The 288358-nt window shown below is 41.7% G+C and overlaps 1 non-coding gene across 1 annotated transcript; it reads left to right on the top strand.

The window, feature by feature from the left end:
- The first annotated feature begins 6551 nt into the window (after positions 1–6551).
- Positions 6552–6658, top strand: LOC130042627 (U6 spliceosomal RNA). The gene has a single exon (XR_008795280.1). It is a non-coding gene; the product is annotated as a U6 spliceosomal RNA (small nuclear RNA).
- Positions 6659–288358: the final 281700 nt, after the last annotated feature.

The raw sequence follows: 288358 nt of genomic DNA, 5'->3' as shown, positions 1-288358 counted from the left end.
GGTTTGTGTTTGGTAATGAGAGATGTTTCTAATAGAATATTCCACTAAGTAACATTATCAGCATCATACCTACTTAGAACAAAAGCAGCCCCCCAAAGGGACAAATGTCAAAGTGTTAGGTAATTCCCAGAGGGCAAAGAAATGGCCAGTGCCAGATGCCAGATATCCAGGCCTAATTTCACCATATCCAATCCTGGTGAAGCACCTATTTGCAGGATTGTTAGTGGTCACCGATCATTTGAGACAGCCATCTCAAACTCACAACAGAAATTAGCCAAATGATCACAGATCCTTGTACTTATCACCATCCATAGTCGTCTAACCCTTTTGTAAGAGAAAACTTATTTGATGCTTTAAAACTCTTTTCTCAGCTTGAAGAAGAACAGAACTTTTGCTCTTCTGATGACCCACTATGCTGTGCAAAAATGATTTGGCAAGTGCAGCTGCAAACATGTCTCTAGTATCACACACACACATCTATGGAAAATTCCAGTCAGGTTTTAGAACCAGTCACGGTATATTTTTCTGAGGATCAGTAATGATTTGCTGAAGATCAGTAATGCTCTCTACATTCTAGCTGACACAGGCACAATCTCTGTGCTTATTATACTTCATTTGTTAGCTCTTTATGACACAGTTCTTCATGGGATTTCTTAGGAATACTTAAAGTATTTATATACCATTTTGAAAATTGCTCCTGTATATATCCTTCCATTTCTTAACCAACATTTTAAAATTGATATTATAAATAATTAAATCTAGGAAGATTATCAGGGACATTCTTTTCTACTTTGCTTCATTTGAATCTCTATGACCTTTAAGATTCTCATATGTTCCCATCAGATATTTCCCATTGTCACTGTTTTCATGGGTCATTACTATGAGATGATTGGCAAGTTAATTAGCCTTTTCATTTCTTTCTCTCTTGATTGAAAGTGATTTGTTAGAGACTGTGAGTTTTGGTATTTTTCAAAGCTCACTGGTGCAGAGATAATATTGGAATTCAGTCTAAGAGAAACATTTTGTTAATTGTTCTCATTTTCTTTTAAAATGTAAACGTCCGATTCGGGTTGTTAGGCATTCAAATGAATCAATGCTCTTGGCCAAGTTTGTGTTGACAAGGACACCGACGCCTCCGACACCTCTTTTATCGCATGTTCCGAGGAACAATTCTTCTCCAGTGTCGAAAACGGCATGGTGAGATTCGTGCCTTCTTGTCTCGGTCAGACCAATGATGTCGTACTTGATCATTCGTGCTTGTACCATCAGGTCCTCGATGGATGCATCTGATGCTAGCGTACGTGCATTGAAAGTACAGACGATCATTTTTGTCTTCCTTCGTTGTGGCAGCCTAGGTCGGCCTTGAGATTTTGTCGGCCTCTCCTTTCTCATCCTTCTCAGTGCTGCCATGTCGGTGAAGCCTTCAGGGTCAGGTGAATGAGACCAGTTGTAGTTACTGGTTTTGGCATAACGAATACACAGCGGATAGCTTGCCAGGCTCTTCCGTGCGGGCGGAATACTCTCGGTAGTTTGCCAGTCTTTCCGAGAGGTATAGAGGCTTTTGGGGTGACCTCTAATCACCCTTGTAGGTGTTACCATATTTGAACCCTATCAAATATGGTACGACAATTCCAGAAGATGGATATTTAGTGTTTTATGATGTGTCGCGCGGCCGCTTGCGGCCGCGCTGGTCCGGAAAGCGTCCTGGAGTGTGGCGACGGCTGGGTAGTGGAAGTAGTGTCGAGAGTGGAAGTCTGCCAGTGGGGTATTTATCTGGGTAGGGTGGGTCTCCTGTGCACAATTCGATCCCTGGGTGGTTGATGGAAGCAGACAGGGCAGGGTAGGGTGGGGCTCCTGATTAGAATCCCTTTGTCACCTGTGGTGGTGGGAGCAAGCAGAGAAGCTCTGTCCCTGGGTCCGCCGAGCCTGGAGTCCAAGGTCTCAGAGAGTTCCGCTTATCTTGTTCTGTGGGTCTTCAGTTGTGCGTGGGTCTCGGCCGGAGCTGCCGCGCAGGTCCGGAAAGCGTCCTGGAGTGTGGCGACGGCTGGGTAGTGGAAGTAGTGTCCTACTACTAGTAGTGGAAGATGTGGCTCACTGCCTGCAGTTTCTATCTTCGTTGTCTATGCACCAACATCTCATTATGATGAAAGAGAAATCGAGAAGTTCTACATGGAGCTAGAAAAGTTCTATAAAGAAGACCACACCTTCTACAAGATCATTGTGGGTGATTTTAATGCCAAGATAGGACCGAGAAGATCAGCTGAAGAACTTCACATCGGGACCCATGGCCTAGAATGGAACGAACAGGGTGAGAGACTGTCTGAGTTCATCATGTCGACCAAGACCATTCATGGTAACTCACAGTTCCAGAAGGCAGAATCTAAACGATGGACATGGGAGTCTCCCGGTGGACGATTCCACAACGAAATAGACCACATCATATTCAATCGACGGTTTTGCCTGACTGATGTCGCTGTTGTCCCAAAATTTCGAATGGGATCGGACCACCGTCTCCTTCGTGCAAAATTCTACTTCACAGAGCGGGGAGAAAGGGCTGCAAAGTTCAAAAAGAGAACTCCCAGAATGACCACCAACTGGGAACTCTTTGGTACTATTGCGGCAACATGAGAAGATGCCATTGTTGACAACATTGACGAGGAATACGATCGACTAGTTCAGCACCTCCATGAATGTGCGAGGAACGCCAAGAGAGAGATAGCCACAAAAAGTCGCCTATCTTCGAAAACTCTTGAGCTAATTCGCCAGCGTGGTTTGGCGCATGCCTCAGGCAACCGCAAGCTAACGTTCGAGCTCGCAAAGCAGTGCAGAGATGCGATCAAGGAAGACCTCAAAGAGAGAAGAGCAGAAGTACTGGTAGATGCGGCAGAAGCCGGGAAAAGTATTTGTAAAGCCCGCCTGTCCTTCGCCAACTATAAGACCAAGATGACTGCCCTCCGACGTCCTGATGGATCCATCACATCCTCCAGAATGGCAATGGAGAAGATTATCCATGACTTCTACTCAAATCTCTTCGATAGCCATGTCCACTTGCCGACATACCAAATTCCACAGGATGGGTATGTCGTTCCTAATGTTCTCCCTTCCGAAATCCGACACGCCATTTCGTCGGTAAAGAAACAAACAGCACCCGGCCCAGACAAGGTCAGACCTGAACACCTGAAGAACCTGCCGTCAGTACTTATCAATACACTGGCTCGGCTCTTCACTCGCTACTTGTCTGAATGCAAGGTTCCGTCCCAATGGAAAACCAGCAGGACCGTACTACTGTTCAAGAAGGGAGACATCCATGACATTGGCAACTATCACCCGATCTGCCTATTGTCTGTCATCTACAAGTTGTTCACTCGAGTCATCCTAAATAGGATTGGCAGAACACTAGATGAAGGACAACCATGTGAGCAAGCAGGGTTCCGCAAAGGATTCAGCACCATCGACCATATCCACACGATAACCAAGCTCATTGAGGTTTCTCGGGAGTTCAAGATGCCGCTCTGCTTAACGTTCATTGATTTAAAGAAGGCCTTTGATTCTGTTGAGACGGAAGCGGTCATTGAAGCCCTAGCCAATCAGGGCATTCAAGCCCAATACATCAGGATCCTCCGTGAGCTGTATTGCGGATTCACTACCAGGATCTCACCATTCTACAAAGAAGTGATCGTTGATGTCAAGAGAGGGGTGCGGCAGGGTGATACCATTTCACCGAAACTCTTCAGTGCCACCCTCGAGAACATCATGCGACGACTGGAATGGGAAGGAATGGGAGTGAAGATAGATGGTCGGCAACTACACCACCTCCGCTTTGCTGATGACATTGTTTTAATAACACCAAACATCAGCCAAGCGGCACAAATGCTAGCCGACTTTGACCGTGAGTGTGGAAAGGTAGGACTACAGCTGAATCTTACGAAGACAATGTTTATGAGAAACAGCCTTGTTCCTGACGCCCCATTCGCTCTCAATGGAACGACCATCTCCGAATGCAACAGCTATGTCTACCTAGGTCGAGAGGTCAACATGACAAATGACCTGGCACCCGAGCTGCGCAGGAGAAAGAGAGCGGCTTGGAACGCCTTCAAGAACGTCGAAGAAATAGCTAAGAGGACGAAGAACCTCCGGCTCCGGGCACATCTCTTTGATTCCACTGTTCTTCCTGCATTAACATATGCCTCAGAGACCTGGGCCCTACGCAAACAAGATGAGAACGCCATTCAGGTCTCCCAGAGAAGAATAGAAAGAGCTATGCTTGGAATATCACGTTTCACTCAAATGAGAGAACGAATCCGGAGTTCTGACATCTGTCGACGATCAAGGATCAGAGACGCTGTCTCATTTGCCAAGGTGTCAAAAATCAGATGGGCTGGTCACGTAATGAGATTTAAAGATGACCGTTGGACTAGAGCTGTTACTGATTGGATTCCACGGGATGTCAAGAGACCGCGTGGCCGCCCACCTACCAGATGGTCAGACTTCTTTGTCAAGATCATGAACGATCGGTTTGAGGCCCTCCATGTTCCCGGAGCGAAGAGATGCCATTGGGCTACACTAGCACGTGACAGGGACAAATGGAGACGTTACTCGCGCCCGCTCGAGCAAATCGACGACTAACGGGAAGTTAAGTGATAAGTGATTTTCTTTTAAAACAGAAAAGAGATTGGTCTACTGCACTGCTACTTGTGTTTCACTAAGGGTATTGCAAAGGATCTGGATTAAATTGGCACTAATCCAATTTTTCTATTGAAGGTACTTTGCATTCTATAAAATAAAGTTCACACCCCAGGAGAAATTTAGTTTAACCTCTCATCTGTTGGTTCATGATATTTGATTCACTGAGATTACTCCCACTTATACTGTTTTGGAAAAAGAAAATTGTTTGCCAAGTCCTTGGTTAAATATTTACTTTCTATTTCATAGTTTGTCGTTTATCTTCTAACTAATCAGATTTCCTTCTGCCATGTAGAATTATTTAATTTCTATTAAGTTATACCCACTCTCCTTTCAATTATCACATATCAATTTGAAGTCCTGCTTTGGGAAAGATTTCTTTATACCAAAAATATAATTCCTTATGTTATTTTACATTTTTTTCTAGGTAATTTTTATTACAATAGAATATTATCATATCATATATATATATGGAAAAGTTTTCAGGTCACAGATTGCCAGGTTAGTAGGATTAGGACATCAAAATCCGTGGTCATTCAGGTCTCTCCTTTCAAAGACAATAGGTGTTTGGTCACCGTTATTTTATGCCTAATATCCTTCTCGGGTCTTTTGGTCACTTAGTAAATATTCATATTATATTTCATTGAAATATATGTTTAAAGAGTTAAACAGAAGAAGCAAAACAAATCAGCAGCAAATAAGCCAAAAGTTCTTATAGCAGAGGCAAAACTCTAATAAACTTTAAATGGAGTTTCAGAAAAAAAATCAATGGCCATCATAATGTTAAACCTACAGACTGAAGAAACAAAATGTGCAACCAAAGACATAGTAAAGATAATATAAATATAACGAAGTAAATGTGACATTGACCAAGAAAATCTTCATATTAAAGGGAGTCTCCATGGTCTTCATGGAACTAAATGCAAAACAAATAAAACTCCTGGAGATTGGTACAAAATTGAAATGAAGTGAGACATTTTCCCAAGACATAGAAGTGATTACTTAGCTATATATTTTTTTTGTTTTTTGCTTTTTGGGTCACACCTGGTGATGCACAGGGGTTACACCTGTATCTGCACTCAGGAGTTACCCCTGGCAGTGCTGGAGACCATATGGGATGCTGGGAATTGAACCCAGGTCGACCGTATGCAAAGCAAACACCCTACCCACTGTGCTATTGCTCCAGCCCCAGCTATAATTCTTATACCAGATATCTTCCCCCTTTATCTACTCTTCTTTTAAAACTTTATGATGTAAATATTTCTTTTGGTACTTTCCCATATATGTCAAATATTTTCTTTTTTTAGTATTTTTCCTCTTCTTTATTGATGTTATTCTCTACATTGTCATGAAGATCACTTATTTGAGTACCAGCTTCTACTATCTTTTAAACCCCACTAATGTGCAGGGAAGGCAAATTATTTCAAAAACTGGGAAACAACCTTAGAATGGATTCTATCATTCAAAGCCAAGAGCAGAAGTAGATTAGGTGATATATACCTTCAGCAGATCATACAAACTAGCCCTCCTAAGCCATAAGTGACTGACTGCAGGTTCTGCTGGGAACTCCTAAACTTAAGTCCCGAGTTGATTCCCAGTGTTGAAGGTTGTTAACACCATAAAACTGCCAGGGAACAGTCACTTTATACTCTGTAATGTAGCACCGGTCTGGCTACTCTTAGGGACACAGCTATCATAGAAGTTGGTGACTGCCGGCTCCCAGCTCCCACTGCTATAGGGCTCATGTGCCATCACATAGTATGGAAGAAGCATAAGGAAGAAACGGATGGTAGACACATTGAAAGATGGAGACAAAAATCTAAGAAGATGGACTGTAGAGATGGTATAGGGTTTAAAAGTGCTTTCCTGAGCTCGCTTTGGCAGCACATGTACTATAATTGGAACTACACCGAGAAGATTAGTATGGCCACTGCTCAAGAATGACCTACAAATTCATGAAGTATTTCATATGTTTTTAAGAAAATCACATATGAAGGAGAAGGAGCATCCCTTAGATTTACAGGAGACTTATCAGATAAAGCCATCCAAGTCTGAAGACAGTGGTGGAATATAGTGAAAAAATTCAATGAAATGAACACCTCATCAAGAATACTTTATTTAGCTAGACTCTCATTCAGACTCAAAGGAAAAATATACTACTTCATGGATAAACAACAGCTCAGGAAATTCATAGACTCAAAACCAACCTTAAAAGAAGGGCAGAAGGGGCTACTATAAGACAAGACAAATCCCAGAAACACAAAAAAAATTATACAGAAAAATGGCTAAAAATTCTATGACAATAACTTCAGTGTCAATGGACTAAATGCACCATATAAGAGACACAGAGTGGCAAAATGAATTTAAAAAACTGAATGCAACATTCTGTTGCCTACAAGAAACATATCTGATCAATGAGAGCAAACATAGACTCAAAGTTAAAGGATGTACAACAATCCTTCAAGCAAACAAATCCCTCAAAAAAGCCAGGGTGGCCATACTAGTATCCTATAAGATAAATTTCAGGCTGAAAAAGATTTGAAGGGACAGCAAAGGCCATTTTTTAATAATCAAGAGATATGTATCTCAGGAAGAAATTACCCTCCTAAACATACATGCACCCAATGAGGGGCCAGAAAAATACTTAAAATAACTGCTAAGGCACTTCAAGGAGGGCATTGGTAGCAGCAAAATAGTAGTGTGAGATTTTAACATACCCTTATCACATCTTGATAGACCAAAAGGATTAAAACTCAGAAAGAAAGTACTGAATCTAAAGGGAGAAATGGAAGAGAGAGGACTAATAGTTATATAGAGGGCATTCCATCCACCCAAAGCTGAATACACATTCTTTTTCATTACACAAGGGCCATTTTTCAAGATAGAACACATGCTGGGACACAAAATATACCTCAAGAGAATCAGGAAGATAGTAACTGTATCAACTATCTTTTCAGGCCACGATGCACTGAAGATAGAAGTTAATCTCTCTCTCTCTCTCTCTCTCTCACACACACACACACACACACACACAAAATGGAGAATCAAATCAAACACCTGTAAGTTAAACAGCTCAATATTGAACAACCAGTGGATTAGAAAGGATATCAAGGAAGAACTTACAAGATTCCTGGAAACAAACAAGAATGAAGACACAAGCAACCAGAACTTGTGGGACACAGGTAAAGCCGTGTTAGGAGAAAAATTATAGCTCTGCTAGCGCTTGTCTGAAGAAAGGGTCCTCATTAAAAAGAAATTGACTTCACGGCTTAAGATCTTAGAGATAAATCAACAGAAGGAGCCTAAGCTGGGCAGGAGGAAAGTAATAATAAAACTTAGAGCACAAATCAATGAGTTGGAAGCCCAAAAAATAATACAAAAGATCAATGAAACCAAGAGCAGGGTCTTTGAAAAAATAAAAAAGATTAATAAACCAATAGCAAGATTCACAAAGAAAGAGAGTGAGAGAGACATAATAAGCCGAATCAGAAATGAAAAGGGGAACATCACAACAGAAACCACAGACATTCAAACGATTATCAGAGATTACTTTGAATGTCTGTATGTCATGAAACAAGAGAACCTAGAAGAAACGGATGAATTCCTGGATTCCTATAACCTCCCAAGGCTGAATAAAAAAAAAACTTGGAATACCTGAATAGACCTATCACTATCAGGGAAATTGAAACAGCAATCAAAAGTCTTTCCAAAAACAAAAGCCCAGGTTCAGATGTATGCACTACTGAATTTTTTCAAACATTTAAAGAGGACGAATTGCCAGTTCCTTTCAAGCTTTTACAAGAAAATTAAGAAACAGAAACTCTCCCAAACAGTTTCTATGAGGCACATATCACTCTGATACCAAAAACAGACAGAGACATCACAAAAACGGACAATTACTGGCTGATATCCCTGATGAATACCGAGGGCAAAGCACTGTAGCACTGTCCTCCCATTGTTCATCGATTTACTCGAGCAGACCCAGTAATGTCTTCATTGTGAGACCTGCTGTTACTGTGTTTGGCATATTGAATACATTACGGGTAGCTTGCCTGGCTCTGCCGTGCGAGTGAGATACTCTCAGTAACTCGCTGGGCTGTCCAAGAGGGATGGAAGAATCGAACCCGACTCTGCCAGGCTGGACTTGTGCAAGGCAAATGCCCTACCACTTTGCTATTACACCTCAATAAAATATTACAAATAGAATCCAATGACTTATCAAAAAGATCATACACATGACCAAGTAGGATTCATCCTGGGGATGCAATGATGGTTTAACAATTGCAAATCAATAAACATAATTCATGTCAATAAAAGACAAGATAAAATCCATATGATCATATTAATAGATGCAAAGAAATTATTTGACAAGATCCAGCACCAATTTATGATGATAACTCTCAGAAAAATGGAAGTTGAAGGAACCTTCCTCAATATAGTCAAAGCCATCTAACACATACCTAGGACAAGCATTATTTTCAATGGGGAAAAAAACTAAAAGCCTTTCCTCCAAGATCAGGAACAAGACAAGAATGCCAACACTCACCACATCTATTCAGTATAATACAGGAAGAACTTGCCATAGCATTTAGGGAGGAAAAAGATATTAATGGCATTCAGATAGGAAAGGAAGAAATCAAGTTCTTACGATTTGCAGATGATATGATACTATACTTAGAGAACCCCAAAGTCTCCAAAAAGAAGCTTCTAGAAACAATACATTTGCACTGAAAAGTGACAGGTTAACAAAATCAATACCTCAAAGTCCATGCTTTCCTATTTGCAAATAATAAAAGAGAAGAAAGTGATAAGAAAAAAATACCTTTCACAAGCATGTCTCAAAAAATCATGTCTCTCAGAATCAGCTTAACTAAGGAGGTAAAGGACCTGTAAAAAGAAAACTACAAAATGATACTTTAAGAAATAAATAGAGAGGGCTGGAGATATAGTAGAGCGGGTAGGGTATCTGCCTTGCATGCTATTGACCCAGGTTTGATTCCCATCATCCCATATAGTCCCCTGAGCATCACTGGGAGTAATTCCTGAGTGCAGGGCCAGGAGTAAAACCTGTGCATCGCCAGGTTGACTGAAAAAGAAAGAAAAAGAAAAAGAAATAGAGACACATCCTCTCTCATGGATTGGGAGAAATAATATTCTCAAAATTGCAATACTCCTCAAAGAATTATTTGTATTCAATGTGATCCCTATAAAGAATAGCCATGACATTTCTCATAGAAGTTGATCAAAAACTCCTGAAGTTAGTATGGAAAAATAAACCCCCATGAATAGTTAAAGCAATTCTTGGGGGAAAAAAACGTATGGGAGGCATCATCTTTGCCAACTTTTAACTGTACTACAAAGAGGTAATAATTAAAACAGCATGGTATTGGAATAAAGACAAACCTGCAAACCAATTAAATAGGCTTGAATATCCTGACACTCACTCTCAAATACATGACCATTTAATCTTGATAAGGCAGCAAGAAATACGAAGAGTAGCAAGGATAGTCTTTTTAACAAATGTTGCTGAAAAAACTGAACCTCTATGAACAAAAATAACAGACTCAGACCTCTACCTAACACCATGCGCAAAAGTCAGATCAAAATGGATAAAAGACCTCAACATCAGACCAGAATCTATAAGGTACAGAGAGGAAAACGTAGGCAGAATCTTCCATGACATTGAAAACAAAGTTATCTTCAAAGATGAAATGCCACTGACCAAGCAAGTGGATGCAAAGATAAACAAATGGGACTACCTTAAACTAAGGAGCTTCTGCACCTCAAAAGAAACAGTGACCAAGAAACAAAGACAGTCTACAGAATGGGAAAGCATATTCACTCAATGCATTTCTGGTAAGGGTTAATGTCAGTGATATACAAGATACTGGTTTAACTGTACAAGAAAAATCATCCAACCCTGTCAGAAAATGGGGCAATGAAATGAACAGAAGCTTTCTCAAGGAAGACACTCAAATGGCCAAAAAGCAAATGAAAAATCCTCTTCATCACTAATCATTAGGAAGATGCAGATCAAAACAACAGTGAGATATCATCTTACACCACAGAGACAGGCACACATCCAAAAGAACAAGAACAACCAGTGCTGGCGTGCATATGGAGAGAATAGGACGCTCCTTCATTGTTGGTAAGAATGTCGACTGAACCAGACATTTTGGAAAACAATATGGACGTTTCTCACAAGAGAAGAAATTGAGCTCCCATTTGACCCAGCAATACCACTTCTGGGAGTATATCCAGAAGGCCCAAAAAAACACAGCAGAAACATCATCTGCGCTCCTATATTCATTGCAACACTATTCACATCCAAAATCTGGAAACAACCTGAGTGTCAGATAATAGACGGATGGATAAAGAAACTAATGGGTTTGTAGAAACTACAAACTATGAACTACAATGAATAAAGCACATCTATAAAATGGAATACTTTTCAGCTTTTGGGAAAAATGAAGTCGTGAAATTTGCCTATAAACAGATGGACATTGAGAGTATTGTGCTAAGTGAAATGAGTCAGAAGGAGAGGGACAGGTATAGAATAACTGTATTCATTTTGTGATATATATATATATATATATATATATGAAGACTAATATCCATGTCCAGGAAAAATAGGGGCTAAGAGAACTGGTCAATGGTTGTAATCAACCACAATTTGTGTGGGGTGGAAGTTAGGTAAGATAAAGAAGAGATCAGTGTGATAATTATAACTGGAAATGATCTCAATGGACAAGATCTGAGTGTTAAAAGTAGGTAAAGGAATACTCTTGATAACTTCTCAATGTCAATATTGCAACCACAATACCAAAAGGAGAGAGAGAGAGAGAGAGAGGCAGAGAGAGAAAGAAAACTACTACCATAGAGGCAAGTTGGGATATGATGGGGGTGGAGATGATAGAAGGAATTTTGAGGACACTGGTGCCGGGGTGGGTGTTGGAATATTGTGTGGTTGAAATCTGATCATAAACAACTTTGCAAGGGCCTATCTCACAGTACTTAAATAAAAAAATCACTGCATCACTGTATCACTGTCATACCTTTGTACATCAATGTGCTCGACTGGGCGCCAGTAACATCTCCATTTGTGCCAGCCTTGAGATTTTAGCAGCCTCTCCTTACTGTCTTTCCCAACTCCAAGCTGCCGTATTGGAGGCTCTTTCAGGGTCAGGGGAATGAGACCCGTTATTGTTACTGATTTTGACATATTGAATATACCACAGAGAGCTAGCCAGGCTCTGCCGTATGGGTGAGAGACTCTTGGTGGCTTGCCGGGCTCTCCAAGAGGGACGAAGAATGTAATTAATAGAATACAAGCAAGTATGTTAAAACCAAACACATATGTGTTGCTTTAGGTACACCAGTGGGCTAGACTATAAATATTATTTCTCTGTCACTGTCCTCCTGTTCACCGATTTGCTCGAGCAGGCCCAGTAATGTCTCCATTGTGACACTTGTTACTGTATTTGGCATATCGAATATGTAACGGGTAGCTTGCTAGGCTTTGACATGCAGGCGAGGTACTTTCGGTAGCTTGCTGGGCTCTCTGAGAGGGGTGAAGGAATCGAACCTGGGTAGGCCAGGTCAGCTGCATACAAGGCAAACGCCCTACCCACTTTACTATCTCTCTGAGCAATAGCACAGTGGGTAGGGCATCTGTCTTGCATATGGATGACCCAGGTTCGATTCCTCCACCCCTCTCGAAGAACCCGGCAAGCTACCGAGAGTATCTCACCCACATGTCAAAGCCTGGCAAGCTACCCGTGGCATATTTGATAGGCCAAAAACAGTAGCAACAAGTCTCAAAATTTGTTGTGAGGAATTACTGGTGCCCGCTAGAGCAAATCGATGAACAATGGAAGGACAGTGCTACAAATATTATTTGTTATAAATAAAAAATAAATAAAAAAATGCTTTCCTTCCTCTCAGTTGATCTGGGTTTAATCCCTGGCTCTACATCTTGTCCCCAGAGCACCAAGTGATCACTGAGCACAAAATTGGAAGTAATCCTTAAGCAAAGTAAGATGTGACCCCAAATCCTTTCACACCCCCCCAAATTAGATCCTTGGACAGCCTTCAAATATACCTCTACTGTCTTTAAATACAAAGAAATAGAAAGTTTAAGTTCCACCAGAAAGAATTCCAAGCAGTAATCTTATCACTGTTCAATGAAAAGATCAGCAAAAGAGGCCAGAGAAAGACTGAACAAAGTAACATACTCAAATGCTACTCCTGACTTAGTGCTCTGGGTCCATTAGAACAGTGTTCAAAGAACTAATGTTGCATATTGTAAGAATCAAGGTTTGGTTTTATTAGTAAGTTTTACAGTTTTTCTCTATTTTGACCTGTCTTCTTCATTCTCTGTCTTTACTCATCTAGATTTAGTTTTTATTTTTTATGCCCACTGTTCAGTTTTTTGAGTAACTTTCAGCAAATGAACAAAGGAGCAAAGTCCAACATCAAAAAAGTGCACCTACCCTATAAAAATGGAGAAAAGTGGACAAACTATTCCATCAAGTAAGATATGTGTATGATTATTAAGTATATAAAATTTGATCGTCACTGATTATGAAAATTAAAATCAAACAAGGAGATTTCACCTCACACCAAGAATGAAAAATTTCACAAAGAGTGGCTATAAGAAATCATATCAGAAGCCAATACAGGCAAGATGTGATAAAATAATAATTCTTATTCATTATTGGTTCATATATTGTCTGCTTCATTCTCTATGGAAGGGAGTATAGAGACATCTCAATAAAGTGAGAATAGAGCTTACACATGACCCAGTGATAACACATCTTGAGTCTATCAGAACACACGGAAACAGTCATTCAAAAAAAAGTATGCATTGTTACATTCATATTTAAATGTTATATGAATACTTACGTTATATTCATACTTATGTGATATTAATTCATTGCATCTCTTAGTTCAATAGCTGGAATATGGAAACAATGAAAATATCTGAGAAGGTGGCTGGATAAAGAAAAGGGAACACATGGGAATACTATGTAACTGTGAAAAAGCAAGAAAGCCTGTAGTTCAGTGCAACATGGTTGGAAGTGGAGGGTATCATCTTTAGTGAAATAAGCAAGATGGGAAAAAAACACAGTGTGATATCTCCTATCAATGTAAAACAGTGAAACAAAACAAGCTAAAAGACAGTATCAAATAATGGCAAGCCCTTGGCCTTGGTAACAACACATAAATAGTGGTGGAGAGATGGTGTTGGGGTATAGAAAATCATACTGAAGGTGACATAAGGACACTGGTTGAGGGTCATAGGCACATTTTTGGCAGTGGGTAAGAGTAAATTTGTATATCAATATCATCAACTTTGATACTATTGTTAGTAACCTAAAAATATGATGGTAATAATAAGGATGCTTGAAAACATTCTCATCTCATAAATTGATTTATTTTGTTTTTGAAGTTGTTAAAAAAAAGGACTTAGACCGTCTTTTCTCCTAAATTAACACTTTGAGGAAAAATTTCAGAATATCTTCATATGTCTTATAAAATTTGGGGCCAGAGCATATGGGCCACACCTTCTTTGGATCCCTGACACCCCATAGTCTCCCAGGCCCACCAAGGGAGCATAGAGCACAGAGCCAGGAGTAGGTCCTGAGCACTAATGGGACTAACAAAAAGAAAAAAAGGAAAAAATATTAACTTGTCAACCTCTTGGTTGCTTTTAGAGTCCTTGTCATTTGGCTTCTGTACTTACAGTTTATACCTAAATTGTAAATTTTAAATCAGCAAATGTCCAAGGATAAAAACTGTGCCAAATGTCAATCATGAATCTGTGTTTTTCCCTTCACAAAATTTGGTCAATATGTTTTTGCTTATGGTGGCTTGCAACATATGTTTTCTTATTTTATCTAGCTTTTGCCATATTCCTTGGGCCTCAACTTCTTTATTCTTTTGACTACATTCACAGTTTTCCCTGGAACTAAAATTGAGGTATATTAACCATTTTCTCTAGGGATCTCTTTCCCTGATTATTTTTCTTTCCATTGTTTATTCTGGCAGCTTAAGTTGGTTTATTTTGATTTGACCCAATTACCCCCAAAAAACCCACTATAACAAAGATCTTACTTTAATAAATATGTATGTCAGGCATGACTATATGATAAATATCAGGCCAAGTTTTTCTATGTTTTGTAGCATTTCCCAATGCCTCTAATTTGCCTCCTGCCAAAAGTACTCAGAAATTTGAGTTTTTCCTAAGACTGTTTAGGTCAAATCTCTACTTGCATACCAGGTGATTTCCTTTTTCCTGAGCTCATTTATGGGTCGATGGCTCTATTTTATTTCTCTATCCAATTATGTTAACAGTTCAAAATACAGACAAAATAATTTCTCTCTCTCTCATTTTGTCTCTTTCTTTCCTAATTAATACCATTAACTATGAATGATAAGTTTATGTATTCCTTTTCTAATTAACAATGGAATATTGGAAGTTCACTTCATTAAATATGAACTTCACTGACCAATGAATAATATAATTTTTTTCTCCTGGACCTACATTTGTATTCAGTGTTTGGTTTCCTGATGGTATCTTCTGTTTTTAAGTATGTAATGATTCGTTAATTTCTTAGATATGTGATAATAAAAAAGCCAACATGTTAACACAACAGAAGCATATTTTAGCACTATGGAACAGAAACAAGGACTAGAAAACTTATTAACCAATATGTTCCATTTGTGTCTCATGTGTAGTATTGCTAATGGCAAATTGAAGAGATGGGTGAGCAATTTAATTCAGTATCACAGACCATGAATTGAAATGAAAATGAAAAGGCATAGCTCTTGGTTCAAATCATTATAATAAGCTTTAACAATGAGTCCACATAAGGAAAGTAAGCACTAAACAATGGAAACAATGACAAATCAAAGTGGTCATGAAAGAATTGTGATACTTCCTGTAGGATTTGGGTAAAGAGTATTCCAGCAGTCACGGCTACTGAGAGGTAAGACTATTATTATTTTATTTTTGCAGTTAAATTTGGTGCTTTATTTTCTTGAAAGTGATAGCACAGAGGTAGGGCGTTTGTTTGCCTTGCATGCAGCCAGCCGGGCCAACCCAAGCTCGATTCCTCCACTCCTCTCAGAGAGCCTGGCAAGATACTGAGAGTATCTCGCAGCATGGCAAAGCCTGGCAAGCTCCCCATGGCATATTCAATATGCCAAACAAAAAGTTTGTAACAAGAAGTCTCACAATGGAGATAATACTGGGCCCACTCTAGCAAATCGATGAACAGCAGGATGACAGTGCAGTGCAGTACTAAGTAGAACTCAAATTAATCTTAGACAAATTATTCCAGGAGTGAAAAAGGGCATCATTTAGGAACAGGGCTCAAATGAAGTGTTCTCTTTTCAATAGCATCTCTTTTTCAAAAAATAGAGCTTAATGCTTAATCCCCTAAAATTCTTGAGAAGATTTGGTTTGAGTCTTAAACAGATGCAGTTATATTTTTCCTCCTATACTTCATTCTATTATTTTTATTGTAATTTAGTCAAGATGGTTACAACATTGCTTAAGTTTATTGAATTTATGCAGACTTGTTGCATGTTGTTAATACCAATATCACCAAGTGCCCAGGACCCTCCATCGCTGTCCTGTCATTTTAGGTCTGACCTCATTGCCTCCCACATTTCTACAGTGTTTTGAACAGATATATTGCAAGGATGAAGAAGACCCTTCCAGGAAAGAAGAGGTTCAGTGTCAGGAATGAGGATAGAGGGGTAGGAATGAGAACCAAACCTGGATGAAAAGAAAAATGAGAGAATTTGGGGAGTGAGATTGGCTGAGGTTTCAGAAAATAAAACACAATTAGACTAAAGAAGAAATGATAGGGGAAGACATGGACTGTGGAAAGTCCCTGAAGAGGTAGATAAATAAAACAATATACCAAAATCTACATAAAAATCTAAGGTACCTTCTACTATAATAATATCTAGATTTAAATAATTCCAACATACAATAAAAGAACGCTTGGTACGGCTACAGCAATGGTACGGCAATTGTCACGTGCAACCTGGGTTCCACCCAAGAACCCCATACGATTACCCTGTGCCCCATCAGGAGGGATCCCTGAGAACAGAGGCAGAAGATTTCTGTAGCACCACCAGGTATGCTCCCCAAAAAACAATAGAACTCTTGATATACCTGATGTATGCAAAATATATTATGATACCAGTAAAGAATACAGGTGTCTCCAAGTGTGTGATATGCAGGTATATAGGTTAGTATAAGGCTTATCTCTCATAGTAGCAAATAGTGGGAAGAAGCAACATAGAAACATTTTAGTGTATTTGAAGTGTTTTATGTATTCTTGATCTAGGGTTGAATACAAGAGTGCATAAAAAATGAAAAATTCACTTATGATAAGCACAATTACTCATTATATATGTTCATTTTAAAAGATCTCTTGACTACCTAACTTTTCATCTGTAAAAAGAAAAATTTTTAAGTAAAATCTAAGAATTAATTCAATAATTCAGTTAAAATATTTTCAAACATCACTATTAAAATGAAGGGCAAAATTAGTAAGAAAAAGGATAAATTTTGATAGTTGGATAAGGGTCAAGAAATTAAATGGCTTTCATTTCAAATTTAATAATTTGTTCCGTTTGCATACCTTTGAACAAATAAATATAATTTCTTGAGTGTTTATGTCTCAATCCCCGATATATTTTTCATACCTAAACTTAACCAAAGTGAGTCAGATTCTCTGTTCAAATTCTTTCATCAAATTCTCTGTTTAACCAAAAAAATTCTCTGTTTATTTTGGTTAAACAGATAATTTGATAAGAGATCTATCTGATGCTGACACCAGATGAAAGACTGAGAAACAATTAGCTCATATTCATAAAATGCTTTAATTCAGAAGAAAGGAAGCAGACAAAATGTGTGGTAAGCGTGCATCACTACAAAACATCCTTGGGAACTCTCAGTAACCAGCTGGAAAATTGCAGAATTGCTAAAGAGAGACAATCACATAAAAGGAGAAGGCTAAAACCAGTCTTATAAAATGGCAAATGTTAGGTCATGAAATAATCAAGTGCTATAAGAAAAAAATAAGTTCATGCCAGTTCCAACCAAGGAAAAATATCCTAGACTTTACTTCAGCTTTTCTAATACTTGTCTTTCAGAAAATATAGTTTCATCAGCTGGTTAAGATTTGCTCTAAGAAAGTGACTAAGTTGTCAAGTTTTGAGGAGACTGCGTAAGCAAAGTTAAATGAACTTTTTCTCACAAAACTTTTCAGGACCACAACGTCAAAAAATGGTTAAGGTGTATTTCATAATGAGATACATTGTTTTTTATCTACGAACTGTATTGGCATGCGTGCAAGGGAGAGTGTGGGAAATGCAGCTCTTACCATAAAAAATCAATTCCATTCTAAAATATATTATCGATTAAGCCTTTGCTCATTTTCCCACAATCTGAATATCTTTCCTAACCTCAACTTGCCAAAACCCTATCTATTTTTCAATTCCATTAATGTACGTTCTGGGGAAGAAATTATTAAAATTCTGAAAGCACACCATGGGGATCTCAGTTCTCTAATTTGTGAATGTTTTGTGTTGGATTACTACAAATGGTAATGTACTACCATATATGTGGCTATGAATATGTGGTCTCTTATAGGCAAATCTTTTTTGTAACTTTCTTAAAATAGGTTATTAAAGAAACTCTTAAGTTTGCCTCAGCCGTCTTTTCCAAAAAAGATTCAAATTGAAATGAATCCTGGATATTAGTAAATCTATTTACATTATATCCTAGAGGATAAAATAGTCTCTAATAAATTAAAAAGCTGTCACTGTCACTGTCCTCCCGTTGTTCATCGATTTGCTCGAGCGGGCACAGTAACATTGTGAGACTTCTTACTGTGTTTGGCATACTGAATACGTCACGGGGAGCTTGCCAGGCTTCGCCAAGTGGGCGAGATACTCTCGGTAGCTTGCCGGGCTCTCCAAGAGGGTCAGAGGAATCGAACTCAGGTTGGCCATGTTGGTGGCGTGCAAGGCAAACGCCCTACCCACTGTGCTATAACTCCAGCCCAATTAAAAAGCTAATATTGACAAAAGATATGTAAAAGTAGTGAGAGATTTTTCTTTAGTTTAAGAATTCCGAGGATTCGTAGAAGTCATGGGTATTATATGAATTGATACAGAGGAACAAATCCCTTCCTTCCTTCCTTCCTTCCTTCCTTCCTTCCTTCCTTCCTTCCTTCCTTCCTTCCTTCCTCCCTCCCTCCTTCCCTCCCTCCTTCCCTCTGTCTCTGCTTCCCTTCCTCACTCTTTGAAACCCATCCAGTGGTTCAGGCTTTCTCCTTTCTCAATGCTCAGAGGACCATAAATGGTTCTGGGATTGAACAAGAATGACTGTGTGCAAGAAGTGTCTTAATTCCTATAATCTCTAACTCTCTCTCTCTCTCTCTCTCTCTCTCTCTCTCTCTCTCTCTCTCTCCAATCCCTAGAAATGAATTGTTTATTCGTCCTTTCCAGAATAGACTAAGAAAGCTGGTAGTCAGGATATGTTCAAAAGGATAAGAAAATTTTAGACACTTTCAGTCTATATACAGGAAAATGAATCACTATGTTATCTCAGCTAATTAGGTGCATTTAATGAGCATTTTATCACACAATACAGAATTGATAAAATGCTTCTTTAAGATTAACATGTTGGGGACTGGAGCAATAGCACAGTGGGTAGGAGATTTGTCTTGCACATGGCCGACCAGGGTTCAATTCCCAGCATGCCAGCATCCCTGAGCACCGCCGAAGTGATTCCTGAGTGCAAAGCCAGGACTAACCTCTGTGCATCACCGGGTGTGACCCCTTGTCCCCAAAATAAAGATTAACATGTTGTATTACCTTGTTCTATTGGCTTGCTCTTATGTTTTATTTAAGTAAATTAATAACTAACTCCCAATTAAAATGTCTTCAAAATAGGTTGTTTAAAAAAAGAAAAAGTTATGAATGACAACAAAAAACACAAGACTAGCCTGACTTCACTAAAACATTCATATTTGGAATATTGAAGCATTTGTAGTTGAAGGAGATCATTTTAATAGGTCAGTATTTCATTTAAAATATTTCATTCTTATTTTAAATTATTCCAATAACATATTATTAATATTACACATTTTAAATTAGTAAACTGATCTATAATAAAGGTGGAGGTTATCCGGATAAAACAGAAATTTAAGTGCTACTAATTAAACAGAGATAATAAAGACAAGAAAATAAAGGAAATCAAAGAAATACATTTAAAAGAAGACCTCTATTAAAGCTAGTAAGAAAATTGCTGACATCAGATAATGATTCCAAAAACGTTTTGAGAATGATTTTCTTGTGATTTAGCTGTTTCATTCCAAATCCCCTCTCTCTGGCCCTAAAACAAAATAATAGAAAGGATGAGAATTGAACAGTTGCGACCTGATTCTCTGTAATCTGAGTACCTCTCCCTTGAGCGGAAGTGGTCATTCTATGAACTGTGTACTTACAATTTTATATATATATATAAAAGGAGATGAGGTTGTTGGCTTTGATACTAAATACTTATCACTGTCACCCAACACACACACACACACACACACACACACACACACACACACACACACACACATACTCCACCTCATTCTTTCAATACTATTTACACCAGTTCTAACTTTCTGAGTTTGCAAATGAGGTAGCTAAATTTCAGCGGCTTCACAAATTGTTCAAGATCACACAATTCATAAATGATGAAATAATTCATTAAACCAAGAACGAACGGCCAAACCTCTGGTAAATACTTTGGAGTTTCTAGGACCTGAATATTCAACAATTTAATACATTGGTCAAATTTATCGAGGGCTACAACTGCAAATTAAGCCATAATTATTTTGAGGTTTGATCAAGGAATTTTCAAGTAAATTGAAATATTAGGATTTTGTTGGGTTTTGATCTTGAGCTTTGGTTTAGAAAAAAGACAAATAAATATTTTGTGAAATGAAACAAAAATGATCTCAAGTTGAACCACAGACAAACCTCAGGTGAGCACAGGTCTTGCAAGCAGAGGACCCAGTTCGGTTCCCAGGACTGCTTAATTCCTAAGCACAGATAATAATAACCCTGGGGCACAGAGCCTGGAGTGAGCCCCAAATATTAGCTAGCGTGACCAAAGAAAAAAGGTGTCCAAAAAATTGTCAAAAAAACCCCCATAAATCATTAGAGTCATCATCACTACTCAGAAAAGAGAAAAGGTTTTCATAGGGCAATTATTCAAGTTTTTAAGATGCCTTAAAAACACCTGCATTTTTAAGGAGTTTCAAACCATTTCTTGTCTGGAAATTAAAGTTTTAAATCATGACTGACACTGGTTGTGGTAAAAATAATTGATTGTTATGAACCACCACCAAATGTCCCAGGAGAGACATGCTACTAATTCTATTTTATAAATTCATAAGCTGTAGATTTCAAAAATATCTTTATTTTTCTGAGTACAAATTCATAAGTAATGAAAAAGTAAGTATAATTTTATCTTTTATATAATATAAAGCCACAAAAACTGCAGGTTCTGCTACTGTCTTAAAGAATACCATGATTGTCCTGTCAACTAAAGTTTTACTACAGTATTGAAAATGTAGATTTGGAGATTGGAAATATAGTGCTGGAAGGTGTCAAATTTGTAGAGCAGAATATATGGCTCTTAAAACCACTTATCCAATGTCCTTATTTTAGAAATTGCAAACTTTGGTGAAGCACTGGTTATTTGTACAATTCTCTTGATACTTGAACCTCTTTTTCTTATATGACAGGCACTTTATATTACTTTTGAAATCCAGACAATTTTTGTAGAATATTTCCCTGATGTAAAAATGAAAGGCAGTGTTAATGCATAAGGGTAATGAAAATATATCTCATAAGAAATCAAAGAGACAATTAAAGTAATACTATGGCATGAAATAATTTGTTTAACTTAGTAGAGAAAAATAATCGAAATGAGATTGTCATGTTTATGCAGTTTTACTGCAGTCTATCTAATTAATCAATGAAATCTGCTATTACTTTCTATGAATAACTTAGCATTTAAAAATAGTAATCTACAAAAATGTAGAAAAAATAAAGTATCAGGGGCAAAAGTGGCAGTGAGTACCTATGCAGTGGCTAGGTGAGAGTTAAGTTAGCCATGAAATTCAGTTTCTCCATTTCTTTAGACACAGTACTTTGGATATTAGAGAACAAAAGTTTACTGCTGACAGTGTAGAAAAATAAGGACTTTGGGAACTCAGAAATCATTCTATGATTGATAATATGTGATTGGTTTACTAAGGACACAAAGATCAAATCTATATAAAGTGGATGTTTCCAACACTGATCATTAGCTGGATTAGGAAATTATGATGAGTGGATTTACATTTTAAATTAAGATTAAGGATACACACTTGTTCACTTTGGAACCAGGAAGAGATATTGCCTGAAACCCAAGTCTTTGAAGTTTCTACAGTAGATATGTTTGAGTGATAAATTCTGTCTGCAAATATGGTTACAACTAAGGAGATAGCCAAGATAGACTGGTGATTGACTCATTAGTGCTTTAAGATTTTTTTTTTTAAGTTTCTTCCATAAAACCTGAGCTTTATTGAAGCTACATTCAAATTTTGAGTTCTACCCTCAGTACCATGAAAAGCTTTATTCCAACAGAGAACCAAGTGAGCCAAGTGGGAATAAGAGACTCTGCCTGTCAGTCAGGACCTGAAGTTAAAATGGCTTTCACTGTCAGAGCTGAGTTAACATGAGACGGGGATTTTTCAATCCTCTTTTGAACCCGGGCTGTGATGTAGTGGTGGTGTGAGGTAGTTAGGTGAAAGGAAAACAGCCAAAAAGCTTCAGTAGGGGCTGGAGCAATAGCACAGCAGGTAGCTTGTTTGCCTCGCACACAGCTGACCTAGGTTCGATTCCCAGCATCCCATATGGTTCCCCAAACACTGCCAGGAGTAATTCCTGAGTATTCTTGAGTGCATGAGCTAGGAGTAAGCCCTGTATATCGCCAGATATGACCCAAAAAGAAAAAAAAAATCTTCAGGTAACCCATATGGAGTAATCTTGAAAATAGGTGGGGACCTTGAAGCAGGGTCATTTTTATATTGGGGGTGTTAGAGGTAATATTAATCAAAAGGAGATACTATTTCTATGAATAAACAGACCACTCTTTATTTTACACCATCTATTATTCACAAAGTATATCTCATAGCTTTTCTCACTGGCATAACAGACTTCCATTCACAGGACTGTTTTACATGTCTTCCCTCTCTTTTAGTGTTCTCTCCTCGTTGAAAATTTTCCCAAATTCCTAAGCAGGAGTTCAAATTAAAATTCGTTTTTTGAGACTGGGGATACAGTGCATGGGGAAGGGGGCTTTCCTTAGAAGCTGCCGGACCAGTTCAATCCCCAGCATCCCGTGTGATCCCCTGAGCACTGTCAGAAGTAATTCTTGAGTGCAGAGCCTGGAGCAAGTCCTAAGCATCTCCAAGTGTGACACTCAAACAAGCAAACAAAAGATACATGTCTATTTTTCTATTGGGGCTTGAGCCCCAATAGAAAAGTGCCCTAGAGCAGGTAGGAGACCTGTCTTGCATGCTACGGACCTGGGTGGCCTGGGTTCAATTCCAGTATCACATGTGATCCCCTGAGACCTCCAGGAGTGATCCCTGGGTGCAAAGCAAGGAGACTGAAAATCACCATGTGGGACCCATTCCCCCAAATATCATTTTCTATTTTATGTTCAGTTTGCTTTACTTGGAAAATATCTTTCTGATAAAATTTACTTTTATTTTATCTTCTAAAGATGACAATCATCTGTTTCACTATAACTCCATGTACTAGCCAGCATAAAGCCTGGCCACATGTGCACAGGAAATAAATGTTGACTAAATAAATGGGTAGGTAGTCATTTATATTTATATTTTTTCATTAAACATCAAAATATTTCTCCAGATTGGAGAGCTAGTACATAGGTTTAGGTATTTGCTTTGCATGCAGTTGACTCAGTTCAACCATCAGTACAGCATGTGGTCTCTTGAACATTGCCAGGAGTCAATCCTGAGCACAGAGGAAGGAGCAAGTCCTGTGTTTAGGCATGTGTGGCCTCTACCAACCAAGCCAAGGGAACCAAAATGCCATGGGGCTGGAAGTATAGTATGGAAGTTAAGGTGCTTGCCTTGCACATGGTTCATCTAAATTTAATTACCAGCACCATCAGGTGTGGCCCAAAATTATAAACTGTAGCACTGTAGCACTGTCCTCCAGTCATTCATCCATTTGCTTGAGGGGGCACCAGTAACGTCTCCATTGTGAAACTTGTTATTGTTTTTGGCTTATCAAATACGCCATGGGGAGCTTGTCAGAATCTGCTCTGCGGGCAGGATACTCTTGGTAGCTTGCTGGGCTCTCTGAGAGGGACAAAGGAATCGAACCTGGGTCAGCCATGTGTAAGGCAAATGCCCTACCCGCTGTGCTATCACTTCAGCCCCTCAAATATAAAAATAAATATTTAGCACTTCTGATTTCATAATCATTTTCCCACTGTCTTCTTGTGTTATGGAGGTGTAATAAATGTCAGAATAGCCTCCGTTGACATCTATATGGTAATACCCTGCCATTAAAGGAGAAAAATGGCATGAAAAACATGGACTACTGCGATTGTATTTATAATTACACAAATCTTCAAAATGAAGCAAAGCTTCCTGAGGCTTGATAAATTCATTATTGTTAAAAAGATTAAAAATAAATAAAACTTGCAGATGTTACAAAGACCATGTAACACTGCATGTAAATAATGCATGTATGTATTTCATATTCAATTTCAAATAATAAATATATTGTATGATAATTGATAGAAAAGTATGATTAATAGGGTTACAGTCACTCTTCAAGTTGAAAAAAATATTTTAAAATATTGGGAACATAAATCTGATATAATTCAAACTGAAAAATTTTGTAATATAAGCAAACCAGCAAAAGGTTTTGCAATATCTCTGTCATCTTCCTTATATACCCTGATTCTAGTTACAATTATTGATAGGAATTTTGACGACTTTTAATAAAGAGAGTACCTTCATAATGGAAACTATAAAGCAAACATTTATATCGTATTTTTCAGATTTGTAGATTAATATTTTCATCTCCTTAGTCATAGAAGTTAAAGTTGCTGTATTAGCAGCAATCAACTACATAGGTAGAAATTTAAAAATATTAAAAACAAAAATAATTCAGAAATGTTTCACAGTGTAATGATTGAGTTAGTATTTCAAAACCTTAAGACATTTTATATCATAAGAGTACATCGAAAGTCAGTTGAAGTCAAACCACTGTCTTTCATCCATAGATAATTAAAATGACCCCATGTTTCAAGATGTAAGTCAAGGATTTACAGGAGTACAGTAATCTTTAATGGCTCACCTTCAGGAAATTTTCTTCACAACCCAGGAAAGGTACTGAAAAGAAGCTTATGGACCAAGAAGAGAATTTAATGGGCTCTTAACCCCTTTCAATTGAGGTACAAGATGTGGATTAGGAAATGGAGCAACTATTTAAGTCTCTCCATTCTATTTTTCACTCAGCTCAGAAAGAGTCCAGCCAGCAAAGCAGTCACTTGAAATTGTATGTGAATCTCCATTGCTTTGAGTACCGAACTTTCACATTCACAAGAGTCTTATATAGATGTCTCTAGAAACTAAAATCTCTATTTCATACCTGTATATTAGCATATTATAGTATTATAAAATGATTTTCTATATTATAGTATGATTGTATTGTAGAACGATTGTAAATATTATTGCTGTATCAGAATATTATACTAAAACAAATTAACATTTCTGCTGGGCTGAGTACTCTAAAATTAAAGTGCCAATTTTAAATTGTAAAAGGGTTAATTTCCTATCCTAGACAAAGTTTAATTGTTACTAATGTGTGTTATTCTAATTAAACATGCTTCCTCAATAATTATATAAAGAAGCTGCAAAGCTTTTAAGACTCCCACTAATCCAGTACCCTCTGGATGCCTGTCTCTAATTTGCTCATTTTAATGTACCAATTATGTGAATTAGAGCAAATAAACACGTGAAAAATTCTCTTCTGAGACTCTGACCTCCAAATGTTTTGAATCAGAGGGAATAATCCATGTTCTAGCTCAATTATTGTGTTTCTAGAGTAGATTAAAGGATTAACAGGATAAATTATTTCATTGTGAATTAGAATATATATCGAGGTTACATCATTTTCATTGTGAATTCTCAAGCACTAAATGTTGTTGTTCATATAAAATCTAAAGAGGATTAAGTTTAGGTAAATGCACTATGAATTAATCTACCAATATTTTTTCTTTACATGTACAAACCTTTACTGAGTGTTTGTTTTCAGCTTATGGTAGAAAAAGAGATCTCTGGAGAAAATCAAAGTTTGAAAAACATTTAAATCCTTTCTACGTACTCTTCATTTATTAGTCTTCTTTTTTCTCCCCTCGTGGCAGGCATATAACAAATTTATTTTATATTACTTTGTCCAAAGACTTAAAAGAATGACAGATAAAATTATCATAAAGTAAAACAAAAAATTAATTTGTGGGGATTAATTGCTATATGTTTTTAACCTTTCTTAATCTAGAGGACAACCATATTCAATGACACATGAAAGGAAGTATTTCTGTCTTTTAAAGAAGTTTAAACATTAAACAAAAAAATTTTAACATTTCTTGCAAAAATGATTTCAAGAGAAACTGGGAATATTTGTGGTAGGAAATGTTCACTGGTGGAGAGATGAGTACTGGAACATTGGACTGAAACCCGACCATGAAAAGCTTTATTATCTGTGTATTTCAAGGTAATTCAATTAAAAAGAAATGGTTTCAAGACTATAAATTCCCTAAACTATTGCCTATCCATGAAGTTCTGGATTGTTCCTTCTAATCTGAATGATAAATTAGCTGGATAGAGTATTCTTGGTGATATGTTCTGTTCACTTCATTGAGAAATTTTACTATAACTTTCAATATTCTATGGTCTTGTAAAATCTCATTTGATAGATCTACTATCATCTCATCGCTATTCCCAATAATATCACTGATCCTTTTAACTTCCCTTAGTCCAATATCAAATCAATATTTGAGGAAAACTTATTCTATGCCTTTTATTGATCTTTTTTCTTTTACAAAACACTGCATACCCAATGGAAAATTTGGAAACTTCAAAAAGCAAGTCACTTACAACCCCACAATTCAAACTATGCACTATAAATATTTTAACATCATCCCTCTTCCCTTGACTTCAAACTTATTGAGATAAAAACATAAAATTTGGCACCTTGTTAGTTGCTCCCATTAATACTTAATGTTTTTAAAAATATATGAGTAGCATATCTTTTATAATGTATATAAATTATAAATAAAATATAAATTTTATTTATAAAATTTAATTATTTTATTAATTTAAAATATAAATTTTAAATTATTTTATTTAATAATTAAATTTAAATAAAATGATTTATATAAATTATTGTATATAATTTAATTATTATACAATAATTTATATAGATTTAATTATGAAATTAAAATATTTACTATAAATTAATATATAAATTTATATATTAATATAATATATAAATATAAAAATATATAATACAAGTGTGATAATACAAGATAATTTAACCATGGTACATAAATTTAATTATTTTATTACTATGTAAAAATATGATTTCTAATTGGTTGGGAGCTAAAAATAATTATATATGACAGAGCCCTTTTGAATAATGCTGTCACTGTCACTGTTCTCCCGTTGTTCATTGATTTTCTCGAGGGGGTCCAGTAATGTCTCCATTGTGAGACTTGTTAGACTTGTTGTTACTGTTTTTGGCATATTGAATATGTTAGCTTGCCAGGCTTTGCTAGACGGGCGAGATACTCTTGGTAGCTTGCTGGGCTCTCAGAGAGGGGCAGAGGAATCAAACTCGGGTCAACCATGTTGGCCTCATGCAAGGCAAACTCCCTATCCGCTGCGCTATCGCTCCAGCGTGTGTGCTATTGCACTGCTATATATATATATATATATATATATATTTATATTTATATATAATATATGTATATATAATACATATATATTTCCTACAAAATAATACATGCTTATATTTTGATAGAGAACATCTTCATGTATTTAGTATTGATACTAATCCTATGGTAAGTTTTCAGTTGATTTCCCAGGGATCATTGCCTGGAAGAAGATATACTAGAAGAAGACTTACTGGATAAAGTTTCCTCAAATATTGAGTGGCTACTAATGAATGTCAGAGTTTTCTCTGACTGAGATGGTCCTTGAACCAGGACCAGAGCTAGACCAACTACTAGATTGGCAGGAATGTGGAAATATTTTTCTATCTTTCTTCTTAAGAGTAACAGTTATTTTAGAAGTTATAGCCATGGATGGAGAATCCTTGAACATCTACTCTAAACTCATAAATTTCTATATAGGCTCTGATTTCTAGAAATATCCTGTACCCAATGCCAGAATATATACTGTGTTCCTCAGAATAACTTTCCCTATTGCCTATATTTTCTGCTAATACTTTATATGTTACAAATATTTTAAGAAAGCCAAATTCCTCTCATGCAAGATCATAGTAAAGTATACATGTATATAGTAAGGACTATATTTCTATAATAGTTTCTAACAGAGATAGGCTCAATAGTGCATCTAGAAATATATCCATATTCTGTTGTTACTTGCAGGAGGTTGTAAAAGACACCTTACTTGAACCAAAGGTATTTTACAGTTTGAGGGAACCGATAATCTTGAGAGAGAGAGAGAGAGAGAGAGAGAGAGAGAGAGAGAGAGAGAGAGATCACATCAATTAGCACTTGGGTGTGATAATACAAGATAATTTAACCATGGTAATTCTTATATGAATGGTATCAGAGAGTCACAAAAGAGAAAAAGGTGATATGAAAAAGAAATAAAGATGAGTGATGTTCTTTGCAAAAGAAAGAATGCATTTAGTTGTAAGACAGTATGTAAATCACCTCAAGTATGTTTAAACAGTATCTAAACTCATTCTCCTTCAGAACCTCCAAAATAAACTAGCCTTGCCAATAATACGCAGGTTGATACCAATAAAACTGATTTAGGAATTTTGAACTCCAGAATTATGAAACAAAAAATCATGCTCTAGTAATTTTTTACATTCGGACAGAAAAGTGCTACAAGAACGTGTGCATGACACAAAATTTTGCGAGTATGTAAAGAGGAACTGGAGAGTGTAGTACTTGCCTTGCACAAGGCTAACCCTGGTTCAATCTCTGGCTCTGTGGGTTCCCCTGAGCACTTCCATGACAGACCTGTAAGCATATTCAGAAATAACTCCCTAGAAGCACTAGACGTGTCCCCAAAAAGCCCCAAAAGAGTACAGAAAGAGGAAAATCTCAGTAAACATTAGACAAATTATAGAGTATGGTATTGTATGGTCTCATATGTATCCATATCATCTGCATATAACAAAGCATAAAATGCATAAGTGCACATAAACACAAAACCAGACCATTTAATGAGTACATTTTAAGATTTCTTTGTGTAATAAAATAATTTACATTTTAAAAATTGTTAGTTTTCTTCCTGATATTCTATATACATGGAATAATTCGTGTATTAAATATATTGATGTGTTGGGGCTGGAGCAATAGCACAGCGGGCAGGGCATTTGCCTTGCATGCAGCCAACCCGGGTTCGATTTCCAGCATTCCATATGGTCCCCTGAGCACCACCAGGAGTAATTCCTGAGTAAAGAGCCAGGAATAAACCCTGTGCATTGCCAGGTGTGACCCAAAAAGCAAAAATAAATAAATAAATATATTGATGTGTCATTTAGCATTTTATCCTTATAAAATTGTACTTATTTCATAATTTGCTATTTAATCACTAAAAAGAGAGCTATTAATTCAAAGAAGATGAATAGTACTATTACATTTAGTACAAAATTTTCTTCAAATATAATTTACCACTATACTTTGTCAAACTGCATTAGGAGGCAGTGTTCCTGATCTTCGATAGTTGACAAAGGTCGGAACTCCAGGAATTCCTTCTCTCACTTGAGTAAAACATGTTAATCTAAGCATAGCTCTTTTGATTCCTCTTTGGGTGATATGAATACTGTTCTCCTGTTTTCGTAGGGCCCAGGTCTTTGAGGCGTATATTGCAGGAAGAACAGCAGAGTCGAAAACATGCCTGGAGCTGGAGGTTCTTCATCCTCTTAACTTCTTTGACACTCTTGAAGGCCTTCCATGCCACTCTTTTCCTCCTGCGCAGTTCTGGCAGTTCTGGTGCCAAGTAATTCCTCATGTTGAGTTCTCCACCTAGGTACACATAACTGCTGCATTTGGAGATGTTCATTCCATTGAGAACAAATAGGACGTCAGGGACTCGTTCGTATTTCATGAACATTGTCTTTGTGACATTCAACCGCAGTCTGACCTTTCCACACTCACGGTTGAAGTCAGCCACAATTATGCTGCTTGGCTAATGTTTCATGTTATTAGAACAATGTCATCAGCGAAGTGGAGGTGGTTTAGTTGCCGACCATCTATCTTCACTCCTATTTCTTCCCATTCCAGTCATCGTATGACTTTCTCGAGGGTGACACTGAAGAGTTTCAGTGAGATGGTATCACCCTGCCGAACCCCTCTCTTTCCGTCAATGATCACTTCCTTGTAGAATAGTGAGATCCTGGTGATGAATCTGTAATACAGCTCTCAGAGGATCCTGATGTACTGAGTGTGAATGCCCTGTTTCTCTAGGGCTTTGATGACCACTTCAGTCTCCACAGAATCAAAAGTCTTCTTTAAATCAATGAACGTTAGAAATAGTGGCATATTGAACTTTCGAGAAACCTCAATGAGCTTGGTCACCGTGTGTGTATGGTCAATTATACTGAATCCTTTTCAGAACTCAGATTGCTCACATGATTTTCCTTTGTCTAGTGTTTTGCCTATTCTATTCAGGATGACTCGAGTGAACAACTTGTAGATGATGGACAACAGGCAGATCAGGCGATAGTTGTCAATGTTGTGGATGTCTCCCTTCTTGTACAATAGAACGGTCCTACTGGTTTTCCCTTGGGATGGAAGCTTGCATTCACACAGATAGCGTGTGAAGAGTCAAACCATTGAGGAGTACTGACGGCAGGTACTTCAGGTGTTCGAATCTAACCTTGTGCAGACCGGGTGCTGTACACTTCTTTACTGACAAAATGGCATGTCAGATTTTGGAAGGAAGAACGTTAGGAACTAAATATCCAATCTGCGGAAATTGGTATGTGGGCAAGAAGACATAGCTATCGGAGAGAACAGAGTAGAAGTCGTGGATAATCTTCTCTATTGCCCTTCTGGAAGATGTGATAGATCCATCAGGACATCAGAGTGCAGTCATCTTGGTCTTGTAGTTGGCAAAGGACAGGCAAGCTTTACAAATGCTTTTCCCGGCTGCATTGGCCAACACTGCTGCTCTTCTCTCTTTGAAGTCTGCCTTTATCACTTCTCTGCACAACTTTGGTTGTACTGGGAGTTCTCTTCTTAAACTTTGCAGTCCTTTCTCCCCTCTCTGTGAAGAATTGTGCATGAAGAAGACGGTGCTCCAATCCCGTTCGGAATTTTGGTTCAACAGAGACATTTGTCAGGCAAAACCATGGATTGAATATGATGTGGTCAATTTCATTGTGGAACCATCCACTGGGAGACTCCCATGTCCAATGTTTAGATTTGGCCTTCTAGAACTGTGTTACCATGGATGGTCTTGGTCGACATGATGAACTCAGTCTCTCACCCTGTTCATTCCATTCTAGGTCATGGGTCCTGATGTGTTCTTCGGCTGATCTTCTCGGTTCTATCTTGGCATTAAAATCTCCGACAAGATCTTGTAGAAGACGTGGTCTTCTTTATAGAATTTCTCCAGCTCTTCTTCACTCTTCTTCATTCAATTGGATGTTGGTGCATAGACAATGAAGATAGAAACTGCCTGCAGTGTGCCACAACTATTCAACTGTAATTGTCTGATTCAGGTTTTTAGGTATTCGAATGAATCAATGCTCATGGCCAAATTCATGTTGACAAGGGCACCGACACCATTGACGCCTCTTTTGTCACATGTTCTGAGGAACAGTTCTTCTCTAGTGTTGAAAATGGCATTATGTGGTTGATGCATTCTCGTCCCTGTCAGACCAATGATGTAGTACTTGGTCTTTTACGCTTGCGGCATCAGGTCCTTGATGGAAGCATCTGATGCCAGCATACATGAACTGAAAGTACATACAGTTATTTTAGTTCTTTTTTGTTTTGGCAGCCTAGTTCAGCCCTCAGATTTTATCAAACTCTCCTTGCTCATCCTTCTTAACGCTGCCATATTGGGGATTCTTCCATGATCAGGGGAATGAGGCCCATTGTTTTTGCTGTTTTTGGCATATCAAATAAACCATGGATAGCTTGTCAGGCCCTGCCGTGTGGACGGGATACTCTCGCTAGCTTGCCAGGCTCTCTGAGAGGGATAGAGACTTTCAGAGCGACCTCTAATCGCCCTTACAGGTGTTCCCATGGTTCACATCATATTTGAACCCCATCAAATATAGTGTGGTAATTATGGAAAGTGGGTAGAAATGTTTTATGATGTAAGCTTTGCGGCTGCACAGACCAGAAAGCAGCCTGGAGCATGGTGACTGTTGGGTAGTGGAGGTCGGTCAATGAGGTATTTATCTGGTACCCGCAGGGTGGATCTTATGGGTGTGATCCCTGGGTCTCTGAAGATTGGGGGAAGCAGGAAGAGGATCTGTTTCTGGGTCCCACTGAGCCTGGAGTCCAAGCCCACAAAGCTCTGCATTACCAGGTATTGAGGAACTTCCTTGACATTGTCACCGTCACTGTCCTCCCATTGTTCATTGATTTGCTCGAGCGGGCCCAGTAATGTCTCCATCATGAGACTAGTTTTTACTGTGTTTGGCATATCGAATATATCACTGGTAGCTTGCCAGGCTTTGCTGTGCAGGCGAGATACTCTCGGTAGCTTGCCGGGCTCTTCGAGAGGGGCGGAGGAATTGAACTCGGGTCGGTCATATTGGCTGCATGCAAGGCAAATGCCCTACCCGCTGTGCTATAGCTCCAGCCCTCCTTGACATTATGTTTATAAATTCCATAAGATGTATTTTATCTATGTTAATAATTTCTTGTTTAATTGTTCTTGTTAAAAAGAAGCTATTTACTTCTTCTCTTTCTACTACCTCCCTCATTCTTTTTGTGAACAACATAATTTTAAATATGTGGATGGGATCCAGTGAGAGCGGGCCTCACTTCCAGAGAGGCAGCGTGTGAGAAGTCAAGTTGTTGGAACAGGTCCCAGAATTCAAGAATAAGGAGAGTGAGTGAAGAAAGACTGCCCGGAGCCCGTTGGCAGGCCTGAGCAGGCTCAGGATATAGTAAGTCCTATGTCCAGGAGGCTAACAATATGGTCACCAGAGCACTGAGGTTATGAGGACAGTGACTGCAATTAAGCTATCTACCATGGAGTATTAGGGCACAGGCTGAGTAAAGAGATTTTTAATTATTTTTTTTAGTTTACTCACTCTGTGATACTCAGTTACAGAAATAGTTACTGAACATTACCAAGTGTGGCCTGATATCCACCCCCTCTGACAAACACAGAAATAAATACAAATAGAAACATATTACTACCATTCAATAAAATAAAGTTATTAATCTAATACTTATATAAATAAACTTATGAAGAACAGCATATATTTGTAGCAGTAGAGTACCTCCTGTATAATGCCTATAATCATAAATGAAAAGCATTCACTTTAAAATGAAGGAATATTGCCAACACGGCTCCATAATGATAAAGAGTAAACACTGTATTGGACTAAACAATTATATATGTATCCAACAGAATAAAGGTAATACCATTGTTTCTAAAATATTCAACAAAAAGTTTTGATTCGAAAGTAAATATTATACACACCCCAATTAACATATATTTTACAAAGTAACTGCTTTATAAATTTCAAAAATAGAGGCTGGAGCAATACTACAATGGGTAGGGCACTTGCCTTGTAGGCAGCTGACCCAGAATTGATCCCCGGCACCTCATAGAGTTCCCTCAGCACCACCAGAAGTGACCCCTGAGCATAAAGTCAGAATGGACCCCTGAGCATTTCTGGGTGTGACCTTAAAACTAAATAACTAAATCTAAAAAATATACAATAAGAAGTAGAAAAATAATGAGAACATACCCAAGTTTGAAAAAAAAATTGAGAGAAGTGACAAGTAAATGCAATATAGAAGAGATTCCCTGTTATCAGCTGAAGAAACATGTCAAGATCAATTTATAACTCAATTAGATCACAGCAATATATCTATTTTATTCCCTGATTTTGCTTTTAGAAAATTTAATCATACAATTCAAAAATAATAGTTTCTTATTTCTCTAATTTTATTTTCATATTCAAATGTTTAGAACTTTTAGATATTATTTTTTTTCTCTGAATAGAGAGATAATACAGCAGGAAGAGCACTTGCCTTGCTCTTGTAATATCTTAGCACACCGGTCATTAAACCAGTAAACTTTTCTATAGGAATCATATAGTAAGGGTTTAATTACTTGTCAAGGAAAATCATCTCTGTCTTAACTATTCATTTGTGCCATCAGTGCATCAGTGTATCAGTGTCATCCTGTTGATCTTCGATTTACTTGAGTGGGTGCCAGTAATATCTCTATTCCTCCTAGACCTGAGATTTTAGCAGCCTCTTTTTATGCGCCTTTTCCCAATGATTGGAGGTTCTTCAAGGTTCAGAGGAATGAGACCTATTGTCGTTACTGTATTTGGCATATTGAATATGCCACACAGAGCTTGCCAGGCTCTGCCCATGTGAGCGGGATAGTCTAGGTAGCTTTCTGGGTTCTCCGAGTGTCATAAATGGGTAGGAAGTGTATTATAATGTGTCATGCAGTCACACAGTCTAGAAAGTGTCCTGGAGCGTGGCAGTGGTTGAGCAGTGGAGGTTCACTGCCGGGGCTGGGTCTCTTGGGGTGGGGAGGGCTCTCACCCGCCCCACAGTCTGGTGCAGAGTCTGGCGGCATGCTTCTGGGAGCCTCTGTTTATACTCCCGTCAGGGATGAGCATCCATGAGTTCTGGACGGTGGCCGATGAGGATATTATCTGGTGCTGGCAGAGTGCGGCTTATAGGTGTGATCCCTGAGTCACTGGAGACTGGGGGAAGTAGGCAGAGGATTTCTATTCTGGTCTGTTGAGTCCAGAGTCCAAGACCACAAAGTTCCTCATTGTCTGGGTTCCATGGGACTTCATTCATGCGTGAGGCTCGTCCTGAGCATGTGTGCCATGCTACCTTAAAAGCAGACATAGACAGTAAAAATGAAGATGTCAGGGAGCTGGAGTAATAACATATTGGCAGCCCATTTACCTGGATTCGATCCTGGAACCCCGTATAGTCCCCCTGAACCAGTTAGTAGTGATCCTGAGCAAAGAGGCAGGAGTAAGCCCTGAGCATTGCTGAGTGTGGTCCACAAAGTGAACATGGTTTTGTTTTAATACCAACTTACAAAATTATATGATAAATAGAAATTTGTCCCTAAAGTATAGTTTTCCAACCTCTGCTTTATTTTTGACATTTATGACTTCTTAAATTAAATTTCTTTTTAAATATTAAAACCATATAGAGATATTTTAACTTTGAATATTTTTTCTAAATTTTAATATCTAATATTTTACTCTTGGCAGCTTTCGATTATATAACTCACATTTATATTTCCCTTGATCTTCGAATTATTTAGGAAACTTGTCAGTTCAGTTTTAAAATGGTAGTAAAGAAAAGAAAAATGATTTTGAAAAGAACATTGATGAGAATAAAGTGAATATAACTAAATAGCAGTTTATTGTTTTTCTTATTATAAGCTTTTATTACTTCCATATGTTAATTTAAGCATTACAATAATTGAGCCATTTTGTAAGCACATAGATAATATTATCTCTACAATTTATTTCAGGGTAATAAAAGTACCATGTAATACTCATTATAAAATGATGTATTTAAGTAATCAAGGGTCAGTTTAAATAAAATTGAATTAAAAAATTACTTTAGAGATTAGTGTAATCTGAACAGTAGCTATCACTTTTATCCTTCAGCTGAGACCTTTTCTCTCTTTTGTTTCTTCTATAAATACTGTTTGTCACATGCTATTCACTGTGGCATTACTAATAGGCAGGGGGCAGAGTATCTGTCAATTAAAAATATTACACTGACTATCCTTAACCCATCACTTGATTTTTATTTCATTTTTTAATTTTTTAATTATTTTTTATTTCAATGTAGGAATATTTGGGGCTGGAGCGATAGCACAGTGGTAGGGCGTTTGCCTTACAAGCAGCCAACATGGCCGACCCGAGTTCGATTCCTCCGCCCCTCTTGGAGAGCCTGGCAAGCTACCGAGAGTATCTCGCCTGCATGGCAGAGCCTGGCAAGCTGCCCATGATGTATTCAATGTGCCAAACACAGTAACAACAAGTCTCATGATGGAGACGTTACTGGGTCCGCTCGAGCAAATTGATGAACAATGGGAGGACTGTGACCTTGACATTGCTATTTATTCAGCCATTGATTAGGCTGATTGAATTGGACATGAACTCCGCCTTACTTTCCGGGTCATACCCGGAGATGCACAGGGGTTACACCTGGCTTTGCACTCAGGAATTACTCCCGGTGGTGCTCAGGGGACCATATGTGATGCTGGGAATCGAACCTGGGTTGGCCGCATGCAAGACAAACGCCCTACCCGCTTTTTCCTTTTTATAAATTTATTTATTGAATCACCCTGAGAGCAGTTACAAAGCTTTCAGGTTTAAGTCTTGGTCATACAATGATTAAACACCCATCCCTTCACCAGTGCCCATTTTCCACCACCAAAACTCCCAGTATACCTCCTATTCCATACCCTCCCCCTACCTGTGGGGAAGATGACTTCCACATTTCTCTCTCTCTACTTTGATCACATTCAATATTTCGATACCAGATCCACCATTATTACTTGGGATTTTCCCCCAATACTCATATCTTGCCAAAAAGGCAACCGTAAACAATTGTTTTCTATTGCTGGTTATGAATAACATATGATGTCATGCGGCCACAATTTTGGAACCCTGAATTTTGTTTTTGTTTTTGTTTTTTTTTGCTTTTTGGGTCATACCCGGAGATGCACAGGGGTTACTCCTGGCTTTGCACTCAGGAATTACTCCTGGTGGTGCTCAGGGGACCATATGGGATGCTGGGAATCGAACCTGGGTCGGCCGCATGCAAGGCAAACGCCCTACCTGCTGTACTATCACTCCAGCCCCGGAATCCGGAAATTTTAACAATTAAATCTTGAGGAATTTCTGCCAAAACCTATTCCCACCTGGGGTGGCCCGGCACCAGTAACCTACTGTGGGAACAGACACATTTCTGCCAAAAGCTGCTGTGTTTCAAGATTTGTTTCTGAGTCTCTGGAATCATGGTAGTTAAACAGTTTGATCAGAAACCAGAGAGGCCTTGCCCCCAATTATATAGCTGAGCTGGAGGTGACTTGTGGGTATGGCTCCCACATACCAAACTTTTGGTCATTTACTTTCTTGGTAAACTTGGCCCCAACTGCTGGGGTCTGACCAGAGGCACAGCAGCAATTTGGGGATATCTAGAAGTCTGAAGGCACCATCAGGCTGCTGATGCACTTGCCTCACAGGTACAGATTGACCTGCTGGAAGCACAATACCCCATCTCAATAGCAGTTTAATCTTGCAAATGGTACATGCCACTTAAAGCAGGTAGGGCGTTTGCCTTGCACGCAGCCAACATGGCCAACCCGAGTTCGATTCCTCCGCCCCTCTCGGAGAGCCTGGCAAGTTAACAAGAGTATCTCGCCCGCACGGCAGAGCCTGGCAAGCTACCCGTGATGTATTCGATATGCCAAACACAGTAACAACAAGTCTCACAATGGAGATGTTACTGGGCTCGCTGGAGCAAATCCATGAATAACGGGAGGACCGTGACCGTGACCGTCCTTCCTACTAAAATATTAAAACAGAAGGGAAGTGGGGTATGGGTGCACTCAGTCAGACAATAAAAACAGTTAATAGCAGAATTAGGTAAGACACACTTCTGCATGACAATACATAGCTAGGCAAGTAGATGGGTGGATTGTGGAAAAAACGAAAGGAAGAAGAGAAATTGCAGACATGTTACTGGTGACCCAAACTGATAGAAGCCGCAGCATACCCATCATCACCACAGATAGCAGATGAGTGGAGACAACCCAGGCAAGCTGCCAGAGTCTTGAAGCGTTGGAGTCAAACGTGAGGCTGAGAACAAAGGAAATGGCAATGGGGTCGCTAAGCCAGGTGCAAAGATTCCTGTTGCTGCAGGGGCTGCTATAGACCACAAAGATGAGCTGTTAAATTAATAAAACTGCTAAATATAAGTTAAAACACTGAAGGTATCTGGGCTTCACTGTAGCAATCTGGCATGCTGTCCACAAGGACCTGAAAATTAACAGTATCTGTTTTCACAAAAGCTGCTTTCTGCCCATAATGGTCAGAAAGAAATGGAAAAACAATATCTATATACGCTACAATTGTCAAATACCAAATGATGTCGTTATGATGACTACAGAAAATGGCTTGTTAAAATATGCACTAAACAGAAATACTTACATAGAAATAAAAAGAAAATCATAAAAACAAATCTCTGGTGATGGTCGGGTTAACTGAGTATTATTTGTTTCGTTATTATTTTCTTCTTTCATTATGTTCATAAAATATATCATTCACAATGGGTACAGTTTGTAAAGTATTGACACTTGAAACACAGCTCAATGCATAACTATTTTTTAAACAAATGTTTTATGGCTGGTAAAGACGAAACGCTAAATTTCTATGCTGCTGTACTATTTAAATTATTTATGTGTTCTTTATATTTTGCAGAATATAAAATAATACATTTATCTTATTTATAGTATTCTAATTTACTAGTATTTTATTTGAGCTGGAGCGATAGCACAGTGGGTAGGGCGTTAGCCTTGCATGTGACTGACGTGGGTTCGATTACTCCATCCCTCTCGGAGAATCCAGCAAGCTATCAAGAGTATCTCACCCACATGACAGAGCCTAGCAAGCTCCCCATAGCGTATTGGATATGCCAAAAACAGTAACAACAAGTCTCATAATGGAGAAATTAATGTTGCCTGCTCGAGCAAATCAATGAACAACGGAAGGACAGTGCTACAGTGCAATACTTCAATATTTTATTATTTTTTGAGTTTCAACCAACTTAATATTTTGTTTATTTGGTGTATTTGGGGGCTGGAGTGACAGCACAGCAGTAGGGCATTTGCCTTGCATGCGGCTGGCCCAGCCGACCTGAGATTGATTCCTCTGCCCCTCTCAGAGAGCCCTGTAAGCTACAGAGAGTATCTCGGCCCCTTGGCAAAGCCTAGCAAGCTATCCATAACGTAGTCCATATGCCAAACACAGTAACAAGTCTCACAATGGAGACGTTACTGGGCCCACCGGAGCAAATTGATGAACAACATGAGGACAGTGCTATAGTGCTACAGGTGATTTTGATGTTGGCTCATTTATGCAAGGGCTCAAGATTTTTATATTTTTATAACATATTTTCATAAATAATATCATTACATTTATAATGTTTGCATTAAATTCTACCGTTTTTAGCTTAAATTCTTGTACCAATATTCTTTTTTATTGCTCATTTAAAAGGATTGTACATTTTGCCTATTTTTTGTTTTTAACTTGTGTGTATGTGACTTTCAATGGCATATAAATTTATTTTCTTTTTTTAATGTTAACACAGCAGGTAGGGTGTTAGCCTTGCACGCAGCTGACCCAGGTTCAATTCCTCTGCCCCTCTAGGAGGACCCAAAAAGCTACCGAGAGTATCCTACCCACACAGAAAAAACTGGAAAGCTACCCGTGACATATTTGATATGCCAAAAACAGTAACATCAAGTCTCACAATGACATTACTGGTGGTGCCCGCTCAAGCAAATCAATGAACAATGGGAGGACAGTGCAGTTTATTGAATATCATGAGTTACAGTTACTGATTTACAAACTTTCATGATTATGTTTCAGTCATACAATGATCGATCACCTATCCCTCCACCGGTGCCCATTCTCCACCACCAATGTTTCCAATATCCTTCTTGCCACCACCACCACCTCCCACTCCCTGCCTCTGGGACAGGCACAATCCCTCTTACTCTCTCTCTCTCCTTTTGAGTGTTATGATTTGCAATACAAGTACTAAGCGGCCGTCATGTTTGGTCCATAGTCTACTTTTAGCACACATCTCCTATCCCAAGCTATGCCTTTCACCATCATTTACTTAGTGATCCCTTCTTTATCTCAGATGCCTTTTCTCCCAGCATGTGATGCCAAGGCGTGGTACAATCCTCTTGGCCTTTATCTCTACTGTCCTTAGGTGTTAGTTTCCTGTTACGTTACTTTATATTCGACAAATGAGTGCAGTCATTCTATGTCTGCCCCTCTCTTTCTGACTCATTTCTCTTAGCATGATACTCTCCATGTCCATCCACTTATATGAAAATTTCATGATTTCGTCTTTTCTAACAGCTGCATAGTATTCCATCGTATAGGTGTACCAATGTTTCTTTAACCAGTTGTCTGTTCTTGGGCACTCAGGTTTTTCCAGATTCTGGCTATTGTAAACAGTGCTGCAATAAACATACAAGTCATATATTATTTCTACTGTATTATTTTGCTCCTCTGGGAATACTATTCACAGAAGTGGTATTGCTAGGTCATATGGGAGCTCAGTTTCTAGTTTTGCAGGAATATCCGTGTTGTTTTCCATCGAGGCTAAACCAGTCAGCATTCCCACCAACAATGATTGAGAGTCACCTTCTCTGATATCTGCTCCAGCACTGGTTGTTCTTGTTGTTTTTGATGTGGACCAGTTTTTGTAGTGTAAGATGCTCTCTCATTGTTACTTTGATTTGCATCTCCCTTATGACCAGTGATGTGGACCTTTTTTTTCTTGTGCCTTTTGGCCATTTGTATTTCTTTTTTAAGGAAGTTTCTGTTCGTTTTTTCTTCCCATTTTTCTACTTTTTTTTTTGTAAAGTTCTACCAGTGTCTTGTATAGCCTGGATATTAAGCCCCTATCTGATGGATATTGGGTAAATAATTTTTCCCATTCTGTGAGCTCTTTCTGTAATTTGGTCACTGTTTCTTTTGAGGTGCAGAAGATTCTTGATTTAATGTAATCCCATTTGTTGATATTTGTTTCTACTTGATTGGTCATTGGTGTTTCATCCTTAAAGATGCCTTTAACTTCAATATCATGGAGGGATCTGCCTACATTTCCCTCCATGTACCTTATAGATCCAGGTCTAACATAGAGGTCTTTAATCCATTTGGATCTGAACTTTGTCCTTGGTTTTAGACAGAGTTCTGAGTTAATTTTTTTTTTTTGGCGTGTAGTTGTCCAGTTTTCTCAACACCACTTGTTGAAGAGGCTATCATTGCTCCACTTCGCATTTTTTGCTCCTTTATCAAAGATTAAGTGATAATATACTTGAGAGGCTGTGTTAGAATATTCAGCTCTGTTCCTTTGGTCTGCAGGTCTGTTTCTATTCCAATACAGTTTGAAATTGGGGAAGATGATGCTACACATCTTCTTTTTCCCAAAGGTTGCTTTCATTATTCCTGGGGGGGGGGTTATTGCTCCAAAAAAATTTTAGGAAAGTTTGTGTGTTTTTTTTTTGAAAAATGTCATGGGTATCCTTATAGGGACATGGGACATAAGGACAGCACTGAATCTGTACAATGCTATGGGAAATATTGTTATTTTGACAATGTTAACTCTCCTGATCCACAAGCAGGGGATGTGTCTCCATTTCCTGGTGTCCTGTGTTATTTCTGAAGTAGTGTTTTGTAGTTTTCTTTGTATAGGTCCTTCACCTCTTCATTTAAACTGATTACAAGGTACTTGATTTTCTGTGGCATTATTGTGAGTGGGATTGTTTTCTTTTAATATCTCTTTCTTCTCTTTCATTATCTGTATATAGGAAATCCATGGAATTTTGGGTATTGATTTTGTTACTTGCCACTTTACTAAGCATACCTATTATTTCTAGGAACTTCTTGGTAGAGGCTTTAGGATTCTCTAAATATAGTATTACAGCATCTGCAACTAGTGAGAGCTTGATTTCTTCCTTTCATATCTGGATGCCCTTGATATCTTTCTTGCCTAACTGCTATGGCAAGTACTTCCAGTACTATATTGAATAGAATTGGTGAGAGTGGGCAACCCTTGTATTGTTCCCAATCTTAAAAGGAAGGCCTTTAGTTTTTCCCCATTGAGAATAATGATTGCTTTGGGCTTATGGTAGATAGCTTTGACTGTATTGAGGAAAGTTCCTTTGACTCCCATTTTGTTGAGTTTTTATCATAAATAAATGCTGGATCTTTTCAAATGTCTTCTCTGCATTTATTTATATGAACTTTTTTATCTTTTCTTTTATTAATATGGTGTACTATGTTGATTGACTTGCGGGTGTTAAATCATCTTTGCATCCTTGGGATGAATCCTATTTAGTCATGGTGTATAATCTTTTTGATGAGCCATTGGATTCTATTTGTAGTATTTTGTTGAAGATCTTTGCATCCATGTTTATCAGGTATATCGGCCCATAATTATCTTTTTTGGTGGTATCTCTGCCTGCTTAAGTTTTGGAAGAATTCACTAGTGAATCTATCTGGGCCAGGGCTTTTGTTTTTCAAAGGACTTTGATTACTATTTCAATTTTCTTAATATTGATAGGTCTGTTCAGGCATTCTAAGTCTTCTTGGGTCAGCATTGGAAGATTATGAGTCCAGGAATTTATACATTTATTCTAGATTTTCTTGTTTCATGGCATACAGACTTTCAAAGTAATCTTTGATGCTTTTTTGAATTTCTGTAGTTTCTGTTGTGATGTCCCCCTTTTCATTTCTGATTCTGTTTATTAGGGGTCTCTCTCTTTCCTTCTCATCTTGGAAGTGGTTTATCAATCTTGTTTATTTTCTCAAAGAATCAGCTCTTGATTTTGTTGATATTTCAATTTCTTTTAGGTTTCTATACTAAAAAAACAGGTTTTTTATTCTAAATAAGGTTTCTATTCTGATTTCTGCTCTAAATCTTATTATTTCTTTCTTCCTGATTGGTTTGGGCTCCTTTTATTGGTCATTCTCCAAGATCTTAAGCTGTGAGGTTATTTATGTAGGATCTCTCTTTCTTTCTGAGGAATGCTTGTAAAGCTATACATTTTCCTCTTAACACTTTTTTTCGTGCCTTCATTCTCATTTATTTCCAGGAATTTTTTGATTTCCTCTTTGATTTTCTTTCTAAGCCTCTCATTGTTCCTTGGTGAATTATTTAATTTCCAGGTGCTCAGTTTGAATTTCTGTTTCTGTGTGTGATTCACTTCTATTTTCAGTGCATTATGGTCTGAATGGGCTGTAGCGGTAGCACAGCAGGTAGGGCTTTTGCCTTGCATGTGGCCAACCTGGGTTTGATTCCTCTCTCCCTCTCCGAGAGCCCAGCAAGCTATTGAGAGCATCCCGCCCTCACGGCAAAGCCTGGAAAGCTATCCATGGCATATTTTATATGCCAAAAACAGTAACAAGAAATCTCACTTCATGTTTCTGGAGGGAGCAGATGCCATTGGGGTACACTAGCATGTGACAGGGATGGATGGAGACGTTACTGGTGTCCGCTGAGCAAATTGATGAACAATGGGATGAAAGTGCTACTGTGCTACATGGTATGAAAAGGTCAATGATATAATTTCTATCCTCTAAATTTTATGGAGGTATGTTTTGTTGCATAACGTGTGGTCTAACTTGGAGAATGTTCCATGTGCATTTGAGAAGAATGTGTATTAAGCTTTTTGGAGAGGAAATGTCATAAATATATAGTCTTATATATGTATACATGTGTATACTTTGTATATATGTGTATATATATATATATATATATTAAGCCCATTTCTTCTATTTCTTCTCTCAGATAAAACATGTCATTGCTGAGCCTGAGTCTGGTTGATCTATGTAGATGTGATAAGTTGGTGTTGAAATCTCCAACTGTTTTTGTGTTACTAAGTTGCTAACAATGTCTTGCTACAAGTCTATGGGCAGTTGTTTTAAGTATTTTACTGCTTCCTGATTAAGTGCATATACATTTAGAAATATGATTTCTCCTTGATATACTTTGATCATTAAGAAATGGTCCTGTCTCTTGTACCTATTGCAATCTGATGTCTATGTGATCTGATATTAGTATGGTCACTGCAGCTTTGTTAAGGGAGTTGTCTGCATGTAGAATTGTTTTCTATCCTTTCACTTTGAGTCTGTGGTTTCTCTGTCTTTTCAGATGCGTTATTTGCAGGCAGCAGAATGTTGGGTTCAATTTTGGGGTCTATCCTGTCACTCTGTGTCTTTTAATTGGCACATTTAGCCCATTCACATTGAAAGAGATTATTGTTATAGGGTTTTGTCCCATCTTTCTGCAAAATTTGGTGTATTTGAAGGCCTTGTCTTGACTTAAAGTAGCCCCATTAAATTGCTTTTGTAACCATAGTTTTGAAGTTTCTGAATTGTGAAGCTGTGTGTTTTTCCTTCTCATATGACTGAGAGTCTAGCTGGGTAAAGTATTCTAGGTGAGGCATTTATAGCATTGAGTTTGTTTTCTCTATCCCATCACCGTCTTTGGGCCCTTATGGTTTCATCAGATAGGTATGCTGTGAATCGTAAGGATGCCCCTTTCTAAGCAACTTCTTTCTTTGATTTTGCTGTTTTCAGAATTCTATCTCTGTCTATGGTTTTTGTCATTCTAATCAGGGTTTGTCTTGGGGCATTTTTTTTTATTCCTTCTAGCTGGTTCCCTTTGGGCCTCCTGAATCTGATCGCATATGCTCTTCAGCTTTGGGAACGTCTTAGCAATGATGTCTTTGAAAGTTTCGTCTTTGTCAGGGTTTTCATTCTCTCTCTCTGGGATTCCAATGATTCTTATGTTATTAATCTTGGCTTCATCCTGATTTTCTCATGACATCTGTTGGTTTATTTTGAGGCTCTTTTCCATTTTCTGCTGTTGTCTGGAGATTCTCTGCATCTCGTCTTGGAGCTCACTGATTCTGTCCTTAGCAGCTGTTACTCTGTTGCTGAGTCCTTCCACTGTGTTTTTCATTTCATCTATCAAGATATTTAGGTCTTCTTTTCTGCTTGGCATTTTTGTTTGCATTTTCCTCATTTCTACTCTCAAATTCTCCTGTATTTTATCAGCCCTGTGTCCATTGCTTCTTTGCCTTCTTATATATCCTTAAAAGCTCCATTTAAATCTTTTATTGGAGAGGTTATACAGTTCATTATTTCTGTTTGATTCATCTGGGATAGCAACTTTAATCATTAAGCCTGGTGAGTTTCTGCATTGTTTTACCATTCTACTTTTGCTTACTTTTGCTTTTTGAATTTTTCACTGTGTTTTTTTTTTGAGCCTGCAATGGGGCTATCTTTGTGTGTTACTGTAGTTTATTGATAGATAAAGATATGTGAGGCCTGAGTTACCTAGTGCCTAATATGTGGGTTACAGACACAGTAACTTCTTCACGCAGACACTTTGCATCCACACAAGTTTGTGGTTAGAGATTTTTAAGGTATACTGCAATAGATAGATACAGGGAGGTGACACTAAGAGTCCACACACATGTTGGAGGAGTGGGTTCAGCACTCTAGGGGCGGTGACTGGCAGGGGAGTGTGGTTCCTGGTGAGAGACTGGGAGGCAGGCACTTCTCTTGGAGTAGGGGGCCAGGGTTGAGGTGGGGGGACTGAGTGCAGCCAGGAGGATAAATCACTGTTCTATAATTTTAGTTTATAATCATCTTTCATTAAGAGATGTTGGTAAAATTTTCCTCAGTAAATGTATTTATTTGTATACTTTAATTGGGATCTGAGTGGAAGAGAGAGACAGACTTATGTAAAAAAGTTTCCTAGTAGCTAACCTATAATCTATTTTCTGTCATAAAATCGTAAATGTTTATGGACTTAATCTCAAACTTTAAAAAAATGCTTCTTGGGCAGGTTGAAAGTAGACTGGACTGAACATGTTTGCCACTCAATGCCTCTTTTGCTGATCACAACACCCAAAAGGAGAGAGAAAACAAAAGGGAATGCCCTGCCACAGTGGCAGGGGGGGATGGGGGGAATGGGGGGGAGGGATATTATCCTTGGTGGTGGAAAATGGCACTGGTGGAGGGATGGGTATTTGATCATGGTATCACCGAAATCCAAGCACAGTTTGTAAGTCTACAACTGTACCTCATGGTGTTTCACTAATAAAAATTTAAAAAAAAAATGCTTCTTGGGGATGGAGCGATAATACAGCGGGTAGAGCATTTGCCTTGCCCATGGCTGACCTGGATTCAATCCCCTGCATCCCATATGGTCCCCCAAGCACCACTAGGAGTAATTCCTGAGTGCAGAGCCAGGAGTAACCCCTGAGCATCACTAGGTGTGACCCCCAAAAAAGAAAAAACTTTTTATGTAATTTTCTACACAATAATCTCATTAGTTTTTGAACATTACCAGCAAGATTTAGAGACAAAAGCTTAATAGCTATTTGTCAAACTAGCCAGGTTTATTTTTTATTATCTATAATATCTTCTCTAATTAGGTAATTAATAAGTAGGAATGAAGATAGAGAAGCAAGTACTAAATACGACATCACTCAAAAGTTGAAAAATGCTGACCTATAAGCTTTATCAATTATATATGTTCCCACTGCCAAATAGGACAATGTGCTGAGAAGATGCCATGAGGAAAATGAGATGTGTGCAAAGAGTTTTCCTATTGACAAAAATATTTAAGAATTTTCAATATTCAATTAAGGGTAAAAGATTTTTAAAATATAATCTAGCTTTTTCCACACTCAAATAAAACTTAAAAGGAATTGTTCAGTCCCTTCCCTTCCCTGGCATGTTTTTCATTTACTCAATGACTTCCTGTAACCATGACCCAGACTCAAACACCCCTGAGATAATCCTTCTTAAGTAGAAATTAATAAAGCAGTTCCCAATAAGGTTAGCTCTGTAATCTTTATGGATAAGAACCTAGAAAGTCTGTGTTTATGAACTCTATGTCAAACCATTAATTTAGTGACTATATTCTGAGATCCCATGCAAGCTAAATATGGGTGCTAACTTTGCTTCCATCAGACATATTCCTCTAACTTCTGAGCATGAAAATATCTAGAACCCACAATAAAATCTCAAGACTGATTTTTTTCCCCAAAGTGTGTACCAAAATTTTATCAAAGCTTAAAAGAAAAGGGGCCAGGCATGTGTGAGTAGAGAGAAATTCATTAATGTAGCACAATTCAAAAGAGAACATTTTAAGATTATAGATTTACTGTATTCTTTTATGACTCTCCATTCTTGGACAATTTCCAGCATATAAAATGGTTCCCAGATATATCAATCAAATGTCACTAAGGTATTCTATCTCATTTGACCATATACTGAAGTACTATGGAATTACTGAGAGATAGGCAGTCAACAAAGGGATTAGACTGGGAGAGCAAGAAGGCTAGAAAGCCCTGTTTTCGCTTTCAGAAAGGTCATTACAGTAAATGTTCCCTTCCTGACAACAGCAAAAGGCAATCAAGAAGAAGTTTCCCAGACACTAACCATGCAGTCCTGTTGCTTTCATTAGTTCCCACTGTCAGTGTGGGCATACAGACATGATGATCCCTAAGTCCAATATGTGTAGTACAAAATGCGAATGCAAGAGTAGAACCAATTTTTTGTCAGGCAATTAAACTTTATGCCAAGCAAAGTCAATTTTGCTTCTGCTTTATTAAGCCCTATGAAAAAAAAGGAAATCTATTCTATCTGCTAAATCACAAGGCTCACAATACATTTCTTAATACAAGCTCCTTGCTCTGCTATTTTGATATATTAAATATCCAGCAACGAATTTCTGGGGTCATAAATCTACAGTGATAAAATTAATCCTATTGCTGAAGACAAATAAATATTTTATTGCAGCTTTATGAGCTTTTGTTCCCTCTTCACTTGTGAGTAGATGTTGTTTAGTGGTACAAAGACATTTTGTTTCTGTAAAATGTATTAGAAACAATATAGCAGTAATGGAATTCATAACTACAAAACTGCTGTGTACCCTTAAGATTGGAAACTCAAGCACAACACCCCACAAAAATACTTATAAGAAATAATTTATCAACAAAAAATATTTGGTTATTATGTTCAACACAGTTTATATCCCAGAATCTTTTGCATTTTAATTGTGTGAACTAATTCGATCCTTTGCCATGTTTGAGAGATATTAACAAAACAAATTAGTTGTTAGAGGGAGGAAAGTATAACAAAGCAAATATTCATCAAACTTAATTCTTTTAATATTGTAAAATGCCTTTGGCATGGAGGTTACAATGGAAATTTTATATGGAAAATTCCATATAGGCAGAAATTGGAGAGAGGAAAGCTGAAGCATAAAGTGATCCTTGGGCCCAAAGTTGTTGGAAGTTAAAATTGATGCACTTAAAAACAGAAAATATCTCTCACTATCACTAAAGATGTTTAGTATGCCATTACCAAATAGTTTATATCTTCCTGTGTTCAAGAATTAGGAAACACATTTTATAAATTGCTGGTCTTGAAAAAATGTTTGTGACAGAACTAATATAATATGTCAATATTCTAAGTAACCTTTCTATCTAATTAATTGCTAAACATAGTACCAAAAATGCCAATTTAGTGTTAGCAAAAGTCTACGGAAGTGCTACCAATGAGCACTCTGCTTTGCTTTACTTACCTTAATCTTTGATCATTTCTATCAGTTTTACTTAGCATACCACTGAGTGTTCAAATGGGTTTACTCTTTTCTACTATGGACATATTCTTTTTTAAAAATAGTCCCCCACGTCCTCTAGGACCAAAGTCTGTGGTCAGGGAAACACAATTAGAAGAAACAATTCAAAAGTACTAGCAGAAAATACTGTGTTATGCCAACTTCATTTGCAACATGGAAAATTGCAGAGTATCAAAATAATTAACAAAGCACCAGGAAGATGAAAAATATATGTAGAGTATAATGATCAGGGGGGAGAAGTGAATAGGCCAGAAAAATTTCAAACTCATCTGTGAGTAAATAATGCATTTGATTATTTTTTCCTATATAAAACATATAATCACAAAAATAAAAACACTTTTGAGGCATTGGATATGCAACACTGAGGAAAAGCAATCCTTCAAAATGAGAAAGAGATGAGTATACGACTGACTTACGTCAGTAAATTGAAAAATAATCTAGGTAGCAGTGCAAGAAGAAAGGACCCAGGCAGAGCCCAGGATACTTTTTGAGTAGAAAAAAATGGAAAGAGGGAGAAAAACTGATATAAATCATTCATAATAACAGTCTACATTGCGACCCTTAATAAGGAGATGGAGAGATAGTATAGCAGGTAAGATGCTGGCCTTGCATTGTTCCTGAGCAGGTGGGATCCCATGCAGCTTATATGTTCCCTGAGCTCTGCTAGGAGTCATCCCACAGATTTAGGAGCAAGTCCTGAGCACCATGTGTACGTTCTAAACAAACAAATAAAACAGAAAACTTAATGAGAATCCTGAAACAGAAATTTATATTGATGAGACTACCCTTCCACCCAGCTAAACACTGCATTTCCAAGCCCTTTAGTTTTAAGTAATTATTTCTAGGTGGCTGCTTGCGATGAGAAGTAGGCAAATAGGGATTAGAGCCATAATACACCTGGTAGGGCAATTGCTTTGCATGGGGAAATTATCTCAGTTGTCCCACAAGGTCCCAAGAGCACTGATAGATATGATTCTGAGTACAGAGCCAGGAGTAATCCCTGAGTACCTCGGGGTTTGACCAAAACACTGATCTCAAGCCAATTCTTTGTCCCCTAAAGTAGGGAAATACTGTAGAAGGAATTAACAGAAAAGCCTTATCATTTTTCCGTGATAGAAAGTGAGATGGATCAAGATAAAAGAGTGTTTTGGGGTAACAAAGCAATTGTAAAACTGCTAAAGTTCTTTAAATATAAATAATAAATAAACAAATAAATAAATCAAGACCTTTCTGTATTTGGCCAGAATAATAATATATACAGATATCCGTAGCTTGTTGGGATCCACAGAAGTTATTAATATGATACAAACTCAATTCAATGTGTAAGGTGTTTTAGCACCTGGTCACCCTTTCTTCTTTCTCCTCTCTTTTGACTTGCACCTTTGGGCATGGAGACTATCCTGTAACTTTTAATATTAGATCTGATAAAAATTGATGACACAAAGAAAAATTTATTCTGAACTGGCTGCTTCTATAAGATCTACCTGAAAATATGGACATAAACCTAGATTGCAGAGGGTTAGGCTAGAGGCAGATTCTAGAGGGTTATGAATCTAAGTTTAAACCCCTTTATGCCAGAGAGGTACAGCCCAGATTCTAAGCTGGAGGGTTTAAAATTTTTTAATGTGTATAGTCTCACAACTTTGGTAACTCACTCATGAAAATAATATTTTTGTGCTTAATAAATTATTCTCCCAAACACTGTGTCTACCACTGAGTCCTGTCCCAAGCCCCACCACCAACAAGGACTGTGATTCTTTAATCTTACTGGATTCACTGATCAGAAAGAGAGCCAGCTGAGATAAAATTTTAATCAGTGTGGATGTGGAAATTTTTCCCTATTACTCCAGATATAGTGTTTTGTTTTGTGTTTTGTTTGGTTTGGTTTTGGCAGACTCTGTGGTATTCAGAACAATATCTGACAAGGTTTGAAGAAACAAACGTCATGAATGAAACTCCGGCCCCCAGTATGCAAAGGAAATACTCAGCAGTTTGGCCCTAATTATGGCAGCTTTCTCATTTTATTTTATCTTTTTGGAAAAATATATTCCTTGTATCATCTAATGCACAGAAAAAAATCTTAATTATATTTTTTTGCTTCTTTTAGAATGAAAGCTGCCCTTTGGCCATGGCAGCACTGACTTGCAGATATACTCAGGTGTGCCATGAAACAATTAGGCTCACATTTAAAAATAAGCATAAAATTATAGTGTTCATCTGAAGTCTATACAGAGTAAAACCTGATAATCTCTTAGTGTAAAAAACGTTGAGCAACCTTGATACCAAAAGCAGACAGAGATACCACAAAGAAAGAGAATTACAGGCCGATATCCCTGATGAACACAGACACAAAGATCCTCAACAAACTATTAGCAAAAAGAATCCATTGACTCATCAAAAAGATCACACACCATGACCAAGTAGAATACATCCCAGTGAAGCAAGGATGGTTTAACATTCAGAAATCGATCAACATAACCCATCATATCAACAAAAGAAAAGATTAAAAACCATATGATCATATCAATAGACACAGAAAAAGCATTTGATAAGATCCAGCACCTGTTTATAATGAAAACTCTCAGCAAAATAGGCATCACAGGTACTTTCCTCAATATAGTCAAAACCATCTACCACAAGCCCATGGCAAGTATCATTCCCAATGGGGAAAAAGTAAAAGCTTTCCCTCTCAGATAAGGCACAAAACAAGGTTGCCCACTTTCACCACTCCTATTCAATATAGTACTGGAAGTCCTGGTCATTGAAGTTAGGCAAGAAAAAGGTATAAAGGGCAAACAGATAAGAAAGGAAGAGGTCAAACTATCGCTTTTTGTAGACAATATAATACTATACCTAGAAAACCCTAAAGACTCTACAGAAAAACTCCTAGAAACAATAGGTCAGTTTAGTAAAGTGGCAGCTACAAAGTCAACACCCAAAAGTTCATGGCTTTCTTATATACAAATAATGAAAGATAACAAAGAGACATTTAAAAAATCCTGTTCACAACAATATCTCAGAAAATCAAGTACCTCGGAATCATCTTAACCAAAGAGTTGAAAGAACAATACAAGGAAAATTACAATATACTACTTCAAGAAATAAAAGAGGACACTAGGAAATGGAATGAAATCCCCTGCTCATGGATGGGGAGGATTAAAATTATCAAAATGGCAATACTGCCAAAAGCACTATACAAATGTAATGCATTCCCTATCAGGATACCCATGACATTTTTCAAAGAAATAGACTAAAAACTCCTGAAATTTATATGTAACAGTAAACCCCCACTTATAGCTAAAGCAATCCTTGGGAAAAAGAAGATGGGTGGCATCACACCCGACCCCAAACTTCAAAATGTACTACCAAGCAGTAGAATGTAAAGCAGCATGTTACCGGGTTAGAAACAGCCCTGCAGACCAATAGAAGAGGGTTGAATATTCTGTCACAAACCCCCAAATATATAACAACTTAATCTTTGACAAATGAGCAAGAAATTTGAAGTGGAACAAGGAAAGCCTCTTCAACAAGTGGTGCTGGGAAAACTAGATAGCTACCTGCAAAAAAATGAACTCTGACCTCTGTCTAATGCCAAGCACAAAAGTTAGGTCAAAGTGGATTAAAGACCTCAGTATCAGACATAAATCCATAAGGTACATAGAGGAAAATGTAAGCAGAACTCTCCATGGCATTGAAGCTAAAAGCATCTTTAAGGATGAAACAGCACTGACTATCCAAGTGGAAGCAAATATAAACAAATAGGACTACATCAAACTAAGAAGCTCACAGCACAGAGGCTGGCACACATTAAAAAGAGACTCACAACCCTTCAAATTCCAGCCCCAAACTATCTCCAAACTGATTTCAGCTAGAAGTCACAAAGGAAAGAAGAGGAACCTGCATCAGAGGACCTCCAGCAAGGCCTCTAGCTCCTTTAACACATCATGAGTTCACATTAAGGCATTTTTTATGCCTTTCTCTTTACAGGTTGAGGATTAGACAACGCCCGGCTTCCATATTTTGAATTAACGATACTTTACTTTTACCCTTTTCTTGGAATTCACAGGTTCCTGAAGGAGAAAGGAATGGCTTTTAAACAGGAACACCTTTTTATTTCTCTCTAGGATATCCATTTGTATTGGAACTTCCCTCTGTCTTTCTCTCTACTCACAGGCACGGAGGCCAAACACTGATGGTTAAAGCCTCTGATAACTTTAAAAAAGTGTTTTTCTCAAACATAAGCTAGGTTGTACATCTATGACTGCTGATGAACCTGACGGGAGAATGGCTGCATTCCCCTACTGAAGTACTCCTGCCAGAAGTTGTGATGCTCCTGTTCCAGTGCTCCCCAGCTGATCCAGTGCTTCCTGAAATTTATCGGACTCCTCATAGCTGCTACCCTTGGATTCATTGCTGCAACCACTCCTGATGCTGTTACAGGAACAACTCTTCAGTTTTGATCCAGACACTTTGTTTCTTCAGAATGGGACTAAATGACTCTCATCATTGGTGACTTTCATCACCCCTGTACAGTGCAGGACAATTGGACGCTTACTACAAGCACTACTCTGGGTCCAGGGTTGGACTGAAATCTTACTACAACTAATGAGACTGTCTTGTATTTGGAATTGTTTCTCTGTTTTAAATTTTGTGTTTTTTGTAAAAAAAAAAAGGGGGGGGGGAATCTTCCTGCAAACTCAGGTATTTTAGATTTATTGGGTTGCTCCCATCAGAGTGCTCCCATTTCTCTGTGTTTATTTGTAACTTTGTGTTCTGTTGACTTGTAAATTATTGTTTTTCTCTTTTCCCTAAGTCCTTTGCATAGTTTATTCAGATCAGTGTTCTTTTTGTATGGACACAAGAAGACATGCTTTTGTAATGTGACTCTCAGTGATATTTCATTCCTGGGTATCTGCTTTCTCAACTTAAGCCTCAGTTGCCCTCACTTCCTAGCACCCCTAAAGGCAGGGTCCCGACGAGGGACTGGATGGACCCAGGGCAAGCTGTAAGCTATGTGCTACCCTGGCATCGAGATGGGCCTGGCCAAAGTGCCATAATGCTTAACTATAAGTTAAGAGCTTGGTCATGGACAAATGCTGTCATGATCCAAAAAGTAATAACTAGATTTGGACCCTGCTAGGGCTAGGAATGATTAATCTGGCCTGAGCACTGTACTCTGAGTCTATGGCAAGATGTTCCCAGGAGAGCTGCCCTACAAGTCTCAATGTTATCTCTTACTGTGTCCACACAAAAATAGCTAGTAATTTTTCCTGTTTCAAATTTTGTGTTTTTTGTAAAAAGAAAAAGGGGGAGATGTAGGATAACACTGTTCTGTCCTTCCTGCATAACCTCAGAAATAGTTGATAGTTTATTGGACTGAGGAAAAGAGAAAAACACCTTAAGAGGTATCTTGCCCTTGAGCATTCAGGAAGGGCTTTCTTATGTTGATTTGGCTACCTGACTGGGTGGAGTGTCAGCCAGACTAGAAGGGAGCTGAGGAGGAGAGAGCAGGGCTGAAAGATGGACTACTGAGAGACTAGCAAGGGGAATGTGTGCTTGAGAGAACCTAGGCCCTTCATAACATAAGGTTCTTCTATGTGATAAACTTCCTTGTAATAAACTGCCACTAAGATCAACCGGCCTGGCCCTCGTCTCTTCCTTTGTCTGCCCTTGGCCATCAGTCGTCCAGAGAGCCCGCGAACACACAACCTTCTGCGTGCATAGTTTTTTACAAATTGCCTTAAATAAATCAATTAAAAACATTGCTGATATTTGACTGTTTATTTAATGCAAACTTCATGTAAAATGTTAGACATTATTTGCAAAAATATGTCCCAAATAGCATTAGGATCTGCTATTTTTGTTCTGAGATTTTTTATGAATAATAAATATTAGAGTTTTCTTATAATTTATTATAATTTAGCATTTTATACTGTTTTAAAAAGAAAACAATTGTGATACTTTAGAAGATATATATTTTATTTTTAAACCAAGATGTGCTAATAGATTCTAAACAATATTTAAAAATATTATTTAATATATAATTTCTAAAAGAAAATATTCAACTAAAGATAGAGAATATTTATTATGTACTTGTTTGAGTCTCTGGCAGTACTTAGGGTGGGGGTGGGGTGCATCTAGCCATCACTTCCAGTAGTACTTGGCCAACCGGGATGAATGGTCTAATGCTCTGGCCCAGTGATGTGGTGCTTCTCAAGGCCACTCGGTCCATCCTGTCAGGGTTCAGGGGCCACTAGAGTATACCCCTTGGTGCTTGGAAGCCATGTGGTATAAGGATCAAACTCAGGTTCTTGCACATCCAAGACATATGTTCCACATCTCTGAGGTAACTCTCCCACTTAGGCTTTATGCTTATGGGTCATTTCTGGTGGTACTCAGGGGACATCAGGCAGTCCCCTGAGGGGACTCAAACCAGGATCAAGGGCATTCAAACCAGGATCAGCTGAGTTCAAGAAAAATGCTTTATCCTCTGTAGTATTCTGAGATAGATAACTTTAGAGAGGGGCACACTTACTGGTGCTCAGGGCTTTTTCCTAGCTTTGTGCTCAGAAATTACTCAAGGCAAGGCTTGGAGGCCCATGTGTGTACCAGGAATTCAACCCATAAAGCCATGCTCAAGGTAAAGATTCTACATGCATTCCAGCACCTGTCATGCAATTTTAAAATTATTATCAGATATTTACCAGCACAATTTATAGAAATTTCCAAACTTCCTGTAGAGGGAGGCAAAGTAATCTTTACTATTGAATGAGACATTTTCTAATACATCAAAAATCTTCCACAAACATAATTAGATATTTTAGTACCCTTTAAGTATTTGCTGACAAAGAAGTATGTTGCTATTCAAATAACTTAGAAAAATATAGATTAATATTATGCATGTCCTTAAGAAAGAGCCAACTGAGAATAAGTTATAGAGAAGCCACAGCTTCTGTAAATTCTCCCTCTGTAGAATTTAGGTATTGTAGGACTGATGCTTTGAAGTTAAGCTCGAATGACTTTGGGGTCGCAGACTAGTAATCAATAAAACAACACATGACTTGACCTAATTAAATGTGGCTTAATAATGGGGCTTAAGAGTTTTTGTGGATGAAACTTTAGTCTTCATTCATACAGTTGCGTGCAGCCAGCCCGGCCAAGCTGGGTTCTATTCCTCCGCCCCTCTCAGAGAGCCTGACAAGCTACCTGTAACATATTTGATATGCCAAATACAGTAACAAGAAGTCTCAAAATGAAGACATTACTGGACCTGCTCGAGCAAAATCGATGAACAACGAGAGGACAGTGTTTGTTTGTTTGTTTTGATGACCAAAAAATTCTGGAAAAGGAGGGTTAGGCTATACATATTTCCCTTAGAACATATCCAATTTTGCCTCCAATGTTAATATAACACATCTTCTTACTTTTAAGAAAGCAAGAACCTTGGTTTTCATTTTATCTTTTTTTCTTTTTTTTTCTGTATCAAATCTATATTGATAGTCCATGGTTTTTATGACTTTGTTTTATTCCTTAATTCTCTAGCAATCTCATTTACTTTCAAAGTTTTCAAATGTGTCAGTTTGCTACTTATTTCCTATTGTGCATCTCTGGAATCTCTCTAAAATAAAGGTAGTTTTGAGAAATGGGAATGGTATTATAAATGGTTAAGTATCAGTACCTAGGTTATTATCTAGTATTTAGATTCCTAATTAGTATCTAGTATCTAGATTACTAATCTATTATGATAGCAGAGTCACTGGAATTCTCAGTTGCTGTGAGAAAAGTTTAAGTGTCACAAATAGTGTTGAGGTCTTTTGGTTTTGAGATTTGAGCAAATGTTAAAGAACTTATTGAGAATAGGGAGGGTGGATTTTTGAAAGGGCAGCTTTGTTGGAGAGTTTCAGGAAATCAGTTTGAGAGGTATATGCATCATGCAAGAGACATCAAAAAAAAAAAGTTCTCTATTGAAGTGAGATCTTGGGAAAGTGTTTTGGAAATAGCAAGTAATTCACAGAATAAGTCACATTTATCAGAATAATGGCATAAACACATAAACTATATATGTATGCTATATGTAAAAGGCCCATGCTATATGTAATAAAATATTTTATATTATATATAATAAACTCAGATATAGAAATGTTCATGTAAATTAATAATGAATATTATGTCCTCATGTAATATATAATGGTTTCCAAAACTTTTGTTCACATGATGCTCTTACTTTAAAAATGTTTATACATAACTGAAACCCAAGCACAAAAATTGATTAGTCTATAAGTGTACTTCATGGTGTTTCACTAATAAAAAAAAATGATAAAAAAAATGTTTATACAGAGGCTGGAGTGATAGCACAGTGGGTAGGGTGTTTGTCTTCCATTCAGCCAACATGGATTTGATTCCCAGCATCCAATATCATCCCCTGAGCACCACCAGGAGTAATTCTTGAGTACAGAGCTAGGAGTAACCTCTGTGCATTGATCGGTGTGACTCCCAAACACACACAAAAAAAATTGTGCAATTTGCATTCACTTCCTCTGTGGAGGCATCATATTCCAACTAGGCAGAAAATAAACAAGAAGTGGTGGGGTATTATGTTTATCCTCTGGGTGAAATATGGTTCTTTTTCAATAGTATTAACAGTTCAGAGACATTAAGACTCATAAGTACAAAGATAAATTAAGGGATTCTGAACTTCAGCTTAGAAGACTAACTCTGAGGGAATGGCCTAATTCAAATAGCCAATGACTATGAAAATCTGATGGAGATTGAGATGACTGATGCTTCTTGAGGAGAAGTGATGAGTATCAGTATCCCTGAGTTGTTATGTGCCAAACTGAGTTGTATTTTTAGAGCAGTAAGAAAAGCAGAAAAGTGAAATGCTGTTAAGTAACAAGTGTTCCCTTAACGAATAGACCATGTATGACATTTTTCTGAGTTCATTTTTTTTTCTTTTGAGATCACTTCCAGCTGTGTTCAGGCCTTACTACTGCTTCTGCATTCAAGGATATCTACTCAGGGGATCATGTGTGGTGATGGGGAATCAAATCCAGGTTGGCCACATGCAAGGCAAGGCTCTACCCACTGTACTGCTTCTTTGGCGATTGTTTTGTTGTTATTATACCAACAATGTTGGTATAACTATAAAACTATAAAACCCAGCTCCTGGAAGCGCGCGGCCACATTTGCCAAATACCAGTAACAATGATGGGTCTCATTCTCCTAAAGAGCCTTGAATATGGCACTTTCTTAAAAATCTCAGGGCTAGGATGAAGGAGACGTTACTGGGGCCTGCTCGAGGCAATCGACGAATAACAGGATGGTCGTGATTGTGATCGTGATACCAACAATTGATAAATCTATGAATGTGTTATATATATTATATATATATATATATATTTGTATGTATATATGTAAAGGTAAAGGCCCTCCCGTTGATCGTCGATTTGCTCGAGCGGGCCCAGTAACGTCTCCATTGGAGACTTTTGTTGTTACTGTGTCTGGCATATCGAATACTCTCGGTAGCTTGCCGGGCTCTCCGAGAGGGGCGGAGGAATCGAACTCGGGTCGGCCATGTTGGCCGCTTGTAAGGCGAACGCCCTACCCGCTGTGCTATCGCTGTGTGTATATATATGCACAGATATATTTTTGAACATACATAAGTACATTGATTATATTTGTAGTGATAAACATGGTATGACCAGTAGCTCATCTTAAGTAGCAAACCACCTTGAATTAATTGCACTTTATGTTTTAAGGAGTAAATTGAAAGAAAATTTTTGTTCTCATGAAGTTCCTAGCAAATATTGCTCATGGAGTTCCTAGCAAATATTGGTGTCAGGAATTTAAGTTCTGATGATTGATTAATGGTTTGTCTTGTGTTGGCACCATCACTGTCACTGTCACTGTCCTCCTGTTGTTCATTGATTTGCTCAAGCAGGCCCAGTAATGTCTCTATTATGACACTTGTTACTATGTTTGGCATATCAAATATGCCACAGGGAGCTTGCCAGGTTCTGCCGTGTGAGTGAGATACTCTTGGTAGCTTGCCAGGCTCTCTGAGAGGGGCAGAGGAATTGAACCTGGGTCGACCAGGTCAGCTGCATGCAAGGCAAACGTATTACCCGCTGTGCTCTCACTCCAGCCCTATTAAAAATATATATTCAGTGTTGATATTAAGTGATGATAAGATGATACTTTCTGTTCTAGGACATTAGAGTGTTTTTTTTTATGGAAAGACAGAAAGTGCTGGGACACCCTAAAAAATCAGCGAATGTTACCTAGTAAACAAACAAACAAACAAACAAACAAACACTGTCCTCCCATTGTTCATCGATTTGCTCGAGCGGGCCAAGTAACGTCTCCATTTTTTTGAAACTTGTTGTTACTGTGTTTAGCATATTGAATATGTCACGGGTAGCTTGCCAGGCTTTGCCGTGAGGACGAGATACTCTCAGCAGCTTGTTGGGCTCTCCAAGCGGGGCGAAGGAATCGAACCCGGCTCTGCTGGGATGGCTGCGAGCAAGGCAAATGCCCTACCGCTGTGTTAAAGGACTTCATTGTATGTGTCTTGCTACACAGAATACTTAGCCCACACTTGGTTAAGATAGGTTATGCCCTACACTATACTCCTAGAGCATAAAAGGAAAGCCAGCTACAAGATGCAGGCTAGAGCAACTGCCAAGCTCAGAAAGATTGGGTAATAGAGGGAGGTGAGTGACTAGTTACCTTTGGTGAAGGGATTTTATTGTCTCACTAAGTAAATTAGGCAGGATTCCAGATGTCACAGATGTGGGTTCCAGCCTTTGAAGGATTTTCAAATTATCCCTCTTAATTCTGCTTTCTTCAAAACCAGGAAGGAAAACTGAAGAAATTGAATAAAGCAATCTAGGAAACAGGGTTCTTATATAAGCAATAAAAATTTAAAAACCTATGTTTTTCAACATGTCTGGCTTTCGTTCACTGCCAGTGACACATAATGATTTTAGTCGTTTTTAATGCATGTGGTATCATTCTTCCAAAATATTCAGCATTTCCTTTATTCATATACTCAAAATGTCTGGAGGCATTTTCTACAAACCCTCTAAAAAGACAGAAGTATATTAACACTCTTTAGGGCTTCATTCTATTAGGCGTATGTTGACATGGACACACAATTATTCTTTGATGAAATCATTATGAATTCAAAGTTGTGTACGTTGTATTGAGCAACATGGACACAGGGCCCACGGCTCTACTGTAGGTCAGTGGGGAACTCAGGAGGTGTGCTCTGTGCTGTCATATCTTAAGGAAAGACTCTGCTTTTTGCAGCAAAGAATGAACAACCCCAGGAGGGAGCTAGAGTTGTTTGTTTTAGAAGTTGAAGAGTTAGAGTTACTTGGGGAAAGTGAAACATATTTCCATGTTGATAGTCAACTGGATATACTGGGTGTATATCCAGGAGGGGGAGGGGCTAGATAATTGGGATCATGGTGGAGAGAGTGAACTCCATGCTACCAGACAAAACACTATGCTTATTTAGTATTATGAAATCTATTTAATGAAGTGGAACGATAGCACAGAGGGTAGGGCGTTTGCCTTGCACGCAGCCCACACAGCTGACCCGAGTTTGATTCCTCCACCCCTCTCGGAGAGCCCGCGAGCTACCGAGAGTATCTCGCCCACACAGCAAAGCCTGGCAAGCTCCCCGTGACGTATTCGATATGCCAAACACAGTAACAACAAGTCTCATGATGGAGACGTTACTGGGCCTGTTCAAACAGATCGATAAACAGTGGGAGGACAGTGCAGTGCAGTGTAGTTCAATGAAGTGGATAAAGGTAAGGGAGATGTTGGAGGCAGTAGTGAGGGAGAAATTAAAAAAAAATCATAAAACACAAACAATGTCTAGGCCACTTTTGGGCTGGCATCATCTAGCATTTACTTTGTAGAAACCTCACACACAATCCGGGTTGTAGCAATAATTACTTTTACATTCCAGATGGAGAACTGAGTCTTATCAGGGTTATTTAAAACTTGCCTCTATTACCAAGTTCACAAATAACTGGTGGAGAACTCAAACTCCAGGATATCTGAGGTGAAAGGCCTTGCTCTCCTTTCTTTCTAACTTCTTGCCTCAGGAGAACACTACTTCAGGACCGGATTTCACAGGATTTGAAAAGATGATGATGAGAAACTGTCAGTAACTGAATAGAAGGATTGAAACAACCAGGTGAAATAGAGTCTAACGGCAGCCATAGAATAAGAACTTGAATCTTAATCTTCCCGTCACAAAAGACAGCTAAGTATGGTCAGGATTAACACAGCTGGCAATCTCAGCAACCTGCCATCAGCAGTACACTCCGAGCACACCCGGAATAGCACTTGCTTCTGCCTGAGCTATTGTGACTGACAAGAGAAGCGCTCAGTCCCCTGAACGTGCAGAACACGGACAATTTTTATAAATGAATTATTCATTCAGAGCTTTTAACAAAAAAAATAATGCACCGCTTTTCATTCATTGAAGGGGGGTTATATGGACGGGAATTAGAAGTACCGAGGTGACAGAAAGAACGTTGACCCTATTTAACAGACAGAGGTGTTATGATAATAAGCTTTAGGGCAACAGTGGCTAAATAAAGGCAAGCCTCATGAAATATGCAATTAAAAAACAGAAATTGATGTTAACAAAAATCATAATTAAAAGTTATTTTGGTACCTAAGTTCTGAACATTATATAAAATTATGTGTTTTTTATATAGGATTTTAAAGTCAAGTTATTGTTAGAGACTCCATTTAACTTAATAACTACTGAAACAGACACACTAATATTATTATAGGAAAAATACTTGCCACAGATAATGTTCTATTTTATTTTTAATGAACTTTAGATTATTGATTAAAATTGTATTATGTTCTTGAGGTGTTGTAGTTTACAATGCTATTATCTATAGTCTCATAAATGAATCCTTTCTATCAGACTCATCACCAGAGACCCAGCTTCCCTTCAACAGAGTTCCAACAGTACCTCCAGCGGCCCACTGCTCTTTCCTCCAGTTCATTTCTGTGGGATCAGCTCTCTAGTTTTGTCATCTTGACTCATTTTCAATTTACATTCCTCTGGAGAACAGGGGAATTTCAGCACAACTGTCCAGGCATATCCTTAGCACACATGTAAAAAGGAAAGAAAAACATGAATTAGAAAAAAAAAGGGCATTAGAGTCAAAGGTGTTTGGAATACTCACAAAGATAAGAAACACAAACATCACATTATAAAATGGTATAGCTTGCTCTTGGGGCCCGCGTTCTCCCTGGAACACATATCTCCTTTGCATGCCTCTGTATTTTTTTTCCTTTCATATCTCTACTCAGGAGCAGCCTATGCTCTTTCTTAAATGCATACTTTGCTCTTCCTTCCCCCTCACTTCTTCCTAAATAAATTTCAATGAAAGCAATCTTACTTCACCAAAAAAAAGGGGGAGGTGTATATAGATACAAACAGGAAATAAGAAAAAAAATAATGCATAAGAAAAAAATGAAGTCAGGCAATTTGCTAACATCCATGGAAACAGAGGATATCATGCCAAGTGATGTCAGGCAGAAGAAGAGCAACAAATCAAGAATAATCTGACTCATATGTGGGATAAAGAAGCATAGTAAAAGAATAGCAAATGGTCAGAGACAACAGAACTTGAGAACTAGTCTACAGCACTTAGATTATAAAGGTCGGGGAACAGCGTGGATTGGAAGGGAGCCTGAGACAATGGTGGAGGGAAGCAGGCACTCTGGTGGAGGCTGTGGGTGTGGAACATTGCATGCATTTACTTCTATCGTTAATAGTAATATAAATCATGGTGCCAATAATAATTACAGGGTCAAGGGGTTTGTCTAGCATACAGGAGTCCCTGTGTTTGAACTCCCATGGATGGTCATGTTGGCCCTGGAGTCATCTAAGCACCACATCATGGCCCTGAGCCCTGAAACCATCAGGCCTGTATCATCATGTATGGTGACAGGTCACTGGGAGGAACACATGGACCCCATGCAACTCTCGGGAGTCCCCACTCCTCTCTGCAAAACAACAATAATTACTCTTGTATTGAGGAAGGGAAGAACTTCATTTTTCAGAGACAAGGGCTGCCTCAGGGAAGCAGAATTGACACCAAGAGAGAACTCTGGTTAACTGCTCGATGCCCCGACTTTCCCCTATGCCAGTCAGGCTAATCTCAGTAGGAAAATACATTCAGTCAATTACTCATTGAAGCTACACAGCATCCATTTTAATAAGCATATGCCAATGCTCTAATACTCAAGTAGAATAAGAAATGTGTAAGTAACTTGTGGCACAGTCATCTTAATAGCAGAAGCTGGGTAAATGTAAGGAAATGAAAACTTTGGGATAAAACCAATCCAGATCTTTTCCCTTAGATAACTATAGCTCTACTATTCACAGATTTAGTCCATTCTGTACACTTCTGCTGTAACTGCAAGTAAAATTTCTATTAAAAATGGGGTAAATATATCAGCAAGAAATTTATATGATTCACAATTTAAATATTCACTATTCTATCCAAATATATTCTCCAAGTGTCATCTTAGAAATTCAAAAAGGGGGCTGGAGAGATAGTATAGTGGGTAAGGCACGTGCCTTGCATGTGAACCAACCTGGTTTCAATCCTCAGCATGCCCTATGGTCTCCTGAGCAATGACAGGAGTGATTCCTGAATACAGAGCCAGGAATATCCTTTGAGCACTGGCCATTGTGGCCCCCCAAAACCCAAACTAAACAGAATTCAAAAGAAAAGAACAATGTTAGACACTCTATTTAATCACGATCATGATCATGACCATCCTGTTGTTCATCAATTGCCTCGAGCAGGCCCCAGTAACGTCTCCTTCATCCTAGCCCTCAGAATTTTTTAAAAAGTGCCATATTCAAGGCTCTTTCAGGGTTAGGAGAATGAGACCCATCATTGTTACTGGTATATGGCATATTGGGTACGCCATGGGGAGTTTGCCAGACTCTGTCATGTGGACAGGTTACATTTGGTACCCTGCCAGTTTGTCCAAAGTAAGAGTGCGATAATTAAATGTCGTGAGGCCACAAATGCGGCTCTATTTAATATCACATCTTTTGTTTGTTTTGGGGCCATGACTGGCAGTGTTTGAGGCTTAGTCCCGGCTCTGCACTCATAGATCACTCTTGGCAGTGCTCAAGACATCATATGGGGTGACTGGAATTGAATCCATGTTATGTGTGTTCTAGGAAAATGTTTTTCAGACTGTACAATATCTCAGGACCTCTTTATGTTTTTATTTGTGCAACCTTACTGGTGATATTTAAATACTAAGTAATCTTGGCAATTTGTTAAGGGAGTGAGTATCCTCTACTAATTACACACTGTAATTAGTATAGAATGATGTATATTTCTGGAATGTATTTTGGTGCAATTTTATATAAAAATTGAGAAATTTGTGAATGCAGTTCTTCAGAACTTTGTTTCTAGGATTTATTTGAAGGAGTCATGGTAGTATTATGTAAATATTTATCATGGACACTCTTTATCCAATGAAGACATCTACCTGCACAATCTCCTTTTATATTTACTTTAGTGCTTTGTTTGTTTCAATATAGGTAGAATTATGATACTCATTTGACAACAAAACAAGCAGAACTGATCTTTTGATATATAATTTATGATATATAATTTATTATATATTGATATTATTAATTTATTCAGAGTATCCAAATTTTGAACCTGAATGATATTAAAGTGATCAGGGTTCTTGTCTGGCATGCAGCTGATCTGGATTTAATTCCCGGCATCCTATACACTCCCCTGACCCCACCCCCAATCCACCAGCGATGATTTCTGAGGACAAAGTTAGAATTAAGTCATATGGCACTGGGTAAAATCCAGCCCCCCCACAAAAAAAATTACCCAGTTTATAAACTTAAGAGAGAAGAAATCTGAATACAAGTTCAGGCTCAGAGCATATATTCTACTGTAGGTTAGAAAACAGAATCTTTAAAAACTTTCACTCAACTAGTGTACAGCAGATTAATTGTCAATCTTTATTCTCTCTGGAGAACACACAGATGGGTATTCACTACCTGCTGCGTATCTGTCACTGGCATTCACTCCTCCACCGAGCCCAAACACCTCTGCTTCTCCCACTGAGCTCAGTGTTTACCAACAATCATGTTTCTCCCATGTGTTTATCCAGGTATAATTAGGTTGCCATTCTATAATTCAATTAAAGATTGTATAAACTGTAGACTCCATATAAGTGAGAAGACATGTGGAGTTTGGTTTCTATGAAACAAAGTTATATACTATGAAAGTTAAGCTAAACCCCTTCAATTAAATTCCTGTTTGGGGGATGCTAGAGAAAACATTTTTGTTCTGAGCCAAGTGCATTGGGAGGGGCAAGCCAAGTTTTACCAAAGCCCTGACCATCTCACTCACATTCCAACAGCTGCCACTATGCCTTTGGCTAGACTCCACTAACTCAAAAATGAGTTCCACTGAGATGCTAACCTGCTGTAAATCTCAGGTACACTAAATTCTTTAGGCTGAATACTCTGGGCCTTCTCGGAGTCAGGATGGATGACCTTCCGCACAGCTCCTCTCCTCTTACTTTCAGAAGCCCCCATAGTCACACCCACGTCCTACAGTCACTATCACAGTCACTATTACATCTGCTGGCCCTGTTTTAGAGATTCATAATTAAATCTCCAAAAAGATAAACTAGCCATAAAAATTTCTCAGATACCGGGCCCTGGCTGAGAACTCTGGAACAACCTCAAGAGAGGGACTGCTCAGTTAAGTATTCTAGATTTTCTGAACTGCCAAATTTGCAACCTGTGACATCTCCAAACTTTGTAATACTAGGTTCCTGGTATAAGAACAGATGGTATATAAGTAGAAGTCAACTAATCTCCACTAGCAAAAGCATTACCACAGGATGCATCAATAGCAACAACAGCTTAGGAAATCCTCAGACAAGGACTTAATGTCTCCATGGTAAGATACAATACCTTCCACAAATTTTCATTTACTGATATCTTTTTAAATCATTCCACTAGTCATTTAGTGGAAACAAGCAATATAAAATCAATTATTGTGCACAGGCTTGAGGGATAGTTGGAAAAATGGAAACATTGGTGGAGGGAAGGTGACAGTGGTGGTGGGATTGATGTTGTAATACTGAATGCCTGTAATAAATCATCACGTACAAATAAATAATCATGTACAAATAAAAAACGGTTTTTAAATAAAGAGTGTTTGTGTGTAGAGAAAATTGTTTATGTCAAATTAAACAAATAAAACAGTTGGAGAATATCAGAAATACTCTACTAACTCAGAATAAATTATTTAATAACTATTGGCCTCATGTTCTTTAATTTCTTCATTTAAAAAACTAGTAGATCAAATACCCCAAGCACAAAAATTTGTAAGTCTACAACTGTACCTCATGGTGTCTCACTAATAAAAATTAAAAAAAAAACTAATAGATACTAATTTTGACGGAGGTCTATACTAGGCAGAATAATGAACCCCCACAGTTGTTCATTTCAGAATGTCTGAAACCTGTAAATATGTCAGATTACATGACAAAGGTTAAGTAAAATTGAAAACAGGTTTTCATGAAATAGGCATATTATCTTTGATTATAATCAGACAATCCTTAAAAGTAGGAGATAGGAGAATATGTTTTCATAGAGTCATGAAATAAAAGTATGCTGTCATGTAAGAAAGTTTCATCTTAGAGGAAGAGGAGGGCCACAGTTGAAGATGAGAACAACAGAGGAAGAATTTCACCCCTGGAATTTCCAGAAGGGAATATGGCTCAGCTGACACTCTGCATTAGTCCAGTGGTAATTCACTGCAGTCAATACATGATTTTTTAAGCCTTTGTATGTGACACTTTAATTATATGATCCTTTTCAATTTTTCTCTTAATTTATTGATTTGGGGGGGTAAAGTTCCCTTTCTATGCATCTTATTTCTTACAAAATCAAATAATGTCAGTATTATAAATGAGAAAATTGAAATTCAGGGAAATTAATTTAATCCTTTAAACTTTAGCTGCTAATCACAGAATAACATTTCAATCACATTTTTATATGATTCTGAACTCGGACCTACAGTAAGCACCATTTAATTTTCTTTATTTAAATTTGTTTTTATTTAAGTATCTTAGTTTAAAATTGTATTAAATTGTATTATAATTGAAGTTGCTGCGTTCTGAAGTGGTGAAGCTATATTAGATTTAAGGGTAAGATTTCAAAACATGGAAGTAAAATTTGACAGATCCATAACAGACACTAATATTGACTAAAAAGACACAGAAAAAATGTGAATTTGAAGCTCTGTTGTGGGAAATGAACAGAGTTCTGTGGTTGTGAGACAGAGATCTGGACTCAGAAACACTATCATATAATAGGCTCTACAACTCTGTACATAAAAACACACGGAAAAGTGCCTGGTACCTCACAAAATCTCAGTTGGTATATCTCCAATAGAAGTGCAAGAATTCTAGAGTATCTAAAAGAAAAATGTGATTACAGATCTTTGTCAAATTTGCAACTCTTTCCTGCATTGCTCCTCCATATGCATTTTTTCCTTTGTCTAATTTGGGGGATTGATATACATATCTGAGTCTACTGTTTTCTCAAGGAGGAACCTTTCATTTGTCTATTTTTTTTACAATCTCCTACTAATCTCTTTAAAATTCAAATCTCAGTTGAATTTTAATTTATTTTATGTGAAATATATCCAGAAAACTGCAATCTATAATTGTGTTTTTTTCTAACCCTTCTGGAAAGAAGAACACATAATTAGAGAACTGGAACTCATGCCTCCAAAATTAGCATTAGAATATGGAAGATTTTCCTGGAATAAATAAAAAATGAACTTAGTAAATAAAAACCAAAGTCTCTGAAATATGAGATACTGGCTAAAATCTCCAGAGGAATATCAAGAACATGCCCTAAAATCAGAAAGGGCGTCTTCTAGGTGATAAAGTGTTTTCTGTTTTGTTTTGGGAGCCTCACTCAGCTCCGTACTTAGAGCTCAGTGCTCAGTGCTCACTTCTGACTCTGCACTCAGGGATAACTCTTGGCTATACTATGAAAATGTAATGAGGTTTTGGGATTCTAATCAGGATTGGACCACATGCAGAGTAAGAATCTTTGTCTCTCTGGCCCCAAAGTGATAAACCTTTATAGGAAAGACTAATAAGCATTGACTAGTCCCAGAGAGATTTAAACAAAGAAAATGGGAACGTCTTGTAAAAAATCTTTTAATGTAAATCCATGGAATGGGGTTTTTCAGTCTGTATGCCCCACTATCATAACTTTGATAATTTTTTTTCCCTTTATTTTATTTTATTTTTTTAAAGTTGTAGATTTACAATTTTTTGTGCTTTGGTTTCAATTATACAATGATCAGATAGATACCCATCCCTCCACCAGTGCCCATTTTCCACCACCATGGATAATATCCCTCCCACCCCCATCCCCCCATCCCCCCTGTCTCTGTGGCAGGGCAATCCCCTGTGTTCTCTCTCTCCTTTTGGGTGTTGTGGTCTGCAAAAGAGGCATTCAGTGGCAAACATGTTCAGTCCATAGTCTACTTTCGACATGCATCTCCCCTCCTGGGAGGATCCTCCAAACATCCTTTATTTGGTGCTCCCTTCTCTATCTGAACTGCCCTTTCCTCTAGGATACCCGGCTGGCCTCTAAGTTATGGAGTAATCCTCCTGGTGCTGATCTCAGCTATTCTTGGGTATTAATCTCATACTTTGTTACTTTATATCCCCCAGATGAATGCAATCTTTCTATGTCTATCCCTCTCTTTCTGACTCATTTCGCTTAGCATGATACTTTCCATATTGTACCACTTGTATGTAAATTTCATGACTTCATCTTTTCTAAGAGCTACATAGTACTCCATTGTGTAGATGTACCAAAGTTTCTTTAACCAGTCATCTGTTCTTGGGCATTCAGCTTTCTTCCAGTTTCTGGCTATTGTAAAGAGTGCTGCAATGAACAAACAAGTGCAGATGTCACTTCGACTATACATTTTTGCCTCTCTGGGATATATTCCCAGGAGTGGTATTGCTGGGTCAAATGGGAGCTCAATTTCTAATTTTTTGAGATTCGTCCATACTGTTTTCCAGAAGGGCTGGACCAGTGGACATTCCCACCAACAGTGAAGGAGTGTCCCTTTCTCGCCACATCCACGCCAGCATCGGTTGCTTTTGTTCTTTTGAATGTGGGCCAGTCTCTGAGGTGTGAGATGGTATCTCATTGTGGTTTTGATCTGCATCTCCCTGATGATTAATGATGTAGAGCATTTTCACATGTGCTTTTTTGCCATTCGGATTTCTTCTTTGAGAAAGTTTCTGTTCATTTCATTGCCCCATTTTTGGATGGGGTTGGATGTTTTCTTCTTGTGGAGTTTAACCAGTATTTTGTATATTCTGGATACCTTTGATAATTTTCTTGAGGACAGAAATTAAATAGTATATGTGTCTCATTGCATCTGTCATCAAACAGTGCATCTCGCCAGTCAAATCTCAAAGAAAATAGGTCTGATGTCACTCATTGGATTCTATATGCTCTCTTTAAGCCAATGATTCAGGAGGCTAAGTATAAGGTAGAAATTTAGAGACATCCTTTCATAGATATCCAAAAGAAAACAGAATAAGACAAAACAACAGGGAGGAGATATTTTAAAAAGACACATCTGATAAAGGACTATTAAGCACAATATATAAAGAACTCTTCAAACTGAGTAAAAATAAGATAAAGTCTGATGTGAAAGAAACACATAACCATAAGCAAGTCTCACCAGAGAGCATTGACACTGTTGTATAGCTACAAAGTATATATAAAAGATGAACCATATCATACATCATCAGAAAATTCCAAACCAACACACACCTATGAGATTGATCAGATTTAAGAGCACTTATAACACAATTGCTAATGATTCTGTGAAGCAGTTGGTATGTTCTGTTCTTTGCCGCTGGGAACACAAAGCAATGTATTTACTTTGTTGAATAAATTGCAGTTTCTTAGTTTTGACTAAACTAAACACTATCTTACGAACAATCTGGCATTATGCTTCTTACCTTTAACTTATTTAGTTGATAATTTATGATCACACAAAATCCTGTACCTGTACGATTATAACTTATCAGCTTTCTTCATAATTGCCAAAGCTTAGAAGTGACCAGAATGCCCTTCAGGTAGAGGAATGTATGCCTCAGAGTTTCCCCGCACTCAGTCTTCTGCTGGTAATCCGCCTCCTAGAGTTGAACAAACATATCTGCTCTCCAGTGAGTCACTCCAGTACCTCCCAGAGAGCCTCACTGCCCAGTCTGGGAAACACTGGGGTACATAAACTAATATTCAGAAATGGAATGTGACCTCTCCCTAAGAAGAATTATTAAGGCATGGAAGTATGTGAAGGAAATTTAAGAAGGTATTTTGTGTTTGTTTTTGGGAACCTGGTCACCAGGCAGTCATCAAATCTTACTCTTGGGTCTGTGTTCAAGGACACTCCAGGCAGAGTTCAGGGTACCAAATATGGTGCGGGGGATACAATGCAATAAAAATATAAAATAATCAGTTATCAGGGGTTATGAGATCTGTGATCAAAATGTAGCTCTCCAAAATCTTTTGGGAAACAGAAACTTGTAACATACCATAATATAAGCTTTGAACTTTGACTGAATAAAATGTATCAATATTTATTCACCCTTTTTCAAAACCCACCTTTTGGTCTGTTTGGGTAAAAGGAGGGAGAATGAATGTGGGGAACTTCGTATTTTGTGCACAATTATGCTGCTAAATGAAAAATGAAATCTATTGAATATATATCATGCCCTGTCTGTCACACTGTCCTCCCATTGTTCATTGATTTACTCAAGTGGACCCAGTAACATCTCCATTGTGAGTTACCATGTTTGGCATATCAAATACATCACAGGTGGCTTGCCAGGCTTTTCCGTGTGGACAAGACACTCTCGGTAGCTTGCCAGGCTCTCTGAGAGGGGTGGAGGAATCGAACTCAGGTCGTCCAAGTTGGCCACGTGCAAGGCAAACGCCCTACCACTGTGCTATCACTATCATAATTTATGTATATGAACAAATGATGTGAATATATAAATATAATATGAATATATATTTAATGTGTTAGAAAAACAATTGTAATTCAAACATTTTTCCTTATGTTCTTCTTTAATGGTTTGTCACATGCACTGGATAAAATGCTTAAAATATTCTTTTTTTTTTTTTAAATTATTTATTGAATCACCGTGAGAAAAGTTACAAAGCTTTCAGGTTTAAGTCTTGGTCAGATAATGATTAAACACCCCTCCTCTCACCAGTAATTATTTTTCACCACCAATAACCCCAATATACCCCCTCACCCCTCCTAATGGCTGTGAGCAGGTGATTTCCACTTAACTCTCTCTCTATTTTGAATACATTCATTATCTCGACAAAAGATGCACCATTATTGTTTTAATTTACCCCAACAATCAGAACTGCTGAAAAGGCATTGTGAAATAATTTCTTTTTTATTGCTGGTTATGAAAACCATATCATGTCATGCAGCCACAATAGCGGCTGCATGATTTTGGATTTCTGATATTTTATTAATTAAGTCTGGAGGAATTTCTGCCAAGAGCCGGATAATTACGAGATTGGTTTCTGTGCATCTGGTGCTATGGCCGTGCTGGAGATCCGCTAGTGGGGGGCAACTCAGGGCCTCGGTTGGGCGTGAAGGATGAGCCGGTTCTGTCCCCTTTCCCATGAGGCTGCAGTTGCCCCATCACCTCCGGCTCATACCTGGCTTTCCAGTAAGATCTGAGGCAGCGGCCACCATGCTGCTGGGGTGGGGGGGAGGGTGGCCGGGTTAGTAAGGCAGAAGAGACAGACACCCTTTCCGTTCCGGGGGCATGACGCTGGAGTTTAACGCATAGTCCATTCACATTTCTGCTGCAAGCTGCTGGGCTCTGGATTAGGTCCATGTGCCCCTGGTGCCATGGACATGCCGGAGAGTCACTCGGGGGGGGGGGGGAAACTCCCCAAATCCTATTATTTGAACTCTTCTAGCATTTATAATAATCTACTTTGTACAGTAACTGGGTTTTAGTCATGCCTCTTTTTTTTTTTTAATTTTTTTCCCCTTTATTTTATTTTATTTTTTTAAAGTTGTAGATTTACAATTTTTTTTGCTTTGGTTTCAATTATACAATGATCAGATACCCATCCCTCCACCAGTGCCCATTTTCCACCACCATGGATAATATCCCTCCCACCCCCATCCCCCCATCCCCCCTGTCTCTGTGGCAGGGCAATCCCCTGTGTTCTCTCTCTCCTTTTGGGTGTTGTGGTCTGCAAAAGAGGCATTCAGTGGCAAACATGTTCAGTCCATAGTCTACTTTCTACATGTATCTCCCCTCCTGGGAGGATCCTCCAAACATCCTTTATTTGGTGCTCCCTTCTCTATCTGAACAGCCCTTTCCTCTAGGATACCCGGCTGGCCTCTAAGTTATGGAGTAATCCTCCTGGTGCTGATCTCAGCTATTCTTGGGTATTAATCTCATACTTTGTTACTTTATATCCCCCAGATAAATGCAATCTTTCTATGTCTATCCCTCTCTGACTCATTTCGCTTAGCATGATACTTTCCATATTGTACCACTTGTATGTAAATTTCATAACTTCATCTTTTCTAAGAGCTACATAGTACTCCATTGTGTAGATGTACCAAAGTTTCTTTAACCAGTCATCTGTTCTTGGGCATTCAGCTTTCTTCCAGTATCTGGCTATTGTAAAGAGTGCTGCAATGAACAAACAAGTGCAGATGTCACTTCGACTATACATTTTTGCCTCTCTGGGATATATTCCCAGGAGTGGTATTGCTGGGTCAAATGGGAGCTCAATTTCTAATTTTTTGAGATTCATCCATACTGTTTTCCAGAAGGGCTGGACCAGTGGACATTCCCACCAACAGTGAAGGAGTGTCCCTTTCTCGCCACATCCACGCCAGCATCGGTTGCTTTTGTTCTTTTGAATGTGGGCCAGTCTCTGAGGTGTGAGATGGTATCTCATTGTGGTTTTGATCTGCATCTCCCTGATGATTAATGATGTAGAGCATTTTCTCATGTGCTTTTTTGCCATTCGGATTTCTTCTTTGAGAAAGTTTCTGTTCATTTCATTGCCCCATATTTGGATGGGGTTGGATGTTTTCTTCTTGTGGAGTTTAACCAGTATTTTGTATATCCTGGATATCAACCCCTTGTCAGATGTGTATTCGCTGAATATCCTTTCCCATTCTGTAGACTGTCTTTGTATTTTGGTCACTGTTTCTTTGGAGGTGCAGAAGCTCCTTAGTTTAAGATAGTCCCATTTATCTATCTCTGTTTTCACTTGCTCGGCCAGTGGCGTGGCATCTTTGAAGATACCATTAGCTTCAATGTCATGGAGGGTTTTGCCAACTTTATCTTCAATGTACCTTATGGTTTCTGGTCTGATGTTGAGGTCTTTAATCCATTTTGATCTTACTTTTGTACATGATGTTAGGCAGAGTTCTGAGCCTATTTTTTTGCATGTAGCCGTCCAGTGATGCCAACACAATTTATTAAAGAGGCTTTCCTTACTCCACTTCACATTACTTGCACCTTTATCAAAGATTAGATGAGCATATGATTGAGGAGAGATGTCAGTGTATTCAACCCTGTTCCATTGGTCTGCAGTTCTGCCTTTGTTCCAGTACCATGCTGTTTTAATTATTACTGCTTTGTAGTACAGTTTGAAGTTCGGGAGGTTGATTCCTCCCATTTTCTTTTTCCCAAGAATTGCTTTAGCTATTCGTGGGGGCTTATTGTTCCATATAAATTTCAAGAGTGTTTGCTCCATTTCTTTGAAGAATGTCATGGGTATCCTTATAGGGATTGCATTGAATTTATACAATGCTTTTGGTAGTATTGCCATTTTGACAATGTTAAGTCTCCCGACCCATGAGCAGGGGATATCTTTCCATTTCCTCATGTCCTCTTTTATTTCCTGAAGTAGCGTTTTGTAGTTTTCTTTGTACAGGTCCTTTACTTCCTTAGTTAAGCTGATTCCTAGGTACTTGATTTTCTGGGGCACAATTGTGAATGGGATTGTTTTTTTCATGTTGCTTTCTTTTCTCTCACTGTTTGCGTATAGGAAAGCCATGGACTTTTAGGTATTGATTTTATAACCTGCAACTTTACTATACGAGTCTATTGTTTCTAGGAGTTTTTTGGTGGAAGTTATTGGGTTCTCTAAGTAGAGTATCATATCATCTGCGAATAGTGAGAGCTTGATTTCTTCCTTTCCTACCTGAATGCCCTTAATATCTTTTTCCTGCCTAATCGCTATTGCAAGTACTTCCAGTATTATATTGAACAGCAGTGGAGAGAGTGGGCATCCCTGTCTCGTCCCTGATCTTAGAGGGAAGGCTCTCAGTTTTTCCCCATTGAGGATGATGCTTGCTGTAGGCTTGTGGTAGAAGGCTTTAATTATGTTGAGGAAGGTCCCCTCTATACCCATTTTGGCTAGGGTTTTCATCATAAAGGGGTGCTGGATCTTATCAAATGCTTTCTCTGCATCTATTGATATGATCATATGCTTTTTAATCTTTTCTTTTGATGATATGGTGGATTATGTTGATTGATTTCCGAATGTTAAACCATCCTTGCATCCCTGGGATGAATCCTACTTGGTCATGGTGTATGATCTTTTTAATGAGTAGTTGGATTCTATTTGCTAGTAGTTTGTTGAGGATCTTTGCATCTGTGTTCATCAGGGATATCGGCCTGTAATTCTCTTTCTTTGTGGTATCTCTGTCTGCTTTTGGTATCAGTGTGATATTTGCTTCGTAGAAACTGGAAGTGTTTTTGATATTTCAATTTCGTGGAAAAGCTTAAAGAGCATTGGGAGTAAGTCCTCTTTAAAGATTTGGAAGAATTCACTAGTGAATCCATCCGGGCCAGGACTTTTGTGCTTGGGGAGACTTTTTATTACCATTTCAATTTCCTTGATGGTGATAGGTCTGTTCAGGTATTCCAGGTCTTCTTGGTTCAGCCTTGGGAGTCTGTAGGAGTCTAGGAATTTATCCATTTCCTCGAGGTTTTGATGTTCCGTGGCATAAAGCTTCTCAAAGTACTCCCTGAGGATCCTCTGAATTTCTGTGGTTTCTGTTGTAATGACCCCCTTTTCATTTCTGATTCGGTTTATTAGGGTTTTCTCTCTCCCTTTCTTTGTGAGTTTTGCTAGAGGCTTATCGATCTTGTTAATTTTCTCGAAGAACCAGCTCTTGGTTTCATTGATCTTTCGGATTGTTTTTTGGGTTTCCATCTCGTTAATCTCTGCTCTGAGTTTTATTATTTCCTTTCTCCTGTTCGGGTTGTGCTCCTTTTTTTGGTCCTTCTCCAAGCTCTTAAGCTGTGAGGTTAGGTTACTTATGTGTGCTCGCTCCTCCTTCCTGAGGAATGCTTGTAGAGCTATAAACTTTCCTCTTAACACAGCCTTTGCTGTGTCCCATAAGTTCTGGTAACTCGTGTTCTCATTTTCATTCGTTTCTAGGAATCTTTTGATTTCCTCTTTGATTTCCTGTCTAATCCACTCGTTGTTCAATAGTGCACTGTTTAATTTCCAGGTGTTTGATTTAGTTTTCTGTTTTTGTGTGTGATTTACTTCTAATTTCAGCGCATTATGGTCTGAGAAGATTGTTGATACAATCTCTACCTTCTTAATTTTATGGAGGCATGTTTTGTGGCTCAGCATGTGGTCTATCTTGGAGAATGTTCCATGTACGCTTGAGAAGAATGTGTATTCAGCTTTTTGTGGATGAAGTGTCCTGTATATATCTACTAAGTCCCTTTCTTCCATTGTTTCCCTCAAATGAAGTATGTCCTTGCTAAGCTTGAGTCTGGTTGATCTATCAAGAGGTGACAAAGCAGTGTTGAAGTCTCCCACTAGTATTGTGTTGCTATTGATGTCTTTTTCCAAATCTATGAGTAGTTGTTTTAAGTACTTTGCTGGTCTCTCATTAGGTGCATATACATTTATTATTGTAAGTTCTTCCTGTTGTACAGATCCTCTGATCAATAAGAAATGGCCTTCACTGTCTCTTATGACCTTCCTCACTCTGAAATCGATGTGATCTGATATAAGGATGGCTACCCCAGCTTTTTTATGGGAGCTGTTTGCCTGTAGGATTGTTTTCCAGCCTTTGACTCTGAGTCTGTGTTTGCTTTGACTATTGAGATGCGTTTCTTGCAGGCAGCAGAATGTTGGGTTCAATTTTCTAATCCATCCTGCCACTCTATGTCTTTTAATTGGTGCGTTTAGCCCATTGACATTGAGAGAGATTATTGTTATGGGATTTTGTCCCATTGTTCTGTTAAAATTTGGTGTATTTGAGGGGCCTTTCTTGCCTTAAAGTAGCCCATTTAGTTGTTCTTGTAACCATGGTTTTGAGTCTATGAAGTTCCTGAGCTGTTGTTTGTCTGTGAAACTGTGTGTTGTTCCTTCTATTATGAATGAGAGTCTTGCTGGGAAAAGTATTTTGGGGGAGGCATTTATTTCATTGAGTTTTTTTACTATGTCCCACCACTGTTTTCGGGCCATGAGGGTTTCATCAGAAAAATCAGCTGTGAATTTTAAGGATGCTCCTTTGTAAGAGATTTCTTTCTTCGATCTTGCTGCTTTCAGAATTTTGTCTCTGTCTAAGGTTTTGGTCATTTTGATCAGAATGTGTCTTGGGGTATTTTTATTCGGATTTCTTCTAGCTGGTACCCTTCGGGCCTCCTGAATGTGGTCACAAGTTTTCTTCAGCTCTGGAAATGTTGTAGCAATGATGTCTTTGACAGTTTCTTCTTCATCGAGGTTTTCTTCCTGTCCCTCTGGGACTCCAATAATTCTTATGTTACCCCTCTTGTCTTCATCACGATCTTCTCTTGCCATCTGTTCCCGAATTGTGAGTCTCTTTTCCATTTTCTGCTCTTTTCTGGAGAGTCTCTGAACTTCATCTTCGAGATCACTGATTCTGTTCTCAGCCGCTCTTACTCTGCTGCTGAGGCCTTCCACTGAGCTTTTCAATTCGCCTACGAGATTTTTCAGGTCTGACATTTCTGATTGCATTTTCCTCATTTCTGCCTTCAGATCCTCTTGTCTTCTATTGGCATTGCTTTCCATTGTTTCTTTTAATTCCCTAAGCATCCTAAGTAGCTCCCTTCTGAATTCCTTGTCAGAGAGGTTGTCTAACACTACAGTACTGTTGGTGTCATCTGGGCTAGACTCTTCAATGTGAATGTTTGGTGGGCTTTTGCGTTGCTTTACCATTGTGAGAGGTGTGGTTTAGTCCTTCACGTTCAGTGTTACTATTCTGCTTGATATGCAGTGTGAGTTAAGATAGGCTTATGAGTTATTGGCAACTGTGTTTCTAGTGGCTGAGCTAAAATAGAGAAGTTTCCATCTAAGAAGTTAGCTTATGGTTCCTATGGCATATGTAGTGGGAAAATATTTCGCGGCCGAGTTAGCGGCCGCGGCTCTGGAAAGAGTCCCTGGCACTGGGCGAGGAGTTGGGAATGTCTCCTGTTTGGAATAGGAGCCGTTCAGCTTTGTTGCCCAGAGCTGGGCCTCTGTGCCCGTCCCACGCAGATCAGGGGTTGAAAACCGGCTGTCTAGGGGCTGTTTCTAGCTGCGCGTGCCCAGAGAGGAACCCAGGCCCTTGGGGGCGGGCTGTACCTGTTGGAATTGGAGCCGTTCAGCTTTGTTGCCCAGAGCTGGGCCTCTGTGCCCGTCCCATGCAGATCAGGGGTTGAAAACCGGCTGTCTAGGGGCTGTTTCTAGCTGCGCGTGCTTAAAATATTCTTGAAGTAAAATAGTTTTATTTAGAAAAATGTGTAAGAATTGCAGTTCGGGATATGGGCAGCAGAGGATGAACCATTGAGCAAAATTTTTGGACTATAAGTCTCCAGGGTTGATTTGATGCATCAATGATTTAGGATTAAGTAAATGAACTTCGAGTTCCCATATCCACTTGCTTAAAACTTTATTTTCTTTTTTAGGCGTGGGGGGAGGGGCAGGTGCTATGACAAGTTGTGCTCAAGCATTACTAAGGTTCTGTGCTCAGAGATCATCTGAGCTGCCTTGGGCGCATATGAGTGATTCAAATTAATGTCAGCTGTGTTCAAGGCAGTATTTTTACATTCTGTATTATCCCCCCTATCCTTTTATTTTTTTTGCTTTATTATTTTGGTTGGAGGGTCACCTCTGGTTATGCTCAGGGCTTACTCCTGGCTCTAAATTCATGAACCACTCCATGTAATCATCAGGGGACCATATGGGATGCTGAGAATCAAACCTGGGTCAGCCATGTGCAAGGCAAGAACCCTACCCACTGCACTATAATTTATTTCCAAATCCTTTAAATGATTTGTTAAGCCCATATATAGAACCTCTTAACAATTTACATCTCCCCTCTCATTCATAATTAGTTTCATTCTCTGTTTAACTTTAAAGAAAATCATTCCACACTGGATGTTATGTCACTTTTGTGTTATATATTTTTCCCTTACCAGGACCTCCATACTCACTGTTCTCTCTAGATTATACTTCCTTTTCCATTTATTTTCTTTTGTTTTCTAAACAGGGCTGGAGCGATAGCACAGCGGGTAGGGCGTTCGCCTTACAAGCGGCCAACATGACTGACCTGAGTTCGATTCCTCCGCCCCTCTCGGAGAGCCCGGCAAGCTACCGAGAGTATTCGAGATGCCAGACACAGTAACAACAAAGTCTCCAATGGAGACGTTACTGGGCCCACTCGAGCAAATCGACGATCAACGGGAGGGCCTTTACCTTTACCTTCTAAATATGCCAGCTCTCTGTCATTCCCAGATGATTGCAAAGATTAAAATGAAATACTTAATTGCAGGCTCAGAACTAACTTTAGTTTGGGAAACTTTTGTTTCTCTGTAAGAGCACATAAAACATCTCTCAGGAAGTAATTGAACACGTGAAGAAAGCAAGAACCACAAGTTTATGATTGAAAAAGGAAACCCATGCTGGGATAGCAATTAACAATATAAAGGCTGGTCAGATGGATGCAGTAAAGTAAAAGTAAAGGCCCTCCCATTGATCATCGATTTGCTCGAGCGGGCCCAGTAACGTCTCCACTGGAGACTTTGTTGTTACTGTGTCTGGCATATCGAATACGTCACGGGGAGCTTGCCAGGCTCTGCCGTGTGGGCGAGATACTCTCGGTAGCTTGCCGGGCTCTCCGAGAGGGGCAGAGGAATCGAACTCGGGTCGGCCATGTTGGCTGTGTGCAAGGCAAACGCCCTACAGCTGTGCTATCGCTCCAGCCCAAACCTGGAGCTCCAGCTCCAGGTTCCAAAATCTATGATCCTGACAATTAGCTTCCTCAAGCCCCTATTTCCTCACCTGATAAAGTGATAGTTACTTACCTGATTGTGTTTTTACAACGATTATAATCATAAACAAGTAATCAATATTTAATATCTCTGGCATCTTTATTGATGTTATCTGCGATATGCTGAACATAAATGCCAGAGAGATATCCAGTGTATTAGGAAGTTTCTGAACGTCAAGTGAGACCTGAGTGTGGGATTTTTGTGTCGGAGTTTTCAACATATGTACAGAACTCAATATTCTCTGTCCTCTGATCATGAATGAGAGGCCCTAGGGTGAGTATAAAGAATGAGAAATTAGTAGTCTTAAATTTCAATATTTACAGGATGGAAATCAAAAGGAAAGGAAGTGGCTTGATGTCTCAGAAATTTAGATGTCTTATTTGTGAACAATAATGGTCGGTTTTGGGGGGGGGGATGTATCAGAAACTTTGTGACTTGTTCCTGCACTCCAGATTCATCCCGCATGTGAATAAAATTACACTTTAAGGGACAAATGACTACATGTAACAGACCTCCAAGTGTTTCTGACAAAATCAAATCTCTGAATAATATATTTCCAAAAGTCAAGAGTCTCTTGAACTTTCAGGGGCCCCTGATATGATTGGCACAGCTATTGAAACACAAAACCTAGTCCTCTTTGTGGGCTAGCACTGTTCATGACATCATTGGCAATTAAACTATCCAGGCATCAAAAATAAATTTAAAAAAATGTACTTTTTCTTGACTTATTAGTTCCTGCAGCAGAAAAATATATCCTCTGAATTACAAAGAGTTGTGGATGGTTTCATTAAAAGGCAGTAGTCTATGAATATTACAGAGATAAGAGAACTGCAGCCAAGGGTAAGGACTGTGAAAATGCAAACATAACAAGCAGGAGTATTATCTTCTGGACTGAGTTATTTTTAATATAGTAACTGTAATGCTCAATAAAGCAGCAATCTTAATTTGTAAAGTACAGTTGTATCCTCCTTTGCACCCCTTAAATAGAATTTTGTTCTGACTAAGAGAACTCGTTTTAATTTAATATTTGCATAACAAACACATGATTCATAAGTGATGTTCAGAAAACAGTCACCTGCTAACAAGCATCCATGAGTGGTCTGGCCATTTGATGAAATCTCATGGGTGCACCTAGATTTAATCATAAACATAACAGCAGTGTTTCTGTTCTCAAAGGAAATCGCTGGTCTCTTTGGACCAATAGGAATGATGCTGGCAGTAATTCAGTTACAGATAACAGTCATTTGCAGAGCTTGGGTGGATGGGGTCATTCACTTAGTATTGCCATGCTGCCTCAATATTACCTGGTTGGGATCAAAAACCGGCTTTAGCTTAAAGTAAAATGAGTGAAATGTGAAACAAAAAGCCAAAATCTCTCCCCTCTTGGTCTGCTAACCCTGCTTTCCTAAGCCTGCAGTGTTTTGAAAGCTGCTCTGTCTGGCCTTTGAAATTGCATTCAAATGCTTTTCTGAAAGTCCTCTGACAGTAACCAATCTCGTAAGGCGAGGGCAGCTTGAGACTGTAAAAAGGAACATATAACTGTGATGGGTCTATTGACTATACTAGATGGCATCTTAAAGTGGAATAATACAATTGGTTTCAAAAGCTACACTTCTCCCCAAAAGTCACCAGCAAGGGTAAATTGGATGGGAATGCGTAAAAATTGAGTTTCTTGGGCTCTTTCCGTGACTGGGTACTAGTAAATTTTCCTCAATCTCCGTTATTTCCTGGCTTGCTCTTCTTTCATTCATGGACTAGAATAGAATATAAACAGCTGGTTCATTTGCAATGCATTATGGCATTTATAATACTGCTATACCCACGCAGACAGGGTTTATTGTTAGGGGTACACTATTTCCAGAGCTGATCAACTTGTTTATCTGACAGATTGTATATCCAAATTTTTAATTTATAATTCAACATAAATTGGTCCTCTTGAAACTTACCCCCTCCCCAAAAAATATAAACAGTGATTTTTTTCTTTGCTTTTAATAATAACATTTGAAACATGACAAATTATTTAAAATGTACCTGTTCTATTTTTTGTTTTGGGGTTAAAATATTATTTTTAGCCAGTTCCTTGGTTTATAGAGAGCTTACATTTTGAGTCTGATGCTTTCCTCCTTGTATTTATACTTTGATTCATAAACTTGGAAATTGACAAGGCATTGTAAATAGTCTTTCTAGAATTCCTATTTTAGGAAAACTGAAGTGGGTAAGATCAGTTGTTTCCATTTTAAAAGGTTGAAACCTCAGTGATGGTGAGGTGGGGAGGAGTAGATATGTCTCTTTATGTCTTATTAAATAATATCATGTCATCTTAATCATGCTGGTTCTGAATAATTTAGCCTTTATGGGTGTTTCAGAGGAAGTCTATGGCAGTGTGTGTGTGTGTGTGTGTGTGTGTGTGTGTGTGTGTGTAGGGGATGGGGGAAGATGATTGTGGGAGGGAGTTTATTATTACTTCACTGACAGGAGAGAGCTCTGGCAGGTTAATTGCTACAGCAAGAGTAGATGGGAGTTTGCTGGTGATATATAGAGGCTAAAGGAAGTGAAGGGGATTGACTATGCCTGTTATAGCACAAATATCTTCATGCACCTCAGGTTTCTCAGAAAGATATGAGAAATAAATGTTCACTGTTCATTTTCTGTCTGCACAATACAAATGGTCTTCAGCTGAACATGGTGACTGCAACAGAGACTAAAAAAAAAAAAGAGAAAGAGGGAGAGGGGAAATTTTCAAATTAACATTATTAGAAACATTTCTGCCTGAAAGTGCTGAAAATCAATTTCAAGTGGAGCGATAGCACAGCGGGTAGGGCGTTCGCCTTACACGCAGCCAACATGGCCGACCCGAGTTCGATTCCTCCGCCCCTCTCGGAGAGCCCGGCAAGCTACCGAGAGTATTCGATATGCCAGACACAGTAACAACAAAAGTCTCCAATGGAGACGTTACTGGGCCCACTCGAGCAAATCGACGATCAACGGGAGGGCCTTTACCTTTTACCTTTAATGAATTGCCAAAGAGATAAATCGGCTGTGTTTGAGAAATCCTTGCCTGGCGATGATGTTTTCTTATTGCATCTTGTCTTAACTGATAACATTTAAAATGGAACCAGTGTTAATTGAAGGCGTGGGAAATGTAAGTACTAGTTAATGAAGTAAATATATGCTAGCTGTGATGCAGAATTCAAAATTTATTTTCTGCTATATTATCTCTAGCACTATCTTCTTACTTTTATGGCCAAGTCCAAAGCAATAATGCCAAATATTATAAATGATTGAAAGGCAAAATAACTTTGTTATCCAAACTATGTGTAAAAGCCACTGTGTTTCAATACCCCAATGCAAATACTGTTGTTTGTATTTTACACCATAAGCAACAAATTTCAACTGCTGAACCTTCCGGGAGCCTTGGGGGAAAGCAGAATCTCACACTTCTTTTCTGTTAAGAAAATAAACAACCTACATTTTCAATTTTATTAACTGCTTGCGCTGTTTAAAATTATCAAGCTAAAAGAGGGATTGAATTTTTGAATGTTATTGGGGGTTTCGATTCTTATTCAAATATTAGTTAATAATGGTTGTCTGTCTGCTTGCCCTCTGATCTCTGAAGAGTCAAGAAAACATCTCACTTCAACAATGTGACCATATATATTTAACAAATAAAACATGTATTTTTGTATATACCATTTGCATTGGCATACATAGAATGTACCCATTTTTTTCTGTTGTCTTCTACAAGAATATAACTCATCTTCAACTTTATATTGTTCTTACTAATTGCATTTCTCTTCCCTGATATCTCATGATTATTATTCCTTTCTTGTTTTTCCTTTAAATATGTAAAACAGAAAAGAATAGTGCTTTTCTTGGGAACTAATTTCTTGAGCAGTAACAAATGACATATTATTTGACAAAGTCAAATTAGCCAGAAACAAAGGAGGTAATTTATACTATCTTACACACCTCAATGTTTTTAAGTCTGGAGGTTGCTGAGGTATTTTTCTGCTTTATATCCATGAAGTAGAAAGCCTTATTTAAGAGATAATTTGGCCAATGTTTGATTCACTCTTCTAATGAAATATTTTAAGGTCTTAATTTTTAAATTTCTAATCTCATCATGAGTGTGTCAAATGACTAAACAGCAACATTTTAATGATTAGGAATTCATAATTAATTAGCTGTGTGACAATTAATGAGAAGCACACTTCCTAATGCATAAAAATGTTCCCATTAAATATAAATCATATAAAAACTCTGCAAAGACTAAGGCAGTGTATGATGTGCTAAATAAACTGAACCCTGAAGGTTATCACGGATAACAAGGATTTTAGTCTTTATGACTGAGTATAAAGTGAAAAACAATTTGGATGTGTAATCATGGCCATACAATTTACAACTACTTTTACTTCTGATACAGTTTACAGAAAATTATTACCCCCCAAACTTATTTCAAGCTAGAAAATATCTTTGCTTTTACAAGTTTTTCAGGATCCACCTTCCAACCTATTGATCACCAAAGCAAAGATTACTATGCAACACCCAGGTGAGCTCCAGCTCTCATGCTTTTCTGGAAAGAGAGAAAACAATGAATCCCTGTAGCCATGTGACTTCAGCTATTAGTTAGAAGGCCAATGTCATAAACAGTGAGACTGTTCTCTCTCCACAGAGGCCAAACAAGCTAAGTGATGGCTGCCAAAGAAAGGATGGAAGAACTAAGGTACAATATGCAACTAAGTACTCAATAAATAAAAGGCAAAAAAGATGGAATATTTCCATTTGAAAACACATGGATGAATTTGAAGAGATTATCATAAGTAAAATAAGTCAGAAAGAGAAAGTCAGAAAGAGAAAATTATATGCTCGCACTCATTTATGTGGTAAGAAGAAAGAAAGTGAATGAACAAATAAAACCAAACCCAAAGGAAACTCTTATTCTCTGATCAATGGTGAGTGGTTACCTGGTTACCTGTGACGAGATATGCATGGAATAGATAGACGCTGTTTATCTGTGTTCATAGGAGCGCCAGATGTTTGGCGGAATACATGGTGTGATGCCTAGAGGCTCAGAGGTGAGCTACTGTACCCTTAAATATTACACAGTATTTTCACCCCATGTTACCTCAATTAAAAAATTAGTTTTTTCTTGACATTAGCAGAGTGTGATGAATGCTTTTATTTAAAAACAAACTTTGAGAGAGGGAACAAGAACCTTTTATAGAAGAAAGAACTTGGTGACTTTTACATTTAAGCAAAATAGAAGCAAAGAAATTGAATTAAAAATGAGGCTATGTATTTTAAGGATGCATTGGGTCTTGTGGATTGCTCTTGTTTTTCTCATTGATCTGTCTTTGGTATTGGGGGAAGCAATCTGAGATTCTCAATGCTGGTCTCCATTTCAGCACAGTAAAATCTCTTGGTATTCATTTGGAGTGAGTTTAGTAAATGTAACTGGGGCTATGTAGCATAATTTAATATGTTAGTCAACTACGATTGGGTTATATGAAAAAACTCTGGATTTTTTCTAACTTTGTTGCCTATTATTTGCATAATTCTCAGCAGTGTATTATTGTAGTTTGTATTTTGAGCCACCTTCACTTCTCATAAATAAATTAAATATTCTAAATGTCCCTGAACATAAGTGACAGACCTATTGACCATTTGTAGTTCTTTAAGAAAGTATCTGTTTATCTTGGCTCATTTTTGATAGGGTTGTATTTGTTATTTTATTACTAAGTTTTACAGATGTTTCATATATATATATATATATATATATCTTAGTATTAACCCTTTGTCACACAAGAGATAAACAAATATGTTCTTTCAGTTTTTTTTATTTTAGTCATCATTTCTTTTGAAGTGCAGAAGATTCTTAATCTGATAGAGTCCCATTTGCTTATTTTTTTGTATGCTTGGAAAGTGGCATGGAGTCATTGAACATGTTTCTAGATTCAGTGTTATAAAGTATTATGCACATATAATTTATGAGCTGAGGACTTATATCAAGTTGTCTAACTCATTTTTTGAATTGACTTTTGTACAAATGTAAGGAGTGAGATAGTGGTTTAAGTTCTTTTTCTTAAATGTGACCAACCAACACTATTTCTTGAAGTAGCTTCCTTGTTTTATTCTGGCTCCTTTATTAAGATTAGCTATGTGATTATTCCAGTAACACACTGCCTTAAGTATTATATCTTTCTAGTATAATTTAAAACAAAGGAAAGAAAATTGTCCCATTTCTTCCCATAAGACTATTTTGGCTGTTAAGAGGATTTTAATTTATTTTATTTTATGCTTTTGCTTTTGGGGTCACATCCAGCGACGCACAGGGGTTACTCCTGGCTCTGCACTCAGGAATCACCCTGGCGGTGCTCAGGGGACCATATGGGATGCTGGGAATTGAACCCAGGTTGGCCGCGTGCAAGGTAAACGCCCTACCCACTCTGCTATTGATCCAGCCCAAGAGGGTTTTATTCTAGTAGCATTTGGCCTTTGTCTCTAAAACCTTGTCATAGGTATTTTTTAAGGACTGAGTTGAATCTGTATAGTTTATTAAGAAGTATAATCATTTTGACAATTAGTCCTTCTGATCTATGGATAAAGGATGTGCTTCCATTTCCTTTTGTCTTTATTCCTTCTTTTAGTATTGACTTAATTATTTATTTATTTTTGTATGTCTGCTATCTCATTTGTTAAGCTGATTACCGAGAATTGATTTTATTTTGAAATAATTTTTTAATGGAATTACTTTTTACTTATTTCTCTTCTACTTCATTGTATTCAAACAGAAATGCCATGTATTGTGTTGGTTAATTTTGCACCCTGCTATCTTACTGTACAAGTTTAATATTTCACTGAGATTTATATTTTATAGATTTCTTAGGTTTTTTTAAGTACTATTTATCCTATATGTAGTGATAGTTTGACATTTTATTTTCCAATTTGGGTCCCCTTAACAACTATTTTTTTTATCTAGTATCTATACAAAATCTTCAATACTGTACTGAATTATAGTGGTGAGAGTTGGCAGACTTGTATATGATGTTAGAGGGAAGATTTTTAATTTTTTTTTAACCACTGAGTATAGTGTTAACTGTTGGTTTTTGGTAAATTTCTTTCTTTACCTATATTTAGGGAAGTTCCTGCTACTCACATTTTATAAAGAGTTTCGTTTTTGTTTCTCTAATGAATATGTGTTGGTTATTTTTAAATGCAGACCAAAACAATGAAATATCATCTCATGCCAGTGAAATTGGCACACATTAAAAAGAAGAAAACATTAATATTGTATGGATGTGAGGAGAAAATCATCCATTGTTACTGGGGATGCCAACTGGTTCATCCTCTTTGAAAACAATATGGACATTTATTAAAAAATAAGAACTGAGCTTCCATACAAGCTAATAGTTTCATTTATTGGCATATGTTCTAAGGGTCCAAAAACACAATTTTGAAAGTGTGTTGCTGCCTTTATGTTTATTTCAGTGCTATCACAATAACCAAGACCTGGTGAGAAAAATCTAATTATCCTATAACAGACAGTTAAAGAAACAATGGTATGTATTCATAATGGACTTGACTATAAGGAAAAATATAAAAATCGTTCAAGTTGCTGCTACATGCATGAAACTGGAGACTATCCTGGTGAGTGAAGAGTGTCAAATGGAAAGGGACAGATACAGAATATTCACTTGAATTTGTGGTATATAAAGGAATATAATGAGGGAGCAACAAATGACTAAAGGTAAAGAACTGGAGAGTTGATCCACAGAACTCAGCTTAACCTGGGAGGATGGAAGAAATGTGTGTTGAAGGGGTCTTTGGGGCATTGATGGAGAGAAGAAAGTACTCGGGTGATGGATGTTTTGTTGGAACTATGTGTTCATGTAATTATCATAAATATAATATTGTAAATCATAGTACCACAATAAAATGGGGGCAATATATAAAAATAAGCTTAATGACATGTCAACAGTTTTCAAAGTTTGCTAGAATATTATGTGGGATAAAATTGTTCATGTGGATACCATAAATAGTAGAGATAGATATATTGCTTGCCTTGATTTAAAAGAGAGTGGGAATGTTATGCTGAAAATGAAAAGGGGTAGGGTGTGCTATTGAGCTGTAAGTTTGGAGTATGAAAGTTTATCTAATGCTTTTATAAAAAAAATTTATAGCAAATTTTACTTTTTGTTCATTTTTGAACCATACCTGACTATGCTCTGGACCTACTTCTGACTCTCTGCTCATTGCACATAACCGTTCCTTGGACACCATATGCATCTGGGAATCAAACCCAGATTGGGCATGTGCAAGACAAGAACTTTAGATGCTGTACTATCTCCCTGGCCCTTATTGAAAATTTTAGAATTAAATGCGTTGCTTTTATTTGCTTGAATATTTAGACAAAATTATATATAATAGAACTAAATGTCTCTTATTCTTAAGATTCTGACTCTGTTAACTCTTAACCTCATTGTTTTAGGAAGTCATTGTTTTAGTGAGTTAAACAAACCACTCACACAATGACTTCTATAAACAGCATATATAAAACATAAGCTTATTTAATAAGCATGAGGTTTTGAGGTGATGAATTCTTACAGTAAACTAAAGGAGTCTTTAAAAATTAATCTAATTCCTTCTGAAACACTTTTCTAGTGAGATCATGGCATAGTGGGAAGACAATCTAGCTTTGAAAATCCATCAATAGCAGCTATTTTTAATCCGACGGAAATGCCAGTGATAGGTGTCACAAAGTTAATTTGACTAGACGAGATCTGGACTGAAAGCCTTATTGCATAAAAGACTAGTGACTTTTTTCTTTTATCAATTAGCATGAGCAATACTTAAGATTAAGTAGCAAAATGAATGATAATCAAATGTCAAGCTTCTCTAGCTAGCACCACCTATCTGTCTAATGAAAGCAATAGGTAGATTATTATTACCTAATCTAATAGACAGCAATAGATTTATTTATGAGTTATTTATACTTTATAAATTACATAAAAGTGACTTTATAATGCATTCAGTTTGATGAATTTGCAGATATGGATACACTGGTAAAACATCCACTTCCAAAAATCTTCTTTTGTTTCTTTATTTATCTTTTGTGGTTTATGCTTTTACAAATTTCTTTTTTTTTAAATAATGTAGGAGTACTGCTATTTGTTCAGTCATTGATTAAACTGATTGAATTGGGCATGAACTCCACATTACCTTTTTATTTTATTGTATCACCATGAGATAGAGTTACAAAGATTTCATGTTTGAGATTTAGCCATACAATGATGAAACACCCATCCCTCCACCAGTGCACTTTTTCCACCACCAAGTATCACCCCCCACTCACATATATACACATCGCAGTTCTCACCCTGCCTCTATGGCAGACAATTTCCCCAATACTCTCTCTCTAAATTTGGGGCATTAATTTTGCTCGAATTTTCCCACCACCATTCAAGCCTACCTGCCGGGGCAGACACTAAATAATATATTTTCCATAGCAAATTTTGAATATCATGAGAGCTCACGCAGGCACGATTGTAAATGTAAATTTCTAGATTGTAAATGGTTGGGTTCCAGAGACATCTCTGTATGGCACTAATCCATTGGGGATTCAATTAGGAGCCTCTGGGCCAGGGCTGTTGGTGCGCTAAGATGGCATCTGGAGGTAAATTGTGGGCATGACAGCCAGTCTTCTAGGAAGGTGGTGACCCAGGGAGGGAGAGCCGAGGTTCTCTGCCACCATGTGGCCTGGAGATTTAGTCCTGAACCCACATACCTAGGCCTTGCTTTGAAAGTTCTTGGTCACCAGGATTCTATCTGGAGTAGGTGGGGAGACTGCACCTACTCCTTCTGGGGTGCCCCAGTAATATTGACTCAGTGTGGGGCCTGGAGAGATCTCTGGTGCTGTGGTGTTATCTGGGACTTGCTGCTGTGTCTCTGGTCCAGGTCTGTTGGTGTGCTAAGATGGTGCCTGGAGGATAATAGTGGAGATGACAGCCAGTCTTCTGGGTAGGCGGGGACCTGGGGAGGGACAGCCTGGATCATCTGCCAACATGCGTCCTGGAAGTGTAGTCCTGGAACCCGCATATCTAGGCCTTGCTTGTCGAAGCTCTTGGTCACCAGGATTCCATCTGGAGTAGGCGGGGAGACTGTACCTGCTCCATCTGGGGTGTCCTGGTGATATTGGCTCAGTATGGGGCCCAGAGAGATCTATGGTTCTGTGATGTCTTCTGGGACTTGCTGCTGTGTCACTGGGCCAGGGCTGTTGGTGCCAAGATCCACATTACAAAATTTTCAGATTATACATTGGTGAGGTCCATCCTGAGACAGTGGAGTCAGGCTGGGATATGGTGGAAACTTTAGATTGTGGGAGCAAGTGGCTGCCGGGGACTCTGCTTGAGTGGGCACAGCCTAACCCATCTCCTCCAATTTACTCTGGACTCTTTAGCCATGTATGGGTCTCAGCTTAACTGCAGCTTTCGATCTCTTTCAAGATTTATTTAGGGGTCTCTGAGGCAAAGTCAAGGTGGCACTGGAGTTGGTTCATGGGGGTGCCTGACAGTTCTTCCATGTGTATTGGGAAGTGGGGGAGGTAGCCTATCCCAAATCTGAGTGAGCTTGTATAGCTGAGCCGGAGGTGGTTTGTGGGTGTGACACCCACATAGCTAATTTTTGGCAATTTAATTTCTTGGTAAACTTGTTCCCAAGTTGTTGGGGTCTGGCCAAAGACACAGCAGCAATTTTGGGGTATCAGGAAGCCTGAAGGCAACATCAGCCTGCTGATTCATTCCCCTGCAGGTATAGGTTGACCTGTTGGAGGCACCATACCTCTATATCCTTTTACAAATTTCTTATTGTAATATATTGATTTGTTAACCCTAGCGATAACACAGTGGGTAGAGCATTTGCCTTGCTTATGGCCAGTTGGCTGACCCGAGTTCTATTCCTTCATCCCTCTCGGAGAGCCCGGCAAGCTACCAAGAGTATCTTACCTGCACGGCAAAGCCTGGAAAGCTACCCGTGACATATTTGATATGCCAAACACAGTAACAACAAGTCTCACAATGTTACTGAGCCCCGTTCAAGCAAATCGATGTACAACGGGAGGACAGTATGGTGCAGTGCAGGTACTAGTGGCATATATATATATATATATATATATATATATATATATATATATATATATAAAGTAAAGGCCCTCCCGTTGATCATTGATTTGCTCGAGCGGGCCCAGTAACGTCTCCATTGGAGACTTTGTTGTTACTGTGTCTGGCATATTGAATACTCTCGGTAGCTTGCCGGGCTCTCCCAGAGGGGCGGAGGAATCGAACTCGGGTCAGCCATGTTGGCTGCGTGCAAGGCAGACGCCCTACCCGCTGTGCTATTGCTCCAGTAACAATTAACATTTTAATGATATAGAAAACTTAGAAGGACTTATATATATTGCAGGGGGAGAGGGATGGGCAGGAATTAAGCCTCACCCAGCGATCCTCAGGACTCACTGCTGGCTTTCTGCTCAGGTATTATTCCTTGTGTATTCAAGAGGTCAATAAGGGATGTCAGGGACTGAACTTGGGTTGGTGGCATGCAAGCGAATCACCCTACCCATGTACTATTGCTCTAGCCCCTTATATTCTATATTTTTGTCTTCTGTTCCAGTGAAATAAGTGTAGCTTTGGGGTCTTGGTGATATAGTTGTTTGGTACAACCCCTTCCTCTCTAATAGGGTAAAGTTCCATGCCTTAGAGATCTTTTGGGAGTTGCTTTTAGTCCTATGACTGTTTTTTCTTGGCCAGGCTGGGGTCTTTCATTTGTTATGCCCCTTTTCTATTTTAAAAAAGAGTTTCTTATACTATATAAACCACAGATCCAGTAACACTATAAACTTCTACAATGTTCTGATTCTAGTGCTTTTACAACTTTCTCATTTAGTAGTGTAAGTGTGGAAGAAACTGAGAAATGTCTACAGAGATTTTGTGACTGTTCAAGTGTCTCTCCAGGAGGATTTACTTAAGAAAGGACATGTGTAAAAAGACTAAAGAAGAGCCATGCAGCAAAGCAGAAAATGCAAATAAAGGCACAACTCAGAAACACGGAATGAGTTGTATCTTAGGGGAAATGGAAAAGATGAAAGAAAATGGGTTACAAGAGTGAGAACAAAGGTAAGATTTTCAGGTTGTTTGGAGCACCTAACACATAGCTAGTGTAGTACCAGGCACTGACCCTGTGTTTTTGGAGGGGCCCTGTCTCATCTGCTTCTTTAAATAAAGAGATCATAGGACTTCCGGGATATGCCTACGTAAGTTAAACCCTTTGTATTGAAATTTCCTGCCCAAAGACCTCTAACCTGCTGTTAATTCCCTTTAGGCTTCTCTGGGTCCATGCTTCCAAGGCCAGATGGCCAATATACAGCAATTTTCAGGGGATAGGACATAGTTTAGATATGTGGTTAAAGTATGCATTAAGGAACACAGATTGTAGCCAGGACTCACAGGAAAATAAGTGAAGTGGGCCCATGGACAACTCAAATCCTTGTGTTTATAAGGACCAGCACAGAAAACTACTCTGTACAATATATATATGCTTCTGTTACTTTTCTGTTATTCTTTAGAATTAAACAAGTAAGCAGACAATATACATTCAAGCTAAGTATGCATTCTTTTCACTACTCATCAGCACCTTAATTTGTGTACCAATATTCATGGGCACCATCAGCCCAGGATTCCATTGGGATTTGATTTATAGGTTTCATGCAAATAGAGGGAAACTTCTTAGATCTATGAATAAGTGAGGGTCTCGCAACCTTGGAAGGCATCGATTTACATCTGAACTAGAATTTTCATGAAGAATGGAAAGAAAGACATTGGGGGTCTAAGAAACACCAGCAACCATGGAGTCCTATATATTATTTCTTATTTGTCACTTTATCTATTTATCTATTTTCTTTTATAATAGTTAAGATCTGGAAACAATTCTCGTGTCCATAAAGAGATGAGTAGATAATGGAAATGTAGTATAGATATACAGTGCAATACTATTTAGCCATGAGAAAAGATAAAATCTTGCCATTCACTGAAACATAAATGGAATTGGAGGGTGTCAGGTAAAGTGAAGTGGGCCAAATTAAAAAATAAATTCCAGATTATTTTGTTCATAGGCAGATTATAAAGAAACAAAGGGATTAAATAATTCTCAGTGAAAAATAAACCCTGTGATATAATCAACAAAATTATGAATTCAATTATATTGTGAACTGTGACATCAAGAACAAATAATTAAAAATTGTGCCTTTTTATTATTCAATGACTTATCCTAAAAGTGCTGATACGACTTATCCTAAAAGTGATGATACAACTGAAAAGATAATCTACAGTTTCTCTCTTGTCCATTTCCTTACACACCAGGAAGATATGTGAAAGATCTGTACATATGAAAAAGTGAATAAAACACCTACATTAATTTTTCAGTGTCACCATTGTTGTTGAAACACATGGATGAAGAAATTGAAAAATATCAATAGTTATTTGGGTGGGCTGGAGCAATAGCACAGCATTAGGGCATTTGCCATGCATGCGGCCAGTCAGCCAGCCAGGATGTGATTCCTCCACCCCTCTCGGAGAGCACGGCAAGCTACTGGGAGTATCTTGCCCACACAGCAAAGCCTGGCAAGCTACCCTTGAAGTATTTGATATGCCAGACAGAGTAACAACAAGTATGACAATGGAGACATTTCTGGGCCCGTTTGAGCACATCAATGAACAAAGGGAAGACAGGGACAGTAACAGTAACAATTTGGGTATTGTGTATATGCATTAAATTCTTTAAATATAAAATATTATAAATGTTTATAAATATTTTTAATACATTGCTATTTGCACTTAAAATTGGTGTGCCTAGTCCAAGAATATGAGTCATGTAACAATTTAATTTTTAAATATTTCTTTGCTCAGATAGGAAAGAAAACACATCCATATTCTGATAGAAATGAGAGATGATAAAGTTAGGTACAAGGTATAGATGAATTGGCTATTAGGTATAGAATTGCCAGACTTAGGTATCTTTTTATTCCAAATATTTACAGTTTATTTTATTATGTATATTATATGTATAATTAAATTATATATAAATAAATGTGAATGCCTCAATATTTTCATTTGCTCAAGACCTGGACATATTAATGTTCATTCATATTTGTAATCAACTGCTGTGTGAAAACTAAAAATCAAATCATTCAATTTTTGAGCAAAGGGAGAACTTATACAGACTGATGATTGTTTTCAACAAATCTTCTCTGTCAAAGTCAGAGAAAGTAGACAAACTTACATGAATGTGGAGAACAATGAATTTCAGCCCCTAGAGAAATTCTAGGGCTGAGAGAATGGTGATGACTTGCTCTGGGGTCAAAGAAAGTATAGGTGTAGAACCAGAAATCTACATTTTTAGATATTATATGAGAACTCAGGAGTAGCACAGCACCTAAATGAATAGCTTGGTCTGCAGATAACATGTGGGTAGTCATCAAATCTGGTTGAAGTAAAATAAGTCATCTAAACTTTCAGAAACTACCTTCTATTCTACACGCTGAATGTAAAATCATGGAATGGGTCAAGTCCTTGAACAAAAACATTTACTAGGAGTTTTGCTGAAGTTATAAAGGTGCCTGTCAAGAGTGAGTGCTGGAATGGAGGGCGTATGAGGGTGAACCAGAGAGCATTGGTGGAGTGAGGTTGACACTGGTGTGCTGGGGAACACTTTTCCTCCCAATGGTGGCTGGACACGTTGAGCACTGGGTCTGGGCAGATGTGCAGCGAAGGATAATGGACATGTTATCCTTTCTCTGAAGGATAATGGAGAAACACCCTCTGGGAGCAGCTGATGGCTGTTCCCTTTATTGCCAAACACACACACATATTTTACAGGGGGTCTAGGTTTAAGAGGATGGCCCAATCACATAAAATTTATCAGTATCGGCCTATCACCTTTCCAACTCTTCTTTGCCCTGGTCCAATCCCAATCAAGTCTGGATGCTGCAGTTAGGATGACTTGCTAAACATATGTGACATTTCTGTGTCTAAGGCACATGTGACTAGGAGCTGGAGTGAGGCTGAAGGCCGAAAACAGTGCTGGCTGATGCACTGTTTTTGCCAACTTTGTCCAGACACTCCCTCTTTTGAGGCTTTGCTACTGGGTTGCTTCACTAGGTCAGGTCTTATATGCTCAGTGCCTGTCACCATGCTCCACAACACTGGTAGCAATGGTGCTGCGGTATTGTATGTCCAAAACTCAACTATGAAACTTTGTAAGTCATAGTGCTTTAATAAAATTTAAAAATAATTTGAAAAAAACTCCTTAGAAAATATTTGTTAAAAAAATAAGTCAGGAAATGAAGGGCGCAGAGAAATTTTAGAGAGAAGGAGTCTACTTGTTCTGCCGCTGGCCCTGACAATGCCTAGCATAATGTTGTCCTAGGCCTGCTGTGTCCCCAGAAGTCACCAGCACCTCCAGATATGGTTTTGGAAGGTCTTGATGATTAGATCATCCAAAGAATCTTTAGCCCTGTCAGCCTGAAGAGCCCTGCATCCTCAGGATCTTGAGTTGAACTACAGGACCTTGTTGCTCAAGAATTAGATGGAGAAATGCACACCCCCTTCCAAAAAACAAAAAGCAGGGACCCTTGAAGAGATAGTACAGCAGGCAGGGTTCTCGCCTAGTACATGGTAGACCAGCTTCAATCCCTGGCACCGTAAGAGTGATCCTTACCAGGAGTGATCACTGAATGAAGAGCAAGGAGTAAGCCCTGAGTACTGTCAGTGTGACACCCAAGCCAAAATAATTATTATTAATCACTTGTATCACTTGTCATCCCACTGATCTTCGATTTGCTCGAGCAGGGGCCAGTAACATCTCCATTCATCCCTGTTACATGCTAGTGTAGCCCAATGGCATCTGTTCACTCCAGGAACACAAAAAGCCTCAAATGGTTTGTTCAGGGTTTTGACGAAGAAGTCTGACCATCTCCCAAGTGGGTGGCCATGCATCCTTTTGACGTCCCGTGGAATCCAGTCAGTAACAGCTCTAGTTCAGCAGTTGTCTTAAATCACATTACATATCTGGACCATCTGATTTTCGACGCCTTGGCAAACAAGACCGTGTTCCTGATTCTTGATCAATGGAGGTCATATCTCCAGATTCCTTCTCTCACTTGAGTGAAATGTGACATTCCAAGCACAGCTCTTTTGATTCCTCTTTGGGATATCTGAACAAACTTCTCGTTCTATTTTTGTAGGGCCTAGGTCTCTGAGGCATTTGTTAGTGCAGGAAGAATGGTGGAGTCGAAAAGATGTGCCCGGAGCCGGGGACTCTTCATCCTCTTAACCACTTCTCTGATGCTTTTGAAGGCATACCACACCACCCTCTTCCTCCAGCGCAGTTCTGGAGCCAAGTCTTTCCTCATGTTGAGTTCTCCACCCAGGTACACAAAGTTGCTACATTCGAAGATGTTTGTTCCATTGAGAGCAAATGGAATGTCAGGGACTAGTTCGTTTTTCATGAACATTTTTGTGAGATTCGGCTGCAGTCCGACCTTTTCACACTCATAGTCGAAGTTGGCCAGCATTTGTGCTGCTTGGCTAATATTTGGTGTTATTAGAATGATGTCATCAGCGAAGCAGAGGTCATGTAGCTGCCAAACGTCTATCTTCACTCCCATTCCTTCCCATTTCAGTCGTTGCATGACTTTCTCAAGGGTGGCACTGAAGAGTTTTGGTGAAATGGTATCACTCTGCTGAACCCCTCTCTTTATGTCGATAATCCTTCCTTGTAGAACGGTGAGGGTATGTAATAAAGCTCCTGGAGGATCCTGATGTACTGAGTTTGAATGCCCTGTTTGGCTAGGGCTTCGATAACTGCGTCAGTCTTAACAGAATCAAAGGCCTTCTTTAAATAGTTGAACTTAAGGCAGAGTGGCATCTTGAACTCTCGAGAAACCTCAAAGAGATTGGTCACCATTTGGATATGGTTGATGTGCTGAATCTTTTAAGGAACATGGCTTTCTCACATGGTTGTCCTTCATCTAGTGTTCTGTCTATTCTATTCAGGATGACTCGAGCGAGCAACTTGTAGACAACAGACAGCAGGCAGATTGGGTGATAATTGCCAATATTGTGGATGTCTCTCTTCTTAGACTACAGAAAAGTCCTGTTGATTTTCCACTGGGACAGAAACTTGCATTCAGACAGAGTATGAAGAGCTGAGGCAGTGTATTGATGACTACTGGTGGGAAATTCTTCAGGTGTTCAGGTCTGACCTTGTCTGGGCTGGGTGCTGTTCACTTCTTTACCAACAAAATGCTGTTTTGTTTTTTTTCCAGAAGGGAGAATGTTGGGAACAACATATCCATCCTGTGGAATTTGGATTGTGGGCAGGTAGACGTGGCTATCAAGGAGATCAAAGTAGAAATAATGGATAATCATCATGGATAATCTTCTCCATTGCTCTTCTGGAAGATGTGATAGATCCATCAGGACATCGGATAGCAGTCATCTTTGTCTTGCAGTTGGTGAAGGACAGGCGAGCATTGTGGAAAATTACAATTGCTCTATTTTCTATTTGTTTTCTAGCAAATTGATTTTATTATAATTTTTATTATTAAATTACTATGGTGTCTTATTATTAAATTATTCCCCAGATGAACACAATCTTTGTATGTCTGTCCCTCTCTTTCTGACTCATTTCACTACTTCATGGTGTTTCACTAATAAAAATTAAAAAAAAAAACTCACACAGAAAAAAAAAAGAGTTTCCAAAGACAGGCATCTGTTTATGGCTTTTCCACTCTTGGCATTCCTTGAGCAGTCATGGAGGTGCTGAACCAATTGATCGTATTCCTAGTCAATGTCAATGACAACATCTTCCCACATTGCTGCAATAGTGCCAAAGAGCTTCCAGTTGGTGGTTATTTAGGGACTTCTCTTCTTAAATTTTGCAGCTCTTTCTCCCTGCTCCATGAAGTAGAATTTTTCACAAAGAAGACGGTGATCCAATCTCATTTGGAATTTTGGGACAACAGCAACATTGGTCAGGCAAAACCACCGATTAAATATGATGTGGTAAATTTTGTTGTGGAACTGTCCACCAGGAGACTCCCATGTCCAACATTCAGATTCGGCCTTCTGGAACTGTGAGTTACCATGGATGGTCTTGGTCGACATGATTAACTTAGACAGTATCTCACACTATTCATTCCATTCTAGGCCATGGGTCCCGATGTGGAGTTCTTCAGGCGACCTTTTCAGTCCTATCTTGGCATTAAAATCACCAACAAAGATCTAGTAGAAGGTGTGGTCTTCGTTATAGAACTTCTCCAGCTCCATGTAGAACTTCTCAATTTCTTCTTCATCATAGTTGGATATTGGTGTGTAGACAACGAAGATAGAAACTGCCAGCAATGAGCCACACCTATTCGAGCATAATTGTCCAATTCAGGTTGTTAGGCATTTGAATGAATCAATGCTCATAGCAAAGTTCGTATTGACAAGGACACAGACACCATAATAATTTAATAATAAAAATTGTAATAAAATCAATTTGCTAGAAAACAAATAGAAAATAGAGCAATTGTAATTTTTCTTATAAAACTCAAAAATCAGGACAATAAGAATTGTCATACTAATTTAGATCTGAAACTTCTTAGTTAAGTTCAGTGTGATTGTTTGTGTGAGCAATTAATGAGTAGTAGAAAAATGTTAAATAATGTTATATTATTTTTCTCTTGAAAAATACTTTAGACTGGTATTGGAAATAATCTTAGTCATAAATGACTATATATGTAGACCCTACTGAGCTACATTTATACACCAGAAGGAAAAAGTAGAATGTCTGTAAATTCTCAAACAATGTACAAAATAAGCAAGAGAAATAGAGAAAAATAATGCTGAAAGTGTAAGAAAATGAAAATATTAAGGAAAACAAAGTGAGTGACCAAAGTATCCCAAATTAAGATTAATTGCAGTTAAAATAAACATATGTTGCATTCAACTACTGTATTAAAATTGCATAATCAAACAATGTGTCCTGCAACTCTTTCTTAATAAAACAGAGATAAAATTTGTGATATTTTCTGAATATAGCTATTAACTGGAGCAAAAGATCTTCACTAAAGTTTTTTAAAAATAGATAAAATAACTAGTAAAAGCATGAGATAAATTATATACACAAAACACACAATAGGTCAAAATATATAAAAGATATCACCTGTATGTGAAAGGTGTAAAATATATAATAAAGCAATCATTGGAAGCATTTGGTAAACAAAATATAGAAAAAAATTAAAACTAGCATTTCAGTGCAAGTTTCTTAAGATTAACCAAAAATATATTAGCAGAAACCTGAATAAAATTCTGTTAAGCTCAGACTACGTAATTTTGCAAGCTCACATTAGCCACAACAACAAAAAGTGATTTTTTTAAAGTTATATAACACTTTCACAAAATATTATTAGAAAGAATACATTATTTTAAAGATATAATTAGGACATCATACCTTGAAAATCAATAACTAAAAATATGTAAATTTATTTACAGACCAAAAAGATAACACTGAAGTGAATTTACTTTCCTTAATTTGGGGCTAGAGCAATAGCACAGCGTGTACGGCTTTTGCCTTGCACGCGGCTGACCCAGATTAGATTCCTCCATCCCTCTCAAAGAGTCTGGCAAGCTACCAATACTATCCAGCCCGCACGGCAGAGCCTGGCAAGCTCTCTGTGGCATATTTGATATGCCTAACACAGTAACAGCAAGTCTCACAATGGAGACGTTACTGGTGCCCGCTCAAGCAAAATCAATGAACAATGGGAGGACAGTGCTACAGTGCAGTGCTATATATGGCAGATACCAGTTTTATTTTGGCACCTCATTTGATAAGCAGAGCAGTACCAAGAGTGATACCTGAGCACAGTATAAGGATTATTCCCTGAACAACAAGGCTACAGCCCAGCTTCGACAAAAGTATAAATTAATTTAGCATCTTATTATTCACTTTATCACTGTCATCCCATTATTCATCAATTTGCTCGAGTGAGCACCAGTAACATCTGCATTCGTCCTAGCCCTGAGATTTTAGCAGTCTCTCCTTACTCATCCTTCCCAACGGTGCCACATTAGAGGCTCTTTCAGGGTCAGGGTAATGAGACACATCATTGTTACTGCTTTTGGCATATCGAATATTCCACAGAAGCTTGCCCAGCTTGGCTGTGCAGGTAGGATACTCTCAGTAGCTTGTCTGGTTCTCTGAACAGGAGAGCTAGATTGTAAGAGGTCACACTGCCGCATGTGGGAGCTTTATTTTATAGTCTCTGGATCTTCGCCTTTGATGGGATTTCATGGAGCTGGGGCAGTTTGTGGGTGTGACTGCCAAACCACGGAAAAATGGGGGATCTGGGTGGAGGAGACCCAGTCCCTATCCGAGCAGGCTTGGAGATCTCAGTCCCGGGACCAATGCACCTTTGTTCCTCTGCCAATTCCTTCATGTGTGAGGTTTGTCTCAGCGTGTGGAGAGTGGCCTTGAGCATGGCTGTGGCTGGGTACCGGAGGTCTTCAGTAGCAAGGCTCTGCTCGGGATGGGGAGGGAAACTAAACCTGTCCTTCTCCCCTCGAGGGGCCCTGGTGAAGACAGCCTGGCACGCAGGCAGAAGACTCTTTAATAACATCTTATTATTAAAAATAAAATTTCAAGTTTTGTGTATTTATTATTTAAGAGAAAATCATAGAAAATTCTCAAATACCTAAAATTAAATGCCATTAGAACCACTATAAGTAAAAATTTATGTCTCAAAGTATTTACAACAAATAATCTACTTCTTTTGACATAGAAAGAGAATGTTGAATTACTCTATCCCCTTGACAATTTTCATTGGGGTTTTGATAAGAGTTGCATTTAATAAATGTGATTTTGCTGTAGCTTGGTCATTTTTCAATTTTAATCTTTTAAACTCATAAGCATGGGATATCTCTGCTTTTCCTACTATTTTTTTAAACAGTGACATAGTTCTTGAAGTACAAGCCTTTCACTTTTTCACCTCTTTAGTTAAGTTAAATCCTAGTATTTACTTCTTTTAGATATAATCGTAAGTGGTATTCTAAAAATATTCCTTATCATTTAGTTCAATGTTTACATGACATACATGTGTTGAAGCAGTCTTACATCTCTAGAATAAATTCTATTTGATATATATGATCCCAAGTGGGATCAAATGACACTTTTGATTTATTAACCTTAATATATTGTTGAAATTTTTTGCAAAATATTTTGATCTGGGGTATTGTTCTGGAGTTTAATTTTCTGTGATAGTCTTGCTTACTTTTTGATAAAAGTTCTCAAAAATTTGTTTGAAATAATTCACTTCTCTTCACTTTTTTTAGAAAAGTTTGAGAAGGATGGGTAATGTCATACTTAAAAGCTTGGTAGAATTTATTACTGAAATAATCTGGTCCTGTGATTTTGTTTTGGAGGAAACTTATTTTGGTTTCAATTTCTTTGTCGGTGATTGATTTGTCCAGGTTTTCTATTTATTCTTGATTGAGTCAGAAGAGGTTGTAAGATTCCGAACTTTTGTCCATTTCTTCAATGTTTTCTAACTAAGTTCCTCGTATGATCCTTTATATCTCCGTCATACTCATTTTATTTTCTCTCCTTTTATTTTTATTCTGTTTACTAGGATTTTCACCTTTTTTTCTGAGAGAATGAAGTTAAGGGTTTGTCAGTTTTCTTTATCTCTTGTGAAGAGGAGTAGTCTTGTGGGGTAAGAAGCTGGTTTTGCTCAGGGTTGACTTATGGCTCTGTGCTAAGGAATACCTTTTGATGATTTATTGGGAACCATATGGGTTATTGGTATCAGAAAGTTGACCATGTCCAGTGAAAGACATGTCTTCTCTTTCTCTCCAGCTCCTTGTTTATTTATTTAAATTTTTTGAAGAAACAACTCTTGGTTTCATTATTCCCTTGTTTTATTTCTGAGTTCTATTTTATTTGTGCCATCAATTATTTTGTTATCTTCTTTCTTCTATCTACTTTTGGTTTGATTTATTGCTTGTTTTCTAATTTCTTTAGATATGTGATTAGGTTGTTTATTCGCATCTTTCTTTTTTTTTAAATTTTTAATTAGTGAATCACCGTGAGGTACTGTTACAAACTTGTCACTGTCCTCCTGTTGTTCATTGACTTGCTCGAGCAGGCCCAGTAACATATCCATGGTGATACTTGTTACTGTGTTTGGCATATCGAATACATCACGGGTAGCTTGACAGGCTTTGCTGTGCGGACGAGATACTCTCGGTAGCTTGCCAGGCTCTTCGAGAGGGGTGGAGAAATCAAACTCTGGTCAGCCATGTCGGCTGCATGCAAGGCAAAGGCCCTACTGCTGTGCTATCAAACTTATGAAGATTCTTATTTTAGTCATACAATAATTATTTACCCATTCCTCCACCAGTGCCCATTGTCCTCCACCAATGTTTCCAATATTCTCCACCCCCACCCGATCCCACCTATCCCACCCCGTGTCGCCTCTTGGCAGGGCATTCCCTTTTGTTCTCTCTCATTTTGGGTGCTGTAGTTTGCAATAGAGGTATTGAGTGATCATTGTGTTCGATCCATAATCTACATTTGGTGTGCATCTCCCAAAATGAACAAGTCCTCCAAACATCTTTTACTTGGTGTTCCTTTCTCTATCTGAGCTGCCTTTTCCCCCAGCATGTGAGGCCAGCTTCCAAGCCCTGGAGCATACATCCTGGTCCTTATCTCTACTACCCCTGGGAGTTAATATCCCATTCTGTTACTATATAGTTCACAGATAAGTGCAATATTTCTATGCCTGTCCATCTATTTCTAACTCATGTAAATTAACATGATACTTTCCATCTTGATCCACTTATATGAAAATTTCATGACTTCATCTTTTCTAACAGCTGCATAGTATTCCATTGTGTAGATGTACCAAAGTTTCTTTAACCAGTCATCTGTTCTTGGGCACTAGAGATTTTTCCAGATTTTGGCTATTGTAAACAGTGTAGCAATGAACATACATGTGCAGATTTTCATACAAAACTCAGAAGATTAATAATTAGGGTTTATTGTATGTTTAAAGTAGATGGTTACAAGTCCCTCCCCCGATGTCCCGACCTCTCTTTTACCCGGAATGACATCCTGTCTCTGAAGTTTTCCATCCTGGGAATGAAGTCTGTCTCTCCCCTATTAGTCTCCCATGAACGCTGACCAGGTCCCATCCTTGAGTCACTCTCTCTCCTGTTTTCAAAGCTTTCCTCAGTCTCCAGCCACGGGCCACAAGTGGCTGATGGAGGTCCCTGCTCTCAACCTTTTGCTGTACCCCTGCAGTCTCTGCCATCCCGTTCTGGCTTCCGTAGTCACGGACCATGGCCATGTGCATGTGGGTGAGTCTCCTGCGTGCAGCACCTTGTCACTACCTGGGTGTCTGAGCCCTTCCTGATCCTGAGCATTTCTGGGTGTCCATGTGTGTAAGTCTGTCCCTCTCTGGGTCTACCTGAACTCAGCCATCTGTCTGGGTGTTCTATCATACTACATGATCCCACATTCTGTGAAAAGAGGGAGGGTCAGGGAGGGAGTGAAGAGAAAGAGAGATGGGACTGGGGACTTCCTTTGATCTGCTACCATATTCCACCCCAGCCATTCCCTGATGTATTCTGATGGACGACCTGTTCCATGGGTGAGTTTTAAAGTGACCAACTAAATTCACTAGGCCCTCCACCTTTCTCCTTCAACTGTATCACCATATCTCAGTCCCTTTTGGCAATTTTTTTATTCGGTTTATTTTGTCTGGTGTCCTTCAAGACTCTTGGGTCTTTTTGTAAATTTTAATTCAATTTTTATAAAGTTGTTCACAACAATTTATCATATTTAATAATGGTGAGTGGAAAACAATCCCATCACCATTACACCTTTCCTCAACTTATTTTGACTATTTCCAAACCCTGCCCCCAAAGCAGAAATAAAATAATTTATTTTGTATTGCTTATTATGAATAATCCACTAAAAACAATCCAAAACACAGTGTGAATATTGTTGTATTTCACCTGGTGCCATTAAGGCCTTCTACAAGAGATTACTAACATGTTGTTAAAGGTTAAGCCTTTTGTGTGTGTACATATATGTCTGTGTGTATATATATATATATATATATATATATATATTTCTTTTCCTCCCCCCTGAGATTGGTTGCCATCTACTTTAAACCCCATTAAATATCTTGTGCTATTATTGGTACATCAGTGGTGTAAAGTATGAGATGTCTCTCAGCTTCGAATATGGTTGTGCACTCCAGGAATTTTAAAATAAAAAATACGGTTATACAGCAAATTCACTCATGGGTCAGAACAGCCGTGAGCATGGCAGCAAAAACTCTTCAAAATATACATCTAAAATTAGTAATTTACAATAATTCTAAATATTTAATATCGGCGTTGAAAGAAACAGTTTCATTTTGGTTCAGTAACTTGCTAAAATAAATGTGATAAGATAAATACTATAAATTAAATAAAGAAGATTCAGAAATTCATGGAAAAACAATATTAAACCTACTATCTTAACACTGATATGGGTAAGCTACGTTGTGAGAATATCAAGCTCTCGTGATTATCTACTGTGATGATGATCTGTAATATATGGTAAATGAAGTTCATAAAAGCAGGAACCTCAGCAGTCCCAGAGCTTTTTGTCACTCATTAAACTTTCCAGGTGAGTCTAGGTTTCCAATCGACATTCCTGAAGCCTTTTTTGGAACCAGAAGCAGATTTTCCTCCCTTGTAACTGACAGTGTGCCTGACCTCTGCCATCTAAGTAGACCAAATTTCACATTCCAGACTCTCTACTTTCTCGTCCAAACTCACAGGCTTACAGCTGTACCCTGGACCCATAATTGCATCCCATATTGCTTGTTCCCTGAAGCACAGGCTCGCATGTGTACTGCAGCTGTACTTATTGCATCTCACAGTGCACACATTTGTATCTATTGTCTCTGAGTGAGGAACAGCAAGGAAAGAAAACAACAACACTCAGCTAAACCCTCCCAAACTCACAGAAGGCCTGAGGCAAAGGTTCACCCTCAGAAAATTCAGTGGGAAGCTGCATAGAAGCTCACCAGTCTCAATGAGTGAACATCCTGGAAGGCTGTACCAGTACCAACCAGCAGTTAAAATTCTTAGATACTGACTTTAGAGACATCATGTTAAAGTTGTTTAATGAACTCAAAGAATTGATGGTACAGGTAGTCAGAAAAGCACAAGAAGTTATGAAAGTGGAAATGAAAAACTGCAATCAGAAGTGACAGAAAAAGGGTCAGAAAGCCAGAGCAGCAAAATTATAGCAATCGAGAAAAAGATCAGTGAGCACCAAAATGAGATGCAGAAAAATTATAGTCAACAAACGTAAATGGAGACAATTCTGAAGAAAAATGAATGGATGCCAGCAAAATATGGGATGAATTCTAGAGGAACAATACAAGAATTATTGGAATCTCAGAGAAATAGGAAGATGAACTTGATGTCGTACAATTAGCAAAATAAATTATAGATAATAATTTCCCAGAGAATTGAAGAATATGTGCACCAAGATCCAAGAGTCCCAGTTAATGTCCATGATCCAGAGACTCAGAAATAAAGCCCTCAGAAGAGAGAGCAACATGGATCAACACACCTCAGAAATGTCTCTAGACCCCTTGCCTGTCTGTCTCTTTGAGGCAAACCAGAGGGGCAAGTAAGTTCCCCTCTCTACCCTAACAGAGGCCCCAGAGGAGAAAACCTCCAGCAACTAATTTTGTTTTTCCATTAATTTTTGAATCTTGTTTATTTAAGTTATAGTATATACTTTATAGCATTTATTTTAGCAAGTTATTGAACCGAAATGAAACTGTTTCTTTCAATGACGATATAAAATATTTAGAATTATTGTAAATAACTAATTTTAGATGTATATTTTGAAGAGTTTTGTTTACTTGCATCAATACTAGTTATGGTATTTGCTAAGAAAATTTTGTTTGAAAAGCTGAATGTGTTTATATAGTTATGGTCACTTCTTAAAAGAAAGTTTAAAACAGTTGAAATTTAGTGATGGTAAATCATCATAGATATATCATTTTATATATATATATATATATGCTTAGTGTAGTTTGAATTGATCTGAAATGAAGGAAACAAAATTAAAGAAAGTTATAACTTTATTAAAATAAGTCACAATTTGTGAATTTAAATAGAAGAGTAGGTATTTAGAAATCCATATATGTAGATGTAATTGTATATAAATCAGAATAATGGATACTTATAAAATAATCCTTTTTACATTAACAGCTTAAGTAGCCTCTTTGCTTTCTTTCTGTTCATCTTAACAATGATTGTATATAATATCACACAAGTAAGTAAAACTCATTCAGATATTCAAACACTATAAATGAAGATTCTCAATTAGTGAGAGCTGGAGTGTCACTATATTAAAAACAAACAAACAAAATGATGATTATAATGTGACAATGCATACAAAATTTAAAGTCCATACTTAAAATTAAATGTTATTTTCTCATCATTTCACAGCTACAGTGTACGTTGAACTTATAATGTTGAAATTTGATGTCAAATACTCCCTACCTGGGGTGGGGAATCGAACCTGGGTCAGCGGCATGCAAGGCAAACATCATACCCACTGTGCTATCGCTCCAGCCCAAAGAACCTAGAACCTCCAGGGTCCATGATCCAGAGACACAAAAAAAATCTCCAAACCGAGCAGCTCATTGCAGAGTTGTCTCTGGATTTTTAGCCAGCCTAACTCTACCCAGGTGCCTTAGACAGCTGTAGGGGTTGTCCCTCCACCTGTCCCTAAAAGCCCCGGTAGCTCCCAACTTTCAGAACCCAATGAGAAGTGCAGATACGAGAGTTCAGTGATGGCAAACTCCAGGCCTCAAGGGACAGGGAATGAGCCGGTTCCCCTTAGCCCCCATCCCCATGGGACCCTGTCTCCAGGCTAATACATAAGCTCCTTAAGGGCCATGATCCAGAGACACACAAAAGGTCTCCAAAAAAGCAGCTTGCTGTTGAAATTTCTTCAGACACTAATTATCTGAAAATTTGAAGTCAATATAATAGAACATTTAATAAATTTAGTTATAAAGGATAGTGGAATACTTTTGCATGATACAACAAGGATGAAATTTGAAAAGCTGTCCATTGAATAAAAGCAAAAGCGTATGGTCTCATATTGTTTGGTTCCATATACATGAAATGTCCATAATAGAAAAATTCAGAGAGAAATACCTGAAGTTAGGAGGTGTGGTGCAGAAAAAAAGGATTTAATGTTTGTGGTGTTTCCCTGTAGAATGATGAAAATATTGTGGAAGTAGATAGTGATGATACAATGTACTAAATTTCCCTGGAATTCTTAATAAAATAAAACAAAGGATCCCAGTCCCTCTTGATAGCTTTTAGGTGATTCTGCTGTTCTCTTATCGTAGGATGTAAATTTCAGAGAGACGATAACCTAATGAATATAAACATTTTGATAGACTTATAATTTACTTTTTTTCCCCCTTGGGTCACACCCAGAGATGCACAGGGGTTATTCCTGGCTCTCCACTCAGGAATTACTCATGGCGGTGCTTGGGGAACTGTACGAAATGCTGGGAATCGAACCCGGGTCGCCCGCATGCAAGCTAAACGCCCTACCCGCTGGGCTATCCCTCCATCGCCAAGCTACCGAGAGTATTCGACATGCCAGACACAGTAACAACAAAGTCTCCAATGGAGACGTTACTGGGCCCGCTCGAGCAAATCGACGATCAACGGGAGGGCCTTTACCTTTTTTACCTTATAATTTACTTTGGTCTCAGGCTTGATCACATTCTACTTATAGTGGATGGCTTTAGAGGAAATTAATTATATACATGATGATAGTATAATATTTATATGTTCTTGTCATTAACTTTGGGCTGAAGCGATAGCACAGGGGTAGGGCATTTGCCTCGCATGCAGCCAACATGGCCGACCCGAGTTCAATTCCTCCGCCCTTCTCAGAGAGCCAGGCAAGCTACTGAGGGTATCTCGCCCGCACGGCAAAGCCTGGCAAGCTACCCATGACGTATTCAATATGCCAAACACAGTAACAATTGTCACAATGGTGACGTTACTGGGCCCGTTCGAGCAAATCGATGAACGGGAGGACAGTCATTAACTTTAGATATTTATATGAAATCTAAAATATATCTGTAATAAATTTATATAAAATAACATTTATTTGTCACATATAGCCATAAAGTTATATAAAATGTGAGATGTATACAGATATGTAAATATTAATACATATTCACATAACATATTCATATTTACATATCTATTTAAATAATGTACTTGAATGATACATTACTTATAGTATACATAAATGTACTTATAGTATACATAAGTATGCACTATTAGATAACATATATAATACATTAATTGCATAATTAATATTCTTATATATTTTATTTGGGATCTATACCAGACAGTGCTCAGTGGTTACCCCTGATTCTTCACTCAGGGATCACTTCTGGTGAGTTGGTGGGAGCATACGGTTTTCTGGGGATTAAACCCAGATCTGTGTGTGCAAGATGTGCCCTACCCACTGCACTCTCTCTCTGGCACCAATATATCTATATATTGCAATTATACATTGCACATATATTTACTATTTTGGGGTGTTTTCACACATAATATTTATGCATGTATAGTCTAAAAAGAATCTGTTAAGGTGCCATGATTAACAACGTTATTCCTGGTTGAATTTTAAGCTCAGCACTAATCCTTCCACTGCTGTTGACTTTCTTTCCCTGGTCCGCTCCCTCCAACCCCCTAGTCTGCCCACTGGAAGACACAATTTTAAGTTTGGTTGTTTCAGCTGGTTCTCATGTTTTCAGTGTTGGCGGCTCTGTGGTTTAGATGTATGCATGTAATACAGCTCTACACCACTCATGTGCCCAAATCCCCTTGTTATCTCCCATTTACCTCTTCTTAATCTTCTCGAATTTTTTTTTCCTTCCCTGGGTTTTCTCATATTATACTGGGTCAAGGTTAATCTAGGTATCCCCCCTTTAATATCTTGTATTCCATGAGCCTGTTATTCTATATACCACTGATACATGAGATTATTCAGTATTTGTTCTTCTTCTGACTCACTTCATCTTAACATGATATCCTCCAGTTCCATCCAAGATGCAGTGAATTGCAATCTTTCATCCTTCCTTGCAGCTGTGTAGTATTCTATCATGAGTATACACTACACTTTCATTATTCACTCATCTGTTAGTGAATACCTAGGTTGATTCCACACCCCAGCTATTGTGCTTGTTCAGTGCTTTAATGAATAATGGTGCAGTGAATAATTAGGCAACACATTACATAATGTGTTAACTATGTAATTAATAATATTATTTGTATCATTTTAACTCTGAATATTTTATTTTATATTTGAACCTTCAATAAATAACTTATCTATATCTTAATTTCAAATATATACACATTATATATCTCCATAAGTATATAAAATCTAATTTGTCTTCCATTTCAGTGTATATAAATATAAAAAATACACAGTTTAATACACAGTATATATCTGTGTATGAACAACACCATGATTTAATGTTTATATACATTAATGAATTTCAAATGTATAAAAAATATATCCTAGTCATGTATGTGTAAATAAACATACCTGCATATATACAAAGAAAAGTACTTATTTAAGCAAATGAACAGAGTTCTATATAATAAAAATATTTGTGTCTCACTGTTTTACTAGGTGCAAGTATGTTTAAAACATCTACTTCTTTTAATGGTAGGTTGTTTAAATTTTAAACATTTTTGCCATTATTCGGATCCAAAAGTATATGTCAAATAAGATTCTAGGGAGAAAAACATTTCAATATGTACATTAAATATACAAAATTTATTTTTAAATCCATGAATTATTTCTGAAGTGTGTCATAGAAATTTTGGGATCCATAAATGAATCAACATGAGAAACATGGTAGTCTGACGTGAGAGTGCGCTCCCACTGATTGTAAATTCTGATAGTTAAAACAGCAATTGACTAAATATTATAGGTAAGGTAAAGGTAAAGGTAAAGGTAAAGGCCCTCCCGTTGATCGTCGATTTGCTCGAGCGGGCCCAGTAATGTCTCCATTGGAAACTTTGTTGTTACTGTGTCTGGCACATCGAATACTCTCGGTAGCTTGCCGGGCTCTCCGAGAGGGGCGGAAGAATCGAACTCGGGTCGGCCATGTTGGCCGCTTGTAAGGCAAGCGCCCTACCCGCCATATAGCAATTGACTAAATCTTATAGAGTTAGCCAAAGTGTATATTTTAGTTTATATAAGCAAGTAGCAAAATTTAGCATTTTGGATACATATATAATAACTTTCAATCCCACTCTTAAAAACATGGAAGTCTCACAGGACATAAAGAAAAGGCTATAGAATAGACTGCACTGTTCTCATCCGGGATCTGGATTTTATAGTCTCTGAGTCTTGGCCGCTGATGGGATTACACGGCGCCAGGGGGCCAGGTGGTGGGTGTGACCCCCGCCTACTGGAATTTGGAGGATCTGGGTGGAAGATGCTCGACTCCAATTCGAGTAGGCTTGGAGGTCTCGGCCCCGGAACCCGCGTAGCTTTGTCCCTCTGCCAGTACCTTCATGTGTGCGGAGAGTGGTCTCAGCATGGTGGTGGCTGGTCCTGGAGGTCTTTGGCTGCCGGAGCCCTGGTCGGGGCGGGGAGGAAAGCTCAACCCGCTCCCCTCCGAGGGGCTCCGGGAAGGAACACCCAGGCGCGGGGGCAGAGACTGCACTGTTCTCGTCCGGGATCTGGATTTTATAGTCTCTGAGTCTTGGCCGCTGATGGGATTACACGGCGCCAGGGGGCCAGGTGGTGGGTGTGCTATCCGCACACATGAAGGTACTGGCAGAGGGACAAAGCCACGCGGGTTCCGGGGCCGAGACCTCCAAGCCTACTCGAATTGGAGTCGAGCATCTTCCACCCAGATCCTCCAAATTCCAGTAGGCGGGGGTCACACCCACCACCTGGCCCCCTGACGCCGTGTATTCCCATCAGCGGCCAAGACTCAGAGACTATAAAATCCAGATCCCGGACATCTTAACAGAACTTTTTTTTTATGACATCTTATTGTCTTATTCCTACTTTGGACAAACTTGCAGGCTATCGAATGTAGCCTGCCCACAGGGCAGAGTCTGGCAAACTCCCCGTGGCGTACCAAATATGCCAAATACCAGTAACAATGATGGGTCTCATTCTCCTAAATAGCCTTGAATATAATCTCAGGGCTAGGATGAAAGAGACGTTACTGGGGCCTGCTCGAGGCAATCAACGAATAACAGGATGATGAAATGAAATGAAAAATAGAATAGACTTGACCCCAGGTCATGTTTTGCATACACCTGACAAAGATTTGATTTTAATAACCATGATAAGATAAGAAGCAGAGATCAAACTTATCTGTACAGGATGGGAGTTACACCTAAAACCTTCATATTTAATGAAAGAGTGGATAAGGATAATAACTACTGGTAAAAAAGAACAAGAGAAAATTCTCTTGCTTCTAGTTGGGGTATGAAAAAGCTAAAGAAATGAGAATTTGGGACTCTGAATCTCCATTCACAGTGATTGGTTGAAAATGTATCCGTCTTTCTGAAGATGGAAATAGAGAAAATAAAGTGAATCATCAAAGTTGTATCTGGATTCAAAATCACAAAAAGTTTTGCCTATGTTTCCCTTAATATAACTTATGCATTCATTTATGATATTGACATCTTTCATTTATTTTGAATTAACTTTTATGCATGTGTGAGATAGGGGGTCTGAGTTCCTAATGACATTGGATGAAGAAATTTTTCTTGCTCCACTTCATGTGATCTGCTCCTTTGTCATAGGTAGCTCTACATATATCTGATGATCTGTCTTTTGGTTCTCAGGACTATTCCATTAGTCCTTACTTTAGATCCACACTGGTATGAGGGACTAATTTATTGATGCTGAAATTTGAATTTCCCTGATAAAAAAAATGTACCTAACTTATTATCAGGGAAATTCAATCACAACATTAATGAAATAGAACCTCACACCAGCAAGACTAGCACATATCAAAAAGAATAAAAACAATTAGTGTTAGCAGGAATGTGGGAGGAAAGAAACTGCTGGTGGACATGTCAACTGATTCAACATTTGTTGAAAACAGAAACTAATAATTCAACTTTCATATGACCTAGAAATTTAACTTTGGGGTACCTTCACCAATGGCACAATAACTCTATTCTGAAAAGATCATGTATGCTCTTATGTTCATTGCAGCACTGTTTACAACTGCTAGAATCTGGAAACAACCAAGTGTCCAAGAATGGATGATTGTGTATAAAAAAACTGGTTATATATAGAGTGGAATATATGCTGCTACTTGTCTATAAGAAAAAGATGAAGTCATGCAGTTGGGTGCTAATTTGAAGTATCTGATTCAAATCAAGCTGGTGAATGACCAAAGATTACAAAACCTGATAAAGCAGGGGGAGGGGGAGTGTGAGGAGGAAGAAAGGAAGGAAAGACAGAAGGAAAACAAGGGAGGAAGGGAGGAAGGAAGGAAGGAAGGAAGGAAGGAAGGAAGGAAGGAAGAGGAAAAGAAGGAAAGTTCCCAGAAATTTAGGTCTTAAAACTAAAATTCTTTCTTAAGAAGTATATCTTAAACCTGACTTAGAGGATTTCCACAGATAATGTTTATATAAACATTGTAAAAACAATTATAAAATAAATTATTAAATAAAGCAATACCGGGACTGGAGCGATAGCACAGCAGTAGGGCGTTCGCCTTACAAGCGGCCAACATGGCCGACCCGAGTTCGATTCCTCCGCCCCTCTCGGAGAGCCCAGCAAGCTACCGAGAGTATTCGATATGCCAGACACAGTAGCAACAAACTCTCCAATGGAGACGTTACTGGGCCCGCTCGAGCAAAAAGCAATACCAATCTATAATAAATATCATAATTATATATATATCAGAAAAGGCATCAGATGTTATAATTATCAAATGAGCCATAGCAAAAAAGTACATCTGTGTATAAATATATGTACATATATGTATTTGGAATTTGAGAAAGGAATGATTTTATAAATAACTGGGTAGAATCTTTTAAAATTTAAAGACACATAATTTAAACTCAGTGGTTGGGTAAAATGGCAGATTAAAAATAGAAAAATAATGAAATGATGGTGCTCTTAGCAATGTAGTAGATCTTTTTTTTTTTGCTATATATAAATAGATTGATTCTGGGGTGAGATGGGTGAGATTGGGGGAAGCAAATTTGTAATGAATTACTTGCCCTGTAGCAAGTACAGGATATTTCAAAGAACGTTTACCCAAAGATAGTAGAAAATAACAAAAGATGACTTGTCAGTGATAAGTGTCAATAACTGATATAGAGTGAATTAAGCTTTGGACCATAAACAAACCTTGGTTTGTTTTTGGCTTTTTGTTTGTTTGGTTGGCTTGGGGTCTACATTTATTATTGCTCAGGAATTATTCCTGGCTTGGAATTAAGGGATATGGCAGGTCTCAGGGACCATGTGAAGTGCTGAGGAACAAACGCATTTGTACAAGTCAAACATCTTACTGCTATACTCTCTCCGTGTATGTGTGTGTATTTGTGTGTGTATATGTATATATATATATACATACACATATATATGTGTGTGTATATATATGCACACAAATATGTGTGTGATCTAATACTTCAATTAAGGTGAAAACTTTAAAGATACTTATATATGTATAAACTAAATGAGAGAAGAAGAGAAGAGATGAACAGAAACTTCCTCAAAGCACTGTACCACTATAGCACTGTCCTCCCGTTTTTCATCGATTTGCTCGAGTGGGCCCAGTAACGTCTCCATTGTGAGACTTCTCGTTACTCTGTTTGGCACATCGACTACATCATGGGTAGCTTGCCAGGCTTTGCTGTGCGGGCAAGATACTCTCGGTAGCTTGCCTGGCTCTCCGAGAGGGGTGGAGGAATCTAACCCGGCTCAGCCGGTCAGCTGCACGCAAGGCAAACGCCCTACCGCTTGTGCTATTCTCCAGCCTCATAAATTTTATTTAAAATTTAAAGTGCTATCAAAATTTAAATGAAAATGTCACTAAATCAAGACAATAAGCAAGAGAACATTTTACAAATGTAGATAACTATAATATTCAGAGAACTGAATAGATCGGAGAAAAAGTATAAAATTAAGGTGACAAGCAGTTCAAACTTGTATTCTTTGAAAACATTTAATAATGAATAAGCACTTTGCTTAAGAAAAAAATGAAAATATACAAGGACAACAAAACAAATAGGACAAAGTTACAGAGGAGATGAAGAAAATATATGAAGGACCAAGAAGATGACACAAAGGGCTGGGGAGCAAAGTATGCATGCTTGTCGAAGCACAAATTTGATCCTAGGCACTGCATGGTCTCATTAGCCCTGCTGGTCTGACCCCAAAACAAAAGCAAACAAAAAATAACATATGACATACTAATGAAGTTGATTCTTTTATTATAAAACTATTTTAAAATCTATAACTTTCCCTTGCAATTATATCTTTGGAAATAAAAATAAATCTCAGAACATTATGCATCTACCCTTAATGCGCTTGGTCCCTATGTCCTGCTGCTTCTCATCAATCTCTTGCTTTATATTCCTAGATGAGATTGAAGATAAAAGGTAGGTAAGTTTTCTGTTTAGAGATTGTAGCATTGTTGCACTGTCCTCCCGTTGTTCATCGATTAGCTCGAGCGGGCCCAGTAACGTCTCCATTGTGAGACTTGTAACTGTGTTTGGCATATCGAATACATCGCAGGTAGCTTGCCAGGCTTTGGCGTGTGGGCAAAATACTCGAGATTGTAGAGATTGTAGAGATAAGTATTGATGAGATAAATATTTGCTAAATGCTAAAACAGAACTGATTTTTTTCAAGCTAATCATATTTTTTTCTTGATTTCATAGTGGATCAACAGTCAAAATACTTTCAATAACACAAGTTAAGTAAAGTTATTTTTATTACAAAACAGAATCTGGTAGTTTTCCTCAGAGAAAAACTGGTAAGCAAATGTGGAAATTTCTGTAGATTTTTAAAGAAAGACAATCTTGTGTTGGAGGATAATTTTTCTTCTCTCATTGTAGAAATGAATGATTCTTGTGCTAAGACAAAATGTGAATGTGAAATGGAGAAAATACCTGATTTGAACTGTAGATTTGGGTAGTATGAGCTATATAATTCAAGATTAGTTGTGTAATATTACTCAATCTCACTTAATGCTTATCTTACAAGATGTTATGCAGATGAATGTTCTGTGTTTCGTCTCTGTTGTGTGCTGTTGCCATTGTTATTATTGAATAAGTTTATGTCCTTAAGTAATTCACCATGAAGAGAGTTACTTTCGTGCTGAGAGAGTCCAGAAGGATCAATAGTATCTATATTGTAGATGTGAGGCTGCAAGTTATGTCCTTGCATCTTCGTACAGCTCTAAGCTTGCTTCACGCTGCACGGCCACTTGAGATCTCTGGTAATGCCACAAAAGGTCTCTCCTCTTCCACAATCTAGTCTGTGTGAACACTGCAATGATAAACTTTGACTCCGATGACCCCCACAGCTAACCCATGTGAGCCTGGGTGACTCACTCACAGCACTGCACCTAGTCTGTGATCCTCAGTGAGCACCTCAGCCAAGCAACCAGCAACCTAATCAAATTGAATACTCATGGTTAGCCACTTCAGTGATGTTAGGAAGGGAGGATAAGTGAATGTTTAAAATAACTCATCTGTCTTGGATGAAATTTGTCCATTGCCTCAAATTTATCTTGAATATTTCAGAACGTGATATATTTGGAGGTAGACTTTTTTGGGGGGTGGGTTGGGTTGGGGGTGGCAGGCTGAGATGCTCAGGCCTTAGTCCTGACTCTGCACTCAGGAATCACTCCTGGTGGGTCTCAGGGAACTGTATGGGGTGCCGAGGATCAAACTTGGACTGGCCAAGTGCAAAAAGCCCCCTACCTACTATCCTATTTCTCTGGCCCTTGGAAGTAATCTTTTTTGTTTGGTTGTTGGTTTTAGTTTTGGGATCACACTTGTCTGTGCTCAGGGCTTACTCCTGGATCTGCTCTCAAGGCTTACTTCTGGCTGGGCTCTGGGGACCTTTGTGGTGCCAGGGATCAAACTCAGGTCAATCACATACAATGCAAATGCAATAACAGCTGTGCTATTTCTCCTATTGTAGAAGTAGTCTTTAAAAAAGCAACTAAGGGGTCCAGAGAGATAGTACATGGGTAGGGTGTTTGCTTTGCATGTAGTGAACACAGGTGTGATCCCCAGAATCCCATATGGTCACCTGAGCACCAGCAATGGTGACTCCTGAGCACAGAAACAGAATTAAGCCCTGTGCACAGCTGGGTGTGGCCTCCAAAACAAAAATAACACAAAATCAAAGAAGTGATTAAGTTTAAAGAAGATCCCCAGGGTGAACGCCAACATAATCTTATTGGAAGAAAAATATCGGACATGAATATACAGAAGGAAGACCATATGAAAATATAATAATTTTCACTTACAAGTCAAGGGAAAAGGCAACAGAAGAAAGTAGCCCAACAGCAACTAATCTTAGATGTCTAACCTCCAGAAGTGAGAAAATATGATTTAACCCACTTGCCGATGATACTTTGTTATGACAGAGCTAACAATTTAATACACCAATATAGTTCAGAATGGCAGGATATGAACAGTTCTGAGAGCATTTCTGGGGCATCAACACAAAGAACACGTCAAATCAGAGTTGAAAGAAATTTCCTACAGTGTGTGATGGGCGGGTTCGCATTGAGGGAATAAAGTTCACCAGAGAACATAGACATCATCACAGGAATTTTCAGTTCTGTGGACCACAGGACCATAGATAACTTGGAGTAGAGTGAGAGAAGAGAAGTAGATGGAGAGAGAAAGAGGGCAGGCAAGACGAAGTCAGATGTAACATGCCAACCAAAGGCAGGAGTGTGCTGAATGCTGTGTTTTCACAGAAATAACTTCAACTTTACACTGAATCAAGAACAATCTAGCGTCCTCTGAAGCCCAGCATTCAGACAGCTACTCCTGGTACAACTAACTTTAAGATAATTTTTCTGAAGGTGAACCTTGCTGAAACTGATACTGGCCACTACAAAAATTCCCTAGGAACAACAAAGGGAGTAGAAAAGCTACTATTGTGGGTACATGTACCCACAATTTTAGTCACTAACCAAATAGTTTGAGCTATTACGCCCCATAACCTACCAGATACCAGCAGATGTGAACCGTTGGCCAGAGCAGGACTTTATAATATCACTAAAAATCACCTGCTTTCATCAGGTGCATTAATATTTCAAAGGCTTAAGATCACCAGAATGTTAGGATGCTAATGTAAGCAGGACTCAAAAAACAGCTACGAAATTTTCCTGCCATTTTAAAGTGGTGTTTTTCTCTGCTTCAGTGTTTGCTTGGTTTCCTGTAAATTTTGGATGTTTTCTAAAGTTGATTTTGACAGTTTCTGCTTGTTTTTCAATGCTTCTGTGGGGAGTTATTTACCATTTTGCTGATGTGACTGTATCAATGGCTCTGAGTGTTTATATTGCAAGTGGTTAAAAATAATTTATTGGGAAATACTATGGAGAATTCTGTCTGTAGAAGTTTAAGACTGAATTAGAGAAAGGGAAAAAAGGATAGAGAGTTCAGGTCTCTTCTTGTGTTTAGAGTAGAGAAAAATTCCAAGAAGAGGGAAGTCTTATACAATGTTATAGATAATAAGATATTAATAAATAATGAATTTTAGAGCATAGAATACAATATGATATGTACAGTATATATTTTTAATGAACTGTGCATATTGCTGGATACTCTCCAGAAAGTGCCCCAATTAACTTCACTGTATTATGCCTTCAGTTCTTGAGTCCTTCTGTAGTTTCCTATTACACCGAATTTTGTCTGACCTATTCTGTTATTAGAATGAAATAAAAGTGATGTTAGATGACCTGTGACTAGATTAAGACTCAACATTAAACCACCTTTTCTTTTTTTTAAATTTTTTTTGCTTTTTGGGTCATACCCAGCGATGCACAGGGGTTACTCCTGGCTCAGTAATCATTTTATGCATATTTCTTAGAATAGGAAATAAAAACAATAAGAAAAATTAACATGGTAATGTACTTCATTGAGTTGGAATAAGAATAGGAGAAAATCAGGTTACTAGAAGGAAAATAAAACTAAGAAGACAAAAAATTCCAAAGCAAGTGAAAAATAAAAGCAAAACTAAAAACTGAAAGCAATGTGAAAAATAAATGTAAAAATTTAGTAATGTGGAGAACAGAAAACCAAGATGCATATTTGAGTGACCTTGGGGGCCACACCCGGAGGTGCTCAAGTCTTACTCCTTGCTTTATCCTAATGTATCACCCCAGGAGGGACTCGGGGGGAATATTAGGTGTCTGAAATTGAACTTGCATTGTCAGCATGGAAAGAAAATGCCTATCAAATCTCAAATATCTCAAATTCTTGAATTTGAGATATAATACATTGGGATATAATACATTGAGATATAATCCAGTACATTGAGATATAATACATTGAGATCCATAATCTCAATATAATACATTGAGATATAATATATTCCAGAATTTGAGTGGTTTGAAAGCAGGGAATATTTGCTCTCCCTTCATATTTTTTTGTATTTTGTTTGGGCCACACTCCAGTAGTGCTCAGGGCTTACTCCTCATTCTGCACTAAGGGATCACTCCTGGCATGGCTCAGGGGACCAGATCCAGTGACAGGGATCAAACCTGGATTAGCTTTGTGCAAGGCAAGTACCCTGTCCATTGTAGTATCAATTTGACCCTTTGGTTTCTATTATATCTGGAGCGCTTCCATACTTTTTTTATTTATTTTTTTGAGTATGAGTTTTTAAATTGTCAGAGAAAAAGGTGGTTCTCATTATTTTTAGATAAGGAACCAAGAGCAGCTAAAGTATCTTTGTTCTGATCTCTAGTTGAAGTCATTTCTTGGAAAGAAGAAATGCCCAGTGTAATTTACTTCAAAGTATTTTTGTGGAGGAAATAGAGAAAAAAAGATGCATAATTTTATTCTCTTAAATTAAAAATGCATGCAGTGAGCCAAATTTTTAACATAAAATCTTTTTCATATTTATTAACACTGTAGCTACATCCGTGAGAAGCTGATTATAGAATTCTGAAAAAATTACAGAATTGAGTTAAGAAAGAACAACAAAAGCTTCATGTACACTGTTGAAATAATAGTACACTTGGTTGATTTCATTTACTCTTATAAAACTCTCAGTAATTTTAGTGAAAACTCTATTGAGTATATATAACTGTGGGCTAAGGAAATCTAAGCCTTCTCGGCCGCTCATATTTTCTTGGGTCATTTAATAAAGACTAAACGTCGGGGTACTGGGAAAAGTTGTGGGAAAATCAATCTCTCCCATACAAAGAAATACTCTCAAAAGCATATGAACTGTTGTAGTTACTTTGCTCTCCTAGCCTCTAATATCTTAGTCTTAACCTTGGCCCTACATGGAGCGTAATTCTTTTTCAAGTCGCTACCAATATTATCCCATACATGCTTGTTGAAACAGAGAAAACCAACTCGTTTTCTCTTCTTTCAGCTAGTACCTTTATCCAAAAATCCACTTGGGTTGTTATTGTTTAACCTTGCCTGACAAAGGACTTTCAGAATTTTCTTATTGTTTGAAATTTTGATCGAAGTGTATAAAATAAAAGACGTGATAATCATACATACCGATGTGTATGAGTATGTGGACTAAATATATTAAAGTACGTGAAAAAAATTTCAAAAGATAACATACCAGTTTTCTTGTCATTTTATTTTGGAAGTAAGAAAATAAATTGTCAATTAATTGTTTCTAGTTAGCTTACTGTTCAAAAGCTCCTTTTATTCATATTTATACAAAATAAAACACACTTTACCTTGAATTACTTATAATGATTTTCTTGGCCTACCTTTGAAAGAAATTAAGTGTATTAAAAATTAAGTGTATTAGCAATTTTAAAGTAGTGCATTTTGTTTAACTTTGTGAAATAAATGGTAGGCATGCAAACTGGGAATATGGAAAGGTATTTAAACTATTGTATGATTAAGTCAGGATGAAGTGATATTAAAAGAGATGGTGAGTATAATGTGAGCAGAAGTGGGAGAACATAGATTAATACAAAGAAGGAAGGAATTTTGTCAAAGGGAGAGAATTCAACAATAGAGTAGGTTTTATTGAAAGAAGCTGGGATGGAACCAGGGCTAGCTACATGCAAGGCAAGCACTTTATCCCCTGTACTATTTCCTTTGACATTTCAGTATACATTTGTTAATATACTCAAAACTACAATCAATAGTTCTTCTTTGTTCTCTATTAGTTCTGATTTTTTTTTATTTTTGGGGTCACACCTTGTGATGCTCAGGGGTTACATCTGGCTCTGTACTCAGAAATTGCTCCTGGAGGTGCTCGGAGGACCATATAGGGTGTTTGGAATTGACCCCAGTCGGCTGCGTGCAAGGCAAACACCCTACCTGCTGTACTATTGCTCCAGCCCCCTAGTTTTGACTTTCAACAAAGACTGTTTTACAACTTATAGGTGAATTCCTATAATAAATGGGCCTTTTTAATTAATATCTTAAAATAATTAAAAGCCTTGTTGGTGCTGGATTCATACTGTTCACCTAATAGGACAGATAATTCAAAGGTGACTGTGTTTCCATGGATCCATTCCCAGTATCCAAACAAAAGAATAAATCCTACTTTCATTGCCCTAAAGAATAAAGTGTTCTTTAATGATGAGATTCTAAGATTTAGAAATCACTATTCAAACAAATACATTTGTTCATCTAATATTATTAATTTTTTGGAGGGATGTTGGGTTACACTCTGGCTCTGTTCTCAAGGGTGGAGTTTGGGGAATGAGATGTGGTGCCAAAGATGGTTCCTGTGTTGACCCAAACAAAAAGCCTGTCCTTACCTGGGGTACTGTCTCTCAGTCTCCTCTCCCATTTTATAATTTTTTGTTCAAAATAACCACTAAAAAACTGCATCAAAACAGTTCCTTTGGCTCTGTCCAAAGGAATCGGTTGTAGAGAGTAATTCAAACATAGGCAGTTCACCATCCAAAAAAATGTTTTAGATTCTTCATATGTACTACATTTATGAGTTTTTTTCTGAGTGGTGATTATATATCCATATATATATATATATATATATATATATATATAACTTATATATCACTTGATCACTTGATACCCCGTTACTCATCGATTTACTCGAGTGGGTGCCAGTAACGTCTCCATTTATCCCTGTTGCGTGCTAGCATAGTCCAGTGGCAACTGCTTGTTCTAGGAACATGCAGATGCAGAGCCTCAAACTGATCATTCAGGGTCTTGACAAAGAAGTGGGAGCATATTTAGGTGGGTGTCCATGTGATCTTTTGATGTCCCGTGGAATTCAGTCAGTAGTGGCTCTAGTCCAATGGTCATCTCTAAACCTTATTACTTGTCCAGCCCATCTGATTTTTGATGCCTTGGCAAATGAGACAGCGTCCCTGATTCTTGAGCATTGACGGAGATCGGAACTCCGGATTCTATCTCTCGTTTGAGTGAAGCATGATACTCCAAGCACAGCTCTTTCGATTCCTCTTTGAGAGACCCAAATAGCGTTCTCATCCTGTTTTCGTAGGGCCCAGGTATCTGAGGCATATGTTAATGCAGGAAGAACAGTGAAATCGAGGAGATGTGCTCTGAGCTAGAGGTTCTTTGTCCTCTTAGTTATTTCTTCAACGCTCTTGAAGGCATTCCAAGCCGCTCTCTTCCTCCTGCATAACTCAGGTGCCAGGTCATTCATCATGTTGATTTCTCGGCCTAGGTATATATAACTGTTGCATTTGGAGATGGTGGTTCCGTTGAGAGCGAATGGAGCGTCAGGAACGAGGCTGTTTCTCATAAACATTGTCTTCGTAAGATTCAGCTGTAGTCCGACCTTTACACTCTCATGGTCCACTGTACTGAATAAAAACTGGAGGAACAGCCAATGCATTCAAAAGTGTGTGTAGTGAGAGACTGTGAGCACAACCTTTTAAATTGTTGAGGCACAGGCATCTAGAAATGTGTTTCGAACATTTAATTTGACCAACCAGAATAATGACAATCACTCTGGAAATGTAGCTAAATCTGAGCAGATAAATGAAGTTGCCAAAAGGGCCTGGGTCCCTTAACATCACAGAAAGCACAGCCCTCAGCTTCCTCTTTAACTGTCCAGTTTAGTCCTTTTCTTTGGATCACAGCTTTTACTAATGTTGTTAGAGCATTTCTTTCTAATGGCAATGTTTCATCTAATCCTTAACAATTTCCCATCATATTGGACCAGGAATAACTTCCCTTCTAGCATTGCCCATTATTTCTCTTTGGAAGTTTTCTTATTAATAAAAAATATTCTTTGAATGTGGTATAAGTTCCATAACTGAACAATATTAAAGGGCGGTCTTTCTAGCTATGGATCCACTTGGTCATTTTCCTTAATTATCTCGTTATTTGCTTTTTGATGGTCCCTGCAGTGCATAAGTACTGTTTCTTTTGTGGTCTGGACTGTTTCCAAGCATTTTAAAATTTCCTCCCTATGCTTTATTGGACAATTTTTATTTGCTAAAAATCCTCCCTCTTTCCAAATATATGCATGTGCTTGAGAACTAACAACATATTTAGAATCAATATAGGTGTTTATTGTAAGTCTTTCTGCCAATTGGCAGGCTTGGGTAAGAACAATTATTTCTTTCTTTTGAGTTGAAGTTCCCATGGCAAGGCTGTGGTTTTCATTATTCATGAAACTAGTGGAAATCCTTTTCTTCTTACTCAATCTGCCCAGCAATGAGGAATTTACCCAAGGGCACTTGTAGCTTGATTTCCAGGATACATTGGTTCTTACTGAAACCTTCACTGAGTGGATAGAAGTGTTCTCTGCAGGTTGAAAAAAAGCAGAGAATATTTAAAATGTTAAGAAAATAATCCCTAGATTTGACTTACTCAAATCTCTGCAGAGTGACAATGGGAATTCTTTCACTTTTAAGTTTTCCAGGATTTAACTTCCGCTTTAAAAATTATCAATTTTTAACACCCAGGTATCTCCAATTATCAGGAATTGTAGACAAATTAAATCACACCCTAAAAGTAATACTGGGGGAGTTATGTCAAAAAACATCTGAGTTGTGGTTCTCACTCTTAACTACAGTCCTACTTGGGTGCAGAATAGCTCTTGGGGTCAAACTTAAACTATCAACTGAAACTTAAAGCTATTGTATGGTAGACACTTTTTAACCACACATTTCTTATTTTACTTAGAAAGTCTAGAATTAACTACTCATGTCATTAACCTAGGACAGGTGCAGAAAGCAATTCAAGAATATGAAAATGCTGTTTAGCATTGTTGGTCCCCTTTGGATCAACAGCTAAGTGGAAATGAACTATCAAGATATTCTGAGAACCTCTCAATACTTCCAGAATAAAATGTTACATATGCCTAAACTGAGGACCAGACTCTGATAGGTAACAGTTAATCTACTCCTGTAAATCAATCTGGGACTTATAAAAGTCATTTTTCAGAAAACCCATATCTCACTCTTCAGCTCTAAAAGCCAAGTTACACGTAATTCTCCTAGTAGGCCAGCAGATGCAGGAGATAGCTGCAAGGAATGATGAAAATACACAATTTACTGCAACATGGTTGAAACTGTGTGTATCTTGTTGAGTGAAGTAAGCCTGAAGAATAATAAGTACAGGGTGATCTCACTTAACTGTGGTATATAGAAAACTGTATGAGGAAATGCACTGTAGGAAAAGGGGGAGGCCTAGATCACCCATTACTCCAGTGTTTGGAGAGTAGAAAGACAGAGAACAAGGGAAATCTGGCAGCAGGTGGAGTGGGGGAGAAGAGAATGGGAGGTAGTGGGTGAATGGACATCAGGGCTTCAGTAGCACTAGTAATATGGGTGAGTGGTATAGCCATATATACAAAACACAGACTTTAGAATACTGCAATGTGAGTTCTAAGTTGCAACCACTGAAATCAAAATGTGCCTGTCAAGTTTATAAGGGGGATGGGATTGGGGTGGGAATGGAGAGGGGATTGGGATGGCGAGGGACTATGGGACACTGGTAAATGGAAATTGACACTGGTATTGAAATATTACTGCCCTGAAACTCAACTATCAAAAATTTTCTGAATCAAAGTTCTTTTACTGTGACAAAAATGAAAACACAATTACAATACATTTTTTAAAGTAAGAGATAGCACTTTCCTTTGGAGAAACTAATCAGAACCAAGCAAGAGGACAATAAATTGTGATATAGTCATTATTTTATTGTTTTCTAAATGTTCTGTTCTCCTTGAGTCAGAGAAAGTCTTTGTTTCTTCTCCATGGCCTAATATTTTATTTGTTTGTTCGTTTGTTTAACCCCTTTTCTCCTCCCCGCCCCCCTCCCCCCCACCCACGCACATCCACAGTGGTGTTCAGGGATTACTCCTGACTCTGCACTCAGGGATCATTCTTGGCAGGGCTTGAGGGATAACATGGGTTTCCAGGGATTGAACCTAGATGAGCTGCATGCAAGGAAAGCACCCTACCCACTGTACTATTTGTCTAGCTTTTATGACTTAATAAACAAAAAACAAACAACACTGTCCTCCTGTTGTTCATCGATTTGCTCGAGCGGGCCCAGTAACGTCTCCATTGTGAGACTTCTTGTTACTGTGTTTGGCATATTGAATTCTCTCGGTAGATTTCCAGGCTCTCCTAGAGGGGCAGAGGAATCGAACCCATCTTGGCCGGGCTGGCTGCGCGCAAGGCAAGCACCCTACCGCTGTGCTATCACTCCAGCCCAAACAAAGACTGTCCTCCCCTAATGTCCTGTAATGTCTCCATTTTGAGACTTGTTGTTACTGTGTTTGGCATATTGAATACGTCACGGATAGCTTGCCAGGCTCTGCTGTGTGGGCAAGAAACTCTTGGTAGCTTGCCGGGATCTCCAAGAGTGGTGGAGGAATGGAACCCAGCTCAGCCAGACTGGCTGCAGGCAAGGCAAATGCCCTACCGCTGTGCTATACCTTCTATATATGCTATACCTTCATATACATACAGAAGGTATATGACTTAATAATGAAAACAAAATGTATTGTCTAATTACTCTGATTTTTATTTCAGACTGAAAACTTTGAAAACCAACAAACTATCACTGGGTTATGTTAAGTTAGCATGAGATTCATTCCCTTACACAGACAGGTCCACACCCTTTGCCCGTAGGAAGCAGATATAGAAGATGGACCTTCAGCCATATGGCCCATACAATTTAAGGGATAAGAATACTAGAGGTAATGTTACAGTCAAAGAGGGAGAACATGGTGATGAGTTTTGGGGGAATAATGGAACTGAGAAGAATCTACCCATACCTGACGTATCCCAATGGCACAAAGACCACATCCCTTAGAAATTTAGATATAGAACATTTTGGAGATAGAGAAAATGGGCCACCACCCAGAAACATAGGTTCCACCAAAAGAAGGCTGATACACTCAGAAAAGGAGAAACTTCAAGATAGTCTAAAAGTCGCTATAAGAATGTGGAATGGAAGGGCCATCAAGCATTCAAGGCTTTTTCCATATAACACATTCTTATATGAAGGCAAGTACAGACGAAGACAGTTTGGAAGAAACACTACTATAATACCAACCTTGTAAAGGCATTCTCAATCCTGAAAAAGATGTGTATTTAGGGATTTTTCTTTTGGGAATGACTGTCAGGCCAAAGAAAAATAATTAGATATTTTTATATATAATTAGATATAAAATAATTAGGAAAACAGCAACCATGGATCTAAGAAAAGTCTTTCAAGACACAAGTGTGTTTCCAACATTGATCAGAAGACATACAAATAAGAAGTCACAAACATTTCATTAAAATTTGGAAGCCTGAAGGCCCTAGAGTGCCCACTTTCATCAGTCCCTACTTTCATCACTAAGGACCATCAGGATGAAAAAAAAAACTATCTATTTCTGCAAGAGTCACCCAACAATTAAGAACCTGTCCTTGACTGGATTAGAAAAACTGGGACTCTCCTAACCATGCAATATCCATCATATGCCCCACTGCCAGATCTGTCTAACTTCCATACTCAGGGGATATGGCCAAATCCATCCTTTGATGACCTCAGTATTCCAATTTTCTAGTCACAAGGCAGCACAGGTTTTCATTTGTCACAAAACTTAGAATCTCCCCCATTCATAATGAGCTGCTGGTCACCTCTCCCCTTCCGCGTCCAAGAGTAAATGGAATGATTTGTGAAAAGCTCATAAATTTTCAGGTAAAACTCTGGATGAGAATGCTCAGAGCCTCGTCCAAATTTGGAGGGACCAGCCCTGTGTGTAGAAGTTCCTGAGTCAGATCAACTATGCTCATCCTTGGAAAAGGAAAGTCCTGCCTTGCCTTCATGCCATCTTTATTACCTGTGAAGTACTTCATAGGTGTCGGCAAATATCTTTGAGCAGCAATCTCAGCAAATGAGGGATAAATCTTCCTCTGCAAATTATAACCAAGAACAGACTTCTTTTCAGTGCAAAACTCAATCTTTTATGTGAAACGACATGCCCTTTTCCTATGTGCTATTGTACACATGTGGTGCAATGGACTCTAAGAAGCACCTAAGTCCAAATCATCTGTACAAAAGAGCTTAAAAAGATTCAGTGTGGAGATGCATGCTCATTAACTGTAATATCACTGAATTGACTGACCCTACCTCTTACATGGATCTCAGAACTTGGAATTGGCTGTATGCCAACTACTTCTGATTGTATTGGCTGTTGTTCAACCTACCCATTCTCCAAGTTTTGTTCCTAATTTATGTATTCCTATGCATTAATGTATCAGATATATTTGTATAAAACTTCATTCTTATTAGTCTGCCTCTGTTCCTACGTCTCTACTCTTCAACTTATTTGTGGTGTAGAATCTAGCATTCAAACGGACCAAAGCAAACTGCAAAATTTCTTGTGTTCCAGTGCCTGGGCTTGAAAGTAATCATGCAGTTAGCCTGCATGGCTGACTCCTGAGTCCTGTAGAGGATCTAAGGAATGTGTGCACTGAGGAGAAAATCCTAAGGAGGGAGTGTTGGGGTGACGGTGACTCCTCTCTCTATGCTTCCCTCTTCTCTCCTACCTCTCTTAACTCACCCAAAGATAGTTTGGCCCCTTTTAAACACACTTCTATATTTTTGGGGGTTTTATGTATGTATTGCGGTGCTAGAAATCAAACCCAGAATGTCACACACATGAATTATGTGGCAAACTACTGATTCACAGTCCTGGTTCTTTTGACTTTTATTGAAACATAGTCAGAAGCCAGTCATTCTCTCACATTTCAGTATCACAGTATCATCGGAAGAGAATGGATTTGGCATTGAGATTCTTCCATTAGAATTACAGGAAGAAAAACTATGTATCTTCTCTGTAAGTATTGAGAATTTAAGTTTTCTTAGAAGTTATCCTGCTGCTGAAAATTATCCAAGGTGGGGTTCGAGAGATAATACAGTTGGTAGGTCATTTGCCTTGCTCACAATTGAAGTATGAATCAAGGCACCCCATAGTGATCCTCCTATGCAACACCAGCAGTGATCCCTGAGTGCAGGGTGAGATGAATCCTGACTACTATTAAGTGTGACCCCAAAACAAACAAACAAAAAAATAAGAAGCTGGAACTCTGTGCATTAAAATAATATTTCCGGCAAATTCTGAAAACTGAGATACAGACCAGATAGAGAAAAAACATTGGCACCTGAAGATAGTTCCTTGTAAATGAGCAGGACTAGCAACTAAAGGTATTTGTGGCTTCAGTTCCAAACAGGATGGGTGATGGCAATACTGTTTTCTCACACTATGACTGGTCGAAACTGAATGCGTTTTTACTGGGTCATGGTAATAAGTTACAGGTTTTTGATTAGAAGCTGAAATAAGGATATCACAATTGCATTCTGGTATCATCTTAAGCAAATTAGACTTATTATGAAGAAGATTTTGATACTTTCTATCTTAACCACAAGATAGCTCTTGTAAAATATTAAAGTAATACAGGTGTCTTTGTTTCAATCTATTTTTAATATATTTGCACTGGTATTTGTACTGACTTAAAGGAACTCTACAGAATGGGCTACAAAATATTTCATGTCGTGTGTCCACTACTCTTTCACTAAAACTTCTCAAAATATAATAAATAATCTGCCTATATATTGAGGCAGACTACCAGGGAACTCTAAGTATTAGATGTTTATAATTTAATAGTACAATTAATTTTACTTTGTGGAGTGATAGCACAGTGTTAGGGCGTTTGCCTTGTGCACAGCCAGCCTGGCTGAGCCAGGTTCGATTCCTCCGCCCCTCTCGGAGAGCCTGGCAAGCTACCGAGAGTATTCAATGTGCCAAACACAGTAACAAGAAGTTTCACAATGGAGATGCTACTGGGCCCGCTCAAGCAAATCGATGAACAACGGGAGGACAGTGCAATATCAGAGGATTGTGCTACACTGCAGACTGCACACACTTTGTTGTGGAGCCAGGGATTCCAGCCCAAATGGCAGCTGATCACACTCGACCTGTGAGAGAATTCCCAGGTTCAAATTTGTAGCTTTCTGATAGTGATCTACCACTGAGTTCTCCCAGAAACACTTAAAATGTATTCTTGGGGACATAAAGATAGTAAGGGGTTAATGGACTAAATCTCATGCCTTAGGAAACTTATTCCATTTCAAGTCTTGGCCCCAGGTGTTGCCAGGTGGAGCCCTGGGGAGACCCCAAAGCACCACTAGATGGGGCCTAGAAGCACATTTCTCCCTGTTCCCCTCTCCCTGCCACTGTACCACTGGAATGATTCAGGTAATTCCCAGGACCACAGCTCCAAGACATAGTACCTTGTTGTGTCCTTGCATGAAACACCAGCCCAGCTGGGCAAGCATCACTGATAAAGACCTCAGGCCTAAGCACTGCTTGGGAGGCACTCCTGCCTCCAAGCTCTTCTTCCCTTTCATGATGAAGACCTGAAACAAAACGGAGACCATAGAATTTTGTCTTAATACTATAAAGGTCATATACAACAACAAATCCACAGTCAATATCATCCCCAGTGGGGGAAACTGAGTCTTTCCTCTAAAGTCAGGCACAAGACACGATGCCCACTTTTACCATGACTATGCAATGTAGTGTGGGAAGTCCTTACCACAAGGAGGCAAAAAAGAGAAATCAAAGCAATGATAATTAGTAAAGAAGTTGAACAAATACTGTCTACGAATGACATAATATTGTACATAGAAACCCCTAAAGACTCCACTAAAAAAATCCTTGAAAAAAACATAAAAAGTAAAGTAGCAAGTTATAAAATAAATGCACATAAAACTGTTGCATTGTCTTTGGACATTCATTATTTCCCTGTTATGTTTTCCTTAGACTCCACCTTGAGAGATCTTTCTGTGTACCTCTTTCTCCCGCTGAAAAACTTCACTCAGGGTGATACTTTCTAAAGACCAAGGAAACAAAGAAAATGAGAGCTAGTATTCAATAGGAAACATACCACTTGAGGAGGCTGGGAGATACGACAGGGAGAGGGCAATTAGTATTGTGAAGGGAAAATCAAATTATTGAAGTCGGATGTAGTGCTCAAAGGTGATAAAGTGTGTTGTATGAAATCCTATCAGCCACAGAACAGTAAACCACAATACAAAAACATATAATTCATATAACCCAATATATATGCTTATATATACTTTTATATATAACCCAATATATATGATTATATACATGACCAATATATATGTACTCACATATACAGTTACATATACATATACATATACATATACACTTGCACATATACATGCACATAGGTGGTTTGGGAGACATACCTGGCAGTGCTAAAGCCACTTCTGGTTCTGAACTTAGAAATTACTCCTGGTGCTGTTTGAGGGACCACATGGGAGGTCTGAAATTATACCGAGGTCAACTGCATGCAAGGCAATGCCCTACCCACTGTACAATCACGCCGGTACAGCAAAACCACATACTTTTTAAAAAGTGTCTCCAGTATAGACAGACGAGTAGATAGGAGGCAAAGTGGGCAAGTAGTGAAAATTGGCGGAGGGCAGTGGGTACTGGTGAAGAAACTGGTGTTGAAACAATATGTGCCTAAAACCAAATCATACATAATTGGTCATTTCATTGGTGACTAATACAGAAAGAAAGAAATCTGTTGCATTCTTATACATAAACAACAATATAGAAGAAGGAAAAAATCCCTGCCTTTTATTTGGTGTCAGAAACTCCAAATACCTAGAAATCAATTTAGCAAAAAATGTGAAATATCTATTTAGTGAAAAATATTAGTCAATTCTGAATTACGTCATAGAAGGAACAAGAAAATAAAATCACATTCCTTGTTCATGGATTTGATGAAATAATACAATTAAAATGACCGTTTTATCCAAAGCAATTTATAGATGTAATGCAAAACCCACCAAAATTTCCATGGTAATTTTAAAGAAACAGAACTAGTACTCCTAAAATTCAAATGTAATTATAAAACTCCCAGAAAATCCATAAGAAAGCAAAAGAAAAGAAGGGAAGCATTGCATTTCTAGACTTTAGTCTTGACTGCAATACTCCAATAATTAAAACTGCATGATATTAGGGGGTATGTTGCCAATAGCAGGTCAATCTGTACCTGTGAGGCAAGTGTATCAGCAGCCTGATGTCACCTTCAGACTTCCAGATACCTCCAAATTGCTGCTGTGCCTGTGGCCAGACCCCAAAAACTTGGGACAAAGTTTACCAAGAAAGTAAATGGCCAAAAGTTAGGTATGTGAGAGACACACCCACAAACTACCTCCGGCTCAGCTATATAATTGGAGGCAAGTCCTCTCTGGTTCCTGTTCGAACTGCTTAACGTCCAGGATCCCAGAGACTCAGAGACAAATCTCGGAACCCAGCAGCTTTGGGCAGAGATGTGCCCAGTCACCACAATGGATTACTGGCACCGGGGGGTGGGGGGGTGGGTGTTGTCACTCCGCCTGTTCCCCCTTGGTGGCTCAGTGGCCACCATCCCGAGAGGCCAATGGACAGTCAGGTTTGGGCCCCAGTGACAGGACACGCAGGGTCTCACAGGATAGGGGTTGAGCTGGCGCTTCCTCCCCCCACCCCAACGAGACCTTGAGTCACCACCCACAATAACTCCAAGATGAGGAAAGTCTAGGAAACAACAGAAAATGGACAATAGCCTGAAGAGAAATAAATAGCATACCGGAGAACTGAGTTGAAGAGGAACAATAGGAGAATCATAGGGGTTCCTGAAAAACAGGAAGGCAAAGGTGATGAAGAAACAATAGTTACAAAATTATCAATAACAATTACTCAGAGTTAAGGTTCAAGGATCCCAGCAACAAAGGATTTTACTAGGAAAATTCAAAGACATATTATACTCAAAATACAAAGGTAGAGAATCTACAGTGTCACAAATGGAAAGTAACCACACACACTCACACACACACACACATACACACACACACACACACCCCCCAAAAGATTTACAGCAGAGTATAGGTGGATATAGTATAGAGTATGGAGGAATATAGTACAAAAACTCAACAAAACGAACACCTCACCAATCATATCTTATCCAGCTAGATTAACATTCAGATTTAAAAGAATGATACTGAGCTTCATAGACAGGCAACAATTTAGGGAATTCATAGCCTTGAAACAAGTTTTGCAAGAAGTGCTAAAAGAGCTTCTCTCAAGGACAGGATAAACTTGTGGCATTGAGTATGACACTCACGAATGATGCATATGGTTGCCTGCCACTAGATTAAGAAAGGTTATTTTTGCTTGCTAAGGGATTTGTACATTTTCCATGATGAATGTTCTATTTGTATTGGTTAAAATCAGCAATCCAAAAAAATCAGCAATCATCACAAATGGACTCTTACTGATTTATTTTCTGATAATTCTATTTGCCATTTCTTTGAGTTTTGATGGAGCAGGTAGTATGAAATAAATTTATGATGTGAGTGCCAAGGGGGCATGCTGGGGCTGGTGAGAGGGAACGTGGGACCACTGGTGGGCAGAGGAGGATACTAGTGGTAGGATTGATGTTGGAACATTGTATGCCTGAAAAAACTTGTTGTGCATTATGCTTTCTTAAAAGAAACAAACGACAAGTTGAGGAATAAGGCTTCCTTATGACCCTGAGTTTCCATTTCTCTATGCCTAGAACACAAAAACGTTAATCTGACAGGAGATAATGCACACCTATGTTCCTCATGGTTTATCAACATTAGCCAAGATCTGGTAGGAACTCCTGCCTAAAGATGAGTCAATAAATAAACTGAATTATATTGGGCAAGAGTGACAATGCAATGGGCATGGTAATTGCCTTGCATGTGACTGACCCAGGGTTGATCCTCAGCACCCCATATGGTTTCCGGACCATCACCAGGAGCGATCTGAGCACAGAGTCAGAAGTACGTCGTCAGCACTACAGGATATGTGGCTCAATAATAAAAAAATAAATAAAAGGTAATTGTAATAGAAAGATAGGTAGACACTACTCAGCTATTAGAAAAGAATTAAAAAAAAGTAACCTACTAAAAAATGTGGCATCTACTCAATGATGATCTTGAGCAGGAAGTGGCAAATTAAGGACCCACAGACCCAATAAGATTGTTAGCTTGTATGTCTTTGAACTATGTACTAATAACAGTTTCAAATTCTGAAAGGTTTTTGGAGGAGAAGGTGGGAGAAGGTGGAGGAGGAGGAGGGGATGAAGCTACAGAAATTATACATAGACAATAATTGAAAATTTGTAAAATATTTTTCAATCCTTGGTATAGAGCATTGCGCAATCATTTTGAAGAAAGGGTATATGAAAAATTAGTTGCTGCAAATATTGAACCATGCATGGGTGAAGGAGTCAAGAACACCCATGATTTCATCCACAATCAACAATACCATTTCCAATGAGATTTTTAGAATAAAATATTTTAAAATGTCAAAATAGTAAACCAGAAGTCATTTTCTCACATAAAGTCATAAACATCCATCAGGTAAAGTCATTTGTAATAAATGAAATGATATTTTTAGACATAAACCTTACAAAGCATTTTATGTTCATTAACATTTAATTATCATCAACTCCATGTGACATGTATTATTCCCTCTCAAGAAAATATCGCTCCTAAATCCTATAGTAAAGGTTATGAGGCAGAACAGCCAGTGAAAACACAGTGACAAGTCTATTATTAAATGAATCCCACAGATCACTCTATCTGCATCCTTATTATCCATGAATTACAATGAATTACTGTATACAAGAAAATGAGGAATGAGTGAACTAAATTTTGTCAGCTAGTATACCGTCATTACTACAAATTCTAAGTCATGCTGTCACATACATTTGATATGTCTGGAGATTGGTGTTTAAAAATGAATCTTACCTGGCAACAGCATCATGATCACGACCATCCTGTTGTTCGTCGATTGCCTCGAGCAGGCTCCAGTAACGTCTCCTTCGTCCTAGTCCTGAGATTTTTTTTTTTAAAGTGCCATATTCAAGGCTCTTTCAGGGTTAGGAGAATGAGACCCATCATTGTTACTGGTACTTGGCATATTGGGTATACCACGGGGAGTTTGCCAGACTCTGCCGTGTGGGCAGGTTACATTCGGTAGCCTGCCAGTTTGTCCAAAGTAGGTATGAGATGATAAGATGTCAGTAGCTCAGTCGGTAGAGCATGAGACTCTTAATCTCAGGGTCGTGGGTTCGTACCCCCACATTGGCCAATGCCATGATATCTGTTATTACTAAAATTTTGCTGTTCTTTTGTTTTTTGTTTTAGTGAAGAAAATCTGGATTCTCCCTCTCTAACTCCTGCCTGCCTGCCCAAGCAAACCGTTTGACAGGAAAAATCAGGTGATGGATTTTTCTGGGATACCATTTTTTCAATTCTCTTTTACCATACCAAATCCTCGACACTCATCATACATAGTTTTTCCCAATCTCAGGAAAAAAGATTTTTTTAATTGTAGCAATAAACTTATTAATTTTCTGCACATCATGGTATTTTACAAGTTTCATAGAATAATAAAACAAACACTTTGCATTCTTTAGTACTGTATAATTTTTCATTGTTACGGTTACTCTAGTTTTTCTATCTCAGGTACACTTTTCTGCATGTGGATATTATAATAGTTGACATCATTATAAAGACGTTCTAATTTTTTCTCTTTTTCGTTAGGTAACATCATCTCAAAAAAGTGCACATGATTTTAAGTTAAGGGGTACAATGTTATCATTACATAACTATTTTTTTATTAGTGAGACACCATGAGGTACAGTTGTAGACTTACAAATTTTTGTGCTTGTGTTTCAATTATACAGTGATCAAATACCCATCCCTCCACCAGTGCCCATTTCCCACCACCATGGATCCCCGTATCCCTCCCACCCCTCATCCCCCTCATCCCTCTCAAAGATTTTAAAAGCAGCATAATTGATTGTTTTCATGGCAGTTTAGCATATGCAACACTCTTGTATTCAACACTTTGCAGAATTCCTGTGATAAACCTTGCTCATAATAATAACATCAGGACAGTGGTAGAGGGTCTCTGGTACTTTTGTGATGGTGGAGTGCAATCAGAGTCCACCGAAGTATAACATGAAGATGAATGTCAACCATGATACCTCAATAAAATAAAGCAAAACGCAACTTACAATAAAAAATCTTCATTCAAAATTAGTATGAGAGCATGCCATGTGTGTTCATGCAAGTTTAATTAAGAAATTAATTAAATTAAAATTATAATTTATATTTATAATTTTATAAATTATAAAATAAAATTATAATTAAATTAAAAAATTAAGAAATTGGTTCTTATTGAACAATCTCTAATGATAACAAAAATTGTAATTTAAATTTATAGTTGTAAATATTTTGTTATCATGGTGAGGTTTCTGTGTCCTATGCTATACCCTACATTTCAAAATCATTCTGAATGTGAGCAAAACCTAATATGATTTACCATGCCTCAAAGTTTGTGTGGAAGTCCACATTTACTCACCAATGCTCTTTTCAAGAAATCTCATGAACAAAGGTCACAAGTTCGTTTCATATATGACCAATATCCAACATTACATAGATTGTCAACTAAAAAGTTTTTTTTCCTGTTTTTGGCTCACATCTGGTGAACAGAGCTATTGAACCCGGATTTCCCATAATTGCAAATGCCCTTACCTGCTGGATTTTGTCTCCATCCACTGAAACGTATTTTTACTGCTCAGTATGATTTTTGGGTCCGTAACTTCTGCTTGCCATATGCCATAATACTCAGCAGCAGCCAGATGAAAGATCCCAGTGAAATAAGCCAGAGAAACAAGCTGCAGAAGAGTATCTAGAGACAGATTTAGTTGCCAATAAGGTCCTGTGAAGATTGCCCCAAGCTGCTTTGTGATCATAATGACAATCTCCAGTGGGAGAATTTTGTTTGGTTGATTTGGGGCCAGATGCCTCTGTACTCAGGGCTACTCCTGGCTCTGTGCTCAGGGATCACTCCTGGCTGGACTCAGTGGACTGTAGGGATGGCAGGGGCTAAACCTGCACTGTCCTCACACATGGCAAGTGCTGTACCCATGTACTCTCTCTCCAGTCTTGTTCCACTACAGTAACTAAATAGACACATAGGATGTGCTTGTGATAGCCACCCCACAGCCCTGACCAGTCAGATAACTCGGACTAAGTTCATATCCTGGGTAGACCAACGACCACCTGGGTTGACCTAGGGGCACAGCTGAAGATGTAATTACATGTTTTCAGTTGATTTAAAATCTGTAAAAGCGCCTGCCAAAGAGGCAGGCAAGGGACGGGGGTTCAGGGGTGGGGTGATGGGAGAGAACCTGGGGATATTGGTGTTGGGAAATGTACACTGGTCGAGGGATCAGTGTTGGAATACTGTCCGACTGATATTCAATCATGAATGGCTTTGAAATGCTCTAAAAAAAGTTACTCACCCGCCCCCCCCCCCGGAAAAAAAAAGCAACAATGTGTAGAATGAAGTGGAGATGGAGTGAGAGGTTAGGTCTGGGCAACTCATCCATCCTTGGAAATTGGAAACTCAGAGGCCTGAGTGAGCCTGGGAGAATGTCCATGTGACTCCAAGCCAGGCAGACAAACTGAGGGAGGACAGGATCTGGGGTCTCCTCTCCGGACCGAGGGAGGGGACAGCACCAGGCGCCCAGGGCCTTGCATGCACAGACTCCGGGCGCTGAAACCACACTCTCAGCAACGTGTGCCCCGCGCAGTCCCCAGCAGACCCCTCACGGATTCGATCAGGTGCCAACCCACCCTCCACAGTACAAGTCCCAGGCTCAGGAGAGCCCTGAAGGGGCTGGGCAATGGGGCCTCAGCGCTCTGCCCTTGCACGTGGTCCCTGAGCCGTGTGTGGGTGGTGGAAAAGCTGCTACATTGTTTCCACTGTGACGTGGGCCAGGCAACGTCACAATCACCTCCCAGTATATCCTGACCTCGCAGAGGCCAGGAGTCAGAAGCCTGGTTTCAGCCGAGATTCCAGCGCGGTCCTCTGCACTTTCTGGGACCGTGGCCTGGAAACATGGGCAACGTTCTGAGTCGACTTCGGCTCCTGCTGAGCCATCGCCGACGTCCCCCAGTGGGTCGTCCGGGGCCAATTCCTGTCTCCAGAAACCCCGCTGCTCGCCCTGGCCGGGGCCACCCCGGGGCTCCTGCACCTGCCGACCAACCGCACCAGCCACGGAGGCCCCCGCCCGCATCCTTCACCATCACGCCCAGGAGGCCCTGTCCCCTGCCGCAGACCAACAACTCCCGGGTGGGGATTCTCTCATCATACGGGGCCAGTCGGAAGAAGATGGTCCTCAGTGCCTTCAGGCCAGCGACATGCGGGTATGGGAGCAATGTCAAGATCGCGGCTGCGGGGCCCAACTTCGACATCCTGTGCGTCCCATCCGTTCAGATCATGAAACCGACAAAACTCCCACAATCTGCCAAAGCAGAGACGATCCAAGACCACCCCCCCAAGAGGGCAGGAAACCGGGAAGAGGGTGCAGAGACGCGCCAGGACGACGACGAGGGCACCCACAGCGCCAAGGCCCTTTGTACCAGCGGCCTGCAGTCCAGTGGCACCGGCCCCACGTGCTCCCGCCCCCGGCCTCTCCACCTCCAGGCCTTACCAGCAGAAGCAGAGCCAGCCTCGGCTGCATCTCCCGAGCCCTCTGCCCCGCCCCGGGGTGCACATGTCCAGCCTCCTGGAGAGCCTCCGGCCTGCGCGTCGGTGGGGTCCGTGCCCCGCTGCTCACAGCCAGGGACGTCTGCAGCAGGAGAGCAGCCTGCAGACGCCCGGCGCAGCCCTGCCGGTCCACCAACAAGAACCAACGTGGCCGAGAAGAAGCCTCCAGAGCCTGCACCGGGGAGTGCTGCTCCGCAATGTGAAGGCAAGAGGGCCTGCAAAAGGAAACACCCTATGCCAGAGGCACCACAGCTGCCTCCTCCCCAACTGCCCCGGCAGTGGGGCCGCGGTGAGTTTCCCCCTCCTCCCAAACTTCCCTGTGTACTCAACAAAAAGTTCCAGGCAGCCAACCACAGTGAGCGTTCCAAGAGGCTGCGGCACAAAAGGGCCATTCCATCTTTCAGGGCCGGTCGGAAGAAGCTAGCCCTGAGTGCCTTCAGGTCAGCGACATGCGGGGACCGGAGCAATGTCAAGATCGCGGCTGCGGGGCGCAACTTCGACACCCTGAGCGTCCCATCCCTTCAGATCATGGAACTGATAAAACCCGCACCATGGGCAAAAGCTGAGATCATCCAAGACCACCCCCCCAAAAGGGCAGGACACGGGGATGTGGGTGCAGAGACGCGACAGGAGGACGACGAGGGCACCCGCAGCGCCAAGGCCCTTTGTACCAGCGGCCTGCAGTCCAGTGGCACCGGCCCCACGTGCTCCCACCCCCGGCCTCTCCACCTCCAGGCCTTGCCAGCAGAAGCAGAGCCAGCCTCGGCCGCATCTCCCGAGCCCTCTGCCCCGCCCCGGGGTGCACATATCCAGCCTCCTGGAGAGCCTCCGGCCTGCGCTTCAGTGGGGTCCGTGCCCTGCTGCTCACTGCCATGGATGTCAGCAGCAGGAGAGCAGCCTGCAGACGCCCGGCGCAGCCCTGCCGGTCCACCAACAATAACCAACGTGGCCGAGAAGAAGCCTCCAGAGCCTGCACCGGGGAGTGCTGCTCCGCAATGTGAAGGCAAGAGGGCCTGCAAAAGGAAACACCCTATGCCAGAGGTACCACAGCTGCCTCCTCCCCAACTGCCCCGGCAGTGGGGCCGCGGTGAGTTTCCCCCTCCTCCCAAACTTCCCTGTGTACTCAACAAAAAGTTCCAGGCAGCCAACCACAGTGAGTGTTCCAAGAGACTGCGGCACAAAAGGGCCATCCCATCTTTCAGGGCCGGTCGGAAGAAGCTAGCCCTGAGTGCCTTCAGGTCAGCGACATGCGGGGACCGGAGCTCAACCTCTCTGTCTGATATGGCAATGGACATAGATCCAACAATTCCCACTCAGTCCCCTGGAAATGTCCTGTATTCACCTGGGTGGAGAGTTTAGAAGCCACATGCCTCTTTGCCAAGCAAGAAGTGTAGCCCAGAAACAACATGCAGAATTACCATCTGATGCAACCCGTTCTGAGTAAAACTTATCCATGGTCTTCGCCGGTATTTTGAACTATCTGCCGGAAGCATCAGTGTACATACAAACTACAATTCCCAATCAGTCCCATCAAACTGTCCGGTACTCATCTGGGATGAGCGTTAGTAGACACACAGCAGCTTTTTGATAGCAACCGAAATTCAGCTCCAACAGAGTGTACAAAACTTGCATCAGTCCAAGATCATCTATGCAGAGTACTGTCATCACTAATTCGGGGGAAGACCCAGAGAATACCTAGCACTGGAGACCGAAGTGCATCGTCTGCTGCTGCTAGTAAGAAAACATCTGTATTCATAGAGCCCTCAATCCCAATGAGTGGTAGAAACATCAGGAACAACCTACCCTCTTCAGACCATACTCATCCATGGTCACACAGTTCACTACGGTAAAGAAAGAACAAGGCAACTCTTACTGATCAGGGAGCCAGTCTATCCTTTAGTTTAACAGATGCTGTTTAAAGAAACAGAAGTCCTTCTGACAATGGAAGAACTTCAAGAAACACCTTCATTTGGAACAGTACCAGTTGGAACATCACTTGTCTGTTCTGTGCACACTTTCCACCGTGTTTCCCCTGTCTCCCTTCTTCCCCCAACTGCCTTTACCTTTCCATCTGTCCCCTGTACCGTGGAACCCTATTCTTCCTGTCCCACTGTTCCCACATGTCACCCTTTTCCCATCCTCTGTCCCATTGCCTCACATTTTCCAGCTGCTGTGCACGACCTAAAATTGTGTGATCAATCAAAGGTCCCAGGAACCAACAGGCAAAAGGGAAGTGATTAGACGAAGATGAATGACAAGCACTACTTTAAGAACCATCTTTCAACATATCTGTTTGTGTTCATCTTTGATTATGGGACAGGCAACTCAAAAGTCAAAAGCAGTCCAAACTATTTGAAAGATTGAAGATCCAGGAATGCCCAGTTTCACTGGTGCCACTGAGGACCACCAGGACCAAGAAAACCACCTAACCATCTATGCTTGTATGACTCACTGCAACAAATGAGAAACGTGCCCTTCACTAGATCAGAGAACTTGGGACTCAGCTAACCATGCAGAGGGGGGCAGACAAGTATGAAAATTAGACAGAGCTGACAGTGGGACATACAATGGATATTCCATGGTTAGGTGAGCCCCAGGTTCTCTGATGCAGTCAAGGACACGTTTCTTATTTGTTGTGGTGACTCTTACAAGTGTAGGTGGTTAGGTGGTTTTCTTGATCCTGGTGGTCGTCAGTGGCACCAATGAAACTGGGCATTCTGGGATCTTCGATCTTGCAAATAGTTTTGTAATGTTTTTGACATTTGAGTTGCCTATCCCCTGATCAACGATGGACACAAACAGATGTGGACAGTGCTACAGAGCCTGGCTCCGTTCCCAACATTTGAGGACCACAACATTCCAACATTTTAGCCAGCAAGTGAGTGCATTGGATGTCATGACGCACTGGACTTCAAGTATCAGTACCCTGACTTGTAGATTCACCAGAGTGATGTATTTTCATTGACTGATGTCTGCAATTTGACGGGCTCAAGCTCTGCAGTGGGCTCCTCTCAGACCATGGGTTGTATTTTTGAAGAAGGTCATTCCCAACATCTCAACACCTCAAGAGTCAAACATTCTAACCAGCAAGTGAGTGCATTGTATGTCTAGCAGCACTGGACTTCAAATATCAGTACCCTGACTTGTAGATTCACCAGAGTGATGTATTTTCATGGACTGATGTCTGCAATTTGACGGGCTCAAGCTCTGCAGTGGGCTCCTCTCAGACCATGGGTGGTATTTTTGAAGGTCATTCCCAACATCTCAAGACCTCAAGAGTTCGACATTCTCGCCACCAAGTGAGTGCATTGGATGTCATGGAGCACTGGACTTCAAGTATCAGTAAAAACTGACTTATAGATTCACCAGAGTGATGTATTTTCATTGACTGATGTCTCTAATTTGACGGGCTCAGGCTCTGCAGTGGGCGCAGAATTAAATTGGCAGGATGACAACTTCTACTACTTATATTGCTTGGCTTTTATTCTTCCCTACCCATTTTCTCAATTTTTGTCCCTAATTGATTTCTGTGCATTTATGTCTTAGATGCACTTGAATAAAAACTCATTCTTATTAACCTCTCTCTGCTCATGTGTCTTTACTCGTCAACTTAGCTGTCTTGGAGATACTGACATTCACATGGTAATATGTTGGACCAAAGTAAACTGCAAAATTGTTGTTCCAGTGCTTAGGCCATGAAAGTAATCATGCATTCTGACTGCATGGCTGACTCCTGATTCCTGTAGAGGATCTAAGGAGTTTGTCAGCTGAGGAGGAAGATGATAAGGAGGAAGAGTTTGGGTGACTCTCCCCTCTATGTTTCTCTCGTCTCTCCTACCACTCTAACCTCACTTGAAACTAGTTTGGTCCCTGATATGCACAGGAAATCAAGTTTTGAAAAACATTTTTAATGTTGTTTTGGGTTTTTATGCATGCTCTTGTGTTGTGGTACCAGGAATCAAACCCAGGATGTCACAAATATGAAGCATGTGATATACCACTGAGCCATATCCCTGGTTCTTGTGGCTTTTAACTTATTCATACGTCCGCATTGTCACTTTCTTGCTTCATTCAGAGAAAATGGATTTGACACTGGGTTTTACATCTGGAGTAACAAGAACATTTTTATATCTTCTCTGTAAGTTTTCAAAATTTAACTATGCTTAAAAGTTATGTTGCCACAATTGTGCCAGAGAGATAGTACAACAGGTAGGGTACTTGCCTTTCAGATTGGCTGACCAGGATTGATCATTGGCACCACTTATGTTTTTCGGAGCCTGTCAAGCATGATCCCTATGTACAGCCAGGAGGAAACCTTTCTATTTCCACCTTTCCTCTATTCCTTTCCTTCTCCTCCCTTTCCCTCCCCTTGTGCCCATCTCCTCCCCTTTCCTCTCCCTTCCCTTTTCTTCTCTTTACCCCCCTTCCACCTTCCTTCCCACTTTTCTCTCTTCCCCTCTCTTCACTCCTTCCCTCCTTTCCCTCTCTCCTCTTCCCTCTCTCCTCTTCCATCCTCCTCTCTCCCTCCCTGCCTCCTTCCCTCCTTGTTTTCTTTCTAGACCACATTCAAGGTACTCAAGGCCCCTCCAAACCCAGCGTCTGGAGTGGGGGTGGAACACCTGGGGTTGCTCTGTGGACCATGTGATGTCAGGGGCTAAAACCTGGCTTTCCACGTGCAACGCATTATGATCACATTCATGATGATCCAATTAATTAAGCATGTGTAGCCTCTGGTGTTCAACACATAAAACAAGGAACATTGACTGTTATTTCTTATTTGATCAACTTGACATCTAACGTCAGGGTTTTTCCTCCACATGTGGGTGCTTCCATAGTTTTCATTTTTTCTTTCCCTTGTCCAATTGGCCATTGGTATGTAGCTGGAGTCCAACCTAAGCTCTTCTTGGATTACTTGGAAAACAACCTGCATGTGAAGCAGACTAAGAGAGCAGAAGAAAGAGGCAGGTAATCAAATTAGTGGATAACAAGTACACAATGGTAGTTACTTCGGTTTTTGTTTTGGGCAATCTCAAGATGTTTTCCTTCAAATGCAAAGTTTCATACAGACTTTTCCCGGAAATACATGCAGTGCCAGTAATACAATACCTACATCAAAGCTCTAGCCTTGGAGCATAGTCTGGAAAGCACATACCTTGAGACAGATATAAAAAGTGTCTGCCCAGACCCAGCATCTGGCTCAAATGCATGGTCAGATCTGGCATGGGGTGGAGGGGCCTATGGTGAGTGCCTGTCCACTCCAGAGAGAGTGCAATATTTGGGGACCTACTGGACTTGTACTTGGCACTTTAGAGTTGTGGTCGTGGTGTGGTGATTCAGTGCTGGGGATTAAATTTAGGTCTTGGATCTTGCATGTCAGGCATAGAGCACTGAAGTCACATCCCTAGCCATCGTGCATTCCTTTGATAGCCTTCCTCAGTACATGTCTGCTTTTGTCTATGCGGCTTATTTTTATTTTATTTAATTAACTTATTTATTTATTTTGCTTTTTTTGGTCACACCCAGCGATGCTCAGGGGTTACTCCTGGCTCTTCACTCAGGAATTACTCCTGGCGGTGCTCAGGGGACCATATGGGATCCTGGGATTTGAACCAGGGTTGACCGCGTGCAAGGCAAATACCCTCCCTGCTATGCTATCGCTCCAGCCCCTATGCTGCTTATTTTTACATCATAATAAGCAACGATAGCAAAGTATCCTGTGTTTTATCCAGAGTTTTCCTCAAGATTTTCAACCAATAGGTTGTTTTAACTAAGTCTTAGTCTGAAGAGGATTGTATTTTCATTTTTGAAGCAGTATCACCCCTACTGTCTTTAACTTCAACTGTTTAAAACGATCCTATATTTTAGTTTGGTTTTGATTCAACTATTATTTCTTCATATTAATTTTATTGCTTATCCTGATAGTTGAGTAATCATTCTTTTTATAACTGCTCATTATTTGTCCAAAGAGATTTTTTTTGGAACCTACTAATAACGAAAGGCATCTGAGGATCAAGTCGAGAAAACAGATGCTCAGGAGTAAATAGGATTCAGAGTCAATTTATTCCCAAGTTACAAAAGAATAGCATTAACTGTTTTCCTGTGTCTATACAAAAAGGGGCATTGGTCTGAAGTAAACTATGCAAGAGGACATAGGGAAAGAGAGAAGCAATATTTCACTTAGGTAAAGGTAGGGTAAAGGCCCTCCCGTTGATCTTCGATTTGCTCGAGCGGGCCCAGTAACGTCTCCATTGGAGACTTCGTTGTTACTGTGTTTGGCATATCGAATACGTCACGGGGAGCTTGGCAGGCTCTGCCATGCGGGCGAGATACTCTTAGGAGCTTGCCAGGCTCTCCGAGAGGGGCGGAGGAATCGAACTCGGGTCTGCCATGTTGGCCGCGTGTAAGGCAAACACCCTACCGCTGTGCTATCAGAAATACAAAATCAGAGATTTCTGAGGAATTTGACTTTACAAGTCACAAGGGAGGTCAACTAAGGTTCACCAATCAGATGCAGGTAGGGATGCCCCCTATATAACCCTTCCGTAACTGTAATGCAACACTTATGTAACAGCAACTTATAACCAATCAGCTAAATACAAGTAGTGGAAAGCCTGTTAGACTGCATCCAAAATGGTGGTCCATAGAAAGTTTGTTATATTATGATATGCTATCAAAGTCACTCACTTTTGAGACTTGGGGCCGCTCATTTCCAGAAGGCTGCCACTGTGTGGGTGAGCCAGACGAGGGCCCTAGCTCAGGCTAGCCGAGCTAGTCAATAAAGATTCTTTGCTTATTGCATCACAACTTGTCTTCGTGTGATTCCTCTGGGCACTGATAGAGGGATGGGTACTCAATCATTGTATATGATATGGCAAAAGGGTACGCAAAACAAATGGTGAACATTGCTATCATCAGGGAGATGCAAATCTTTCTCTCTTTCTTTCCTTCTTTTGTTCTTTCCTTCCTTCCTTTCTTCCTTCCTCTTTCTTTCTTTCTTTCTTTCTTTCTTTCTTTCTGTCTTTCTTTCTTTCTTTCTTCTCCTTAATCCCTCCTCCTGTCCCTCCTTCTCTCCCTCCTTTCTCCTCTTTCTTTCTTTCTTTCTTTCTTTCTTTCTTTCTTTCTTTCTCTCTTTCTCTTTCTTTCTTTCTTTCTTTCTTTCTCCTTCCTCTCTCCTTCTATCTCCTTTCTTTCTTTCTTTCTTTCTTACTTTCTTCTACTTAATCCCTCCTTCTCTCCCTCCTTCTCTCTCTCCTTCTCTTTCTTTCTTTCTTTCTTTCTTTCTTTCTTTCTTTCTTTCTCTCTCTCTCTGTCTTTCTTTCTTTCTCCTTCCTCCCTCCTTCTCCCTTCCTTCCTTCCTTCCTTCCTTCCTTCCTTCCTTCTTTCCTTCTGTTCTTTTTTATTTGCCTTTTCATTTTTGCTTTTGGACCACTCTTGGTAGTGCTCAGGGATCACTCCAGGCTTTTTGCTCAGGTTCACTCCTGGAGGCCATTAGGGGACCATGTGCCATGTCAGGGACCATACGCCGGTCAGCAGCGTGCAAGGTCAACACCCTACCCATTGCACTATTGCTCCAGTTCCTTAGTCCTGTTCTAATTAGTCAGTGGATTAGTCGAAACTATTATATAAGAATTTGGGAACTTCAATTGTGGTGACATACTTAAATTACTCACATGAATAAGTGAAAAGTACTTTTCTGGAGACACATCCACATTACATAGCTGCTGCCATGTAAACTCATCAGCCCAGCTTCCCAGATTCACAATTAATCTAAGAAGACATGTAAACTATGCTGCTAACATTTGCAGGTACATTGGTCATCCAGCTGAAAACTTTTGGGCAGTCTTAGGAGGTGGCTAGGCCCAGACCCCACTCTGCCAAAGCTCCAAAATCCACATCTAATCACCCCATAGCTGCTGTCATGCCAATGGCCAAACTTCACTGTTTGACAACTAATTTCTGTAGAAACACAAAAATGTCAAAACTTCTAGGTACTTCAGTTTTCAGGCTGAAAATCAGGAGTCTTCTCAGGGTAAGGGCAGGCAGCCACCTCCCACGTTCCCCATACTTCCAGAAGCCCCAGCAGCCACAACTCATCCCACAGTCACCACCATGTAAACTGATTTGGACCAGTTCCACAGTTCATGGAGCTCCTGGAGAAGGACACCTCCAAATTCCACAATACTGACACGCCCATAGAAACACACCAAATTACATGAGAAAGTAACATGTCAGTCAACTAAGCTCAACAAACAGAATAACATAGCAGGCTCAGCTAGCAACAAACAACTTAGTCTACCCTGAGACAAAGACTTAATGACTTCATGGTTAGATTAAACAATTTTCACAAATTTTCTTCTCCTGGAGTCTTTTTCAGTAACATCATCAGCCAGCCCTTTAGTTGTAACAAGCAAGATGAAATAATTATGTGCCTGGACAGTGGCCGTCTTGGGCATCTGGGAAACTAGGGACAATGGTGGAGGGAAGGTTACACTGGTGGTGGGATTGGTGTAAAGAATTAAAAAACTTCACAAAATCACAAATCATCCTGTTAGTCTTCGATTGCCTCGAGCAGGCCCCAGTAACGTCTCCTTCATCCTAGCCCTGAGATTATATTCAAGGCTCTTTAGGAGAATGAGACCCATCATTGTTACTGGTATTTGGCATATTGGGTACACCATGGGGAGTTTGCCAAACTTATTTAAAAACTTAATTAAAATTAGTTTTCTGGGTGCCAGAAAGATCATTCAGTGGGCATGGCTCTAACCTTGCATGTGGCAAAACTAGGTTCAGTCCTGGGCACTACATATGGTTCCCTGAACACTACCAGGAGTGATCGTGGAGCAGAGAGCCAGGAATAAGCCCATACAACAGCTTCTCCAAAAAAAATCATTTCTGGATAGAAATATTATTTTTCTTCCTTGAATGTTTTACTTCATCACTCTATCTCAAAGACAGTAGAATCAGTGTCATGCTTAGAATTTACAAATTATTATCAATAGGCACATTTTTAGGGTATACACTTTGATAAACTCCAAATATTTAGTCAATATTAGCTCAGTAATCCTAATAGCAGCATGTAGGTAGATATTTCCTAAATACATATGATATTTCCTAAACACATATGGTATTTCCTAAACACATACACACACATTGTACATGTGTGTATACTTTGGAATTGGAGGCCCAAAATTTAAATAAATTGGTCAGGCTCGTCCTTCACGCCCTACTGAAGTCACGAGTTGCCCCACACGAGCGGCTCTCCAGCACGGCCATGGCTCCAGAAGCACAAGGACTTAATGCAGAGCTCGGCAGCTTGCAGCAGAAAAGTGAATGGACTCTGCGTTAATCCACGCCACCATGCCTGCCCGGGAGGGAAAGGGTGTTGCCCTCTTCTGCCTTTTTCCCTCTGGACAGCAAGATGGCGGCCGCCTTGGAGATTTTTGGAAATCCAGGTATGAGCCGGTCGTGACGGGCAACTGAAACCTCATGGAAAGGGGGACCTTTCCGGCTTGTCCTTCACACCCTACCGAGGTCACAGGTTTGCCCCCCATGAGCGGCTCTCCGACACGGCCCTGGCTCCAGAGCCACAGAAACCAATCTCATAATTATCTGACTTTCGGCAGAAGTACTTCCAGGCTTAATAAGTAAAATATCAGAAATCCAAAATCTTTTGGTTCTTCTTACCAGCTGTAGAAAACACATTATTTCACAATGCCTTTTCAGCAGGTCTGATTTGGGGGTGTAAACTCTAAATAATAATGGTGCATCTTTTGTCGAAACAATGAATCTAATCAAAGTAAATAGAGTGTTAACTAGAATTTATCTGCCTCACAGGCATTGGAAGGGTTGGGAGGGCAGGTATATTGCCGTTCTTGGTGGTAAAAAATAAGTACTGGTGAAGGAAAATGTATTTGATGATTGCACGACTGAGATCTAAACCTGAAAGCTTTGTAACTTTTCCCACAGTGATTCAATAAATAAAAATAAATTAATGAATTCATTTAATTAAAAAACAGATTGGTCAATTTTATACAATGTGAAGGTGTCAAAGACTCAGTATTCAAAAACATGTTGTGTTATCACTTTTAATAAGCTATAACAATAACATAATGAGTCATATTTATAGGAATTAATTCACAAAAAATCTGAACTAAAGGCAGAGAGAAGTACAAGGAGTCATGTTGGAAACTGGGAGTTCTGAAATTTCTAGTGAAGATTCCTAGAAAGAAGGGTAAGAACGTACTTTAATTAAGTTGGTATCACACAAGAATTCATTACAAAATAGCTGTATTCCTACAAGCTCAGACATGAGCGCCCCCCTTCCCATGAGATTTCAGGTGCCCATCACGACCGGCTCATACCTGTTGAATGAGTAGTTTCTTTTCACTTGATCACTTGACATCTGGTTACTCATTCATTTGCTCAAGTGGGCGCCAGTAATGTCTCCATTTGTCCCTGTTGCATGCTAGTGTAGCCCAATGGTGTCTGCTCTCTCCAGAAACATAAAGAGCCTCAAACTGATCGTTCAGGGTCTTGACAAAGAAGTCTGACCATCTCATAGGTGGGCAGCCATGCAATCTTTTGATGTTCCATGGAATCCAGTCAGTAATGGCTCTAGTCCAGCGGTCCTCTTCTAATCGCATTCCGTGTCCAGCCCATCTGATTTTTGACGCCTTGGCAAATGAGACAGCATCCCTGATTCTCGATCTTTGATGGAGGATGGAACTCCATATTCCTTTTCTCACTTGAGTGAAGTGTGATACTCTAAGCATAGCTCTTTAGTTCCTCTTTGGGAGACCCGAATAGCGTTCTCATCCTGTTTTCCTAGGGCCCAGCTCTCTGAGGCATGTTAATGCAGGAAGAATGGTGTAGTTGAAGAGATGTGTCCAGAGCCGGAGGTTCTTTGTCTTCTTAGCTGTTTCTTTGACGCTCTTGAAGGCATTCCAAGCCGCTCTCTTCCTTCTGCACAACTCAGGTGCCAGATCGTTTGTCATGTTGAGTTCTCGGCCCAGGTACACATAACTGCTGCATTTGGAGATGTTCATTCCATTGAGAGCGAATGGAAGGTCAGGAAGGAGACCGTTTCTCATGAACATTGTCTTCATGAGATTCAGCTGCAGTCCAACCTTTCCACAGTCACAGTCAACCTCAGCCAGCATTTGTGCCACTTGGCAAGCTACCAAGAGTATCTCGCCCGCATGGCAGAGCCTGGAAAGCTACTCGTGGCATATTCAATATGCCAAACACAGTAACAATTGTCACAATGAAGACGTTACTGGGCCTGCTCGAGCAAATCGATAAACAACAGGAGGACAGTGACAGTGACAGTGGCTAATGTTTGGTCTTATTAGAACGATGTCATCTGCAAAGCAGAGGTGGTGTAGTTGCCGACCATTTATCTTCACTCCCATTCCTTCCCATTCCAATCATCGCATGATATTCTCGAGGGTGGCACTGAAGAGTTTCGGTGAAATGATGTCATCCTGCTGAACCCCTCTCTTGACATCGATGATCACTTCTTTGTAGAATGGGGAGATCCTGGTAGTGAATCCATAATACAGCTCATGGAGGATCCCGATGTATTGAGTTAGAACCCCCTGTTTGGCTAAGGTTTCAATGACCGCGTCAGTCTCAACAGAATCAAAGGCCTTCTTTAAATCAATGAACATTAGACAGTGCAGCATCTTGAACACCCGAGAAACCTCAACGAGCTTGGTTACTGCGTGGATATGGTTGATCATGTCGACCAAGATCATCCACGGTAACTTGAAGTTCCAGAAGGCCAAATCTAAACATTGGACATGGGAGTCACCCGGTGGACAGTTCAACAATGAAACTGACCACATAATATTCGATCAACGGTTTTGCCTGACCGATGTCACTGTAAATTCCAAATGGGATCAGGCCACCTTCTCCTTCGTGCAAAATTCTACTTCACGGAGCAGAGAGAAAGGCCTGCAATGTTTAAGAAGAGAACTCCCAGAATGACCACCAACTGGGAGCTCTTTGGCACTATTTCAGCAACATGGGAACGATGCCCTCGTTGATGACATTGATGAAGAATATGTGTGCGAGGAACGTGGAGGGAGATAAAGCCACCAAAAGACGCCTGTATTCAAAAACTCTCAAGCTCATTCACCAACGTGACTGAGCTCGCAAAGCAGTGCAGAGAAGCAATAAAGGAAGACCTTAAAGAGAGAAGAGAGCGGCTTGGAATGCCTTCCAGAGTGTCGAAGAAATAACTAAGAGGACGAAGAACCTCCAGCTCCAAGCACAGGTCATTCGTCAGGTTGACTTCTCAACCTAGGTACACATAACTATTGCATTGGATGAACAGAAAGTAACAAAATAGGAGACTAATACCCAAGAATAGTGGAGAGTAGTACCAGGAGGTTTACTCCATGGCTTGCAGGCCAGCCACACATGCTAGGGGAAAAGACAGCTCAGATAGAGAAGGGAGCACCAATAAAGGGTGTTGGGAGGATCCTCCCAGGATGGGAGAAGCATGCTGAAAGTAGACTATAGACCAAACATGATTGCCACTCAAAGCCTCTCTTGCAAACCACAACACCCAAAAGGAGAGAGAGAACAAAAGGGAATTCCCTGCCACAGAGGCAGGGTGGGATGGGGGGACGGGGGGTGGGAGGGTGCTGGAACACGTGTTGGTGGAAAATGGGCACTGGTGGAGGGATTGGTATTTGATCATTGTATAATTGAAACCCAAGCACAAAAATTTGTAAGTCTACAACTGTACCTCATGGTGATTCACTAATAAAACATATATATATATATATATATATATATATATATATATATAAGCAGCAGTTCTGGTTGATGCTGCAAAAGCCAGGAAAAGCATTCGCAACACTCACTTGTCCTTCGCCAATTACAAGACCAAGAATTTCTTTCACAAGGAGAAAAAAATAACAGTTGAAAAGTAGTAGTCTTTTCTCTATGTAACAGCAAAACTTGCCCAGGAATAAGCTAGAATGCTTTCTGTGAGAGGCTGAGGCACTTTTGCCACTGGAACGAATTTTAAAAATCTTACTCCATAGCTTAGATGCAGCCAGGCATTCTAGGGGGAAAGGCAGCTCAGATAGAGAAGGGAGCACCAAATTAAGGGTGTTTGGAGGATCCTCCCAGGAGGGGAGATGATGTTGAAAGTAGACTATGGACTGAACATGTTTGCCACTCAATGCCTCTTTTGCAGACCACAGCACCCAAAAGAAGAGAGAGAACACAAGGGGTTGCCCTGCCACAGAGGCAGGGTGGGATGGGGGGGATGGGGGTAGGGGGCATATTATCTATGGTGGTGGAAAATGGGCACTGGTAGAGGGATGGGTATTTGATCATTGTATAATCGAAACCCAAGCAAAAAAAATTGTAAATATACAACTGTACCTCATGGTGTTTCACTAATAAAAATTTAAAAAAAAGAGAAACAGAATAAATCCCCATTGAATGTCATGCATAGGGTCCGGAAAGCTGAAATTTTAAATGAAGTGAAGTACAGCAATTTTTTTTGAGTAATGCTTGGTTCAAAGTTGTCAATGTTTGGCCAAGATCATTTTTCCTCATCAACATTATAATAAAATTAAGCTAAACAAAGCAAAAAAAATCATGGTTTATATTTGTTACCTAGAACATCTCATAAAGAGATGCTCGAGCAAATCGATGACTAACGGGAAGTTAAGTGAGTAAGTGATAAGTGACCTAGAACATCACCACAAAGTTAAAACAGAACACCCATTCTTGTACAGTTTTGGATATCAGAAGTCAGAGATCGGTTTCACTGGACTCAAATAAGATGTGGTCAGGCTGTGTTCCCTATGGATAGTCTAAGAGATAATCCATTTCACTGGCTTTGAGTCATGTTAGTCCGATCTCTTTTTTCATCTCTTTGTAGTACACTATTCCTCTGTCTTTCTCAGAAGAATATTTGTAATTAAAGGTAGTTGGAGCTGGAGTGATAGCACAGCGGGTAGGGCATTTGCCTTGCACGTGGCTGGCCTGGGTTCGATTCTCAGCGTCCCATATGGTCCCCCAAACACCGCCTTCCTGAGTGCAGAGCCAGGAGCACTGCTGTTTGTGACCCAAAAAGAAAAAAAAATACAAGTAGCACTGTAGCACTGTTCTCCCGTTGTTCATCAATTTGCTTAAGCTGGCACCAGTAATGGCTCCATTTTGAGACTGGTTGTTAATGTTTTTGGCATATCAAACATGCCACGCGGAGCTTGCCAGGCTCTGCCATGCGGGCAGAATACTCTCCGTAGCATTCCAGGCTCTTCTAGAGGGACGGAGGAATCAAACCTGGTTTGGCCGCGTGCAAGGCAAACACCCTACCTGCTGGGCTCTCGCTTCAGCCCATACAACTTAAAGGTATGCCCATACAATTCAGGATAAACTTCCCCATCTCAAGGTTACTAATCTGTTTCTAAAATCATATTTTCTACTTAAATGGAAAGGATACAGGAAGTAGGATGTGGATATTTTGGGGCAAGGCATTCAGTCTGCCATAAAGCAGATTATTTTTTTCAGATGCAGGTGATAAGTTATAGGGAAACAATTTGTTCTAGGCCTTTTTATTGATTGATTGATTGATTGATTGATTGCATACACCTGACTATGCTCAGGAATTACTCCTGGCTATGCACTCAGGAATTGTACCTGGCAGTATACACAGGGGGCCATATGGGATTCTGAGGATCGAACCCAGCTCAGCCACATGCAAGGCAAGTGCTCTCTCCTCACTGTACTATTCCTCTGACCCATCCTAGGTCTTAAACAAATTCAGAATGTTTAATGTTCATGAAATTCAACTTTAGGATACTCTGAACCATCCTTAGTCCTCCCTCCCTCCCTCCCTCCCTCCCTCCCTCCCTCCCTCCCTCCCTTCCTTCCTTGCTTCCTCCTTTTTCCCTGAGCCACACTTGGCAATGCCCAGGAGCTACATGCCTGGCTCTGTGCTCAGAGGTTCTTTAACTCCTGGTAGGGCTGAGCAGATCTTATAGGGCTGGGAATAAAACCAGGCCTTCTGCACACATAGCATGTGCTCCTGACTATTGAGTGCGCTCTCTCTCTCTCTCTCTCTCTCTCACACACACACACACACACACACACACACACGCGCGTGCACGCGCGCACACACACTCTTTTTCTCTCTCTCCATTCCTTCCTCCTTCACTCCCTCCCCCCACACCTGCATTCTTAACCACTACATGCTCTTGGTTAAGAGACCCTCAGGTACCAAGGCCACATTGGATAAATTACTGCATACTCTTTCATCGCTCTGTTCAACTGTTGTATTTATGAAACTCACCCAACCTAAAGAGTTCAGAAAAATGTTTAAAAGGCTTGTTGAGTTTTTACTATTTAGTTTATGCTTCATAATATAGGACTTCCTTAAAGGGTACAACACCAAGTAGTATTAGCACCACTTCATATATTTAAACAAACAACCACCACCAAAAACAGTAGATGAAAAGGTGTCAGGATCCTATCAAGAGCCATTCTGGAAGACTAGGATCAAATACCCGATGCCCCGCTCTGGATTAATCATATCCAGTCCTGGTTAATCAATCACATATTTAGAGGAAGAGTGAGTCTGAGTCACATCAACTGAGACCTGATACCCCAAATTCAGGATCACAGATTCTTGTACTAATCTGCTATTCTCATTTTGTATGAGAAAGAATTTGCTCAGAACTTTTAAAATCCTTTCACACTTTAGAAAGAACGAGCAGCTTTAGTCCTCTGGCTATGGCCTATAATATGTTGGAAAGGTAACTGGCAAGTTCATCTGCAAACCCACCCACTATGTGTATGGAAAATTCATCAAGTTTTTGACCCAATCACTACATTTTTCTGAGGATCAGTAATGATTTGCTGAAAAGATCAGCCGCGCTTTTCATAAGCCTGCTCACAGGGCATGATCTCTTTCTTCCCTTCCCTTACATCTGCGGGCAAGTGTTTGTACAAATATTTGAGACAGGTATAGTTTCCCTAGCTGCCTTTTTTTTGGTGTCACACACAGCAATGCACAGGGGTTACTCCTGGCTCCGCACTCAGGAATTACTCCTGGCGGTGCTCAGAGGACCATATGGGATGCTGGGAATCGTACCTGGTTGGTCGTGTGCAAGGCAAACGCCCTACCCGCTGTGCTATCACTCCAGCCCCACACCAGCTGCTTTTCAATATATCATCTCATCTCTTAACATTTTTCAGATGAGACTATAAAAATTCAACTTGGTGGGTTATCAGAGGCATTCTTTTTTCCCCTGTTCCACATCTTTTGAATTATGATGTCCTTTATGCCCTTTGGGGCTCTAATGTGGGGCTGGAGCACTAACACAGTGGGTAGAGCGTTTGCCTTGCATGCAGCCGACCCAATTCGATTCCCAGCATCCAATATGGTCCCCCATGCACCACCAGGAGTAATTCCTTAGTGCATAAGCCAGAAGTAACCCCTGTGCACTGCCGGGTATGACCCAAGAAGAAAAAAAAAGACTCTAATGTGTTTTTAATCGCTAGTACTCATTATTATATTTTCAGGGCTACAAAGAAAGATAGTTGGTACATTCATTAAGTACTCCTGTTGGTTTATGAGTGATTTGCTAACGATGACGTGTTTTGGTGTTTTGCAAAACTCAAGGCAGACACGGTCTTAGGAAAAATTCTCTTCATTGTTCTCCTTGTGTTATTGAACACAAAGTAGATTCATCTAACGTAAGTTTTTTGTTTGTTTTGTTTTGGCCATACCCAAGGTGTTCAAGGCTTTGCTATTCTTTGGGATCACTCCTAGCGAGAGCTCCAGGAACCATAATGGTGCTGGAGATTGAAATGATCAGTCACATGCAAGGCAAGATTTTTAACAATCTCTATACTATTTCTCTGACACCCAGGTTTTGCTATATATATTTGCAAATGAACTGGATCAGATTTGCAGCATTTAATGTTTTCTGATGGGAGGTACTTTGCATTTCATAAAATAAGATTCACTCCATGTGAGGAACTTCGTTTAGTTTTTTATCTGCTATCTCTCAGATTTCTCCTCTGCATATTGCTGTACAGGAAATGTCTGACAAAGTCATTGGTCAAATGACATATTTTCTAGTTCACCATTTATTCTTTACACTTTGGATTGCACTTGCCTATGTGAAATTAATTTTTTAATATTTGATTTTTCCCCTACATTTAATTATTTATTTTTTGGTTTGGGGGTCAAACCCAGTAGTGCTCAGGACTTACTCCTGGCTCTGCGCTCAGGGATTGCCCCAGGCAGCAGGGAATACCACAAGTAGTGATGGGATTGTACCCAGGTCAGCCCCATAGGAGGCTGTTCACACAAGGTAAGCGCCTTACCTGCACTGTGTACTTTGGCTCCTGCCTCAGAATTCTTGGATTTTTGTGAAGCCCATCCACTGTCTTTTTAACGTTTCACTGACTTAATCATACTTAATCACACCAAGACTATGCTTTCTTATTCTCTTTTGTATTTTTCTAAAGAATATTTTTCTTTCAGCGTATCTTACCAAATGGATTACAGAAAGTCCGCACTTTATCTTTCAGCTCTGCGTGAATTTCAGTTATAACCGTTCGGTTAAGTAACTCCAGTTCTGTCGGGTGCACTCGCCTGCTGGAGCGGGTGGGTGTGGAAGGATCACTGGAGAGGGCTTGCTGCCTGCTCCCCGCCCCCGCCCCGCCCTCCCGCCCCTCTCAGCTCCCCCCTCCCCCTCCCCCGGCTGAGTGGACCCAGGTTCAGTCTAGGTTAAGGAAATTCTCATCTTCGATCAGCACAGGAGGCAGCAATTCTCCACTAGCAATTCTCTACTTCGTGTCCAAGAGATCAAAATGTTTGTAATTTCCTAGAAAGAGGATTATTAATTGGAGGATCTGACCACAAACTGATTTGTGGACATTATGCAATATTATATTTTGCCTTCTGCGTGGATTCTTCAGAAAGTGAACTTGGCATTCTAGACTTAACTCAAGTATTTGGAAACACTAGACACTTGATTTGCAAAATTTTTGTGAACTGGATTTAATTTTCCACGTAATTTCCATTGCATTTTCAAAGATTCACAGTAAAGTTGCAGAAATGGTGAGGATCTTGGAAACTAACACGAATGAGACTGTTACACTAATTAGTGCAGAAAGTAAACTGGAGAAACCTGAGGCTGGAGCTCCAGTCAGTGCTGTATCAGATGTAAAGAATATGAATCTTTTTGAGATCCCCAAAAATATTAACATTGGTGACAGCTGTAGAAGAGTGTCAAACCTGCCTTCTTTTAAATTAAAAAAAAAACTAAAAAAGGGCGTTTCCAAGTCATGTTCAGGGGGGACAAGTCATCTAAGTTTACCATATAGTTGTTTACCAAAAACAAAGAGCAGAGTCTTAACTTTTGCTCCTAAATCAAGGTACTACATAGAGGTTTTGTAAAATCAGCATAGAAGTTCAATGCTTCTTTTCTAGCTCAGTGGTTTTTAAAGAAATTGAGTAGATCTTGTGTGATTCCCCTCCCCCCCAGAATGCATTCTCCTGCCCACCTAAGACATCCCTCAAGGTACAACAGTATTTCTAAAAGTATTTGTTACAAATGTTATAAAATACACCTAAAATTCACTTACTACGAAGTTACCTTGTTGATGTCACTTAACTTTGGGACAGCCCCTTCTTTGTCCCGATTAGTTCCCTTTATGTTGATTTTGTCTTTACTAAGTTCTGTTGTATACATAAATAGTCTTTCTAAGATCTGCATACTCAGCATTACAATGGTCATCATTTTTCCTAAACCCCATTTAAGTTCTATGAGAATTTCACTCCAAGGGCCAGAAGAATAGTGCAGTAACTTTCATTTTTTTCATTTCATCATCCTGTTAATCGTCGATTGCCTCGAGCAGGCCCCAGTAACGTCTCTTTCATCCTAGCCCTGAGATTATATTCACGGCTCTTTAGGAGAATGAGACCCATCATTGTTACTGGTATTTGGCATATTTAGTAGGCCACGGGGAGTTTGCCAGACTCTGCCCTGTGGGCAGGCTACATTCGATAGCCTGCAAGTTTGTCCAAAGTATGAATGAGATAATAAGATGTCGCGCATCTTAAGGAGCATACCCTGCAAAATAACTGGTTTTTCTGCCCCTGAGCAAGGAATTCAGATACAGGTACTCGAAGGGTGGGGGTCAGACCAGATAACCGGATGTCTCTCACAAGACCCATGTTGCAAGACCCAGGACTGCCTTAAAAACCTGTCAGTTCCTAAGCACCGACGCAAAATGCTGATCTTTAAACTATAGGCTAAGAAGTGATGTACCCTTAACTGGATTGGTTAGGAAAGCATATGTTGCCACAAATCTATTGGCCATGAAATGCGCGGGCTTTGCTGCAACGGCCAGTGCAGTAACTTAGCTAAGCATTTGTGCTATCCCTGTCATCCCCTAAGTCATTTCAATAAGGAAAAGGGATAGGGTGGAATGGAATTTTCGAAAAGAAGAATTTTACTTTTACTATCATCACTTTATTTTGCTGCTTCTTCATCTTTGCTGCTCAGATTTGTGACATCATAGGAGAGTCAGTGCTATGACATCTTACTGTCTGTGTGTGAATAGAAAAACAGTAAAGAAGCACCCACAGCTTTTCTTATGTACCAGTAATGATCACAATCACAATCACAAATCATCCTGTTAATCGTCGATTGCCGCGAGCAGGCCCCAGTAACATCTCCTTCATCCTAGCCCTGAGATTATATTCAAGGCTCTTTAGGAGAATGAGACCCATCATTGTTACTGGTATTTGGCATATTGGGTACACCACGAGGAGTTTGCCAGACTCTGCCGTGGGGGCAGGCTACATTCAGTACCCTGCCAGTTTGTCCAAAGTAGGAATGAGATAATAAGATGTCATAATAAGATGTCAGGAGACTGCACTGTTCTCTTCCGGGAGCTGGGTTTTATAGTCTCTGAGTCTTGGCCGTTGATGGGATTACAGGGCGCCAGGGGGCCAGTTGGTGGGTGTGAGCCCCGCCTACTGGAATTTGGAGGATCTGGGTGGAGGATGCTCAGCCCAAATCCGAGTAGGCTTGGAGATCTCGGCCCGGAACCCGCGAGACTTTGTCCCTCTGCCAGTACCTTCACCAGTACTTGATCACCAGTAATGATACATATCTTTTATTTGCCTGGTGATTTTTAGATGATAGACTAACCTCAACAATTTGTATTTTATGCACTTGTCTTGCTGTTGTAAACAGACATAACCAAAATTGGAATGGTGTTCAAAGGACTGGAACTTTTTTATAATTCCAGTTATCTTGGAGTTTATTTCAACTGAGAGAAAAAGATATCTAGTAATATTCCCCTCATTCATTTCTAATTTTAGTAACTTATTCTATTTCTTCCTCCATTCCCTCTTTTTAGTGATATTGTCTAGGAGTTTTTAAAGTTTATAAACAATTTCATAATATCAACTTTTAGTTTATTGTTTCACTTGTTGTTTTTTCCCTTATTTTCAATTTCATTGATAATTGATTGAACTCTTTCTAACTTTTTTTCTGGCTTATTTTGGATTAATTCTGATTTTCTCTAGTTTTCTAATGTGGGGCTTTCTATTACTGATTTATATATTTCTCCTCTACCTTCATCATCTCTTCTTCCTCTTGCTCTCTCTCAGTTTCCTCTGTTTCCTTTTACCTTTTCCTCCTCCATCTCTTTGTTTACTAACTCAACCTTCTTCTGCTTGCAGGAGACACAATAGGACTTTAATAATAAACACAGGATAAAAATATAAGGTTGAAAAGCAACTGTACAGGTAAAAGGTAGCCTTAAAAAGGGAGGGGCAGTCTTACTCCTTTCAGACAAAATACATTTTAATCTAAAAAAGGTAATAGGAGACAGAGATGAACAGTATGTAACCATCAAATTAGTAACAGAATTCAACACTCAATCACATAATTGCACTAAATAAAGTGACATCAAGCAACAGTTTGATTAACAGGTATTATGATAACTTGCAGGCTATGGAATGTAGTCTGCCCACAGGGCAGAGTCTGGCAAACTCCCCATGGCGTACCCAATATGCCAAATACCAGTAACAATGATGGGTCTCATTCTCCTAAAGAGCCTTGAATATAAAATCAGGGCTAGGATGAAAGAGACGTTACTGGGGCCTGCTCGAGGCAATCGAGGAATAACAGGATGATGAATGAATGAATGAAAAAATGATTAACAGTTTGTATTAACATTTTAACAGGCCAAAAGAAAGACAACAACTGCAACACAAGAGAAAAAGATATCTAGTGATATTCCCCTCTTTCATTTCTAATATTAGTAACTTATTTTATTTCTTCCTCCTTTCCCACTTTTTAGTGATATTGTCTAGGAGTTTTTAAAGTTTATAAACAGTTTCAAAATATTAACTTTTAGTTTTTTGTTTCACTTGTTGTTTTTTCCCTTATTTTCAATTTCATTGATAATTGCTTGAACTCTTTCTAACTTTTTTTCTGACTTATTTTGGATTAATTCTGGTTTTTCTCTAGTTTTCTAATGTGGGGCTTTCTATTACTGATTTATATATTTCTCCTCTACCTTCATCATCTCTTCTTCTTAAATAGTAGATTTTAAGATCCCACTCTAACCACTGGATAGATCAATCAGATAAAAAATCAATAAGGAAACAGTAGCCTAACATGAAGAATTGGAAGAGTTGGAATGAATATACATGTACCTGGTTCTCCACCCCCAAAAGAAATACACATTCATCTAACAGTATACAAGGAACATTTTATAGGTTAGACAACATTCTTGTTCACAAAACACATGTTCATAAAGTATGAAAATATAAATGAAATAGTTTTATTTCATAGTTCTATGAAGGTAGAAATTAACCATAAATTCAAAGCTGGAAAGAGTCAAATATTTGATGTCTAAATAATGTATTATTGAACAATCATTTAGTCAAGTAGATAATCAAATACTACAAAACTGCCTGAAAATGAATGAGAATTAAGAATAAACTATTAGAACCTATGGGATAGTTAAAATAGTACTAGGAGAGAAATAATAGCAACACAGGCTGATATCAGAGGACAAGGAAAGGAAAAAATAAACACCCTAGCCTCATCTCAAGAAACTAGAAAAAGAACAAATGAAATTCAAAGTCAGTAGAATGAAATAATTTTTATAAAGAGGATAAATAAATGAAATAAACATTTAAGAAGACAATACAGAAGATCAAAGGAACCAAATTGTTTCTTTGAAAGATTATACAAGATTCAGAAACCTTTAGATTCATGAAAAAAGTAAGTTCTAATAAACAAATTAGAAATGAAAGGGAAGAAGTTACAACAGAGACTACAGAAATACAAGAGACTCCTCTGAACAACTTTATGCCACCAACTCTCAAAACCTAAAAAAAAGAAAAAAATTTTAGACTCATCTCAGCCTTCTAAGGTTGAGTCAGGAGGAAATAAAAAACCTGAATATATGAATTACAATCAAAGAAGTTAATATAGTCATCAGTAGTCTCATTGAACCAAACGCCAAATGAGTTTATTAGTGAGTTCTAAAAAACTTTTTAAAGATCGCTTATTATTTTTTCAATCTCTTCCAAAATGAAAAAGCTGAGACTCTTCCAAATAGGACCCATAAGACCCACATTACACTGATACCAAAAAGATACAACATCTCTCTCTCTTCTCTATCTCTCTTTCACACACACACACACACACACACACACACACACACACACACACGAGAGAAAATTACAGACTTGAATTCCAAATGGACATTGATGACAAAGTCCTCAGCAAAATCTTTGTGAACTAAAATCAACAACATATTGAAAGTACTTCATAGGGGAGTGGAGAAATAGCTCAATTAGTTGAGTGCAGTCTTTGAATGCAAAGAAGGGTCCCCGGAGCAACAACAGGATTACTACCTCAGCACAGAGCTGGAAGTAGCCTCTGAATAATGCTTGGTGTGATGTGAAACAGAAACAACAACAAAAAGTACACAGTGGGACTTGGGAGACAGCACAGTGATCAGGGTCATAAGCTTTGCATGCACAAGAACCAGAGTTTAAAGCATCATGGGTATAACTCTACAGACCCACAGCACTGATAGGTGTGACACGGTGGCCTTTGACATCACTAGGGTTGCCTTACTGGTCTCCAGCATCACTGGGCCTAAGCACTGACCAATGCAGCCTGATTGGTTGAGTATCTCTGAGATTGCTGAGCACTTCTTGGGAGCCCATCCCCCAAAAAAGTACAAAATGACTATGTGGGCTTTATTTCAGGGATGCAAAGATAGTTTAATTAATGTGATTTTCTTTTGTTTATCTTTGCTCTCACTTGCTTGGTCATGCCACTGACCAAACAAGTGGAAGCAAAGATAAACAAAAGGAACTACATCAAGAAGTTTCTGCACCTCAAAGGGAATGGTGACAGGAATACAAAGACGGACCACAGAGTAGGAGAAATTATTTAACACCACTTATCAGATAAAGGGTTAATATCAAAGGTACAAAGCACTGAGAGAACTTTACAAGAACATAACACTGAACCCTATAGAAAATGGCAAGAAGAGATAAACCGAAACTTCTTCAAAGAAGAAATACAAATGGCCAAAAGGCAAATGAAAAAATGCTCTATATCACTAATCATCAGGGAGATGCAAATCAAATCAACAATGAGACATAACTTCACACTAGAGGGACTGGCATGCACAAAAAAGAATAGGGGCCCTTTGAAGGGATAGTACTCAGGAGTGATACTTGACCTGCATACAGCTGACCCAGATTTCATCTCAGGCATCCCATATGGTCCCCTGAGCCCCAACAGGAGCGATTCATGAGCAAATCCAGGAGCCAATCTTGAGTCATGTTGGGTGTGACCCCTCCCCCCAAAGAGATACATGAATCAGAGTGATAGTATAGTGGGAAGGCACTTATCTTGCACCCAGGTTTTATTCCCCGAACCACATATCGACCCCCAAGCCCAGCCAGCAGTGATTCTGGAGTGCAGAGCCAGAAGTAAGTTCTGAGCATGGCCAGGTGTGGCCCAAAAACCAGGAAAAAAAAAAAGAACAACAACCACCAGAGTTGGCATGGATGCAGGAGAAAAAGGTGCTCTCCTTTACTGCTGGTGAAAATGTCAACTGGTCCAGACTTTCTGGAAGACAATATGGACATTCCTCAAAAAACTAAGAATTGAGCTTCCATATAACCCAAAAATTCCACTCATGGGAATATACTCCTAGGGCTGAAACGTACAATGCAGAAAAGATATCTGCATGACTATGTTCATTGCAGCATTATTCACAATAGCCAAAATCTGGAAACATCCTCCAATGCCCTCAAACAGATATCTGGATATGCACATATCAACAAAGGATACCAATTGGCATAAAAAATGAAGCCATGCAGTTTGCTGGCACACGGATGGATTTGAAGAGTACCATGCTGAGTGAAATGAGTCAGGGAGGGACAGGTACAGAATGATCACACTCATAGGAGGGATATAAAGAGATGTAGTAGAGAGAAAACTAATGCCTAAAGGAAATAGGAATGAAAAGGAGAATGGTCCTTAGTAGGAAGCTTACCACTGGGAGTGGGGAGTGGGGATTCTAAAGAGGGGGCATAGGTGAGGAAAGGGCTCATTAAGACAATGAAGGAGGGAAGTGGTCACTCTAGACCAGAAAGCGACTTTGAAAGGAGGTAAAATGATATTCGTGATACCCAATAAGTAGCATTGTAGCACTGTCCTCCCGTTGTTCATCAATTTGCTTGAGTGGGCACCAGTAACATCTCCATTGTGAGACTTGTTGTTACTGTTTTTGGCATATCGAACACGCCACGGGCAGCTTGCCAGGCTTTGACATGCGAGCAGGATACTCTCGGTAGCTTGCCGGGCTCTCCAAGAGGGAACCCAATAAGTAACAGTATTATAAGCCATAGTGCCTTAAAATGGGGGAGGAGGAAGGAAGGAAAAAGGAAATATGAAAAAGTGCTGTTGTAAAGGCAGGTGGGGGGGGGAGGGAAACTGGGGATATTGGTGGAGGTGCTGGAGGGAAGTGGACACTGGTGAAAAGATTGGTGTTTGACCATTGTAAGCCTGAAACAGTCATAAAGAACTTTGTAACTTTGTACTCATAGTGATTCAATAAAGTGTTATTTTTAAAAAGTTACTACTAATATAATACTCAACAATGTAAGGCAGACTTTTCTCTAAGAGGCAAAAGACAAGACTGTCCACTGTTTTTGTTGTCGCTGTTTTGGGTTTATTTTTTTCTGTTTGTTTGTTTTGGGGTCACATCTGGCGATGCTCAGGAGTTATTCCTACACTTAGGACAGTCCTGGTGGTGCTCAGGGGAACAATTCCAGGGATCAAACCTGGGTTGCCCCAATCTTGTCTGCAGTTGCCACAATTACTCAATACAATACTGGAAGTCCTAGTCACGGCAATTAGGCAATAAAAAAGATACAAATGACAATATTGGAAAAGAAGTTTAACTATTACTGTATAGATGACATAATAATATACATAAAACCCTAAATAACTGACCCAAAAAAATCCCCAAACATTTAAAAACAATAAACCAATACAGTCAAGTGACAGGCTTTCAAATCAACATATACAAATCTGTTTCATTTCTATATGCAATCAAGAAAAATTTAAATTGCATTTATAATTTCATTAAGAATCAATTTCTAAGGTATTGACAAAGAGGGTGACTCATATATCAAAAACTGCAAGTCACTGTTAAAAGAAATGGAGGCACAAGGAAATAAAAATATATTTCACATTCATGAATTAGAAGAATTAGCAGGGGCTGGTGTGATAGTACAATGGGTAGTGTACTGCCTTGAACATACCCACCAGGTTAGATTCTTGGTATCCCATATGGTTCCCTGAGCCTTGCCAAAAGTGATCCCTGAGCACAACTAGCCTGGTGTCTTTCAAACACTTAAAAAAAAAAAAAGAACGTTGTTAAAATAACCATCGTAATAAAGCAACAACACAAACCAAAAATGACCATCCTACTCATAGCATTACTCAGACTTAGTGTAATGCCTATTAAAATACTATTGACATACTTCAAGAGTATAGAAAAAATACTACTAAAGTTTACATGAAGGTACAATATCTGCTAAAAATAGTCATAGCAATCTTGAGGGAAAAGAAGATGGAAGGCATTGTGCCCAGGATTGAATACAGGCAGGCTAGATCGGACATGGCTAATTTTATTAATTAATTTATTTATTTATTGCTTTGGGGGTGACACCGGGCGATGCACAGGGATTATTCCTGGCTTTGCACTCAGGAATTACTCCTGGCGGTGCTCGGGGGACCATATGGGATGCTAGGAATTGAACCTGGGTCGGCCGTGTGCAAGGCAAATGCCCTACTTGAACATGGGCCAACTTTAAATGAAGCTTTAACTCTATAGTAACCAAATAGTATGGGATTGGGGTATGGCATTTTGGGAGGGGAATGGGTACACCTGGTGATCAGGCTACTCCCAGATCTGCTTGAGGGTCACTCCCAGCAGAAACCGTGGGATTCTGTAGATTGAATGTGGGCCTTTGCACGTGCATGTACTTAACCCTTTGAAATAGTTCTCTGGTCCATAGCACAGTAATGAAATAAAGGTAAGCACAAAGATCAATGGAATAGAATTGAGAGCTCGCAGCTCCCCGACATGGACAGTCAATTTTATAACAAAGGAGCCAAGAATACAGAAATGGAGAAAGAAAAGCTCTTCAGTAAATGAATTTGAGTTAAGTGGTCAGTTACATGAAACAAAACTATCTTACACCAGCAATCAAACATAAATAAAAATGAATTACAGATTTTGATGGCAGACCCAAATTCATAAGAGAGATCATGGCACACTCCACTGCGGAGCTTCCTACACCCCAGTTTGGGTTAGTAGTTGATCCTTTCCTTAAAAGCTCTCCAACATGGGATTGTCTGTATCCTTTAGTACATGAATTTCCTTTACTTTTCCCTTTTCCCCCTTTACTTTTACCTTTCCTTTCACCACCCCCCGGTGTCTGTCTGTCTGTCTCTCATACACACACACACACACACACACACACACACATTCTCCATTTTTGTTGTGGTTCTTTGTTTTTTGAATCCTAACCAGAGGTGTGGAGGGCTTACACCCAGTTAGGAGCTTGGGGGTCATTCCTAGAGATACTCTGGGGACCATGCAGTGAAAGGGTTCAAGTCTAGACCTCCTGAATGCAAAGTATGTGCTCCAGTCTTTTCAACCATTTCCCTTGCCTCTCTCCTTATAATTAGTGCCCTTCCCCACCTTGCCTCTCTTGTTATAATTAGTGCCCTTCCCCAAAAGACAATTTTACTTCAAAAGACCAAAACAATGGATAAAAAAATATATAGTCAAAACACTCCATAATATTTGCTTCAGTGGTGTCTTCAGGGATTTGACTCCATTGTAACGAAAAAAACAAAAGCAAAAAGAAACAAAGAGGATTACATCAAATGGAGATAAAAGAGTAGCCAGTGTAAATGTGGTATACAACAGATCTAGATGGGGAAAAAAATCAGAACACTTCCCTTGTGCAAAAATGTCAAAGTTTCACAACGGAAACATTCTGTTATGTTCTTACGCAGACAAATATGTGCTTATGTAAGAACTAGCAATGCTTGTGCACTGTGCCTTAATATGTTAGCATCAGTCACCCCTTTTATCATTGATCACGTCTCTCCTACATAACAGCATACAATCTTTATATGTTCTGCCAAAGCTATTGATGTGTTACAGATGCTGAATACCTCAAAAGGTGAAAGCATTATGTCCAAGGCATGAACCAAGAAAATTCAAAGTGGAGGCCCAAGTGACTAATGAGTTCCAGCTTCATTATAGTTTCATCTTAATTATTTTGCATAGAAAAACCTTCACTCACCAACTCCATGGCAGTTTAAAATTATCATGGGGCCAAATAAAGAGTACAGGAGATAAGGTGCTTACTGTGCATTTGGGCTCTCTACCCCTGGGTCACATCCCTAGCCTGACTTTTTATTGATTTTTAAGGTTTTTCCTTCTTCCAGTTTAATGATAAAGTAAAAATTTCAACCTCTTTTTTTTTTTTTGTCTTGATAAAAAAAAAATAAGTCTTTTTGGGGGTATGGTGTGTCAGCAGGTCACTCTGTACCTGTGAGGCGAGTGCATCAGCAACTTGATGGCGCCTTAAGACTTCCAGATACCCCAAAATTGCTGCTATGCCTTTGGCCAGACCCCAAAAACTTGGGGCAACATTTACCAAGAAAGTAAACAGCCAAAAGTTAGGTATGTGGGAGACACACCCACAAACCACCTCCTGCTCAGCTACATAATTGGAAGCATGGCCTCTCTGGTTTCTGATCAAACTGCTTAATGGCCATGATCCCAGAGACTCAGAAACAAATCTCGAAACCCAATGGCTTTCGGCAGAAATGCGTTCAGTCTCTGCAGTAGGTTACCGGCACTGGGCCACCCCAGGTGGGAACAGGTTTCGTGCCTTGGTCTGATCCCCCTGGTGGCCCTGTGGCTGCCATCCTCCAGTGGCCACTGGACAGTCAGGTTTAGGCCCTTAGTGACGAGACATGTGGGGCCAATAGGATGGAGGTAGAGCTGGCCCTTTCCTCCCCATCCCAACGAGACCCCGAGTTGCCACCCACGAATGTCCTCTCTGGCTCCTGATCAAGCTACTTAATGGCCATGATCCCAGAGACTCAGAAACAAACCTTGAAACCCAGTGGCTTATGGCAGAAATGCGTCTAGACTGCACAGTAGGTTACTGTCGTTGGGTCACCCCAGAGGGGAAAGGGTGCTGTCCTTCCACCTGTTCCCCGTGGTGGCTTGGTTGCTGCCATTTGCCAGAGGCCACTGGACAGTCAGGTTTGCGCCTGCAGTGACGAGACACGTGGGGCCTCACGGGATGGGTGTGGAGCTGGCCCTTTCCCCGCCACCCCAACGAGAGCCCGAGTTGCCACCCGTGAATGGCCTCTCTGGCTCCTGATCAAGACTTTTAATGGCCATGATCCGATACTCAGAAACAAATAACGGAACCCAACGGCTTTTGGCAGAAATGCGTCCACTCCCTCCAGTAGGTTACCAGCGCTGGGCCACCCCAGGTGGGAATAGGTTTCGTACCTTGGCCTGTTTGCCCTGGCGGCCTGGTGGCCGCCATCCTCCAGAAGCCACTGGACAGTCAGGTTTGGGCCCACAGTGACGAGACACGCGGGGCCTCACGGATGGGGGTGGAGCCGGCCCTTTCCTCCCCATCCCAACAAGACCCCGAGTCATCACCCACGAATGGCCTCCCTGGCTCCTGATCAAGGTGCTTAATGGCCATGATCCCAGAGACTCAGAAACAATCCTTGAAACCCAGCAGCTATGGCAGAAATGCGTCCAGACTGCTCAGTAGGTTACTGTCATTGGGCCTCCCCAGAGGGGAAAGGGTGCTGTCCTTCCGCTTGCTCCCCCTAGGCGGCTCAGTGGCTGCCATCCTCCAGAGGCCATTGGACAGACAGGTTTGGTCCCTCAGTGATGAGACACGCGGGGTCTCAGGGGATGGGGGTTGAGCCGGCCCGTTTCTCCTAGTCCCAACGAGACCCTGAGTCGCCACCCACGAACGGCCTCTCTAGCTCCTGATCAAGCTGCTTAACGGCCATGATCCCAGAGACTCAGGAACAAATCTCGGAACCCAGCAGGTTTGGGCAAGAAATCCCTCCACATTTAATTGTTAAAATTTCAGAACTTCAAAATGGCATGGTCACTACTACAGCCGCGCGACATCATATTTTATTCATAACCAGCAATAGAAAACAAATTGTCTACTGTTGCCTTTTCAGCAGATCTGAGTGTTGGGATAAAATCCCAAATAACAATGTTGGGTCTGGTGTCAAAATATTGAATGTAATCAAAGTAGAGAGAGAGTACTGTGGAAATCACCTGCCCCACAGGTAGGGGGAGGGTGTGGAATGGGGGTATACTGGGGTTTTTGGTGGCGGAGAATGGGCACTGGTGAAGGGACGAGTGTTTCATCATTGTATGATCAAGACTTTTACCCGATAGCTTTGTAACTTCTTTCACAGTGATTCAATAAATAAAATTATAAAAAAATGAAAACAAATTAGTCTTTTGTACTCTATTCTACTACTGAAATAAGCCACATTTCCAGTCTAAGTTTTTGTTTGTTTTGTTTTTTGTAGTGCAGTGAAGGGATGAGGGTGGGAGTGTGTGTAAGCACACAAAAATAAAAAGGCCGGCGGTCAGGCCATTTCCCCACTCCACGGAGGTCGATGGCGATGGTCAGGCGAAGAAAGGAAATGGGGGCCAGGCTGGTTGGTCTTAGCAGCAGTTTATTACATGGAAGAGTTGTATGTCATGGAGGCTTCAGGAGTCCTCAAGACATGCACCCTGAGAGAGCCCCCGAAATCTCCCTTATATACATCATGGTACCTCTAAAGGGCCAATATAGTGATGTCATCAAAAAGAGTTATAGAAAGAACATTGAGGCAGCAAACATACATTGTTTCTTTACATCCACATTGTTTCTTTACATCTGCAAGGCCAGTAATCTTGGCCTCACCTTTACAAACTATTTGGATTAACACATCAAAGAGGAGTCTGCTAGAGCTTGGAGCCTACATCTCAAATATCAGCCTGTCCTGAGCCAGGTATCTACATACCCAAGATCAGGCCTGGCTTAGCACCTGAGATTTGCTTACCTAAAACCAGCTAGGCTCCTGTGAGATAAGAGAAACTGCCTCAATATACTGAAATCATTTACTGAAGGCACTTTGGAGGGGGAAAGGTTCAGTCTCATCCAAGCTAGCCAGGACACGTAGGAAAACTGCTTCTAGGACGTGTTTCTTCTCTCCTTGTCCAACCAACATAAGCATACATAATATTAATCATTTGGTATGGACACAGTAAGAAATACTTTGAGCTTATAGAATTGCTCTCCTAGGGCCATCTCGATCTCAGACTGCAGTGCTGAGGCCAGATAGCTTTCCTATTCCTAGCGGCAGGGTCCTAGTCTCGTTGTTACTTTTGGATCGTGACAGCATTTGCCTATGATCAAACTCTTAACTTATAGTTAAGAACCGTGTCATCTTGGCCTGGCCCATCGCGATGCTAGGGTAGCACATAACTTACCGGCTTGCCCTGTTCCATCCAGTCCCACGTCGGGACCCCGCCCTTGGGGTGCTAGGAAGTGAGGGCAACTGAGGCTTAAGTTGAGAAGGCAGATGCCCAGGAGTGAATAATATTCAAAGCCAATCAATTCCTAAGTTACCGAGCATATTAATTAATTGTCTTCCTGTATCTACACAAAAGGACATTGCATTCAAGTAAACTGCTCCAAAGACATAAGGAGAGGAGAAAGGCGTTATTAACTTACAGTACAGCTTCGGTGTCTAAGAAGGATGAGACCTTACAAATTGGTTGGGTAAGAGAGCATAGAAGTGGTTACAGACTGACAAAGTAATGGGAGTGACTCGGGAGCACTGTGATGGGTACACTCTGATAAACCTAAGCTCCGTGTACTCCAACATCTCACCCTTTTCTGTTTACAAAAACACAAAATTTTGAAATAGAGAGAGTAACAATTCCAATCACAAAACAGTCTCATTTGTAGTAGTACTAAAACTTCAATCCACCCCTGAACCCTGAGCAGTGCTTGTTGTAAAGTGTCCAATAGTCCTGCACTGTTCAAGGGTGATCAGAGTCATTCAGCTGCTTTTTGAAGAAATGAGGTGTCCAGATCACAATTTGAAAAGTTGTTTCTACAACAGCAGCAGTAGTAGTCACAGCAATGAGTTCCAGCAATGAGTCCCAGAGAAACAACTGTTAGAGTCCTGCAAACTTCAGGAAGCACTGGATCAGGCAGGGAGCACTGGAACAGGAGCATCACAACTTCTGTCAGGAGCTCTTCAGCAGGGGAATGCAGCCATTCTCTGTTCAGGTTCACTGGCAGTCATAGATGTGCAACCTAGCTTCTGTTGAAAGAATCCATATTAGGGCATCAAATTTTTGTGTACTTTAGCTAACTTGCTGAAAGAATCCATATTAGGGCATCAAATTTTTGTGTACTTTAGCTAACTTGCAACATTGCTTTCTGTAAAACTGCTTGGCTGCTTTGCACCTGGGGGAGAGGGGACTTGGAAAGTGAACAGGGCATAACTTCTTTTCTAAACCAAGTGTGACAGGATTCAGGTGTATTTACTGTCCCTGAAATGTATTGTCTCAGTAAAGCACCCTGCAGATTTGGGTAAAGGATAACTCAGGATGCTGGTGGTTGGGGGAAATTGCCCTTTCCTGGAATGTATTGTCTCACTAAAGCACCCTGCAGACTTGGGTAACTCAAAAGGAGGATGGTCAAGGGAGATTACCTAAGGCTTAATGATTCCAGCTATAACCTAACTTGTGCTGACAATCGATGTACGTAAATGCTGATCTTTGAATCTATAGGCTAAGGAGTGAGGTACTTTTAAATGGATTGGTTAAGAAAGGATATGTTGTTACAAATCTATTGGCTATGAAATGCGCGGGCTTTGCTGTAACGGCCAGTGAAGGCCTATATAAGATCCCCTTTGAAGAAGTTCGGGGCTCTCAGCCACTGCCCGTTTTTGGGGTATGCTGTGGAGCCCCAGCATGCTGGTCTAAATAAACCCCGTTTTTACTCCTGCAGGAATTGTGTCTATCTGGTCTCTCCGCGCCTCCCAGGGCTAGGGAACTCCGATCCCAACATTTGGAGGTCCCACCGAGATCACCGAGGACCCTGCCCCAGGGACGCCGGATTGAGCTGCAGGGTAAGTTAAGGCGCCTCTTTCTCTCTCTTTGTTTCTTTGGTACCGTTTTACTGTAGTTACCGATCGGTGACACAAGCACAGTGGTGTGCAGCACAGTGACAGTGGTGTGCAGCACACTGGTGTGTGTGTGAGCCTTGTGTCTGACAGACGTGTCGGGAATAGACACGGGCCGCAGCCCTGGGGGACGCCCCGGAGGTGGATGAGGGCCAGGGACGCCTGGAGGCCTCTTTTGTGGTAGCCTCGGAGAGGCTACATCTGGTGTGTCAGGAATCATCGGCCGCTCTATTACTTCTCTATTCTTCTTTCCTCTCCAAAAGGCCTTGCGCTTGCATCATTCTTTTTTGTAGGTTGGATCACGCTCATCCTTTTTCTCTACCGAGACACCGTCTTTGGAACCATGGGACAATCTCCGTCCACTCCTCTCACTCACACTCTCTCCCATTGGTCAGAGGTCTGCTCTCGTGCTCAGAATCTTTTTCTGATTGTTAAAAAGCCTAAATGGCAGACCTTTTGCTCTGCAGGATGGCCGACATTCCAGATTGGTTGGTCCCCCAAGGGATCGTTCCACTCGCTGCTTATCTTCCAGGTCAAGGGAGTTATCTACCAGCCTGCTCCCCGGGGGTACCCGGACCAGGAGCCTTAGGCAGGAGTGCCAGGCCGGGGGGGGGAGAAGGGGCCCCCACTTACTCTGCTCCTCCTGTGCCCCTGAACCCCGAACTCTCTATTGCCACTCCCGGGCCAGCACTGGCCTTTCCCTACTTCTGATCTCTTCACTTGGAAGAACTAAGCCCTCTGGAGGTGAAAAATCATGTGCATGCCCTTTGGGCATATTTGGGAGTCCCAGGGTGACTGGTGAGTGTGGTGCACACCCGTGTGAAAGAGTGGACCGGTCCGAGCGAGTGCCTAAGTGTGATCTGTGCGTGTATCCATAGTGTGTGTATTTATTATCTTTCTCCTAATTCTGTTTATTAAGATTGTTTAATACGGGTCAGAATTGATCACTTCTCTGAGATCCACAGGAAAGCTCAGGATCTGGGCTTGATGATCAAGAAAGGTAAATTTGACACTTATTGTTCATCAGAATGACCTTCCTTCTGTGTGGATTGGCCCCCACGAGGTTCCTTCTCTCCAAACCTTGTGGCTCAGATAAAGGAGGTAATCTGTGGAAGATCTGCTGTGAAGGTATGCTCCCTTGGAAATCTCTAGGGGGACTGGGGGAGGGATGTGATAACCTCTGTGTGAATGCTTGTGTGTATGAGCACCTTGATAGGTCCTCCTATCGGGCGTCACAATGCTGAACCACTAAGGCTAAGTTCTCCGCCAGGCAAGCATCTGAATGGTCTCTGCAAAGAGGCACCCCTCCTTTGTCTGTCTTGCGTCACCATCCACTATGGGGGGGACACCATCCACTATGGGGGGGATGGGAGGAAAGCCCACTAGTGAGAAGATTCTGGGAAACTAAGGCAGATCAATTTACAGGCAGAAAATCCTTTTCCCCACCCAGTCTCAGCTAGAGGTCAATTCAAATGCGAATGAAGGCAGTCCAGATGTAAGGCAGAAAGAAAAAAAAGGGGGGGGGGGGGTAAAAGGCAGGTAAGAAGCCTAAGAAAAGCAGCAAGCCAGCAAAAAGCAGGGAAGATGTAGCAAGCTGAGAGAAGGCAGAACTGTTTTTTTAAGGAGCAGAGTTTTTAAGACCACAGCACTAAGTTTGGCTCAGGCACACAGCTGTGGGTCTGCCCAAAGCCAGGCCCACCCAGGTGGAGATGAGCCTCTGAATAAAGGCCAATTTAAGGAGGTTAGAGTCCCCTTAGGAGAGGCAAAAGTGATAGACCTGGAGAAAAGTTTTGCCAAGGAACCATCTTTTTCATAGATTATTGCTTGCAATTAGGAAAGCATCTGAGGAGCTTCCAACTAGGTAGTTTTAGATAAGGAGATCTTATTGACCTCTGTAACACCATGTGGCCTGAGTATAGTGGGGAAAGATAGCCAGTGAATGGCAGTTTGCATTACCAGATCATTTTGCAGTCAGATCTTTCAGGTAACAAAAGAAATAGGAGAGTATCAAAGCAGAGGAGGCAGGAAAATGCAAGATCTTATGATTAACTGTTTGACATCAGAAACAAAGAAGCCTATCCCCATGTCTGATAGGAAGGTACTAGCTCCCTGCCTCAGAATTAGCCTTGGCGAAAATATGGTAACATCTTCGTCATAGTTTATTTTGCCGGCTTATATCAACAAAAGCGCTTTCTTGACCCATTTTAACAAGTGGGAGACTGACTAGTTAGGCTGGGAAATGAGGAGCAGAGTTCCCAATCAGCCGCCCTGGGAACTGTCCCTTCCTTTCTCAGTCCATCAGTTTCTCCCTGCCATTTTTTTTGAAGGGTCAGATTGCTCGATCAACTACAGATATGTGCACATGTACGTGTGGTGTTTTCGTCAGTTCACTGTCTGTCTGTCTGTGTCCGTCTGTCTGTGTCTGACTGTCTGTCTGTCTGTGTGTCTGTGTGGAACACTTGAGTGTTGGAACCAGGCTGAAATCAGAAGTAGAAATTTTAGAGAAGTTAGTGACATGTAACCCAGTGATTTAAGAAATGCAGTTGTTTTAGGAACCTGTTAGACAAGGGTTAATCCTTATCAGAAGGTTGAGCCTACAGAGAAAGCAGAATTCTCAATCTAAATTTCTTGTTAGAAGAACATTGATGATTATATTATTAACAGTTGAAATCCTTTTTGAACTTAAGAATCTTATACTGTCTAGAAGAGCTATGGAACTAGAGCCTGAAACTAAAGTGAAATAAGAGTTCAGAGAAAGCAAGAACTTGTCTTACAAGCCTCAGCTAACTTTTATGAAAAATTTGTAAGAGGCAGTTTCCCTTTTCTCACAGAACCTAGCAGGTCTCAGATACGGAGATCTCAGGTGCTAGCCAGGCCTGATCTTTGGGTTGCAGATTCCCAGCTCTAGGCAGGCTAGTCTTTGGTACGAGAGTGGAGAGAGGATTGGAATAAACTGCAACTAAGATCAAGCAGCCTGGCCTTAAGGTTTCCTTCCTTTTCCTGCCCATCTCCATCTACCTCCCTGGAGTGGGGGAAACTACAGAACGCGGGCGGTGGGAAAGATAGATTGTTGCCATCCTTTTTGTGCTCACACAACAATTCAAATATTTTCTTATGCTGATATCAAAGTTTGGTTAAAAAAAAATCCAAAGGGCTTTTTCTGTATCTGAAAGCATGTTTGTATTTTTGTGGAACTGTTAAAAAGTATCTGGTGTAGAAAGCTCATGATTTTAAATAATTAAGGTACAAGAACTATTGAAATTAAGCCAAAGAAGGTTTTATCATGTTTTATAAAAATTGATTGTTTATAAGTCTTATGCTGTTATGTTAATGTACATATTTGTATCTGCATTGGATTAGAATATTTGACCTAGAATATCTTGTGAGTTGAAATAATGTGGTACATAAAAACAGGTTCATGTTTATTTTAAAATATGAGTTTCTAGAGTTATAAAGTTGGTTGCAAAACTTATCCTACCAGTGGTTTTATTTGATCTCTGAGACTCTTGGTAACTAAAATTTCTAGGGCTACTTAGCAATAAGTTGTATTGAATTAGTCTCAGATGTCAGCCTGACAATTAGAAGCCATAGCATTGCTTGTCTAGTGCTTGAAAGTATATGCTATTATTTTGATAATTTTATTTTATGCCAAGCTTTGTCTCCAGGTATCAACCTAGTCCTGACCTTCAGAGAGCTTTGTCCTCAAGTGTGAAATCCTTTGTTTCATGGTAATCTATGAGTGTTTTAATCTTTATATCTGTGTTTTCCTAGAAATCAGAATTTTAAGATGTCTCTTGGTTAATTTCTAATGTAAAGTAAACTTTTGCCCATTAAATATATGTTGTAAGAACTTTAGTTGTGAGCATCTCTAAAGCCTTTTAAGTATAGAACTGATGCTTTTGGAATGGTACTGCAGAGTACAGTTTTGTCATGTTAAGTGAGATTATTGGAAGCTGTGTCTAAACTTGGGAGATCATGTTGCACTAATATGGATGTATGTCATAAGTCAGAAAGATAATGGATGGAAATATCAGAGGGAAAAAAAAGGAAAGGAGTTCTGTTAAAGTGAAGTTGATTTTTAAATGAATGAAAGTTACAGAATGTATGTAAAGGAATGTGTAGAAGGTTTGAGGTTGTTCTAAAGAAAAGGAACTGGTCAAACTGTTATAAGAAATGCTTTAAATCACATGCAGAATTCTTCTAGCATCTTTGTGGTAAGATCTATGGAAAAGATGATTGATGGATTATCTGGACTCCTGTTACAATGCTCTTAAGATCATTGAATTTTTCAAAAGTTGCAGGAAATCAAGGGTTTTGACATGGGATTAAAAACATGTTAAACGGTATGCTTTATCTCTACAGATTTTAGCTTCTCTGACTAGGACCCACAGCAAACAGGTGTATTACATCTCTGTGAGTAAAGTGAAATACTTGCTTTTCTCTTCTTTTGTACCTTCAGTATGTTTTTTGATGTTTCATGGCACTATGTTGGTTTGCATAACTCCAGATAAGTCTTTCCTCTCTGTAATAGGGTCTACCCCTCATGCAGACAGGAAAAACCAGCCATGGGACCCCAAAGCCCTCTTCCAGGGAAACAGTCAGGGGATCTGTCTAAATGACAGGAGCAGGGATTTAACAGGTACTGTTTCAAGAACCCTACAAACCTCAGGGCGACCCTAGAGGCAGGCTGGCTCGAGAAAAGACTGGAAACCATCACTGCTATGGAGAATGAGGAATCTAGGACTCTGCAATGACTAACTCAGTCTGGGCCTACTCTCAGCGTCAAGGAGAAACCTAGAAACCAGGATTTCTCCCAGCCCTGAAGAAGGGATGGGATGGATTCCTTTCTGCCAGGACATCTCTGTGGAAAACGAGAACCAAAGCCACAACCCGAAGGCTCGAGACATCGCAAGACATCTTCTGGCCAGGCCTGGGTAGCTCTGACGTGCCAGATAAGATTAATGAAGATTAATGCCACTATTGTTGTGTCTCCTGTCTTTAGCTGATCCCCAGGACTTCTCAGTAAATAATTGGGTATCCCAAATGGAGAGTTCTCTAATCTTACTGTGTTTATGCAAAAGAACAAGCCAGGTTTGTTAAACTATCTTGCAACGTTTTAAAATGAAGGTGGAGAGAAAACCATGTTTCTGTAACTTGCTTTTTGTAAGAATCAGATTCTAATTCTACAGAGGTGATTGAATAAATGTATTCTAATCTTGATCTAAAAGGTACCCCCTTTGGGGAAATTTAGATAAAACTTAGTTTACTGTCTGTAGGTAAAACAGCCTAATCTGTAAAGGGAACTCAATATTATATATGCTGTCACTAGTCTGATACGAGCATTGAAAGCCAGAGCTTTACTAGGGTGAAGCTCATCTCAAAGTGCAGAATTGCTTTCCCCCGGTCTGAATTGGCCAAAGTGTCGAGAAAGGCATCTAAACTGGTTAAATTAGAGTAGATTAATATCTAGTTCTAAAATACTGTGAATTTTCTTTCTATACTTTATTGCATCTCATTTTCTGTGAACAGTCATTTGGAGAGAACAAGAATATTATCAGCTCTTAATTTCTGTTGCATCATGGGATTAACAACTCCTGGACCAATGCAATGGAATATTATTAAAGGGTTATGTTTTAACACTAGTGAGAACCATCTTCCATGGGGAGGAACTGAACAGCAAGTAAGATAGAAGTAATTCAGAACTGTGCTTTCTGTGCCATTAATGAACCTAGTGGAAATCCTGAGCCTCCTTTCCTAACACCTGTTCAGCATCAAGGAACTTAGAGGTGAATCGGCAGCTTGACCTTATACAAATGATCAAATGTTCATATGTTCAAGGTATAAATATCTGTTGGTTCTCATTGATAGCTTCAGTATATGGGCAGAAGCTTTTCCAATCTGTACTGAGAAAGCCAGAGAATGGCTTGGTGTTTCTGTGACCATTAGAAAAATCTGAACACAGGAAGTTATATTATCAACCAAACCTGTTTGTAGAGTTAATCCTTTTCATTGTTTTAATGATAGAGATGGGTATGGCATTATGTTGCTTTGGTTTCTGTTGCTTTAACTCTTTTTAAGACCTCATCAAGAAATCTCTCACATCCCTGTTCGAGAGAGTCTCCCAAAACCTGAGAGGACTCGACCTTCGACCTGTTGTTCCTCAAGAACAGAGGGCTTTGCTCTGATCTGGTGGAGGGATGCTGTTTCTACGCAGACCACACTGAGGTTGTCAGAGACTCTATAGCCAAACTACGGGAAGGCCTTGAATGACGTCGGAGAAGCCTGGGAGAATTGGTTGGAGTCTTGAAGATCCTCCTAATTCTGGGCAACAATACCGGACTCTACCCACTGAGGAAAGCTACTCTTAACCATGGGTCCTCGAATTAGGCCCCGACCCCGCCACGATCTCTAGGATTAGAGATGCTCATGAAAAGAAGTGGGGAATGAAAGAATCCATATTAGGGCATCAAATTTTTGTGTACTTTAGCTAACTTGCAACATTGCTTTCTGTAAAACTGCTTGGCTGCTTTGCACCTGGGGGAGAGGGGACTTGGAAAGTGATTTACTGTCCCTGAAATGTATTGTCTCAGTAAAGCACCCTGCAGATTTGGGTAAAGGATAACTCAGGATGCTGGTGGTTGGGGGAAATTGCCCTTTCCTGGAATGTATTGTCTCACTAAAGCACCCTGCAGACTTGGGTAACTCAAAAGGAGGATGGTCAAGGGAGATTACCTAAGGCTTAATGATTCCAGCTATAACCTTGCTTGTGCTGACAATCGATGTACGATGTACGTAAATGCTGATCTTTGAATCTATAGGCTAAGGAGTGAGGTACTTTTAAATGGATTGGTTAAGAAAGTATATGTTGTTACAAATCTATTGGCTATGAAATGCGCGGGCTTTGCTGTAATGGCCAGTGAAGGCCTATATAAGATTCCCTTTGAAGAAGTTCGGGGCTCTCAACCACTGCCCATTTTTGGGGTATGCTGCGGAGCCCCAGCATGCTGGTCTAAATAAACCCCGTTTTTACTCCTGCAGGAATTGTGTCTATCTGGTCTCTCTGCGCCTCCCAGGGCTAGGGAACTCCCCGATCCCAACAATACAAGAGACCTTCAGGACAGTTTAACTTAAGTTTTTCCTGTCCCTTAAAGTCTTGTCACTTGTTTCCTTTGGGTCAGAATCTGTTCCATGATTGTGCTCTTGACAAATTGTATTACTTCGGCAGACAAGTGTTCAGAAGACAAGAGTTCTCATGACAGACAATGAAGCAGTAGTAGAGGGAGAATCAACTATTAGTTATCTGGGTATAAAAATAATTGAGTCACTTGGGAAGAAAAATATCTCCACTTTCATCAGCCACTGCCAGATCGAAAGGCTGCTTCTCCCGAAAAGAGCATAACTTGAGACCCCCATAACCATGCCACTGGACTCCGCACCAGGCTGTTTCACACAGAGCACTTCAGAGGGGGGCAGGTGAGAGCCCTCCCCGCCCCAAAAGACCCAGCTCTGACAGCCAAAATCTCCACAACCCTACCACCCTACTGCCACGACGCTGTGGGGTCATTCCCCACGTGCTCAAGCTGAGTCTCACACATGACTGAACATATTCCTGGAAACAGCATAAAACACCCCCTGCCCAGTCTCCATAATTACCACACCACATTTGATGGGGTTCAGATAGTAGCAACAAATCATCGAGGGAAATATATATGCATATATATATTTCTTCACAGTTTCCTATATGAATAATGTTTGTAAGCATTTTCAGCAGTACTACGTAACAGACAATATGAAATATATTATTTCTGTTGTGTTTGGGACAGGGATTGGGGCATGGAATGGAAATATCCTGAATTTGGTGGTGGTAAGATGTAATGGTGGTGGGATGGGTGTTTGAATATTCATGATCACAATCATCCTGTTGTTCATAGATTGCCTTGAGCAGGCACCAGTAACTTCTCCTTTGTCCTAGCCCTGAGATTCGAAAAAGTGCCACATTCAAGGCCCTTTCAGGTTTAGGGGAACGAGGCCCATCATTCTTACTGGTATTTGGCATATTCGGTATGCCACCTGGAGTTTACCAGTTTGAATATTAAATGTAATCAAATATTGTGAACAAACATATAAAATAAAAAAATATCTCCTCTTTCTTACTGAACACACTTAGCAAGGGCTAAATTATGTACCATTGTATTTCTAACATAAAAAGCTCTGCTTTAGTTTTTTAATTTTTTATCTGTTTAAACTGTTTTATCAAGTATAAAACTACAAGTACCATAAGAATGATCTTTGCAGATATTTGTAAGAATCTCTTTTGGCTCTGTAAAAATACTTGCCGTTGCTAAGGTTTCTTGTGCTCTACACTACATAGATGTTCTACACTAGAACTTTGTAGAAAAAAATTTATTTCTTGTGGGTGAGTAGGTCATCTAATGTCGAAGACAGGGTAGCAGAATGCTTGCCACAGGACAATGTTGTGTCCCCTTCTACTCATGCAGTGCAACTCCTTCCACATGAGCGCATGCAATGCTGTTATGAAATAACATGAAAACCTGGTCATGTTATGACCAGGCACTTTAAGGTCTCTCATGCCATTTACCATATATTTGCAACATAATTCTAATAGTAAAATAGTAAAGGTATTTAGAAACCTGATTTAAAAACCACCTTTTCTCAATTTCTAACACTTGCGCAGACAAGACAACATTGTGGTAAAGCAAAAGAGACAAAACCAGGTTTCCAATGTGAGAAATCTTAAATCTGAAACACAGGTACAATAAATTTTGCAAAGGATCATCGATTTTACTTACAATTAAATATCTTATGATACAGAGTAAACGAGGCAGAAAGTCTGCTCTGTACTGCAAATTAACTGGGATACACTCTCCAGCCTTCAAAATTTAATTTCTAAGAAGACAAATATTAAAGGGTTTAATAAATCATTCACTTAGATGATTATAAACAAGCAAGACTTTGGGACCAGAGCTATAGTACAGCAGCAGGACATTTGCCTTGCATGTGGGTGCCCCAGGTTGAATCTTTGGTACCCCATGTGGTCCCCTGAGCAATGCCAGCAGTAATTCCTGAGTGCAGAGTCAGGAGTAACCCTGAGCAATGCCAGGTGATCCAAAAAGCTCAGAAAAACAAAACCAAAAGCACATTTAAAAAAACCACAAAAGAAAACAAAATAAAAAACTAAGACTAGTTTGGGACATGGTAACAAAGCTGACACATAATAAAATCATCTTCATATATTGCACTTTCAGGTACTTTGCAAAATAATTAGCAATATCATCTTTAACACTGATTAAAATATGTTCCCACCGTTCTTGCTCAATTATTTTTAAAAATTTTTATATTTATAAAGTTGTTCACAATACTTTATTACATACATTCACTATTTCAACACCAATCCCACCACAATTATACCTTCCCAGCATCATTATTTCGAACTTTCCTACCCCTACCCAAGCCTGCCCCAAAGGCAGAGGCTAAATAATTGATTTTGTATTGCTTATTATATATAATAGACTTAAAATTATCCAAAAAGACTTCCTTAGAGGAAAGTGTGTGAAATTTGTTGTATCTCACCAGCAGCCATTAAGCCCCGTGTAGGAAATCACTAACATGTTGTTACAGGTTGAGCCTTGTATATATATATATATATATATATATATATATATATATATATACAGATCAGTTGCCTTCTACCTTACATCCCATCAAATGTAAATCTCTGACTTCTTTATTTATTGTGACGATAACTGATGCTACTTGGCTCAGTGTTTGGGTAACTCCCAGCAGTGCTTGTGGAATCATGTGTTGCTAAGGACAGAACTGAGGGTTCACATATGTAAAACATGCACAACAGTCCTCTGAGCCATCTCCCTGATGTTCCTTCTTTATATTTATGGGAGATGACTTGTACTAAATTTTGAGAATGGGGCGAGGTTTAGGTAGGCTTCCCAGTTCAGTGGGTATTTTGAGTATTAGAAATGATGCTTTCTGAAATGCTCTCATTCTTTTTCTTCATATAGTTTGTTGTGGGCCTTCTCTTTGTCTTTATTTCCCCCATGCTATTCAATTTTTTTTTATCCTTAGCACTTTTACTTTGCATGTGGGCTCTGGTCTGGGAAGGGATCTTTGGTAGGTCACTTTTGACTCTTCATGAGCTAGACTAGACCAACTCTTTCGAGTCTTTCTAATCCTGCCTATTTCTTATGTCATCATGAGATGGGTACTCTTGTTCCAGTGCCAATAACTATTCTCTAATTTGCTGGTTGTATTTTTCATTAAAGTTTCTTTTTTGAAAGGGGTGGCAGACCCTATCAGATGCAGCCTTTTATTCTCTTTGGATTCTCCTTTATTGAGACCTCTATTTACATGCAGGTTTTGTGGCCATTGGTGATTTGCTAGTATTCATTTGTAGTTTGTTTTCCTTTTGTTATGAACGTTGCCCCAGTTTCCTTATTTCTCTAGTTCCTTTAGATAGAATAAATGCTTTAATTTAAATGCACAAGGAAATTAATCTACAAAAGGCAAAATAACTTTGTGAAAGATATAGGTAGGGCTGGTGATAACCAGTTTCTTTATGGGGACTGTCCCTGGCATTGCCCAGGTACCTAGTGGTACTCAAGCCCTGTGCTGGAGACACCTGTTGGCCCTGCAGTGTGTGGTGTCAGGAGGTGTTGGAATGAGCCTAGGCCTACCACGTGCAAGGCAAGTTCTCTACTACTAGATCCATTTCTCCAACGCAAGAACTCATTTTTGTATTTAACCTGTTAGTCAACATTTTTTTGACAGTGGTTGGGGTGGTATTTGGGTTTGGTGATCATATCCAGTATTGATTAAGGTTTTCCACTATGAATTTTAAATTAAATCACCATGAGATACACTGTTATAAAGCGGTTCATGATCCAATTTCAGTCATACAATGTTCTGAACCCCATCCCTCCACCAGTGCACATTTCCTCCACCAGTGTCCCCCAGTTTCTTCCTACCGCCACCAACTACCAGCCTACCTCTATTGTAGACAGTTTTACTCTCTCTCTTTCTCTCTCTCTCTCTCTCTCTCTCTCTCTCACACACACACACACACATTGTGGTTTGCAGTATACATATTGAGAGGTTATCGAATTTGTTCCTTTTCCTACTTTTAGCACTCAGTTCTTATCCGAGTAATCATTTAAAACTATTGCTGTCATAGTGGATCCTTCTCTATCCCAACTCTAGGTACTTTCCTCAAGGGATCACTCCTAGCAGTGTGCACAATGTTGTGCTTCCATATATGGTGCTAGGGATCAAACTGGGGTTGGTTGTGTTCAAGGCAAGTGCCCTAACACTTTTTTTTAAATATGTCTGGCCCCTCAACTTTTTTTGTATATTATTTTATTTTATTTTTTTTTACAGTTGTAGATTTACAATTTTTTGTGCTTGGGTTTCAATTATACAATGATCAGATACCCATCCCTCCACCAGTGCCCATTTTCCACCACCATGGATAATATCCCTCCCACCCCCATCCCCCCATCCCCCCTGTCTCTGTGGCAGGGCAATCCCCTGTGTTCTCTCTCTCCTTTTGGGTGTTGTGGTCTGCAAAATAGGCATTGAGTGGCAAACATGTTCAGTCCATAGTCTATTTTCGACAAGCATCTTCCCTCCTGGGAGGATCCTCCAAACATCCTTTATTTGGTGCTTCCTTCTCTATCTGAACTGCCCTTTCCTCTAGGATACCCGGCTGGACTCTAAGTTATGGAGTAATCCTCCTGGTGCTGATCTCAGCTATTCTTGGGTATTAATCTCATACTTTGTTACTTTATATCCCCCAGATAAATGCAATCTTTCTATGTCTATCCCTCTCTTTCTGACTCATTTCGCTTAGCATGATACTTTCCATATTGTACCACTTGTATGTAAATTTCATAACTTCATCTTTTCTAAGAGCTACATAGTACTCCATTGTGTAGATGTACCAAAGTTTCTTTAACCAGTCATCTGTTCATGGGCATTCAGGTTTCTTCCAGTTTCTGGCTATTGTAAAGAGTGCTGCAATGAACAAACAAGTGCAGATGTCACTTCGACTATACATTTTTGCCTCTCTGGGATATATTCCCAGGAGTGGTATTGCTGGGTCAAATGGGAGCTCAATTTCTAATTTTTTGAGAATCGTCCATACTGTTTTCCAGAAGGGCTGAACCAGTGGACATTCCCACCAACAGTGAAGAAGTGTCCCTTTTTCGCCATATCCACTGCAGCATCGGTTGCTTTTGTTCTTTTGAATGTGGGCCAGTCTCTGAGGTGTGAGATGGTATCTCATTGTGGTTTTGATCTGCATCTCCCTGATGATTAATGATGTAGAGCATTTTCTCAAGTGCTTTTTTGCCCTAACACTTTTTTTTTAAATACGTCTCCCCCCTCAACTTTTTAATTAATTATTTTTTGAGAGAAGGTGGGATTGCCAATGATAGAACTCCATACCTCTACACTGCAAGCATGTATATCATGCATATATACTCATGTATATCACTGAGTATCAAGTAGGCTGGTAGTACAATATGAGGACCTGAGATAATTCAGCCTTGCTTTGGGGACCGTGTGGTATCAGGGATCGAACGGGGGTTGGGCACATATAAGGCATGCACCTTAATGTCTACTGTCCCTCTGGCCCCCATCTAATCTTTTAAATAGCAATAAAATACAGCTTTACAAAATTCTAGCATATACCTATTTCTTATATAACAATTAAAAACTACAAATTAGTCAAAGGCATATCATGTTTTGTTTTTTTTTCTTTTTGGGTAACACCTGGTGATGCTCAGGGATTACTCCTGGCTCATGAACTCAGGAATTACCCATACGGGGGACCATATGGGTTGCTGGGAATCGAACCCGGGTAGGCCATGTTCGCTGCATACAACGCAAATGCCCTACCCGCTGTGCTATTGCTCCAGGCCCAAACATTTTTAAAAAGGAAAAGAATTTCTCAGTGTTCCATGTAGAAACCTGTCAGTTAACAAGTTTCAGAGAAATGACCAAAGCAACTTGGATGATGCCAAGAGAGAGGAGGAGTTCTGTTTCTCTTGCCACTAAAAACCATACTGTCAGGGACCCCTTATGCTTTCTTCCAGGGAAGCTATTAACCCCTTGCTTCCTGGGGAATGGAAATCTTGGTAAAATAACGGTGAGTTTCTGAGGATAGATAAGAAAGACAAGTAACTCCAAAATATTTCCTCCCAGCCGTCTAAGAGAGAAAAGTTGCTCACTCCTCCACATGCAGAGTAATACGAAAAGAAAGTCTCAGCTCACCAGATGAAGAGGGGTAACAGGAAAGAGAAAAAGATGGTAAGCAGGAAAATGAATACCAGATCCTTGGGAATTCCCCAAATGAAAAAGACAAACACTACACATGGGTGACTCATTAACCCTTCCCCACACTGAGTAGGTAGGTGATCAGTCTCTCCCAGGCCCCTGAGTGAGAACCATTGTGAAAGCACTGTTCAGAACAGGCAGCACTCTGTGGGCCGCTTGGGACCAGTCCTGGCACCTGAAAATCAACTCCATCCAGAAGGGAAACTCACTCCCCACATTCTGAAAAGGACTCAGAATCCAAACTCTGCCTGGGAGAGGAGCTAAGGGCTTTCCTGGAAGTCTGTCCAGGTAAGAAGCTGTTAAGGAAGGTACCTGTTGTCAGTGAATCTCATTGATCCCTCGCCCGCCTGGCCAACTTCTCCTGGAGTCTGTGGGCTGCTAAGGAAGGCTGGTACCCTTAGACACCTTCTATTAGGATCCAGGTTTCATTTCAGCCACAAAGCCAGGAATTCCAAGTTGTCTTAGTATCATACCAGGGCCTTCAAATGTAACAGTTCGATTAATCCATCACAGCAAAACAAACTTCAGGACATTAAGCAATGAGAGTGAATATTTCATGTCAAGACTGACCGCAACCAGGCAATCTTCTGGAAGTGTAGCCAGACAGGGGCACCGAGCACTTGACATAGGAACATTCCTGAAACCACTCACTGGGAGGAAAAAGAAAAGGAGCAAATAAATGGGGCTTCTCAATTGGTTGTGTTGTGAGAATACACTAAGTTACACTGAAGCAGGAGGGGTCTTATTTGTGGTTCCTGTTGCTCGAAATCTTTGTTATGGACATATTGTTTTAGGTCCCATAGAGACATCTATGAATTGACTAATTGTTTCTGTGACCCTTGCCTACTTCTCCACCCGGGTAACAGGTGGGTTTGGATCCTTCTGCTCCATTCTGAACCAAGACTTATTACTGATGACCTATTCTTCTCTGCTAGGTTCCTAGAATGAGCCACTCAGAGTTCCTGCCTCTGGCTGTCTCCTGGTTGCCTTTGCTTAGCTCGCGCTCACATTTCTAACTTTGCTGTCACTATAGCAATACATCATGAGAAGGTATTTCTTAATTCAAGTGGTACAGCAGAAACAGAGCAAAAGTACAATTTAACCCTTACATATCAAAGCAGCCTGAGACACCAGTGGGAACAGTACATCGCTGCTCAGACCACCTTGAACCCAGAGTTAAACCAAAAACTCACATGAAGCACTAGTAATAATGAAAAAAATTAAGAAATTTCACCATTCTTTGGACAGAGACAGAAGCCCAGAACACTTCTCAAGTGCTTCATAAATTCTGACACTGACTGACATGACCTAAAGCAACAAAATGCTCTTTATAACCACTGAACTACTAAAGCATCACAAGTGTCAATGAACCTACAAAAGATTGTTCAATAAGTAATTGAACAGAAGAGGTAAAGAATACAATAGTAGGACTCAGCATTAGAATGGAACAAGCCAAAATTGAATCAGTGACACACATGGCAGTGGGTGGGGGGAGTATGATTCTGCCAGAAGTTCAACCTGCACCTTCAGGGCGAGCGCATCAGCAGCCTGCTGGTGTCTTCAGTGCTGCTGTGCCTTTGGTTGGACCCCAACAACTTGGGGCCACGTTTACCCAGAAAGTAAACCGACAAAAGTTACTTATGTGGGAGCCACACAGAAAAACCACCGCTGGCTCAGCTATACAGACTCATTTATTGGCCTTATTTTCAGAGACCCATAAATTTCGAAAGAGAACAAAAGCTATAGTTAAGGCCAGTGGTGCACTGTGGGAGAGCAGTTGTGCCCTGTATGGCATATGCCAATTTCTCTGGAAAAGATGGAAACAAGGGCCATGATCCAGAGACACAAAAGAGTCTCGAACAGAGCAGCTCACTGCAGAGATGCCTCCAGAATTCAAGCAGACCAACTTCAGTGACATGCCCAGATTTGGTGGGGGCGGAAGGCAATGTCCCTCCACCTGCCTCCTAACCCCCACCTCCCTGGAGGTTGCCAACTTTCAGAACCAGAGAGAAATGCAGGTAAGCGGGTTCAGAGACAACAAACTCCTTGCGTCAAGGGATAGGGGATGGGAGGGTCCCTCTCTTCCCCCATCCCCATAGGACCCTGGATGTCATGCCCACAAACTGCCTCTGGCTGCTACTTAAGCTTCTTAATGGCCATGATCCAGACACACATAAGAATCTCGAATCGAGCAGTTTGCTGCAGAGATTTTACACACCCTACTTATCTAGAATGTTAGAATTCCAAGAGCACGCTAAGGCTCTTGTGACCAGGAGACATCTTATGTGAATCACAACAAGGAATTTAAAAAGGAGCATAGGGGAGACTGTCTGCCATAGAGGCAGGGGGAGGGGTGGGACGGTAGGGATACTGGGGACATTGGTGGTGGAAGATGTGCATTGGTGGAGGGATGGGTGTTGATCCTTGAATGACTGAAACTGAAACAGGGAAGCTTTGTAACTGTCTCACAGTGATTCAATAATTTTTTTAAAAAAAGACAGTACACATGGTCTCATCAATAAGCAAGAGATAGAGGCCAGAAAGATAGCAAACCAGGTAGGGCACTTCCTTGCACATGACTGATCTGTTAGATCCCTTGTTCCCCATGTGGTCTGCTTAGCCAGCCAGGATTGTTCTCTGCATGCAGAGCCAGGATAAGCCCAAGCACCAGTGGATGTGGCCCACAAACAAATAAAAAAGAGGTCTAGAAAAGAAAATTTTTAAATAAATAATGTAAGCTATTTAACTGACAACAGAAGAGAAAAATCACTGAATTATAGAATTTCTAGAAGGGCAGTAAAGAAACAAATGCAATAGTGTAGTGTGTAAGGTACTTTCTTGCATGACGCTGACTTGGATCCAATATTCAACATCACCCAGAATCCTCCAAGTCCCACCAGGAGTGATCTCTGTGTACAGAGCCAGGAGTAAGCCCTGAGCACTGCTGGTGTAGACCCCAAACAAAAATGAAAATGAAAAAAAAATCAGTAAAAAACCTACCCAAGCAAAAGTACAGATCCAAAATGGATTCACTAACACACAGCCAAGCCAAATTAGATCCTCAGCACCCACATGTTTTCCCAATCCCCCTGGGTATCACTCACAATCACTGAGCCAGCAGTAAGACCTGAGCTCCTCTGGGAGTGATGCAGAAAAACAATAACCTAGAAATCAAGCTAATATTCACAACAAATGTAAAAAACTACATGAGTTTTATCAGTCATTTTACAAAGGAAACGGAAAGGAACCCCGGAAATGGGAAAATACTACATGTTTATGGGCATGAAAAATTAACATTGCCTAAATGATAATACCCAAATTATACATATTCAATGCACTTGTTCAAGATTCTGATGACATTCATCAACAATTTAGAAAAACTTTTAGTGAAATTAATACAGAATCATAAAACTCCCTGAGAACTAAAAGTAATTTTAAGAAAAAAGGAGGGAAGTATTGCATTTCCTGGCTTAATATTGTACTATTGTAAATTTTCTCATTATAGGATATATGGTTGTCAGTGAGACCCCAGAAATACCCAAAAGGGCCATGGGTGAAAACTAGTTAACTGGAGGTGGTGGTGGTGGGGATAGGCTAAGACTATATGGTTAACCAATAAGATAGGAAGATATTGGAAGAATCAAGATTGGAAGGGGGCACATTAAAGATAAGGTCAGAAGCAACATTGCACAATATAGTAATCAAAATTATGATCTATTGAAAAAAAAGCAAACTCTCAGGGCCATGGGGTAGAATTGACAGCACACAGATACAAGGCATATATTTATTGAAAAATCTATGACAAAGTTGCTAGGTACATAAAGTGGGGCAGGCAAGTCCTCTTTAACTAACATGTGGGGAAAACTGGAAAATAAAATGTAAAAAAAGAGAAGGAAATACGTATCTCATATCCACCCAAAGTTAATTTAAAGTGGATTATAGACTTTGATATTGGACCATAATCCATACAATACATTTTTGAAAGCATATACAGACCTGTCTAGGAAAGGAACCTCATAGGTGTGTGCAATGGTTTGATTTCACTGGTAAAAGAAATAAAAATACAAAGGGGATTAAAACAAATGTACAAATGAGTACAGAACAAATGAAACTTGAGATAAAATTTTAAAACTGCCCTACTGCATGGGAGAAAATATTTTCAAACATATAACAAATAAAGGACCAATATCAAGATGTATAAAGCATGCAAAAGCTCAACACAACCCAAATCATCACATCAAATAGGAGAGAAGTGAGACCCATCCACAAAGAGGACATACAAATGATCAATAAGTGTATGAAAACATGTTCAGTATCAACTATTACGAGGATATTGCAAATCAAAACAATGAGATATTACCACCCACCAGTGAAAATGGCATATGTCACAAAGAGTAGAAACAACTACTGTTGGCAGGAATGTAAAAAAGGAAACCTCACTGGGAAACTGAACTTGTTCAACTTCTAGGAAAAACACTCCAGAGATTTCACCAAAACAATAAAAATATAATTTCCATATGTTTCAGAGATTTCACTTGTTGGCATTGCCCCACTAAAAACAGAAAATATTAATTTGAAAAAATATATGAATACCTGTGTTCATCGAAGCACTAATTAGAATAGCCAGGATATGGAGACAACCCAAACATCAATGATGGGTGAATAAAGAAGTTAAGACACATGTGCACACATGCAGATGTCCACAATGGAATTTTACTAAGCTGTTACAAAATAATGAAATCTCTGACTGGAGCTGGAATAAGTCAGAGGGATTAAGACAAAAGCCTTAATTTCAATAAGTAAGTTAGTTGAAATAAGTAAGAGAGATTAAGACAAAACTCACACAATCTCTCTCGTGTGTGATATTGGGAGTCAGAAAACAAGGAAAGAGAGAGTGTCCAATATGGCAACCCCTTAACCTTGAATTCCAAACCTGAGGTTACCATGCACTTGGGGGAGGAGTGGGATAAAACAAGACGTGAAGCTGGAAGTAGCACATAGATAGTGGTGGAAAGTCTTGTGCATTTTGGTGGGATGAACTGCAATAACTGTAATAATAAATACTGTTCCCCCAACAAAGCAGTGGTTAGAACTGTTGGTTATTAATTATTTGTTACCAGGGAAGGCACACATGACCTGCAAAGATTAACCTTAGACCTGTCACTCATCATCCTCATTTAGGAGGACTTGAAATGCTACCGACTGAAGTAGTGATGGTTTGCAATGAGAAAAATTCTCTCTTGCTTTCACATGACTCAAACTATGCACACAGGTTTATTATTTTAACCATCTTAGACATCCATAAAGCCCTTTGGTGTTCAACCCACTTGGGAGCTAGATGGCAGTGGGTGCTGGTCTCCTGGTGTATTTAGGGCTCATTCAAGCCCGGAATGGGTGGAAGGGAACACAACAATCTATCTGGGGTCTCCACCTATAGAGTCGGAGTGCAAACAACCCAGAGCACAACCAACACAGCAGATTCAGAGAATCAGAAGTCAAATTTAAAGCAATGAAGGGAAAATATACATGCATACTTATTTACTATACATATATAAAGCAATCAATGCATCACAATCTTCCTAAGTGCACATGGGATATTTGCTAGGACTGATCATTTGTTAGACCACAAAAAATTTCTTAGGAATTTCAAGAAGATCTAAAACATGCCAAGTAACGAATGTGAACACAATTGCAAGAAAGTAAAAATTAATCATAAAGAAAAATTAGAACTACATATATGCATGAAAATAAAAAAAACTCTGAACAGCCAATGGTATGAGAATGAAAGTTAAGTGGAAATTAGAGGGGGAAAAATGAGACAAAAAAGGAAACACATCTTCCTAAAACACGTGACATGCTGCAGAGTTAAGAGAAATTTCACAGCACTGAAGGCCTACGTCAAGGCCTGGCAGCCAAAACTCTCCAGAATTAAACCGCTGCCATGGTCACGGCTGCTCTTCACATGTTCAGGCAGAGCCTCACCCATGACTGAACTTATTCCTCGACCCTGCGGCTGCATTTCATACCTGACACAACCCATCTTCCAAGAGTGGCACACCACATTTGATGAAGGCAACCAATTCTCTAGGGAAATATATCTTTACATATATATATATATATATATATATATATATATATATGTATATCACTGTTACTGTCCTCCCATTGTTCATGGATTTGCTTGAGCAGCCCAGTAACATCTCCATTTTGTGACTTGTTGTTACTTTCTTTGGCATATCGAATAAATCACGGGTAGCTTGCCAGGCTTTGCCTTGCAGGCGAGATACTCTCAGTAGCTTGCAGGGTCTTTGAGAGGGACGAAGGAATTGAACTCAGGTCGGCCCCATGCAAGGCAAACACCCTAGGGCTGTGCTATTGCTCCAGTCCAATATCTATGCACAAAGGACTGAACCTTTAACAACATGCTCATAATCTCTTATAGAAGGGTTTAGTGGTTAATGCGTGAAATACAACAATCTTCACACACTTTTCTCTAAAGAAACATTTTGGAGCATTTTTAGCATTTTATTCATAACAAATAATGCAACATAAATTATTTTCATTCTGCTATGTGGTAGGGGTTGTGGTTTGGGATGAAAACATCCGAAATATGGTAGTGGGAATGTGTAATGGTGTTGGGATTGGTGATCAAATATAAAATATAATCAAATATTGTGAACTACTATATAAAAATAAAATTAAAACTAATAAATAAGAAAATTCTCAAATGAAAGGAAAAATTAGCCAATTCACCACTTAGTTCTGGAAGAATAAACAAAATTGACAAGAAAAAAATATCCAAAGATGAATAGCCTAAGTTGGAGTGTGGGCAGGATACTCTCAGTAGATTACTGGACTCTCTGAATTATATAAATATAATACATATTTATATAATATATAAATATAATATATGTATTATTTATATGTTTACTTGTGGGCTGGAGCGATAGCACAGCAGTAGGGTATTTGCCTTGCAGGCAGCCAACATAGCTGACCCGAGTTCGATTCCTCCACCCCTCTCGGAGAGCCCGGCAAGCTACTGAGAGTATCTCGCCTGCACGGCAGAGCCTGGCAAGTTACCCGGGATTTATTCGATATGCCAAACACAGTAACAACAAAGTGTCCAATGGAGACGTTAGTGGGCCCGCTCGAGCAAATCGATGATCAACGGGAGGGCCTTTACTTACTTTACTTATCATTTGTTGCCTACTGTCTGAAACCCATCAAATATGGTGTGGGAATGATGGAAAATGGGTAGGGATGTGGCCAGGAATATGTTCACTCATATGTGAGGCTCGGCCCAAGTGTGTGGAAAGCAGCATGGAGTGTGGCGGCAGTTGGGTAGTGGAGCAAGAATATAGGTTCCAAAAGACCTAGTGATTTCACATTTGCATGTTCCCACCAAAACCCCTTAATAGAAAAATCAAAATGATATATGCACTCCTATATTCACTGCCATGCTAAGTACAATACTCAGGAAAACCCCAAATGGACACATAAAGAGATAAAGTTGTAGTATAAACACGCACAACAGAACACTACTCAGCTACAAGAAAAGGTAAAATCTTGCAGACTCCTGCAAATTGGATGGATGGAGGGCATCCTGACAAGCAAGAGAATTCAGAGAAAGGACAAATATTGTAGGATCTCAACGTGCTATATAAACAAAGGAAAGTAATTAAAAACTCCTGAATGAAAAGATGTCTTGACTTTTGATTACAAAACAAAACCTCAGTCAAGGAAGAAGCAGACTGAAGGTGATGTGAGGACAATGGTGGGGAAAGGCACCCAGGTGGAGAGTTACTGATGACAACATATATGACCTTACTTGTGCGATGCACATATAACATGCAGAAAACCACATCCCATGACCACTACACATGTGCCTAACTTTGCAAACACATCAATACTGGACCTTCACAACTCAGGTTGAAGAACACCCCTCATTCTGTGCCCTGGGAAAGAATCCATAAGAGCTTCCATGACTCGCTACTCCCAGGAGAGATTGGACACACTCAATAAGCTGCTGCCTTGTCTGCCCAGTACACCATCCTCCTTTGCTCTGGAATTTCTTAAGATTCTTTCCAATTGCTCTTTGCTCTCCCTTTTCTAAAGCAGATATTTCTCATCCTAACAAATTCTTCGTGGGATGAAGGAAACTGAATTAGTGTAACCATGATACCAGAATCACCACCACCACCACCACCACAGGTTCCTCATATTTAATGGGTCATCAAGCTCAGCTTGCTCTGCTGGGCCCAAAATTTCACTAGCTGCTTCCTGAAGAAAACAATCTGAAATCCCTGTCTCTGTCATCTGGCCATCCTACTGCTTTCTTGGAACTGGTAATCATCATGGTTAAACTCAAACAGATCTGGGATTGCAGCATTACACCCATGTACTTGTGAGCTGACAATGGCTGGACACCTCTACCTGGTCTCTATAAATGAAGTGTCTTGTCCTAAAATACTACAGATGATGAACACACATTTAAGAGGTTTTTAAGGCATTACAATATACAAAAACATAGTTTCACTGTCAATTTTGTAAGCTCAACTGAACCTTACATATGTCTGTCGATATTTGCTTAATTCTTGCATCTCCTGCCAACCAGGCTACCAATTGCACAACAATTGGATGTCAGATTATGATTGTTTCAATATTTTAAGTCAAGAAAACTGTTTCATTTATTGACGAGGAAATAGAGATGGAACCTAATTGTTGGTTTCTAAAACGTTTTGGGAAACAAAGGTGAAGCTTTTCTATGTATGTATTTTCTATGTATGTCAGAGCTTCCCATTTTCCCCATTTAGGAGTGACCTGACTTTTGTCATGTTCAAGGGCTAAAGTTTTCAATAAGGAAAAACTTTGTGTTTGCTTTTGCATCCTACACAAAAGGTCCACATGGTAGTAGGGCTTTGCTTGCTCTTGCTGTTTTATTGCTGTTGTATTTTGGGATTCTTTTGTTTTGGTTTGAAGCCACACTGGCTGTGCTGAGGAATTCCTTTGCACTCAGGAATTACTCTGGCGGTACTCAGGGTACCATCTGGGATGAAAAGGATGGAAGCCAGGTTGGCCATATGCAAGGCAATGGCCCTCTCCTGCTGCACATTCGCTCCGACCCCAAGTAGCAGTCTGAATGGTCCCAGGAGTCCTTTACCACCCTAGCTCTCAGCGTCCAGATCCGGAACCGATCTGGCGCAGGTGTGCGGCGCTGCCAGAGCCTGGAGGAGACGCGCCCCCGAGACAGCTGGAAAGTGCCACATACCCGTCTGTTGAGCCTGACATAGGCATGGGTGCGACTATCCCAAAGAGGAGTCATTACACCCATAGCTTGTAGGACGTTGGCAGTTGCAGACCCTGCGAGAGATGCAGGTGCGCGTGCGTGTCCATTACCTCTAACTGTTTAGAACTGAGCCAGGACAGCCCCAATGCGCCCGCACCTACAGGCTGCAGTGGTGCAAATGTTGGCCAGTCATGCACGAGATTGGTGGCTTTTCAGGCATAATAAGGATTCAGTTAGGGACTGCAGAAGTTCATGCTGTGTGGATGGAGTCTCCTGAACAAGAGAGAAGCCATTTGACCAATATAAAGAAATCAATACACATGCCAGCTGGTAGAACGTACATGTACTTTTAACCAGAGTGGAAATCAGTTATGAGTTCATAAAAATGAGATCCTTAGGGGTTTCAGTTCATAGTACATGTCTAGAAATATGTTAACAACAGAAAACCAGTTTGGTGTGGGAGAGAGCATTGTATTACAAGGCGAAGTTGAAGGAAACACCCAGCCATGCATTAAAAGCACATCATTGAGACTCTGGCAAAACTTAGCTTTGAACCACTAAAGATATTCCTCAATTCAACATTATATTTAGGAGGCAAATCATCCATAAAATGTATTGCAAATGCAAAGAAGTAGGTTGGAGATTCGTAGCTGTTTTAACATGAAACTTCGTGGCTATTCCAGGAAGAATAAGAGCTTCCTGTAGAAAGAAACTTTAAAAAAGCTAGTCAAACATGTTAGACAATTCTACATTACTTTCAGTCCTAGGGATTGGACCCCAATGAAGGATCAGCAAAACAAACAAACAAAAAAGCAAAATCCACTTCATTTGCTTGGGAAAACTCCTTTTAATTTTTGACCTCCATGGGTTAACAAGTCACAAATGACTGAATATTGCAAAGAAAGCGTAGACTATGTTGAAGGAGGTCAACAGGAAGAGAGGAAGGAGAGAGTTTTGAGGGGCACACAACTAGACTGGTGGATAAAGTATTGAGATACAGCGAAGACCAAGCCAACCTGTGTGCTGAGAATCGGGAAACTTTGTCTAAGTGGCTGGAAGAGGCCATGTGAGCTGCTCTGCCATTGAGCAGTTTGAAGGAAAGTTCTGGTTCTGGCCGTCCAATCAGAGCCCTTCATGGAATGTTTCCCCAGCCAGGCCCTCCTGGCCCTCCCCTCCCCCACTGCAGAATGTCTTGGGCCCAAGATTCTGAGGTTTGAATTCAAACTTCACCTTCACCCACTCGGATCCTGAGCGTCTGCGTGAGCAGTTCACTCACTGATCCTGGTCCTGATTTTTGCCGTTGTGAAGGCTGATAAACTGCAGTGGCCTCTGGCCTCGGCTATGGCGATGGCGTCAGGAGGAGGTAAGCCTGTGAGGGTGTCTGTGTATGTGAGAAAGTCTCTGTCACCCTGAAATCCTTTGGGTTCATAGGTACCCTGACTGGGAACACCATGTTTTGAGTGGGTGAAAGAGGAGAAAGACCTGGGCTCCATAGATATCTCACCTGTACAGCAAAGGGAGCCCAGGGGAACCTGAGGGGTCTGGGAGGGCATCCTTGGAGGTGTGTCAAATTACCTGGGGGAAGGTCATTGGTATGGACTGAGGGAGGCAGCAGGCATATGGCTGCTTTATATGTGAGTGTCCTGCTGGTGGATGGGGGAACAGCGCCATTTGTCATGTGTCTGGAGGGACTGTTTTGTGGTGTCACAGGAACGACCCAGGCATGCTGAGTCCATGTCTCCTCCTGTGCTCTAGAATAAGTTTAGAAGTAATTAGACTTGGGCTGAGCTCAACCAGATGTGGACAGCTCAGCACAGATGGTCCAGGCTGAACCTTGTTGAGTGAGGCTGTCTGTGTGTAATTCTGCCATGATGAATCCTCCCCAGAGGTGGACTGCAAGTGACTAACTGCCACAGTCAGAGCCTGACATTTCTGAAGACTTAAACTCTCTGCTGGCTGAGCCCAGCAGCTGTCTTGGGTCAGCAGGTTGGGAGACAGGTGACTTCAGCGTAGATACGATTCAGATTCCTGAGTTATTCTGGATTGTTCTCATTTTGGTGAAGTTTGTTCTTCCATGGTCTGGCATCTCATGGTGCAGCCCCAGCAAGCATTTCAGCTCTGAGGTGAAGATTGATTGAGAATTGGATACTTCCCTCACAGACAATGAATAAATGGATGTGTGAGTCTATGTGTGAGTTTGTGAGAATGAGTGTGTGTTTCTGTGTGTGTTTCTGTGTGTGTGTGTGTGTGTGTGTGTGTGATATGTGGGGTTTTCCTGAGAAAAGTCTGTGAAGGTCTGTTCCTTGAGGAGAGGTGGAGTGTACTGAGGCAGAAAGAGCATCGTCAGAGCAGTTGGAGACATCAGGGACTCTGTCCTGAGCATGATGCGCACAGGCTCTGGGTCGTCTCTAGTGCGAGTCTCTGTGTGAATTCCACCTGAGTAACGATGGTGGCAGACAATTTTCTTTCCTGGCACCTGGTTTATGCCTGATGTTAATTATCCTGTATCTGTCTCTGGGATAAAGTCTTAGATTATTTAGAAGATGTTACCAATTTTCAATCTAACATGATCAGCAGCTCCAGAACTCTGGAAACATCCCCAAGTGTCTGACTGGTGAAATCTCTGGCCATTTCCACACCTGCTGCCATCCCTGATGGAACTCTCCCAGAACACAAGAACCCTAGCCTTAGGATGTCCACGAAGTATAACCCAGCGGGGGGGGGGGGGGGGAGTGATGGCCTGTGCCAGGGACTCATGGCTGAGACAGGGCACACCACCTCATTCCTTTCAAAGGGCCTGATCTAGAGATGGTTGGGCCAGTGAGGCCTTGCTCCCCCGCACACCGTCTCCCTCTCACTCCCCTCCCTCCTCTCCACAGTGTCTCCTGTGCTGCTCCCAGAGATGACCATGAACCTTGGGGTCTCCGGCTCTGCTTTCCGGGTCTTGCCCTTTCTCAATCCAGGGCTCCCCCAGCCACCCCCCTGGGAGCCCATCCAGATGCCCCCTCTGGTGACCTCAGCCATTGCTCCTGGCAACCCTCTGGTACTGTCACCTTTCCCCATGATGCCTGTGGTGGCAGGAGCTGCCAGCCATGGTCCCCGCGTTCCTGAACCTTGCAAGGTCATCATCCAGGTCAGCCCTGAGGTGGGGCTTGTGGAATCAGCCCAGAACCAGCCTGTCATCCTGACACAGGCTTCACTCAACTGGGGGGGCCCAGAAGTTCCATCTGCCGTGAATGGGCATCCTGCACCCATCTACTTGGTGTCATCTGTGCAGGAGACCGTTATGCCGACCCCAGCTACTACTGTCACCCAGGCTGGGACAGGAGACCATCCTCCTCAGGCTCCACTGCCAGTGGCCCAGGTGGTTCCCATCATCCTCCCATCCAGTGGTGGACCACTGCCCCAGTGGGTTTATGGGGATAGTGGTCCCGCTACCACCCGGAACCAGGCATCACCTGAAACCTCCAGCAGCCCCTGTAGTGTCTACGAGAACTTTCGGCGCTGGCAGCGATTCAAGGCCCTGACCCGGAGGTACCTTCCTCAGACTCCGGACACTGAGACTGTTTCCTGCTTCCTCATGTAAGTCCCTCGGGTGTCCTAGACCTAATGGGAGCTTCACAGGAAGGGACTGGGGTGACCCCCAGGGTAGGGTCCATGACAGCATGACCTCAGGAATGCCACCCTGGAGTTTCGGCTCAAATCCCATAGTGACCAATCATGCCCTAAATCTTCAACTCAGTCTGCTCATCAGGGTTGGTCCTGACCTGTGGTCTGTAGGACAGACATTATGTTCCTAAGACCAGACACAGCACAGATGCACCAGGGTTCAGACAGGCCATGACTGCTCGGCCTTGGCATCTCATGATGTATTCCCAGAGCTGAGGGATCACACCAACATGGCCACTGAGCTGGGGTGTGGGAGGCAGAGTCAAATCTGCACGGGGAGACCTGGACGCCATCCGGGGTCTAGGCATGTGTGTAGGGCAGCGGGGGCTCCCGGCAGATACAGACCCTGACCGAGCCTATCCTTGCAGCCCTGTGCTGCGCACCCTGGCCCGCCTGAAGCCCACCATGAGCCTGGAAGAAGGCCTGCGCATGGCCCTGCGGGAATGGGAGGGCACGAGCAATTTTGACCGCTTGATCTACTACGACATGGCTGCCAAGTAAGTCAGTCCTGGGCAGAGAGTGGGGGTTGGGGCTGGCTGCGGGACCGGGCTTCAGGGGCTGCTCCCAGATAGCCAAGGCGTCCTTGGCATCCCCGGGAGGCCCTTCCCCTGTGGAAGCTTGTCCCTCCTTTGGTCGGGACATTTCTCCCCACCCCACTCTGGGGCTCCTGACCACAGTGTGAGGGTCACAGTCCCTTATTTTCTGTGACCCTCAAAAGGCTGATATGGGGAATCACTGGGGGCGCTGGGGTCTGTGCCCACCCATTTTCCACCCTCCTGAGGTCTTAGCCGTGAGTGTTCCCTGTCCCTGCCTCATCCAGTGTGGTCCAGACCAGCCCATCTCAATGGGGTCTGTGCTCCCCATACCAGGTTCATGGAGTTTGAGGCTGAGGAAGAGATGGAAGCGCAGAAGCTGCAGTGGATGAATGGAGTACAGGGCCTGCCAACCACTGCCCCACCCAGGCCTGAGCCTCAGGGGGCTCCAGGCCCACCGCTAGGCCAGCAGCCAGGTACCGACCCTGTTTCCCAGCTAATTTTCATAGGCCCAGGTAGGTGCTAGGGTTCCTGCCCTGCCAGGGAGCCTTCACTCTCACGGGGACACCCAGGCCTATGCTCAGTGGACCCCTGTTCCTGGGTTTCTCCCTCTCCCTGAACACATCACACTGCCTGAGGGCGTCAGACTCACCTTTGAAGTGGGTTTGGAGACCCTGGGGACACGGTTGACCCCTCCTCTCTTTGAGGGTCTCCTCATCCCTCACGCAGTTATGGGATTCTATTACACACAGATATAGACACACACCTGACCTGACCCATCCCACAGGTATCAGTCCCCATTTCTGTGCTCAGTGCTGTGTGTCTAAGGGCAATGGACACGGGGTCCCCTCACGTCCCTCTCCCCTTATTCCTCCTCAGCCTGTGTCCCTAAGAAATCCAGACCCCGGGCTCGGGCAGCCTGCCCCAAGACGCACAAACCACAGCGGGCCCCCAAAAGCAAGGCCCCCAAGGAGATCCCCCCTGAGACCGTGCAGGAGAACATGGATATCATGGACGAGAAGCTAACGGCCCCCGATACAGTCTGCGGGGCGCCCCTTGGCCGAAGGGCAGCGGGCAGGAAGGAGCAGCAGGAGGAGGCCGGGACATGCCCTGAGACGGGGCTCCTGAGCTATGTGTACGATCTGTGCTCCCAGGAGGTCTTTGTCACCAAGGTGGGTTTTGGGGACTGCTGTAGGGTGGGGAGGGCGCAGGGTTGCTTCTGTCCAGGGCTTGGTAGTGACATATTTCTACTTGTGTTTGTGTGTATGTGTGCACATGTGTCTCCCTGTGTACAAACATTGGCCCTAGTTTGTGAATTTCTGGGTTTGGTCGATGTGTGAACATCTCTGTGTGTCTCCATCTGTGTGTACTGTGTGGGCTCTGCGCAGAAACGTGTGGATACATGTACATGTGCCTAGAGGTGGAAGAGTGTGTGTCTTTGTGTCATGTGTGTACATGACAGAGACTATGTGAAACCGTCCAAGACTCTGCACTGTGCTGAGAACGGGTGTGTTTGTATCTTAATTCCTTCCTAGTCCGTATGAGAACCCTCACACCCGCTTCCCCCTCCCAGGTCGAGGCAGTCATTCATCCCAGCTTCCTGGCGCACCTGCTCTCCCCAGAATCCCAGCTGGATCTCCTGGACCTGGCTGAGGAGCTCGAGGAGGAGGAAGGACTCACCCCCAAACAGGTGAGGCACATAGGTCTCTGGGATCCATGCAGGACCCAGGGGAATAATGTGAGGGTTTCCTGTAAGGCAATGGGTAGCTGCCCACGGCAAACAGGGGGCATTTTGCATGTGATTGCTGGAAAAGAGTCCCTGCAGGGGACTCAGGGGACAGGTCCCAGGGCACTCAGAGCAGCAGGTGGGTCATGAGTCAGGGAGGGGCGCCTAGCACTGGGGCCTAGTCACTTGGTGCCCTCCCTGCCCAGGCCATGGCCAGAGGCCACCCTTTGAGTCCTCAGGGAAGATGAGGACGTGAATATGGGGTGAGGGAAAGGTTGGTGGGGGTGAGGGCCCTTAGTGGGACAGAGATCTGGGTTTTCTACTCTGGGAGGAGTCGCGGTCACTCTCTGTCCCTCCCTGCACCCCCACATGCCCACACTCTCATTCCTCCCTTCAGATTGTGGAAAAGCGTCTACAGACTGCGCTGGACAAGGAGGTCCAGAAGGCTTGTCCCCAACACCAGCTGACTCCAAAGGACTCAAGTCCATCTGAGAGTGCAGCAGGTCACTGCAACTCAACCCCTACCTGGGGCCATAATCCAGGGGCCAGCGCTGAATCCTGTCCCCCTGAGACTGACTTTGGACACGCCTCAAGGCCTGTGCAGGCTGAGGCCACTGGGATGGCACCTCGAGCCTCTGTCCTCTCTTTGGGGAGCCTGGAATCCCCATCCCTTCAGGCAGAACAGGCCCCCTGTCCCGGCCTCGCTGCCCCTACTCTGGACAGCAGTGTCTCCCTCATGCTGGGAGAGGCCCCTCCTGGCCAGGGGCCACATGGGGCAGCAGAGGGCTCCAGTGAGGAGGAGGAGGAGCTGCCCTGCCTGGCCTTCCTCCAGGCCTCTCAACACAGCCTTCTGCCCTGGGGCTTCCCCATGAGCCCTGGCTCAGACACTGGCCCCCGCTGCCCGAGGGCCTGGGGGGCTTCTCAGACCCAACCCACTCAAAGAAGGGCCTGCAATCCTGCTGCCCCTGCTACTGCCCCTTCCAGGAAGCGTCCTCTGTGTGGGAGAGCAGGACTGGGCACTACTGAGAAGACCCCCTTCCCTGGGGAGCACCCCAGGGTGTCTGGGGACTCAGCCTTGACTGTGGAGCTGGTGGGCCCTTCCCTGCCCCCAAAGAGAAGGTTCCAGCCTGCTGTAGCCCAGAGGATTACAGTACAAGATGGGTACAGCATCCAGTAGGACACCGGGGGACTCCCTCCCGAGCCTGGCTGCCCCTAGCAGCCTTGTCTTCCACCTGATCTTCATCCAGCTAGGACTTCTCTGTATTGTTTGGCGGGCCCAGTGGCGGGGTTGTGCTGGAGCAGCCCCTTTGTGTCATTGTGTAAATAGTTAATAAATTTCATTTCATTGAAAACACTCTTGGTATCTCCTGTCTCTCATGCTCCTTGGACAATCCTGAGATGAAAACAGGTAAGGGCGTTAGAGGGGTTGGGTCCTGTGAGACATTGTGCTCCCTGGAGCAGGGAGGAGTCCTCCCCACCCTTAGGGAGATGTGCTCAGTTTCACCAGACCCACCCAATTCTGTGGACATACGCGAGGCTCAAGTTTGCTGCCTTTTCCTTGGAATTCATCAAAAAGCACATCAAAGATTGAGGGCATCCCGCTGGGAAAAATCACAGCATGGGAGAGAGCAACACAAAGGAGCTCTCACAGATGTGGGAGACAGACTGTTTCTATTTCTTCCCTGAGTCCGTGGGTCACACCCAACAGTGACTGCTCTACAGAGCTCCTTGTTCTAGGACTCACTCCTGGTATAGCTCAGGGGACAACGTGGTGCTAGACATCAGTAGAACGAGGGCTGTACACATGCAACACAAGCACCTTAATGTGTATACAATTTTCCCAATTCTCAACATTCAATTTGATTTGTTTTAGTGTCACACAAAATGGTTGCTGGAGCTTACTCTGGCTCTGCCCAGGAAGTAATCCTTTCTGGGCTCAGGGGACCACATGGAGTGCCAGGAATCAAATCCAGGTTGCCCATTTTCAAATCAACTGCCCCATCAGCTGTACTACTTATTCAGTTCCAAAATACCTTTTAAAACAATTTCACCACACTTTAAAATAGAGCTTGTTTCCTCAGAAGGTGTCCATAACCTCCTCCACTCAGCCATCACCCTTTCTCTTCCCATTGATCTTTGAGTCTTGAACCACATATTCCTTTCTTCCTCTAGATTCCCACACTCTGGCCATCTAGCTTTCTGTGGCCTCTTTCACTGAGAACAGCTTTTCCTGGTCCACCTACATCAGCACATGTCCACAGTTCAAACGTCAACTACAGAATCATATTCCATGTGCAGTAGGGCTACATCTGGCAATTCCTTCAATGGTTGATGAACAGTGAACTTCTTTCTACTCCCTTGTACTAGCTAACAGCAGGTACACAGATTTTAAGTGAGGTTCTCAAATAATTTTATTGAGAACGCAAGCCTGGGAAAAACCCTCTCACTGCTGGCAAAGAACACCAAATTTGGGATTGTGGAGTAGAGGTTTTATGCACTGTGTAATGCAAACCAAGCACGAAGGTTCTGATAACTGTATTAGGGATGCAACGATTTGTGTTATCCAGAGAACATGTGTCCTCTCTTGGTGTTTTCTTTGCACTAAGACAAACAACAAGGCCCTTAAACTTTCCTTGTCTGTCCCATCTCGACTTCTGGAACTGAGCATGGTGTCCTGAACCTGCAGTTTTCTTTATCCCTGATAGTTCAGGATCTATATTGCCTTTGGTGCTCTGTTACTTTCTGCCTATTTGGAGACAGTTCAAAATCACAGGTAGTTCCTGTCAGGAATGGTTTTTTTTTGTTACGCAAAATAATTTTTTAAATTTTATTTTCATAAAGTTATTCACAATAATGGACTACATTCAATATTTCAATCCCACCAACATTAAAACATCTCAACACCATTATTTCTAAGCTTACCACCACCACCACTCAAGCCTGCCTAAGAGACAGATACTTTATTTTGTATAGCTTATTATGAATAGCATGAGAAATCACATGGCCACAAAAGTGGCTGCACGCCCTGGAATTCTACAATTTTAAATAATTAGTGTCCGAAGAAATCTCTGCAGCTAGCTGCTCGATTCTGAGATTCATTTTGGAGTCTTTGGATCATGGCCATTACTGAGCTTAAATGGCACAAGGAGGAAGGCAGTTCATGAGCGTGACATTGAGGCGAGGAGATGGGAAGGAGCAGCTGTACCTGATCCCTTGAGGACTAGAGTTAGCAGTCACTGGTCTAACATACCTGGGTTTTCCATTGCGCTCTGGATTCGTAAGGGGCAGGTAGAGGGACAGCACCTGCCCCTGTCTGAGGCACCCCGGTGAAATCGGCCTGCTGCAAGATCAGGAGACATCTCTTTAGCAAGCGTCCTGGTTCTGAGATTCATTTATTGTTGTGAATGATTTCGGGTAACCTTGAGGCTCCTCCACAGCACCAGTAGCTTCTGATGTGAAATGGCTCAACATGCCTGATCATGCATTTGGTCCCTAGAAGCAAGAACAGTTCCTGGGAACCACACCAGTTTTGTTCTTTAAAACTCTTTAAAACTCTTAAAACTTTAAAACTCTTTAAAGCTCTCTAAAACTGTGATCAGTGTGGTAGAAATGAGGTATATCCAGACTCTATGGCACAAATGAAACAAGGCAGTCAGACCTTTCTACTGCTCCTGCATGCTCCTTTATGGGCACACAAAGTCCAGCATCCAGACTTCAGAGCAGATCAGCTGCCCTGCAGGGGACCCAGATACAGCAGCGGGGCCTGTGCTCATTCCCATAGACTAGCCCATAACCTCCAGGTTGTTCCTGTTGGCGAGCTCCTTGCCACCTAGCCCAACCCCAGCAACCGCTGGGAGTTTAAACAACACTGACGTGTCTGGAGAAAGCTCTGCTCTCCACTGGGGAGCACTGAGGAAGCCCTGCAGTCACAGTCAGGGAGCTGAGGGGTCCCTGGGCTCTTCCTCCTCCATGGAGCAGACCCTAGAGGGGCAGCCGGGTTGTGGAGCTGGGTTGGATGGAGGAGACTCTGAGGTGGTGGTGCTGATAAAGGACCTGAAAAGTTGGATCAAGCATCTGGAAAGCCCTGGGGACCTGGCTTTTACCTGTTAGAGCAGGGATAGCAGCTTGCTGAGACCAGCTCTTCATTCCTTTGAAGAGGGCGGGGAGTGAGGGTGGAAACGGGTCTATCTGGGGCTTGGGAGGTATTAACACAGTCTGCTCCCAAGAAAATGCACATCTCAAAATCCCTGGAGAGCGGACCATGTTTTATGTGACCAGGATAAAGATTGAGGGGTGCATTTTCATGGGATAGGTGGAAAACAATGGTCTCATGATCAGGCCTTGAGGATCCTGGAGCCCCAGAAGAGTCTCGCTGTTTGTGTCAAGTTCTTGGGATTGGGTTGTGTCAGACTAAAGCCATCCCAGAGCACATGCAGGTACACCTGTGACCGTGCCTGGAAAACACTTGCAGGTGTTCCTTGCATTGATGGTGCTTCAGCAGGCTTTGGTGCCCTCTTTGCCCAGGTCCTGTGCTCTCTGTATGTGTTGTCTCCAAAACAGGCCACCTGGGATAGGCTCCGGAAAAGGCAGCAGCCTCTGCAGTGGCCTAAGGGCCATGTTCCACACCCCACAGTTGGAACAGCTCTGGTGAGAGTCCAAACTGCACATCCAGGTGTGGGCTAGGTAAGGGCTCAGGCACTGGATCATGGAAGGGAAAACAAAACCCGCACCAGAGCTAGGTGAGAAGAGTTTCTGCAAACCTGTGTAGGCAGGTTCAAGCTGTGCAGGGGCTAGGGACTTACATGAGTAGATGGTCCTCAACTCTGGGCCAGAGGAGAAGTCCTTGCGAACCCTTACTTGATGGGGCTGGATCAAACCCAGGTTCTAGTAGAAACTTGGTATGTGGATGACTCTAGTTATGGCCAGCCAGATGGAGGCCAGTGTTAATCCAGCCTTCTACAGAGGGGACTTGGTGTGGTCCCAAGAGGAGGTAATGTGTGCCCTCTGGCAGGACATGCACTCTTGGCCTCCCTGCGAGTTGCCAGGCTGGGCTCTGCTGAGGGACCTGTGACTCAATGCTGCCCAGGTGACACAGGGCCTGGATACATGCCACCCGGTGGCTGCCTGCCAGGCTGCTGCATGCTGGCTCCAGAGCTCTATGGGTGGCAAATCGGGCTTGGTTTGACCCCTACACCCTGGAGAAGGAAGCAGTGCTATGGGCCTCAAAGGTGTTTCCAGCGATCAGACCCATTGACAGGGACAGCTCAAACAAAAAAACACAAACGGGACTTCATAAAATTAAAAATCTTCTGCCTAGATAACAACAATGGTCTACAATGAAAGGACACCAGACTGAACTGGAGATAATGTTCATGTGCAACACATCAGGTAAATATGAATATCCAAGATCTAGAAAGTACTCAAGAGGACTCACCCCCCTCCCCCAATTCACAAACCCTATTTAAAAATAGTGAGAGGAAAGAAATAGATGCATCTTTAAAGTCGACTGATGGCCATGAAATAAGACATGAAAAAGGGTTCATTATCACGTGTTGTTGGTCTTCACTGGGCTGGAGCAATAGCACAAGAGGTAGGGTGTTTGCCTTGTACGTGGCTCACCTGGGTTTGATTCCTCTGTCCCTCTCAGAGAGCCCAGCAAGCTATTGAGAGTATCCCGCCATCTTGGCAGAGCCTGGCACTCTACCGTGGCATATTCGATATGCCAAAAACAGTACTAACAAGTCTCACAATGTACACATTACTGTTGCCCACTCAAGCAAATTGATGAACAACGGGAGGACAGTTTTACAGTGCTATCACTTACTCTCAGTGAAATCCAAATCAAGATGATAATAAAGTATCATATCACACAAAGGAGAATGACATCTGTCAGGGAAAAAAAAGTGGGCACAATCTGTGGTGTTGTTGGGATGTGGTGGAAAAGGAATCCTTACCTGCTGTTGTTGGGAATGTTGTCTGGCTTAGCTCCTGTGGAAAACAGTTTGGAGGTTTCCCAGAAAAGTAAGAACAGAGCTGCCATATGATCCAGCAATGCTGCATTTTGATATTACCCCCAAGACACAAAAACATTCATTCAAACGAACAAATGCACACCATTATTCATTGCAATACTCAACACTATAGCTAGACATGGAACCAACTTAGGTATCTAACATCGGATAAACAATTCATGAGAGTATGATATGCAAACACAGTGCAGCTATAACGGAAGGTGACGTCATACAGTTTGCCACAAGCTGAATGGAACTGAGTGAGTCAGAAGGAGGACAAATGCCACAGACAAATGTCACTTGTCTGTGGTATATAGAAGAACAGGGTAAGGAATGCAAGGTAACAAATGGGATACCTATATGACCCTTGACCCCTGACTACAGAAGTAAGGAATAAAGGGAAGGAAAAACTGAAGGGAGTGAGAAGAAAACGATGGAGGGTAACTGGGGTAGGGAGCATGCACAGTAGTATAGAGGGGATAGTTTTATCTGTATATTATGTCTGAATAATACAGCTAACAATAGTCTAAGAATAAGACTCAAACTACATCAGCCAAATAAAAAAAATGTGCTCGTCCAGGGGGTATGGTGCTGCCATGAGTCAACCTGCATCTGCGGGGAGAGTGCATCAACAGCCAGACTTTCTCAGTGTCTGGATGGGCTACCTGCCTCCACCCCCCTGTACTTGTGGAAGCCTCAGCAGTTACATCCACACCGCAAAGCTGCCACACAGTTAAAAAGCCTTACCGAGCCTTACCGAGTCAATAAAAATACTGAATTCTCTGAACAAACTCCATGCCCTCTTAGCACCTGTATTGTAAACCATTATGCACAAAAGGAAAAGGAGAGAGAGAATAAGAAGAAAAGTGCCTCCCATAGAGGGAGGCTAGGGATGAGGGATGGGGCGTTGGGGGATGGTGGGAAGGAAACAGGGGACACTGGTGGTGGCAAATGTACACTGGTAGAGAATAGTCATGTGCTGGATCATGATATGACTAAAACCCAACTATGAAGAGTTTTGTATTCGTACATCTCATGGACATTCAATGAAAAAAATTTTAAAAAGTAATGTGGAGTTCATGCCAATTCAATGAGCTTAATCAATGGCTGAATAAATAGCAGTACTCCTACATTAAATATAATGGTAATAACAAAATATACCTGTCAAGGAGACAGGCTGGGGGGTGGGAGGAAGCTTTGGGAAACTGGTGAAGAGAGGTCAACACAAGGGGTGAGATTGTATTGGAACATTGTATACCTCAAAGTCAGCTATGAATAACTATGTAAGTAACAACTCTTTAATGCTTAACAAACTTTTTCTGCATTTAAAAAGGAAAGAATAACTGTAGCATTGAGAGGATCAAAGAACAAATATGATTTCATCATCATGGGATATGAGCAGCTTCCGCCAAACATCACCCTTAAAGTAGTGCCAGAAGGGTCCATCATTCTATCACCATAGTCAGTGGTTCATCATCTGAGGATGCCTGAGGACCACATACCTGTTTTTCTGAAGGGGAGGAGGGAGAGGCACATGGAGTTGATGGAGCCCCGTGAGTGGAGCCATAGCTGTCAGCTGACCTGACTGGAGAGGTAGAGCTTCACCCCCCACCCCTAGCAAACTCCACAGAGAAAGGCTAGGTTTGTGCCAACTAGCAAGACTGGACATTGTACACAGCCCCTTGGCTCTGGACACTTTGCTGTGACAGGTGTGTTCTTTCCCCCACTGCCCTTCCCTCTTCCCTGGGGATTCAGAGTCTTAGGTCAGAGGGAAACCCAGATGCTGTCCATCAACACCATAGACATGGGCTGAGATTGGAAGAACTGCGAACTCTGTGCTCAGGTTTGCCTTCCCTACCCAGGGCTGTGGGTGGCTAAGGGAAGCTGTCTCTGGCCTGCCTTTCCCCTCTTCCAAAAAGGACCCCAAAGAAACTCAGAAGTAACGGCACAGCATCACCTGCTTGTATTGGAAGAAGAGGCGATTGAGAAATCACAAGCTTGCAGGCTTCAAAAGAATGAACCTGTGAGGAAGCACTCACATTCTTCTCAGTGCATGTGGAACGATGTCCAGTTCAAATCAATCACAGACCTCTACAAAAGTATCAAAAATATTTAAATGAAATTAAGCATCTTTTCCCACTACAAAGTGACGAAGGAAAAAAAATAAATCCAAAGCAAACAGTAAGAATCACACTATACAGACGCAGAACAAGATTCTTCTGAAAAACTTTTAAAACAGTGAGGAAATAAATAAGATATATGAATATTAACAAGAGACACTGCAAAAAAAACTAAGGTATGAGGCAAAGAAAGTGATGGGAATGAAGGAAGATCAAAGAAATACAGGCCTACCTTTCAAAAAACAGAGGAATAAGTAAGAAAGTCTCAAAAAATCAATTTGAGCTCACATGTGAACACTATGGAGATGGATAAATCAAAAAATTAGCAGAAGGAAATGATAAAAACCTGATCATAAATAAACAAAAATTTAAATGACATAAGAGCCCATATTATTTGAATCTCCTTCCTACAGAGCCTGGTGGATGTGATGGCAGAAAGAAATTATTATCTCATGCATGCTTCTTTTTCTAGAAACTCATAAATGACAAAGTAAGGGCCTTTGATTGTAGATTTCTGAGATATTCTCTCTTTATTTTTTTAATTTTTTTTCTTGTCCCTTTTTGTTTTTGGAACATACCTAAAGGTGCTCAGGGCCTACTCTGGGTTCAGAAGTCATTCCTGGCATTGCTCAGAGGACCATCAATGTTTACTGCATCAAAGCAGGATTTAGTCAGATGCAAGTGAGTGCCTTTACCCCAGTACCTAGCTCTGGCCTTTCTTTCCTTTTTTTACTTCTTTTCTTTTGGGGTCATACCCAGCGATGCACAGGGTTTACTCCTGGTTTATACACTGAGGAATTACTCCTAGTGGTGCTCAGGGAACCATATGGGATGCTGGGAATAGAACCCGGGTCAGCCAGGTGTAATGCAAATGCCCTTGCCACTGTACTATTGCTCCAGCCCCACTTCTTTGCATTTTAACATAGGTTTCGGCACAGAAGATGAAAGACAGGGTCTTCAGCTGCCTCTGATCTCACCTGTAGATTCGTCTGACAGAAGAGACATTTCACAGCAGAAGGAAATGTGAATTTCATTTTCTTGTGTATTGTTCACTAGTGTGATAATGGGTCTCAGGGATCTGAGAGCTCAGATGGACACAGGGAGGACATGAAGTAAAGAACTGAAACATCACTGACCACTCACGACAAGGAAGAAGCTTTGCGACAGAAAATCAAGAACAAATTGGAAAACTCTCCAAATCAGCATATATATTATTGTAGATTTCAAAAGGGGAGGAAAAAATTACTACAGTAAGCCAAGAAAAGCAGGAGAAAGAATCTAATTTCCAGACTTAGCAATTCATAAGAAATTTCCACCAATCCCAGACACATAAAGAGAAATATAAAATTGGTTTTGACAAAGGTGCAAAAGTAAAATTCTTAGCTATGATAGAAAACACAAAATTAATCAGCTTAAAAATGAATAAACTGAACTTCATCAACATTTAAAACTCATATTTGGAGTAAGATGGTTTTCATGGCAAGTGGTCACCACGCTACAGTTTTCCATCTTTACAACTTCGTCTTATTGAGAATGATATTATCCAAACGGGACTATACATGCTATGAAAATGAAATGTTATAGAAATGACTACTCACTAAATGACTAAGCAAAATCCACTTGACATGCAGTTATAGAATCAATGTTTCTTATCTTGGATTTTAGCATTTGGTACAATGGATTCTACTATTTTCCCTGATGATTCACTCCCTGAGGATCTTTCAGATTATTTCCAATGAAAGTCATTACTGAAAAATTCCAAATTATACTGAAAATTTTGGAATTGTCCCTTCTAATGGGTGAATTTCATGACATGAATTATATCTCTGTAACAAGCTAAGAAGCGTATCCCTTATCTAGTGGTGTGGCTTGCCCTTCCTGGGTTTAAGCATGCGCCATACAATCCTGCCTTCCTGAGTCTCTGCTGGCTCCTTGGGTCTCCCGTTCTGCTCCAACATTCTCATCTAAGGACGAATTCACTCCCCCAGCTCCAGCTGCGCCATCGGCCCTTACTAAACTCTGATGTAGACCTCTCCAGCCCAAATCTCTTCCAAAAGCCAAGTGGAGTTCCTAGTCCCTCTCTTGAGGGAGTAGAAGCACTCAGATCCTCTGTGGACCCTGCTCCAACTCTCCAAGGCCTGAGCAGGTCAGAGTGCAGCTAAGGTAGGGTGTGAGAGCTGGGGTCAGAGGGGGTTAGGGTGGGGACAGGGAGGGGTCAGGACAGGGATAGCACAGGGGAAGGTCCAAAGTCAAGGAGGGCTCATGAGAGACCTGTGTCCAATGGGGAAGATGGGATTAGAGAGGTCATATTTTAGGGTTCAGAGGTCAGAGGGGTGCAGTCAGGGCTGAAGCCACTCTGGCCATGGGCATGGAAACTGGAAGCCCCTGCAGGAGTTCCAGCCCCTCAGCCCTCGGCTCAGCAGGTGCTTGGGGCACCCTGGTCTCAGGTGAGCAGATGGCCTGTGGGCGGGGAACAGCCGGGGTAGACTGGCCCATCAGTCTCCTCTTTTTTCCTCTCTGTGTTCCCCAGTCTTTGAGCGGGCAGCTGCCCACAGCGTCCACACGGTTGGGGCACCCGGCCCACCCTGTCCAGGTCACATGGCCCACTGCCCCTTGCGGAGACAGCGGGGAGGTGGAGGCAGGACACTAGTACAGCCCCGCACACAAAGCTAGTGTCTGGGCCAGGGGTGGGGGTGGGGGGGTGCTGCGGGCATGGGGTCTCCGGGATGCAGCTGTGACCATCTGTGGCCACCACATCCCTTCCTCGCATTCCACGGGGCTTGCTCACTGTGTGCTCTGCTGTCCATGTTCCTGCTGCCCAGGCTTCAGACAGGAATATCAGACAACAAGCTACCCTGTCACTCTGGAACTGGTTGACCGCTGCTTCTGCTTTCCCACTGAGAAGTGGTCAAGGCTCTACCAGAGAGGAAACGGGGACGTCCTGTTTACCACATGGCATCGGGCTGGTCATCACAGTATGCAGGAAGCCCAGGGGGTATGGATGATCTCTGGTGGCCACGAGGCCGTGGAAGGCCAGTGGCCATGGCAGGGCAGCCTGCAGTACCAGAGCATTCATCCCTGTGGAGCTGTGCTCATTCATTCCCACTGGGTGTTCTCTACCACCCACTGCTTTACAAAGTGAGTTGTTTCTCAGGTCCTAGCAGCCGGGCTTGCAGGGGGAGAGGGTTAAAAGTTTAGAGCCCCTGCATCCTCAAGACTGTGTGCTGGGACAATCTGTGTCCTTCTAGTCCAAGTTTTTTTGCCTGTGACCTGTCCTCTCCTGTATTGTCTTCTCTCCTCACCTGATTTTGCTCATCTTCTATCCTCATCCCTGTGCCTTTCCCTGACACAGGTCTGCCCCCTGAGATGGCAGTGTTCATTCTGCCTCCCAGGAGCAATGTCAGCTGGCTCTGTGTCACCTCACACCACGGCTTCTCTCAATGTCCCTGCAATCCTGGTTGTCAGAGGGAGGCTGGAACCTGGGATGCAGTGGCAGATGCTGTTGTTCTGTAGGTCTCTGGCCTGGGGTCTCTGCTCACATGTCTATTGGTCAGCTGCATGGACACTAGATATGGAGTACCTGACCTTGAAGAAGAACAGAGCTGATCTCTGTACTGGGTTCGGTTGGGTGTTCCCAGTGGTTTGGGAGTGGCAGTAACCAGGAGTTGGATCTTTGGTACATACAGAGGACCACAAGCATCTGCTTTTTGCTGTGTCCCACTGGAGTCCCACTGTGCATTAGGTTGGCTTGACCCACCTCACTGTGTCTCCATTTAGTCAGAGCAGAAGTTCCCCCTGTGGGTCAGAAGGGCTGACACCATTGGAGTGGAGAACTCAGATGCGCAGGCTCCAGTGTGCATGAATCAATTTGTGGATGCGAGAGTTTGGTTACCGGCTGTGTGGGGAGGAATTTCCAGGTGAGTGAGTGGAAAGGTGGAATGTTTCGTCCCTCATGGTCAGAACACAGGACATCCTGCACGCATGGTCTCCTTTGACCAATGATTTTGTGCAGTTTCACAACAGGTGAGTACCAAGGAGTGAGAAAAAGGAGTGGTTCAAGAGCAGTTTGGTCATAAGGAGGGTCAAGAGGCAAGATGGAGCCAGGGCACTCTGCATGTGTCCAAGGTAGGTCAGGATTGTCCAGGCCCATGGGACCTGAAGCCCTCCGTGATCCTTTCCAATAGTGGGTGTGTGCTGAGTTGTGATTAAACCGCCCTGATTGCGAGAGAGAAGTTCTGACAGAAAGGGAGGGTTCTGTGCGGTGGTGCAGACAAGGCAGTGCTGGGGGTCAGATGATGGTGGAGAGGCACAAGCTGCCATCTGCAGAAGATGATGACTGTCACCTTCCCTCCTGCAGGAAGTCTCAGGCCCCTGAGGATTACTGGGTGTGTTGGGGAAGTACCCAGCTCTACCAGGACACCCAGTAGGCCAGGAGGGTGGCTGTGAACTGCATTATCATCCATCCAGACTTTTAGAAGCTCCACCATTTTGCACCGGTGTTACAACTGCACCAACCTGTGAACTTCAGCTCCTATATCATCCCTGTATGCCTTCCAACCCCTGGCATGGAGCTGCTTCTTGGCACATCTTGTTTGATAAATGCCTATGGAAAGCTCTCTGAGGTCAGTGAGTGGTTATGGTGTGGGTGTGGATGGGAGACAGGGACTAGGATTCTAGCTCATCAAAATCTCTAGTTAATGTGGAGGCCTATGCACCTTGTGCCTCTGTGCCTTATTTCCTGAGAATTGGACTCTTCTCGTTCCTCTTGTGAAAAATGTGTCCTTCTGAAAGCTTCAAGTTACTCAGGTCGAAGACACTGAAATTCTGGGTCCTTTGCTTTTGGGAGTCAGGAATCTGGAAATCAAAGTTTCTCTGTCTTGGGTGTAAAATCTTAACTAATAAGTGAATTGATGTAGGGTTTCTCAAAAATGCTGTTTAGGTGACCTGAGAACTCCTCTCAGTGATGTACGGCCCACCTTCTCAGTTTGAGGATACAGTGTTGTTAGGTTCTGCAGTGACAGAGTTAACCAGGCCACCTCAGTGAAAACTGGGCGAAACCTCTAGGCCACATCTGGTTGTGCTCAAGGGCCTGTAGGGCTTTATCTTGATGCTCAAGGAACATGTCATGTAATAAATTACATGTAATAAATTAGAGATATAACTAGCAACGATTTTGGGAGAAGCATGTATTTCACACATCTGTTCTCTTCTATCCCCTTGGTTCTAGTATTTCAATTTGATGTAGATCAGACATGACTTTATCAACTCAATTTGTCTGAGTATTCCTCTTTCTACTGTGAAATACCTTAATTTTTCCATGGCCATAGAAGGAACATGTAAAAGTAAGAAAAAAGCTCTTGGAGAACCTCGGGGAAGAACGATGATGACCTAAAATCATCTCAGTCCCATCACCTAAGTTTTGTTCTTCTCCTTACCTGTGTCTCCTATCTGCATCTTGGATTTGTCAGGTGAATGGAGTAATAGGGTGAATACAGGGCAAAACTTTGTGGAGGTTTTCAGTAAAATGAGGAGAAGTATAAAAATTTGCATAAACTTGAACTTGTTCAGAGAAGTGTGTTTATACATTAGTGAAATATTGATGCATAATGATTAGGGAAAAGGAAATATTGATTTATCTTTTCAATTTTTTATATTTATAAAGTTGTTCACAATAATTTATTACATTAAATATTTCAACACCAATCCCACCACCATGTACCTTCCCGCCACCATTATTTTGAATTATATCTTTAACTTTATATTTTTATATCTTTATATCTTTATGGGCTGAAGCAATAGCACAGCGGGTAGGGCGTTTGCCTTGCACACAGCCAATATGGCCGACCCGAGTTCGATTCCTCTGCCCCTCTCAGAGAGCCGGACAAGCTACCGAAAGTATCTTGCCCACATGGCAAAGCCTGGCAAGCTTCCTGTGATGTATTCGATATGCCAAACACAGTAACAAGTTTCACAATGAAGGCGTTACTGGGCCCGCTCGAGAAAATCGATGAACAACCGGAGCACCGTGGACCGTGATATCTTTATATTTATCTTTCTTTTTTTCTGTCTGTCTGTCTTTTTCTTTCTCGGTCTCACCCAGCAATGCTCAGGGGGTTGCTACTGGCTCAGCACTCAGGAATTATTTCTGGGGATGCTCAGGGGACCATATGGGATGCTGTGAATCAAACGTGGGTCGGCTGCATGCAAGACAAACACTTTACCTGCTGTGCTATTGCTCCAGCTCCCCAATTGCCTTTATTTCTAAAGTCATTATTTGGTACACTGCTTCTCTTCAAAAGTGCTACAGGCATTTCAGACAGATCATATCATCCGGAAATGGGGTACAAAAGCATTCCAGATTCTTGCCTGAATCAGTGGCAGGAACACTTCCTTCCTCGTAACCAGCCCCCAACTATACATGCACATGCACGCACACACACACAAACACACACACACACACAAACACACACACATGCTCGCAGACACACTCATACTCTCACTCAGTTATACAAGCTTATGCTGCGTTTGTCTTGAGGTCCAGGAGCATGCCACAGACTTATCATTAGTCAGCCTATAGAATTTCAGACAATCAGCTTCTGACTTTTATGGGCTTAGCTGTGACCAGGTGGCCTCACCTCCAGTGCTCCCATGCCAGCCCGCCATCACAAACATCCTTCTGCCCATTACTTCCTCTCCCCTTCTCCTTTCTCTCTAGAAACTTCTTTGTTTTCACTGGGTCTGCAAGGTAGAGTTGTCATTTCTTCGTTATTGCTTGCCTTAGGAAATCACTTTTACATTTGAGCAAAATCTGTTAATTGTCTTTGGATAACTAATTAGTAGTGGTAGTTTAGAATCATATGGAGTTTCTGTATTAATTTTTTAAGGACTGCATATCATTATCCCTAGCAACTACACTAATTTCATTCCCAGTACCAGAGCCCTTTTCTCCACATCCTTGCCAACAATCATTTCTTCTTGAACCACTTTCCCAACTATGAGCCATTTCCGTAGCTATAAGTAATTTTGAATTTTTAAATGTGTCTGTGCGCCATCTTTGAGGAAGTGTCTGTTTATGTCTTTTGAATAATTTTTACTGTATTTTTTTCTGTTTTTTGGTTATATGAGTTAATATATTCTGGGTATTAATCCTTCGTTAGGCATGATGATCAAAGAGCTTTTGCCTATTGCTCAGTTGCTTTTATTTGTTTGTTTGTTTATTTGTTTCCATTGTAGTTTCCTTTTCTTTATAAATGCGTTTAGTTTTATGTTGTCCCATTCTATTGGATAACATTGGGTGTCCTTGCTCTTCCCGCAGAGAGCTTAGGTTTTTTGAGCTGCTCCCACAACAGTGCCCCTGAGGCATACCCAATTCCATCAAGCACCAATAATCCTATATTACTTTTCTCTTTCCTTCATGCCATTTGCAAGGATTATTTAGCAATGTCCATTTTGTATAGACACAGAAAGACAGTTGATTGCTATGCTTCGTAACATGGAAGTTAATTGGCTCCAAAATAATATTTACTCCTGGTCATCCATATTTACTTGACTTAAGCCTCAGTTTCACTTGGTTCCTAGCTCTCCAAAAGCAGGATACTGACGAAGGGACTGGATGGGCCCAGGGTAAGCTGAAAACTACCCTGGCATTGGAAAGAGACAGGCTAAGTGTATGAAGTATAATAAGTTAAGAGCATCATCAGGTAAAAGACTCTGTCATGACCCAAGAAGAAGTTACTGAATAAGGACCCTGCTGAGGTTAGGATCAACTAGCCTGGCCTGAGAACTGTGGTTTGGAATATATAGCAAGATGTCCCAGGAAGATCCAACCTTTAAGCTTAATATAGTTCTTACTGTGTTCATACAAAAATGACTAGAAATTTTATAAGAAGTTACTATGGTTGTTCAAATGGATTACTTACTAGCTGAGGAAAGGAGAAAGCAATATACCCTAAATGCAATCCCGCCCTTGTACAGCTCTCCTAGTAATCTGGAGTGCTCCTAGTTATCTGAAGTGCTGAACCCTCAGATGAGATTTTGTCCTCGAGTTAATCTCCTAGAACATCCCCTGAATGACTAGCTTTATCTCTGTTTGATGTTCTGATATTGTTCAACCCCTCCCATGTGTACCCCCATCCTTCATGATTTCTATATTACTATACTGTAAGGGGAAAGAAGGGTCTAGGAGGATGAAAAGGAATCCAAGGACGATGACTGGAAGTAGAGGACTTTTAGATCTATGAAGAGACTAGGATGACAGAACTATGATGACTGGGACTACGAGCAAAAGTACAACGATGGTTTTGCAGTAAGGAAAGAGATCAGACTACACTGGGGAGGAGAGAGAAATAAACTGGCTACTGACAAGTCTGGGGCCCAGTTCCCCTGTTCCTGCAATCCTTTGTACATCTCTTGCTGTCATCTAGCCTGAAAGGTGGCTCTCGGCCACCAAACACTTGAGTCCCACATGTGTTTCCACTCCTTTATTTGGAAACTCACACCATTCGTGTATTCTTGATTGCTTTTCCCTCCCCACTGGAGATGTGTCTGAATGTATTCCTAATGTTGAAATCCCAGAATATACCCCCTAACTTTTCTTCTGTGTGTTTTATGATTTTATAGACAACATTTCTCTGTATGTGTTTCTCTGTGTGTTTGGGCCATTTCTCAGAAATTTCAGGGAAATTTCTGACTCTGGGGGTGAGGGTTTCACTCCTTTAGCTTAAAGGGGACCTGCAGTGTTGGATAGTGACCTTTACTCCTGCATGCAGAACATATGCTCAGCACTTTGACCCAACAATCTCTCTGATCCAAGATCCTTATGTCCAGGCAATATCTCCAGACAGTTCTCCCTGCCCCATGCTCTATATGATTTAGTGTCCACACAACTTTATGAGGGTTTGCTGGAAGACTTCAATGCATCATGGTCTGAAAAGTTAGTGGATACAATTTCTATCTTCCTGATTCTATTGAGGTGTGTTTTGGGACCCAGCACATAGTCTATCTTGGAAAATGTTCCATGTGCACATTTGCCGAAAAGAATGTGTATTTACATTTTGGGGGATGGAAAGGCCTGTATACATCTATTAGCCCTCTCTCTTCCATTTCTTCCTTCAAAGCCTTTCTTCAAAGCCATTCTTCCTCCAAAGGCATTCTTCCATGTCTTCCTTCTGAGTTTTAATCTTGTTGATCTATCCAGAGGTGATAAGATGGTGTTGAATTCTCTAGCTACTATTGTTTTGCTACCAATATCCTCCTTAAAGTTCCCAAGAAGTTGTTTTAAGTGTTTTGGTGGTCCCTCATTGGATGCGTATATGTTTAGGAGCATGATTTCCTTCCTGCTGTACATATTCCTTGATTATTAAAAAAATGGCCTTTGTTGTCCCCTAAAATCTTTTTCAGCCTAAAATCTTTGTTGTTGGATATTAGTATGGCCACCCTGGATTCTTTGAGGGAGTTGTTTGCTTGAAGGATTGTTTTCTATCTTTTGACTTTGAGTCTGTGTTTGCTCTGGCTCTTCAGATACGTTTCCTGTAGGTAGCAGAATGTTTGGTTCAGGTTTTTAATTCATTTTGCCACTCTGTGTCTCTTAGTTGACATTGAGAAAGATTATTGTATGGGGTTTTGTGCCATCTTTCTGTAGAGGTCTGTTGTGCTTGTAGGGATTTGTCTTGTCTTACAGTAGCCCCTTTAGTCCTTCTTTTAAGATTGGTTTTGAGTTTACGAAGTTCCTGAGTTGTTGTTTATTCATGAAATAGTGCATTATTCCTTTGAGTATCATTTTCCTCCTTTCCTGAGGGGCTTGAATTTTGGTGTCAGAAAAATAAATTCTCCCTATAATTTCATCTCCCTACTGAATTTTCTTCACATTATTTTCTAGGTTTAGCTCTAAAATAATTCTTTTTATTTTACTTACCTTTTTATCTCTGAACTAAATATATTCTCCTGTATTTTTGTTGTCTAAAGGTATTAATGCGATGGCAGATGAGTGCTGGAAGCCAGGTGGAAGGGTAACAGGGAAGATGGTGGGTCTGTCATTGGATGGTGGAAAGGGAAGATATATTGGCTGATCGGGAATTTCTATGAGAATGATGGGAGAATGGATGGATAGATGGACAAAGGTGAATGGATAACCAAGGGATAGGAGGGTGTGTGAGTGAATGTACACGAGGAGAGAGAGGCCAAAGGAAGGGTGACTGCTGATCTGGAAGGACGGGAGAAAACTGACTCATGGAGAATGAATGGATCTTGAAAGGGGAGTTGTGCTGGTGATTGCTTCTGCTCTGTGTGTTGCATGCATTGGTGGGGGAATTTGACATTTTTTGTGTTTAATAACAGGGCTGGGTGTTTATTTATGGGAGAGAGATGAACAAAGTAAGATAATTTAGGAGGCATAGGGAAACAGGAGGAGGCTTTTCTTGCTGGTGGGTAGGGGGCTGAGGCAGTGCTGAGGCTCAGCTGGGCTGAGAAATCTTGTTCTTTGGGAGTGCTAGAGAGTGGCAGAGTGAGGTGGGGGTAACTGAAATGCCAAAAGCCTCCTCTGTCCTTTGAGAGCCGGAGACTGGTAGTGAGTTGGAGGCTACAAGGACTCCTGCTGGGATTTTTAGGGAAAAGGATGATTGGCACATTCCCACTCTCCAAGATTAGCCCAGCTCTCAGGCACCAGGGAAGCTGTGACAGCTCACCTCAAAGTAGGTGACTAACATAGTGGAACTGTGTTATGATTTTTGGGTCACACCCAGCGATGAACAGGGGTTACTCCTGGCTCATGCACTCAGGAATCACTCCTGGCAGTGTTCAGGGGACCATATGGGATGTGGGAATCAAACCCGGATTGGACACATGCCAGGCAAATGCCCTACCCACTATACTATCGCTCCAGCCCCTGGAAATGCATTATGATGCCCCTGGAAGTGAAAGTCTGAAATCGAGGTGCAGCCTCTGGTTCCTTTGGATGTTGTATGGCACATGGTCGCCTTGGCTATTCCAGCTTCCAGATGCTGGACCCATTCCTGGCCAAGTACCCCTTCTGGCATACTCAGGGAACAAATCTGAGTCTTCCTCTGTCACCCCATCTGTTCTCTCACCTAAATCTCCTGCCTCCTTCAGCTGAAAGACGCTTACAGAGTGGAGTATCCTGAGTGGCAAGGAAAGAGAATCTGGGGGAGAGGAACTGGCTGGGGAGAGGGGACTGGAGCCATGGCTGGGGTGGGCAATGGACCCTCTGGTGCTGGTGTGGTGGAGGGACACTGTGTCCATGGACCGCTACCACTGTAGCAGTGGGCAGTGCTGAAAGGAGGTAAAGGGATACGCATGATACCCTTTCAGTAACAGTATTGCAAACCATCCTGCCTAAAAAGGAAATGAGAGGGGGTGGGGGGAGACAGGCAGTCAGACAGACAGACATGTGCTCTGGTCCGGTGTGTAGGACACTGTGTCCATGGTCCCCTATCACTGTAGTAGTGAACAGTGAGCAGTGGGCAGTGTGTGGTCTGGTGCTGGTGTGTAGGACTCTGTGTCTATGGGCCCCTTTCACTACAGCAGAGGGCAGTGGGCATTCTGGTGCTGGTGTGCTAGAGGGACACTTTGTCGATGGAACCCTATCGCAATAGCATTAGAAATCATGGTACCAAATATTTTAGAAATATAAAGAATTGCTCATGGCACCCCCAGATCTCCTGAGCATCATATGGGTAGTCTCCCCAACCCCAAGAGAGGAACCAGTCCAGTGGTTGCACATGCATACTGAGGGGCGCAAAGGCCATGTGCTGCCAGACACACGCCCAGCCCAGCACCACTGCCAGGGTGTGTCCTGTCCTCTTGCAGGCCCAGCAGCCAACATAGCCTTCCTGGGGAACATAGCCAAGGTGCCCCGGGCCTCTGCCCAGGCGCAGCACCCACAGAGGGGTCAGTCCTGTATGGGGCAGCAGACAGGCATCTTCTGAGGCAATAAGGCCCCAGGAGGCCCCAGATGTCTCCCAGGGTTTAGCAGCAATGTAGGGTAAACTCACAGGCTTGGTCCCCGTCACAGTGTACGTTCACTGGAGCATTCAAGAGTGACTCCTCAGTACAGAGCCAAGAGGAGCCCAAGCACTTCTGGGTGTGACTCCACTGCCCCCAAATTGTTTTAATATTTCTTTGTTTTAATATTGCTTTGGGGGTATATGTTATTCACTTCCATCTCCACTAATGTGTCCAAACACCAACCGCCACTGATTTTTGTCATGTCTAGTCTGTCCCTTTCCTCTCTACAATGTAATTTTATATAAATTTAAATTCACTAAATATTTTAAGAAACACATTTTATGCTTAACTTTCCATAAATAGTAGCACTATAGCACTGTCCTCCCGTTGTTCATCGATTGGCTTGAGCGGGCACTAGTAATGTCTCACAACAAATTGTGAGGCTTGTTGTTACTGTTTTTGGCATATTGAATACATCACGGGTAGCTTGCCAGGCTGTGCCGTGCAGACGAGATACTCTCAGTATCTTGCCGGGCTCTCATAGAGGGGCAGAGGAATCGAACCTAGGTCGCCCGCATGCAAGGCAAACACCGTACCCGCTGTGCTATTGCTCCAGTCCTCATTAGTAGTAATAAGTGCAAATAATTAAAATGTTTAACACTGAAGAGTTGTTTTCCTACTGTTTCTCAATTATTAGAGTTGTAAGTAGTTTTGAAAAACTATGTAGTAGTCTAATTCCCTGGGAATCTATAAGATCCTGAGTTTCAAATATCTTGTCACTGAAAATAAAGAATGGCTTTCAGACACCGGTTCTACAGGTACCTGGACCATCACAATCACAATCACCATCAGCCTGTTGTTTGTCGATTGCCTTGAGCAGGCACCAGTAATGTCTCCTTTCTAGCACTGAGATTTTTTTTTTTTATTTCTTTATTGAATCACCGTGGGAAAGGTTACAAAGCTTTCAGGTTTAGGTCTCAGTCATGCAAATATCAAACACATTTCCCTTTACCAATACTTATTTTTTACCATGAAAAACCCCAATAAAACCCCACCCCCCACCCCTCCCCGTCCCTGTGAAGCAGATGAATTCTAGTTAACACTCTATCTGCTTTGATTAGATTCATTGTTTCAATAAAAGATTCACCACTATTATTTAGAGTTTACCCCCCCCCCAAATCAGACATGCTGAAAAAGCATTGTGAAGTGATTTGCTTTCTACGGCTGGGTTCAAGAATTAAATGTTGGTTTTGGATTTCTGCTCTTTTACCTATTGACCCTGGAAGTATTTCTACTGAAAGTCAGATAGTTAAGAAATTGGTTTCTGTGTTCTGGAGTCCTGGCCGTGCTGGAGAGCCGCTCGCGGGGGGCAACCGGTGGCCTCGGTAGGGTGTGAAGGGCGGACCGAAACGCCCCCCTTCCCATGAGGTTTTAGTCGCCCCCACACTCCCGGCTCATACCTGCTGTCCACAAGGCTCCCATGTGGCCGCCATCTTTCTTTCCAAAGAGGAGAGGGCGAATGGGACAACACCCTTTCCCCTCCGGCAGACTTGATGGCCTGGATCAATGCAGAGTCCGTTCACTTTTCTGCTCCAAGCTGCTGGGTTCTGCATTAAGTCCTTGTGCTTCTGGGGCCGTGGCCGTGCTGGAGAGCCGCTCGCGGGGGGCAACTGGTGACCTCGGTAGGGCGTGAAGGACGGACCAGAACGCCCCTCTTCCCATGAGGTTTTAGTCGCCCCCACACCCCCGGCTCATATCTGCTGTCCACAAGGCCCCCATGTGGCCGCCATCTTTCTTTCCAGAGGGAGGAGGGCGGAAGGGAGCAACACCCTTTCCCCTCTGGGCAGAAATGATTGCCTGGATTAACGCATAGTCCTTTCACTTTTCTGCTCCAAGCTGCTGGGTTCTGCATTAAGCCCTTGTGCTTCTGGGGCTGTGGCCGTGCTGGAGAGCCGTTCGTGGGGGGCAACTGGTGACCTCGGTAGGGCGTGAAGGACGGACCGGAACGCCCCCCTTCCCATGAGGTTTTAGTCGCCCCCACACTCCCGGCTCATACCTGCTGTCCACAAGGCTCCCATGTGGCCGCCATCTTTCTTTCCAGAGAGGAGAGGGCGAATGGGGCAACACCCTTTCCCCTCCAGCAGACTTGATGGGCTGGATCAACGCATAGTCCGTTCACTTTTCTGCTCCAAGCTGCTGGGTTCTGCATTAAGTCCTTGTGCTTCTGGGGCCGTGGCCGTGCTGGAGAGCCGCTCGTGAGGGGTGACTGGTGACCTCGGTAGGGCGTGAAGGACGGACTGGAACGCCCCCCTTCCCATGAGGTTTTAGTCGCCCCCACACCCCCGGCTCATACCTGCTGTCCACAAGGCTCCAATGCGGCCGCCATCCTTCTTTCCAGAGAAGAGAGGGCGAATGGGGCAACACCCTTTCCCCTCCGGCAGACTTGATGGCCTGGATTAACGCATAGTCCTTTCACTTTTCTGCTCCAAGCTGCTGGGTTCTGCATTAAGCCCTTGTGCTTCTGGGGCTGTGGCCGTGCTGGAGAGCCGCTCGTGGGGGGCAACTGGTGACCTCGGTAGGGCGTGAAGGACGGACCGGAACGCCCCCCTTCCCATGAGGTTTTAGTCGCCCCCACACCCCCGGCTCATACCTGCTGTCCACAAGGCTCCCATGCGGCCGCCATCCTTCTTTCCAGAGAAGAGAGGGCGAATGGGGCAACACCCTTTTCCCCTCTGGGCAGAAATGATGGCCTGGGTTAACGCATCGTCCGTTCACTTTTCTGCTCTAAGCTGCTGGTTTCTGCATTAAGTCCTTGTGTTTCTGGGGCTGTGGCCATGCTCCAAACTTAACTCTGATTTTCAGGGAGAAAGATTGGGTGGTTTACTTCTCATTGATCACTTTGTATATAGAGAGATGTCGCGCGGCCGCGTAAGCGGCCGCGCGTTTTTGAGAAAAAGTCCTCGTTCCCGCATACTCGAGCTGTGTTTGTAGAGGCTTCTGGTCACCAGGGTTCCATCTGGGGGAGGCGGGATGCGGCGCCTACTCCATCTGGAACTTCCCGGTGCTCTCGGCTCTTTTTGGAACCTGTTTTTTCTTTTTTCTTTTCCTCCGGGATCCCGCACCCTCCATGTGTTCCTTCTCTTATTCTGAACGTTTCAAAGATGGCGCTGGGGGGCGGGCTGTGGGCATGACTTCCGGGATCAGAGGTTACCTGGGAGGTGTAGTCCGGCAGATTTGAGAAAAAGTCCTCGTTCCCGCCTACTCGAGCTGTGTTTGTAGAGGCTTCTGGTCACCAGGGTTCCATCTGGGGGAGGCGGGATGCGGCGCCTACTCCATCTGGAACTTCCCGGTGCTCTCGGCTCTTTTTGGAACCTGTTTTTTCTTTTTTCTTTTCCTCCGGGATCCCGCACCCTCCATGTGTTCCTTCTCTTATTCTGAACGTTTCCTCTAGCACTGAGATTTTAAAAGAGCCATATTCAGTGCTCTTTCAGGTGTAGGAGAATGAGACCTATCATTGTTTCTGGTGTTTGGCATATTGAGTATGACACGGGAAGTTTGCCAGACTCTACCATGCGAGCAGGACACCCTCAGTAGCCTGCCCGGTTCTCCAAAGTAAGAACGAGATAATAAGATTAGTGGCCACGCCCTTCCGGGAGCTGGGTTTTTATAGTCTCTGGGACTTAGCCGTTGATGTTTTTTCATATATGATTATATTAGGATTCTTTATTTCCTCAGAAGGTCTTTGCTGCCTCCTTGCAGAGAGCCCTTCCTCCCCAAGCACACACCTTTAAACACTGATGATTCAGCCTGCTGGAGCATGCCTACTCAGGGCTGTTAGGTAACTTCCCCCTGGAAGCAGCCCCATCACCTGCCTGATTTAGAAAACAGTTTCTCAAGGGACCCCAGGAACAGTGGCTCAAGCGAGGCCTCACCAAGAATGAAAGCCTTGCCCTGAGTGCAGATTCATCATCTCACATAAATGGTGATCTCTTACTGTTTGTTTTGTTTTGAAGTCACACTCAGTTGTGCCCAGAGCTTCGTTCTGGCTCAGAGATAACTCCTGACAGTGCTCAGGGAGCCACATAGGATACCTGAAGTGGAGCAGGTTCACCATGTGCACGGTAAGTGTCCTACGTGCTATACTATTTCTTCAGGTCCCCACTTAGGTATTTAAAATAAACAGTTCCTTCTGCTGTTTTGTACTCCAGACAGCATCCTAATGCCTGTTGGCTCTCAAAGAGAAATGTGTGTGCACACAGGACAGGAGACGCCGCAGGGCTAGAGATTCAGGAAGAGGGCGTCCATCAAAATTCTAGTTTCAAGGTATCTTATCCACACCAATAATTCTGCATTCATTGTAGTCAGGTGATCTATGCTTATTTAACAGTCTGTATCCAAAGGGGTTTTGCGGAGGGGGTTTAATGTTCCTTTTTTTATACATGTTTTTATCCTCCATTGTCAGATATAAATTAAGGGGCTGACTCAGATCTGGCTATTTCATGCTTGAAGAAGTTCACAATGAAAGAAGTGTGAACAGAATTAATTGATCTGGTGAGGAAAATATCCCTTCAACTGTAAACTACATTCTATCTTCAGAATCCCTGCCATGAAATTCACCTTCAGTCCAAGACATATTTTGCTTTTGCTCTTTCATTTTGGAGGGGCCACACTGGCTTATGTTCAGGGCTTACTCCTGGTGAGACCAGATGGGGTTCTGGCGACTGAACCCAGATCAGCTCTACCATCTCCAGAAACTCCAAGACATAGTGGCAAGTTTTTGTTTCTCTACTATCATATCTTTTTAAATTCTTGAGAAGCTCCATAACTCAAAGCTGTTTCGTCCAATTATTTTTAGAAAATCCTTTTAACAGCCCATACCAACGGTTTAATCTAATCTTTCCTAATAGTCTCAACTGAACAATCGCCACCTACTTAACTTCAATTTTCAACATGAAACATAGCCAAACCTATACCTTCACTATAACAGAACACTAGTCATAAGCCTAACCAAAGGCTTGACCTAACCTTATCTATTAGCCTTAAGCGAACAATCTCCCTATACTTTACTCTCATTAAGTAATTGTGGGTGGAGTGATAGCACAGTAGATAGGGTGTTTGCCATGCACGTGGCTGACCCATGTTCGATACCTCCGTCCCTCACAAAAGCCCAGCAAGGTACTGAGAGTATCCTACCGCATGGCAGAGCTTGGCAAGCTACCCATGGCGTATTCTATTTTCCCAAAACTGTAACAAGTCTCACAATGGAGATGTTACTTGTGCCCTCTTGAGCGATGAATAACGGGAGGACAGTGCTACAATGCTTGTACTTGTACAAGTAGCCCAGTCCTTATCCTTACTCAAACAGAACCCAAACCCTAATAACAGTAAACCAAAAAAGCAAAGCCACGTTCTTATAATCCCCAACCTAAAGGCTGGGCATTAATTTACCTATTATCCTCAACTGAACAATCTTCCTAGACTTTACTTCATTTTCTGTTTTAAAAGCAGTCAAACCCTTATCAAACAAAACTTTAATCCAAACCCAAACCTGAATGCAATCCACATTCTTTTAGTAACCCACACCAAAGGCTCTGCCTAATTAGCGTCAAATGAACCAACACTCTTTCTCTAATAACCCCAACCCCGTCCTAATTCACATTGATATAATATCACATACCAAATACATGGCCTAAACTTACCTGTTGTCCTGAGATGAACAATTGCCCTATGTATTATTTTCTCTTTTCAACTTTAAACATAGTCAAACCAATACATAGTTTACAGAACCCTACCCTACCCCAATTCTCATTGTTTTATTCTTTTTTTTTATTGGATCACCATTATATGTAGGTACAAAGCTGTTCATGATTTGGTTTCAGTCATACAATGTTCCACACCCATCCCTTCACCAGTGCACATTTCCGACAACCAATGTCCCCAATTTCTCTCCTGTAGGAGAACATTGGTTTGCCTTTCCTTCCCAGCCACAGGGAGCTTGGGGTTGTTGATTGCTCCCCCAACCTGTCAATTACATTTTCCTCCTGATCAGACTCTGCTGACTTGTAAATATTTTTTTTCTCTCTTAATGTCCTTTGCATAGTTAGCTACCTCAGAGCAATTGCTTTTTTTACGGACACAGGAAGACAGTTAAAAAGACATGCTTTTGTAACTTGGGAGTTGATTGACTCCAGATAATATTACTTGCTAGACATCTGCTCTCTCAACTTATGCCTCAGTTGCCCTTACTGCCTAGATCCCCCAAATCAGGTCCCCAATGAGGGACTGCATGGAACCAGGGCAAGCGGTGAGCACCCTGGCATCAAAATGGGCCTGGCCAAAGTTGCCTAATACTAAACTATAAGTTAAGAACATGGTCATGGACAAATTCTGTCATGATCCAAAAGTAATAACTAGATTTGGGTCCTGCTGGTGTTAGGAATGATTGATCCAGCCTGAGCACTGTAGTCTGAGTCTGTGGTGAGATGTCCCCAGGAGAGTAGTCCTACAAGCCTAATTGTATGAATTCCTGTTTCCATACAGAATGGTAGTTATTAGGAAGTTGAATTAAGATGTTAATTAACTTTCTGGTCTAAGGAGAGGAGAAACACACCTTAATTGCTGTTTTGCCCTGGTGGGCTGCAGGTGGTCAGAAAGGCTGAAGAACATGTTGATTGTACCTGGGTGGGGGGAGGCACGGTTTGGGAGGCTTGGTTTGAGAAGAGGTGGTAAAAAATGTGGTTGCAGAGAGTTGGTGAAAAAAGAAAGAGAGGTAGAGTCGGAGAGAGGCAGAGTTGGAGATGTGGGCAGAGCAAGAGACAGAGTGAGCGAGTGAGGGTTGGAGAGAGAATTGTGGAGTGTGTTAAAGAGAGGTTGGAGAGAGCTGCAGAGAGTTGGGAGCAAGTTGTGGAGTGAGTCATGGCTAGATGGGGAGAAAGTGGTGGAGAGAGTTTGGGAGAGACAAGAGATGGAATAAGGCAACTGATTATCAACCAGCTTGGCCCTCTTTTTTCCTCTGTCAGCCTCAGTCAACGGTCATCCCAGGTGGGGAAGCGGTTCAAGAGCACTGTACAACCAGAGAGAGCCACCAGATGAGCCCATGAACATCCGCTAATCTGTGATCATTCCTAGAGACACCAGGGTAAAAGGAGTTGCAACAGTTAGGGAAAGGAGTTTAGGAAGGAGCCCAGGAGAGGAAAGCACAGGGAGGAGTCCAGGGCAGGAAAGCACATTGGAGCCCTGAGTGACAGCAGAGCAGGCCACCCACCAGGTGCGGGGTAGCCTGGGAAGCAACCCACTGCTCACTGCCTGCCTAAGGACGTGCAGCAGGGTCTGCACCAATAACCGGCGTCTGCACAGTGACCGGGATCTGCACCGTGACTGGAGTCTACACTGGGCGACTGGGGTCTGCACCGGGAGACCCGCGACTGGAACCGGACAGGAGGGAGCCGTGCTGGGACCCCCGAGTTCCACCCGGCACAGCCTCCTCACTCAGGGCCGCACCCTCGGCTCCCCTCCTGCGACCGCCTGCGTGCCTGGGGTCTTGCAGAGACCCCGGCAAGATGTGCGGACACCGGAGGCCGGTCACACTCAGTCGGGAGCGAGCGGACCCGGATTGACACAGCCCTGCGCCAGCAGCGGGACTGGACTTTGCACTGAGGGTGCTGTACGTGCACTGCACCTGCGCACTCTGAACATCGCGCTCAGCGCGTCAAGCCCAACACATGATCCCCAAAGAACCACCAGGGGGCGGTGCGGAGCCAGGAGTAATCCAGACCTCCACCAGGGATTTCCCAAAATGTCACATATTTCCACTCATATTAATTTGCCTGTATTGGGGGGCGGCCGTTGGGGGGCCGAATTTCCCTTCTAGCACTGCATTCTAAAGCCAGAATGTCTTTTAATTACTTTTGCCACTATCGTCTAAAGCAACAGGGTTCAGGACTGGACAAATAGTTCAATGGGTAGGGATCTAACCTTGTACATGCGGACCCGAGATCCATGTGGACCCGAGATCCATGCCTGGAATCCCATATGGTCGCTGAGTCCACCAAGAGTAATCCCTGAGGAAAGCCAGGTGTGAACCAAAATCCAAACTATAAAGAGCAGGAGGTAGGATGCTCGCCTTCATGCTGCAGATCCAGTTCAGATCCACAGCACCACATGTGTTCCATGAGAGCCAGAAAAATAGGAGCACTGTTGGACGAGGTCAAATTGACCCAAACCCAAATACTATTGATGCAGGTGCAGCAGAAGTGGCGGCAGTGGGTTTCTGTGTTCATTCGTGAATCCAGGTTCTTAAATATTTTCAAGAATGAAAATACTAAATACTAAAGATTCTCAGGCTGGAGTGATAGCACAGTGGGTAGGGCAGTTGCCTTACATGCAGCCAACGTTGCCAATAGAAGCTCGATTCCTCTGCCCCTCTCCAGAGCCCGGCAAGCTACCGAAATTATCTCTCTCGCCGGCAGAGCCTGGCAAGCTAACAGTGGCGTATTCAATATGCCAAACACAGTAACAAAAAGTCTCATGATGGAGATGTTACTGGGCCTGCTAGAGCAAATCAATGAACAACGGGAAGACCATGACCGTGAAAGATTGTCAGATTTAGAAAGTAGAAAAATTTATTGATAAGTAGAAGAGAAAGGAATAGGAGAGTCCCAAAGTGGGAGGGAACTTAGTGTGGGCCTATGGCTCTTTTTGTGAGACTTTTAGAGAAAAACCAGGTCTTTGTGTGACAGAGAGTGCAGGGAATCTACAGGGTGGTCATGCTGATTTATCTTTCGGGTCATCTGCCTCAGGTATTGTTCATTATCTTAGCCTTGTGACTACTAATTCTAGGACAAGAGAATACGGTCCTAGGGAGCTCCAGGAATGTTTAAGATTTGGCCTTGCAGATGAGGTGGAGTAGATCAATGGGGGAAATGGAACTGCTGGTGAGGGGAAACAGTGGACACGCCTCTTGTTGGCAAGGGGAAACTTAGGATTCCTCTTTTACTAGCAAATGATGACATATTCATGAAGGTGTTACTTGGTTATATGAAACACGTTATTAAGTTTTTCAACTTTCTTTATATCTAAGTTACAGGATATATCAGTTTGAACTCATTAGTGAGTGAGAAGCAGACTGTCACTATGTATTTGGTGAATGAAAGCTCAATTGAGTCACTTAACACTCTTCTATTCTACTAGATTTTATCAGGTATTTCTTTAACGTTTTATCGTTTATTGGTCATTATTTATCTATACAACCTCTGAAATGTAATTAATGAAAGAAACATTATCGCAGGGCTGGAGCAATAGTACAATGGGGTGAGCACTTGTCTTATATGCAACTGAACCAGGTTCGATCCCTGGCACTACATATGGTCCCTTCAACCTGGCCAAGAGTGATATGTGAGCACATATCTGAGAGCAATTCCTGAGTACTCCCAGGTGTGGCCCTCAAAACAAAACAAACAAAAAGAATTTTTATGGATCAGTAATATAATGGACTGAGTGCATGCAAGAGTCTCAAGTTTAATCCCTGAACAGATCCCAGGCCCCCCAAGTGCTACCAGGAATAATGTTGAAAAACAAAACAAAAAAATTTCATCAAACTCAAAATTATTTATTATGATGTGAATTCTGTCTTATGTGGAACGAGAGGCTATGTTTTAGATGACATCCTAGGGATCTTCCAATGGGTGGAGTTATCACTGCACCATAGTAGAACTCTAGCCAGAGTCGGTAGAGATTTGCTTAAACAAAGGATTATTTTGTAGACATGTGAAACGGTGATATTTCTGAACAATTTCTCAGAGTGGAGCTTAATTTATCTGAGTTAGATGACCAGATACGTAAAATTTAACACAGAGCAAGGTGAAACTTACCATCTCCTTTTTAAGTTCACTGCCTTAGCAGTGGTAGGTTGGTGAGTGGGTTTGAAGTAGAGCATTAATCAACTTTTGGGTAACTAATTGCTTTTTTCCGTCTTTAGTGTTTTGCCTTTCTGACCTTGGCTAATCTGAGTTGTATTTACTAATGTGATTTTGTAGTTTCCCCATCTTAGGGGAACATTTGCTCTTGTTTAAATATCTCAGCTGTGCTCCTGTTCTTTCCTCCACCTAAATATTTTCTAAGAAGTGTAACTTGACCATTGGAATGAAGCGTTAGTTAACTGTCTCATCCTTCCAAAGGCTTTTCAATTTCTCTGACTCCTTGTAATCCCTAAGTACCCCTTTGCAGTGCATCCACATAAGATATAGTTCTGAACTCTGGAGTACTGTTTGTGGCTGACTTTACAGCCATATAGCTCTGTGTCAGGTGAACTTGATCTGGTACCATTTAATAATTTCTAAGCCATTTTGGGGGTTTGATGGTGGTGGAAGGAAGTACAGTAACTTTATACACGCTAAACATGACCACCCTGAACGCGCCAACAATTATAAAAAGTAATAATCAAATAATAATACCCATATTTGGAGGGAGTGTGTGTGTGTGTGTGTGTGTGTGTGTGTGTGTGTATGCTGATGCCTAGGCATTGTTTTAGCAGAAGAGAAGTGTTTCATTTCTGGCTGCATTTTCTCCCAGTAGCCAGAGTGAAAGTGAACAAATGTGGGAGTACAACTTAGCTTTCAGGATGACATGTTCATGGTTTTATCCTGTTTTAATTGTTTTAAAATGAGTCTCACTCAGTATTGTGAAAAAATCAAGTTTCTCTGATGAACTCATTCTAAGGATATTTCTTGGGGATATGGGGGCATGTATGTTGCTACTACCTCCCAAATGGTGCTCTGAAGATCTGGGACCCTTCTTGGCATTTCCTGGACAGCAGGGCATGAGGTTCATTTCAGGATGCTGCTTGTGCCCTGAGAGTTTGGACAGGCAACCATGTTGGTTGTCAAGGGCCTCCGAGACCAGAATTTACAGTTCCCAGGGATGAAGCTGGAGATGGCTGGGAGACTTTGTGATGTCAGGGATCAAACCAAGTTTGCTTTCATGCAGGCTTGCACCTTAATCCATGTACTGTAACCTAAAGCCTATTCTAAGAATCCTTAGATTTATTTATATGATTTAAATCATATAAATAAATCCCCTTGGAGGGGAGCGGGTTGAGCTTTCCTCCCCGCCCCGACCAGGGCTCCGGCAGCCGAAGACCTCCAGGACCAGCCACCACCATGCTGAGACCACTCTCTGCACACATGAAGGTACTGGCAGAGGGACAAAGCCACGCGGGTTCCGGGGCCGAGACCTCTAAGCCTACTCGAATTGGAGTCGAGCATCTTCCACCCAGATCCTCCAAATTCCAGTAGGCGGGGGTCACACCCACCACCTGGCCCCCTGGCGCCGTGTAATCCCATCAGCGGCCAAGACTCAGAGACTATAAAATCCAGATCCCAGAACCGCGCAGCCGAGACATCTTATCAAAACTTTGACATCTTATCAAAACTTTTTTAATGACATCTTATTGTCTCATTCCTACTTTGGACAAACTTGCAGGCTATCGAATGTAGCCTGCCCACAGGGCAGAGTCTGGCAAACTCCCCATGGCGTACCAAATATGCCAAATACCAGTAACAATGATGGGTCTCATTCTCCTAAATAGCCTTGAATATAATCTCAGGGCTAGGATGAAAGAGACGTTACTGGGGCCTGCTCGAGGCAATCGACGAATAACAGGATGATGAAATGAAAATGAAAAATTTAAATCATAGTTTTAATTATTCAAAATACCCTTCGCCCCACAAACTTCTAAAAGTCTTATATACTGATTGGAAAAGCTAAAACATATTGAAAATTATATGAAAGACAAAAAAGATCTATAAATCACTTAGATAATTGCTGTTAATTGAACTTTTATTTCTAACTAGTCTTCCATATTTTTGCACTTTGTAACTTTAAAGTGTTTAAAGAGAGACGCCTGCAGAAAAGTAGCCCTGAGAATCAGTGTTTCTCTCTTCACCACTCACACTGCACTGATCTCGTCCCAAACCCAGCAACATGAGGAAACAACGCAAATCTCCACCACATAGGGAGGACAACAAAAAGAATGCAGAAGAATCTGTTGAGACTGTTCACCTAAGGGACCTCTCAGACAAAGAATTCAGATATGAAGTCATGAAAATGTTCACTCAACTCAACCAGACAGTTAGACCGATATCCATTAACATGACAGAAAAAAATGACAAATTACACTAGGAAATGAGAGTAGAAATGTCACGAATAAAAGATTCTGTAGATGAAGTGAAACATTCAGTCCTTTCTCTCAACAATAGAATGACCGCAGATGAAGAGAGAATCAGTGAGCTGGAAGATCAGCTGCACCAAGCTACAGAGAATAAGAGTCCTAGGAGATGATTCCAAGAGGAACAACATTAGAATCATTGGACTACCAGAAGCTCAGGGAAACAATCCCAATGAAAAAAACACGGTGAAACAAATCATTGCTGAAGTATTCCCAGAGCTCCACAATGCAGCCATTCAGGTTCAAGGAGCCCGAAGGGTACCAGCTAAAAGAGACCCTAACAAAAACACTCCAAGACATATCATAGTTAGAATGATTGACGTTCCTGATAGAGATACAATACTGCAAACAGCAAGGTCAAAGAAGAAAATCACATACAAGGAGAACCCCTTAGATTCACAGCAGATCCATCAGAGGAGACCCTCCAAGCCCTAAGGCAGTGGCAAGATATAGTGAAAAAAAACCTCACTGAAATGAATGCTTCACCAAGAATACTCTATCCAGCTAAACTCTCACTCAAAATTCAAGGAGTGGTACAGTATTTTCTTGACAAACAGCAGCTCAGGAACTTCATAGGCTCAAAACCAAACCTAAAATAATGGCTAAAGGGGCTACTATAAGACAAGACAAACCCTACAACCACAACACACCCTTACAGAAAGGTGACAGAAAAGTCCATAACAATAATCTCTCTCAATGTCAACGGTCTAAATTTACCACTGAAGAGACACAGAGTGACAAAATGGATTCAGAGACAAAACCCAACATTCTGCTGCCTACAAGAAACTCATCTCAACAGCCAGAGCAAACACAGACTCAATGTCAAAGGATGGAAAACAATCCTGCAAGCAAACAGCTACCTCAGATAAGCTGGGGTGGCCATACTAGTATCTGATAGCATTACTTTTGCATTGAAAAAGATTAGAAGAGACAACGGAGGCTATTTTCTCTCCATCAAGGGACAAGGACAACAGGAAGAAATCACACTCTAAAATGCATATGCACCTAATGAGGGAACAGCTAAATATTTTAAACAACTGCTAACAAATTTTAAGGAGGACATTTCTAGCAACACAATAGTAGCTGGAGATTTCAACATCATCTTATCACCTCTGGATAGATCAACAAGAACAAAACTCAGCAAAGATACGTTGGCTTTGAAAGAAGAAATAGAAGAGATAGGGCGTATAGACCTGCACAGGGCTTTCTACCCAAAAAAGAAAGAATACACATTCTTCTCCAGTGCGCATGGAACTTTTTCAAAATACATCATGTCCTAGACCACAAAACATACCTAAATAGAATCAGGAAGATAGAAATAGTATCAACAATCTTTTCAGACCACGATGTACTGAGAATAGGAGTGAATCACACACAGATACGGAGAACCAAATCAAACACCCAGAAACTAAAAAACTCAATGCTTCAAAACGAGTGGATCAGGAGGGAAGTCAAGGATGAAATCAAAAGATACTTGGAAACAAATGAGAATGAAGACACGAGCTACCAAAACTTATGGGATGCAACAAAAACCGTTTGAAGGGGAAAATTTATAGCTCTGCAAGCATATCTCAGGACAGAAGAAAAGATGCACATAAACAACCTGACTTCACAGCTCAAGATCTGAGAAAAGGTTCAACAGAAGGAACGCAAATTGTGCAGAAGGAAAGAGACTATAAAACTTGGAGCAGAAATCAATGGCGTGGAAACCAAAAAAAAAAAAAAATTCGAAAGATCAATGAAACCAAGAGCTGGTTATTCGAGAAAATAAATAAGATAGAAAAACCACTAGCTACACTCACAAAGAAACAGAGAGAGAACCCTAATAAATCGAATCAGAAATAAGAATGGGGATATCACAAAAGAAACCAAAGAAATTCAAAAGATCATCAGAGACTACTTTGAAAGTCTGTATGCCACGAAACAAGAGATCCTAGAAGAAATGGATAAATTCCTGGATTCCTATTATCCCCCAAGACTGAATCAAGAAGATACAGTGTACCAGAATAGACCTACTCACATAAGGAAATAGGAAACTGTAATCAAAAGTCTTCCCAAAAACAAAAGCCCAGGTCCAGATGGATTCACTAGCCAATTTTTCCAAACATTTAAAGAGGACCTATTGTAGATTCTTCTCAAGATTTTCCAGGAAATTGAAAAAACAGAAACTCTCCCAAACAGTTTCTATGAAGCCCATATCTCTGTAATACCAAAAGGAAACAAAGACACCACAAGAAAAAGAAAACTCAGGCCAATATTCCTGATGAACACGGATACAAAGATACTCAACAAAATAGTAGCAAATAGCATTCAACAACTCATCAAAAAGATCATACACCATGACCAAGTGGGATTCATCCCAGGGATGCAAGGATGGTTCAACGTTCGGAAATCCGTCAACATAATCCATCATATCAATAAAAGAAAAGATGAAAATCATATGATCATATCAATAGATGCAGAGAAAGCATTTGACAAGATCCAGCAACCGTTTATGACGAAACCCCTCACCGAAATGGGGATAGCGGGGACTTTCCTCAATATAGTTAAAGTCATCTACCACAAACCTACAGGAAACATCATCCTCAATGGGGAAAAACTGAGAACCTTGCCCCTAAGATCAGGGACGAGACAAAGATGCCCACTCTCTCCACTACTGTTCAATATAGTACTGGAACTACTTGCAATATCAATTAATCAAGAAAAAGATATTAAGGGCATCCAGGTAGGGAAGGAAGAAATCAAGCTCTCACTATTCACAGCTGATATGATACTATACTTAGAGAATCCTAACACCTCTACCAAGAAACTCCTTGAAAAAATAGACTTGTATAGTAAAGTTGTAGGCTATAAAATCAATACAAATCATTTTATGCTTTCCTATACGCAAATAGTGAAAGAGAAGAAAGTGACATAAAGAAAACAATCCCATTCACAATTGTACCCCAGAAAATCAAGTACCTAGGAATCAGGTTAACTAGGGAAGTAAAGGACCTGTACAAAGAAAACTACAAAATGCTTCTTCAGGAAATAAAAGAGGGCATGAGGAAATGGAAAAATATCCCCTGTTCCTCTTTACAATAGCCAGAAACTGGAGGAAACCTGAGTGCCCAAGAACAGATGACTGGTTAAAGAAACTTTGGTACATCTACACAATGGAGTACTATGTAGCTGATAGAAAAGATGAAGTGAGGAAATTTACATACGTGGTACAACATGGAAAGTATCATGCTAAGCGAAATGAGTCAGAAAAACAGGGATAGACATAGAAAGATTGCATTCATCTGGGGGATATAAAGTAACAAAATATGAGATTAATACCCATGAATAGCTGAGATCAGCACCAGGAGGATTACTCCATAGCTTAGAGGCCAGCCAGGTATTCTAGGGCAAAGGGCAGTTCAGATAGAGACGGGAGCACTAAATAAAGGGTGTTTGGAGGATCCTCCCAGGAGGGGAGATGCATGTTGAAAGTAGACTATGGACTGAACATGTTTACCACTCAATGCCTTTTCTGCAGACCACAACACCCAAAAGGAGAGAGAACAAAAGGGAATGCCCTGCCACAGAGGCAGTGTGGGATGGCGGGGATGGGGGTGGGAGGGATGTTATCCATGGTGGTGGAAAATGGGCACTGGTGGAGGGATGTGTATTTGATCATTGTGTAATCGAAACCCAAGCACAAAAGTTTGTAAATCTACAACTGTACCTCATGGCGTTTCACTAATAAAAATTAAAAAAAAGTCCCCTGCTCATGGATGGGGAGAATTAACATTGTCAAAATGGCAATATTTACCAAAGGACTGTAAAAATTCAATGCGATCCCTATAAGGATATCCATGACATTCTTCCAAAAAATGGAGGAAACAATCCTGATATTTATATGGAACAATAAGGCCCCACGAATAGCTAAAGCATTTCTTGGGAAAAAGAAAATGGGAGGAATAGACATCCCTAACTTCAAACTCTACTACAAAGCAGTAATAATTAAGACAGCATGGTACTGGAACAAAGGCAGAGCTGTAGACCAATGGAACAAAGTTGAATAGACTGAAATCTTCCCATGTGTAAACAGACAAAAAATAAAAAAGGCCAGCGGTCAGACCGTTTCCCCACTCGTGGGAGGTCGATGGCCATGGTCAGGGGAAGGAAGGAAAGGAGGGCCAGGCTGGTTGGTCTTAGCAGAGGTTTATTACATGGAAGAGATGTATGTCATGGAGGACCCAGGATCTCTCAAGCATGTGTGCCTTAGTTCTCTCAGCATCTGTCCTCAGCTCCATCTTCCCAGGTTCTCTGATGCAGTGTCCCCCAGAGAGCCCTGAAATCTCCCTTATATAGATCATAGTACCTCTAAAGGGCACAATATAGTGATGTCATCAAAAGGAGTTACAGAAAGAACATTGAGGTAGCAAAATATACATTGTTTCTTTACATATGCAGGCCAGTAAACCTGGCCTCACCTTTTACAAGCTACAAGCACTGGGATTAGCACATCAAAGAGGAGTCTGCTAGAGCTTAGAATCGACATCTCCAAAATCAGCCAGCCTGGAGCCAGGCATCTACATCCCAAAGATCAGGCCTAGCTTAGCACCTGGGATCTGCATACCTAAGGCCAGCTAGGTTCCTGTGAGATAAGAGAAACTGCCTCAATATACTGAAATCATGTACTGAAGGCAGTTTGAAGGGGAGAAAGTTCAGTCTCATCCAAAGCTAGTCAGAACACAAAGGAAAGCTGCTTCTAGGGCAGATTCTCATTTAGCAGATCAACTCCCCTAGAACAGATTTCCCTGGATGTGTTTCTCCTCTCCTTGTCCGACCAACATATAAGCATACATGATATAAATCATTTTGTATGGACACAGGAAGAAATACTTTGAGCATATAGAATTGCTCTCCTAGGACCATCTCAATCTCAGACTGCAGTGCTCAGGCCAGGTAGCTATCCTATTCCTAGCAGCAGGGTCCTAGTCTCGTCATTACTTTTGGATCATGATAGCATTTGCCTATGATCAATCTCTTATGTTATAGTTAAGAATCATGGCACCTTGGCCTGGCCCATCTCGATGCCAGGGTAGCACATAACTTACCAGCTTGGCCTTGGTTCCATCCAGTCCCACGTCGGGACCCTGCCCTTGGAGTGCTAGGAAGTGAGGGCATCTGAGGCTTAAGTTGAGAAGGCAGATGCCCAGGAGTGAATAATATTCAAGGCCAATTAACTCCTAAGTTACAAAGCATAATATTAAAGGTCTTCCTGTAACTATTCAAAAAGGACATTATATTAAAGTAAACTATTCAAAAGCCTTAAGGAGAGGAGAAAGGTAATATTAACTTACGGTACAAGTTCAGTGTCCTAGAAGGATGAGACCTTAAAAAGTGCTTGGGGGAGAGAGCATAGAAGTGATTACTGACAGACAAAGTAATGGGAGTGACTCAGGAGCACTGTGATGGGTACAACCTGATAAACCTAAGCTCCTTGTACTCCAACATTGCCCCAAGCATATTATGATCTAATTTTTAATAAAGGGACAAGGAATGTGAAGTGGAGCAGGCAAAGCCTCTTTAACAAATTGTGCTGGCAAAACTGGATGGCTACATGCAAAACAGTGGGCTCAGAACTCTACCTAACGCCATGCACAAAAATAAGCTCAAAATGGATTAATGACCTCAACATCAGACCGGAATCAATAAAGTTCATTGAAGACAAAGTTGGCAAAACCCTCCATTATATGGAAGCTAATGGTATTTTCAAAGATGTCACACCACTGGCCAAGCAAGTGAAAACAGAGATAGATAAATGGGACTATATTAAACTAAGAAGCTTCTGCACTTCAAAAAAAAAAACAGTGACCAAAATACAAAGACAGCCTACAGAATGGGAAAGGATATTTGCCAAATACACATCCTTCAAGGGTTTGATATCAAGAATATACAAGGTACTGATTGAACAACACGAGAGAAAAACACCCAACCCCATCAAAAAATGGGGCGAGGAAATGAACAGAAACTTTCTCAAACAAGAAATCTGAATGGCTAAAAGGCACATGAGAAAATGCTCTACATCATTAATCATCAGGGAGATGCAGATCAAAACCACAATGAGATATCATTTCACACCACAGAGATTGGCCCACATCCAAAAGCAACTGATGTTGGCTCAGATGCGGCTAGAAAGGGACCGTCCTTCATTGTTGGTGAGAATGCTGAATGGTTCATCCCTTTTGGAAAACTGTATGGACGATTCTCCAAAAATTAGATTGAGCTCCCATTTGACCCAGCAATACCATTCCTGGGCATATATCCCAGAGAGGACAAAAGTATAGTTGAAGTGATGTCTGCACTTGTTTGTTCATTCCAGCCACTGTTTACAATACTAGAATCTGGAAAAAACCTGAGTGCTGGAGAATATGACTGGTTAAAGAAACTTTGGTACATCTACATATGGGAGTACTATGTAGCTGTTAGAAAAGATGAAGTCATGAAATTTACAGGAGACTAAAACACAAGAATAGCCGAGATTGGTACCAGGAGGTTCACTCCATGGCTTGGAGGCCAGCCGCACATGCTAGAGGAAAAGGCAGCTCAGATATAGAAGGGAGCACCAAGTAAAGGGTGTTGGGAGGATCCTCCCAGGATGGGAGATGCATGCTGAAAAGAGATTATAGACCCAATATGATTTCCACTCAATGCCTCTTTTGTTGCAAACCACAGCACCCAAAGGAGAGATAGAACAAAAGGGAATGCCCTGCCAGAGGCTGGGTGGGATGGGGGGATCGTGGGTGGGAGGAATACTGGGATCAGTGATGGTGGAAAATGAGCACTGGTAGAGGGATGGGTACTCGAACATTGTATAACTGAAACCCAAGTGCAAAAGTTTGTAAGTCTACAACTGTACCTCATGGTGTTTCACTAACAAATTTTTAAAAACTTAAATAAAAAATCTACTCCAGTCTTACCTTCCCAAGAAAAATACCAAATGCGCTGAACAAACACGATGACCTCAGTACATGTATTGCAAACCATAGTGCACAAAAGGAGAGGGAGAGAGAGAAGAAAAGTGTCTGCCATAGAGGGAGGCTGGAGGGCTGGAGGAGGTATATAGTGGCAGATTGTGGGAGGAAAACAGGGCATATTGGTGGTGGAAATGTATAATGGTAGAGGGATGGGTGTTATATCATTGTATGACTAAATCATGAACAGTTTTGTAATGTCTGTCTCACTAATATTAAACAAAAAACTGAAAAAGAGAAATGAAGAAAATGAGACATTATGGGGGGGAAATGTGTTGATATGTGTTAGAATTTTCTATGTATGAAACATTGCTGTTGTAAAATATTGTAAAATTATCAAACAGTGGCTAAAATAAAATTTAACACTAAATATTTAAAAAAATTTTAATATTGAATTTGCTGTCTAAAATAATTGGTCATTTTACAATATGCCAATTTAACTATACCTAATATTATTCCTTGTATTGAATTCCTCTGTACCTAGTTCAATTTTTTTAGGTGGGTGGTGTTGGGTTCACTCCCACCTTGCTTAGGTGGTGCTCCTAGCTCTGTGCTTGGGAGCACTCTCCAGGGAGCATATGTGGTGCCTGGGAATCAACTGCAGCTGGTGACATGCCAGGGAAATGTCTAAACCCTTGTGTGACATTCCAGCCTGCCTTCGGGGATTTGAAACACAGTGTTTGCTTTTTCCACGTCCAAGTGCAGAGCTGTTCAGTCTTTATGGTGCTGGGGACCACCAGGCCACCCAGAGAGTGCTCTAGTGCTCTTGGGGCCTCCAGCATCTCACCTTGACGTGGCCAGGGGACTCTTAAGTGTATTTGGCTCCCAGTGTTGAGGGAGGGGCGATGTAGTGCCCACATCAAAGTCAGGTTCAGCACTTGCGAAATATGCACCACTGACCAATGAGCTAGCATTGATTAAGAACCTAAGAAATAAGGGTCGTGCTAATCCAGTCAAAGCCTATTGAAAATTAGGGTACCAAATAAATAAGGCCTCTAATAAAGCATTTTGTGTCCAGTCCCAATCCTCAGGAACAGTGGCCACCAGCTCTGTGCTACCTGCAGGGCTAATGAAACAGCCAAAGTCAGTGTCAGCTCACTGCACAGAGATAACAGACTTCGACCTCTGGTCAACACTGGCCAGATAGTTCCCAGGATGTGACTGGGATAGTGCTAGATCTTTTTGGTCACCTGGAAATCCTCACGAGTAGCTTTCTCAACCTGAGTGGTGAGTCTGCTGGTTTCCTTGAAATAAACCTACTAAGACACACTCACACACTTGGTGAATGCAAACTCTAAATATGACAAAAAGGGAAATGACTGACACATTGTTTTCTCTTCTCCTCTGCTAGTAATTCACAAAATAATCCACAAAGTAATGGGTTACATTTACTTCTGATAAATAGTGCCACTTATTTGCATCAACACATTAAGAAATACACAAATTCCTTTCATCTAAAACTTAGTTTCTTTGGATTCAGCGTAAAAGTTTAGAGCAGGGAGATTTTTTCTGGGGACATCCCGTCATATTCCCATACTAGAGACCTTCAGGACAGTTTCGTTTAACCTTTTCCTGATCCTTAAAGTCTTGTCACTTGTTTCCTTTGGGTCAGAATCTGTTCCATGATTGTTCTCTGGACAAATTATATTACTTCGGCATTCAAGTGTTCAGAAACAAGAGTTCTCATGACAGACAACAAAGCAGTAGTAGACAGAGAATCAATTCAATAGTAGCGAAGAGAATCAACTATAAGTTATCTGGGAATAAAAATAACTGAGTCACTTGGGAAGAAAAATATTTCCACTTTCATCAGCCACTGCCAGATCGAATGGCTGCTTCTCCCGAAAAGGAGCATTACTTGAGACCCCCATAACCATGCCACTGGACTCCGCACCAGGCCGTTTCACACGGAGAACTTCAGAGGGGGGCAGTTGAGAGCCCTCCCCGCCCCAAGAGACCCAGCTCTGACAGCCAAAATCTGCACAACCCTACCACCCTACCGCCACGACACTGTGGGGTCATTCCCCACATGCTCAAGCGGAGTCTCACACATGAGTGAACATATTCCTGGAAACAGCATAAAACACCCCCTGCCCAGTCTCCATAATTACCACACCACATTTGATGGGGCTCAGATAGTAGCAACAAATCATCGAGGGAAATATATATATGCATATATATATTTCTTCACAGTTCCCTATATGAAAATGTTTGTAAGCATTTTCAACAGTACTACGTAACAGACAATATGAAATATATTATTTCTGTTGTGTTTGGGACAGGGATTGGGGCATGGAATGGAAATATCCTCAATTTGGTGGTGGTAAGATGTAATGGTGGTGGGATGGGTGTTTGAATATTCACGATCACGATCATACTGTTGTTCATAGATTGCCTCGAGCAGGCACCAGTAACTTCTCCTTTGTGTAGCCCTGAGATTCGAAAAAGTGCCACATTCAAGGATTTTTCAGGTTTAGGGGAAAGAGACCCATTATTGTTACTGGTATTTGGCATATTGTGTATGCCACGGGGAGTTTGCCAGTTTGAATATTTAATGTAATCAAATATTGGGAACTAAGTTCTAAAATAAAAAAAAAACTCCACTTTCTTACCGAACTCATTTAGCGAGGGCTAAATTATGTACCATTGTATTTCTAACATAAAAAGCTCTGCTTTATTGTTTAAATTTTTTATCTATTTAAACTGTTTTATCAAGTATAAAATTACAAGTACCCTAAGAATTATCTTTGCAGATATTTGTAAGAATCTCTCTTGGCTCTGTAAAAGTACTTGCTGTTGCTAAGGTTTCTTGTGCTCTACACTACATAGATGTTCTACACTAGAACTTTGTAGAAAAAAATTTATTTCTTGTTTGTGAGTAGGCCATCTCATGTCGAAGACAGGGTAGCAGAATGCTTGCCACAGGACAATGTTGTGTCCCGTTCTACTCATGCAGTGCAACTCCTTCCACATGAGCACATGCAATGGTGTTATGAAATAACATGAAAACCTGGTCACAAGTTCTCTCATGTATTTACCATATATTTGCAACACAGTTCTAATAGTAAAATAGTAAAGGTATTTAAAAACCTGGTTTAAAAACCACCTTTTCTCAAATTTTCACACATGGACAGACAAGACAACATTGTGGTAAAGCAAAAGAGACAAAACCAAGTTTCCAATGTGACAAAGCTTAAATCTGAAACACAGGTACAATAAATTTTGCAAAGGATCAACGATTTTACTTACAATTAAATATCTTATGATACAGAGAAAACTAGGCAGAAAGTCTGCTCTGAACTGCAAATTAACTGGGATACACTCTCCAGCCTTCAAAGTTTAATTTCTAGGAAGACAAATATTAAAGGGTTTAATAAATCATTCACTTAGATGATTATAAACAAGTAAGTCTTTGGGGCCAGAGCTATAGTACAGCAGCAGGACATTTGCCTTGCATGTGGGTGCCCCAGGTTGAATCTTTGGCACCCCACGTGGTCCTCTGAGCAATGCCAGCAGTAATTCCTGAGTGTAGAGTCAGGAGTAACCCTGATCAATGCCAGGTGATCCAAAAAGCTCGGAAAAACAAAACCAAAAGCACATTTAAAAAAACCACAAAAGAAAACAAAATAAAAAACTAAGACTAGTTTGGGACATGGTAACAAAGCTGACACATAATAAAATCTTCTTCATATATTGCACTTTCAGGTACTTTGCAAAATAATTAGCAATATCATCTTTAACACTGATTACAATATGTTCCCACAGTTCTTGTTAAATTATTTTTAAAAATTTTTATATTTATAAAGTTGTTCACAATACTTTATTACATACACTCATTATTTCAACACCAATCCCACCACAATTATACCTTCCCAGCATCATTATTTCGAATTTTCCTACCCTTACCCAAGCCTGCCCCAAAGGCAGAGGCTAAATAATTGATTTTGTATTGCTTATTATAAATAATAGACTTAAAATGATCCAAAAAGATTTCCTTAGAGGAAAGTGTGTGAAAATTGTTGTATCTCACCAGCAGCCATTAAGCCCCTGTATAGGAAATCACTAACATGTTGTTACAGGTTGAGCCATGTATATATATATATATATATATACAGATCAGTTGCCTTCTACCTTACATCCCATCAAATGTAAATCTCTGACATCTTTATTTATTGTGACGATAACTGATGCTACTTGGCTCAGTGTTTGGGTAACTCCCAGCAGTGGTTGTGGAATCATGTGTTGCTAAGGACAGAACTGAGGGTTCACATATGTAAAACATGCACAACAGTCCTCTGAGCCATCTCCCTGATGTTCCTTCTTTATATTTATGGGAGGTGACTTGCACTAAATTTTGAGAATGGGGCGAGGTTTAGGTAGGCTTCCCAGTTCAGTGGGTATTTTGAGTATTAGAAATGATGCTTTCTGAAATGCTCTCATTCTTTTTCTTCATATAGTTTGTTGTGGGCCTTCTCTTTGTCTTTATTTCCCCCATGATATTCAATTTTTTTTATCCCTAGCACTTTTACTTTGCATGTGGGCCCTGGTCTGGGAAGGGATCTTTGGTAGGTCACTTTTGACTCTTCATGAGCTAGACTAGACCAACTCTTTCGAGTCTTTCTAATCCTGCCTATTTCTTATGTCATCATGAGATGGGTACACTTGTTCCAGTGCCAATAACTATTCTCTAATTTGCTGGTTGTATTTTTCATTAAAGTTTCTTTTTTGAAAGGGGTGGCAGACCCTATCAGATGCAGCCTTTTATTCTCTTCTGGATTCTCCTTTATTGAGACCTCTATTTACATGCAGGTTTTGTGGCCATTGGTGATTTGCTAGTATTCATTTGTAGTTTGTTTTCCTTTTGTTATGAACGTTGCCCCAGTTTCCTTATTTCTCTAGTTCCTTTAGATAGAATAAATGCTTTAATTTAAATGCACAAGGAAATTAATCTACAAAAGGCAAAATAACTTTGTGAAAGATATAGGTAGGGCTGGTGATAACCAGTTTCTTTATGGGGACTGTCCCTGGCATTGCCCAGGTACCTAGTGGTACTCAAGCCCTGTGCTGGAGACACCTGTTGGCCCTGCAGTGTGTGGTGTCAGGAGGTGTTGGAATGAGCCTAGACCCACCACGTGCAAGGCAAGTTCTCTACTACTAGATCCATTTCTCCAACGCAAGAACTCATTTTTGTATTTAACCTGTTAGTCAATATTTTTTTGACAGTGGTTGGGGTGGTATTTGGGTTTGGGGATCATATCCAGTATTGATTAAGGCTTTCTACTATGAATTTTAAATTAAATCACCATGAGCTACACAGTTATAAAGCGGTTCATGATCCAATTTCAGTCATACAATGTTCTGAACCCCATCCCTCCACCAGTGCATATTTCCACCACCAGTGTCCCCCAGTTTCTTCCCGCCACCCGCAACTACCAGCCTACCTCTATTGTAGACAGTTTTACTCTCTCTCTCTCTCTCTCACACACACACACACACACACACACACATTGTGGTTTGCAATATAAATATTGAGAGGTTATCGAATTTGTTCCTTTTCCTACTTTTAGCACTCAGTTCTTATCTGAGTAATCATTTAAAACTATTGCTGTCATAGTGGATCCTTCTCTATCCCAACTCTAGGTACTTTCCTCAAGGGATCACTCCTAGCAGTGTGCACAATGTTGTGCTTCCATATATGGTGCTAGGGATCAAACTGGGGTTGGTTGTGTTCAAGGCAAGTCCCCTAACACTTTTTTTTTAAATATGTCTGGTCCCTCAACTTTTTAATTAATTATTTTTTGAGAGAAGGTGGGATTGCCAATGATAGAACTCCGTACCTCTACACTGCAAGCATGTATATCATGCATATATACTCATGTATATCACTGAGTAACAAGTAGGCTGGTAGTACAATATGAGGACCTGAGATAATTCAGCCTTGCTTTGGGGACCGTGTGGTATCAGGGATCGAACGGGGGTTGGGCACATATAAGGCATGCACCTTAATGTCTACTGTCCCTCTGGCCCCCATCTAATCTTTTAAATAGCAATAAAATACAGCTTTACAAAATTCTAGCATATACCTATTTCTTATATAACAATTAAAAACTACAAATTAGTCAAAGGCATATCATGTTTTATTTTTTTTTCTTTTGGGGTAACACCCGGTGATGCTCAGGGATTACTCCTGGCTCATGAACTCAGGAATTACTCCTGGCAGTGCTTGGGGGACCATATGGGTTGCTGGGAATCGAACCCGGGTAGGCCATGTTCGCTGCATACAACGCAAATGCCCTACCCGCTGTGCTATTGCTCCAGGCCCAAACATTTTTAAAAAGGAAAAGAATTTCTCAGTGTTCCGTGTAGAAACCTGTCAGTTAACAAGTTTCAGAGAAATGACCAAAGCAACTTGGATGATGCCAAGAGAGAGGAGGAGTCCTGTTTCTCTTGCCAATAAAAAACATACTGTCAGGGACCCCTTCTGCTTTCTTCCAGGGAAGCTATTAACCCCTTGCTTCCTGGGGAATGGAAATCTTGGTAAAATAACGGTGAGTTTCTGAGGATAGGTAAGAAAGACGAGTAACTCCAAAATATTTCCTCCCAGCCGTCTAAGAGAGAAAATTTGCTCACTCCTTCACATGCAGAGTAATACGAAAAGAAAGTCTCAGCTCACCAGATGAAGAGGGGTAACAGGAAAGAGAAAAAGATGGTAAGCAGGAAAACGAATACCAGATCCTTAGGAATTCCCCAAAAGAAAAAGACAAACACTACACATGGGTGACTGATTAACCCTTCCCCACACTGAGTAGGTAGGTGATCAGTCTCTCCCAGGCCCCTGAGTGAGAACCATTGTGAAAGCACTTTTCAGAACAGGCAGCACTCTGTGAGCCGCTTGGGGCCAGTCCTGGCACCTGAGAATCAACTCCATCCAGAAGGGAAACTCACTCCCCACATTCTGAAAAGGACTCAGAATCCAAACTCTCCCTGGGAGAGGAGCTAAGGGCTTTCTTGGAAGTCTGTCCAGGTAAGAAGGTGTTAAGGAAGGTACCTGTTGTCAGTGAATCTCATTGATCCCTCGCCCGCCTGGCCAACTTCTCCTGGAGTCTGTGGGCTGCTAAGGAAGGCTGGTACCCTTAGAGACCTTCTATTAGGATTCAGGTTTCATTTCAGCCACAAAGCCAGGAATTCCAAGTTGTCTTAGTATCATACCAGGGCCTTCAAATGTAACAGTTCGTTTAATCCATCACAGCAAAACAAACTTTAGGACATTAAGCAATGAGAGTGAATATTTCACGTCAAGACTGACTGCAACCAGGAAATCTGCTGGAAGTGTAGCCAGACAGGGGCACCAAGCACTTGACATAGGAACATTCCTGAAACCTCGCATTGGGGGCAAATAGAAAAGGAGCAAATAAATGGGGCTTCTCAATTGGTTGTGTTGTGACAATACACTAAGTTACACTGAAGCAGGAGGGGTCTTATTTGTGGTTCCTGTTGCTCGAAATCTTTGTTATGGACACATTGTTTTAGGTCCCAATGAGACATCTATGAATTGACTAATTGTTTCTGTGACACTTGCCTACTTCTCCACCCGGGTAACAGGTGGGTTTGGGTCCTTCTGCTCCATTCTGAACCAAGACTTATTACTGATGACCTATTCTTCTCTGCTAGGTTCCTAGAATGAGCCACTCAGAGTTCCTGCCTCTGGCTGTCTCCTGGTTGCCTTTGCTTAGCTCCCGCTCACATTTCTAACTTTCCTGTCACTATAGCAATACACCATGAGAAGGTATTTCTTAATTCAAGTGGTACAGCAGAAACAGAGCAAAAGTACATTTTAACCCTTACATATCAAAGCAGCCTGAGACACCAATGGGAACAGGATATCACTGCTCAGACCACCTTAAACCCAGATTTAAACCAAAAACTCACATGAAGCACTAGTAATAATGAAAAAACTTAAGAAATTTCACCATTCTTTGGACAGAGACAGAAGCTCAGAACACTTCTCAAGTGCTTCATAAATTCTGAGACTGACTGACATGACCTAAAGCAACAAAATGCTCTTTATAACCACGGAACTACTAAAGCATCACAAGTGTCAATGAACCTACAAAAGACTGAGGGGAGAAACAATAAGTAATTGAACAGAAGAGGTAAAGAATACAATAGTAGGACTCAGCATTAGAATGGAACAAGCCAAAATTGAATCAGTGACACACATGGCAGTGGGTGGGGGGAGTATGTTTCTGCCAGAAGTTCATCCTGTTCCTTCAGGGTGAGCACATCAGCAGCCTGCTGGTGTCTTCAGTGCTGCTGTGCCTTTGGTTGGACCCCAACAACTTGGGGCCAAGTTTACCCGGAAAGTAAACCAACAAAAGTTACATATGTGGGAGCGACACAGACAAACCACCGCTGGCTCAGCTATACAGACTCATGTCTTGGCCTTATTTTCAGAGACCCATAAATTTCGAAAGAGAACAAAAGCTATAGTTAAGGCCAGTGGTGCACTGTGGGAGAGCAGTTGTGCCCTGTATGGCATATGCCAATTTCTCTGGAAAAGATGGAATCAAGGGCCATGATCCAGAGACACAAAAGAGTCTCGAACAGAGCAGCTCACTGCAGAGATGCCTCCAGAATTCAAGCAGACCAACTTCACTGACATGCCCAGATTTGGTGGGGGCGGAAGGCAATGTCCCTCCACCTGCCCCCTAACCCCCACCTCCCTGGAGGTTGCCAACTTTCAGAACCCAGAGAGAAGTGCAGGTAAGCGGGTTCAGAGACAACAAACTCCTTGCGTCATGGGATAGGGGATGATAGGGTCCCTCTCTTCCCCCATCCCCATAGGACCCTGGATGTCATGCCCACAAACTGCCTCTGGCTGCTACTTAAGCTTCTTAATGGCCATGATCCAGACACACATAAGAATCTCAAATCGAGCAGCTTGCTGCAGAGATTTTACACACCCTACTTATCTAGAATGTTAGAATTCCAAGAGCACGCTAAGGCTCTTGTGACCAGGAGACATCTTATGTGAATCACAACAAGGAATTTAAAAAGGAGCATAGGGGAAACTGTCTGCCATAGAGGCAGGGGGAGGGGTGGGACAGTAGGGATACTGGGGACATTGGTGGTGGAAGATGTGCATTGGTGGAGGGATGGGTGTTTGATCCTTGTATGACAAACTCAAACAGGGAAGCTTTGTACCTGTGTCACAGTGATTCAATAATTTTTTTTTAAAAAGACAGTACATATGTCCTCATCAATAATCAAGAGATAGAGGCCAGAAAGATAGCAAACCAGGTAGGGCACTTCCTTGCACATGACTGATCTGTTAGATCCCTTGTTCCCCATGTGGTCTGCTTAGCTAGCCAGGATTTTTCTCTACATGCAGAGCCAGGATAAGCCCAGAGCACCAGTAGATGTGGCCCACAAACAAATAAAAAAGAGGTCTAGAAAAGAGAATTTTTAAATAAATAATGTAAGCTATTTAACTGACAACAGAAGAGAAAAATCACTGAATTATAGAATTTCTAGAAGGGCAGTAAAGAAACAAATGCAATAGTGTAGTGGGTAAGATACTTTCTTGCATGACGCTGACTTAGATCCAATATTCAATATCACCCAGAATCCTCCAAGTCCCATCAGGAGTGATCTCTGTGTACAGAGCCAGGAGTAAGCCATGTACGCTTCTCAAGCGTACATGGAACATTCTCCAAGATAGACCACATGCTGAGCCACAAAACATGCCTCCATAAAATTAAGAAGGTAGAGATTGTATCAACAATCTTCTCAGACCATAATGCGCTGAAATTAGAAGTAAATCACACACAAAAACAGAAAACTAAATCAAACACCTGGAAATTAAACAGTGCACTATTGAACAACGAGTGGATTAGACAGGAAATCAAAGAGGAAATCAAAAGATTCCTAGAAACGAATGAAAATGAGAACACGAGTTACCAAAACTTATGGGACACAGCAAAGGCTGTGTTAAGAGGAAAGTTTATAGCTCTACAAGCATTCCTCAGGAAGGAGGAGCGAGCACACATAAGTAACCTAACCTCACAGCTTAAGAGCTTGGAGAAGGACCAAAAAAAGGAGCACAACCCGAACAGGAGAAAGGAAATAATAAAACTCAGAGCAGAGATTAACGAGATGGAAACCCAAAAAACAATCCGAAAGATCAATGAAACCAAGAGCTGGTTCTTCGAGAAAATTAACAAGATCGATAAGCCTCTAGCAAAACTCACAAAGAAAGGGAGAGAGAAAACCCTAATAAACCGAATCAGAAATGAAAAGGGGGTCATTACAACAGAAACCACAGAAATTCAGAGGATCCTCAGGGAGTACTTTGAGAAGCTTTATGCCACGGAACATCAAAACCTCGAGGAAATGGATAAATTCCTAGACTCCTACAGACTCCCAAGGCTGAACCAAGAAGACCTGGAATACCTGAACAGACCTATCACCATCAAGGAAATTGAAATGGTAATAAAAAGTCTCCCCAAGCACAAAAGTCCTGGCCCGGATGGATTCACTAGTGAATTCTTCCAAATCTTTAAAGAGGACTTACTCCCAATGCTCTTTAAGCTTTTCCACGAAATTGAAATATCAAAAACACTTCCAAACAGTTTCTACGAAGCAAATATCACACTGATACCAAAAGCAGACAGAGATACCACAAAGAAAGAGAATTACAGGCCGATATCCCTGATGAACACAGATGCAAAGATCCTCAACAAACTACTAGCAAATAGAATCCAACTACTCATTAAAAAGATCATACACCATGACCAAGTAGGATTCATCCCAGGGATGCAAGGATGGTTTAACCTTCGGAAATCAATCAACATAATCCACCATATCAACAAAAGAAAAGATAAAAAGCATATGATCATATCAATAGATGCAGAGAAAGCATTTGATAAGATCCAGCACCCCTTTATGATGAAAACCCTAGCCAAAATGGGTATAGAGGGGACCTTCCTCAACATAATTAAAGCCATCTACCACAAGCCTACAGCAAGCATCATCCTCAATGGGGAAAAACTGAGAGCCTTCCCTCTAAGATCAGGGACGAGACAGGGATGCCCACTCTCTCCACTGCTGTTCAATATAGTACTGGAAGTACTTGCAATAGCGATTAGGCAGGAAAAAGATATTAAGGGCATTCAGGTAGGAAAGGAAGAAATCAAGCTCTCACTATTCGCAGATGATATGATACTCTACTTAGAGAACCCAATAACTTCCACCAAAAAACTCCTAGAAACAATAGACTCGTATAGTAAAGTTGCAGGTTATAAAATCAATACCCAAAAGTCCATGGCTTTCCTATACGCAAACAGTGAGAGAGAAGAAAGCAACATGAAAAAAACAATCCCATTCACAATTGTGCCCCAGAAAATCAAGTACCTAGGAATCAGCTTAACTAAGGAAGTAAAGGACCTGTACAATGAAAACTACAAAACGCTACTTCAGGAAATAAAAGAGGACATGAGGAAATGGAAAGATATCCCCTGCTCATGGGTCGGGAGACTTAACATTGTCAAAATGGCAATACTACCGAAAGCATTGTATAAATTCAATGCAATCCCTATAAGGATACCCATGACATTCTTCAAAGAAATGGAGCAAACACTCTTGAAATTTATATGGAACAATAAGCCCCCACGAATAGCTAAAGCAATTCTTGGGAAAAAGAAAATGGGAGGAATCAACCTCCCGAACTTCAAACTGTACTACAAAGCAGTAATAATTAAAACAGCATGGTACTGGAACAAAGGCAGAACTGCAGACCAGTGGAACAGGGTTGAATACACTGACATCTCTCCTCAATCATATGCTCATCTAATCTTTGATAAAGGTGCAAGTAATGTGAAGTGGAGTAAGGAAAGCCTCTTTAATAAATTGTGTTGGCATCACTGGACGGCTACATGCAAAAAAATAGGCTCAGAACTCTGCCTAACACCATGTACAAAAGTAAGATCAAAATGGATTAAAGACCTCAACATCAGACCAGAAACCATAAGGTACATTGAAGATAAAGTTGGCAAAACCCTCCATGACATTGAAGCTAATGGTATCTTCAAAGATGCCACGCCACTGGCCGAGCAAGTGAAAACAGAGATAGATAAATGGGACTATCTTAAACTAAGAAGCTTCTGCACCTCCAAAGAAACAGTGACCAAAATACAAAGACAGTCTACAGAATGGGAAAGGATATTCACCGAATACACATCTGACAAGGGGTTGATATCCAGGATATACAAAATACTGGTTAAACTCCACAAGAAGAAAACATCCAACCCCATCCAAAAATGGGGCAATGAAATGAACAGAAACTTTCTCAAAGAAGAAATCCGAATGGCAAAAAAGCACATGAGAAAATGCTCTACATCATTAATCATCAGGGAGATGCAGATCAAAACCACAATGAGATACCATCTCACACCTCAGAGACTGGCCCACATTCAAAAGAACAAAAGCAACCGATGCTGGCGTGGATGTGGCGAGAAAGGGACACTCCTTCACTGTTGGTGGGAATGTCCACTGGTTCAGCCCTTCTGGAAAACAGTATGGACGATTCTCAAAAAATTAGAAATTGAGCTCCCATTTGACCCAGCAATACCACTCCTGGGAATATATCCCAGAGAGGCAAAAATGTATAGTCGAAGTGACATCTGCACTTGTTTGTTCATTGCAGCACTCTTTACAATAGCCAGAAACTGGAAGAAACCTGAATGCCCAAGAACAGATGACTGGTTAAAGAAACTTTGGTACATCTACACAATGGAGTACTATGTAGCTCTTAGAAAAGATGAAGTCATGAAATTTACATACAAGTGGTACAATATGGAAAGTATCATGCTAAGCGAAATGAGTCAGAAAGAGAGGGATAGACATAGAAAGATTGCATTCATCTGGGGGATATAAAGTAACAAAGTATGAGATTAATACCCAAGAATAGCTGAGATCAGCACCAGGAGGATTACTCCATAACTTAGAGGCCAGCCGGGTATCCTAGAGGAAAGGGCTGTTCAGATAGAGAAGGGAGCACCAAATAAAGGATGTTTGGAGGATCCTCCCAGGAGGGGAGATGCATGTCGAAAGTAGACTATGGACTGAACATGTTTGCCACTCAATGCCTCTTTTGCAGACCACAACACCCAAAAGGAGAGAGAGAACACAGGGGATTGCCCTGCCACAGAGACAGGGGGGATGGGGGGATGGGGGTGGGAGGGATATTATCCATGGTGGTGGAAAATGGGCACTGGTGGAGGGATGGGTATCTGATCATTGTATAATTGAAACCAAAGCACAAAAAATTGTAAATCTACAACTTTAAAAAAAAAAATAAAATAAAGGGGAAAAAAAATTATGATCTATTGAAAAAAAAGCAAACTCTCAGGGCCATGGGGTAGAATTGACAACACACAGATATAACGCACATATTTATTGAAAAATCTATGACAAAGTTGCTAGGTAGATAAAGTGTGGCAGGCAAGTCCTCTTCAACTAACATGTGGGGAAAACTGGAAAATAAAATGTAAAAAAAGAGAAGGAAATACGTATCTCATATCCACCCAAAGTTAATTCAAAGTGGATTATAGACTTTGATATTGGACCATAATCCATACAATACATTTTTGAAAGCATATACAGACCTGTCTAGGAAAGGAACCTCATAGGTGTGTGCAATGGTTTGATTTCACTGGTAAAAGAAATAAAAATACAAAGGGGATTAAAACAAATGTACAAGTGAGTACAGAACAAATAAAACTTGAGATAAAATGTTAAAACTGCCCTACTGCGTGGGAGAAAATATTTTCAAACATATAACAAATAAAGGACCAATGTCAAGATGTATAAAACATGCAAAAGCTCAACACAACCCAAATCATCACATCAAATAGGAGAGAAGTGAGACCCATCCACAAAGAGGACATACAAATGATCAATAAGTGTATGAAAACATGTTCAGTATCAACTATTACGAGGACATTGCAAATCAAAACAATGAGATATTATCACCCACCAGTGAAAATGGCATATGTCACAAAGAGTAGAAACAACTACTGTTGGCAAGAATGTAAAAAAGGAAACCTCACTGGGAAACTGAACTTGTTCAACTTCTAGGAAAAACACTTCAGAGATTTCACCAAACAATAAAAATATAATTTCCATATGTTTCAGAGATTTCACTTGTTGGCATTGCCCCACTAAAAACAGAAAATATTAATTTGAAAAAATATATGAATACCTGTGTTCATCGAAGCCTAATTAGAATAGCCAGGAAATGGAGGCAACCCAAACATCAATGATGGATGAATAAAGAAGTTAGGACACAAGTGCACACATGCAGATGTACACAATGGAATTTTACTAAGCTATTACAAAATAATGAAATCTCTGACTGGAGCTGGAATAAGTCAGAGGGATTAAGACAAAAGCCTTAATTTCAATAAGTAAGTCAGTTGAAATAAGTAAGAGAGATTAAGACAAAACTCACACAATCTCTCTCGTGTGTGATATTGGGAGTCAGAAAACAAGGAAAGAGAGAGTGTCAAATATGGCAACCCCTTAACCTTGAATTCCAAACCTGAGATTACCATACACTTGGGCGAGGAGTGGGATAAAACAAGACGTGAAGCTGGAAGTAGCACATGGATAGTGGTGGAAAGTCTTGTGCATTTTGGTGGGATGAACTGCAATAACTGTAATAATAAATACTGTTCCCCCAACAAAGCAGTGGTTAGAACTGTTGCTTATTAATTCTAAGTTAACAGGGAAGGCACACATGACCTGCAAAGATTAACCTTAGACCTGTCGCTCATCATCCTCATTTAGGAGGACTTGAAATGCTACCGACTGAAGTAGTGATGGTTTGCAATGAGAAAAATTCTCTCTTGCTTTCACATGACTCAAACTATGCACACAGGTTTATTATTTTAACCATCTTAGACATCCATAAAGCCCTTTGGTGTTCAACCCACTTGGGAGCTAGATGGCAGTGGGTGCTGGTCTCCTGGTGTATTTAGGGCTCATTCAAGCCCGGAATGGGTGGAAGGGAACACAACAATCTATCTGGGGTCTCCACCTATAGAGTCGGAGTGCAAAAAACCCAGAGCACAACCAACACAGCAGAGTCAGAGAATCAGAAGTCAAATTTAAAGCGATGAAGGAAAAATATACATGCATACTTATTTACTATACATATATAAAGCAATCAATGCATCACAATCTTCCTAAGTGCACATGGGATATTTGCTAGGACTGATCATTTGTTAGACCACAAAAAATTTCTTAGGAATTTCAAGAAGATCTAAAACATGCCAAGTAACGAATGTGAACAAAATTGCAAGAAAGTAAAAATTAATCATAAAGAAAAATTAGAACTACATATATGCAGGAAAATAAAAAAAAAACTCTGAACAGCCAATGGTAGGAGAATGAAAGTTAAGTGGAAATTAGAGGGGGAAAAATGAGACAAATAAAAAAGGAAACACATCTTTCTAAAACACGTGACATGCTGCAGAGTTAAGAGAAATTTCACAGCACTGAAGGTCTACATCAAGGCCTGGCAGTCAAAACTCTCCAGAATTCAACCGTTGCCATGGTCACAGCTGCTCTTCACATGTTCAGGCAGAGCCTACCCATGACTGACCCTATTCCTCGACCCTGCGCCTGCATTTCATACCTGACACAACCCATCTTCCAAGAGTGGCACACCACATTTGATGAAGGCAACCAATTCTCTAGGGAAATATATCTTTACATATATATATATATATATATATATATGTATATCACTGTTACTGTCCTCCCATTGTTCATGGATTTGCTTGAGCCGGCCCAGTAACGTCTCCATTTTGTGACTTGTTGTTACTTTCTTTGACATATCGAATAAATCACGGGTAGCTTGCCAGGCTTTGCCTTGCAGGCGAGATACTCTCAGTAGCTTGCAGGGTCTTTGAGAGGGACGAAGGAATTGAACTCAGGTTGGCCGCATGCAAGGCAAACACCCTAGGGCTGTGCTATTGCTCCAGTCCAATATCTATGCACAAAGGACTGAACCTTTAACAACATGCTCATAATCTCTTATAGAAGGGTTTAGTGGTTAAAGCGTGAAATACAACAATCTTCACACACTTTTCTCTAAAGAAACATTTTGGAGCATTTTTAGCATTTTATTCGTAACAAATAATGCAAAATAAATTATTTTCATTCTGCTATGGGGTAGGGGTTGGGGTTTGGGATGAAAACATCCGAAATATGGTAGTGGGAATGTGTAATGGTGTTGGGATTGGTGATCAAATATAAAATATAATCAAATATTGTGAACTACTATATAAAAATAAAATTAAAACTAAGAAATAAGAAAATTCTCAAATGAAAGGAAAAATTAGCCAATTCAGCACTTAGTTCTGGAAGAATACACAAAATTGACAAGAAAAAAATATCCAAAGATGAATAGCCTAAGTTGGAGTGTGGGCAGGATATTCTCAGTAGATTACCGGACTCTCTGAATTATATAAATATAATACATATTTGTATAATATATAAATGTAATATATGTAATATTTATATATTGACTTGTGGGCTGGAGCGATAGCACAGCGGTAGGGTATTTGCCTTGCAGGCAGCCCACAAGGCCGACCTGAGTTCGATTCCTCCACCCCTCTCGGAGAGCCCGGCAAGCTACCGAGAGTATCTCGCCTGCACGGCAGAGCCTGGCAAGTTACCCAGGATGTATTCAATATACCAAACACAGTAACAACAAAGTGTCCATTGGAGACGTTACTGGGCCGGCTCGAGCAAATCGATGATCAACGGGACGGCCTTTACTTACTTTACTTATCATTTGTTGCCTACTGTCTGAAACCCATCAAATATGGTGTGGGAATGATGGAAAATGGGTAGGGATGTGGCCAGGAATATGTTCACTCATATGTGAGGCTCGGCCCAAGTGTGTGGAAAGCAGCATGGAGTGTGGCGGCAGTTGGGTAGTGGAGCAAGAATATAGGTTCCAAAAGACCTAGTGATTTCACATTTGCATGTTCCCACCAAAACCCCTTAATAGAAAAATCAAAATGATATATGCACTCCTATATTCACTGCCATGCTAAGTACAATACTCAGGAAAACCCCAAATGGACACATAAACAGATAAAGTTGTAGTATAAACACGCACAACAGAACACTACTCAGCTACAAGAAAAGGTAAAATCTTGCAGACTCCTGCAAATTGGATGGATGGAGGGCATCCTGACAAGCAAAAGAATTCAGAGAAAGGACAAATATTGTAGGATCTCAGCGTGCTATATAAACAAAGGAAAGTAATTAAAAACTCCTGAATGAAAAGATGTCTTGACTTTTGATTACAAAACAAAACCTCAGTCAAGGAAGAAGCAGACTGAAGGTGATGTGAGGACAATGGTGGGGAAAGGCACCCAGGTGGAGAGTTACTGATGACAACATATATGACCTTACTTGTGCGATGCACATATAACATGCAGAAAACCACATCCCATGACCACTACACATGTGCCTAAATTTGCAAACACATCAACACTGGACCTTCACAACTCAGGTTGAAGAACACCCCTCATTCTGTTCCCTGGGAAAGAATCCATAAGAGCTTCCATGACTCGCTACTCCCAGGAGAGATTGGACACACTCAATAAGCTGCTGCCTTGTCTGCCCAGTACACCATCCTCCTTCGCTCTGGAATTTCTTAAGATTCTTTCCAATTGCTCTTTGCTCTCCCCTTTCTAAAGCAGATATTTCTCATCCTAACAAATTCTTCGTGGGATGAAGGAAACTGAATTAGTGTAACCATGATACCAGAACCACCAACACCACCACAACCACCACAGGTTCCTCATATTTAATGGGTCATCAAGCTCAGCTTGCTCTGCTGGGCCCAAAATTTCACTAGCTGCTTCCTGAAGTAAACAATTTGAAATCCCTGTCTCTGTCATCTGGCCATCCTACTGCTTTCTTGGAACTGGTAATCACCATGGTTAAACTCAAACAGATCTGCGATTGCAGCATTACACCCATGTACTTGTGAGCTGACAATGGCTGGACACCTCTACCTGGTCTCAATAAATGAAGTGTCTTGTCCTAAAATACTACAGATAATGAACACACATTTAAGAGGTTTTTAAGGCATTACAATATACAAAAACATAGTTTCACTGTCAATTTTGTAAGCTCAACTGAACCTTACATATGTCTGTCGATATTTGCTTAATTCTTGCATCTCCTGCCAACCAGGCTACCAATTGCACAACAATTGGATGTCAGATTATGATTGTTTCAATATTTTAAGTCAAGAAAACTGTTTCATTTATTGACGAGGGAATAGTGATGGAACCTAATTGTTGGTTTCTAAACCGCTTTGGGAAACAAAGATGAAGCTTTTCTAAGTATGTATTTTCTATGTATGTCAGAGCTTCCCATTTTCCCCATTTAGGAGTGACCTGACTTTTTTCATGTTCAAGGGCTAAAGTTATCAATAAGGAAAAACTTTGTGTTTGCTTTTGCATCCTACACAAAAGGTCCACATGGTATTAGGGCTTTGTTTGCTCCTGCTGTTTTATTGCTGTTGTATTTTGGGATTCTTTTGTTTTGGTTTGAAGCCACACTGGCTGTGCTGAGGAATTCCTTTGCACTCAGGAATTACTCTGGCGGTACTCAGGGTACCATCTGGGATGAAGAGGATGGAAGCCAGGTTGGCATATGCAAGGCAATGGCCCTCCCCCGCTGCACATTCACTCCGACCTCAAGTAGCAGTCTGAATGGTCCCAGGAGTCCTTTACCACCCTAGCTCTCAGCGTCCAGATCCGGAACCGATCTGGCGCAGGTGTGCGGCGCTGCCACAGCCTGGAGGAGACGCTCCCCCAGACAGCTGGAAAGTGCCACATACCCCTCTGTTTAGCCTGACATAGGCATGGGTGCGACTATCCCAAAGAGGAGTCATTACACCCATAGCTTGTAGGACGTTGGCAGTTGCAGACCCCGCGAGAGATGCAGGTGCGCGTGCGTGTCCGTTACCTCTAACTGCTTAGAACTGAGCCAGGACAGCCCCAATGCGCGCGCACCTACAGGCTGCAGTGGTGCAAATGTCGGCCAGTCATGCACGAGATTGGTGGCTTTTCAGGCATAAGAAGGATTCAGTTAGAGACTGCAGAAATTCATGCTGTGTGGATGGAGTCTCCTGAACAAGAGAGAAGCCGTTTGACCAATATAAAAAAATCAATACACATGCCAGCTGGTAGAACGTACATGTACTTTTAACCAGAGTGGAAATCAGTTATGAGTTCATAAAAATGAGATCCTTAGGGGTTTCAGTTCATAGTACATGTCTAGAAATATGTTAACAACAGAAAACCAGTTTGGTGTGGGAGAGAGCATTGTATTACAAGGCGAAGTTGAAGGGAACACCCAGCCATGCATTAAAAACACATCATTGAGCCTCTGGCAAAACTTATCTTTGAACCACTAAAGATATTCCTCGACTCAACATTATATTTAGGAGGCAAATCATCCATAAAATGTACTGCAAATGCAAAGAAGTAAGTTTGAGCTTCTTAGCTGTTTTAACATGAAACTTCATGGCTATTCCAGGAGGGATAAGAGCTTCCAGTAGAAAGAAACTTTGAAAAAGCTAGTCAAACATGTTAGACAATTCTACATTACTTTCATTCCTAGGGATTGGACCCTAATGAAGGATTAGAAAAACAAACAAACAAAAAAGCAAAACCCACTGCGTTTGCTTGGGAAATCTCCTTTTAATTTTTGACCTCCATGGGTTCACAAGTCACAAATGACTGAATATTGCAAAGAAAGCGTAGACTCTGTTGAAGGAGGTCCACAGGAAGAGAGGAAGGAGAGAGATTTGAGGGGCACACAACTAGACTGGTGGATAAAGTATTGAGATACAGCGAAGACCAAGCCAACATGTGTGCTGAGAATCGGGAAACTTTGTCTAAGTGGCTGGAAGAGGCCATGTGAGCTGCTCTGCCATTGAGCAGTTTGAAGGAAAGTTCTGGTTCTGGCCGTCCAATCAGAGCCCTTCATGGAATGTTTCCCCAGCCAGGCCCACCTGGCCCTCCCCTCCCCCACTGCAGAATGTCTTGGGCCCAAGATTCTGAGGTTTGAATTCAAACTTCACCCTCACCCACTCGGATCCTGAGCGTCTGTGTGAGCAGTTCACTCTCAGATCCTGGTCCTGAGTTTTGCCATTGTGAAGGCTGATAAACTGCAGTGACCTCTGGCCACGTCTATGGCGATGGCTTCAGGAGGAGGTAAGCCTGTGAGAGTGTCTGTGTATGTGAGAAAGTCACTGTCACCCTGAAATCCTTTGGGTTCATAGTCACCCTGACTGGGAACACCATGTTTTGAGTGGGTGAAAGAGGAGAAAGACCTGGGCTCCATAGATATCTCACCTGTACAGCAAAGGGAGTCCAGGAGAACCTGAGGGGTCTGGGAGGGCATCGTTGGAGGTGTGTCAAATTACCTGGGGGAAGGTCATTGGTATGGACAGAGGGAGGCAGCAGGCATATGGCTGCTTTATATGTGAGTGTCCTGCTGGTGGATGGGGGAAAAGGGCCATTTGTCATGTGTCTGGAGGGACTGTTTTGTGGTGGCACAGGAAAGACCCAGGCATGCTGAGTCCATGCCTCCTCCTGTGCTCTAGAATAAGTTTAGAAGTAATTAGACTTGGGCTGAGCTCAACCTGATGTGGACAGCTCAGCACAGATGGTCCAGCCTGAACCTTGTTGAGTGAGGCTGTCTGTGTGTAATTCTGCCATGATGAGTCCTCCCCAGAGCTGGGCTGCAAGTGACTAACTGCCACAGTCAGAGCCTGACACTTCTACAGACTTAAACTCTCTGCTGGCTGAGCCCAGCAGCTGTCTTGGGTCAGCAGGTTACTTCAGCGTAGTTACGACTAAGATTCCTGAGTTATTCTGGATTGTTCTCATTTTGGTGAAGTTTGTTCTTCCATGGTCTGGCATCTCATGGTGCAGGCCCAGCAAGCATTTCAGCTCTGAGGTGAAGATTGATTGAGAATTGGATACTTCCCTCACAGACAAGGAATAAATGGATGTGTGAGTCTATGTGTGAGTTTGTGAGAATGAGGTGTGTTTCTGTGTGTGTGTGTGTGTGTGTGTGTGTGTGTGTGTGTGTGATATGTGGGGTTTTCCTGAGAAAAGTCTGTGAAGGTCTGTTCCTTGAGGAGAGTTGGAGTGTACTGAGGCAGAAAGAGCATCGTCAGAGCAGTTGGAGACATCAGGGACTCTGTCCTGAGCATGATGCGCACAGGCTCTGGGTCGTCTCTAGTGTGAGTCTCTGTGTGAATTCCACCTGAGTAACGATGGTGGCAGACAATTTTCTTTCCTGGCACCTGGTTTATGCCTGATGCTAATTATCCTGTATCTGTCTCTGGGATAAAGTCTTAGATTATTTAGAAGATGTTACCAATTTTCAATCTAACATGATCAGCAGCCCCAGAACTCTGGAAACATCCCCAAGTGTCTGACTGGTGAAATCTCTGGCCATTTCCACACCTGCTGCCATCCCTGATGAAACTCCCCAGAACACAAGAACCCTAGCCTTAGGATCTCCAAGAAGTATAACCCAGCTTGAGGGGAGGGATGGCCTGTGCCCGGGACTCAGGGCTGAGACAGGGCACACCACCTCATTCCTTTCAAAGGGCCTGATCTAGAGATGGTTGGGCCTGTGAGGCCTTGCTCCCCCCCACACCGTCTCCCTCTCACTCCCCTCCCTCCATTCCACAGTGTCTCCTGTGCTGCTCCCAGAGATGACCATGAACCTTGGGGTCTCCGGCTCTGCTTTCCGGGTCTTGCCCTTTCTCAATCCAGGGCTCCCCCAGCCACCACCCTGGGAGCCCATCCAGATGCCCCCTCTGGTGACCTCGGCCATTTCTCCTGGCAACCCTCTGGTACTGTCACCTTTCCCCATGGTGCCTGTGATGACAGGAGCTGCAAGCCATGGTCCCCGCGTTCCTGAACCTTGCAAGGTCATCATCCAGGTCAGCCCTGAGGTGGGGCTTGTGGAATCAGCCCAGAACCAGCCTGTCATCCTGACACAGGCTTCACTCAACTGGGGGGGCCCAGAAGTTCCATCTGCCGTGAATGGGCATCCTGCACCCGTCTACTTGGTGTCATCTGTGCCAGAGACCGTTATGCCGACCCCAGCTACTACTGTCACCCAGGCTGGGACAGGAGACCATCCTCCTCAGGCTCCACTGCCAGTGGCCCAGGTGGTTCCCATCATCCTCCCATCCAGTGGTGGATCACTGCCCCAGTGGGTTTGTGGGGAGACTGGTCCAGCCACCACCCGGAACCAGGCATCACCTGAAACCTCCAGCAGCCCCAGTAGTGTCTACGAGAACTTTCGGCGCTGGCAGAAATTCAAGGCCCTGACCCGGAGGTACCTTCCTCAGACTCCGGACACTGAGGCTGTCTCCTGCTTCCTCATGTAAGTCCCTTGGGTGTCCTAGACCTAATGGGAGCTTCACAGGAAGGGACAGGGGTGACCCCCAGGGTAGGGTCCATGACAGCGTGACCTCAGGAATGTCACCCCGGGGTTTCGGCTCAAATCCCATAGTGACCAGTCATGCCCTAAAGCTTCAACTCAGTCTGCTCATCAGGGTTGGTCCCAACCTGTGGTCGGTAGGACAGACTTTCTGTTCCTAAGACCAGACACATCACAGATGCAACAGGATTCAGACAGGCCATGACTGCTCGGCCTTGGCATCTCATGACGTATCCTCAGAGCTGAAGGATCACACCAGCATGGCCACTGAGCAGGGGTGTGGGAGGTAGAGTCAACTCTGCGCGGGGAGACCAGGCCGCCATCAGGGCTCTAGGCATGGGTGTAGGACAGCGGGGCCTCCTGGCAGATACAGACCCTGACCGAGCCTGTCCTTGCAGCCCGGTTCTGCGCACCCTGGCCCGCCTGAAGCCCACCATGAGCCTGGAGGAAGGCCTGCGCCGGGCCCTGCGGGAATGGGAGGGCACGAGCAATTTTGACCGCATGATCTACTACGACATGGCTGCCAAGTAAGTCAGTCCTGGGCAGAGAGTGGGGGTTGGGGCTGGCTGCGGGACTGGGCTTCACGGGCTGCTCCCAGATGGCCAAGGCGTCCTTGGCATCCCCGGGAGGCCCTTCCCCTGTGGAAGCTTGTCCCTCCTGGGGCCGGGACACTTCTCCCCACCCCACTCTGGGGCTCCTGACCACAGTCTGAGGGTCACAGTCCCTTATTTTCTGTGACCCTCAAAATGATGATATGGGGAATCACTGGGGGAGCTAGGGTCTATGCCCACCCATTCTCCACCCTCCTGAGGGCTTGGCGGTGTGTGTTCCCTGTCCCTGCCTCATCCAGTATGGTCCAGGCCAGCCCATCTCAATGGGGTCTGTGCTCCCCATACCAGGTTCATGGAGTTTGAGGCTGAGGAAGAGATGGAAGCGCAGAAGCTGCAGTGGATGAATGGAGTACAGGGACTGCCAACCACTGCTCCACCCAGGCCTGAGCCTCAGGGGGCTCCAGGCCCACCACTAGGCCAGCAGCCAGGTACCGAGCCTGTTCCCCAGCTAATTTTCATATGCCCAGGAAGGTGCTAGGGTTCCTGCCCTGCCAGGGAGCCTTCACTCTCCTGGGGACACCCAGGCCTATGCTCAGCGGCCCCCTGTTCCTGGGTTTCTCCCTCTCCCTGAACACAGCACACTGCCTGAGGGCGTCAGACTCACCTTTGAAGTGGGGTTGGAGACCCTGGGGACACGGTTGACCCCTCCTCCCTTTGAAGGCCCCCTCATCCCTCACGCAGTTATGGGATTCTAGTACACACAGATGTAGACACACACCTGACCTGACCCATCCCACAGGTATCCGTCCACATTTCTGTGCTCAGTGCTGTGTGTCTAAGGGCAATGGACGCGGGGTCCACTCACGTCCCTCTCCCCTTCTTCCTCCTCAGCCTGTGTCCCTAAGAAATCCAGACCCCGGGCTCGGGCAGCCTGCCCCAAGACGCACAAACCACAGCGGGCCCCCAAAAGCAAGGCCCCCAAGGAGATCCCCCCTGAGACCGTGCAGAACATGGATATCATGGACGAGCAGCTAAAGGCCCCCGATACAGTCTGTGGGGCGCCCCTTGGCCGAAGGGCAGCGGGCAGGAAGGAGCAGCAGGAGGAGGCCGGGACCTGCCCTGAGCCGGGGCTCCTGAGCTATGTGTACGAGCTGTGCTCCCAGGAGGCCTTTGTCACCAAGGTGGGTTTTGGGTGCTGCTGTAGGGTGGGGAGGGCACAGGGTTGCTTCTGTCCAGGGCTTGGTAGTGACATATTTCTACTTGTGTTTGTGTGTATGTGTGCACATGTGTCTCCCTGTGTACAAACATTGGCCCTATTTTGAGAATTTCTGGGTTTGGTCAATGTGTGAACATCTCTGTGTGTCTCCATCTGTGTGTACTGGTTGGGCTCTGTGCAGAAACGTGTGGATACATGTACATGTGCCTAGAGGTGGAAGAGTGTGTGTCTTTGTGTCATGTGTGTACATGACAGAGACTTTGTGCAACCGTCCAAGACCCTGCACTGTGCTGAGAACGGGTGAGTTTGCATCTTAATTCCTTCCTAGTCCATAGGAGAACCCTCACACCCGCTTCCCCCTCCCAGGTCGAGGCAGTCATTCACCCCAGCTTCCTGGCGCACCTACTCTCCCCAGAATCCCAGCTGGATCTCCTGGACCTGGCTGAGGAGCTCGAGGAGGAGGAAGGACTCACCCCCACACAGGTGAGGCACATAGGTCTCTGGGGTCCATGCAGGACCCAGGGGAATAATGTGAGGGTTTCCTGGAAGGCAATGGGTAGCGGCCCACGGCAAATAGGAGGTATTTTGCATGTGATTGCTGGGAAAGAGTCCCTGCAGGGGACACAGGGGACAGGTACCAGGGCACTCAGAGCAGCAGGTGGGTCATGAGTCAGGGAGGGGCGCCCAGCACTGGGGCCTAGTCACTTGGTGCCCTCCCTGCCCAGGCCATGGCCAGAGGCCTCCCTTTGAGTCCTCAGGGAAGATGAGGACGTGAATATGGGGTGAGGGAAGGGTTGGCGGGGGTGAGGGCCCTTAGTGGGACAGAGATCTTGGTTTTCTACTCTGGGAGGAGTCGCGGTCACTCTCTGTCCCACCCTGCACCCCCACATGCCCACACTCTCCTTCCTCCCTTCAGATTGTGGAAAAGCGTCTACGGACTGTGCTGGACAAGGAGGTCCAGAAGGCTTGTCCCCAACACCAGCTGACTCCAAAGGACTCAAGTCCATCTGAGAGTGCAGGAGGTCACTGCAACCCAACCCCTACCTGGGGCCATAAGCCAGGGGCCAGCGCTGAATCCTGCCCCCCTGAGACTGACTTTGGACATGCCTCAAGGCCTGTGCAGGCTGAGGCCACTGGGATGGCACCTCGAGCCTCTGTCCTCTCTTTGGGGAGCCTGGAATCCCCATCCCTTCAGGCAGAACAGGCCCCCTTTCCGGGACTCGCTGCCCCTACTCTGGACAACAGGGTCTCCCTCATGCTGGGAGAGGCCCCTCCTGGCCAGGGGCCACATGGGGCAGCAGAGGGCTCCAGTGAGGAGGAGGAGGAGGAGCTGCCCTGCCTGGCCTTCCTCCAGGCCTCTCAACACAGCCTTCTGCCCTGGGGCTTCCCCATGAGACCTGGCTCAGACACTGGCCCCTGCTGCCCGAGGGCCTGGGGGGCTTCTCGGCCCCAACCCACTCACAGAAGGGCCTGCAATCCTGCTGCCCCTGCTACTGCCCCTTCCAGGAAGCGGCCTCTGTGTGGGAGCGCAGGACTGGGCACTACTGAGAAGACCCCCTTCCCTGGGGAGCACCCCAGGGTGTCTGGGGGCTCAGCCTTGACTGTGGAGCTGGTGGGCCCTTCCCTGCCCCCAAAGAGAAGGTTCCAGCCTGCTCTAGCCCAGAGGAGTACAATACAGAATGGGTACAGCATCCAGTAGGAGACCAGGGGCCTCCCTCCTGAGCCTGGCTGCCCCTAACAACCTTGTCTTCCACCTGATCTTCATCCAGCTAGGACTTCTCTGTATTGTTTGGCGGGCCCAGTGGTGGGGTTTTGCTGGAGCAGCCCCGTTGTGTCATTGTGTAAATAGTTAATAAATTTCATTACATTGAAAACTCTTGGTATCTCCTGTCGCTCATGCTCCTTGGACAATCCGGAGATGAAAACAGGTAAGGGCGTTACAGGGTTTGGGTCCTGTGAGACATTGTACTCCCTGGAGCAGGGATGAGTCCTCCCCACCCTTAGGGAGATGTGCTCAGTTTCAGCAGACCCACCCAATTCTGTGGACATAGGCGAGGCTCACGTTTGCTGTCTTTTCCTTGGAATGCATCAAAAAGCACATCAAAGATTGAGGGCATCACGCTGGGAAAAATCACAGCATGGGAGAGAGCAACACAAAGGAGCTTTCACAGATGTGGGAGACAGACTGTTTCCATTTCTTCCCTGAGTTCGTGGCTCACACCCAACAGTGACTGCTCTACAGAGCTCCTTGTTCTAGGACTCACTCCTGGTATAGCTCAGGGGACAACGTGGTGCTAGACATCAGTAGAATGAGGGCTGTGCACATGCAACACAAGCACCTTAATGTGTATACAATTTTCCCAATTCTCAGCATTCCATTTGTTTTAGTGTCACACAAAATGGTTCCTGGAGCTTACTCTGGCTCTGCCCAGGACGTACTCCTTTCTGGACTCAGGGGACCATATGGAGTGCCAGGAATCAAATCCAGGTTGGCCATGTTCAAAGCAACTGCCCCATCAGCTGTACTACTTCTTCAGTTCCAAAATACCTTTGAAAACAATTTCACCACACTTTAAAATAGAGCTCGTATCCTCAGAAGGTGTCCATAACCTCCTCCACTCAGCCATCACACTTTCTCTTCCCATTAATCCTTGAGTCTTGAACCCCATATTCCTTTCTTTCTCTAGATTGCCACACTCTGGCTATCTAGCTTTATGTGGCCTCTTTCACTGAGAACAGCTTTTCCTGGTCCACCTACATCAGCTCATGTCCACAGTTCAAACGTTAACTACAGAATCATATTCCATGTGCAGAAGGGCTACATCTGGCAATTCCTTCAATGGTTGATGAACAATGAGCTTCTTTCTACTCCCTTGTACTAGCTAACAGCAGATGCGCAGATTTAAAGTGAGCTTCTCAAAGAATTTTATTGAGAACGCAAGCCTGGGAAAAACCCTCTCACTGCTGGCAGAGAACCCCTAATTTGGGATTGTGGGGTAGGGATTTTATGCACTGTGTAATGCACCCCAAGCACGAAGGTTCTGATAACTGTATTAGGGATGCAACGATTTTTGTTATCCAGAGAACATGTGTCCTCTCTTGGTGTTTTCTTTACACTAAGACAAACAGCAAGGTCCTTAATCTTTCCTTGTCTGTCCTGTCTTGACTTCTGGAACTGAGCATGGTGTCCTGAACCTGCAGTTTTCTTTATCCCTGATAGTTCAGGATCTATATTGCCTTTGGTGCTCTGTTACTTTCTGCCTATTTGGAGACAGTTCAAAATCACAGGTAGTTCCTGTCAGGAATGGGTTTTTTTTGGTACGCAAAATAATCACTTAATCACTTAACTTCCCGTTAGTCGTCGATTTGCTCGAGCGGGTGCCAGTAACGTCTCCATTTGTCCCTGTCGCGTGCTAGTGTAGCCCAATGGCATCTCTTCGCTCCGGGAACATGGAGGGCCTCAAACCGATCGTTCATGACCTTGACAAAGAAGTCTGACCATCTGGTAGGTGGGCGGCCACGCGGTCTCTTGACATCCCGTGGAATCCAATCAGTAACAGCTCTAGTCCAACGGTCATCTTTAAATCTCATTACGTGACCAGCCCATCTGATTTTCGACACCTTGGCAAATGAGACAGTGTCCCTGATCCTTGATCGTCGACGGATGTCAGAACTCCGGATTCGTTCTCTCATTTGAGTGAAACGTGATATTCCAAGCATAGCTCTTTCTATTCTTCTTTGGGAGACCTGAATGGCGTTCTCATCTTGTTTGCGTAGGGCCCAGGTCTCTGAGGCATATGTTAATGCAGGAAGAACAGTGGAATCAAAGAGATGTGCCCGGAGCCGGAGGTTCTTCGTCCTCTTAGCTATTTCTTCGACGTTCTTGAAGGCGTTCCAAGCCGCTCTCTTCCTCCTGCGCAGCTCGGGTGCCAGGTCATTTGTCATGTTGACCTCTCGACCTAGGTACACATAGCTGTTGCATTCGGAGATGGTCGTTCCATTGAGAGCGAATGGGGCGTCAGGAACAAGGCTGTTTCTCATAAACATTGTCTTCGTAAGATTCAGCTGTAGTCCTACCTTTCCACACTCACGGTCAAAGTCGGCCAGCATTTGTGCCGCTTGGCTGATGTTTGGTGTTATTAAAACAATGTCATCAGCAAAGCGGAGGTGGTGTAGTTGCCGACCATCTATCTTCACTCCCATTCCTTCCCATTCCAGTCGTCGCATGATGTTCTCGAGGGTGGCACTGAAGAGTTTTGGTGAAATGGTATCACCCTGCCGCACCCCTCTCTTGACATCAACGATCACTTCTTTGTAGAATGGTGAGATCCTGGTAGTGAATCCGCAATACAGCTCACGGAGGATCCTGATGTATTGGGCTTGAATGCCCTGATTGGCTAGGGCTTCAATGACCGCTTCCGTCTCAACAGAATCAAAGGCCTTCTTTAAATCAATGAACGTTAAGCAGAGCGGCATCTTGAACTCCCGAGAAACCTCAATGAGTTTGGTTATCGTGTGGATATGGTCGATGGTGCTGAATCCTTTGCGGAACCCTGCTTGCTCACATGGTTGTCCTTCATCTAGTGTTCTGCCAATCCTATTCAGGATGACTCGAGTGAACAACTTGTAGATGACAGACAATAGGCAGATCGGGCGATAGTTGCCAATGTCATGGATGTCTCCCTTCTTGAACAGTAGTACGGTCCTGCTGGTTTTCCATTGAGATGGAACCTTGCATTCAGACAGGTAGCGAGTGAAGAGCCGAGCCAGTGTATTGATGAGTACTGACGGCAGGTTCTTCAGGTGTTCAGGTCTGACCTTGTCTGGGCCGGGTGCTGTTTGCTTCTTTACTGACGAAATGGCGTGTCAGATTTCGGAAGGGAGAACGTTGGGAACGACATACCCATCCTGTGGAATTTGGTATGTCGGCAAGTGGACATGGCTATCGAAGAGATTTGAGTAGAAGTCATGGATAATCTTCTCCATTGCCGTTCTGGAGGATGTGATGGATCCATCAGGACGTCGGAGGGCAGTCATCTTGGTCTTATAGTTGGCGAAGGACAGGCGGGCGTTACGAATACTTTTCCCGGCTTCTGCCGCATCTACCAGTCAGGAATGGGTTTTTTTTGGTACGCAAAATAATTTTTTAAATTTTATTTTCATAAAGTTATTCACAATAATGGATTACATTCAATATTTCAATCCCACCACCATTACACCATCCCAACACAATTATTTCTAAGTTTACCACCACCACCACTCAAGCCTGCCTAAGAGACAGATACTTTATTTTGTATAGCTTATTATGAATAGCATGAGAAGTCACATGGCCACAAAAGTGGCTGCACGCCCTGGAATTCTACAATTTTAAATAATTAGTGTCTGAAGAAATCTCGATTCTGAGATTCATTTTTAAATCTCTGGATCATGGCCATTACTGAGCTTAAATGGCACAAGGAGGAAGGCAGTTCATGAGCGTGACATAGAGGCGAAGAGATGGGAAGGAGCAGCTGTCCCTGATCCCTTGAGGACTAGAGTTAGCAGTCACTGGTCTCACATACGTGGGTTTTCCATTGGGCTCTGGATTCGTCAGGGGCAGGTGGAGGGACAACACCTGCCCCTGTCTGAGGCACCCTGGTGAAATCGGCCGGCTGCAACATCAGCAAGCTGATCTCTTCATCACTTCAGCAAGCTTCCTGGATCCGAAATTCATTTCTTGTTGGAAATGTTTTAGGGTAACCTTGAGGCTCCTCCACAGTACCAGTAGCTTCTGGTGTGAAGTGGCTCAACATGCCTCATCTTGCATTTGGTCCCTAGAAGCAAGAACAGTTCCTGGGCACCACACCAGTTTTGTTCTACACTCTCTAAAACTGTGATCACTGTGGAAGAAATGAAGTATGTCCAGACTCTATGGCACAGCTGAAACAAGGTGGTCAGACCTTTCTACTGTTCCTGCATGCTCCTTTATGAGCACACAAAGTCCAGCATCGAGACTTCAGAGCAGATCAGCTGCCCTGAAGGGGACCCAGATACAGCAGCGGGGCCTGTGCTCATTCCCATAGACTAGCCCATAACCTTCAGGTTGTTCCTGTTGGCGAGCTCCTTGCCACCTGGCCCCACTTCAGCAAGTACTGGGAGTTTAAACAACACTAACCTGTCTGGAGAAAGCACTGCTCTCCACTGGGGAACACTGAGGAAGCCCTGCAGTCACAGTCAGGGAGCTGAGGGGTCCCTGGGCTCTTCCTCCTCCATGGAGCAGACCCTAGAGGGGCAGCTGGGCTGTGGAGCTGGGTTGGATGGAGGAGACTCTGAGGTGCTGATGCTGATGAAGTACCTGAAAAGTTGGATCAAGCATCTGGAAAGCCCTGGGGACCTGGCTTTTACCTGTTAGAGCAGGGATGGCAGCTTGCTGAGACCAGCTCTTCATTCCTCTGAAGTGGGAGGGGTGTGAGGGTGGAAAAGGGTCTATGTGGGGCTTGGGAGGTATTAACACAGTCAGCTCCCAAGAAAATGCACATCTCAAAATCCCTGGAGAGGGGGCCATGTTTTATGTGACCAGGATAAAGACTGAGGGGTGCATTTTCATGGGATAGGTGGAAAACAAAGGTCTCATTATCAGGCCTTGAGGATCCTGGAGCCCCAGAAGAGTCTCGCTGTTTGTGTCAAGTTCTTGCGATTGGGTTGTGTCAGACTAAAGCCATCCCAGAGCACATACAGGTACACCTGTGACCGAGCCTGGAAAACACTTGCAGGTGTTCCTTGCATTGTTCGTGCTTTGGCAGGCTTTGGTGCCCTCTTTGCCCAGGTCCTGTGCTCTCTGTATGTGTTGTCTCCAAAAGGGGCCACCTGGGATAGGCTCCGGAAATGGGAGCTGCCTCTGCAGTGGCCAAAGGGCCATGTTCCACACCCCACAGTTGGAACAGCTCTGGTGAGGGTCCAAACTGCACATCCAGTTGTGGTCTAGGTAAGGGCTCAGGCACTGGATCATGGAAGGGAAAACAAAACCCACACCAGAGCTAGGTGAGAAGAGTTTCTGCAAACCTGTGTAGGCAGGTTCAAGCTGTGCAGGGGCTAGGGACTTACATGAGTAGATGGTCCTCAACTCTGTGCCAGAGGAGAGCTCCTGTCGAACCCTTACTTGATGGGGCTGGATCAAACCCAGGTTCTAGTAGAAACTTGGTATGTGGATGACTCTAGTTATGGCCAGCCAGATGGAGGCCAGTGTTAATCCAGCCTTCTACAGAGAGGATTTGCTGTGGTCCCAAGAGGAGGTAATGCGTGCCCTCGGCCGGGACATGCATTCTTGGCCTCCCTGCGAGTTGCCAGGCTGGGCTCTGCTGAGGGACCTGTGACTCAATGCTGCCCAGGAGACACAGGGACTGGTTACATGTCACCCGGTGGCTGCCTGCCAGGCTACTGCATGCTGGCTCCAGAGCTCTATGGGCGGTAAATCGGGCTTGGTTTGACCCCTCCACCCTGGAGAACGAAGCAGTGCTATGGGCCTCAAAGGTGTTTCCAATGATCAGACCCATTGACAGGGACAGCTCAAACAAAAATACACAAATGGGACTTCATAAAATTAAAAATCTTCTGCCTAGCTAACAACATGGTCTACAACGAAAGGACACCAGACTGAATTGGTAATAATATTCATGTGCAACACATCAGGTAAATATGAATATCCAAGATCTATAAAGTACTCAAGAGGACTCACCCCCCTCCCCCAATTCACAAACCTTATTTAAAAATTGTGAGAGGAAAGAAATAGACGCATCTTAAAAGTAGACTGATGGCCATGAAATAACACATGAAAAAGGGTTCATTATCACGTTTTGCCGGTCTTCACTGGGCTGGAGCAATAGCACAAGAGGTAGGGTGTTTGCCTTGTACGTGGCTCACCTGGGTTTGATTCCTATGTCCCTCTCAGAGAGCCCAGCAAGCGATTGAGAGTATCCCGCCATCTTGGCAGAGCCTGGCACTCTACCGTGGCATATTCGATATGCCAAAAACAGTACTAACAAGTCTCACAATGTACAAGTTACTGGTGCCCACTCAAGCAAATTGATGAACACCGGGAGGGCAGTTTTACAGTGCTATCACTTACTCTCAGTGAAATCCAAATCAAAGTGTCATATCACACAAAGGAGAATGACAACTGTCAGGGAAAAAATGTGGGCACAATCTCTGGTGTTGTTGGGATGTGGCAGAAAAGGAATCCTTACCTGCTGTTGTTGGGAATCTTGTCTGGCTTAGCTCCTGTGGAAAACAGTTTGGAGGTTTCTCAGAAAAGTAAGAACAGAGCTGCCATATGATCCAGCAATGCTGCAGTTTGATATTACCCCCAAGACACAAAAACATTCATTCAAACGAACAAATGCACACCATTATTCATTGCAATACTCAACACTATAGTTAGACATGGAACCCAACTTAGGTATCCAACATCGGATAAACAATTCATGAGAGTATGATATGCAAACACAGTGCAGCTATAACGGAAGGTGAAGTCATACAATTTGCCACAAGCTGAATGGAACTGAGTGAGTCAGAAGGAGGACAAATGCCACAGACAAATGTAACTTCTCTGTGGTATACAGAAGAACAGGGTAAGGAATGCAAGGTAACAAATGGGATACCTATATGACCCTTGACCCCTGATGACAAAAGTAAGGAATAAAGGGAAGGAAAGAAACTGAAGGGAGTGAGAAGAAAATGATGGAGGGTAACTGCGGTAGCGGGTATGCACAGTAGTATAGAGGGGAGAGTTTTATCTGTATATTATGTCTGAATAATACAGTTAACAACAGTCTAAGCATAAGACTCAAACTACATCAGCTAAACAAAAAAATGTGCTTGTCCAGGGGTATGGTGCTGCCATGAGTCAACCTGCATCTGCGGGGAGAGTGCATCAGCAGCCAGACTTTCTCAGTGTCTGGATGGGCTAACTGCCTCCACCTCCCTGTACTTTTGCAAGCCTCAGCAGTTACATCCACACTGCAAAGCTGCCACACAGTTAAAAAGCTACTCCAGCCTTACCAAGTCAATAAAAATACTGAATTCTTTGAACAAACTCCATGCCCTCTTAGCACCTGTATTGTAAACCATTATGCACAAAAGGAAAAGGAGAGAGAGAATAAGAAGAAAAGTGCCTCCCATAGAGGGAGGCTAGGGATGAGGGATGGGGCGTTGGGGGATGGTGGGAAGGAAACAGGGGACACTGGTGGTGGCAAATGTACACTGGTAGAGAGTAGTCATGTGCTGGATCATGATATGACTAAAACCCAACTATGAAGAGCTTTGTATTGGTCCATCTCATGGACATTCAATTAAAAAAAATTTTAGAAAGTAATGTGGAGTTCATGCCAATTCAATGAGCTTAATCAATGGCTGAATAAATAGCAGTACTCCTACATTAAATATAATGGTAAAAACAAAATATACCTGTCACGGAGAAAGGCTGGGGTTGGGAGGAAGCTTTGGGAAACTGGTGGAGAGAGGTCAACACAAGGGGTAAGATTGTATTGGAACATTGTATACCTCAAAGTCAGCTATGAATAACTATGTAAGTAACAACTCCTTAATGCTTAACAAACTTTTTCTACATTTAAAAAGGAAAGAATAACTGTAACACTGAGAGGATCAAAGAACAAATATGATTTCATCATCATGGGGAATGAGCAGCTACTGCCAAATATCACCCTTAAAGTAGGGCCAGAAGGGTCCATGATTCTCTCACCATGCTCAGTGGTTCATCATCTGAGGATGCCTGAGGACCACATACCTGTTTTTCTGAAGGGTAGGAGGGAGAGGCACATGGAGTTGATGGAGCCCCGTGAGTGGAGCCATAGGTGTCAGCTGACCTGACTGGAGAGGTAGAGCTTCACCCCCCACCCTTAGAAAACTCCACAGAGAAAGGTTAGGTTTGGGCTAACTATCAAGACTGGACATTGTACACAGCCCCTTGGCTCTGGACACTTGGCTGTGACAGGTGTGTTCTTTCCCCCACTGCCCTCCCCTCTTCCCTGGGGATTCAGAGTCTTAGGTCAGAAGGAAACCCAGATGCTGTACTCTGACACCATAGAGAGCGGATGGGATGGGGAGAACTGTGAACTCTGTGCTCAGGTTTGCCCTCCCTGCCCAGGGCTGTGGGTGGCTAAGGAAGTTGTCTCTGGCCTGCCTTTTCCCTCCTCCAAAAAGGACCCCAAAGAAACTCAGATGTGAGGTCACAGCATCACTTGCTGGTATTGGAAGAAGAGGCGATTGAGATATCACAAGCTTGCAGGCTTCAAGAGAATGAACCTGTGAGGAAGCATTCACATTCTTCTCAGTGCATGTGGAAGGTTGTCCAGTTCAAATCAATCATAGACCTCTACAAAAGTATCAATAATCATATAAATATTTAAATGAAATTAAGCATCTTTTCCCACTACAAAGTGATGAAGGAAAAAAAATCAACCCAAAGCAAATAGTAAGAATCACACTATACAGACGCAGAACAAGATTCTTCTGAAAAACTCTGAAAAATGAGGAAATAAATGAGATATATGAATATTAACAAGAGACACAGCAAAAAGAAACTAGGGTATGAGGCAAAGAAAGTGTTGGGAATGAGGGAAGATCAAAGAAATACAGGCCTACCTTTCAAAAAAGAAAAGAACAAGTAAGAAAATCTCAAATAATCAATTTGAGCTCACATGTGAAGACTATGGAGATGGATAGATAAAAAATTAGCAGAAGGAAATGATAAAAACGTGATCATAAAAAAACCATAATTTAAATGACATAGGAGCCCATATTATTTGAATCTCCTTCCTACAGAGCTTGGTGGATGTGATGGCAGAAAGGAATAATTATCTCCTGCATGCTTCTTTTTCTAGAAACTCATAAATGACAAAGTAAGGGCCTTTGATTGTAGATTTCTGAGATATTCTCTCTTTATTTTTTTAATTTTTTTTCTTGTCCCTTTTTGTTTTTGGAACATACCCAAAGGTGCTCAGGGCCTACTCTGGGTTCAGAAGTCATTCCTGGCATTGCTCAGAGGACCATCAATGTTTACTGCATCAAAGCAGGATTTAGTCACATGCAAGCAAGTGCCTTTACCCCAGTACCTAGCTCTGGCCTTTCTTTCCTTTTTTCTTTTTTTTCTTTTGGGGTCACACCCAGCGATGCACAGGGTTTAATCCTGGTTTATACACTGAGGAATTACTCCTGGTGGTGCTCAGGGAACCATATGGGATGCTGGGAATAGAACCCGGGTCAGCCAGGTGTAATGCAAATGCCCTTGCCACTGTGCTATTGCTCCAGCCCAGCTTCTTTGCATTTTAACATAGGTTTTGGCACAGAAGATGAAAGACAGGGTCTTCAGCTGCCTCTGATCTCACCTGTAGATTCGTCTGACAGAAGAGACATTTCACAGCAGAGGGAAATGTGAATTTCATTTTCTTGTGCCTTGTTCACTAGTGTGATAATGGGTGTCAGGGATCTGAGAGCTCAGATGGACACAGGGAGGACATGAAGTAAAGAACTGAAACATCACTGACCACTCACGACAAGGAAGAAGCTTTGCGACAGAAAATCAAGAACAAATTGGAAAACTCTCCAAATCAGTATATATATTATTGTAGATTTCAAAAGGGGAGGAAAAAATTACTACAGTAAGCCAAGAAAAGCAGGAGAAAGAATCTAATTTCCAGACTTAGCAATTCATAAGAAATTTCCACCAATCCCAGACACATAAAGAGAAAAACAAAATTGGTTTTGACAAAGGTGCAAAAGTAAAATTCTTAGCTATGATAGAAAACACAAAATTAATCGCTTAAAAATGAATAAACTGAACTTCATCAACATTTAAAACTCATATTTGGAGCAAGATGGTTTTCATGGCAAGTGATCACCACGCCACAGTTTTCCATCTTTACAACTTCGTCTTATTGAGAATTATATTATCCAAACGGGACTATACATGCTATGAAAATGAAATGTTATAGAAATGACTACTCACTAAATGACTAAGCAAAATCCACTTGACATGCAGTTATAGAATCAATATTTCTTTTGCTGGATTTTAGTATTTGATACAATGGATTCTACTATTTTCCCTGATGATTCACTCCCTGAGGATCTTTGAGATTATTTCCAATGAAAGTCATTACTGAAAAATTCCAAATTATACTGAAAATTTTGGAATTGTCCCTTCTAATGGGTGAATTTTATGACATGAAATATATCTCTGTAACAAGCTAAGAAGCGTATCCCTTACCTAGCAACGTTGCTTGCCCTTCCTGTGTTTAAGCATGCCCAGTACAATCCTGCCTTCCTGAGTCCCTCATCTCTGCTGGCTCCTTGGGTCTCCCGTTCTGCTCCAAAGTTCTCATCTAAGGACGAATTCACTCCCCCAGCTCCAGCTGCGCCTTCGGCCCTTACTCAACTCTGATGTAGACCTCTCCAGTCCAAATCACTTCCAAAAGCCAAGTGGAGTTCCTAGGTCCCTCTCTTGAGTGAGTTGAAGCACTCAGCTGCTCTGTGGACCCTGCTCCAACTCTCCAAGGCCTGACCTGGTCAGAGTGCAGCCAAGGTAGTGTGTGAGACCTGAGGTCAGAGGGGGTTAGGGCGGGGTCAGAGAGGGGTCAGGAGAGGGATAACACAGGGGAAGGTCCAAAGTCAAGGAGGGCTCAGGAGAGAGCTGTGTCCAGTGGGGAGGATGGGATTAGAGAGGTCATATTTTAGGGGTCAGAGGTCAGTGGGGTGCAGCCAGGGCTGAAGGCACTCTGGCCATGGGCATGGAGACTTGAAGCCCCTGGCAGGAAGTCCCAGCCCTGCAGCCCTCGTCTCAGCAGGTGCTTGGGGCACCCTGGGCTCAGGTGAGCATATGGGCTGTGGGCGGGGAACAGCCTGGGTGGACTGGCCCATCAGTCTCCTCTTTTTTCCTCTCTGTGTTCCCCAGTCTTTGAGCGGGCAGCTGGCCACAGCGTCCACATGGTTGGGGCACCCGGCCCACCCTGTCCAGGTCACATGGCCCACTGCCCCTCCCGGGACAGTGGGGAGGTGGAGGCAGGACACTAGTACAGCCCCACACACAAAGCTAGTGTCTGGGCCGGGAGTGGGGGTGGGGGCTGCTGCGGGCAAGGGGTCTGCTGGATGCAGCTGTGACCATCTGTGGTCACAACATCCCTTCTGAGGCTTCCCACGGGGCTTGCTCAGTATGCGCTCTGCTGTTCAAGTTCCTGCTGCCCAGGCAGCAGACAGGGATATCAGACACCAAGCTGCCCTGTCACTCTGGGACTGGTTGACCCCTGCTTCTGCTTTCCCACTGAGAAGTGGTCAAGGGTCTACCAGAGAAGAAAGAGGGACCTCCTGTTTACCACATGGCATCGGAGTGGTCATCACAGTGTGTGGGAAGCCCAGGGGGTATGGATGATCTCTAGTGGCCACGAGGCCTTGGAAGGCCAGTGACCATGGCAGGCCAGCCTGCAGTACCAGAGCATTCATCCCTGTGGAGCTGTGCTCATTCATTCCCACTGGGTGTTCTCTACCGCCCACTGCTTTACAAAGTGAGTTGTTTCTCAGGTCCTAGCAGCCGGGCTGGTAGGGGGAGAGGGTTAAAAGATTAGAACCCCTGCATCCTCAAGACTGTGTGCTGGGACAATCTGTGTCCTTCTAGTCCAAGTTTTTTGGCCTGTGACCTGTCCTCTCCTGTATTGTCCTCTCTCCTCACCTGATTTTGCTCATCTTCTTATCCTCATTCCTGTGCCTTTCCCCAACACAGGTCTGCCCCCGAGATGGCAGTGTTCATCCTGCCTCCCAGGTGCAATGCCAGCTGGCTCTGTGTCACCTCACACCACAGCTTCTCTCAATGTCATTGCAATCCTGGTTCTCAGAGGGAGGCTGGAACCTGGGATGCAGTGGCAGATGCTGGTGTTCTGTACATCTCTGGCCTGGGGTCTCTGCTCAACACATGTGTATTGGTCAGCTGCGTGGACACTAGATATGGAGTCCCTGACCTTGAAGATGAACAGAGCTGCTCTCTCCTGGGTCCGGTTGGGTGTTCCCAGTGGTTTGGGAGGGGCAGTAACCTGGAGTTGGATCTTTGGTACATACAGAGGACCACAAGCATCTGCTTTGTGCTGTGTCCCACTGGAGACTCACTGTGGATTAGGTTGACTTGACCCACCTCACTGTGTCTCCATTTAATCAGAGCAGAAGTTCCCCCTGTGAGAGAGCAGGGATGACAGAAGTGGAGTGGAGAACTCAGATGGGCAGGCTCCAGTGGGCATGGGTCAGTTTGTGGATGCGAGAGTTTGGTCACCGTCTGTATGGGGAGGAATTTCCAGGTGAGTGAGTGGGAAGGTGGAATGTTTCATCCCTCATGGTCAGAACACAGGACATCCTGCACGCATGGTCTCCTTTGACCAATGATTTTGTGCAGTTTCAGAACAGGGGAGTACCAAGAAGGAGTGAGAGAAAGGAGTGGTGCGAGAGCAGTTTGGTCATAATGCGGGTCAAGAGCCAAGATGGAGCCAGGGCACTCTGCATGTGCCCAAGGAAGGTCAGGATTGTCCAGCCCCATGGGACCTGCAGCCCTCCGTGATCCTTTCCAATAGTGGGTGTGTGCTGACTTGTGATTAAAACCGCCCTGATTGCTAGAGAGAAGGTCAGACAGAAAGGGACAGTTCTGTGCGGTGGTGCAGACAAGGCAGTGCTGGGGGTCAGATGATGGTGGAGAGGCACAAGCTGCCATATGCAGAAGATGATGACTGTCACCTTCCCTCCTGCAGGAAGTCTCATGCCCCTGAGGATTACTGGGTGTGTTGGGGAAGTACCCAGCTCTACCAGGACACCCAGTAGGCCAGGAGGGTGGCTGTGAGCTGCATTATCATCCATCCAGACTTTTAGAAGCTCCACCATTTTGCAGCGGTGTTACAACTGCACCAACCTGTGAACTTCAGCTCCTATATCATCCCTGTCTGCCTTCCAACACCTGGCATGGAGCTGCTTCTTGGCACATCTGGTTGGATAAATGGCTGGGGAAAGCTCACTGAGGACAGTGAGTGGTTATGGTGTGGGTGTGGATGGGAGACAGGGACTAGGATTCTAGCTCATCAAAATCTCTAGTTAGCATGGAGGCCTATGGACCTTGTGCCTCTGTGCCTTATTTCCTGAGAAATGGACTCTTCTCATTCCTCTTGTGAAAGATGTGTCCTTCTGAAAGCTTCAAGTTACTCAGGTCAAAGACAATGAAATTCTGGGTCCTTTGCTTTAGGGAGTCAGGAATCTGGAAATCAAAGATTTTTTGTCTTGGGTGCAAAAAATTAACTAATAATCGAATTGATGTAGGGTTTCTTAAAAATGCTGTTTAGGTGGCCTGAGAACTCCTCTCAGTGATGTATGGCCCACCTTCTCAGTTTGAGGATGCAGTGTTGTTAGGTTCTGCAGTGACAGGGTTAACCAGGCCACCTCAGTGATGCTGGGGAAACATCTAGGCCACATCTGCTTGTGCTCAAGGGCCTGTAGGACTTTATCTTGATGCTCAAGGAACATGTCCTGCCAGAGATATAACTAGCAACGATTTTGGGAGAAGCATGTATTTCACACTTCTGTTCTCTTCTAGCCCCTTGGTTCTAATATTTCAATTTGATGTAGATCAGACATGACTTTGTCAACTCAATTTGTCTGAGTGTTCCTCTTTCTACTGTGAAATACCTTAAGTTTTCCATGGCCATAGTAGGAACATGTAAAAGTAAGAAAAAAGCTCTTGGAGAACCTCGGGGAAGAATGATCACGACCTAAAATCATCTCAGTTCCATCACCTAAGTTTTGTTCTTCTCCTAACCTGTGTCTCCCATCTGCCTCTTGGATTTGTCAGGTGAATGGAGTAATAGGGTGAATACAGGGCAAAACTTTGTGGAGGTTTTCAGTAAAATGAGGAGAAGTATAAACATTGAGTATAAACATGAACTTGTTCAGAGAAGTGTGTTTATACTTTAGTGAGATATTGATGCAGAATGATTAAGGAAAAGGAAATATTTATTTGCCTTTTCAATTTTTTATATTTATAAAGTTTTTCACAATAATTTATTACGTTAAATGTTTCAACACCAATCCCACCACCATGTACCTTCCCGCCACCATTGTTTTGAATTAAATCTTTAAATTTATATTTTAATATCTTTATATCTTTATGGGCTGGAGCGATAGCACAGTGGGTAGGGCGTTTTCCTTGCACGCAGCCAATATGGCCGACCCGAGTTCGATTCCTCTGCCCCTCTCGGAGAGCCCGGCCAGCTACCGAGTGTATCTTACCCGCATGGCAAAGCCTGGTAAGCTTCCTGTGACATATTCCAAATTCCATACACAGTAACAAGTTTCACAATGAAGGCATTACTGGGCCTGCTCAAGCAAATCGATGAACAACCGGAGGCCCGTGAACTGTGATATCTTTATATTTATCTTTCTTTTTTTCTGTCTGTCTGTCTTTTTCTCTTTTGGTCTCACCCAGAAATGCTCAGGGGGTTGCTACTGGCTCAGCACTCAGGAATTATTTCTGGGGATGCTCGGGGGACCACATGGGATTCTGGGAATCGAACGTGGGTCGGCCGCATGCAAGACAAATGCCTTACCTGCTGTGCTTTTGCTCCAGCTCCCCAACTGCCTTTATTTGGTACACCACTTCTCTTCAAAGGTGCTACATGCATTTCAGACAGACCATATCTTACGGAAATGGGGTACAAAAGCATTCCAGATTCTTGCCTGAATCAGTGGCAGGAACACTTCCTTCCTCATAACCAGCCCCCAACTATACATGCACATGCACGCAAGCGCACACACACACACACACACACACACACACAAACACACACACATGCTAGCAGACACACTCATACTCTCACTCAGTCATAGAAGCTTATGCTGCGTTTGTCTTGAGGTCCAGGACCATGCCACAGACTTATCATTAGTCAGCCTATAGAATTTCAGACAATCAGCTTCTGACAATGGGCTTAGATGTGACCAGGTGGCCTCACCTCCAGTGCTCCCATGCCAGCCCGCCATCACAAACATCCTTCTGCCCATTACTTCCTCTCCCCTTCTCCTTTATCGATAGAAGCTTCTTTGTTTTCACTGGGTCTGCAAGTTAGAGTTGTCATTTCTTCGTGATTGCTTGCCTTAGGAAATCATCTTCTACATTTGAGCAAAATCTGTTAATTGTCTTTAGATAACTAATTAGTAGTGGTACTTTAGAATCATATGGAATTTCCGTATTAATTTTTTAAGGACTGCATATCGTTATCCCTAGCAACTACACTAGTTTCATTCCCAGTACCTGAGCCCTTTTCTCCACATCCTTGCCAACAATCATTTCTTCTTGTTCCATTTTCCCAACTATGAGCCATTTCCCTAGTTATAAGTAATTTTGAATTTTTTAATGTGTCTGTGCGCCATCTTTGAGGAAGTGTCTGTTTATGTCTTTTGAATAATTTTTATTGTATTTTTTTCTGTTTTTTGGTTATATGAGTTAATATATTCTGGGTATTAATCCCTCGTTAGCCATGATGATCAAACAGCTTTTGCCTATTGCTCAGGTGCTTTTATTTGTTTGTTTGTTTATTTGTTTCCATTGTAGTTTCCTTTTCTTTGTAAATGCGTTTTAGTTTTATGTTGTCCCATTCTATTGGATAACATTGGGTGTCCTTGCTCCTCCTGCAGAGAGCTTAGGTTTTTTGTGCTTCTCCCACAACATTGCCCCTGAGGCATACCCAATTCCATCAAGCACCAATAATCCTATATTACTTTTCTCTTTCCTTCATGCCATTTGCAAGGATTATTTAGCAATGTCCATTTTGTATAGACACAGAAAGACAGTTGATGGCTATGCTTTGTAACATGGAAGTTAATTGGCTCCAAAATAATATTTACTCCTGGTCATCCATATTTACTTAACTTCAGCCTCAGTTTCGCTTGGTTCCTAGCTCTCCAAAAGCAGCATCCTGACGAAGGGACTGGATGGGCCCAGGGTAAGCTGAAAACTACCCTGGCATTGGAAAGGGACAAGCTAAGTGTATGAAGTATAATAAGTTACGAGCATCATCATGGAACAGACTCTGTCATGACCCAAGAAGAAGTTACTGAATAAGGACCCTGCTGAGGTTAGGATCAACCAGCCTGGCTTGAGGACTGTGGTTTGTAATATATAGCAAGATGTCCCAGGAAGAGTCAACCTTTAAGCTTAATATAGTTCTTACTGTGTTCATACAAAACTGACTAGAAATTTTATAAGAAGTTACTATGGTTGTTTAAATGGATTACTTACTAGCTGAGGAAAGGAGAAAGCAATACACCCTAAATGCAATCCCACCCTTGTACAGATCTCCTAGTAATCTGGAGTGCTCCTAGTTATCTGGATTGCTGAACCCTCAGATGAGATTTTGTCCTTGAGTTAATCTCCTAGAACCTCCCCTGAATAACTAGCTTTATCTCTGTTTGATGTTCTGATATTGTTCAACCCCACCTATGTGTACCCCCACCCTTCATGATTTCTATATTACTATACTGTAAGGGGCCGTGAGCAATAGCACAGCGGTAGGGCGTTGGTCTTGCACGCAGCCAACGTGGCCGACCCGAGTTCGATTCCTCCGCCCCTCTCGGAGAGCCCGCAAGCTACCGAGAGTATCTCGCCCGCACGGCAGAGTCTGGCAAGCCACCCATGATGTATTTGATATGCCAAACACAGTAACAACAAAGTCTCCAATGGGGACGTTACTTGGCCCGCTCGAGCAAATCGATGATCAACGGGAGGGCCTTTACTTTACTTACTTTATACTGTAAGGGGAAAGAGGGGACTAGGAGGACGACAAAGAATCCAAGGACGATGACTGGAAGTAGAGGACTTTGAGATCTATGAGGAGACTAGGATGATGGAAGTATGATGACTGGGACTACGAGCAAAAGTACAACGATGGTTGTGCAGTAAGGAGAGAGAATAGACTACATTGGGGAGGAGAGAGAAATAAACTGGCTACTGACAAGTCTGGGGCCCAGTTCCCCTGTTCCCGCAATCCTTTGTCCATCTCTTGCTGTCATCTAGCCTGAAAGGTGGCTCTCGGACACCAAACACTTGAGTCCCACATGTGTGCCCACTCGTTTTTTTGGAAACTCGCACCGTTCATGTATTCTTGATTGCTTTTTCCTCCCCATTGGAGATGTGTCTGAATGTACCACTAATGTTGAAATCCCAGAATATACCCGCTAATTTTTCTTCTGTGTGTTTTATGATTTTATAGACAACATTTCTCTGTATGTGTTTCTCTGTGTGCTTGGGCCATTTCTCAGAAATTTCTGGGAAATTTCTGACTCTGGGGGTGAGGGTTTCACTCCTTTAGCTTTAAGGTGACCTGCAGGGTTGGATACTGACCTTTACTCCTGCATGCAGAACATATGCTCAGCACTTTGACCCAACAATCCCTCTGACTCAAGATCCTTATGTCCAGGCAATATCTCCAGACAGTTTTCCCAGCCCCATGCTGTATATGATTTAGTGTCCACACAACTTTATGAGGGTTTGCTGTAAGACTTCAATGCATCATGGTCTGAAAAGTCAGTGGATACAATTTCTATCTTCCTGATTCTATTGAGGTGTGTTTGGGGACCTAGCACGTAGTCTATCTTGGAAAATGTTCCATGTGCACATTTGCAGAAAAGAATGTGTATTCACATTTTGGTGGATGGAAAGGCCTGTATACATCTATTAGCCCTCTCTCTTCCAGTTCTTCCTTCAAAGCCATTATTCAATGCCATTCTTCATTCAATGGCATTCTTCCATGTCTTCCTTCTGAGTTTTAATCTTGTTGATCTATCCAGAGGTGATAAGATGGTGTTGAATTCTCTAGCTACTATTGTTTTGCTACCAATATCCTCCTTAAAGTTTCTTAGAAGTTGTTTTAAGTGTTTTGGTGGTCCCTCATTGGATGCGTATGTGTTTAGGAGCATGATTTTCTTCCTTCTGTACATATTCCTTGATTATTAAAAAAATGGCCTTTGTTGTCCCCTATAATCTTTTTCAGCCTAAAATCTTTGTTGTTGGATATTAGTATGCCCACCCTGGCTTCTTTGAGGGATTTGTTTGCTTGAAGGATTCTTTTCTATCTTTTGATTTTGAGTCTGTGTTTGCTCTGGCTGTTCAGATATGTTTCCTGTAGGTAGCAGAATGTTTGGTTCAGTTTCTTAATTCATTTTGCTACTCTGTGTCTCTTAGTTGACATTGAGAGAGATTATGGTATGGGGTTTTGTGCCATCTTTCTGTAGAGGTTTGTTGTGCTTGTAGTGATTTGTCTTGTCTTACAGTTGCCCCTTTAGTCCTTCTTTTAAGATTGGTTTTGAGTCTACGATGTTCCTGAGTTATTGTTTATTCATGAAATAGTTCATTTTTCCTTTGACTTTATCATTTTCCTCCTTTCCTGAGGGGCTTGAATTTTGGTATCAGATAAATAAATTCTCCCTATAATTTCATCTCCCTACTGAATTTTCTTCACATTATTTTCTAGGTTTAGCTATAAAATAATTCTTTTTCTTTTGCTTCCTTTTTATCTCTGAACTAAATATATTCTCCTGTATTTTTGTTGCCTAAAGGTAGTAATGAGATGGCAGATGAGTACTGGAAGCCAGGTGGGAGGGTAACAGGGAAGATGGTGGGTCTGTCACTGGATGGTGGAAAGGGAAGATATATTGACTGATCGGGGATTTCTATGAGAATGATGGGAGAATGGATGGATAGATGGACAAAGGTGAATGGATAACCAAGGGATAGGAGGGTGTGTGAGTGAATGTACACAAGGAGAGAGAGGCCAAAGGAAGGGTGACTGCTGATCTGGAAGGACGGGGGAAAACTGACTCATGGAGAATGAATGGATCCTGAAAGGGGAGTTGTGCTGGTTATTGGTTCTGCTCTGTGTGTTGCATGCATTGGTGGGGGAATTTGACATTTTTTGTGTTTAATAACAGGGTTGGGTATTTATTTATGGGAGAGACATGAGCAAAGTAAGATAAGTTAGGAGGCATAGGGAAATAAGAGGAGGCTTTTCTTGCTGGTGGGTAGGGGGCTGAGGCAGTGCTGAGGCTCAGCTGGGCTGAAAAATCTTGTTCTTTGGGAGTGCTAGAGAGTGGCAGAGTGAGGTGGGGGTAACTGAAATGCCAAAAGCCTCCTCTGTCCTTTGAGAGCCGGAGACTGGTAGTGAGTTGGAGGCTACAAGGACTCCTGCTGGGATTTTTAGGGAAAAGGATGATTGTCACATTCCCACTCTCCAAGATTAGCCCAGCTCTCAGGCACCAGGGAAGCTGTGACAGCTCACCTCAAAGTAGGTGACTAACTTAGTGGAACTCTGTTATGATTTTTGGGTCACACCCAGCGATGAATAGGGTTTACTCCTGGCTCATGCACTCAGGAATTACTCCTGGCAGTGTTCCGGGGACCATATGGGATGTGGGAATCAAATCCGGATTGGCCACATGCCAGGCTAATGCCCTATCCGCTATACTATTGCTCTGGCCCCGGAAATGCATTATGATGTCGCTGGAAGTGAAAGTCTGAAATCGAGGTGCAGCCTCTGGTTCCTTTGGATGGTATATGGCACATGGTCGCTTTGGCTATTCCAGCTTCCAGATGCTGCCCCCATTCCTGGCCCAGTACCCCTTCTGGCATACTCAGGGAACAAATCTGAGTCTTCCTCTCTCACCGCATCTGTTCGCTCACCTAAGTCTCCTGCCTCCTTCAGCTGAAGGACCCTGTGATGATATAGATCGGACTGACATGATCCAGGAACATCTCCAATTTCCCGGTCCTCAATTCCATCATGGAGTCCCTTTGCCAGTATGTGTCCCTTGTTGCAGAGATGGGGATGCTTACATTGTCACATTGTTTGCACCATCTTATTCAGGTTCTGTGCTCCGTCAAGACTGACACCCAAGGAGAGTAGACACAAGGGCCAGGAAAGATTGCTCCACAGTTAGAAACCTGCCTTGTGAGCTGGGGGAGAAGGCAATTGGAATAGAGGAGGGATCAGTTGGTCAATGATGGTTGGAGAGGTCTACCGAAAGGTCTGCTGAAAGTAGATAAAGGACCGAATGTGATAGCCTCTCAGTATTTATATTTTAAACCATAATGCCCAGAACTAGAGAGAGAGTATGGGGGAAATGGTCTGTCAAAGAGGCAGGGGGAGGCTAGGCTCAGGGAATCATGGGTAAATTGGTGGTGGAAAATGTGCACTGCTGGATGGATGGGTGTTCGATCATTGTATGACTGAAACTCAAATATGAAAGTTTTATAACTGTATCTCATGGTGATTCCATTTAGAAAAGAGGCACATCCACTTCCTCCTCTCCCTTTCATCTGGAGAGCTTGCTGCCTCTTCTTGAGAACACAGAGCAGTGGGATTGCAGTCACTGATGTTCATGTCCTCATCTCTGCTCCCCTCACCCCTGCATCTTCATCTCTCCACGGCCCTACAGTGCCCCATTGTTGTGTTCTGATCTGGGTGAACAAAGGCTCTCCACCTCAGTCTTCACAACACGCTTTCCTTGCCAAGAACAGATGCGCAGGAACAGTGTCTGGTCTGCTACCGCCTTCCCTCTGTCTACCTTTTTTGGGTCTCCTCCTCCTCACCCTTTGTTTATTCAATCCCCACACCCAGTTGTGTCTCCATTCTGCCCCCATCACCCTGTGGTCAGTTCCTCGACAGCTGTAATCTTGCCACTGATGAAGTTTACATAGGTGTGCATAGATCTATCCCTCATATGTGGCACATAAAGAGACATAATAAGGAGATAATAAATGCCAGACACTATAAAAACTAAGAACTGACTTACAGAGTGGAGTATCCTGAGTGGCAGGGGAAGAGAATCGGGGGGAGAGGAACTGGCTGGGGAGAGCGGACTGGAGCCATGGCTGGGGTGAGCAGTGGGCCCTCTGGTGCTGGTGTGGTGGAGGGACACTGTGTCCATGGACCGCTACCACTGTAGCAGTGGGCAGTGCTGAAAGGAGGTAAAGGGATACGCATGATACCCTTCCAGTAACAGTATTGCAAACCATGCTGCCTAAAAGGGAAATGAGAGGGGGTGGGGGGAAAGAGACAGACAGACAGACAGACAGACAGGCGCTCTGCTCTGGTGTGTAGGACACTGTGTCCATGGTCCCCTATCTCTGTAGCAGTGGACAGTGAGCAGTGGGTAGTGGGTGCTCTGGAGCTGCTGTGTAGGACTCTATGTCTATGGGCCCCTATCACTATAGCAGAGGGCAGTGGGCACTCTGGTGCTGGTGTGCTAGAGGGACACTTTGTCCATGGAACCCTATCACAATAGCATTAGAAATCATGGTACCAAATGTTTTAGAAATATAAAGAATTGCTCATGGCGCCCCCAGATCTCCTGAGCATCATATGGGTAGTCTCCCCAACCCCAAGATAGGAACCAGTCCAGTGGTTGCACATGCATACTGAGGGGCGCAAAGGCCATGTGCTGCCAGACACACGCCCAGCCCCACACCACTGCCAGAGTGTGTTCTGTCCTCTTGCAGGCCCAGCAGCCAACATAGCTTCCTGGGGAACATAGCCGAGGTGCCCCGGGCCTCTGCCCAGGCGCAGCACCCACAGAGGGGCAGTCCTGTATGGGGCAGAATACAGGCACCTTCTGAGGCAATAAGGCCCCAGGAGGCCCCAGATGTCTCCCAGGGTTTAGCAGCAGTGTAGGGTAAACTCACAGGCTTGGTCCCCGGCACAGTGTACATTCACTGGAGCATTCAAGAGTGACTCCTCAGTACAGAGCCAAGAGGAGCCCAAGCACTTCTTGGTGTGTCTCAACTGCCCTCAAATTTTTTTAATATTTCTGCTTTGGGGGTATATGTTATTCACTTCCATCTCCACTAATGTGTCCAAATACCTCCGCCACTGATTTTTGTCATGTCTAGTCTGTCCCTTCCCTCTCTACAATGTAAGGTAAAGGTAAAGGCCCTCCCGTTGATCGTCGATTTGCTCGAGCGGGCCCAGTAATGTCTCCATTGAAGACTTTGTTGTTACTGTGTCTGACATATTGATTACTCTCAGTAGCTTGCCGGGCTCTCCGAGAGGGGCGGAGGAATCGAACTCGGGTCGGCCATGTTGTCCGCTTGTAAGGCGAACGCCCTACCGCTGTGCTATTGCTCCAGCCCCAATGTAATTTTATATAAATTTAAATTCACTAAATATTTTAAGAAACACATTTTATGCTTAACTTTTCTTAAATAGTAGCACCATAGCACTGTCCTCCCATTGTTCATCGATTTCCTTGAGCGGCACTAGTAATGTCTCACAACAAATTGTGAGGCTTGTTGTTACTGTTTTTGGCATATTGAATACATCACGGGTAGTTTGCCAGGCTATGTCGTGCGGGCGAGATACTCTCGGTAGCTTGCCAGGCTCTCCTAGAGGGGCAGAGGAATCGAACCTGGGTCGCCCGCATTCAAGGCAAACACCGTACACGCTGTGCTATCGCTCCAGCCCTCATTAGTAGTAATAAGTGCAAATAATTAAAATGTTTAATACTGAAGAGTTGTTTTCCTACTGTTTCTCAATTATTAGAGTTGTAAGTAGTTTTGAAAAACTATGTAGTAGTCTAATTCCCTGGGAACCTATAAGATCCTGAGTTTCAAATATCTTGTCACTGAAAATAAAGAATGGCTTTCAGACACCGGTTGTACAGGTACCAGGACCATCACGATCAGCATCAGCCTGTTGTTTGTCAATTGCCTTGAGCAGGCACCAGTAATGTCTCCTTTCTAGCCCTGAGATTTTAAAAGAGCCATCCATATTCAGTGCTCTTTCAGGGGTAGGAGAATGAGACCTATCATTTTTTTCTGGTATTTGGCATATTGAGTATGACATGGGAAGTTTGCCAGACTCTACCATGCGAACAAGACACCCTCAGTAGCCTGTCAGGTTCTCCAAAGTAAGAGCGAGATAATAAGATTAGTGGCCACGTGCTTCAGGGAGCTGGGTTTTTATAGTCTCTGGGTCTTAGTCGTTGATGTTTTTTCATACATGATTATATTAGGATTCTTTATTTCCTCAGAAGGTCTTTGCTGCCTCCTTGCAGAGAGCCCTTCCTCACCAAGCACACACCTTTAAACACTGATGATTCAGCCTGCTGGAGCATGCCTACTCAGGGCTGTTAGGGAACTTCCCCCTGGAAGCAGCCCCATCACCTGCCTGATTTAGAACACAGTTTCTCAAGAGACCACAGAAGCAGTGGCTCAAGCAAGGCCCCACCAAGAATGAAAGCCTTGCTCTGAGTGCAGATTCAGCCTCTCACATAAATGGTGATTTCTTACTGTTTGTTTTGTTTTGAAGTCACACTCAGTTGTGCCCAGAGCTTCGTCCTGGCTCAGAGATAACTCCTGACAGTGCTCAGGGAGCCACATAGGATACCTGAAGTGGAGCCTGGGTTCACCATGTGCACGGTAAGTGTCCTGCGTGCTATACTATTTCTTCAGGTCCCCACTTAGGTATTTAAAATAAACAGTTCCTTCTGCTGTTTTGTACTCCAGACAGCATCCTAAATGCCTGTTGGCTCTCGAAGAGAGATGTGTGTGCACACAGGACAGGAGACGCCGCAGGGCTAGGGACTCAGGAAGAGGGCGTCCATCAAAATCCTAGTTTCAAGGTATCTTATCCACACCAATAATTCGGCATTGATTACAGTCAGGTGATCTATGCTTATTTAACAGTCTGTATCCAAAGGGGTTTTGCTGAGGGGGTTTAATGTTCCTTTTTTTATACATGTTTTTATCCTCCATTGTCAGACATAAATTAAGGGGCTGACTCAGATCTGGCTATTTCATGCTTGAAGAAGATCACAATGAAAGAAGTGTGAACAGAATTAATTGATCTGGTGAGGAAAATATCCCTTCAACTGTAAACTACATTCTATCTTCAGAATCCCTGCCGTGAAATTCACCTTCAGTCCAAGACATATTTTGCTTTTGCTCTTTCATTTTGGAGGGGCCACACTGGCTTATGTTCCGGGCTTACTCCTGGTGAGACCAGATGGGGTTCTGGCGACTGAACCCAGATCAGCTCTACCATCTTTCCAGAAACTCCAAGACATAGTGGCAAATGTTTGTTTCTCTACTGTCATATCTCTTTAAATTCTTGAGAAGCTCCATAACTCAAAGCTGTTTCGTCCAATTATTTTTAGAAAATCCTTTTAACAGCCCATACCAACGGTTTAATCTAATCTTTCCTAATAGTCTCAACTGAACAATCGCCACCTACTTAACTTCAATTTTCAACATTAAACATAGCCAAACCTATACCTTCACTATAACAGAACACTAGTCATAAACCTAACCAAAGGCTTGACCTAACCTTATCTATTAGCCTTAAGCGAACAATCTCCCTATATTTTACTCTCATCAAGTAATTGTGGGTGGAGTGATAGCACAGTAGATAGGGCGTTTGCAATGCACGTGGCTGACCCATGTTCGATACCTCCGTCCCTCACAAAAGCCCAGCAAG

This window comes from Sorex fumeus, unplaced genomic scaffold, assembly GCF_029834395.1.
Source record: "Sorex fumeus unplaced genomic scaffold, SorFum_2.1 ptg000106l, whole genome shotgun sequence".
In the NCBI taxonomy this organism is placed as follows: domain Eukaryota; kingdom Metazoa; phylum Chordata; class Mammalia; order Eulipotyphla; family Soricidae; genus Sorex; species Sorex fumeus.
The sequence above is the reverse complement of the archived record's forward strand: the minus strand, read 5'-3'. Positions and strand labels throughout refer to the sequence as shown.